This window comes from Triturus cristatus, chromosome 7 (assembly GCF_964204655.1).
Source record: "Triturus cristatus chromosome 7, aTriCri1.1, whole genome shotgun sequence".
Lineage (NCBI taxonomy): Eukaryota > Metazoa > Chordata > Amphibia > Caudata > Salamandridae > Triturus > Triturus cristatus.
In genome coordinates this window covers 680,213,947-680,502,304 of record NC_140590.1, presented here as the reverse complement: position 1 = coordinate 680,502,304, position 288,358 = coordinate 680,213,947, and positions in this window count along the sequence as shown.

The window sequence follows — 288,358 nt, the reverse complement described above, 5'->3', positions numbered from 1 at the left end:
AGGAATATCTATCTCTTCAAATATTTTTGGTGTACTTATAGCTTCCTTGCTGTTTGAGTTCATGTAATTACAATTTTTAAAATTTGAAATGGAATGCAACTGTTCTATTATTTCTTCAGAAGCTTTAGGAATATAAGGCTCTATCCACAAAGGTAATGTTGCATGTGTAGATCTACTCACATGTAGATCTACTCCTACAAGTTGGTGTAAATCTACACTATGGTGTTTGTCCCCATTTCCACGTGAAAATTAACACCAAGATTTAGACTTCTAAGTCTTTAGCCTCTCAAGCGTGTGTGTGGAGACTCCTATGGCTGAATTTATTAATGTGAATATACTATTAATAAATATCCTCCTGTTTGCAGAGGTCTCCATCACCCTCTGTTTTAAGAAACGTTTCCCTAATTCCTATTCACCAAGGACTACCACAGTCAATAGAGACAACACACAAGCATTAAACTTTCACATGATACTTTTTTAATAATTAAAATTTTTATTTTCAATTAACTATTTTTTATTAAATAAAATGTATTAAAAAGTTAATTCTCTGTTCCCCATCTGCGCATTATCATTTGTGCTGCGTGTCACAATCTTAGATAGTGACACATTCAACATATACAATAATTCTATTAAAATATTATTATATAGATGAAAATGATTGCATTTTGAAATGTTTAGTTAATTAATGAATAGAGCATTTTAAGAAGGGCTTGATTTAAAATTGTTTTATAGTAATGTATTTTTTTTTATGATTCCCTGTGTGTTAGTGTTATCGCTTGCCTATTTTGATTTTTATAGTTGTGTGTTGCTTCATCATTGAATGGCCATCTCTGGCACTTGGCTTACACTAAGGCTGCTCTGGTGCACATTTAAGACTGTTCGGTCAGTAATACTACTGTAGTAGTTTTAAACAAGCATTTTGAGAAATGCAATTGTCTTACTATCACGTGGGAGCATGTTTGTATGAGCCCTTCCTGGTATTTTCCTGAGCCCCACACATTTGTTGCAATTATTCCCCGTTTTACAAACACTTCTTGCCCCTCCCACATTTACTTCAAATTTCTACACTTATGTGTGCATTACAGATCTCTGCCACAATGGGTAGGATTTCAGTGTAAGAATAACTGGATAGGTGGGGTGGAACTCTCTGACCTAAAGGTTCAGAGTTGCATTTTGTACTTTAGGTACTATTTTACATACTCCAAAATAGCTTTTTTCAATAGGAGTCAGAGTCTTTAAGAATTGTTCAATTTAATTATAGAACTAGAGCTTGTTTCTACTTTAAGTCTTGGAATGTATACTTTAAGTCTTGGAATGTATTAAGAATTGGGACCTGTGTCAAAGGAGGAGGATGATTGTGCTCTTTTAGGTTTTCAACATTAGCATTTATAGTAGTTCCACAAACATAATAGCCATACACATAGCATCTTCAGGGTGTAAAGCAGGATGCAGTGACAGCATTGACTTGTTTGGTGATGTCCATTTTGCTGTTTATGATTATTCTAAGGTTCTTGGCAAGCGTGCTGAGTGTGGATGTGGGTCAGAGTTCAGCCGGTGACCAGTTGGAGTCCTATGGTGATGTGTTCTTGAAGAAGAACAGTACTTCTGTTTTGTCAGTGTTGAGCCTGAGACAAGGCTTCCATCAGATGAACTTATGTCTTGTACTGGGGTCTTGTCTGAGACGAAGAGTATGAGTTGCATGTCATTGCACAGATGATGTTGGACTGAGGGATCATGTATGTGTTGAAGATGGTGGGGCTGAGGGGTGAACCATGCAGACTCCACACACAAGTTTGCAGGCTTCTGAGGAGTGAGGTGCCATGCTGACAGCTTGTGCTCTATCAATGAAGAAGGAGCAGCGCCAGCAGAGAGTGGGTCCTTGGATTCCTATCTCAAGAAGGTGCCTAATGAGGGTGGGGTGTGAGACAATGTCAAATGCTGCAGAGGTTTTCAGAAGAATGAGGACTACCATGTCACCTTTGTCAAAGGTCTTGCGGATGTCATCTGTGGCAGTGCTGTTTCTATACTGTGGTTGTGCCGGATTCCGGACTAAATGGCATAGCGGAGCGGGTGGTTAATGAGGTGGTCAGTGAGGCACTGATTGACTAGTTTCTCTAGGACCTTTGCTAGGTATGTTAGAAGGGAGATGGGTCAATAGTTGGAAAACATGGATATGTCAGCGGGTGGTTTCTTGAGTAAGGGCATGACAGTGACTTGTTTCCAGGTGTCCGTGAATTTGGCTTAACTGATAGATGCATTGAAGATGGGTTTTGTGCCCTGTTGATCAATGTGAGTCCTTTGGTGAAGGCATGTTGGGGGCAAGGGTCAGATGGGGCCCCCTCATGGAAGGTCTTCATGGTATCATTGATTTCCACTGTTGTTGTGATGAGCCACGAGGTCAGCCTTTGTTCTAAAGCAGCAGTGCAAGTTGAGTTGCAACGGTGATGGAGTCCGGTTGAGGGAAGAATTACAAGAGCTTGTTGCAAAGGTATTGTGAGGGGGTGACATTACTGGAGGCATGATGAAATCTTTAATGATGGTGAATATTTCCTTGCTTTTAGAAGTGGCGGCATTGATTCGATCTGCAAGAGTTATGCACTTGGTGTTCCGTGTCTGCTCCTGGTAGTGTTTAGGACTGATTAGAAGATGTCTTTACCTGTTGTGTCTTCACTTGTTCTCCATTTGTCCTCCACTTTCTTTCAGTGGTGTTTTGTCAGCCTGAGTTCCTCTGTGTACAAACTAGTCTGTGGTCAGGGTCTTGCCATTGGGTTGCGCTTGTGGGGAACCAGGGTGTTGAAGCATGCACTTATCCTGCTTTTGATATTCTTGATGGCTTTCATCAAGTTGCTGGTTTGCTCAGGCTGGAGTTTAGAGAGGGCGGAATCTCACCCCTTCTCTGTGATGGTTTCCCAGCTGTGGAAGGCGGTGCCAGTGATGGTAGCTCTGTGGTGGTGTGGGATGGTTATGCTGAAACTGATTAGTGTGTGATCTGTCCAAGTCTATGTTGTTGGCTTGTTGAATGTGATGTAGCGGATGGAGGAGAAAAATAGGTCCAATAGGTTTCTAGCAGTGTGGGTACATTTGGTAACATGCTGACTAAGGCCAAAGTTGCTGAGGCTTTCTAGAGAGGCCATAGAATTTGGGTTAGAGGGAGATTCTGGTTTTGTTTGTCTGTTTATTTATTGCAATAAATAAAGGCAGGTAACGTGGGGATTTTTCTCCTTAGGATATTTCTTTGTATGGGTATACTTGGAAGAACATGCCTGCATTTAGTAAAATTCATTAAAAGTTGAGGTCACCAAGGAGGATGAAGATGCTGGCATTTTTCATTAGAGATGCAACGAAGTCAGTGATGCTACTGGTGAAATTTGAGTGGGGTACTGGTGGTCTGCAGATGAGGGCTCTGCTCAAGGAGAATTTGGCTGTGATGCATATCTTGAACATGCGGAGTTCCATGGAGCTGGTGAGGGTGTCCATGTACATAGCGCAGCTATGTATCTTTGAATACAATGGCAACTCACTTCGCTGACTAAGTGATGTCCATCTGCCCATGTTTGTCGATAACTATTTCTGTGAAGAACTGTACCTTCTATTTGAGTCTCCATGCTTACTCTGCAACAAACTCAGTATAAAAGACCCATGGTCTGTGCATTCAAGCCACTACCTCCTGTAACACTTGAGGGTGTTGTATGGACGTGGTCTCACTCATGAGTGAATAAACTTGTTATTTTTGAATTCCAACTTCAGTGCCGATCTCTTCTTTGTTGGTTTAAGGACCCGTAGACAGATAAGGGTGAACCCTGCACTGGTGGGCCCCTAAAAAGGCTCATTTCCACAGTTTGGCGCCCGACTCGTGGGGATCATCGGAGACGCGGCCGCTTGAAGGAGTGGTCTTAATGGAGGAATGGAATATTGCTGAGGAGGTACCCTGCATGAGGAGACCCTTGTCTTTGCAGACCAAAGTGACTTTTCCGGTTTTCCTGATCTGACCCTCGGGATGGTGGCCGGATATTTCCATTGGTGCACATTTCTGCAGTGACCATTAGGTCAACCAAGAGATTGGCAGTTGGAGGCTGGAGACTTTTGCTTGGTAAGGTAGCTGAAGCGGCACTTTTGATTTTGGATTTGCTTGGCCAAGATTATGGTTTTGTTTGTTTGTTTATTTATTGCAATAAATAAAGGCAGGTAATGTGGGGATTTTTCTCCTTAGGATATTTCTTTGAATGGGTATACTTGGAAGAACATGCCCGCATTTAGTAAAATTCATAAGTGGTGATACGGAGTGCTCTTGAGTGTTCCTCCAGGCCAATTGGTAATTCGGTCTCTTCTTGCAAAGGCTTGATGGTTTTACCCTATCTTGTTTTGGGTGGGTCTGTGGACCCCTTTAATAGGCATGTGTTCTGGAATAAGTATGATTTGGTAAAGACTACGGGGCAGATTTACAATCACTGGCGCATCCCTGCATATCAGCAGGGATGCGCCAGTTATTGTGCGTCAGGGTCCCGCCACCATGGATGCGCTGCATTTACAATGCGGTGCACCATGGGGCAAAAACGGACAGATGCGTGACGCATCTGTGCCGTAAAAGGCAGCGCATTGCTGGAGGTGTGTCGCAAGCGCGACGCAGCTCCAGCATGGCTCCAGGGTGCCCTATCTTTGAAATGCTGCGTCAATCCTTACGCCTGCTTCAAGCAGGCGCAGGGTTTTGACGCAGCATGGGCTCAAAAGTGACTGAGTGAAATCTTGTAGATTTCACTCAGCCACTTTTAGGAGGCGTTCCTGCACCGGAACGCCCCCCCTGCGCCAGAACGCCTACTTCTGGCGCAGGGCTTTACAACGTGACGCATCTCCCAGATGCGTCACGTTGTAAATACCCCGCAGCATGGCGCTGGTTTTGCGCCGCTTCTGCGTCACAAAAGTGACGCAACGGCGGCGTAAAAGAGGCGCAAGGGGCTTGTAAATCTGCCCCACAGAGGGGCCGATCCCGATTCCGGCTGCAAAACCAACCGACCGACACGGACCCAGACCGAATACCAACCGACACGGACCAGCGCTGTACGACCCATGCAGTACGATGCAACGCGTGTGAATTACAACCGACACATATGGCATACAAGCCGTACGACCGAGCAGTAAGAAAAATAGTGATCCGGCCGGAAAACCGAAGCGATTTTCACGAACCCGGAATGAACTCGACCGACCAGTACCCGCGATGTCCGATCCGCACAGTACCATGCAATGCGTGTAAAACCAGACCGACTCGCACGAAGACCAAGCCGCATGACCGACACGCACAGACAACCGGGCCCACAAGCAATAGAGACTTTAGAGACCAACGCGTATGAAACACAGAAGATAGGCAGCGTGAACGAGGCGGAGATGCCCGCACGAGACAACAGCAACGTCCGTTTCCGTCACATCAACGTCTCCTTCATGCCTACAAGACCCAAAGGAAAAAAGACAAAAAAGGACCAAACAAGCAATGACATAGCCAATAAATATTTAAAAAGAAACTGGGACAAAGACACACCCACAACTCCAACTATATAACGGACTACAATCACTACCATCATCCCTTGCAAACAGGAGACACGGCCAGCAGCAAACACCAGTACACAGCAACCACAGACACACTCACAACTCACCCATCACACAACCCACACACCATCAGCACCTCATACAAAAGCACACACACATACAGCCAGCAAAACCAACACCAACCCACCCTCACTTGCACCCTCACACACACATCCCTCACCACCACCACCCATCACCATGCCCCCAAAGAAGAATCCAAAGTTCACAGATAGTGAGTTAGAAGTGCTGGTAGACGAGATCATCAGAGTAGAGCCACATTTGTTTGGTACATTGGTCCAAAGGACCCCCATGTCACTGAAAACCAAGATGTGGGTGAGGATTGTGGACAAGGCGAACGCTCTAGCACCAGCAAGGCGCACAAAGGACGATATCCAGAACAGGTGGTATGACGTGCGCAAGACCGTCAAGAAACTCATTGAAAAAGATCACGCCCTGAGTCAGTGCACCGGCGGTGGCCCTCCTGCCAAACAAGTCTACTTCAGGACCTGGGAGGAGAAGGAGCGGGACATCCTACCACCAGAGAGCGTCCATGGGCTAACAGACATACCAGAGCCTGGTGAGTACACAAACAACATACCCAAGATTGTGTGGCAAGGGGACAGTGAAACCATGCACCGGAAGCAAAGCTACACTAACCAATAGATAATCATACCAAGATGTGTATGCCAGTCAGACAAACACAATTCCTGCCATCTCATAGTGACTTGGAACTGTGTCATGACATGCACCAACCTACAAACAAACCAGTGACACAAAACTAAATAGACACTGCCAGACAGTTTGCCACCACAAACACACTACCTCACAGAGCAGCTGACTGACAGGAAGGAATAGTGGGGATGCAGGTGAAGTGAGTGTATCCAAAAGCATGATGGGGCCTGTAGTCACAGATAATGCTCCCCTCCTGATTGGCCCATCAAGCCCTCTCTGAAACATGCCCACATCACAGGGAGTGGAAAATGACTGACAAGATAGCTGACACTGGGTCCTGCTGTGGGGAGCACAAAGACCTGCTAGGGGTTGTGTGCAAATCAGAAGCAGGACACCACTGACTGACATCTTGAAAGACAACTTGCTCGCCCTACAATGGAAGCACGTTTCATGATGGGAAAGAGGACTGACAGCCCTGAGCATAATTACCAGCATGTGGAGACACCCCCCCCTCAACACAAACTCCACACAACTCACCGGGTAGAATGCATTGACACACACCTCAGTGAAATATCAGCAAAAGATACCCTATCCTGGGCGCTGCTGTGTGAAGCACAGGGGTTCTCTTTGGACTTGTAGCCAAACAAACACCAGGATTTCACAGTCAGCCATCTTGCCATTGCTGTCACACCCCCTCACAGGGAAGCAGAGTCAAGAGGAAGGAAGTATGTGCATGCTGGGAAGGAGGTGTAGCCAAGAGTATGATGGGAGTTGCAGTCACAGACAATCTATACCCAACTACATGGCCCAGCAGGCTCACACTGAACCATACTCTCCCCACCGGGAGTGTGAAGGGACTGACAAGATGTCTGATACTGGACTCTGTTGTGGGGAGCACAAGGCGCTGCTGGGAAATGGGCAACAACAAACACCAGGACTTCACAGTCAGCCATCTTGCCATTGCTGTCACAGCCCCTCACAGGGAAGCAGAGTCAAGAGGAAGGATGTATGGGCATGCTGGGAAGGGGGGTGCAGCCAAGAGTATGATGGGAGTTGCAGTCACAGACAATCTACACCCACCCACATGGGCCAGCAAGTTCTAACTGAACCGTACTTGCCCCACAGGGATTGTGAAGGGACTGACATGATGTCTGACACTGGGTTCTGTTGTGGGGAGCACAAGGCCATGCCGGGAAATGGCCAACAACAATATCAAACTCTGTCCGTGACAAGCTGGGAAAAAGCAGTGTACAGGCAGGCATCTGTTCGAAAAGTAGAAAATGTCATGTTTGTGAACCATCGATGCATGTAGAAACATAACTCACATTGTGTGTCTCTTCCAAACATAGGTGGTGCTGGGCACCCAGCACCAAATGATGAGGATTCCCAGTCCCAGACTCTGGCAGACACTGAGCTCTCTTGCGTGACTCTGTCTCTGTCCTCTTCGGATGATGACAACCAACCTGGCCCCTCTGGTGTGAGGCATCATGCAGCACCAGCAGCATCAACATCTGCACTTTGTACCCACGCCTCCAGCATCTGGAAACTGAAAGGGCACCCCCGCCAACACGGACAGACCAAGGCCAATGAACACCCACAGCACAGGGGCACAGGACCCCCTGAAAGCTACAGCAAACACCACCAGCAACACCACCCAAGGGGTCCCAGTGTCACCTGTGCGTCCCGCCACTGGTCCTGCCCGTGTGGATAGGGGTTCTGGGAGGGTTGGGAGGCAGAGGGCGCGCCTTGCAGAGGGGTCTGGACTGCATGATGACCCCCACCTGGCACGCATCATAGATGCGTACCAGGATAGCACCGGAGGATTTGACCAGGTAGTGGGGATCCTCAAGGACATGCAACAGGAGCAGGTCGCCCACCATGCCCGCATGGAGGCCAAGTGGGATGCCTTTACTGCAGTGCATCGAGACATACTCCAATGCCCCGCCAGATCAACACAAACCTGTCCACACCTTCCTGTGTGGCCACAACATCTGTCGCAACACCATCTGCCAGCGCCACAGGGAGGGAGGAGGACTCTGGCGGAGAGTCCCCTGCACTGCAGAGGCCTGCATCTTAGGATCCCCCCCTAAAAGAAGAGGGGTCTTCCGAAGAAGGACTTGTGAGAGCCAGATGTCCCAGCACATCCCCCAGGGCCTCTAAACCTGTTCTGGACAATGTTCTTTGTGCGCAACCCGTTCACCTTGTCCAATCGCACACAACTTGCCCACATGACACGGAGGGATCATGTTGGGCCAATGTAGCAGATGACTGTGGACTTTACTCTGGACATTTCATCTACCAGCACTTCCAACTCAACTGTGAGCTTTGGATTCCAAAACCAATGTACCGCACCCACCATCCTGTGCATTTCCCTCACACATGTTTGAAAATAAACTCACCAGTACACCATACTTGCCTCTGTTGTGATTCCAACTTGTCATGTGTCACAGAGATGTTGATCAGCTACACAACACAGTGCATGCCTGTTAGAAAACCACTCCCACACCGGAAGGGTGGTGGTGCTCTCCCAGACATACACTGTGGTAGCTTGGCTCGAGTGGTCAGGGATCAGGCACCGTGCTAAGCATACGTCATACCCACACAATAACCATGCGTGCATCCGTTCCAAAAACGACACTACACCTTAAAAATTATGAAAATATCACTGTGTTTATCTTAATTTTCTCTTAGTTGCAGGGTTATGTCACAAATACAATACAAGAGGATTTTCTTCAGGAATAGCAGGTCAATTAAATAATAACGCTTTACAGGTGCAATAAATAGGATTAGGTCATAAATACACAAGGAATAAATATAGGTGTGATAAATACGTAGGGCAAATAAATACTGTCAGACAATAAATACCAGGCAGGAATAAATACAATCAGACAATAAATAACACTCCTTCAATAAATAATATAAGCAATCAATAACAATTGCAAATCAGATCACATTTATGAGGTAGATTGATTTTACCATGCCCAAGTACAGCTTGTGGTCACTGGGGTGGCCTGGGAATGTCCCACCTAGTATGGTCAAGGCAGGGGCCTAAGCTGAGGTAGAATGAGGGAAACCTAAGGTTCTGGCTCACCAACTACACAGTCCCTCACACAGGTTCCTGCACCAGTCTCAGTTTACCCCCCTAGCACTCTCAGGTTGGTCCTAACACCCCTCTAGCCCCTAGAATGGTCTTTTAGGGCTCCACAGGGCCTCAGATGCCCTTTCTACCACTTACTGCCCTTTTCTCGGTGCTCGGCTCCACTCGGCGCCGGGTCGACGTCGATGGGCGGCTCTGGTTCGATGACGAGTCGATCGGTTCCACTTGATGCCGTGTCGATGCCGTCGGCCGGTTCCGGTTCGATGTCGCTGGGCGGCCTCGGTTCGATGTCGCGTCGATCCGCTTTACCTGACGCCGGGACGATGCCGTGAGGCGGCTCCGGATCGATGACGCTGGGCGGCCTCGGCTCGATGTCGGGTTCCGGCGTCACAGGGTCACGGCCTCCCCGCTTCCGGGCGACTCCGGTGTGCGACCTCCACACCCGACCTCCGTCGGCTCCACTTTGGGTTCCGGCGACTCCGGAGTGCGATCTCCACTCTCGACCTCCTGCGCGCTTCGCCTCGACTTCAGGCGACTCCGGAGTGCGATCTCCACTCCCGACCTCCTGCGCGCTTTACTTCAGCTTCCGGCGACTCCGGAGGGCGGTCTCCACTCCCGACCTCCTGCGCGCTTTACTTCAGCTTCCGGCGACTCCGGAGGGCGGACTTCACTCCCCCGTCGACGCCTCTCACTCGACCTCGGGTGACTTCCTCCTCGACCTCTGGTACTCTCTACGACCTCCGTCGGCGCCCTCTCTCGACCTCTGGCGGCTCCGGGTACGACGTCTGCTTTTCCAGTCAGCGCCGCTTCTCCACCTCGGGCTCCGGGTCTCTAGGCTTCTCGACGTCGGTCTCCAGGAAAACCAATAATCAGGTCAGGATTTTGCTGTTCTTTGCTTCTAAGGCCTGTTCCTGCTGTCCAGGTCCTTAAGATGGTTTTTCTTGCTTCTTCCCACACAGGGCTCCAGGCTGGGCTCAGTCAGTAGGGACTAGTATCAAGGGTGGGTTTATGGACCCCACTCCAGGCACAAGTTTCCACCCCTGCTGCCTCACTCCTTCCTCCTTCAGGTTTCTGCTGCTCTCTCTTCACCAGTCAGGTGCCAACTGCCAGCTCCAACTGTCAACTCTCTGTCTTAGCTTCCCAACATTCTAAACCGCCTCCAACTGTCACAGGGTTCTGGAATGTTCTGGAAGGTGCTGGTAGGTTCCAGTGGGTCTGATGATGTCACAGGTGGCCACCATTTTGTGCTCCAGGCCCTTCGACAGAAGTTCCAGGGGTAGATAAAATGGCTCCCTGAATCTGCATCAACACTAAAAAGTCTGGTGGTTCCCAAAAAGGAAAAATTCTAACAGGGTTTGAGGCAAAAGTGGGACAAAATAAATAATGATGAGGAGGGACCACCCAAAGGGCTGACAGGTCTAACAATGCCAAATACTGCAACAATGTGACCAATGTAAGGTGAGTCATGGTGATGTGACACATGTGAGGGAGACACACCACTATGGCACCACAACACATACTCACCATGGCCATGTTACTCATCCCACACATTGATGTTGACCTGAAACACATTGGCGTGCACAGACACAACATCAACCCCAGTCAGTGGTAACAAGTCCACAGGTGAGGTAAGCAGATGTCAGCCAGATGTGGGAAGACAGACAACGCACATAACAAAGCATAGCACAGGTTCATTACACATCAGCAACACGATTATTCCACAATAGTTGCACTGTAACTCTAGGTAACAGTGGACACACGCTCACAAAGTTTTGGAGAATTGAAGTCGAGGGATGTGTGGTACATCAGTTGATGGGAATAGACAACTTCCACACGGGTGACGGATTCTGGGTGTTGGGAGTCAGTGTTGACCAAACAACAGGCAAATTACCCTGGGAAGGACAGACACAAGACACAGTCAAAAGCACAACAGAACAGAAGAGAAATGCAATACACATGCACACAACATGTCGCAAGAAACCTACACAAAAACAAGTTAGCAGTACCACCCTATTGAGGAGTACACACCACATGAATGGACACATCACTGCACGCATCTAGTCAAGTGGCACACAGACACACTCAGACAGCAACACAGCTGCCACAAAACATTCCAGGCTACCTCCATACATTGACATAACAATCCTTGAAACTCACATTCAGGTGAAGAAGTTGTTGATGAGCTGTGAGCAGACGTCACCCTCACCCTCATCATCACTGGCATCTTGGCCCAGGTCGGCATCCTCCACAGGTGCCGGAGGTTGGTCATCGTCATCCTGGATGAGAGGCACCTCCTTACGCACTGCCATGTTGTGTAGCATGCAGCAGACAAGGATTATTTTTCACTCCTTTGCAGGCTCATATGAGAGGGCCCTACCGGTGTTGTCCAGGCAGTGAAAGCGGCTTTTCAGGAGGCTCAATCACCCTCCTGCTCTGACCATGTGCCTCATTGTGGCGCAGCTCGGCTGGTGTCACAGGGTTCCTGAGGGGTGTCAGCAACCATAGCATGTTGGGGTATCTGGAGCCACCTACACACACAAAAATGAACAAGTAGCTGAGTTTTGTAGGAGTGCCGAATACAACATTGACAAACACACACAATAAGAAACTGTCAGTACACACCGACAAGCCAGGCATGCTGAGCTGGCATCTGTGACATCAGCGTTGCAATGCGACTACTCCTCATAATGTAGGCATCATGCTCAGAACCAGGGAACCGTGCACACACGTGTGATAGACATGTCAGCAAGACAGACCACAAGAGCATTGATGGAGTGGTAGTGCTTCCTGTTCCGGTATGCCTGCTCATGTGTCCCATCAATAGATCCGATGACGTTCGGCATCCTCCCCTGTGTATGAAAGGCATCCTTTATTTCAGGGAGTTCAGCTGGGCTAGGGAACTTTATGTACAGGTCTAGGAAATGCAACATCCCCTCCAAGACATCGCGTAGCACTCGACTAAACATCCTTTGCGACATACCACCAGCAGTAGCCACAGTGTACTGGAAGGTACCAGTAGCAAAGAAGTGCAGGGCTGCCATCACCTTCACCTCTGGGGTCAGTGCTGTAGGGTATGTCCGGCCAGGTAGCAGATGTGGCGCCAACTGCTCCGCCAACTCCTCAATCAGTGGCCTGGTGAAGCGGTACCATCTGATGCAGTCGCGTTCCTCCATGGTTGCAAGGTCTGGGAACGGTCTATGGACAGCTGGTGCCCTGCAGTACAGAGATGCACAAAGGAAGATTATCAGTTCATCCACCCATGTGCCCATGACCAGGGTCAATATCACATGATAGATCATGACATTATACAATGTACTGATGTATGTGCTGTTGGGCATTGACACATATGTCACCTACATGACCACCACCTCACATCTCAATTCCACATTTACATATGAGTCCCATATAGTACAATGGCCAATCATCTGGCTGTGTCACCCAACCTATGTACTGCTGCGACATTCCAAACACACACCACAGTGACAAGTGAGACCTGATGTCTCCCAGGCATCACAGATCTTTGCCATGCAGAAACCCAGGGTCCCTGTATTGCCACATCGACACTGGCATGGACATAGCGTATCAAGTACACACCGCAAGGCAAGCAAAAGTCCCACAGGTAGTGGCCACTGTTGTTCCTGCCGGCCCTACATGTACGTCTCTTAAGCACACACACTATCAAGGTTGATGCATATATCACATGGATGTGGAGACTGTCACCCATTGGGCACATTTGACCAGACACATCTGAGACACAACATGCACACAGACTGTGGTTGCACATCAGTATTGTGGCTACAGGTCTCACTGTGACATACATGCCATCACCCCCTGGACTCAGGGTGTATGTGACATGCCCAAAACATATCCAACATGAAACTGTGTTCGTGACTCATGCCCATTACTGTACAATTGCACATCACAGTGGTAATGTGCACAACACACAACGGATTCTGCCCCCATGTACACGTGCACGGCCTAGGAGTGGCTGCACAAAAGTGCCACCCAAAGACCCAGATGTGCCCCCCCCAAAACACCCAGGGAATGCAGCCTTACATGCCATGGGACATTGTGTGGGCAATGCTGTAGTGTGGTAGGTGTGCACAGGTGTCCCTGGCTAGTAAATGTGTGTTGAACCTGTAGAATAGTCACACCAATGAGGTCCAACACGGGTGACAATGTGTACGCATTGCACGGTTCATGACCGAGCCGTGTGTACGCTTTGTCATTGAATGCAATGGGGTCCAACGCGGGTGACAATGTGTACGCATTGCATGGTTCATGCCCGAGCCTTGCGCACGCTTTGTCATTGAATGCAATGGGGTCCGACGTGGGTGACAATGCGTACGCATTGCATGGTTTGTGACCGAGCCGTGCGTACGCTTTGTCATTGAATGCAATGAGGTCCGATGCGGGTGACTATCATGCATACTCGTCGGGCAGGCATGGTCCGAGACAGGAGTACGCCTTGGCCATTGAATCGTATGGAGACGGGTGCATGTTTTTTTTCAAAATACGCGTTGTACAGTCAGTTGACATAGCCAGGCGCACCCATTGGCTCCGGCCTGTCATGGAGACAGATGCAGATTCAAAACTTGTACGAGTTGTGCACTGGAAATTCAGTTGGATGCCTACAACAATGTTGCAATTTCAAGTGTTTCATGAAGGTGAAGATTTGAACGATGCGGAAGGCGTTTACGAGTCGTACATTTAAATGGATTGGCCAGATTCATCGAATGCAACCGTGTTGGACCAATCACTTGGGACACATGGCACTGATTCTGCCTCTGCAGCACAGATATAAGGCTGGCTGGCCCCCAGGGAGCTCACTTGCCTGCACTACATGCTACTGGACCACATCCCTGCTACCACTGCTGCTGTCTCTGCATCCTCTGGCTCCTGGCATGGCACGTACTCTGGAGAGGGCCCCAGCCTTCACTGAGGAGGAGAACCAGGCCCTGCTGGACGGGCTCCTTCCACAGTAGAGTAAGCTCTATGGGAAACCAGGGGAGCAGGTGAGTGTGCAGTCCACTGCCTTCCTAATTATGCATGTTCTCTGACTAGCAGTACTAGCAGTGTGTACACCAGTGGCAAGCATTCTCACTGAGTACTTTCACCCCCCAAAGTGTGTAGGTACATGTAATGAACAGGTGTCCTGCTGCTAAAGTGCATTAGTGCAAGCTTAAACTATCCAGGCATTGTTAACATGTCAGACATGCAGGTGATTTGTCCTTCCCCATGGTTGCACTACCTGTGTAACTCATTTCCCTTTGTGATGATGACATGTATATCCAAATGTGTGCTGCACAAATATGGGGCTTGTGTGTTAATGTACTTTTCACTTAGTCATCCTCACAGGTTGATGCCCACCAGAAGCAGGAGATATGGCTGACCATCGCCCGGGCTGTTCGTTCGGTGGGGGTCTACAAGCGCCAGATCTGCAACTGCCAGAAGAGGTGGCAGGACCTTCGGGGCTGGAACCGGAGGATAGCTAGAGTCCAGCTGAAGCTGTCAACTCCGCACAGGAGGGGCGGACACTGGACCCTGACCCCCCACATGCTCCGGATACAGGCGGCGGACTTCCCAGACCTGGATAGGCAGTTGAAGGCCAGACAGCAGCAGGAAGGAGGTAAGTCCATGCCTAATCTGTGTACTATGTCTGACATGCTAATTGCAGTCTTTTGGCCTGGTCACACTTCCACATTACATAGGTCTTGTAGTCCAATACTCATGTCCCTCAATTGTGTGATGCACCCTCCTCATCTGTTTCACATGTGTGGCCCCTACAGTCTATTGCTTGTGTCACTAGGGCACTGTGTCCCTGCAGTCAGCTATGCTTCGTCTACCAGACAGCATCTGTTCCTGTGACTCTGTTGTGGGTTTCATGGGTGGGTCAATTGTTTTCACAATGCCTGAGATCTGACATGTGATCTGTTTGTGCCCTTGAGATGTGTCCCAATTGCTGGTCGTACTTGCCACATGTGGCTGGGGTATTCAAACAAACCCATGCAGCAGGGGACTCCAAATGTGGGGCCTCAGGAGTATGTATATCAAGTATGTCACACTTGCTTAGCCACCTGACTACTGTCCAGGGCCAAACACTGTTTTATGTAGACCTGGCCAGTCATGCCTCCTCAAGGGCATTTAGAAACACTCTGTAATCCCACTCCTGTGTATCAAATTACAGGTTGTGCTTAGTGACATGTGCCCTCAGGTGTCTGCCTCTGTGTCATTAGGGTGTGGCTTGTTGTTACGTACAACTGCGGTGTCCATGATTCAGAGGGTCAGCAGGACATCTGAGATATGACTGTGAGAGACAAGACCTGTGTGACATATAGGTGTGTGATCATCTGACAGCGCACGATGGTGTATGCAACTGTGTCCTTCATGCACCTGGGTTACATGCATGGCAGACTGTGATGTGTTAATGTACTGGGAGTTGTGTTTGCAGAGACCCATATGTCTGATTTGCATGATGTGGGATCTTCTGTGTCCTGTATATGTTGTTTGCAGGGGATGGGCAAGTGCGCCGGTCATCTGCAGAGTTAGCTTTACCCCGGAGCTAGGATTGTCAGTCATTGGGAGTCATTGGGAGTCAGTGCATATTGTTGTTGTCTGGATGCCCTGCCCCTGTGACAGGAGACAGTGTTGACTGACTTTCAGGGCATCCCAGTGCCATGGCATTTAACTTGCTATGAGTGATCCTGCATTGTGTTCAAGTGTGCACCATGCACCCCATTGTGGCATTGCCCATCAGGACATGAGAACATCATAGTGTGTGTTGCTGGCATGCATCACAAGCATGTGAAATGAGTCTCTGCCCATCCCTTCATCCGGACACCTGTACTGAGTCAGTATCAAGAGATCTTGTCATCTCTGTGGGAATGGGACACAACCACTAGTTTGCCACAGAAGTGTTTAATGTGTTGGGAGCAGTGATCATACATGCTGTTTGTTATTTCCAGCTTTGCCCATGATGACACTTACCTTTTGGTCACTGTGATGAGGGGGGTTTTAGACCCCATCATCACAAAGCTCAACATCTGCTGCAGTTTGGAAGCTCACACTTAACTTTTGTTCTACACAGTGAGAGGGTGTTATTTTTACATTGACACAGTGCTATAGTGATGCTTGCCTTGGTAGGGCACACTCATTTGTTGGTCACACATGTGCTGTTAGTTACATTGTATGTTCGAAGTCATAATCACTGTTGTGGGCATTTGTCACAGACTACACACTGTTGTCATGATGTTAGGGGGATGTAGTTTGCTGACATGCCTAATGTTGGAGTATGATGGATGTGTGGCGCATCACCCATCCTATGAGTGAGGCTGGCAGGGGTGATGGGCAACAGGTTCCCTAAGGGTGGGGGTGGCAGGAGTGATGGGCAACAGGTCCACTATGGGTGGGGGTGACAGGGGTGATGGGCAACAGGTCCCCTATGGCTGGGGGTGGCAGGAGTGCTGGGGAACATAAGCCCTGTAGCTGGGGGTGGCAGGTGTGCTGGGGAACATAAGCCCTATGAGTGGGGGTGGCAGTAGTGATGGGCAACAGGTCCCCTATGGCTGGGGGTGGCAGGAGTGCTGGAGAACATAAGCCCTATGGGTGGGGGTGGTAGGTGTGATGGACTAACGCGGCGATCTAGGCTGCGTGTTGGATGTTGATGTGGACTCTGCTTTTGTAATTACTTTGCTGCTGATTTTAATGAGCACGTTTAAAAAGCTTTTTTTTAAAACAGTATATTGCATTTCTTGTACTGACCTGCTTTTTGCTCCCTCGTGACCCCGTTCCGTCCCGGCTTTGTGCCGTTTGTGCGGAGGGTCAGTTCGAGGAATCTCACTCCCTGCTCGCGACACCACTTCCGCCCTGCACGTCATCTTTGCAGGTTAGCGGTCTAGTGCTGCCGAGCCTGAAGAGTATTTAGACTTCGTTTGCAGCTCCCAGCCCATTGACTAACGCGGCGATCTAGGCTGCGTGTTGGATGTTGATGTGGACTCTGCTTTTGTAATTACTTTGCTGCTGATTTTAATGAGCACGTTTAAAAAGCTTTTTTTTTAAACAGTATATTGCATTTCTTGTACTGACCTGCTTTTTGCTCCCTCGTGACCCCGCTCCGTCCCGGCTTTGTGCCGTTTGTGCGGAGGGTCAGTTCGAGGAATCTCACTCCCTGCTCGCGACACCACTTCCGCCCTGCACGTCATCTTTGCAGGTTAGCGGTCTAGTGCTGCTGAGCCTGAAGAGTATTTAGACTTCGTTTGCAGCTCCCAGCCCATTGACTAACGCGGCGATCTAGGCTGCGTGTTGGATGTTGATGTGGACTCTGCTTTTGTAATTACTTTGCTGCTGATTTTAATGAGCACGTTTAAAAAGCTTTTTTTTAAAACAGTATATTGCATTTCTTGTACTGACCTGCTTTTTGCTCCCTCGTGACCCCGTTCCGTCCCGGCTTTGTGCCGTTTGTGCGGAGGGTCAGTTCGAGGAATCTCACTCCCTGCTCGCGACACCACTTCCGCCCTGCACGTCATCTTTGCAGGTTAGAGGTCTAGTGCTGCCGAGCCTGAAGAGTATTTAGACTTCGTTTGCAGCTCCCAGCCCATTGACTAACGCGGCGATCTAGGCTGCGTGTTGGATGTTGATGTGGACTCTGCTTTTGTAATTACTTTGCTGCTGATTTTAATGAGCACGTTTAAAAAGCTTTTTTTTAAAACAGTATATTGCATTTCTTGTACTGACCTGCTTTTTGCTCCCTCGTGACCCCGTTCCGTCCCGGCTTTGTGCCGTTTGTGCGGAGGGTCAGTTCGAGGAATCTCACTCCCTGCTCGCGACACCACTTCCGCCCTGCACGTCATCTTTGCAGGTTAGCGGTGTAGTGCTCCCTCGCCTCAAGTATTTAATGGCAATATGGAGGAAGCGCAGCGGACGAGCGCAGCGGGAGCGCAGCGGGAGCGCCGTCTTCGCGCCGAAGTCGCGCACAAGTCAAGCCCGTCTGCGCCCGTCCGCGGCCGACCAGGCCCAGGGCCCTGCCATAATGCCCAATCTTTGTCTTATTCCTCCTCCGATCTTATGAGACTCAAATCTTCAGGACCCGTTCCCGCCCGTGCTGTCAGAGCGGCCCAGGCATGTGGCATTTTCGTTCCTTCTGACTTCTCGGCACTTGATTTTTTGCATGACCCTCCCCCCTCACCACCGCAGATCTCCGCCTCCTTATTGATTTACTATCTTAATACCCGTTCCCTTATCCGCCATCAGCTTGAGATTTTTCAATTATTGCATCAAAGCACCATAGATATCCTTCTCTTAGCAGAAACCTGGATCACTGAAGATTCAGCCCCGGACATTCTTGCAGCAATCCCTTTGGGATACTATATTATGCACACAAACCGGCCTGCGGGGAAGACTGGTGGCGGAGTGGCGGCTATCATCCGCTCGGCACATACCTTCTCCGAGGTCACGGCGACTTCTATCCCTAAAACTGATCACTTGGCACTAAAATTAACTTCCCCTAAGTCGTCTTTTATCTGTGTTCTTGTATATCGACCCCCCGATTATATGCCTCTCTTTCCCAAACTCTTTAGCGATTCTATTGCCCAATTAGCAATTAACCACGCCAACCTCGTGGTGATTGGTGATTTTAATTATTGGCCTTCTGATGCCCACGAAAGCCAACTGTCGGTCGAATTCACTGACCTTTTAAAAGGCATGAATCTCTCCCAACACATTCACACCCCCACTCATCAAAAAGGTCATATCCTTGACCAAGTCTGGACATCTGACCTCGACATTTCATCTCCTTTAGTTTTCCCTTGCTCCTGGTCTGACCACTACTTTATTTCCTTCTACCTTTATTTGCACATTCTGTGTCCTCCCCCCGCATTAAAAATCTTATGGCCCGAAATTGGAAAAGAGCCAACCTGTCTGAATTTTATGACACTCTAGCCTCTACTGCTCCCACATTTCTGACCTCTCTTGAGGGACAGGCAGACAATCTTGATGAATGGTTACGTCAGGCTAGTGACAAAGTAGCCCCTCTAAACAAGATAAAAACTAAGCGCCCCCATGACGCACAACGATGGTTTACGGACCAACTTAAAGCAGACAAACTTGCTTTGCGGCAAGCTGAACGCCGTTGGCATCGCCATTATGACCCACAGCTAAAACTTGTTTTTACTGGGGCTTTAAAATCCTATAAACAATCGATCCTAACAGCAAAGACGGCATATTTCTCACAATTAATCCTGGACTCTAATAACAAATCGAAAGATATTTTCTCAATTGTAAATGAGCTCTCCCTGCTGGACAGGGTTACCCCTCAGCCCCAGCCGACCCAAACCCTCTGTAACTCGCTAAACTCCTATTTTACAGAGAAAATAACAATCATAAGGAACAATATCCCGAACCCGGCATCTCCTATTCCCCCTCCTCTCCCTCCCAGAAACACTAGTACTTTGTCGGAGTTTCCACCTATCTCTTTCCAAGAATTCGCCTCACTCCTTCTCAAAGTCAAGTCAGGTTCCCCCAATGATTGTTGCCCCCCGCAGATTTTGAGAGAGGCCCTCCTTGCATGTCCAGGCCCCCCCCTAGCTCTACTCAACAACTCTCTTGCAATGGGGGAGGTCCCTCTCTCCTTCAAGCAAGCTGCCATCCTACCCATCCTGAAGAAATCCAACGCAGATCCCACAATACTCAGCAACTATAGACCCATTTCCCTCCTCCCCTACCTAGGAAAAATTCTGGAGACGTACGTTACCCGCTGCTTGAGCTCTTTTATAGAGAAATCCTCCTATTTGGATCCTCAACAAGCGGGATTCAGACCCCTCCATTCCACCGAGGCGGTCACAGTAGCAGTCTTGGACACCCTTAGGAAGGGCGCTGACAATAACATCCCCCAGGCCCTTGTCCTACTAGATCTCTCGGCGGCATTCGACACGGTCGATCATACCATCTTGATCGACCGTGTCCACAATGCCGGCATTCAGGGAGTGGTCCTCGACTGGCTCAGATCTTTCCTCCACCAGCGATCACAGTCCGTCCATCTCTCCACTTTGTCCGCACCCTACACATCCCTTCCCTGCGGAGTCCCACAGGGCTCTGCATTATCCCCGCTTCTTTTTAATTTGTATCTCCAACCCCTATTAGCCTCCCTTCGCAACTCCCCGGTCACAATCTTTAACTATGCGGACGACCTTCAGTTAATTTTTCCTATAGATTCCCTTCCTTCCTCCCGCGTCAATTTCCAGACCACCATGTTGACTATTGCGGAGTGGATGTATCACAGCCACTTAAAACTGAACCCTACCAAAACTGAGCTCGTCTTGGTAGGAGGTCCTAATCACCCATGGAATTCCACCTACTGGCCAACATCTCTGGGGACAGCACCCACTCCCGTGCGCTCAGTCAAAAGCCTGGGGGTGATCATTTCTGAAGATCTTTCGATGAAACCGCAAATCAACTCGGTCACTTCAGCCTGCTTTTTCCACCTCAGGCGGATCCGTAAGATCAGCAGGTTTCTTACCAAAGACGCCCTGACCCAAGTTGTTATTGCACTCATCACCTCAAGGCTCGACTACGCCAACACGCTGTATGCGGGTATCCCGGCCTGCCTCCTTCACCGACTACAGCTGGTGCAGAATCAAGCTGCCCGCCTGATTTTCCACCAGCCCAAACATCAGCACGTCACTCCCCTCCTCCATAGTCTGCACTGGCTCCCTATCTCCAAACGTTGCACCCACAAATTGGCATGTTCTACCTTCAAGGCCCTCTCGAATGCAGCCCCGCGTTCATCTCTTCCTGCTTGATTCGCTATACTCCTTCTAGGGCTCTTCGTTCAGCTTCTCTCAATCTTCTTGAGGTCCCCAAATTTAAAAGGAAAAAGCATGGTGGCTTGAGTTTTTCTGTCCAGGCCTCCTCTACCTGGAACTCTCTGCCACCCTCACTCCGTCTCTGCCCACAGTATGACTGTTTCCGCAGACTTTTAAAAACTCTGCTTTTTCATTCTGCGTATGACTAACCCTCTCATCCTGGATCACGCTACCTGTCAATTGAGCGCCAAGAAACCTATGGTGATAGCGCGCGTTACAAATATTTTTTAACATAACATAACATAACATGAACAACAGGTCCCCTATGGCTGGGGGTGGCAGGAGTGCTGGGGAACATAAGCCCTATGGGTGGGGATGGCAGTAGTGATGGGCAACAGGTCCCCTATGGCTGGGGGTGGCAGGAGTGCTGGGGAACATAAGCCCTATGGGTGGGGGTGGCAGGGGTGATGGTCAACAGGTCCCCTATGGCTGGGGGTGGCAGGAGTGCTGGGGAACATAAGCCCTATGGGTGGGGGTGGCAGGGGTGATGGGCAACAGGTACCCTATGGCTGGGGGTAGCAGGAGTGCTGGGGAACATAAGCTGTATGGGTGGGGGTGGCAGGGGTGCTGGCCATACAACCCTTATGGTGGCCTGTTGTTTGTGGCCAGGATGTGGATCCCCTGTGTGTGTGTGCCATTTTGCGGGTACGTGTCGTTTGTTTGTGTGGTAGGTGTCTGACTTACCGCCTGTGCCGTCGGCGCCGGTTCCTGATCCGGTCATAGTTGTAGAGTACTGGTATGACCTGCGTGATGGGATTCATGATGTGTTCATGTCGTACACGCTGCTTGTTGCTCCGTCTCATACCCACTGCAAGCTAGTCCGTCTCGTAGCCGTGGCTTTAGTTGTGGCGCGAATCGTAGCTGATATGCTTGTTTTCCAGATGCTGTGACGTGCCGTCCGGCACGTAGGAAGTACGCATCGTACTTGTTAGACCGGAAACTGCTATGGATACTGCTTTCGGGCGACTCGGTTCAGCGTTAGGAGTTACGGCTCGGACGGAGAATGGAGCTTGTCTCACAGCCTATGTGTCGGTAGTGTTTTTGGCAGTTATGCGCATCGTACTTCCTCTGCAGGACGGACCGGCTACGGGTACGTGTCGGTCGCACGGTAAGGCTACGGACAGCTCTCGGGAGCTGTCCGACCCGGTATCGGAATCGACCCCAGAGTGTTTGCGAACACTCTGCCAGCCCAACTGGTAATTCGGCGTATTCTGGAAAAGGTCTGGGGCTAGAGCCTGTCTTCTTGAACATGGAACAATCTTTGTGCTGTTTACTTGTCTTGGTGCAGTCTCTGGACTGTTTTTGAGAGCTATTTTGCTTGTAAATATGATTTACAATTGGTTTGGTTTAAGTGCAGTCTGTGGGCTTCATTTTGTTTTTGTCCTGGTGTTGATTTGTGGTTTGATTGTGTGTTTGATTGTCTATGAGGTTTGTGGACTGACACCGGTGGTGATGCTTGTGAAGTACTTGTTTGAGTGAGTAGCGACTGTGCTCTTTTTGTAAGGATGGCTTGCCTCAGCAAGCTGTGTTGTGTGTTATGAGTGTGTGGCCCCTTCTTGAAAATGTCTGGAATTAGCTCAATTTGGTTTGTTGTCGTCATTGTGTTCTGCAGATGCCATTGGAAGAATGAATAAATAATAATACATAAATAAAAATATGGTTTGATCAGAAATACTAGCAACAATGTACATTCGTTTTTACATAGAAAAGTGCAACTTTTGAAAAATGTAAAGAAGAATGCGCGTTTAAATAAAACAGTGCTGTTTATTTCTGTGTTTAGAAAGGCACATACTTTAAAAGTGCATGTAGGAATGTGCTCTCCCCCTCTATGAAAAAGAAGGGGGGAGAGACCAGGGCGGACGAAGGAGGGTTTTTGGCAGGCTTGCTCTGGTACTTCGACCTTGAAAGACATTCTGAAGGAGGGGGCCAGAGCGTAGAGAGAGAGGGAAGGCTCTGCTTATTATTTTTTGCAAAAGACCAGGCAGGTTCTATGAAGCCATAAGAGAGAAGGAGGGGCAGCTGTGTCTGAGGGCCATGTGCAGCTCCTGACACAGAGAGCATCTCTGCCATGCATACAAAATAATGGTTTCAATTTAAGGTTGCTGTGCCAGGGCCAGATGAGGAGGCAATAAAATAAAGTTTGCATTAATGCGCCATCATGTTAAACAGTACAATAGGTAAAGTTATTGGTAGGTGGTCATTGGATTAATATTTTCTAGTTAGCTCAATATGCTTGTACAGCAAAATTTACAAAGTGGTACAGTCCAATAGTATTGGACATGGCCTCCTTGGTGTGGTTTTCCCTAAATATTTACCTCCTACAAGTCTGTTCATGCCCAGCTGACAAAGGAGGTAAGTATTGTCGACAGGAGGTCACCTGCTTAGGTTACCTACTGTCGAAGGGGGGGGGGGGTAGGAGACTGGCTCCTGTGCAGATTAAGGGTAAGCACAATTAAGTAACACGCTGTATTTTTTTGTTTTTTGTGCTTGATATAAGTATTATTGTGTCCTTTTTTCTTGGTTTATGTGCCTATTATGTGTATTATTGTGAGCTATTCTGCATGGAAAGTACTCAGGGCAGCTTGTTGTTGTGTTCTCTCCCTTTCTCTCTCTCTCTTTCTCTCTCTCTCTCTCTCGCCTGTCTGAGCTGTCTAGAAACGGCCATGAGACAATCGGTTGGGCTCGCTTTATTCATTTATTTCACAGGATGCTGTGAATATGTTTTTTAATAAATAGAAACAAAGCACCTTACCAGTGCACGTCTAATTGGCTATTAAGTAATACTGTTTGAACAAATTGTTAGAATTAACCTCTTCGATGCGGCGCCGATTCCCGCTCCGCGCTGACCGTTTCTTGCGTGGGCGTGGTCATGACGGAACGGTTCCGTCATGAGCACAGCTCAACCGACGCTCATGACGGAACCGTTCCGTCATGAGCACCGAAAAGGTTAACAAAATGAATAAATAAATATGCAATGTTACTACCCCTCCTGTCTGTAAACGGATGAAATTGGAATTGGATAAAGATGAAAGGTTGGGTAGAATAGACTGATGGTCCCTTATTTGACCTTTAAGGGGAACTATATGTTGGTGGTTTTTGTTCCAAATTCCCAGGTAGCAACGCCATTATTGTTGATGTTATTGCAGCACTACATAAGTCGCAGAGGCATCACGAGTCCCTTTATCAGTTAGTTTATGTAATCGAGCTGACAGCCCTTGCTAGAGCTGGTGAATAGGTTTCTCCCCTGAATATGATATTACATGGCCCAGATCGTGAAAAGCATGATGCATATGGTTCACAATGCTAGGAAAGATGCCCATATGCCCTTAGCACACATTTCTAAGAACAAAATGTTCTTTGCTTGTTTTCTTGTGCCACAAGTTTCTGCTGGAAAATTCATGTACCTATTAGGTTATGTTTAATTTATCAGTTATTCATGTAATTTGGATCTCTGTTACATTCACAGTTTTAGAGTTTCCAGCTACACCTATAATATGAGAGCAAGGTCATAAGCGCAAAACATGGTTGTTCTTATGCAAGGAAATAATTTTAGAGGTGTCTGCAGTTTTTCACAATAGTGAAGTGTTAGAAATGGGATCCCTGGTTGGCTAAGGCCTGCGCCAAAGGCCGAGACCACCACTCTAGTCCGGGCAAGGGAGTTAAACGCCAAAGATAACCCCTGCTCACCTCCTTGGAAGCTTGGCATGAGCAGTCAGGCTTATCCCGCAGGCCATGTGTAAAGCATTTGCGCACGCACACAGCAACAACATCCCAGGCACACTACAAAAGGAACTCCACACAAGGTTATATCAAAAATAGCCTTTGTATTCTCATAACACATTAAAATAGTAAACACATAATATACATGGTGCCACCTGGCACTGGGTCATATCTACAAGGGATTATATACACCTGACAGGTCCCACTGGACCACTGTCAGAACCATCACAGAGTGAACTTAATAAAAGTAAAACAGATCATAAACGTACAACCAGTAACCACTGTACTTAGCATCAGCCTGTAACATAAACTACATTATGCACAGTATTACATCAGGTGCGAATTACATTCTGCGTCAACCTCACCAGCATAAACACATTATGCAATCCTCTCATAAGTGTAAACACTTCAGACCGTAACTTCCTAAGCATAGCTCACATTAGGGGCATAATCTCAGTGGCACATAATATCACTAGCATAAACCATAATATGCAAAACAACCTCATAATAATAAAAACCACATTTAGAGCTATAACACATGGTGCATAAAACATAGTACATACATTACATTTCATAGCACCACATAATCACATTAGGGCCTGGCGCCCTACAATCCTAACAGTCCCCCTGGCCAACTGGCCATCTCAAAAAGGGGCTCAAATGCCCTATGTCCCAAGAGTCAGGGCACGCTGCCAAGGCAGCAGAAGTCAAGGGTGCGCACTTTGCGCAGACCTAAATGTTGCAGCTGCCCACTACTTGCTGGGCAGCTGGGAATACCAAATGAGGGCCTAAATGGAGCAGCTGGAACTAGTTGCTGTGCAGCTGTAAATGAGGGAGGCCTGGCACTCGCTGTGCCCTCTGAACAAATGTAGCAGTTGCCCGCTATGGTTGCGCAACTGAGGAATGACCACAAGGTCCTGCTCTGGGGCTCTCTAAAAGAATGCTGGCCATCGCTGCAGCTGCCCTCTCTTAGGTGGGGCAGCTGGAAATCAATCATCAGGCCCTGGCGCTTCGTCGCCCTCGGGGACCCCACTGGAGCCCTAGAAAACAAATGGGCCCACGTTGCAGCTGCCCACTACGGCGGCGCAGCTGTGACAATATCCCTAAAGGGGCCTGGCATCACGGTGCGCTCTGGACACCCACAGGGGCTCTCAAAAGAAACATGTGCCAAACGTTGGAGCACACTGGCTCTGAACATAGAAGCTGCCCCTCTCGTGGGAGCGGTTGCAAAATGCGGCCATGTCCCCTGCCCAGCCCTCACTGGAACCAGCACCAACACTGCTCAAGGGGAGCACAAGATTTGCTCCCACCCCAGCCTCCACTCACCGGCGTGCGCTGGGTCTCCGCTGGACTCTCTGCTTCGTCACCCGGTCTTGTGTTGCCATACGCGGGGCTCCTCTTTCCAACACGGGAGCCCTGCCAGCAACTGCAGCACTACTCCGCTTCACCTGGGTCCCCTCCTGGGACCCGGGACTTCGCCAGGCATACGCGGGGCTTCCCTTAACTCACGGGAGCCCTGCACGACGACAGGCTACTTTTCTGGATGCAGGGCGGGCTTCCCTCGCAAATGCGGAAGTCCTGAACCCCCCGTCAGGCGCGACGTTGCCTGACTTCCTCTTTGTGCCATCGGGCCACGGCGGTGAATTCCTCTCTCTGCAGGGCCATGCTGGGTGGGCACCCGCTAACACAAAAGCACACACGTGGAGTGGGCACCCGCTACTGGCTCCAATCGCGGGGTGGGCACCCACTGCAGAACATAAAAGTCGCGGCAATGCGGGGTAGGCTCTCGCAAATAGGCATACAAACGGGGTGGGCACCCACTCGTTTTGGGGCAAAATGCTGGGGAATCCCTACGTCGGGATTCACCCCAAAATAAACTGCAGCTCCTCGCTGCAAAGCCCCCACTCGTCTCTTCCTCATGGCATTTAGAATATAGCGCTCTGCACAGATAGCCAAGAAAGCGCACTTCCAGGTGCTAGGTTTAAAGTCCTTCAAGATAAAAGAAATGGAGCAAAAATGTCCCAGGGGCATAGCTGGGCCCATGGAGGCAGCCCTCCTGGCAGGTCCTCCTGGACCCCAGCAGCAGCACGCCCCCCACCCTAGGAATCAGGAACCAAGACTACACTGAACATTTTCATGGGGTCACAGCCCCTATATTTATATGCCCTTTTCTTTTGTGTCACAGCACATAGCTTAGGGAAACCAGTTAGAACTGGTTTAGAGGAGATTTGGAGCACTTTGTTTTGCTCAGCTCCTTTGCCAGGTGGGGGCTCAGGGATCAGACGCACCACAGGGGGTGATGCCAGCATTGTGGAGGGAAGGCACAGTCCTATTTACGTCCCAGGTGCAACTCCTCCCTCCCATCTGCATGCAGATCTCTCTATTCACCACTGGGCTGACTCGCCTTGGCTCCTGGAGCCACCCACACCTCTCAGCTCCTGTCAATCACAAGACAGACATGCCATTCACATCAGTCAGGCAGGCACAGAGCACACAGAAATGCCAACTTCTAAAAGTGGCATTTCTCTACCAGTCACCATAAATCTGCGCACACCATTGTGCAGCATTTATCCTCACGAGTTCCCACATACTAAACTCGCCCCTGCACTCCTCTCATACCAGGAATTACCATGGACACACTTATCCCCCATGCATTCCTATTGGAGGGCAGGCCAATCACGCCACACGTACTCAGAGCGCCCACGCACTTTACACTGGGCCACAAAGATAAAGTGCCCAGAGGCCTAAAATCACTACCACTATGTCAGAGCTTAAGGCAAAAAGTTCAGGGGTGAACCTGCCAAAAAGGGCCAAGTCCAACATGAAGGTTCACAAAGTAGAAGCTGTATTGTGATTTCTATGACTCAATAAGTACAAGTTTGTTAAAAAGAATAGTTATTTTGAAATTCCTTTTTTTTTAGGTTCTTAAGATGAATAATATAGGGGTGTTTCTGAAATGTAATATCCTCTTTTGATTGATTATTTGTATGTTGTGTCTAAAGATTTCCGTTCTGTTCACTAACAGATATCTGCTGCCCTACAACAATTGTCAGAGGGACCAGGCTATCAGATCCAACTAAGGGACTAAGTGCAAGTCTAATTTGCAGCCGAGGTGAAGGAACCAAGCCCAGGTGTTGCTGGCCACTATAACAGTGGTGAAGGTGGTAGGTCGGAAGAAACGTGTACCCCCACCACTGTTGGACAATTCTTGGGTGAAAGACGTGGTCACAAATCAGGACGGAGAGCTGATTCCTCAGTTTGTTCCTTTTTTAATGCCTAGCTAAGAGAGGCACAGACCAATAACAAGAGCAAGGAGGTTTTGCCTGAGGGGACCCCCTCTGAAACAAGGGTTGCTTCAGATACTCCAGTTTCTGTGCATCAGTCCTCTGAGTTCCGGTCCCCAAGTGAATGCAAGTCTGCACCTTTGTTGCTGATAAAGAGGTTCCTGGGCACACTAGGTACAATCTGCGGCCCAGACGAAAGGGCAACTTGCCAGCAGGGCAACACAGGAGTTAGGGAAGGACTAGAGTTTAGGGAACAGGTGCTGTGTCTTTGGTGCCTGTTAGATTAGAGTAAAAAATGGCCAGATGCCCTGCCCTTAGCATTGCTCTCCATTAGATCGATACACCACACTCGATCTGGCCTTACACCTTAGGAGGTTGTTTATGGCAGACCCATGAATTATTGGGGGGTCCCAAAGCCACGCCCTATACATGATGTTCCCCAGGTATTGATGAGTGACTACTTGTCACAGTTGACTAACAGCTTGCTTTCTATTCGTCATCAGGTCTGAGAAGCTCTTCCTGACAGGTTGCAAGGTGATGGTCATGATCTACTGCCCGGTGACCAGGTGATTGTGAAGGTGTTCCAGAGGTCAAGCAGCCTGGAACCTCGGTGGCGGGGACCTGAGCAAGTTCTTCTGGCTACCAGAACTGCAGTCCGAGTGACCAATCAGAAGAACTGGGTCCATTCTACCGACTGCAAGAGGGTGCAGTCCTCATTGGCGGAACCTGCTGCGCTGAAAGATCACTGCGATATCCTGGACACCGAGAAAGGCCAAGCTGCGTCACCTGAAGGATCTGAGGAAGTCTTCCTGGACCACACGATTCCTGGTACATCTCAATATCAGCTGCGACCCTGGAAGAAAGACACTTTGTTGCTGAAAAACACTGTTTGAGCCACTGTCCTGGGTTAGTGAAAGTCAAAGTAGCAAAGGCGGGACTCTTTTAGTGATACACATCTCAACCTCAGTGAAGAAACTAACGGCTTCCCAGGACCTTAGGGCCCCATCTGCTTTGTTGTTCAACGTCGAGATGAACATGCCTACGGAGAAGAAATCAACTGCTGCAAGAGTCTGTGATCGAAAGACTATGTTCATTATTGGACTCACTTTGATTATTGTTCTGATCGCTGTAATAACATGGGTTGTAGAGGGAGTAGCTCCTGCTCGAAATCTACTGACTGCTACTACTCCTGTCCCAATTGAACACCACTAGTTTACTCTTCCTTATAATGAGAAAAAGCACCAAATGTCCTATCTCAACAATACGTTCGTTCAGTTGTTGCATCACACCCACAATGCTACGATCATTACCAACTGTTGGGTGTGTGGAATGATGCCAGCCCACCAAAAAAAGGGCGGAACGCTTTTTATTCCTCTACCGTTTTCACAAAATGGCTCCTGCAGAGCCAGGTTCGCACTGTTGTGGGCTTCTCAAATTGCTAATATTATTGACTTTGGTGTAGGAAGACTTAATGCCCAACTAAACAGAGCCTGTTACCCTGATAAAGAAGGAGATCCACAAGCTAAAGGCACTGTATGGGAAATAATGGAGCATCGCCGAGGAAATTCCTCCACACACTATGTTTTCCTTAACACTCGGACTGCCAAGGGTAATGGACCTCCTGTTATAGCTGTTACTAGAGCTCAAGCAGACATTTGTGTGAACAATATTGGTAGTATTCCTGTGGGGAAAAGTGATGGTACTCTGGTGTTGAATATTACTGGAGTGAACAATAGCAGTTGTATGTCATCACACAACACCTATTTCATTTGTGGAAGTAAAGGGTATTACCACCGACCTATTGGGTAGTCCTGAAGCTGTTACGTGTACTTTTTGTTACCACCTGTATTTTTGGCTCCTGCTTCCTACCACAAAAACTACAAACTGTACAATAACATTTCCAAGAGCCGATTTAAGAGGACAATAAATCACGATGAGGTGGATCAGACTGATACTGCACTGCAGCAATATGTTGACTTTAATTTGGGACTGTTCTTCTTTGTTGGTGCGGCCTTAAACAGCAGAAAGATAAGGCGCTTGACACGTGTTGTAGAGGCTGTAACCAATCAGACAGCCATGGCACTTGGAAATATCACAGATCTACATATTTCGTGAATTGTGGCCCGATGCTCTGTTCCCTAAGTATTTCTACCTGTACCTCATGTATACCAGCGAAACAAAATGCCAAGAATGAAAATGCCCGACTAGTAACAGACCAAGAAATTAGTGAGTTAATGATGATTGACATCCATTATATCTTCCATGCTCCTTCTAAATCATAGAGATGTCTTCAGCTAATGCTAAAAGGGCCGTATGTGGAAATCGAAAATAATTGTTGTTAGCATGAGCTGAAGCTATCTTGGTTGTGGCATCCATTTTGTTAGCCATGTGATTCTTCCGTCTTCACTGTTGCTTGCCTTTCTATTCTGCTTCAGTCATCAGCTTTAGTTAACTCCTTCTATTCTAAGCTCAAGCAATGTATGAGCTCAGAAAGGCCTGTAGCTGCTAGAATGCAAATTTAACTGTCCATCATGTCTTACTGATGTAAGCTGTTCTGTTTCCCCTCCCTCTTCTAAGTGATATCCATCTGCCCATGTTTGTCGATAACTTTTTCTGTGAAGAACTGTACCTTCTATTTGAGTCTCCATGCTTACTCTGCAACAAACTCAGTATAAAATACCCATGGTCTGTGTATTCAAGCCACCACCTCCTGGAACACTTGAGGGTGTTGTATGGACGTGGTCTCACTCATGAGTGAATAAACCTGTTATATTTTAATTCCAGCTTCAGTGCCAATATCTTCTTTGTTGGTTTAAGGACCCGTGGACAGATAAGGGTGAACCCCTGCACCTGTGGACCCCTAAAAAGGCTAATTTCCACAGTGGGGGTGGCTGTAGCGCTGTCACGTGCAGAGATAGAGTTGGGTTTGAGGAAATTCGATTTTCGATCACGATCGCATTGAGCCGCCATTTTGTGCTCTGCCACCATTTTGTGTTGCCCTCACTCAGGCAGTACGACGATCGAAGTCTTTTCTGCTTTTCCTGCAATATTGTGTCGAAATAGCCTTGTGCCTCTGTTTACGAAGCTGGTGTTAGAGACTGGCCGAGTACACTAATCCCTGTCTGGTTCCTCTAATCCCTGTCTTAACTATCTGTTGGTTCACACTATTCTCTCCTGACTTTATCTTATCTTCTGGCCTTCGCTGTCCTCGGCTCGTATTCTCTTGTTTCACAACTGTCCTCCAAAACACACGAACGTATCTCGCCACCTGCAAACCAGTTACAAACATGTTAATACCTTAACCTGTGGGAGGGATGGCAAACACCGCTGGAGGAGAGGCTTCTTCGAGTTACTCGATACCTTATTTTTAAACCTTATCTATTGGCTACGTTTTGTTTCCAAACCTTCCTTATTGGTTCTTCATGTATGTATTGGGTGTGTTTCTGGTTAATGTATATGTTATCTATGTACTATATAAGATTGTGCGCCACGGAGTGAAGTAGCAGTCTCCTGAGAACATACCGTGTGTACGTCTATGACAACTGTACTAGCTGCAGCTAATAAAATCTGATATTTTACGCCAACAGAGTGCCCCGGGTCTCTGTTAGCAGAAGCAGGAGAATCCAGGAGATTAAGGCGTACCCTGCGCCGCCAGGTCCCAAAAGGTTCTGGTTCTTCAACTGGCACCCAACGTAGGGCGGCTTCAGAGGTAGTGGTTCTGCCTGAAGGTCGTGAGGAACCCCACAAGAAAATTCTGGAGGAATGGCGAGCCACGTCAAGCGACCCCTGTATGTCGAAAGTGGTCCAAAGGTCTTTTGCAGCGTGGTTACTCCTTCCTGACGGCTACTGACGACTGCTGCCCTGACTGCCGCCCTGCCTTGGCCCTCTTTCGATGATGTATGGTGAGGCGCGACGATAGACGGGGCCTCTGTTGGTGTAAGAAGACATCTTAGTTAAGTATTGGTGGGTCGCTCCCACATTTGGTTCTTTGGTTCTTTGGTTCTTTGATCCTTAGGTTCTTTGGTTCTTTGGTTCTTTGATTCTTAGGTTCTTTGGTTCTTTGGTTCTTTGGTTCTTTGATTCTTAGGTTCTTTGATTCGGGTATTGCAATAACCGAAGCCGAGAGGTAAGTACACTTGTGCTGTGTTAAGTATTAACCCCCTTGATTTTTGTGAACAGTCCAGTGAAATCACGAGATGCCTGGTCTGACTAAGTTTGAGAAACTTTGTTGTTTTGGTTGTAATAGGGATTCCCGGCTGGAGGACTCTTGTCCGATTCCTTCGGTTGGAACTCCCACTTATGAGCTCTATTCTAAACATGGTGTTGGCCCCATTGCCTTTAACCCCTTCCATGCCCATGACGGAACGGTTCCGTCATGAGCATCGGTTGCGCTGTGCTCATGACGGAACCGTTCCGTCATGGCCCCGCCCGCGCTCGAACCCTTCAGCACCGCGGGGGAATTCCCGCCGCGCTGAAGGGGTTAACGAGGCATGGATCCGATACACGAAGAATGATGGTGTTTTAAAATGGCCAGAAAATGGTAGCTTTGAGCCTGACATACTAGATAATTTGGAAGCTATTTTATTCAAAAGAAAAGCCCGGCCGGCAATGTTTGACTCTTTCCGCCTTTGGCGTAAGGAAGCCAAACAAGGAAAAATTCAACAGGAAAAACGAGATAAGAAAGCACAGGGTATGACAATTATACAGGCTGCTCAGCAACTTAAAGATAATGAAGTTGATAACGCGATGGAAATTTTAGAGAGACAGCATCGTATGCCTCACGAAGTGGATCAGCGACTGCGCTGACGACCTCGCCCCCCTGAGGACCCCGCCCAGCAGACCCGGCAGCAAGAAAGCCCCATGGTTCACCGAAGAACTCAAGAGCTCCAAGAAGAACTGCCGAGCCCTCTAGAGAACCTGGCGCAGAGACCCAACACCGGAAAACATGACGGCCCTCAAGCTCGCCACCCGAAAACACCACCAACTCATCCACGCAACCAAGAAAACTGCATTCAAGGAACGACTGGACAACAACGCACACAACAGCAAGGAACTCTTCAACATCGTTAAAGAGCTCTCCAACCCCAACGCCGGAAACAACGACATCACCCCTTCGCAAGACCTCTGCAACTCCCTCGCCTCCTACTTCCACAACAAGATCGCGGACATACACAACAGCTTCAGCACTCAACCGACGCACGCCACGACCGAACCAGCGCCCCCCACCGCCACCCTCCACGCCTGGACCCAGATCAGCACCGAAGACACCGTCCGCACAATGAACTCCATCCACTCCGGATCTCCGACCGACCCGTGCCCTCACCACGTCTTCAACAAGGCCGATGCTGTCATCGGTCCCCACCTGCGGGACATCATCAACACCTCCTTCGACACCGCTACCTTCCCGGAGAGCTGGAAGCACGCCGAACTCAACGCTCTACTAAAGAAGCCATCAGCCGACCCCACCAACCTCAAGAACTACCGCCCCATCTCGCTGCTCCCGTTCCCTGCAAAAGTCATGGAGAAGACCGTCAACAAGCAGCTGGCCGCCTTCCTTGAGACGAACGGATCCCTAGACCTCTCACAGTCTGGCTTCCGGGCCAACCACAGCACCGAGACCGCCCTGATCGCAGCCACCGATGACATCCGAGCCCTGCTTGACAATGGAGAAACAGCAGCCCTCATCCTCCTAGACCTCTCCGCGGCCTTCGACACTGTCTGCCACCGCACACTTGTGCAGCGACTCCGCAACGTCGGAATCCAGGAGAAGGCACTGGAGTGGATCATCTCCTTCCTCGCTGGAAGGACACAGAGAGTTCGCCTCCCCCGTTCAGATCTGAAGCCACCGAAGTCATCTGCGGCGTTCCTCAAGGCTCCTCGCTCAGTCCAACCCTCTTCAACGTCTACATGAGCCCCCTCGCAGACATCGCACGCCAGCACAACCTCAACATCATCTCCTACGCCGACGACACCCAGCTGATCCTCTCCCTCACCAACGACCCCGCCACCGCCAGAGCCAACCTCCACGAAGGGATGAAAGAGGTAGCCGAATGGATGAAGAACAGCCGCCTGAAACTGAACTCGGACAAGACGGAAGTCCTCATCCTGGGATCCTCACCCTCCGCCTGGGACGACTCCTGGTGGCCCCCCGCCCTAGGCAGCGCACCCAAACCAACAGACCACGCACGCAACCTAGGCCTCATCCTGGACTCCTCCCTCTCCATGACCAGACAAGTCAACGCCGTCTCCTCGTCGTGCTTCAACATCCTGCGCATGCTCCGAAAGATCTTCCGGTGGATCCCCACGGAGAGCAGGAAGACGGTCACCCAGGCCCTCGTCACCAGCCGTCTGGACTACGGCAACTCCCTCTACGCAGGAACCACCGCCAAACTCCAGAAGAGACTACAGCGGATCCAGAACGCCTCAGTACGACTCATCCTGGACATCCCCCGTCGCAGCCACATCTCCGAACACCTGAGAGACCTGCACTGGCTCCCGGTCAACAAGAGAATCACCTTCCGTCTCCTCACCCACGCTCACAAAGCCCTACACAACCAAGGACCAGGATACCTCAACAGCCGCCTCAACTTCTACGCTCCCAAACGCCAGCTTCGATCGACCGCCCACGCCCTCGCCACCGTCCCCCGAATCCGAAGAGCCACCACAGGGGGACGGTCCTTCTCCTACCTCGCCGCCAAGACATGGAACTCCCTCCCGACCCACCTCCGCCTGACCCAGGACCACCTCACCTTCAGGAAGCAGCTCAAGACCTGGCTGTTCGAGCAGTAGCGGACCCCCCTCCCCTAGCGCCTTGAGACCCTCTGGGTGAGTAGTGCGCTATATAAATGCATTGATTGATTGATTGATAGATAAATGCTATCCGATGTTGCCAGTTTTCCCCTCTGATAAAAGAAAGGATTTAGAGGAAGATTCCTTAATGTCTCACCTATTGAGATTGCCTCCGCCTTATGTACAAGGTGCTAATGCACCCCCGTTGTTACAGCCTGTTCAGCCGACAGTTGCGCCTCCGCCTGCTCCGGCTCTTCCACATTTGCCCCCTCAAGTATTGCCGCCTTTGCCAGCTTTGCCTTCGACTCCTTTACCTTCATCTTCTACGCCTTCCGCTCCTCCGGTAATTACTGACTTCCCTTCCGTTAGCTCGCCTAATACCTTGTCCCCTATCCTTATGTCCAATTCTCCGTCTATGCGTAAACGACTTACAGAAACTGTCTCTGGTCTTCTATCACCTTTCTTTGAGGCATTAAATGTGTCTCCGGCTTTTTCTCAAAGACAGTCTCGTAGTCAGTTCCCAGCTTCCGAAGAACGAGAAAAGTTGGACTCTCCTGCGCGCAAATGGATTGAGAAGGGTCCTCGATATAGTGTACCTGACATTATGCCTACCTTCTCACAGTGGAATGCGCCTACACAGAGATATGTTTTCAATGCTATGTGTGATACTCTTATTAAAGGTTGGGAGGATATGGACTTGGGTTCGGTTCCTCAAGGTCTGTTAGATATTCAGGCTGATTTTGATAAGGGACTCATTGTGGGTTCTAAGGTTGAGGACGCTGTAAAAACATTTGTTTCCTATAGAACCTTATTTACTTCACAGACTTTTCTAGATTCCGATCCTTCAGTTAGGTTGACACTGAAAAATTATCCAATGAGAGAGGTTCCTCCGGTATGGAGAGAAGAGGTCCCAGCAGCAGGTGCTAATCCAGCTATTCCTGCTCACTTTCAGTGAATATGGGTACATGTCCCCTGGAAAAGATCTGAAGTTTTAGCCCTTAAACGGGCTCTACCGGATCCTCATAAAAACACTGCAGGTTATTATAAAGAATTGTCACAGACTGTTGAAGCCTGCATCATGAATTTAGAAGTTATCGATATGTTGATGGGGAATGTAGTTCCACAAGCATTATGGGCTAGGATTCGTAAAGAGAATCATGCCCAAGAATTAGGTGGAAACTGGGATGCTATAATTGCCGCAGATAGAGACCAAGTGGGTGGTGCGAAGCCTGATGCTTTGATTTCAGTACTCCCTGGTAGGATTATTATATTAATGAAAACGATGATGCCTGCCTTGAGAGTTAACTGGGATAAACTAGCCGCGTGTAAACAGAAGAAAGATGAGAGTGTCTCCGATTTCTTCACTCATTTCGAGGAGACATTCATTGATCACAGTGGTCAGGACATGACTACGGAGGGTGGACAGCTGTTATTTGTAGATAAGTTCGTATTTAATTTGCTTCCTGAGCTGTCGCACAAGTTAAAAGACTCCGAAAGTTCATGGGCTGTTTCTTCTTCAGCCCAGATATTGGCTACTGCTCAATATTATGAAAATAGAGATAAAGAAGAAAAAGATAAGCAAGAGAAAAAGACTAAAGAATTGAAAACTAAGGTTCTCTTGCAACAAGCTTATCCACCTCGTTATGCTCAGCCCCAGTTTCAACAGCCTCTGCAGTTTCAGAGGGTGTATCAAAAGCCTGAGCCATATATTCTGCGACCTTTGCTAGGTCCTAATCAATGTGCCTATTGTAGAGAGGAAGGTCATTTCAAGAATAGTTGTCCGGTTTTATTGCAGCGAAATGGGACACTATCTGCTCCACGAGGTCGTGCTGGCCTCCAGTCAGCAAACAAAGGTAGAGGTCGAGGTATATTGACTCAAGAACAGCGTTCCCTTCCTCCCTCTAGTTCTGTGAACTATTTTGATCAGCAAAACGCTCGATCTACACAGTATTACAATGAGGATTATTACATTGAAGACGGAAATGAAAGTCTTCATGCTAACTAGGACAGCCATGGACAAAGTAAGGGAGTTGTGTCGAGTCCAGTAGATCAGAATGGACCTTATGTTAATTAGGCCTGGGCGAAAATTTCGTTCCGTTCGCGGAAATTGCGATAATTTGACATTTTCGCGTTCCGCGGAGAGCGCGAAAATGTCAAAAATTCCGGTTTCCGCAGCTTGGCGATAATTTGTTTCTTGCTCGCGCTGTAAAATAATACATTCTCACGCGCGCGCGATCGCCTTACCTGAATCCCTGCGTTCGTCGACAAGTTTTCTAGATCCGGTCGCGTTCTCCATGAGATGTTGTATTGTTTTTAGCCATTTACCATTTGCGCTGTCTCGCGACAGTTCGCGCCCGCAGTGACGTCATGCGTCGCGCGATCGCGTCTTTCTTCTCGCGATCATGCACCGCGAGACAACTCAAAACAAGATGGCCGCGCCCGCAAGCAACCACATGGGTAAGTTGACGACCCGCAACCATGCAGAAAATCTCGCGAACATGCCGGAAAAAAACTTCCGCATCTTCACGATATTTCCGCTTGTTTGCGATAATTTTCAACATTTTCGCGATAATTTGCAAAAGTTAATTTCGCAAATTCCGCCCACCCCTAATAATGTCACTGCAATGGGTGTTCAGAGCCATTTCTTTGAGATACTGGTGCGATGAGAAGTTCTATCATTCATTCAAAACTCCCTGGGGCACCTTTGTCTGGCTTAACAAATGTATCTGTAGGTTTTTCTGGCGCCCCAGTTCGTAATCCAGTTTCTTGCCCATTACCTATTTCAATTGGCCCTTATGATTTAGAAGTTCCACTTCTCTTAACGAATGGTTGCGGCGAGAATCTATTGGGCTTGGATCTATTGAAAAGATTGCATGCAACAATATATTGTTATCCTTCTGGTGTATATCTCACTTTAGGACAGAAATTGACTTCTCCAATGTACTTGTCTAAAGATCAATTTCCTCCTGAATTGCTCTCTCTTCCTACAACTCTTTGGGCTACGGGTCCAAATGATGTTGGTTGTCTTGAAATTCCACCATATGTTGTCACTCTTAAGCCCAATGCTGAATTACCACGTGTTCCTCAATATAGAATTTCCACTGAAGGTGGAAAAGCGCTTTTGGAAATCATTCATGACTTGATTCAGAAAGATGTGGTTGAGGAAACGAGAGGTAACATATGTAATAGCCCTATTCTCCCTGTTCCTAAACGCACTGATCCTTCTCAGCCTCCTGTTTATCGTTTTGTAATTGATCTTCGAGAAGTAAACAAAATTGTTGTACCACAGTTTCCTGTCGTCCCAGATATCACTGCGCTGTTGACGATGATACCTTCTACAGCAGTTTGGTTTTCTGTTATCGATCAGAAAAATGCTTTCTTTAGTATTCCCATTGCCGAAGAAAGTAGGGATATTTTTGGCTTCTCTCTTGGAGGCCGAAGCTTCCGGTTCAAACGCGCACCTCAAGGCTATTGTGAAAGTCCCTCTATTTATAGCCAAGCTTTGAAATGTCATCTTGATGCTTTTTCCTTGCTGTCTGGTGCTGCTCTCATTCAGTACATGGATGATTTGCTAATCGCTGCTGATTCAGAGGATATATGTAAGAATGTGACAGTTGCATTGTTGCAACACTTATCCGATCCTAATCATAAGGTTTTGCCTTCTAAGCTACAATATGTTCGCCAAGAAGTTACCCACTTGGGTCATCTCTTGTCAAAGGAGGGAAGACGATTAACCCCAGAACGTATCCAAGCTATTGCGCAAATGTCTGTGCCATCCGCACAAAGAGAGGTACGTGCCTTTTTGGGCATTACTTCCTATTGTAGGCAGTGGATCCCTAACTTCTCTCTGTTGGCCAAACCTTTGTTGGCACTAACCTTGAAAGATACGCCTCAGCCCCTTCCATGGACTGACGAGTTTCAGAGGAGTTTTATTGACTTACGTGCTGCTTTGTGTTCTGCTCCTGTACTAGGTACTCCTGATTACAGTAAGCCTTTTACGCTCTATGTTCATGAAAAAGAAGGTTGTGCGTTGTCAGTTTTAACGCAGCAATTTGGAGATAAACAGCGGCCATGTGCCTATTTTTCGGCTACGTTAGATCCAGTAGCTAAAGCATTGCCTAGTTGTCTTAAAGCGACAGCAGTAGCAGCAATTTCTATTCAACAGTCTGCTGGAGTGGTGCTAGATAATACTCTCATTGTTATGGTGCCACATGCAGTGGATACTTTGCTAAACAGAACAAAAACACAGCATCTTACGAGTGCTCGTTTGACTGGATACGAGCTGACACTTTTGGCTAGTCACGTGCACATCAAACGATGTAATACTCTAAATCCAGCTACTTTGTTGCCTCTTCCAGAAGAGAAAGGTGTTCAGGAGCAACATGATTGTTTCTTTCGTATTGAGGAAGAGACAAAAGTTAGAATTGACTTAACAGATACGCCATTAGTGAATCCGGATGGAACGCTATGGGTAGATGGTTCTTGTTTTAAGCTTCCTAATGGAGAAGCAACTTCAGCCTATGCTGTTACTACCTTGCATACAGTCGTGGAAACAGCACACATCCGACATAATCCAGCTTAGGCAGCTGAACTGATAGCCTTAACCAGAGCGTGTGTGTTATCCGAAGGAAAAAGAGTGAACGTGTACACCGATAGCCAATACGCTTTTGGATGTTTGTGGAAAGAGAGGGGATTCCTTACTTCCCACGGCACTAAGGGGCATATGTATCAAGCGAATTTTTAGTCGCAAACGCTGCGATTCGCAAAATACAGCGTTTGCGATTAAAAATTCGCAAAACGGGATGTATTAGGCAAATTCCCAACGCAAATTAAAGGAATCGCTAATTTAGCGATTTCTTAAGTTTACGTTAGCATTTAAGAAATTGCAAATTGCGATTTCTTAAATGAAATGTAACACTCACCAAAGGATTGCGATTAATCCTTAAGAAATCGCAAATTACCACCAACTACTAGTTGGTGTTAATTTGCGATTTCTTTTAAAAATGCACGTTTTGTAATTTTACAAAGTGCCACGTGACGCACATACATGCCCTTAGGGCATGTATTTGCGCCATATGACCACACATGCTAATTTCAGGGGTGTATCAGGGTGTCATCTTGACACCCTTGCACCTTTGAAATTATTCTCAAATTGCGATTAGCAAATTGCGATTCGCAATTTGAGAATTACTTCCCATACATTCCTATGGGTCTCCTGGCCCATAGGAATGAATGGGCAGGTATTCCTTAATTGCGATTTCGCAATTTGCTAATCGCAATTAAGGAATTTTAAGAAATCGCAAAAAGTTTGGAATTTTTTAAATACATCCCGTTTTGCAATTCTCAAATAGTGATTCCTTAAAAATCGCTATTTGAGAATCGCAAATGGTGATGTTGATACATATGCCCCTAAGATACAACATGGTCTGTTGGTGACTGACCTTCTTGAGTCGCTTGCTTTGCCTACCCAGTTAGCAATTGTGAAGTGTAGTGCGCACAAGAAGATTACTGACGATGTTGGTCGCGGGAATGCATTTGCGGATGAGGTAGCGAAAAAGACAGCTAGAGATGCTACAAGTCACATGTATGTTGCAGGCCCTGCAAACTGGGTCAGAGAAAGAGGAATGTATGAAGATACAGTAGAAAGTGTGAAATCAATTCAAGAAGAGGCTACAGAGAGAGAATTGAGCAGGTGGAAAGAAAGTACAGGAATGTTAGATGAGATGGGATGTTGGGTGGAATTGTCCGAGCACCAACGTTGGCTGTTACCAGAAGCATATGTACTACCTGTAGTTACTATGGCGCATGGTCCAGCCCACCTAAGTGCGAAAGGAATATGCACGTTTCTGGCTCCAGTATGGCAAAATGAGGGAATACCGAAATGTGCAGATAATGTAGTGAAACATTGCATTGTTTGCTTAATGTACAATCCGGGAAAGGGAACCCCAACTCCAGCAGGTCACTTTGCTCCTCCGACCTATCTATTTGAGGTGTTGCAAATCGATTACATTCACATGGAACGATGCAACAATCTCAAATATGTTCTCGTGGTGGTATGTGCCTTTTCCCGATGGATAGAGGCATACCACCTGAAAGACAATAAGGCTTTATCTACAGCCAAAGTACTTCTAAAAGAGTTTTTCCCTAGATTTGGTTTGCCGCGCATTGTCTGGAGTGACAATGGCAGCGAATTTGTTGGCCAAGTTATGCAAAAGGTTTGTGCAGGTCTTGGTATAAAACAGAAGTTCCATGCGGCAAACCATCCACAATCAGCGGGTCTAGTGGAGTGCTATAATGGCACCCTCAAACTCAAGCTTGCTAAAGTACAGGCTAGTACAGGCCTTAGTTGGCCCGATGCACTACCTTTGGCTCTTTTATCTACCAGAACGGCTGTGCATTCTCGTTTGGGACTTAGCCCTTATGAGGTAGTTTTTGGACGCCCAGCTAATATATGGGGAGTCCCTCGCCCTAAAAAGTATTTAGACTTGCCATACCCAATGTTGATTGATTACTTGCATGACCTCACAACTAAATTGCGTGTTCTCCATCAACAGGTTCAGAGCGCTTTGCCATAGGCCTCCACAGACTCAGGTCATTCCATCCGACCAGGTGACTGGGTTTGTGTGAAGAATTTTCAAAGGACGAAGAATTTGGAGCCTCGCTGGAGGGAGCCCCGTCGGGTCCTTCTAACAACTCGTACAGCAGTGAAGGTTGAAGGAAAGAAAAACTGGATTCACGGCGTGCACTGCAAAAAGGTTCCTTTGCCTTTGCCCTTTGATCAGTGGGTCCGTAAGGGTATAAGTGACTCTGAAAGCGAGATGGTTCCCCGATTTGTACCCTTCAGTGATGCACGTTTGACTGGAACATTGTCGGAAAAAGAAAACGACGACATTCTCCAAGAAGCTGTACCATCACATTCTCGTCTGAACACCACAAACCCACGAACATTGTTTCAGGATCAGACTGTACCTGACAAGACCCATTACGATTTGAGACCCAGACTGAAGAAGAAAATTTGAGAATCTCTCTTCTATGTAGTTTCTATCCCGGTTGCAGGGTCACGGTAGGAGTCTTGGTTGTGACCTGAGTAGTGGCAATAGGCCTGCAGGACTTGCAGTGTCATAGGACGGCAGACAATCGTGATCAAGTGATTAAGGAAGATTGCCGTGAGCATCCATTTAGAAGATGGAAACTACATTAGGCGAAAGAGAGAGAAAGAGCAAAATGAAGAATAATCATTGTAAAATAATATTCAATCGTTGTAGTATAACTTTATGTGTTTTCATATTATTGTGTATTTTATTGGCGTGTGTAGGTTGGATTGTTTATGCTATGCAGCAAAAAGTTGTCCTTTCTTCTGTTACTGTGCCTTGTTATTCTACTATCTCTCCGCATCTCTTTCATACACTTCCTCAACATGAACTCGTAAGAAGAATCGAATACTACAATAATTTGTTTATTCAATTATTACACCAACACCAATTCGTAATTAATACAACCGATTGTTGGGTGTGTGGATTAATGCCTCATACCACAGAAAAAGGGATGCCATATTTAGTCCTTCCATTCTCTTATGAAGGTTCTGCTTGGGCTTATTTTGTAATTTTCTCTAACGCCTATCAAAGCCGATTTAAACGATTTGTCAGTTCTTATATTGGTGGACCAGATTTCAGTCATAGTTCATTGATAAAGGGAATGGTAGCTATGGCTAAAATCATGGAAAATAGTAAAATTTCTATTGATGAAAGAAAAGCGTATACTAATTGGAATGTCACTCATTACATCACAAGCCTTAGTGATAAAGTTAAACAAGGAAAATCTCCACCGATTTGGACTATACCTCATCAAGGCAATTTCTGTTTGCAAATCAATGGTCAAACTACTGAACCCGAACAAAGAAAAAGCTTTTGTTCCCATACTTACATTTACTCCTCTCAGATCTCGCCACCGTTAGTGCCATCTCAGGGCACATATTTAATCTGTCATGATAGAGCCTATACGTGGTTGCCGACTAGTTTTTCTGGAACTTGCTATATAGCTTTTCTTCTTCCCCTACATACACTGCTTCTTCAAATTTTCATAAAAACAGATATGGCAGAGGAATTATTGATTCCAAAGACACAGCAGGTCAAGAGGGAGGAGACTTCCTAAAGGGATTTCTTCCATTTTGGGGTCCTATGGCAAACAGCAGGAATATGAGGCAACTGGTTTGTGTCGTAGAGACTACCATAGACATCACTGTAGGAGCTTTGAGTAATATTACAGCTGAACTACAGGCGGATCGTCTTATGACTTTACAGAACCGAGTTGCCCTAGATGTTATTCTTGCAGATCGTGGTGGAGTCTGTAAATTGATCAAATCGAGTTGCTGTATTTATATACCTGATGACGCTCCGACAGTATACCAGGCCATCTCTAAATTACATATAATCTCTGAGTCGATTCATCAGGATGAAGGAGATTGGTCGTTATTGGGATGGTCTTGGGGACTACTGTCCAAATGGGGTTGGAAAGTGCTAATATTCCTTGGCATGGTTTTAGCCATCGTATTCTCTTGTTGTCTTTGTATGCACTGTGGTCCCGCCATCTGCGACCTTTGTGCTACTATGTGCATCCCAAAACCCAAGGCACAAAGAACAGAGAATATTAGAATGATGTTACAGCAACAGCTTGATGACCTCATGGCCATCGACATCGACTCAGATTGACGTGAGTCTATGTATCTTGCCTGAGTTCTGGCAAAAGGAGGGTCTGAGAAAATTCGATTTTCGATCACGATCCCATTGAGCCGCCATTTTGTGCTCTGCCGCCATTTTGTGTTGCCCTCACTCAGGCAGTACGACGATCGAAGTCTTTTCTGCTTTTCCTGCAATATTGTGTCGAAATAGCCTTGTGCCTCTGTTTACGAAGCTGGTGTTAGAGACTGGCCGAGTACACTAATCCCTGTCTGGTTCCTCTAATCCCTGTCTTAACTATCTGTTGGTTCACACTATTCTCTCCTGACTTTATCTTATCTTCTGGCCTTCGCTGTCCTCGGCTCGTATTCTCTTGTTTCACAACTGTCCTCCAAAACACACGAACGTATCTCGCCACCTGCAAACCAGTTACAAACATGTTAATACCTTAACCTGTGGGAGGGATGGCAAACACCGCTGAAGGAGAGGCTTCTTCGAGTTACTCGATACCTTATTTTTAAACCTTTTCTATTGGCTACGTTTTGTTTCCAAACCTTCCTTTTTGGTTCCTCATGTATGTATTGGGTGTGTTTCTGGTTAATGTATATGTTATCTACGTACTATATAAGATTGTGCGCCACGGAGTGAAGTGGCAGTCTCCTGAGAACATACCGTGTGTACTTGTAGGACAACTGTACTAGCTGCAGCTAATAAAATCTGATCTTTTACGCCGACAGAGTGTCCCCGTGTCTCTGTTAGCTGAAGCAGGAAAACCCAGGAGATTAAGGCGTACCCTGCGCCACCAGGTCCAAAAAGGTTCTGGTTCTTCAGGTTTCTGCACAACAGGAATTGTGATAGAGAAACTAAAATGAGAGGTTAGACCTATGTCAACATAATTTTTTACCTTGATGAGGTAGGACATGTTCAACAATAATTCAGTTATCCTTTATATCACAAGTCCACCAATGCTTTGTGACAAAAATGTTACAGTATTAGTTGGAGAATAAAAACATCATGAACCAGTTTCAGACCAGATAAGTAAAAAGAATTAGCAGTACTATTTGATTTAGGCAATCTGAAAAGAGTGGAGGCAGGTGCTTGTTTTTTAAACAGGTAGAATAGCCTGATGTTGTTCCTGTATTGGTGAGAAAGGAGTCTACTGACCCTTCTAGTGTACAGTACCACTGTGATCTGAAACCGAGAACCACGCACTGACATCTTGTTTGTATGTCCAGTGCGAGTATGGTGCGCACTAACCCTGGGCGTAGTTTGCGTAGTAGCGCTACGCGTAGCTACGCGAAGTGCACTTCGCACTACGCATGCTACGCATAGCTACGTGAACTGCGTAGTGTGATAGGGAAATGCTGTTCGCACTGATTGCACAGTGCTGGATGCTTCTCTGCACTGTGCAATCATTGCAAATGGCATCTTACACAGTGCAAGCGGTCGTTTTAAGCCGCTCGACTAGATTTGTACTCGAGCGGCAGCTTTCTCAACGCGGATTGGTAGTTTCTCTTCGTGAGCCTACATGACCACTCGCAATGAGAAGCCTGACCTCCCCGTGTTGAGAATCTCAGGGAGGACCTGGCTTGGCAGCTTGGGCTGGACTGTTCCTATGAGGCACCGGGTCAAGACTGATTTGCATATGACCACGTCTAAACTGGGGTGGCTTGGTGAGCAAAAGAATGATGTATTTTACCCAGATCTCTTGACTAGGGTTGAATTTGTTCGTAATTCCGTCCATCAATTGTGTGTCTTTTGCTTTCTCGCCGTAAGTGCTCCAGGTATGCCCAGACGTGGGTCCTGGGCTCACTGTGCCACTGGAATCAAGCTATACTGGCTGAAGAGGGGTGAAACCCCAGAACCGGTTCTGGGATGCCTGTTTCTGGTCCAGGGAGGACCTGGCTTGGCAGTTCGGGCTGGACTGTTCCCATGAGGCACAAGGTCAAGACTGATTTGCATATGGCCAGGTCTAAACTGGGGTGGCATGGTGAGCAAAAGAATGATGGATTTTACTCAGATCTCTTGACTGGGGGTGAATATTTGTTCTGCATTCTGTCCATCAATTGTGTGTCTTTTGCATTAAGTAACTTTAGGACCCGATTTATAGTTTCTCAACATAATTATTACTATAAGTATAACTATAACTGCTGAATTTCTATGGTTTTGTGGGAAAAACATCAATGTAATTATAACGTCCATGTAACCTTTATTTTTGTGTGAAAATAATAAATATATATATATATGTGTATATAAATTGTCGGTTCGTGCTAATTGTGTTGATGCCACGACAGAAGCCTGTGAACAAGGGCTTTGGCAGCCCAAAACGCGTAAGGCAGCAAAAATATTGTTGTGGAATTGCAGGTTGCCTAAAAGAATGGAACAGCATGCTGTCGAGTGCAGCTTCGTCTGATGACATTTTAGGTTTCTTATTGGCGAACGGCTGTCCAGCCGTGAAGCTTATACCACCGCGCTGAGAAGAAAAGCGGGTCCATGATTTGGACTGTTCCTGTCACGGAACAGCAAGTCTTTTTACTGAACTGTGCAGTGTACATCTTGCATCTTTACACCCACCAGGGAAAAAGGAAAATGAACTACAAATCCCAGCATGCAAAGAAGGAGAAATAAAACACTCACTGATGGGAACCCACAAGGGGGAAAAGTACTATGAACTATCTATCCAAGCATGCATGGATACTATATATATATATACTGATGTAAAGAACTGAGATGTAAACCTACTCCTGAGGTACTTACCAGGCTGTAATGACTCCTAATTTAACAGCCTGCGAAGTAACGACTGACATTTGTTATTTTGTTTCTGCAAGGTATAGTATGTGTGTGATGTAAGATATATGATTATGGATATTAGTCCTGAGAGAGTTATTCAACCAGTTCTATGACATGACTTCCTCCCCTACAGAGCTTGCTGTTGAGAAGACCAGGAAGGCTTAGTTCTTTGGCATAGGGAAGAAAATGAGGCAGAGGCTCCTTATAAAACAATATATTTGTATCAATGGGCCAGATGTATGACCATTTTTTCCGGTCACAAATGGGAAATCAGCCTGTTTGCAACTGCAAAAAACGGCACTGGCATGTACAAACACTATTTTTCGAGTCAGTGACTCGCAAAATAGCGTTTGCGACTCTTGCTATTAGGAAGGGGCGTTCCTTCCACTCACAATGGAATGTACCATTGTTTAGCTACCACATTTGTGGTTTACCACCTACTTCAAGTAGGTGGTAGGCCACTCGCAAACGGGAAGGGGTCCCCAGGGAACCGCTTCCCCTCTGTGAGTGTGTGTGAAAATATTTTTTTCCCAGGGACCACTGCCTGCTCTTAAAAAATGAAACACAAACGTTTCCTTTTTCTTTTTTAAATGCATCCCGTTTTCCTTTAAGGAAAATGGGCTGTATTTAGAAAAGAAACTGCTTTATTAAAAAAGCATATAACAAACAACAAAGTCTGAAAGGGTTTTGTTTAGTAGACAATTTGCAAGAAAGCACAATATATTGAATCAACCAGGGGGAAGGAGACAGGAGACCAGGAGACATTTGATTGAAGACATGCTTTTTCCATATATTAAGATATAAAATCAAATTAACAATTATAAATGCACTGTGTTACATTAAATAACATGTGACCTGTATTATGTAGTGCACAGATGGATGCTCTGACTTACATTTCTGAACAACCCCACCCCGGCTCTATTTTCCACCGTACTCACGCCAGTGATGTTTCTGTTTCGAGGTTCCTTGGACATACCTCTGCCACTTGACACCTGCCCTTGATGCGATCATACGGCAGTTTCCTTGCACTGCTGTCCACTACACAGCTCTTTCATGTCCCGCTGGCACCGCCTGGGTTTCGCCTCGCTTGACCTCTCTCCCTCCCTCCTCACAGATGGACGCGTGACCACTGGCCATAAATAATCCTTTCCGGCCCTCTCCTTAATCCAGCAGCACCTATACTCAGTCATTTTGAATACTCATACTCAGGCCTTTTCACCCAGAGGCATTTTCCTGGTTTTACTCTAATGCCTATGTCTTCTGCCTTAGCGTGCAGGCCTTAATCTGTGAAGTGCCTTTCTTTCCTTCCTCCCGCCTCCTTTGTTCACAACCTGTCCCTGCAATTTTGCAGTACCGCCTATACAGTGTCTTGATTGCTCAGACCCGCAGGTCAGTGCCTTTCTTTGCCCTCTTTGCATTTTACTTACCTTTCTACCAAAACTTTCCGAGCCTAGGCACTAATATTTTACTATCATGCTCCTGACGTCTTCTACGCACTACACGACCTCATGCGGCCCTTCGCTGCCCGCTTCCTACCATGTCTATCTTTTCTTCTGGATCATCCCCTTGCCCATGTGGCTTCTACTCTGTCATCGTCAGGTCTCCTTTTACGGTCCTCCATTGAATTGTACCACTTTCCCCATACACACTGTTATCTCTGATAATTGGTAACCTGGTCCTGATGATGGCCTAATACTGTGTAAAGGCCGAAATGCTGTTGACTTTTACAGCGTAATTCACGGCGCCTTCCTCATGATTGCCTAAGAAAATATTACTCTGTTCTTAATGTATCAAATGTATGGGTATCATTAAGAATACACTGTATATATCACTTGTTTGTTTTTTTGCGCCTTCCTTCCCACTGTAAATACCCCTTCACGTGTCACCAGCGTCGTTCACCTTCTCACAAGCACTTCTACACTATATGATACAGCTACATGTCATTTAATGTAACACAGTGCATTTATAATTGTTAATTTGATCTTATAACTTAATATATGAAAAAAGATTTTCTTCAATCGAATGTCTACTACTTCCTACCAACCTCCCCCTGAATGTTGCAAATTTTCTACTAATCAAAACCCTTTGAGACATTGTTGTATGTTATACACTTAGGGGCAGATTTATGTTCCCTGGCGCACCCCTGCAAATCAGCATGGATGCGCCAGGGAAGATGCCACACGAAAGTTTACCCTTGCGCCACAATAGATGCGCCGCATTTACAATGCAGCGCATCGTGGCACAAGGATAAACAGATGTGTGACGCATCTGATGGCGGAAGGTTGGCGCATTGCTGGAGTTGCGTCGCAAGCGCGACGCAGCTCCAGCAAGGCTCTGGGGTGCCCTATCGTTACAATGCTGCGTCAATCCTTACGCCTGCTTCAAGCAGGCACAGGGTTTTGACGCAGCATGGCCGGAAAAGTGAGTGAGTGAAATCTTGTAGATTTCACTCAGCCACTTTTCGGAGGCGTTCCTGCACCGGATCGCCCCCCCCCCCCCCTTGTGCAGGTACGCCCACATGTGGCGCAAGCTTTACAACGTGACGCATCTTCCTAAATGCGTCACGTTGTAAATGGGGTGCAACATGGCGCAGGGTTTACGCCGCCGCTGCGCAACGGCGGCGCAATAGTGACGCACAGGGCTTATAAATCTGCCCCTAATTACCCTTGTCTCTACAGGGTTTACAGGTATCCTCCTGTAGTTTGTCACCACATTATTAAAAAAGCAGTCACATACATGGTGGTCTGCTGACCCTAGCAGGCCACCATCCCTACGAGTGCCGGTCATTCCTAATAGGTGGCAAATAGCACCTGCCTCATGAATATTAATGAGGCAGGCAATTTGTGACCCCATTAGGAATCGCTAACATTGTCTGAGACACTGTTCCAAATTGGATTTTACTAGTCGCAAATACGAGTCGCAAAGCCACGCAATATGCGAGTTACAAAATGTAAGGGTCGTACATCTGGCCCAATATTCTTTAATTGAAAACGTGTTTTTATGCTTCTTAACATTTGAGGTACTCCTCGAAAGAATATGCTGCATCACTTTCCTTTTTATCAGTACTACTGCTTTAAAAGACTCACAGCACATCACATCACATCGGGATCCATACCTACCAAACTGTCTATGTGCTACTGGCTAACCTTCCTTGTCCTCGGGGAGTTCATACGTTTGTCCTCAGATGTTTTCTTCGGGCGAGGATTGATGCCAAACGTGTTTACAGAGGTCAGTCTGAGGGTCGTGGGAACCACACTCCTTACCCAGCCCTCAGCTGACGATCGTCCAGGCATTCCATTGCGCTGCTCTAGTAGTCCAGCTACCAGAAACACAACATTTATATTTAGTTTAAATTATTTATATTCAATTATTTAAAAAGCAGCGCACGGAAGGCTTGATGTTGCAACATCACGAGCACATTTTACTTAACCTGCTTATCATTACGAGTTACAAACATACACATGCAATACAGACATTCAAAAGAAATATGCACTGTTTTCAATCAAAACAGATAGCACATAGGTTAGACAACTTAGGCCTCATTTCTTCAATATTTGGTAACTTTGCTGTCGCAGATTTTTCCCCTCAGATGTGTGAAGATGTATGAGTTTTTAAAATACACAAAGGTTTCCAAGAGTAATCCAGAAGGCCTCAGCCTGTTGCAACTTTCCATGAGTACTCTTCCAAAGCTCTTCAAATTCCACTTACGTCTGCCATGTTCAACCCCCTTCTTGTAGACCTCTACCAATTCCCACGAAGACAATTCAATTACTTTTGTCCTTCACAGGAGAACGTCTCTGACTGTTTCAAATGTTGGAACACATCCCAGACACGTTTGTGAATAGCACCAAATTCACAAATGTATGTGTTTCCAAATTTTCAGAGCTATTACCTCACTAAAGTAAACATTAAACCATTAAATAAAAAAAGCAATGGAAAATGATCAAGGACAATATATTTGAAGCAGTGAATCAATATATTACCGAATAATCCTGCAGACAAAGAAGCCCCTGCCATGCATTATAAGGATTTTGCATGTCACTGAAAATGAAAAGTTTCATGAACATGCAGAGGGGAGATGCCAAAGGCAGAGTTCCTTTATAAGGCCACGGGATGTTGGGGTGACTCGCAATATCCTTTTATCCTACAGCAGAGAATATTTTATTCAATATAATACAGAGTCACACCATTACTTTTCCCACAAACTGTTTCATTACTTGGTTCTTTGCTCCTCCATATGAAATCAGAACCAAAATATGATAGCGAGGAATAAAAGCAGAACCCTTAATTCGGAATTAAATGAAACACACCAAAAATCAATTTGCTGCAAAAACATGTTAGACTCAGTTGAATTCAAATGCGAATAAACAAGCATTTGCCATGCAAGTGGTTGCGCATTTGTGAAAGCTAGAGCTATTGGTGTTAAAAGTGGCAATGTTTTTTACTTTTGTTTGTTAGGTCTCGCTGAGCCCAGCACATGCGTTGGCTCGGAGAGACATTTTGTATGTGATCACTTTTGCTTTCAGAGCGATCGCGATGACTTTCGCATTTACGGCCGCGCGGCGTTACTTTTACTGCCACGCGTCCAATGCTTGTTCCTTTTGTAACGTATCGTTTGCTACCTCTTGTATTTTGCTTGCTCTTGATACTTGCACAATTGTCACTATTGCCTTATGTAACGTAACGTTTGCTTTTGTAACATGCTGACTTGTAATTTTTCTCCTCATGTATCATTACTGTTCCTATTGTGAAGCGCTCTGACACCTTCGGGTAAAGTCCGCGCTATATAAAAACGCATCAAATAAATAAAATAAAATTTAAATACATCTGAGGCCTTTACTCCCAGACATTAATTGCGCGACTGTTTATTTCAGGAGTGGCCCGTTGATGTGTACAGGCCCCAGCTAGGCCCGCAAGGCACAAGGGTTCGCTCTCCTGTAACGGAATCTATAAGGAAGTTGGCACGGAAACTGCAAAGTACAAAAACAAGGTTTATTAACCCTTAAGGGTGGTCCTACAATCCATACAATACCCTTCAGCATTGCATAGAGTAGCACAAAGAACTTGCGTACACAGTCCCCTTTTATACACACCAGAGGGGCTCATAAGTGGGTGGATACAACATGAGGCCGAAGAACATTACCATTTATGGTCATTCTCGATACTGAATCAATACATAGGCGGAGCCAACACACTTCTTAAGCCCGCGAAACACATGGTCAAGCAAGGCTAATTATAACAGATGTGGTCAAGTCTGGGCATGCGCCAAATGGACAAGAGAGAGCTATTTATAAACTGTTACTAGGCAGATTACAAGAGCAACTAACACAAAGGTCGGACTCTCCTCGTGGCGAACACGTGGCAGCATGACAATACAAAATGGAGTCCAAACTTCGGTCAACATAACGGAGAAAACATGATCTAAAGGGAAAGCATCAATGTCGTCAGTAAATGCTTAATCACATTGCTGTTCTAATTACAACAGACGACCCTTTCAGCATTTACTGAAGACATCCGGCTTCCAAAAATCATCATATATATCAATTATCATCATTCCTTTAACCTCTTTAGCTAGACGCTTCTGATGAGCAACATCGGCAATAGCTTTCTTATCCGGAATGCAGAATGAAATGCATACAGAACAGAACAATGGTCCACATTGAACACACATACAGAAAAAGAACAGAATTGCTATAATAATACAGAGACCAGTTAAGACCTTCCATCCCCAGGCAGTAACCAATGCCCAAAACCATCCAGAAAAGGACCAAGTGCCGTTTTCTGTGTGGATTTCAGCTGCTATTTTATGCAACTTGTTAATGGCATTATAAACGGATGGCGTATGATCAGGGATGAACACACAGCAACTGCTTCCAATAATTTTACAGGCTCCACCTCGATCAGCTAGCATTACATCTAATACCATACGATTCTGCAATGCAACAATCCTAGTTATTTGTAACTCTTCTGTAAGATTCCCAAGAGCAGCAGCAGTCTGATTTGTTACAGCTTCTACCACCCTTGTTAATCTTCGGATCTTCCTACTATTCAAAGCGGCTCCAACAAAGAAAAACAGTCCTAAGTTAAAATCAATATACTGCTGCAAGCTGGTATCAGTTTGATCCACATCATCAATCGATAAAGTACGTTTATACCTATTTACAGTCACATTATTCAACAATTTCAAGTCCTTATGGTAAGATGCTGGTGCTAGGAATACAGGAGGTAATAGGAAGGATACATAACATACCCCAGACCACCCAGCCGGCAAACGGTAATAACCTTTATTTCCGCATACAAAATAGGTATTATGGGACGCTAGGAAGGTACTGTTGTTCAACCCATCAATGTTCAAGACGGTTAGGCAATCACTAACACCAACAGGGATAAAACCCACACTCTGGACACACAGGTCCGCTTGAGCCTGTGCCACTTGGATCACGAATTTGTCCTTCCCCACAGTGTCTCTGGTGTTCGTGAAGATGTAGGGAATGGATTCATTGTCTGGTCGGTACTCTTCCCACTCCCAAATTGTCCCATTCGCTTGTGGATACCCATTCTTGTCTTGATGGCATTCTTTATTAAGTCTAAAAAGCAATCGTCCCACTGTCGGTTTCCGAGTGGCAAACAGTAAGGTGTACCATGCTCTACAAGAGCCATTATGAGAGAAAGGAAGTGGTATGAATGGCGTACCTCCTTTCTTCTGGTGGGCCGGCATCATCCCACATATCCAACAGTTCGTAGCGTTTGTAGCAACGTGGGTATGATGCAGCATCTGAATGAAAGTGTTATTCAAATAAGACTGTCGATGCTTCAACTCTTGATACGGCAATGTATAGAAGTAGTGCTCCGCAGGCACCGGAGTCGTCAACACAAGTGTTTTCCGAGCAGGAGTTACCTCCTCTACAAACCATGTTGTTATCCCAACAATAGCTACTGTTAGCATGAACCCCAACGCACAAAGGATTTTCTTCTTCTCCATGTCAAAGGAAACAATACCCTGATATCTTCCTGAAACTAAAAAGTCTGTCAGAACTCTTCCCCTTGGGCAGCGGTTGATTTCTTCACCAGCGGGCCAAGACGGGTGTCGCTACACTAATGCAGGGCTGATCCCCCCCCCTTGCCTCATCGGCTCTCCGTTTCACTAACCCAAGGGCCGTTCTGACAGTGTGTCCCGGTGCTGGAAAACTCACTTCCGTGGTCGAAGATGATATCGCCTTCCTCCAGAAGTCGCGTGGTCCGGAAAGAGCTCCTCAGTGTCACTTGGCTCTGCAGCACGGCCTGTCTCTGCTGCCAGAATTTCTCGTTGATCGGTCAGCACGGCAGACTCCACCAATCCGGGCGGTACCTTTCGACAATGCAAGGAATGGATCCAATTCTTCCTGTTCGAGACTCGCACAGCCGTCCTCGTTGCAAGGAGGACTTGCTCAGGGCCCACCCATCTCGGTTCCAAGCTGTTCGTTCTGTCAAAGACTTTCACCATCACATGGTCACCAGGCCGGAGACCATGTCCTTCACCGGTAGACCGATCAGGGAGCGCCTCTCGGACCTGTTGATGAATAGAAACCAAGTTATCCGTTAACTGTGCCAGATAATCACTCATCATTACACAAGGTACATCATACACAGCCTTAGGCCTTGGTGGACCCCAAATATTCATTGGGCGTCCGAATACCACTTCATACGGCGTAAGGCCAGTTCGAGAGTGCGGTACTGATCTAATTGACAATAACGCCAGTGGCAGGGCGTCTGGCCAAGTCAAAGACATCGAAGCTTGAATTTTGGCTATTTTAAGCTTCAGTGTACCATTATACTTCTCGACTAGGCCTGCAGACTGAGGGTGAAACACGGCGTGGAACTTCTGAGTGATGCCTAGACCCTTCAAGACATACTTTATAACATCCGCTACAAAGTGAGGGCCATTATCACTCCACAGAAGTCTACAAACGCCATATCGGGGGAAAAACTCCTTCAGCAGCAGCTTCGCAGTAGTCATTGCAGTATTGTCTTTCGTAGGGTACGCTTCAACCCATTTGCTGAAAGCGCAGACCACTACTAGAACATACTTCAAATTATTACAGCGCTCGAGCTGGATGTAATCCATCTGCAGAACCTCAAAGGGTGCAGTAGGTGTCGCAAATCCTCCTGCTGGGGTTCGAGTACCCTTTCCTGGGTTATACTTCAGACAGATCATACAAGTCTGCACCACCCTCTTTGCCGTGCTAGCAATCTCTGGATGCTCCCAAACTTGAGTAAGCAATTTCACTATTGCGGAAGCTCCAACATGTGCTAGCCCATGTGCCATCTGAACCATAGGTTGTACAAAGGCCGTGGGTAATTTCCATCTATCCATTTGCTTATTCCTCCAGCAACCCTCGTCATCCAACTCTCCCTCGCTAGCCCATTGCTCCCGCTCTTTATCAGAAGCGGTCCTTTGCATTTCTCGCACTTCCTCCTTCGCATCACGCCATCTTTCCACCTGTGACTTTACTACATACATGGCAGTAGCACCGGGCTGCATCGCAGTCTCCCGTGCTACTCGATCTGCTAACGCATTCCCTTCTCCAACTTTATCAACTATTTTCCTATGGGCGCTACACTTAACAATGGCAATTTTCTCTGGGTATGTCAATGCGGTTAAAAGATTGTGAACTAACTCTCCATGCATTATCTGCGCCCCATGTGACGTTAAAAACCCTCTCTCCTTCCAGAGTAGGCCGAAGTCATGCGCTACTCCGAAGGCATAGCGGCTATCTGTATAAACATTCACACATAATCCTGTACTGAGCTCGCATGCTCGTGTTAATGCTATCAGTTCCGCTGCTTGAGCTGATTTCTGTGGTATGCGTGCAGTCTCCACTATCGTTTGCAACGTGGTAATTGCATATGCTGCTGAAGTCGTACCATCTGGTAGCTTCAGACAGGATCCATCCACCCACAGTTCTCCATCTACATCTGGAAAGGGCGTATCCTGGAGATCAATACGACCCTTTGTTTGTTCCTCAGTCATAAGAATACAATCATGCGCTTTCCCCGCCTCAGGCTGGGTTTCGGGGTATGGCAACAATGTTGCCGGGTTTAGTGTTACGCACCTTTTCAACGTAATATGAGGAGCCAAAAGCGTCAACTCATATCCCGTCAAACGGGCACTGGTCAAATGCTGCGTCTTTGTTTGATTAAGCAGGGCATCAACAGCATGGGGGACTAATACCAACAGCTTATGAGATAACACAATTCCCTCGCTTTGGCGTATTGACACAGCTGTCGCCGCAACCGAGCGAAAACACCCTGGTAATGCTCGGGCGACAGGATCAAGTACAGCCGAAAAATATGCAAAATACAAAATATGCTTGTCGCCGTGCATCTGTACTAAAACTGACAATGCACATCCATCTTTCTCATGCACATACAACGAAAAGGGTTTTGCATAATCAGGGGTCCCTAACACTGGTGCTGAACAAAGGGCCTGTCGCAGTTGCTGAAAAGCAGCATCACACTCATCTGACCAAGGGATTGGGATAGGTGTATCCTTTGTCAAAAGGGCTAACAATGGCTTAGCTATGTGTGAAAACCCCAATATCCACTGTCTACAAAAAGAAACGAGGCCCAAAAATGCACGGACATCCTTCTGTGTGGACGGTCTCGGTGTATCCAAAATTACTTGGATACGATCCGGTGTGAGTGCCCGTCCCTCCTTAGACAAAAGGTGACCCAAATAAGTCACCTTTGGTCTACAGAATTGCAATTTCTTCCGAGATACCTTATGATTGTGGGAGGCTAAAAAGGAAAGTAAGGATAGCGTGCTTTTCTCACACAGCTCCAGGGTGTCAGCCGCCAACAAGATGTCATCGACATATTGAATGAGGGCGACCCCCTCGAGTAAAACAAAGGAATCCAACTGTCGTTTCAAAGCCTGACTGTAAATACTAGGGCTTTCTGTGTAGCCCTGGGGAATTCTACAAAAACGATAAGATCTATTGTTTAATGTGAACCCAAAAAGAAATCGGCTATCGGGGTGAATGGGAATAGAAAAGAAGGCATTTTTCAAATCAATCACTGAGAACATGGTCGCCGTAGGCGGGACCAAGGTAAGCAACGTCGTGATATCGGAAACCACCGGGTACTGAGGTATCACGATCTTGTTTACCTCCCTCAAATCAATTATGAACCGATAGACCTTTGCATCCGTGTCCTTTTTCAGAATAGGGAGAATCGGACTGTTACAGATATTATAGGGAACTTCTTCCACTACTCCCACTGCGATCAAATCTTGCACAATCTGTATGAGAGCCTCCTCGCCCTCCTGGGAAATACGATACTGCGGGAGGCGCGGCAACACCGCCCCCTCCTGGACACTAATGTGGACCGGAGGAATCACCATTTGTCCCACATCTGTGTCCGAAGTCGCCCATAAAGCTCGAGGGAGGGTGGCCAACAACGCATCCTCTGATATCGTACACATCCGCTCTGACTGGGGGTAGTTGTCATTTAAGATCACCCTCACACCCTCAGGGGAGCAGCGGATCGTAGCCCTAAAGTGCTTTAACATATCAAGGCCCATAATGTTATCCGGTGTATACGGAGCAAGCAGAAACGGACAGGGCGCAGAAAAAGAATCAACCTTAAATATAAGGGGCTGTGAAAGAGGGCTTCGGGAGAGTGTACCGTCAAACCCTACCGATGTAACCACTGAGCCGGATGGGGGAGCCCCCGGAACCAAGTACCTAGACAATGCACTACGTGTCGCTCCTGTATCTACTAGGAACTGATCAGTAGAACCTAAAACCTCAGCCGATACATAAGGACCCGTCTGATCGACCGGCACCTCAACTGATTCAGACCCCCATCCAACGCATTCCTATGCATGCTGAGAATCATGATATCCTGATCGATCAATCTCCGATACGTGATACTGATGCTGGCGATCAAAAACATTTGAGCTATCTCGGTGCTGCCCAGCGGTATCGAAACGAACATGATCGTTAGAATTCCCTCTAAAGTTCGAGGAACCCCCTCTACCTCTCGGGCCACCCGGAGTATGCCCCTGACGCGAAGCACGCAACACTGGGCAATCCCTGGCCCAATGGCCCAATTGCTTACAATACGCACACTGGTTCCTATTCAAATCAGATCGGCCCGAAGGGGGACCATAAGATCCTCCCCTTCCTCTACTATTACCCCGTCGGGGCGGGCCATAAACTTGTGCCAACATTACCTTAGTCTTAAGATCTTTCGATTTCTTTTCCTCCTGGCCCTTCGCCTCGTGCTCCTGACGCTCATAATACTGAGCGATAGTCAGAAGGGCCGTCGGCGTCGCGGAGGACCAGGAACTCTCGCTCGCTTTTAAACGGGCCGCAACTGCCGGTAACAGATTAGCCACATATTTGTCCGCGAAAAGGTGGCGGCCAGTGTCGTCAGTAAGCGACTGGCCACTAAAATGATGAAACGTTTCCTCAAAGCGCGTGAAGAAATCTGCAACTGACTCGTCAACTTTCTGTTTACATGCGGCTAACATATTCCAGTCAATCTTTTTAGGGGGGATAATCGTCTTCAGCTTAGTCACAATAGCAGCAGGGAGATCTAAAATACTCTGCGGCGGTTTCTGCGCGGGCTTCCTCTCCCTGTCTTCATCCTCAAGCTCAGACCACCGGGCCTTAAAGGCAACTATATCATCTACCTTTCGTACAGATCGCCACATATCCGGTGGTAGAATAAGGCCAAAGAACAGGTCTATGTCTGCTAAAGTCATAACGCAAGAATTCAAGGCCCCCTCAACTTCTTCATAGAAGGCCGCTGGATTCTTGCGAGGGTCGGGCAGCGCATTCTTCAGTGCCATAACATCAGCCCTATGCCACGGAGTGTAAACCCAATTATACACGAAATATCCCCTAGCATCGGCGGAGGTAATGTCCGAGCTAGTCCCTGCTCCTTTAGGAGGAACATACAAAGGCGCTGCCTCTCGCATTGGTTTAGCATGCACTACGTCATCCTTATCTGACTGGGAGGTGGATGAGTGGCCCCCTGCTGCAAACGAATCCGACTGCTTCTCCTCCTCCGTTTGTTGGCGTGCTTTCTCTCTAAGGGCCAGCACCTCGTCCCGCAAAGCGAACAACCGTCGAGCCGCCTCAGGAGCCTTAGGGGGAGAAAAAACACCATTACGTAATGCTCCGGCATCCGAGGACACTTCGTCAGGCTCAAGGACACTAGAATATTTTCGGAAAGCAGTAATTACTTCATCCGCGAAATGAGACAGAAAATACACCCTCTCTCTATCTTGCCACGACCCCCAAGTATGGAACAACTCCTCCTTAGACATCTTGCCCTTAAGTGCACGGAGGGAAAGTTTCCGAAGCTCAGCCATATGCTCGGCCGATAACATGGACCGTGTGTCTACCTTACCCGAGGCCGGGCCAGAATCTTGCGGCCGCGGAGCAGATGCGCCAACATAAGGGGGCGGAGAGCGATCTAGCAAATAAAAATCATCATCAGGATTATTAAGGACAGGATAAAGTGGCTGGCGAACAACATATTGACCCGAAACTTGGAGCCTACGCTCTTTCTCTTGTCTGTCCGCTTGCTCTTTGTCCTCCCGACGCTTCGCTTCCTGTGCTCGCACATGATCATTCTTTCGTTGGTCTTTATCATACAGCGCTTTCTCACGCTTCTCTCGCTCACGCACTTCCTTCACCCATAATCGCACACACTCAAACATATCCTGACGAGCACGTCGCTTACACATACACTGTTCCACATACTCAATCTTACGTATATCAAACGATCCATACAAAGGCCATCGCAACTCAGGATCCTTCTTTGTGTATTTCCTCCATACTGTGCTGTACATTATGGAAGAAAGACCATGCTTCACATACATATCCCTATTAGGCGTCCCCTCTGGGGGAGCCGGAGCAGATTCCTCGAGGTTCAACCGGTTTCCGAAACAGCAGCACCACTTACGGAGTGCGCTGAAAGCAGGCATGCTCAGAAATAATGCAAAATATGCAATATTATAAAAAATGGCACTTAATCGTTGCGCCGTTCAAAGTTACACAACTCTGGAGAAATCTCTCCACATCACCTGCCTATATGTGTTGCAACGCATATATATTCACAAAGACAAATCCAAAATATGACTAGTCATCATCAATCAAACTCAAATAGCCAACCCAGGCTTCAAAAACTCGGAGCAAGTACCGTACAACGGTTCTTACCAATCAAGAGTCCAGATTCCAACTGCCAAGCTCCACAATCGCCCAAACGGCTCTCACGGCAGGACCGACAGAAGAGGTCTCAGTCGATGACCGGCGCCACCCAGACGGTCAGCTCGGAAGGGAAGGAAGAAAAACCTCGGGATGCCAGGGCTAAAACGCCGCTGGCAGTGATCACGTCCCCGGCCAAACTCCTCACCTTCGTCGCGACCAGTCCTTCGAGCATCCGAGTCGCCGATGAGCCCCACGTGACGGGCGCCAATTGATGTGTACAGGCCCCAGCTAGGCCCGCAAGGCACAAGGGTTCGCTCTCCTGTAACGGAATCTATAAGGAAGTTGGCACGGAAACTGCAAAGTACAAAAACAAGGTTTATTAACCCTTAAGGGTGGTCCTACAATCCATACAATACCCTTCAGCATTGCATAGAGTAGCACAAAGAACTTGCGTACACAGTCCCCTTTTATACACACCAGAGGGGCTCATAAGTGGGTGGATACAACATGAGGCCGAAGAACATTACCATTTATGGTCATTCTCGATACTGAATCAATACATAGGCGGAGCCAACACACTTCTTAAGCCCGCGAAACACATGGTCAAGCAAGGCTAATTATAACAGATGTGGTCAAGTCTGGGCATGCGCCAAATGGACAAGAGAGAGCTATTTATAAACTGTTACTAGGCAGATTACAAGAGCAACTAACACAAAGGTCGGACTCTCCTCGTGGCGAACACGTGGCAGCATGACAATACAAAATGGAGTCCAAACTTCGGTCAACATAACGGAGAAAACATGATCTAAAGGGAAAGCATCAATGTCGTCAGTAAATGCTTAATCACATTGCTGTTCTAATTACAACACCGTGATAACATGCTGCTGCGGGTATCCATTTGGCGTCCGTGCACAAAAACCAAAAATATGCTTTTCTGACACGCCACCTTGTGGAAGCTAACGGGCCACTACCGCCTCCATTGTGCCCCTTCTCCGGCTGATCGTGACTGCGAGAAGACGCTCTCCCGACCGTGATATGATCAGTGGCACCTGGCGGCCCACTTTGTGTCGCTGTTTAGTTGTTTTTCCTTACAGGTAGAGCCTGCTATCCGGTACCAAAAACAGTTCTCCCGGGTCAGCCACTCTATTCACGGGGCACCTTGGCCACAGGCCGCTGCGCCGCTCACAGCGAGCAGAGAGAAGACACACTGCCTGGTGCAACGGCTCATTTGTGGCATCTGAGCACATCTGTGCATGCTACATGGGATGTTTGTGACGCCAAGAAATTAAATTGTTTGGTTACGTTTTAGTAAAAGTACCGTGCTGTGCTTTTCATTAAAAGATGGGTCTTGCCATTACATAAAAACAAACAAATCAGCATTTCACCCCCAAGCCTTTTTTCTAAATCATAATTCAATGGTTTGTTCTTTTTTAGTTGGCAGGGATGCGTTTGTTTTCAAGACTACCCACTAAATTACAAATGGCAAAACTAGATCTTAAAAAAAACAATACATGCGTTTTTCCTAGGATGTGTTGCTTGCCTTTACTGAATGTGTCGTTATCCCGCACACTCCCTTCCTCAATTTGTCGGTATTGTTGCATAATAGCTAAAAACTGCCTACCAGAGTGGTTATTGTTTAATGTACACATATATACGCACACGCGGCTGATACCCGCCTGGTTCGCTCCTATTTTCGTTCCGCTGGTCGTCTCACCCTTCTTCTCGATTCTCCCTTACTTTTCTTTGTCTTACTTTTCTCCACACAGAATGCCCCGCGTTCGTTCATTGTGCTGCGTCACTTTCTCATAAATGATCCCCTCTGTGTCAGAGCTGTGTGGAAAAGTTATGGTCCAACTCAGGCACAGGTGAATCCTCGTCTGAAGAGCCTCTCCGTTCAGTGCACTGAGCACCGCTAGTGCCTTCACACAGTACTTACACTATGTTTAAAAAGCAATCCTGACTTCAAAGCACTAAAAACGAGCATTGGAATAGCCAATAGTTCTTGCTTTTGGGACCTTATAAGTATTTAGTTATGCAGCACAATAGCCTTGGTGCAACGACATCAACCGTTGCATGGTTAAACACTTATAAGGTCCCAAAGGCGAGACCTATTGGCTATGCCAATGCTTGTTGTATATGGTGGAATGACGATATTTGCACAGTGCTATCGTTATTCGTATCACGTAATTGCGCTGGGGGAAAAAAGTAACAACAATGGAATTATAGGCTCCTGAAGCCACAAGTTTTTAAAGCGTACTATGCAGTTCATAAACAAGATACATAATCTACAACCTACTGGATAATCTTAGAGTACAACAACAAATACATCGCAGCTCAAACGAAGGCAAAAAATAAAGCATGACACATGGTGCTGGACACTGGCATGTTCTCCCCAAAGTTTAATATGTCACTGTTCAGTTCCTGATTGTTGAATTTAAGTAGTAAAGTGGTACTATTGAGGTTAATATTTTCCGAAGCCAGTAGTTGTTGTTACAGATATTGTTTTTTAGTAAAGCACTCTAAACCATCCCCTGGGTCTTTTATGTGCATTAAAAAAACCTTCAAAATAAATAGAGATGAACTGATAGACACAGAAACCTGCAAGCACAGATACAAAGAAACACACATATACAGACACACATGCACACATAGACAAGAATACATACACATACAAACACTCATGCACACATACGCATGCAGGCACGAGCACATATAAACACAGACATACGAGAACACAGATATGCACATAAGTAAGCATGCACAATTTGCACATACATATACAGCATTACCAAAAGTAGATGCATTTACACACTGACCCACGCATGCAAATATATACAAGCACACACACAGGCATTCCTAAATACCTACGCATATATGCACACTTATATAAATGTACACACTGTTCTGTCTCACCCGTGCTTGGATTACATGAACAGTTAAACTCTATGCGGCACAGAACTGAACTGAACCACACCTTCTGGGGACAACAGCACTTCCAGGGCTGTTAATGTGGCTTGAGTCCTGTAATTTGTATTTTCCAATTAAAGGGTGGAACCAGGGGCCAACCCGTAAGCTTTGCAGGGAGGTAGACAGTTTGTTATAGTGGGTTAACAGGGGGCGGGGAGGGGTGATGTCACTTAGAATTGAGGGGAGTGGTTATGAGGTGCTACTGCTTGGCTCTTTTACGGCAGTACCGAATAAGGAATTCCAACCCTACATGGTGCAGTGTGCTACCTATATTTAGGCAAGCGCTTCAGTGCCCCATATGGGGTAGTAAGCGCTATGTAGTCCTTAGCTTAAATCACTGAGCCAAATTGCTGAAGGAAAGAGGACAGACAGCCATTGGAGAGAGATGCAATTTGGAGAGAGAGAGAGAAACAGAGAGGAAACAGGAGACAGGGAGAGGGACTAGAGAACATAGAGATGAAGAGAAGAGGAGAAATTTGTAGGAGAGTGAGACACTGCAGATCTGGGAGAAGTCCCCCCAACTATGTACTGCATCAGCTGGCTACGCAGATCGAGGTGACAGAGTCCCTTTACCACCTGCCTATCTCCCTATGCCAAGGAACCCTCACCTGACTCCGGTGAGGGCCTCTTTATGCACGATCAGAGGCTGCGCCGGGAAACAGGGAAGGAGTTTACTTGATGTGCAGCCAGGGTCACTGCCACCCCAGCACTGTGGAGGCCACAGCCCAGGAACAGTGAGCCACACAGGTGGCAAGTGAAAGCCCAGTGGAGGGAGGGACATGGGGGCAGCACCGAATTGGTAGTGGGCTGGCAAAGGAAGAGGGCGGTAAACATTCCGCATAGGAAAAGCGAGAGCAGCAGCAGAAATTGAAACAAGACTGTTGTTTTTTAAAATATAAAAGTGGATCACGTACACCAGTAGCAGTAGCAGCTGCGCTCTGAACGCAGGAAGTCACCAAAACTAAACAAGCACTGGCACCACCATCTTCGGACAGAGCTTGGAACACAACATTTACTTTCATTATTAAGTATGGTATTAACTAAATTGAGAAAATGAATAAGTATGATGGAAATAGTGAATGTATTCGTGAATGCGCACTGTGCATACAGATACAAAAGCAGGCAGCAGTCATAGTAAATTGAAAGCGCACCATGGAGAAGGAAACACCCATACCTAAACTGAAAGCGCACCATGCATGAACAAACTAAAAAGGGCGGCAGCCACACTGAAGTGAAAGTGCGCCATGTCACACTCTGGTATGATTTTAAATGCAGTCTCCAAAGAACACATAACACTTGCAAGTGTAAGGGAACTGTAATTGGCTGGTGCTCCTCGTGTAAAACCGGAATGATGTATCCAAGCACTAACCAATAAGGTGCCAGGAAATAAAAGTGACACAGTGGTGAACCAATTGCAAGCAGCAGGCGAGATTACACTATATAGAGTGATTATAGCAGGTCTTGCATACAGCGCATGTGCGCTGATGCTCAACCTAAAAATGGACCGTTGCTCAAAATGAGTAGCAACATGCAGAGAGATTCTTTCTTTCGTGCAATGAAAATTGCAAGAAAAATTGAAATGATGCCATATTTTTCTCCTTCCTGCTGATCACTGTTCGTTTTATAAGATAAAATTATTAGAATAAAAAGAGAACTCTTCAGTTGTTTAAACTGCTACTGAAGTACTGCTTAATGACCTGCCTTTTACCTTATTTGCTGAGTTTGGCAGCAAGCATTAAGACATTGTTCAACTACAATAAGTTTACAGTTGCGCAGTGACATAATTTTCTTATTACAGGTGACTAGAGACATCACAAGTGGGCTGTAATAAGGATATTAGAGGCAGATGTTTATACTGCGATTGCAGGTGTCAATTTATTATAAATAATCCAAAATTGATATAGTAAGAACGATGTCAATGTAAATTCAGTAAGAAAGTGTCAGACGTATGAAGGCCTTTTGTAAATGTTGTATTTATTACATGAGTAGGGAAAATTGACTTTACATGAACCTGCCAGTTCTTGGATCGTGGACGCGACTGACACCGGATTTTTGGGGATTCACAGGTCCCGTTTATTTCGCCCACCAGAGTGTGCATTGAAAGATATATGCACCAGCAGTGCTTTAACGAGAGGACAGATTTAATTCCCTTCACCAGCCGGGGAAGGCTGGTGAACGTTAAGTTGGAGTTTACTTTGGAACTCTCCATATCCCCATTCAAATCAGTTTGAGTTTTGGTGATTCTTGGTCCCACGATGTACTAAGGAGACCATAATTAGAAGGCCGAAACAGGTCGACCCCTATTATCCAGGATTAACGTCACTTCTTCAAAAGAGAGAGATGTATATGTAAGCCATTGGGTCCTTGACCGTAAAATTATTGTTTGAGGCAATTAATTATGTATTAGATGGTCAATTTTGATTTGACTTTGTTACCTAAAGACGGTATATTTATATTGTCATTGCCTTTATAAGGGCTAGTTATCCATCACTGCAGTTACTCGTGTTCATCTACTTGACATTATACTATTAATTTTCTCTTTACTTTTTATGATGATTTGATTGTTTGTAGTATTCTTAACGGTGTATATTACTCACTACTACGTTTGTAAAAATGGTAAAATAAGTTTTTATAAAAACCATTAAAAATGAGAACAAGAGATAAGTTTCTGCCTTTTTGTACAGTAATGCCTCTAAATAGTTAAGAGACTCACACTATATCCAGGATCACGACAAATGATTAAATCATATTAGGCAAGCTTTAACCCTGCCAGAGGCGACAAATAGTAAGTCTGCCTCTTGATAATTCAATTAATGTTTCCTGCTAGAGCTCCCTTTTTTTTTGTTCTTTAATTCATTTATTTATTTATTTTTGTTCCTCAGTCGCCATTAATATCACTTCAAATTGCTCTCTAGGTGTCTGTACTTTCTCTCAACAACTGAGGAGTATAGGCTGTTGGAAGTGGGGCCCCGCCTACTGGTACCAGAAACACCTTGGAGATCAATAAAGAAACCACTGAGATACCTCTTCTACCAAGCTCTAAGAGCAAGATGACTTTCGCCGAAAGACCGCCACAATACCTGGTAGTACACGGCTTAGCCTGAAGAATTTAATGGCATAATCATAGCACTCGGAAAAAAAAGAAAAAAAAAGGTTTCCTCGATTTTACTTCGTCATCTGAGCCGCCCATCTAAGTTGCAAAGGCTTCCAGAAAGCCTTCTTCTTGTCACTTCCTTGTCTGGCCAGATTCAATTTAGAGACTGCCAAAACTGAAGACTGCCAGTTCGCAAAAGTGGGAGCACTTGATTCCGTCCATTTTATACAAATTTGCCTCCTAGCAGTGATTTTTTCTGCAAGGCCAAATATTATTAGAGGTAGATCCATATTAATAGTACAGCCCAAAACACTTGTCAGAAAATCACCGACCTCTCCCCAGAAAGTGGCAGGAGGAGGACATTCCATAAACATATGTATATCTGCGGCAGAAACCTGGCCACATTGGAAATTAATGTCAATTTGTGAGGAGTAAAATAGGCCCTATGGATGGTAAACAGGTGGTTCTTTTTTAACCAAGCTGGTTTCACAACTTCATGTAGAATCTTACATGATTTCTGCCATAATTTGACCCAGTCCTATGTAGGTAAAGAGCCCCCCCACAATTCCTCGGCTAGATTGAATTCGCGATCTACTTCTTCCAATAGGGTTTGATACCAGAAGGAGACTTCTTTCCTCCCCGGGGGCTTAGTGACAAGCTGGTGTTCTAAAATGCTACCACAACCTGTAGCCTTTTTCCGTGGGCGAGATTGAACCCAGCTTGCGAGTTGATAATGTTTGAACTGAGAGAGTCCTCCCCCAACCTTATCCTGGAGATGTTCCCAGGAAATAAGGGTGCCTCCAAGGGGGAGGTCTCTCAAAACCGCCAGACCCACGTCTCTCAAGGGTTTTGCTAATCCATCCTTTCGGCACTCTGGGGTGCCAGGAGAATCCCATAGGGGAGCCAAGCTGGAAAAATAATCGAGCCCCACTGCCCATCTTACCTTAGCCCAAGTTTTGGCTACCCCTTGAAGAACCTTCAGCTTAACTTTAAAAAAAAACTTTGGCTCCCCGAATTTAAACAAAAAGCCCTCTTCTGCCAGTTTAGCACCGCTGAGCATAGTCAAGAACATCCCTCCGACACCAGTATTCACAGGCATTTTCAATAACATGCGTGAGTGTGATAGTTTATAAAGCCCAGGCATACAACTGGAGGTCCAGAAACGCCAGGCCCCCCTTTTCTCTTCTCCGCCTCATCTTTTTCCATGCAATCCTAGATGATTTAGATGCCCAGACAAATGAATTGATTTCACTCTGAAGTTTATCGATCGTGGATTTTTCAAAAGAAAGGGGAATACAATTTTAAAAAAATTTAATCTTTGGTAGTATTGTCATCTTGATCAGATTAATTCCTCCCAAGATAGACAAAGGAAGTATGGCCCAAGATTTCATTAGCCTTTTACATTCCTTTACCACTATATCAAGGTTGATCTCGGCAATTTTTGTAATATCCTGAACCACATAAACTCCCAAATATCTCATTTTGGAGCTGGGCTGGTGATACTGCTGTGTCTCTGTTAGATTCCAAGTCATAATTTCCGTTTTTGCGGCATTAATCTCATATCCAGAGACAGAACCAAACTCTTGGGTTAAACCAATGACTGCTGGGAAGGCTGACTGTAATTCAGCAGAGAAAACCAAGATATCATCGGCATACAGGGCTACCTTCCTCTCCCACTCCCCATACTTAAATGGCTGGATATTAGAATCTGACCTAAGGCGTTGAGCAAATGGCTCAATGTAAAGATCAAATAGAAGCAGGGAGAGTGGGCAGCCCTGTCTAGTGCCTCTTGTAATTCTAAACAAATCTGTAATATTCCCATTAGCCAATAGCCTAGCCATGGGATTCTGATAAATCAACTGGACCATGTGACAAAATCTCTCCCCCAAGTTGAACTTCCTCAAGACCTCCGACAGGTAATTCCAATTTACTCTGTCGAAGGTCTTGGTGGCGTCCAATGTCATGGCCACTAATGGGAGGGAGTATGTAGAGGCAAGGTCAATAGCACCAATGAGATCATATGTAAGATCTGAAAGCTGCCGGTTCCTAACAAAACCCTTCTGATATAAGTGGAGAACATCTCCCACCATAAAACCCAATCTCGCTGCCAAAATGGAGGTGAAGGATTTATAGTCTACATTTAAAATCGAGATGGGTCTATATGACCCACAGCTTGATGGAGGTTTCCCGGTTTTCAATATAAGAATTATTAAAGCGTCATTCCATGAAGCTGGGAGCCCTAAACCAGCCTCCAGCACATAATTAAACAACTGCGTTAGGGCGGGGACGATCTTATCTGCCAGCAATTTATAGATCTCCGCCGGAAGGACGCCAGGACCTGCCGCTTTCCCGGTCTTGCAACGTAGGATGGCTTCTCTAACCTCAGCTTGGGTAAAAGCGTGGTCCAAGTATTGTTGTTGGTCCGGTCCAAAAGAGGGAAGGGGAATCTCCACCAACCAATTCTGAACACTGACTGGGTCTAGCCTTTTGTCCTGTGGTAAATAAAATATTACGCTCTCAGACTTTTAAGTATATAAATAAGATCATGCATAAAGCAAGAGGCTGAGTCTGTGGTATCAGATTCATAAAGGGATTTATTCCATTAACTCGAGTCAAAGGGAGAATATTTCCATCACCAAAATTGGATCTGGAAAGGGGCTCAAAAGTATTCTCAATATTCTCAAAACATTATTCACAGAGTACAGTATATATACATTTCTCAATTGTACGTAAGCAAGAGAGCAAGAGAGAATGAGATAAGAGCATGTGGGCGTGTAAGTAGGCGTGAAGGTGGGCGTCCATGTGGGCGTCCACTTGATGATAATGGGTAATTTGTCATGTGTGGGTGGATACCTGGAGAATCCTGCAATGTCAGCAGAAATATTTGGCAGAGATGCGTGCGCAGTCGCATGACGTGTGATAGACGTGCAACTAGAGGGAGAAAGGGACTTGACATTTAGCTCTACATGTGGAGACAAAAGTCTGGGGTTATGTCAACCTAATCCCAAATCATATCTAACATCCTATGTTTAAAGAACTGTGTTATCCAAAAAGAAAGGTCTCTCGAACAAAATCTATTCTATACTGACTGTGAGTGCGTGTACAAGCGTCTAAGTGTCTACACTAAATGCGAGGGGGTAGGAATATTCCATGGTAACAGGGCTATGAATTACTTGCATGAGGACAGAGAAGCCGGGCCTTTTGCTCGGTAGCTGGAAGAATGTTTACGTAAACTACTAGACAGGAATGCATTGGGCAGGGAACGGAGCAGATAATTTCGAAGGTGAAATACAGTTTTTGGCAGAGAATAGGCTGATGTCAGGCTTCGTGAGCCGCGCAGAGAATGAGACAAAGTTCATGGTCACAGATGCAGGCTCAGACTGGAGCTTTCAGAGGCAGAAGGCAAGAAGAGTTTGATGGCAGAATCAGGGCCTACTTGCCTGGACTGTAAAATGGCATAAGTGAACCATATAAAGCCGGTGGCCTTTCATACTTAGGAATGGAATATCCGGCCTATTCATGGCGGATCTGACAGAGGACATGTTAACGGTGGACGCACATGTATTTGCGTCTTCATAACTGGAACTGGAGGGAACATACATGTACTTGTAACATGCACATAGAACCGTTGGGGTCCAAGATAGGGGACATAACTGACCAGAAAAATCCACATTTCCACATTCCCTCCTTGTCCCCTACTTGCCCGTCAAGAGATATCAATCTTCATTAATCCATTGATCTGTTCATATAGCATCATTTGTTCTTCTTTCTTCTTCCGGGATCTTGAATGAAAATCTTGATGTGGAATGCACGATGTGGCACACAGACCACAAATCGCTGGTCCATATTGCAGGCATAAGCAGCAACTGAATAGTATGAGAAGGCCAATACCTAGGAAGGATAGGACCCTCCATCCAAAGGTAGATAATACACTCCAAAACCAACCGGACCAAGTCCAGGTGCCTGGATTCTGGTGTATCTGGCTTACAATCTTATGAAGGCGAGTTATGGCTTTATATACAGATGGCGAATTTTCTGGTATGAAAAATGCAATAGCTTGATCCGATGACCCTACAAGCTCCGCCCCTATCGGCCAGGATAACGTCAAGGACAAGACTATTTTGAAGCACAACAATCCGCATAGCAGACTGCTCTTCTGTTAAATTGCCTAAGGCGGAAATAGTTTCGTTCACTACTGCTTCAAGGGTTCTGGTTAATCTACGTATCAGCTTACTATTGGTAACTGTACCTATATAGGGAAAGAAACCTTTATTGAAATCTGTGTATTTTTCCCATGCTGTTTCAGTGTAATCGACAATTGGGAGATCTCTCTGCTGTCTATTGTGTACTAAATGAGTATTTCTATGATAATCAGGAGGAGCTAGGAAAACAGGTGGTAGGAGGAATGCTATGTAACAGGTACCATCCCAATCTAGAGGTAGGCGTATATATGCGGTCTGGCCACATATAAAGTAGGAATGACGAGAAGCTCTAAATGTAGACTTGCCTTGATCACTGAATTTTATTACAGTGGTGCATTTACTATGGCCCATGTGTATGGAGCCATTCTTTCTTATACATAATTCCCCTTTTACTGGGAATACGGACATGGCGGGCAAGATTGGTGTAGCTTCAGATTCAACGTTCAGGATCATGAGGTTAAGTGTAAAATTACCTAATCCATATACTTCATTTCTTAGATCAGTTCCTGTTCTTTTGGGAAGTCCCTCCTTGTTAGGGTAGCAGACTTTAAGCAAAACTAAGTTCAGGTTTCCCCATACCCAGTTGTCTTGATAAACTGCGGAATTCGAATCTAGGGAATTAATCAAACTAAACCATGCTCCACAGGAGCCATTGTGTGTGAACGGATAGAGAAAGAGGGGCAAAACTCCCTTATAGTTCTGATAGGGGGGGAGTCGGCCACAGACCCAGCAGTCTGTAGCATTGCTAGTCTGATGTGAATGGTGCAGCATCTGAATAAAGGTATTGTTGCGTAAGGCAAGTCGATATGATAGCTCATAGGATGGCAGATCACTAAATGTGTGCTTTATGGTATCATTAGTGGAGGAGTATAAGAGTGAGGCAATAGGAGGAAAAATAGCATGTAGTATTAAGCTGATACATATTATCGTGATGCACATCTTGCTCTTTGTTTTTAATATTATAGTCCAAGATCTTATGCAAGCCAGAATACATGTTCAACCGCTTCACCACCTAGTGGACTTAATTGATCAAACGGGTTCTGACTTTTTTTAGATCTAAGTTTAGCTTTGTGGAAACTGCTGGGGAGTCTCCTCTAGAAAATGGTGTTCAAAATCCAAAATTCAAGTTCAAAGTCTTTTTCCTTTGTAAAAGAGTGGTGAAGGTGCACTTTGACTTTAACGGCCGTCCCCGTGGTCCAGAGCACTGACTTTGGCGCCTTTCATCCAGGAGCGATGGAGTATTCTTTGACCTGGGTGTTGTCAGGGAAGGCGGCAGCAACCTGCGAACAACAAGAGAGTAGTGCAGACATCAAGGAAGCCAGGTAATCTGTCAGCATGTTACTATTAACATCAGTAATCTTTTAGGCATTGTAGTGCCCCACATATTTGGTGGTCTACCAAAGACCACTTCATAGGGAGATAAGCCTGTTCTAGAATGAGCTACCATTCGCATGAAAAAGAGGGCAACTGCTGCTTCAGGATGTCGCACACAATGGAATTTCCAGGTATACCCTAACAGAAGGGACACCTGCTTCATTAGTACCAGGACATATTTGTAACCTCTACATCTGTTTATTTGGATATAATCCATTTGGAGCACTTCAAAAGGGTGGTCAGGTGGATGGAATCCACCTTGTTCCATCGGAATGCCTTTACCTGCATTGAATTGGCAATAGATCATACATGTTCTGACCTTTTGTTTCGCTGCTGCACGCAGGTGCTTGTTGAACCATATATTCTGTAAGCTATCTATCATTGCTTTCTCTCCTAAGTGTGCGGGACTATGTGCGGTATTTATAATCACTTGTACCATGGTATCAGGAAGAAACCATGTGGATTTGCCCTTATTCATCCAACCCTGATCAGTCAGTACCCCTCCTTGTTCCGACCATTTCTTTAATTCGTCCATAGTAGCATGTGTCTGTATGTCTTGTACATCCTTGGAAGGATCCCTAACTGTCATGGCTTTGGACACTTATTGAACCTGTAACTTTGTCATGTCTAGTGGGGTCTGAGCTGTCTGTTTAGCAGTTCGGTCTGCCAGATCATTGCCTTGGGAAATGGTATCTGTGGCTCTAGTATGTGCTTTACATTTTAGGATAGCTATGGCTGTTGGTAAATGTATTGCTTCCAGTAGGGCTTGAATATGGGGGCCATGCTGTATCTTGGCCCCATGAGAGGTCAAGAAACCTCTTTCTCGCCAGAGAATCGGTGTAAATGTTTACTCTTAGGTGCTTAGCTCTTATGCACGCTTGTGTCAGGGCGATGAGCTCTGCTGCTTGTGCTGACAATATGTCTATTCTTTTAGTCTCTATTATTACAGTATCAGTAGTCACTGCATATGCTGCCACTAATTCTCCCGCCCCTGTCCTCATGCATGAGCCGTCAACTTATAGTGTTAGGTCGGGGTCTGGGAGTGCAACGTCTGTCAAGTCTTGTCTTGGTTTAGTCACGGTATGTATTACTTCAACACAGTCGTGTGGTGAAACGCTTTCTGTACTGGAGGGCAAAAGGGTAGCAGGATTCAGTATGTTGCATCGTCTGATCTCTATGTGTGGTTGAAATAACGTTGGCTCATAGCCTGTCAGTCTAGCTACAGTCAGGTGTCGTGTTTGTGTCCGGTTCAAGAGAACCTCTACTGCGTGTGGTACTTGTACTGTCAGAGGGTGGCCCAGCACTATCAAGTCACTTTGTCTTATGGCTAAGGCCGTTGCTGCAACTGATTTTAGGCACGCAGGCAAAGCCTGTGCTACTGGGTCTAATGTACTAGAAAAATAAGCACAGGGCTCGTGTTTTCCTGCATGATCTTGTGTTAGGACAGATAGTGCTGTTCCATCCCGCTCTGTCACAAAAAACATAAACGATTTGTTGTAATCAGGGTTTGCTAAAACTGGTGCTTGACATAAAGCTCTCTTTAATTCTTCAAATGCCACAGTGTGTTCTTGTGTCCAAGGGAGGACTTTAGTAGAAGCTGTATTAGGGGCTTGGACTAATTCCCCTGAAAGATCACAATAAAACATGAGAAAAAGGGGAAAACACCATACCTATTTCCTTGGCTTAATTTCTAAGGGGGCTAATTTCTAAGGGGCTTAATTTCTTAAGGGGCTAGCGGGAAGCGAACCTCCTCAGGGGCCAGCAGAAAGCCACTATTCTCCTCCTTCCCCCCCTTTTTGACAGGAGGAAATCTGAAACAGATTTCACTGCTGTCAAACACTATCAAACCCTGTGTCTTGTCAACACTATTAATCCCTGTGTGTAGCTACTGGGCGTAAGCAAAATTATAGGAGATACACAGCGTATTTGAAACGGCGAGAAATCCTTCAAATTAATGTACAAACCTCATTGTGTTAGCTCATAAGCTGGCCAAATGACATCTCATATGCAAATGTCCCTATTACATGAACCTACACCAACCTGAAGTCAATATTAATGCTAGTAGGCCCTAATAGGAATGCTAAATTACCTAAATATTCGGAAAACCAAGTTTAAGAACAGTTGTTAATGTCGATAATCAATAATTTATCTGCTAAAGAAATCAGTCATTTTGCAATAATTTCCACCTATACAATAAAGAGCCTAATTTAAAAACAAGTCAACTTTTGGGGCCACCACTTACAAGAATGAGCTTACTAAAGCAAACTTTAAAAAGGAAATCCTGTCAGATATTTTCTCATTACCCTAAATACCGAGCCTCATTTGTCACTCTGTGGTGGCAGTCCTTATTTAAAACAGGCCTTTCAAGAGTTAAGATGCGAGTGTACAGATCATAATTGTTCCTCAATGTCCAATCTGGAAACATATGACCGAGGCTGCCTGTCTATAAGAGAAAGGCAGTCATGTGAAAAATATTTTAGTCTTGCATAATTTTTCCTTTTATTTCATTCATCTCCAACACCAATTAGACATACACTGATAACGTGTTGTCTGCTATTTTGACAGCATGATAAAGGTAATATCACGTCTGTGAAATTTAGTAATTGTGAACAAGTTCCAGCCAAGCGCTGTGCAAAGATCGCCGTCGTCACGACTATCTCTGTACTTGCACAGGAGAACTTGGTATTAAACGCTAAACAGACTGGTCAATACAACACAAAAACAAAACATATATAAAATACATATGCCAAGCCATCAGTATACCAAGCACAGAAAGCATAGACAATTGCACTAACATATATAAATGAGCAGCGATGCGCAATTACAGTACCTACAGCTCAGAGGCGAACATTCTGGCCTGCTTAATTTGTCAGGCTTATAATCAATAATTCATTTACCTGCCCTATACACCCCCATCTGAAATCACCGTGTCAAGTCTGACACACAGAATCAGCAATAATAATCAAAAACGAAGAACACACGAACCTGTTTGTTTTCTTTTATAAAAACAGAATCAGCAATAATAATCAAAAACGAAGAACACACGAACCTGTTTGTTTTCTTTTATAAAAATGAGCTATGCATCTTCGTCAACACAATGTACCCTAATGTCCCAGACGAAGACGCACCTCTCATCTCTCCTCACAGACTTTTAACCACTGGATCATTTATCCAATGCAACTGGTGGCAGCTTGTGGCCACAATTCAAAAATGTCTGAATATGAAAATCGTTTTTATATAGGCACATAGCCCTTCAAATTCCAAGCAAGAGCAACATTTTACTTTCTGGCCAGAAGCAATATAACAATTGCTAAAAAATAAAACAAATCTTCTCCATAGACATTTCCTCGGGGCACTGGTTTAGCACAGAATAGACCAAGGGAATCTTTCTCGACTTACATTTCTCAGCTGCCCTGTCTTATCAGAGAAGTTAAAAATAGCCCCTCAGCGCGGCCTGAGCCTGGGCTGCCAGCCAACTTTTTTTCGTTGTTCCGGCTGCAGGCATTACACAGATGCGATGTCAGAGAAGCTTTCTAAGCAGTGCCTCTGTTCTGCTCCTCTCACCGGCCCCCACCTACATTGGCTACAAGGTCAGAATCTGTCTCCGATTTCTGTATCACTTACTGCTCTACACAGCCCCCACCTTCTCCTCACTCTGAAGCTGTCAAAGACAAAAAGACTACTCAATTCCATAAAAACTGCAATAATTCGCTCAATTGAAAAATTATTTTTATATACAATTTGCTCTCAGGGGGTCATAATCTCACCGACTTGACCCAGCACATTGGCTCACTGGACCACCAAGAACACAACCCTGTATTCTTGAACAATTTGCAAATTCGAAATACCCACAATTCTTTTTTTTTTTTTTTTTTTTTTTTTTTTCAAGCTAAACTTTTCAAAAATTACTTTTTCGTTAGCATTTTGTACATTAGGGGTGTCATCAAATCACAGGTGTTGGTCTTTCTCTAGCTACACCCCTCCCAATTCCCTTTTAACAACGTGAACAAATGTGGGACCATGAAAACACCAGCCATGCGCTGTTCGTTTGGTGGGAGGCTCAAGAACCTTTGGGCTACTATATCATTATTATATGTATCCAGGTACTTGCGGTGGCACTCTAACTGGTCTTTCTACTGGGGCCACTCTTGCTAGGTCCTCTGAAAGGACGGGATAAATACCAGCAACGTCAATATTTCTTTCTCTGTCAGCCTGCGCTCATTTTACCTACTACAATTACTCCTGTAACATCTGTTCCTTGGCTTTTCCAGACTCCAGTCTACTCCTCTCTGCTTCGTGAAACACTTACTCTGACCTACTATGAGACTCCTTGCGCCAAAACTCAATGGCATCCTTCCAAGCTGGTCTACATTTTCTCTTCCATAAGAGTGTTTCGTTGTCCATCTACTTGTTCTGCTTTTTCTCGTATACCTTCCTCAACTAACACGTTTTCTCGGGCTTTGTCTGAATCCTCCCTACTTTTCTCTTCTTTTCTGAGCGTTTACTCTGTGCGTCTATGCAATTCTTTACGCCATAATTCAATGTCATATTTCAGTCACTGTCTGGCTGTCTTTTTCCATAACATTTCTTCTACTCTCATGATGCAATCTGCATCCCATGTCCCAACTGCGGGCCACCTCTGACTTTCTGGTAAATCCTTGGTGTAGTTCACCCATAAATCAAGAAATAATACGGCATCTAGGCCATGCTTATGATACATAAAGTACCCTGGAGTGTCCCTAGGTGGAATGGGAACAGCTTCTTCGAGTACCCCTTTTCTAGTTTTGATCTGTCTTAATTTTGAAAATAGCGGCATTTTTAGACCTTATTACTTGAACACACTTAATACAATGAACACAATAATGAACAGTCATTCACACCACAATATGCAGAACGTATTTAAAACATTTAACATCTAACATTTAACTGAGCAACAATAATGATGACGATCTAAGGAAAACTTAATCACTAAACATAATACTCGGCATTATCTGAGTATTCTGAATTTATTACTTGATATACTAGATATACTGCTAAACAGTACAGATACACTGCTGAAACAGTGCAGACCGGATTTGTGTACCCAAACCCGTCTTGACCGGCACAACCTATGTGCACGTCAGAACGCCTCCCCGGCAATGGTACTCACCGGGTAGCTCGGAACGGAAGGCCTCGGAACTGAACTGGACTGGACTGGACCGGACTGGACTCGACTGGACTCGACTCGTGACCTGGATACTTCGGAACTTCGGAATCTGGTGGGCCTCTGTATACCTCGGACACAGCTCTCTCGCAGGTGGGCTCTGGGTAGGACAATCTGCGTTCCTCACCGCCTCGTATGGATGCCTGGTCGCAGTCTGTCCCCTTCGTTGGCCTGAGGGAGTTGGCGGGAAGACCCGCGACGTGCGCGCTTGAAGTCCATCACGGCTGTGGAAGGGGGCAAAACTGGACCTTCATCTCCGGCGTGTGGGGAAAGAGATTAAACTGTTCGGGCGCCATTATGTGGTAAATAAAATATTACGCTCTCAGACTTTTAAGTATATAAATAAGATCATGCATAAAGCAAGAGGCTGAGTCTGTGGTATCAGATTCATAAAGGGATTTATTCCATTAACTCGAGTCAAAGGGAGAATATTTCCATCACCAAAATTGGATCTGGAAAGGGGCTCAAAAGTATTCTCAATATTCTCAAAACATTATTCACAGAGTACAGTATATATACATTTCTCAATTGTACGTAAGCAAGAGAGCAAGAGAGAATGAGATAAGAGCATGTGGGCGTGTAAGTAGGCGTGAAGGTGGGCGTCCATGTGGGCGTCCACTTGATGATAATGGGTAATTTGTCATGTGTGGGTGGATACCTGGAGAATCCTGCAATGTCAGCAGAAATATTTGGCAGAGATGCGTGCGCAGTCGCATGACGTGTGATAGACGTGCAACTAGAGGGAGAAAGGGACTTGACATTTAGCTCTACATGTGGAGACAAAAGTCTGGGGTTATGTCAACCTAATCCCAAATCATATCTAACATCCTATGTTTAAAGAACTGTGTTATCCAAAAAGAAAGGTCTCTCGAACAAAATCTATTCTATACTGACTGTGAGTGCGTGTACAAGCGTCTAAGTGTCTACACTAAATGCGAGGGGGTAGGAATATTCCATGGTAACAGGGCTATGAATTACTTGCATGAGGACAGAGAAGCCGGGCCTTTTGCTCGGTAGCTGGAAGAATGTTTACGTAAACTACTAGACAGGAATGCATTGGGCAGGGAACGGAGCAGATAATTTCGAAGGTGAAATACAGTTTTTGGCAGAGAATAGGCTGATGTCAGGCTTCGTGAGCCGCGCAGAGAATGAGACAAAGTTCATGGTCACAGATGCAGGCTCAGACTGGAGCTTTCAGAGGCAGAAGGCAAGAAGAGTTTGATGGCAGAATCAGGGCCTACTTGCCTGGACTGTAAAATGGCATAAGTGAACCATATAAAGCCGGTGGCCTTTCATACTTAGGAATGGAATATCCGGCCTATTCATGGCGGATCTGACAGAGGACATGTTAACGGTGGACGCACATGTATTTGCGTCTTCATAACTGGAACTGGAGGGAACATACATGTACTTGTAACATGCACATAGAACCGTTGGGGTCCAAGATAGGGGACATAACTGACCAGAAAAATCCACATTTCCACAGTCCTCACAATAGATCTCCTGAAAATAGGTCTGAAAGACCTGGCTGATTTCCCAATCTGAGCAGAAGGTTTCATTTCCGCTGATGATCTCACTGATGTTATTTCTTGCCCGGTCAGATTTTGCTTTCCAGGCAAGAAGCTTGCCTGCCCCCTCCCCATATTCAAAGTGGGCGATTTTACTAGCCTCCCATCTACGGATAAGCCTGGAATGAAAGATGTTCTCCAACTGCCCTTTTAAACCATCCCATTTGGCTTTCCATTCTTGCTGAATTTCAGGAGAGGCTAGAAAAGATAATTCAGCCTCTATATCTTTCAAGTTAGGAAGGCCTTAAAAGAGTCCCATACATTAGTTATTGATGTTGACCCCAGATTTATTTCAAAGAACCATTCAGTTTCCTGCAATCAGAAATCTTTTTCTTCTTCCATCGAGAGTAAAGAACGGTCAAATGACCCTGTACAAACAGGCGCTACTGTTGGACCATTCAAACATAGCAAGACCCCTGAATGATCTGAAAGATGATTGGCCAGGTATGAAATATCGTTAACTCTTTCTCTCAATGAGTTACTTATCAGTACGTAATCTATTCTAGATTGGTGCCGATATTTATGATTTCTAAACGACACACCTGGCTGCAAGCCTGATCTTTCTCTCCATATATCTAATAACATAAATTGTTCTATAGCCTCCAGGAGGAAGTCCAGGGATTTTAAAGAGGCCACAGCTCTACTATTTGGAGTTTTGTCCAGCACAGGGTTCAGAACTATATTAAAGTCCCCAGCTACAATTATTGGCTCAGGAAAATCTAATAGATGAGACAAAATGATCTTAAGACTAGAGGGGTCATCAAGATTCGGTCCATAGTAGCCGACCAGAGTACACAGAGTCTCCCTTATCCTGACTCTAACAATCAGCCATCTGCCACCTGGGTCCACCAATTGCTGTAAAACATGCGCTTTGGCTGATTTCTTAAAAATTATAAGGACTCCTCTGATGTTAGCTGTCTGGTTCGTGCATACATATGAACCCACCCATGTTTTATTTTTAAGAAGAGAACATTTCTCTTCTTTCAGGAGATGTGTTTTCTGAAGGATCAAAACCTGAGCCGATGAGTCTTGGAGATACTGTATTATCCTATCCCTTCTCTGTCTAGTTCGCAGGCCATTAATGTTCCAGGACAAAATCTGTATGAGACTCATATTAAATCATCTGAAGAGCTCAGCATAAAAAACAAAAGTTTGAGTTCGAGACAACCAATGCCGGCATACAATCCAGCCCAGCTCGAAAACTCTCATCCTAAAAATATCATAAGTACAGACATCAGAAAAAGGAGGAATGAGGATGTTTTTTCTTTTTCTGCTACACCCCAACCCTACCCCTACCCAGTGCCCTCCCCAGTCCCCCCCCCCATCTCTGCGAACCCATACCCCAATTATCTGGACAGATGGAGTCCAGGCAATTTCATCCCAGAGAAAATCCACCCAGCCACCACCCGAGAAAAAAGAAAAAAGAAAAAAGAAAAAGAAACCCAAAACGAGAGAAGAAAAAATAATGATGATAAAATACAGAGAAGCCCAACTGCACTACACTTCAAAACAGACATAATCGATTGGAAGAAAGAAGCATAGGACTTAAGTAGTTATGGTCTCCACCCTGCTTGTCTTCATGACTTAACTTCCCTCGCCTAAAATCTAAAGTTATTTTAATTTCTCTATATGGGAGAGAATAGGAATAACAACTTCCCCACCTGCCTACCTCCTATGGTAAACTATATTAACCTACTTGTAGACCTACTATAGCCCCCCTTTACTGATGTTATTAAGCAGCTCATCTGCTTCCTGCACCGATCTTATGTTGTGCATTTTATTGTTGTACATGACCTTTAAAAAGGCCGGGAATTTCAATTGGGCTACTGACCCTAGCTTTTTAAACTCTTCCAGCCTCTTGCCCAATTCCTATTGTCTCTCCAAAGTGCACCTTTAGAGATCTGACCGTATCTCAAACGAGAATTCCTTTGCCCGCACTGACTTCAATTTCAGTGCAGAGTTAAGAATCTTATCCTTTAAGGCGAATGTAAGGAAATTGATGAGAATTTTTCTGGGTTTGGGCCTGCTAGTGTTCCTACGGAAAGGATCCCTATGTATCCTCTGTATATCCCGACTAAGTTCTTCCTCCGAGTCTTCAAGCTGTAACGAGGTCTTAAGTAGAGAAACAATGCAAGAGCGTATATCGGATTCTTCCCTACCTTCAGGTACATTCAATAAACGCAGATTATTTCTGCGTGCATTGTTCTCTAACTTCTCCACTCTATCTCTAAGGTCCCAATGTTTAAACTTCAGAAGTTGGATGTCCGATTTTGCCTGACCCAGATCTTCTTTCAATTTGCCCACTTTATTCTCAAGGGCTACGGTCCTGGAATTTATGAGATCTACTTTTTTTTCCAGGGATTCGCAGAAATTCCTTATTTCCCCTTGGTTCACTGTGGATACTGCAAATCCTCTCTTTATATCTTCTGATAATGTAGCAAAGAGGCCCTCCAGACCTACTGGTGAAGATAAGGATGGCAACACCAGTAGAGTATCCCTTTCTCGTTCCTCCCCCGTACTACTGTTAAACATTGTCGATGCCTGTAGTTGTGGTTGACTCAGAACGCCGACCGAAAGGTCATTACTCGGAGCACTTCTGCCCTCTTTGGGCTCCCCTAGATCACTTTGCTGGGGGACCAAAACTGTTCCTGGTTCTGATGTTGCCTCCATCATGCTCATAGGGGTTGTGCCCGAGGAGAAATCTGGTACTATAGGAGGAATTATATCTGCTGAGCGCTGCTCTAGGAGTTCAGGTTGCACACCAATGACAAGCACTTCTGGTTGAATCCTACAGAAGAGCGTAGCGACGGGGTCACTTTGACAACACTGCTAATTGCCCTAGTCCTTAGTTTCTTAGGTTTAATGGATTTCCCTTTCACCTGATAGACCTGGAAGGCAGAGTCACCACTTAGAGAGTTAACTTCTTCAGTTGGAGAAGCCTCTACTCCACCGGGGGAAAGCCCAACAGCAGTAAAGATTTGCGGTGAATCAGGGTCGGGGGTATCCTTCCTGATATCTGCTTTACCAGAGGCAGTTTTAATGCTTATTTTTATATTTGCTTTCCTATTGCCCACTGTGACCCCCTTTTTAGTTTTCCTTTGTGCTCTCCTAGTTACTGTAGATGGGCTTGCAGCAGGGGAGGAAATGTCTTCTACATTTTGGAGGGTCTGGAAGCTACCAGAAAGTTGCGCTAATGAAGGACCTGACCCCCTCACCTCCAGTTCGCCTCCAGTACCTTGTTCTGGATCACCGGCAACCACCTCCCTTCCCTCTCCGACCTTACTGCTGTTACCGTCCTCCTCCTGCTCCTTTTGTGCAAGATCTTCGTGAGAGTCGTTAAAGTCCCTCACATGCTGAAAAAAGCCGCAAATACTTTTTCCATTCCCCCTAAGGAAGCCACGCGCAGCCGCCTTGCGCCCTCTCCGAAGCTCCAGGATGGCTTCCAGCAGACGGGGAGGCGAAGGAAGACGTATCCCCACCTCCTCTCTGCACATTCCTGGCATCTCGCGTCTCGTGTCCCTCTCGGGGGGAGATACTCACAGCTAAATCGGCAACAAACGGGTAAGATTTCTCAAACAAAAATTGCCGGTGATTGAAAGTTAAACCCTCCGTTCCTCATCTGGACGGTTTCTAATCGGCTCTCTTCGCGGATTTCACCTCATTGGTGGCTGGTGCGGGAGCTCCGGGAGCTAGCGACTAACGTGCGGCCGCCATGTTCCCTAGAGCTCCCTTTTTTGTTCAAGAATTTATTATATGACCAGTTCTCAAAACTAACCTAGAACTGCAGCTAATCTGACATAATCCATCACTCAAAAAATCCATAATACATCAATACAATTCTAGATTAAATCGCACATGATACTTTGGCCCCAATCATCTCGGGGATGGCATTTCAGTTGTTTCATTTAGGTCATTAACAGTAAGCAAAATTCAAAATAATAATAAAAAAAAATTGTAATGCTTTCTCATCCTTGTTTCTACTGCCTATAGCACGAGGCACCTGAAAATGAGTGCATTTCTTTTACCTCGTCCCATAGATGGCAAAATTACATGCGCCATTTATATTCATTTTTTTGCCATGATCAAAGTTCGAGGATGTTCCATAAATACAGAACTTTGGCAAAGTACAAAAAAATCTTATTGAGATGGCATTCTAGTTTGTCATCTTTAAGTCAAAGGAAATCGAGACTTGTGATAATTTCAGGAAGAATTTATCTGCTCTGCACTAATGTTAGAGATGTTGTTCCTGAAAAAGACATCAGATATGCAGCAGCATTTCTCTTGAAACTTTATTGGTTGATTGTACTCTTTTAAACTATTTATGGCACCTACAGCCATTTGGACTCAATGGGAAAGATTACAGATAGAGACCTAATGAAGTTGACCAAAATATGTTTGCGATACTTTGGCCTATTGATTAATGGCTTTCTTCACTATTTAAAGTGACTGTGAAGGTAAAACCATTCTTGCTGACAGGTAAGAAAGGAAACACTGGAAATGTAAACATGTTATTTTCCCCATCATAGTAATTTGATCTGAGCAGGAAAACTATTTGCAGTCATTTGATGTTGCAAAGAATTTTCATCAGCAGCAGACCTACAGTCATATCTGCTGGCTGCAAATCTAAATATGTGCTAATGTAATTAATGAGCCCTCTATAAGTGCTGTCTTCTGAAAAGACACCATCAACTGAACAGGGTTTATATCCACGGACATCTATAAGGGTAACATGGTCTTATAGTTGATACTACTACCAGTCCAGTTCATCACTCACCTGCCATTCCTCACTAATATAATTGAAAAAGCAGTCTATGTTCGACTCCAAGATCCAACTACTGCTAAATAGCTCCTGCATGACTACCAGTCTGACATTGAATCATGCATGAAGACTGCCACCTTACACACCATAGATGACGCCATTCTCACCACAGATGAAAATGATGTCTGCCTCCTGATATTGCTGGTCCTCTTTGATGCCTTCGACACAGTCAACCATCCCAGCCTCATACACACCCTAGAGTCTCGAATGGGATTCACCAGCAACACCCTTCAGTGTTCTACTCCCTTTCCAACCAACACCATTTTGTTCACATGGCCATCTGCAGGTCCCATTGTCTCCTGTCATTTTCAACCTGTACATGGAGCGATTTGGTGATCTACTCACCGATAACAATATCAAGCTTCGCTAATTTGCTGAAGGTGTACAACTCTACATGAACGTCTCCTGTGCTTCAGACATCCAAAGCATTTCACAAGAATGTCCACATTACTTGAAATGCCCTGCAGTCAAAGGTCAAAACAACATGCATTATACTGTTGCATTCTTAAGAACATCAACTTCTTCTGTTTTCTATTTCCAGTTCCTTACCAATGTTACTTGACTGATCTAGTTGAATGCTTTCTAGTATGCAAGGTGAGGCCGCAGTCACCCATTGCACCCTTTACTTAGGACAGTGGAAGACCATCGGATTTAGATTGCACGTAGATCAGGACTGACAAAACAGAGAAGAATCCTGTATCTCATTTATGACTCATGAGGCCGACCTCGCAAACTCTAAACTGGGGTACTGGGCATCTCTTTGGCCCTCTCAAGTTTTCTAGATGGTATTTTATTATATCAAGTCAACTAAACCACCTAAATATCTAAATGCCACATGCGTGCAATCCTGCAACGAGTACTAGCGTTTTTCGAAGAGGAAGAGAGGTTGAAACTCTAAATAACATCGACAAGCGTCGGTTGCATGCTTCTTCGAGCTTCCACCGCTTTACACACCGCTTTTAGTCCCAACAGTGATGCTGTCAATAAGCTCCATGGCCTGCAAACAGGGCCTTCATCTACTTATCAGTATTTTTCTCAAGAAATGGCTGCACGTTTTCAGCCGCAGTGTTGTTCTTAACAAATGCCTGCAAATATTTAAATAGATGCGTACCCCTCCCGCCCCCTTTCCATGTCTTTTCCATGCATCTGACAGTTCATTCAATCAATCAGTGCAGCCTCAATGGGGAGACACTTGCTGGTTAAAAATCTATTTTTTAATCCTTCTCTGGTTACTTCCTCTGCTTGAATGCTGCAGGTGTCGAGCTTCTTTTCCCATCATTGTCATGGTCAGGGGAGAGCAAGGACAAAAAACTGCTACAGTAGGAGGCCACACAATCGCCCTGCTCAGCAACAAGCAAGAGGGACTTGGCTTTACGAGGTAATAAATTATCCCCCTGTCCCTGTGAGCAGCTTTTTGAAAGGATACATCCGGTCGCCCTGGCATCAGCCATTATAAACCCGTTTCATATTGAGCCAGAGGGTTAAATAAATTAACCTTATTTATATGAGTCACGAAAAACAGAAACCGCTCTGAAGTGAAAGTGCTGTGTTTGAATGCGAGGAGATGACAGAAATGGCTATCTGCGCGCATTCCCTTTTCAACCACTTCTCTCAAAATTATCCGAAAGAGGGTGACATTTCTCATATGGAAATTAAAATGTGCGGGGGTTTGTATATCACGTTCTCTGCTCACTGTCTACTAACTATTAGCAGTGAATAGTTGCCCCTCTCAGTATCCACATTTGTCTATACAAATACCTATTCATTTATTTGCATTCTATTTATTCTACACTAGTATGCTGCCTTGCGATCACCTCACAACTCAGCTCTGATCAACAGCCATGATTTAGTGCTTTTCACTTAAAATTCCATAAAGTACTAAAATAAGTTAGTGCGAATGCTCGCAGGTGTTTGTTCAGGTTCAGGGGATGTGGGTGTGGGTGTGGGTGTGGGTGTGGAGAGGGCAGGGGCAAAACAGGAGTCTGACTGATGTCACAAGTTAAAGACAGGCTGTGTCCAGTCTGGTTAAGATGCAATCGCTGCTGGGATTCATGGACACCTATTAGGAGTAGCCAGTAGTAGCAGGTGCTTTTCCTGCCCTTGGTTTTAGAGTTCATGAAACCAGCGGTAAGAACAGCGGTAAACATGGTGGGAAACACATGATTAATTTGAATTTACAATAATGAGCCTTTGATCTAACAGAATGCATTGCGTGAACTGGAGCAGACAAGCAGGCAACGTGTCTCTCTCCCCCATTGTTATATTCTCTAACTGCCATGTTTACTTTTTTTAGTTAGCATTGCATGACCACTTACACACACCTGAGAAGCAACTATGAGGCTGTTGAGGAAAAACGTTACGTCATTAATGGTCAAATAGTGGGTGATGTTACTTACGCAACCCCTGGCCATTTTATGATCAACCTCCATGTTGGGCTTTCTTCAATCTCTGATAATCAGAACGTCTGTCCCTATCAACTGCAATTAAGGTGTCTAGAACGTACCCTGTGCTTAAAGACCAACAGGCAATGGAAGACCATGCCTCTGTAAACTCAGAGGGACAATCATGTGTTCTAGCAACTTAGGGCCTAATTACGATGCGGTCGGAAACCGTTCTGACTCCATCGTAATATGCCAGTCGGATTCCTTTCCAACTGACCCAGGACCCTCCTCACCCTCAACCCGGGACGACAGGCCGGCTGGCACCAAGCTTCACCGAAGAAGATCCTAGGACAATTTGCTTGGCGGAACTGCAACCGCACCTTCAGCCGCACCATCACGCCAGCCCCTCCCGCTGCCCAGCCGACCTACAGGGCACCTTCCTGCCTTAACTGCATCCTCCTCAATGGGCAATCCTTTCACAAACACACCACGGAAATCTGGGACCTCCTCGACACCACCGTTCCTGAAATCGCCTTCTTCACGGAAACCTGGACCAACCCCTGCTCCGGACTTGAAACTGCCATCGCCATCCCCGACGGCTATAAGATCACCCCCAAGGACCGCTCCGAATGCCCGGAAGGAGGCATTGCCATCATTCTTAAAAGGACACTCCGACTAACCATGCACTCTAACGATCCCACGAAAAAGTTGGAACACCTCTACTTCCACATCTGGACCAATACCACTTTCCGCAGCACCCTTAGCTAAATGCCACATCGTCGCTGAGATTCACTTGAGTTCCGGGTGCACACGATCACAGGGCAATCCTCACAGAGGTCTCAGAGTGCACAAAGCACACACACACAGCATCACTGAGACTCACTTGGATCACAGGACGATCCTCACGAAGGTCTCAGGCTGCACAAAGCTCACGCACACAGCGTCGCTGAGACTCACTTGGACTCCTGGTGCCCACGATCACAGGGCAATTCTTACGAGGGTCTCAGGCTGCAGTAACACACACACACAGCTTTGCTAAGATACATGTGGAAACTTTTGTGTTTCTGAGTTTCCACAACAGGGAACCAGTTCTCCTTGAGCGCTTGGGGATAAGTTACTTCAGGACACAGCACACAGCAAAGTCCTTTCAGGCAGGGGGACACAGTAAACAGCAAAGTCCCTTTAGCCACTCCTTGGTTAAAGCAGCAAACTGCAGGCCAATCCCAGAACACACAGCAAGGGTCAGTCCTTTCCTTCAGTCTCTTCATCTGTTTCTTCCTTGGCAAATGTTCCTCTTGACCACTAAGTAGTTTCAATCCTTTTCAGTCTTGATCAATCCATTCCAATGTTTAGGGGCTTCAGCTCTCATAGTTATACCCCTAAATGTCTTTGAAGTCTTTATGTTCAGGGGGCACTGACCCCTGATCAAACCAGTTCTGGGTGTCTTCCTGGCAGTGAGACCTTCTTTCTTAGATTAGTGGGGGTCTGGATCCTCAATCACTCAGCAGCCCAAAGCAGCTAAGTTGGCAACACCATGTCAGAAAAAAGGTCTAGGGGGAAGGCAAAAAGTTTAGGGAACTTTAGCCAAAAAGCGCCAAGTCCAACACAACCCCCTCCCAGCCTAAAGCCAGGAAAGACCAATCAACTACCTTGATGGACTTCCCTGCTTGGGGCGATAGAATACGGACGCAGGCCCGCTACCGCAGGGACACCCTCCTGTTCAATGCCTTCCTGACCCCAGGGGGTTATCTTGGTCACTACTCTCTGGGCCAACTATGTTGCTCCATGGGTACTTCTTGGCAGTCAGGGGCCCTCCAGGGGTGCTGGTCCCTTGCCAACTCCCACCTAGAGCAGTACCCCTGGAAGACCCATCAGTCAGGATACTGTCTCTAGCTATCCTGCCCTTCAGGTTAGAGGTGGGTTTACCCTGGTCACTTCTAGGGGACCTAGCCCTACTGGCTGGGCACTGTCCCATGGGTTTTCCCACGGGGGGACACCTACCTCCCTTAACCTTCCATTTGGATTTCTGTGCCTGCCATTTAGGAATGGTACCCACAAACTTCAAGACCGCGGGAGCTCTGGTTACAGACATCCCACGCCCTCCTGACGCTAGGTGTTTTTCCTCACACAGCTGGCAAGTAGGTGCTAGGCCTCCAACCTGGTGCTTCTCTAAGGAACCCTCCAGTCTCTGCGGTGGGGTAGTGTACCCCTGGGGACTCTGCTCACACTCACTCTCGTTGGAGACAGGGCGCTAGCCCGCATGCCCACCCACTACTCTGGGACCTAACTGTTCTACTTTGCCTCTCTTCCCTCCTTAAGGCCTCTTCAGACCCTTGGACCCATGACCAGGGGTAGGGCTCTTGTGAAAGCTCCCGGGAATCAAATAGCTCGCACCCTAACAAGGGTTGGTGCAATCCTGGAAAACAATTACTGAGCCTAGGCTCCCCATATTAGGAGATAATTTTCCCAGTAAATCAAGTGTGACCCAGACGGATCACCTGCTGCCTGGCTTGTGGCCTGTTGCCGCAACCTACAAGAGAAGGCCACTCTTTCTGATCTTCAAAGAATTCCTCCCTGGAGGGCCCTCCCTCCTGCTGCTCATCGGTCAGCTCAGGTAGGTCCCCCAGTTCAGCTACTTGCTCCCGTGTAGGCTCCAGGGCATCCCCCTCAAGGGGTGCCTCCTCCTGGACTGTGGGAACGGTGGGGGACGGTTTCTCATGCGACCTGCCTCTTCTCTTCACTGCAGGCACCTGGGCCACTGTTTCAGGCTCCAGGTCCTCTTGAACACCTTTACTGGCTGCCATAGACCGAGTGATCACACAAGCCCACTCAGGCAGACCCAACATTTCCAAATGCGCCTGGCGCTCCCCCTCCTTCAGAGGGAACTCTCCAGGTCATTCCTCAGCAGACAGTCTACAGGCATGAACGGACTTACAACGACCTTCAACGAACCTGAGAACCCCCCTCACTCAAAGGGAACTAGCGCCACCTTGCAGAGGCGCACAGAGTTGTCTGCTGCAACTACGGGGGGCAGTACATTGGGATTTACCTGCTCCTCAGATACCCACTGACACCTGACAGATGTCAAACTGGCTCCTGTGTCTCTCAGAGTCTCCACTCTCCTTCCATTGATGGCCACCCACTGCCTGTACTTCTTAGTATTCTCAGGCAGAGAGACTTCCTGGACCATCTCTCGATCTCCAAATGAGACCAGGGTCATAACTGCTTGCTCCTCCCCATTCCAAGGACTCAATTCCTCCCCCAATGCTACACTCACTAAACCCGGTGTTGGAGCACCAGTGGGTGAAGGTGACTTCTTGGGGCATTTAGGGGCAATGTGACCCACTTCTTTTCAGAAATAACAAGTAGGAGGACCTCTGTTGTCCCGCTTGCCCTTATGGGGCCTGGACCTCTTCGCCTTGGGGGACTGGGACCCTTTCACCTGGGAACTACTTTGGGGCACTTTAGAGAACCCCTTGTGGTTACCCTTGTCCTCCCCCACCTTCTGCAGCAGACCCTGTACACTTTAGGTAGTGGTACCTTAATCCCCTTGTGGACCCGGGTACTGGTCCAGCGGTCCGCCTCTTTAGCAAGCTTTCCGAGATCAGTTAGCTTACTGTCCAAAAGATGCTGGCGCAGCTCTGGAACACACAGACTACTCAAGTGCCCCCAACTAATTAAATCGCATAAGCTCTTAAAACCAGTTACCTTGCTGTCCTGCATCCAACCGTCCAGTGCACGTGGGTACACATTCACACACTCAATCCAATTACTGAATGCCAGTTTCGTGCAGTTCCTAAATTTCTGCCTGTACTGTTCGGGAGTGAGCCCATATCTGAGGCATAAAGCCTCCTTCATATTAGCGTAGGTCTGTAAAGGGGGTATAACATCCCTCCCAGAAGCCTCAAAGTGTTTCCATAGGCCCGCAACCCAATGCTTCCCAGGCAACTCATTCATCCTCAGTGCGATCTCATATGCCATGAACCACGCATAAATATCATCACCCCTTTGGTATTCTCGCACAAATTCTTTGGGAATATACACCTTACTCACTGGCACTGGTTGTGTGTTGCCACCATTTGAACTGGACTCCGCCTGTTTAACATTCATGTCCAGTTCCCTCATGCTTAACTGATGAGCTAAGAGAATCTTCTCTTCCAAGGCGAGAGTGTTCCTGCTCTCCTGTGCTCGCTTTTCACTTTCAATGAGCAGCTTCTTCTCTTCTGTTTGAGCTCCTCCCTGAATGGTTACTACCAGCCCCTGAGACTGGTCCTTCCACTGGAAAATCCTGTGGACCAAATCCCTTCCCTGGGTCATCCTCATCCACCTCAACATCACCTGTCTCCTGAGCCCCTTTGTCTTCCCACCAGGCCCTCATGGCCGTCTGCAGCTCCTCCTTCTTGGCGCTGCTTTTCATGGGACATCCCAAAGCTCTGCAGAATTTCCTCAGTTGATCAACTTTATAGGTAAGCAATGCCTCAATGTTGAACTCCAATTCTACAACTTCATTGGCTACTTGACTTCTCTGAGACATGATGTGTGGCTTAAAGGTCGCTCAAAAATTGAACCAAAAAATCAAAACACAAAATGTGGTTGCGTCGTGGTCTGCGCTAAACTAGTGATGTACACCAATCAACGTGAGTGAATTTGCAAATACACATTCAAATCCCACCGCTGCCACCAATGTTAGAACTGGGGGTCTCTAGTTGGCTGAGGTTGCCTTAGGCCAAATAGCGACCCTTGCTTCTAAGTCAGGGAAAGGAAGGACACCTCCTCAGATAACCCCTGCTCACCCTCTCGGTAGCTTGGCACGAGCAGCCAGGCTTATCTCCAAGGCAAATGTGTAAAGTGTTTGCAACCCCGCTCTCAGTAATCCAATGATGACACCACAAATGAACTCCACACGAGTTTCATAAAAAAACAAGTATATGTTTATATAAAAAGATAAATGTGTATTTATTTATATTGTACCTGGCCGGTTATTAGGCCAGCAAGCCCTTGTAGAGTCTTGCATTATTAATGAGCAATTCTAGATGATCCAATGCAGTGCTAATGCAATGCTACGCAGTTTGTAATGCAAGAATCAGGCACTTCACAATGTAAACTTAATTCAGTTCGTTATGCAACAATCAGGCAGTTCGCAAAACCAAAATAATGCAATTCGTAGCGCAACAACCAGGTAGGTCGTTATGCAAAATAATGCAATGCGTAATGCAGCAATCAGGCAGTTCGTTATGCAGAATAATGCAATGCGTAATGCAACAATCAGGTAGTTCGTTATGCAGAAGTAATGCAATGCGTAATGCAATAATCAGGCTGTTCCTTATGCAGAAATAATGCAATGCATGATGCACAAATCAGGCTATTCATAATACCAAAATAATGTACTCTGGCACCGAACACGGTGCTCTGGACGGTCTCCAGGCCACTCCTGCTGACTCGCGGTCAGCTAGTGCCAAATATATGCCCCCAACATGGGTATGGTGTAAACAACCGCAATGGAGCGCACACCGCTAGCTCCTCCTCCGGGTCGCCCCATGGGAAGCTGGTGCATGAAGTTCTTAAGTGGCTCACCCCAGTGGGTGCAAGTAAGTACTTGTTGATAATCTCTAGACCCGATACATGTCCCGAGTTTTAAAATATCGCCCGAGACATGGCTCGGGTTTCGGGATAACTTCCCTCCTCAGTAGAGAAAATAGTTAGGGGTGGAAGAGAGGGCCGCCAAGCAACCGTCAAGGGCCTCAGTGCCCACACAGGCACGCAGGTGCGTCGTCCAGGAGCTCGTCAGCTCAAAGCTCGAGGGAGCCATTTTTATAAACAACCGCAATGGAGCGCACACCGCTAGCTCCTCCTCCGGGTCGCCCCATGGGAAGCTGGTGCATGAAGTTCTTAAGTGGCTCACCCCAGTGGGTGCAAGTAAGTACTTGTTGATAATCTCTAGACCCAATACATGTCCCGAGTTTTAAAATATCGCCCGAGACATGGCTCGGGTTTCGGGATAACTTCCCTCCTCAGTAGAGAAAATAGTTAGGGGTGGAAGAGAGGGCCGCCAAGCAACCGTCAAGGGCCTCAGTGCCCACACAGGCACGCAGGTGCGTCGTCCAGGAGCTCGTCAGCTCAAAGCTCGAGGGAGCCATTTTTATAAACAACCGCAATGGAGCGCACACCGCTAGCTCCTCCTCCGGGTATGGTGTAACACAAATTGTAGCTCCACTTTCCGGCCCCAGTACTGCCACTCCTCAGCAAGTACGGGCCGTGATTTGAGCTTGAACGGAAGATCGCGATGCGAGAAGGGGAAAGGCCAAGAGCATTTCTCTCCGAGCCCACTCCCCGGCCCAGGCGGGGATACACGCTCGCTCGCTGAGCGTTTAACTCGGGCCCCCACCCCGACAACGGAGATGGTTCGACGTCCCTCCTTGGCAAAAGGCAGGCTCGGACCGGCGGCACAGCTCCTCTGGGGATGCCAGTCCGGGCCCATGGTAATGACAGAGATCTCAGGCTGCAACAGGGCACTCACACACAGCGTCGCTGGGACTCACTTGAGCTCCGGGGGTGCACGGTCACAGGGCAATCCTCACAAAAGTCTCAGGCTGCACAAAGCACACACACCCAGTGTCGCTGAGACTTCCTTGAGTTCCGGGTGCACACGATCACAGGGCAATCCTCATGAAGGTCCCAGGCTGCACAAAGCACACACACACAGCGTCGCTGAGACTTCCTTGAGTTCCGGGTGCACACGATCACAGGGAAATCCTCACGAAAGTTCCAGGCTGCACAAACCACACGCACACTGCATCGCTGAGACTCACTTGGATTCTGGGTGCGCACAATCACAGGACGATCCTCACAAAGGTCTCAGGCTGCACAAAGCACACGCACACAACATCGCTGAGACTCACTTGGACTCCTGGTGCCCACGATCACAGGGCAATTCTTACGAGGGTCTCAGGCTGAAAGAAGCACATGCACACAGCGTCGCTGAGACACACCTGGAAACGTTTGTGTTCCTGAGTTTCCTCAACAGGGAGCCAGCTCTCCTCAGGCCCTTGGGGATAACTTACTTCAGGACACAGCACACAGCAAATTCCTTTCAAGCAGGGAAAGACAGAACACAGCAAAGTCCCTTTAGCCTATCCTTGGATAAAGCAGCAAACTGCAGGCCAGCCCCAGAACACACAGCAAGGGTCAGTCCTTTCCTTCAGTCTCTTCAGCTGTTTCTTCCTTGAAAATTGTTCCTCTTGACCACGAAGTAGTTTCAATCCTTTTCAGTCTTGATCAATCCATTCCAATGTTCAGGGGCTTCAGCTCTCATAGTTATATTCCTAAATGTCTTTGAAGTCTTTGTGTTCAGGGGGTACTGACTCCTGTCCAAACCAGTTCTGGGTGTCTCCCTGCCAGTGACACCTTCTTTCTTAGATTAGTGGGGGTCTGGATCCTCAATCACTAAGCAGGGGAAGGAGCCATTGTTTTATGGCGGCAGCCCAGGCCTCTTCACCTTCAGGGGCTTCTCCTCCCCCCTACATTCCAGATGCAGGTCAGCCTGTTGCTGTCTCACCTCCTCCCCTGGGTCAAAACATTTCCCAGATCCTATCACATTTAAATCCAGACACAACCAGGCAGAGACACACAGAAATGTTAGAACACAAACAACAAGCCACTTCTAAAAGTTTGGTTTCTAAACACACAATACAAAAACCACCTTCACAAAAAGATGTGTTATTAAGTTCAGGCATACTAAACTTCACCTCTCCATCTTAAGCCTATGGGAATATAGGCTGGACACATATTACACAGCCTCCCCATTCTGTCAAAATGGGGAGTATTTCACTGTCAGGACATGGTGCACACCTCAGTACATGTCATACCTATCACATACACTGTACCCTGCCCAGGGGGGGGTACCCTTGACCTACCATAGGGGTGTCTGATGTGCATTACAAGGGAAGAGTAAGGCCTGGCAAGTGGGTGCTCTTGTCAGGACAAGGCAGTTTAACAAACTGCGCGCAGGCGCTACCGTGGCAGGCCTGACTTCTCTCTTTAAGGCTACTGGTGTGGGTGGCACAATTTGTGCTGCAGGCCCACTTGCAGCATTTGCATTACCAGCCCTGGCACACATAGTGCACTTTACTAGGGACTTTATTAGTAAAACAAATATACCATTTATGGACAACCATTTACCATGACACTTTATACAGGGAGCACTTGCACTTTTACACTGATCAGCAAAGGCAAGTGCCCAAAGCATCTAAGTTGGCAAAACCATGTCAGAAAAAATGTCTAGGTGGAAGGCAAAAGGTTTAGGGAACTTAAGCCACAAAGGGCCAAGTCCAACACTCATCAATCCCTAGGCTCTCGCATCCACCGATTACATCCTGCTCGGAGAACCCCAACTTCCACCTCGACAACCCCTGCAAGGAGAACACTGCCTCCCTACTGGAGAACCTCACCAACATTGAACTCAAGCAGCTAATCACCACACCGACCCACACAGCTGGACACACGCTCGACTCTGTCTTCTCTGAAAGCAGGAACAACAGCTACAGCCACACCACCAAACTCCCCTGGACCGACCATCACTGCGTACACCCTGTCTTCGACATGATCACTGCACACCACCATCAAAATCCCCCCCCTAACCTTAGCTGGACCAAGGCCACTGAAGAACTCCATGTCAACTCCACCTGCACAACCACTCTGCCAACACCCACAGACTCCAGCACCACATCAAGAATCCTCCACCAATGGATCTCCAACTGCACTCACACACTGGCTCCCATCAAGTGAAGACCAGGCAAACAGCGATCCAGGGCAGCCAGCTGGTTCCCCTCTGCCCTCCACGACATCTCAGACATCTCAGGAAGAAATGGAGGAGCAACAAAACTCCAGAAACTCATGCAACCTTCAAGTCTGCGGTCAACACACACCACTGCCTCCTCAAAAACACTAAGAAAATGGCCATCTGGGACAGAATCAACACCAACGAACACCACAAAGAACTCTTCACCATCATCAAGGAGTTCGCCAGGCCCAACAGCGAGACCTCAGATGTTCCCCGCTCCCAAGACCTCTGCAAAGAACTTGGCACCTTCTTCCACCACAAGTTCAGGAAGATCTACAAAAGCTTCAACACCCTAGACCCGGCCGTCACACCCGCCACCATTGCAGACAATGAAGCTGCCCTTCAACAAACCATGCCCTGCTGGACCCCGCTCACTACAAAGAACAAACTCAAGACTATGAACAAAATCCATTCAGGGGCCCGACAGACCCATGCCTCTACCACATCCTCCACAGAGCAATGGCCAACATCACCCCCATCTCCGCCCCACCATCAACTGCTCCATTGAAACCACCACCTTCCTCAATGACTGGAAACACGCCAAAATCAACCCCCTGCTAAAGAAGCCATCCGCAGTCCTGACAGACCTCAAGAACTTCAGACCAATCTTCCTCCTCCTCTACCCTGCCAACTCTCTGAGTTCATTGAAGCAAACCACATCCTGGACACCTCCCAATCTGGCTTCTGAAGCAACCACAAAAAAGAGGCTGCACTCCTCGCCATTACAGACGACTTCCGCTCCCTCCTCGACCGGGGCAAGACAGCAGCCCTCATCTTACTAGACCTCTCGGATGCCTTCAACACCATTTCCCACTGCAACCTAATCACCGGACTCCATGATGCCGGCATCCACAACAGGGCTCTGGACTGGATCCACTTCTATCTCACCAGATGGACCCAGTGAGTCAGACTACTACTGTTCCTGTAAGAACCCATGGAGATCAGCTGTGGAGTCCCCTAGGGCGTCTCCCTAAGCCCTACCCTTTTCCATGCCTACATGCCCCCCTCGCAGCCATTGTCAGAAGCCACGGACTCAACATCATCTCCTATGCCAGCAACACCCAGCTGATCCTCTCCCCCTCACCAATAAACACTCAGCAGCCAGAACCTGCTTCCACAGCAGAATGAAGTCCTTTGCGACATGGATGAAGGACAGTTGCCTCAAGCTCAACTCAGACAAGACCGAAGTCCTCGTCCTGGGACCCACAGCGTCAGCCTGGGATGACTCCTGGCTGCCAGCTGATCTGAGTGCTCCCTCCACCCCGACAGACCTCACTGGCAACCTTGGCATCATACTGGACTCTTCCCTGACAATAGACCACCAAATCAACGCAGTTTCCTCAACCTGCTTCCACGCGCTCTGCCTGCTCTGAGAGACTTTCAGATGGATCCTCATGGACTACAGAAGGACGGCCACCTATGTACTTATCACCAGCAGACTCGACTACAGCAACGCACTCTACGCTGGCGCCACATAGTAACAGCTCAATAAACTACAGCATGCCCAAATCGCCACTGCCAGACTGGTCTTCGACATTCCCTGCCAGAGCCACATCATGCAACACCTCTGACAACTCCACTGGCTTCCAATCAACAAAAGAGTCACTTTCAAGCTCCTCACTCATGCCTACAGAGCCTGACACAACGAAGGACCAGCATACCTGAACCACCACCTCACATTCCACATACCCACCAGACAACTCCAATCCGCCCATCTCGCCGTCGCCTCCATTCAAAGGATCCACAAGTTCAGAACAGGAGGAAGATAGTTCTCCTACCTTGCCACCAAGACATGGAACTCCCTGCTCTTGCCCCTCAGGCAATCAGCGTCACTGACCTAATTCAGGAAGGACCTCAAGACCTGTATCTTTGAATGATCTACCACCCTGTTTGGCCAGCAGTCCCCCTACCCCCAGTGCCTTGAGACCTTCACAAGTGAGTAGCCGATCTTTACAAGCCCTTGATTGATTGATTGATTGATTGATTGATTGATTGATTGATTTGGCTTGTGTTCAAGTTATGGCAAGACAGACGACGGAACGAGTGCTCCAAAACCATTGGATCATGCCCCAAAAAAATAAACAAGTGTTTTTTTAAGAAATGCATTCATTTATGTACACGCGCTTTCATTTTAGTGGTATATGTGTATGTGTACAAGTGAGAGGGCCTGAAAACACAAGTGCTTGTAAACAAAGAAAAAAATAGTTCCGCAAACCAGGAGCAGTGTAAAGAGACATGGACATGGTCCATTCACCATGGGAGGGCCAAACACAAGAAGAGGGCATGACACCCACATTCCATGATAAATTGCATCAAAGAAAATGAGAGCGATGCTGAAGTTTCAAGACAGAACATGTGCATTCTAGCCAAGAGCATGGAACAGAGAAAGCCAGACTTGAAAGACATGCTATCTGGACAGCTGTAGGGTACATCTGCACTGACAGAGGTAAATTAATAATAGTGTCTTTCAAGTAACCCAACATATGTGCCTTTTTTCATTCCACGGGATCTACTGTTTTAACACACACACAGTTCCATTGAGAAAAGCCATATATGAACATATCTTTTCCAAGTAACAGACCCTTAAGGGAAGACAGAATTCAGGATAGGATTCATTGTCGCAACATTTCCCCTAATTACTGGGACTTGCCAGTGCAAGTGCTTATTTACTCAGCTGAGGGAATTTAGAGGATAAGGGTAAAGCAGAACTGTATTACAATGTGGTTCATTCCGAACTCTGCTATGGAAGTACTCAAGCTCAGAAGATGTTTTAATATGTGTCTCACCTTAACCTTACCTTTGGATGAATGCAGTACAGTGGGGTGAAATAGATGGGAGGGGTGTCTGTAAAAGAAGTGAGGCCAAAGAAGTGTAACTAGGAATCCTTTCCAAGATGCATGACCTTCATAATTAAGGGCTTGGCTTAAAACGTGTAAACTAAAATCCTGCATTTCACACAGTGTGCCACCCGGCGGTTGTTTGGGTGCCTCTAGATTAGTTTTCTGTTTTTGCATCCAGGTATGTCACACAACAACACATACATCTAAAACAAGTTAGGGCTATTTACTGGATCAATGCTTCTAAGCTATATCAGATATATGAATAACAACGTTTTTGTTGTGAATTACTAAAATTAAAAACATTTCAATTCTAAAAATATGAGAATGTGAATTAAACATTGTTATGGTCTGAGGGAGGGGTAGTGCCATTGGGAGTGTGTCAGACGCTCCTGTTCTCCTGTTCACACCATATTCTTCTTTATTCTCTCAGTTAGACACTTACCCCCCTTTTGTTCCCACATCTTTCTAAAATTCTCCATCTGCATATCTCACACTTCCCTACAATAACCACTGGCACATATTTGAGACTGTGAGCTCTTCAATGAGGCCAATGGCTAATGTGCATGCTTTCTGCACACCTCCATGACCCATGGTAATTTATTGCACTGTATTCTCTTCCTCAACTTCAAAACTCCCAAGCCTCATCCTAAACAACCACCCACAATCTAAATTCACCCTGGCACGTAGAGGTGACTCGGTTTAAACTATGCACTATACAAGAGTCATGCATTCGGGGCCACTGGAATTATGCAGCAGGGGAGGACCATATTTTGTGGCAAGGTTGACTAAAGTATGCAGCAACAAATTAAGTGCCTAATGTAGCACATTTTGGGATAGCATTGCTTCATTATGTTGCCATTTTTACACAAGTTAACACTGTCTGGGCAAAGATTCCACCTTATTAGTACCAGTTTAACACCCAAATACAGCAATAAGCCATTAAAACAAGAGAATTCCACAGCATGGGGAAATGTGTTGCCATGTTATTAGTAACTTTTCATCTGATTGCGTTAGAAACACAATTATTTTTTATACAAATCTGCAGATTATGCAGCAGATGATGGATAATGTAGAAAATGCTGCAAAATCCATCATTTTGAATTTGTTTATGGCCGCACCACGCCGATTACGAGTTTCCACACACATGGTTTGAGACGCCTACATGGACATTACATGCTGATAACAGTTCCACTAATAGAACCGTGGAATTAGGACACATAAATACAAGGGGGCAGATTTATAATAACTGGTGCATCCCTGCATATCAGCAGGGATGCGCCAGTTATTGTGCACCTCAGCTCCGCCACCATGGATGCGCCGCATTTACAATGTGGCGCACCATGGGGCAAAAACGGCACAGATGCGTGACGCATCTGTGCCGTAAAAGTGGCGCATTGCTGGAGTTGCGTCGCAAGCGCGACGCAGCTCCAGCAATGCTTTGGGGGGACCTATCTTCACAATACTGCGTCAATCCTTACGCCTGCTTCAAGCAGGCGCAGGGTTTTGATGCAGCATGGGCTCAAAAGTGACTGAGTGAAATCTTGTAGATTTCACTCAGCCACTTTTAAGAGGCGTTCCTGTGCCGGAACGCCCCCCCCATGCTCCAGAACGCCTACTTCTGGTGCAGGGCTTTACAACGTGACGCATCTGCCAGATGCGTCACGTTGTAACTACCCCGCAGCATGGCGCAGGATTTGCGCCGCCGCTGCGTCACAAAAGTGACGCAACGGCAGCGTAAATGAGGCGCAAGGGGCTCATAAATCTGCCCCTATGTATCTTAACATCAGAGATATTAGACACAAACCAACTAGGAGAGCTGACATCCTGGAAAGGTTATAAAATGTCTCTGCTAACGCTGACCACAACACCACTATGTTCTGAGTCGCTCTAGGTCTTTGGCTGACACATGTTCCAACGTGACATAAAGCCATGAAAAAGACTCTGCTAAAGGACGACACACGTTGGCTAGATGGAAGAAAAGATTTTCAAAGAATAAGAGGATGCAAATAAAGGAACCCTTTTTAGAAAAACTTTGACGGAGTCTGTGCACTATGTCATTTTATCAATTGGCAACGCTCACATATTTGACATGAGGAACGGTGGGTGTGGATCATCTTTTTGCAAACCCATAATTATGTAAGACATGCTGTCACTGCAGAATAGCATAATTTCAGTGGCTCCACATATTTTGCATGAACAAAACTACAGAGCCCCAACTAATTCCTTAAAAAATACTCTTAGAAAATGCAAAATGAAGTAAAAAGTGTGATATGTAAACCTTGGATTGCATTGTTGAAATGCAACCTTAAGGCGTTTTAGATTTACTGTAAAAAAATCGTTCAGTGTATAGATAAGGACACGATTACACATCCTTATAGAGACCCGTTTCAAAGTCGATTTTTAATTACTTCCGGGTGCGAGACCTGGCCCACTTAAAGCCTTGGGTGAATGTTTCATTGTGTGTATCCAGTGCTCTCTTCTTCAGGGTTGAAGTGGAATTCTCTTCTTTAACTACAGAGCCGATGGTATTAAAAAACGTTCATCCAGCCAAGGAAATTTCAGAGGAAGTCCAGAACATATCCTTAAAACATGAACACAGCTCGGGGGATGCAGAGGAGTATGGTCTGGGACTACCCCCTCCCCCACCCTGCGCATAAACCACATTTACTAATGATGGACTTGAGAGGGGAGTTTCTTTGGAGGCGGGGGTCGTACAACCCCCGGCCGTATTTATTAAAATATGAAAACAAAATTAAAATTGAATTAAACAATATTTACACAATTTACGCAGAAACATAACATGACATTTGATTACAATTCATATGCACAGATTTCAGATTGCTAACCTTAACATATTTCTAATACATAGTTTTTCCTATCCAAATCTAACATCTGGATCATAATCATACAATAATTACTTTCTGCGTATCCTATTTGGGCCCACGGCAAGGTCGCTAACCGGTGTCAGATCCTTATCAATTAGCCACGCCCTCCCATAGGAGTGCACATGCGCAGAGGGCCCGCTTACCGAGAGGGTACTTCCACCCCGGTTACCCCCATACGTTCCCTGAACTCCATTAAAAAATTGGGGGGTCTTGCACTCTGCGCCATTTAGTGACGTCCATTCCAGTGCGGGGTTGCCAACCAGCCTAAAGAAAGCGTGACTCCCCCCTTTCCCCGCACCCATCCAGCCAACCGGATGTACCGCCCCTGGAGTTATAGGAGAGACCCCTTGTCCCCCACCCTGGGCGACCCCATCCGAGAATGGCACCACCCCCTAAGGACCTTAAATTTACTGCTCACCAGTCATGACCTTACCGCCACAGGCCAGCGTAGTTGCCCGACTATCTGGCCCCCCCTCCTGTTGCCCTGAAAGGTCATGCCCCGCCCTTACACTCCCTAGCCAAGCTATGAAATGTTCTAACATTATTTCATTACCTAACCTAGTCAAGTGGACCCCGTCTTTTAAGAAGCATGGTTCTCCCCTGACACACCCGTGAGCAATGTTCTGTAATTGAGGGGATCTGAACAGTTTCCCTATTTTATTGTTGACCATCCTTACCGAGTGATTCAACACCTTTACAGAATTCCCCCCCCCTCCATTTAAATCTGGGTATCATCTGCGACCATACTATGGTGCAGCCCTGGCACGCCTTAGCTAACCAGCTGACTTCGGTGATTATGTCCTCCATCAAGACCCTTCTGCCCAATATTACCAAGTCATTCCCACCTAAATGCAAAATAACTATTGTGGGCGGAGGACTGTGTCTATTCAAAAGACCCGTCACAAAACCCCTAAACTGACTGAGGCAGAGGCCCCCTTTTCCATGAAAAGATACTTTGAAACCATCCTGCTCAGCTCTTTGTCTGTAATTACCTGAAAGGAAAACAGATTTCATACGCCGTATATAAGAATGACCAATGACCCACACGTTCTGTGTTCCTTTGCCCTGCGGTTTTAACCGCCGTTGAGAAGAATCTTGCTGTTGTGGCAACGGTAGTTTCCCCCCTGCGTGACAGGTTCGAGAAACTGAAAGCAAACAAACAAAACAAGACAGGCATCAGTCCACAATCGTATTGTATCTTCACAACATGTGCAGCCGCACATAACGCTTATAACTATTAAAAACCCATCGTCCAATCTTCTTTACACTACTGCTATGCAACCCCCTAGCCGTTGCCTCTGTGGCAGCCCCTATCCTGAATGAATGAGTCCCAAAGTCCTTTGGATTCAGACCTGCCTTGCCGATCTCCATGGCCAATACCCTTTTAAACTGGAACATGGTAAGTGGGGTACCGTCCGCATGTAGTAACAATGTCCCACCTACCGCACTACTTCTCTGTCTGAGGTAAGCTTCTAGATGCATCACAGGGCAACATGGATTGCTTTGTGCCCTGTGAAGTACCACCCCTTCCCCCCGAGTTTCCTGATCGGTTTTAGATTTTTTAATGGTTAATAGCAAAGCGTCACCCTATATCTTCACATGCTCCAGGAGGAGCCCACCTTGTACATCCACCTTGTTGCGTGCCACCAGTTCTCCCACCCTGAATGCCCCATAGAAAGCTAATGCAAAGGCAGCTTTGAATAGTAATGCCTCCCCTATTGAACTGCAGATGGCGCCCAAGGCCGTTAGCAGAGCAGTCAGCTGCTCTAAACCATTCGGCTGCCTGGTGTCAGGAGAAGCCCCCTGGATGCGTCACCACCCCTTCAATGCCTTTCTTACAATTAAACTATTTGTGGGGTCTTTTGTGTCCCTGATCTGCGCAAAGAAAGAAACCGCTGCTATATGTCGCCTGGCTGTCGCCGCGGAGCGCCCCTCCCTATTCAAATTGTCTAAATACAAGAGGAATGCACTCGACTTATGCCAGCTATCCGCCCAGTCCTGCCCCAAAAAAGTGCAGTAAGACCAAAACGCCCCTTCATAAGCTTTCCTGGTCCTGGGTGCTAGGCTAGCAGCCACGAGGTTCTGTAGCTGGGGGCACCAATCTGCCAGAGTACTTCCGGGAAGTGTGTTGGTGCTGCCTCTGCAGATGGTAGATGTTCCCTGAAAACCTGCATCTTGAAGCGAGAGAGTGCGTCAGCAGCATTATTCAGCACCCCCGGGACATGTTTAGCCTTAATCTGTATGTTCAGTTTCATACATAACAGCACTATCTCTTTCAACAGGCGGAGAATCATTTTGCACCGTGCCGCCTGTTGGTTGATGCATTCGACCACTGTCATGTTATCTGACCAAAAAATCACCGATTGATTTTGCAGATGATGGAGCCAAACCGTCAATGCCACCCAAATGGGAAACAGTTCCAAGAAACCTATGTAGGCTGTTAGACCACTCTCGACCCACCAAGCCGGCCACTGTTGCGCCACCCACTGGTTCCCGAGTATGGCACCAAATCCCACACTGCCCGCAGCGTCAGTCCATAAACCTAACTCCGCGGAAGTAGTGGGGGGACTGGGCCACATTACCCTGCCATTGAAACCCTCCAGAAATGCGATCCAAATCTGCATGTCCTGGCGAACCTCAGACGACAGTCTTGTGTGATGATGTTTTTCGTGCAGGCCTGTCATGGCCTGTGAGATGGAACGTGAGAATGGTCGAGCCATAGGTATTACCCGTAGCGCAAAGTTCAAATGGCCCACTGCCTGTTGCAGCTGGTGTAGGTTACTTTATCTTTTGACAGACATTTTTGCAGTACTGCTCTAAATTTCATTATTTTTTCTTTAGGTAACCTAAAACATCCTTGTACCGAGTCCAATTCAATGCCTAAAAATTCAATTGTGGTTGCTGGACCCACTGTCTTCCCTGGTGCCAGAGGGACCCCAAATGTCCCGCAAAATTCCTCCAATGCCCCTGCGCATTCCCGGGAGCCTGCCGACCCCAGAAAGAGAAAGTCATCAAGATAATGCATGACAAATTGGTGCCCAGTCGCCTGCCTGAAAACCCATTCCAGAAATGACCTAAATTTTTCAAAGTAAGCACAGGAAACAGAACAACCCATGGGCATGCACCTATCCATGTAGAATTTTCCTTGAAATGAAAAACCTAACAGATGGTGATCTAAAGGGTGAACCGGCAGCAGCCGGAATGCGGATTCAACATCTGATTTGGCTAGCAAGGCCCCTGGTCCCAAAACCCTTAACATATCCACCGCCTGGTCAAAGGAAGCATATTTTACGCTGCAGAGTTCCTCGTTGATGGCGTCATTTAATGAATTGCCTCTAGGGGCTGATAGATTATGAACCAACCTGAACTCCCCCTCCTCTTTCTTTGGGACCACCCCCAGGGGGGAGCAGACAAAGTTTGGCACAGGGACGAAGTCAAATGGACCCGCTATTCTACCCAGGCGCAATTCCTTATTAATTTTTTGTGCTGCCACCCCTGGGTTTGACCTTACCGACAGCTGATTTTTACACTCTGGTGTCCCTGTGTAATCCTAAAACCATACAAAAACCCTTCCTGTAACATCCTAGCTGTGGTATGATCTAGGTGCCTATTTAACCAAGGAGTCATAGCAAATACGTCAATGGGTGAATGCGTTACCATTTTTCCTTTTTCCTCATTCTTGTTTCCTCTTCCCTCTATTTCCTGAAAAGGCATTCCCTTTTTTGAGGCATTTCGACTCTGGGTGAGTTTTCTTTCGCCTTCCTGAAATTCATGTCGTATTCTTTCCAACCTATGCCAACATATTTATCATGTGTCATCGTTACACTGCTCTGGTAACACGCCATTTCTGCTCAGCAATTATGGCCATAAACACTGAGAAAGCCCTTATCCGATTGGTCAGTGTCTCTTCCACCCTGAATCTTGACATTTCTACCCGCCACTCACTGGGAAGCATCCAATTTTTTTGCCTCTTAGCATACTCCATTTCCCTGTTATCCACAAGTAAAGAAAACATATAGACATACGCACCAGACCATATCAATTCCCTCACTTCGCGTGATACATGCCGTGCTAAATGTTCCCTCCTGGAGGGTAGCACCCCTGCAACCAACAATGGCAATGCCACCTCCCTATCTATTGCCCTAATTCCCGCTGGCTCTGCCATCTTGTCTTTTCCACTGTCGCCCTCCTGCAGCGCTGGTTGGGATTGACTGCCCTTATTCGGGCCTGGGCTCGGGGCAGCCATAATCCTCGCCACCATTCTTTGTGCCTCTGCCAGTGGGTCCTCCCCTACTTCTTTGGCACCCACGGAAAGTGGTAACATTCCCCCCTTTCCTAACCAAGGAAGGACTGCCGCTATCTGTGAAGCTAGTTCCGGCGGGACCTGCCCAACCCCTGCTGGCGTTAATACCGGGACCGGGGCCCCAGGATTCAGGACCGGAACATTTGGGCATGTTGTGGGCACCACCAGGACGACAATTGGTACCACCGGGATAGCTGCTGGAGGCTCTGGAATTGGTGCAGGCACAGGCACAGGCACAGGGGTCACTGGGACATTTGGCGCTACATCAGGAATAACTATAGGGCTCTCCGGTATAACTGAGAGACCTGAGGGACCCTCACCATAAGGGTCTCCCCTAGAGGTTGCCCTACTTTTGGGTCCCGCGCTTCCCCTTCTTATTTCTAACCCGCTTGGGGAGCGCTTCTTGTTCCCCCCTGGGCTTTGGGGGCACTATTGTCCGCTTGGGCCTGCCTGATGGCCCACTCTGGTCATCCACCTTCTGTCTGAGCTCCGCCAGGCTGTGCCCCATCTGCTCTACTTTTCCCCATCTTCTATCCGTCGCCATCCTGCGCATCATAGCTTCCAACATATGCTCCATGCGGGAACGCTTGGCCCCCCGTTGACCAGGCATCTTTTACTAGAGCCCTAAATTGTCAGATAACCCCACGCACTGATCGGTAACTACCCTGCAAGCACGACTCTATTCGTCACCGAACTGGGACCCAACCAGGTCCTTACCTGTACGTTGGGGGTACACAAGCTGGCCGTAAGCACCACGCAACCGGGACCGCACCACACGAGCTAGCCTGGGTGGTAGGTGAGCGAACTCTAGCCCCACGGCCCACAGAAGCAGTGACGGGCAGGCCTGCCTGTGTCTCCTTACTGCGACACCCTCTGTCTCGCCTCCTTGTCTAGCATGATGCGCACCCCCTGAGTATTCCTACGATGAAAATCAAGTTAGCATATGCATTGTACAATTAACAAAACACAGTCTTTGTTAATAAAAACGGGGCTCCCCTGATGGTCACTCACAGAAAGGTAATATGATCGCCTGCAGCTAAAACGTTTGTGTCCTGTTGTCTCTTGCGACACTCAAGGCTGACGACAGTGCCTCTGAGCAACTGCTCCTGCTCTGCGCACAATGCTCCCACTCTGATATGCCCTCAATAAATTTTTATGGCATGCTATTGCTTAAGGAGCTGGCTGCCACACAGGGACTTGAACCCTGGACCCTCAATTTAAAAAAGAGATCTGCCTGAAAAGAATCAATGAGGAATTGAACCTGTAACCTTGAGAGTACGAGTCTCAGACCTTAACCATAGACCATCGTGACTCAACAATTTAAACTCGGTTGCTCCACCGAGTGAGCTACGCGGACCCCGACTTGCACCCTGTATCGTCAATTTAAATCAGGCGATTTGCCTGAACAGAAGCAGCGAGGAATAGAACCTGCAACCTTGAGAGTATGATTATCAGACCTTAACCATTAGGCCACAGTGACTCTACAAACTCTTCCGCTCCACCGAGTGAGGAACCCCACACATACCTTGTATGCGCATGCGCACGCCTCACACAGCCGCTCAAACCGGTAATTGCCGCTCCGTGCTGCTCCCGCACCGCAGTCTTCGTAAACCGCTGCGATCCTCGCTACCACGTTCCGCCGCCACGTAGGATAGTCCTCGCCTCCGGACCCGTGTCGTGCAGATCGCAGGAACAGGAACCGCCAGCCAAAAACGCGAGGACCTGCAAAAACAAAAACAAACAAAGGTTATCAGCCTCCTGGAGGCTGCGTGCAGCAGGCCTGAGAGCGTGGGACAAAGAGTCCGAGTCCCGTGCTCCCCAGCCTTTTATCACTACTACTGGGGGCAGGCCGGTTCTAACCGGCTCGCCCCCTGTCCCCCCTTGACCCGGAAGCGCCTTAATCGCTTCCGGGCCAGGGGGTCGCCCCCGCCAGCCAATCCCAGCCGCGGCGCATCCACCGTGTCATACTGACGCGGTGGAGTGCGCGGGGCCCGGGAGAGCAGGCGAGGGGAGGGGGTCGGCGCCCCGCCATACTTGCGGCTGGGCCGATACCGGCCCCGCCTTTCTCTATTGTGACCCCAGGTCTCTAGCACTTGCGGGCAATATGGGTTCTTTCTTTCAAATTATTCAAAGGATTAAGAAACAAGATGACACAGAACACGACTGAACACTTTTTCCTATCCAACGAAATCTACGCAGGCACTCACCCTTCTCAGAGCTTGGGGAACACAATAACACAATACACCCCAGGAGTCTGATTACCCTGACAACTAGGGAGTTCAAGCTTCAGAATATTGAAAAAATATTTTCTAAAGTTCTGGAAATATTTTAGAGAGGTTGCAGGCATATCTCTAGAAGTGCACCGTTGTTGTAGGAGGCGTCCTTCTAAATTGGCGCATTTACAAGGGAGCATCCATTTAACATGGGAAACCACGCATTTTTCATGCGAAAAGGGGGAAGCATTCAGGTGCCAAGGTAGGTCAGTGTGCTGCTGTATCTGCTGATGATGATCACTCAGTGGGAAAACGAGGAGACAAGTGACTTTCCTCTTCCACAGCAACTTCCACAGCGTACAATTTAGTGCAGTTTGGATGCTCTCACAACCCGATTTGGTCCGCTTGGAACAGCAGAGGCATGCCACACATGCTTATGCTGAGTACGCCCAAGCACCAAAGATAGCGGCTAAGATGACTCTGCCAAGCAGCCATTACTGTTGTTAAACTTGGGCACAAGTGCAGATCAACCGGCTACTCCTGCCAGGTCATGGCATTTTGTGTACTGTGGAACAGTGGGATGAGGTCCGCAAGGGCACTTCTGGGCCCCTTCTGCGGCCTTGCCTGTGACCTCCCTAGCATGACTGCAGGAAACAATGGTGCACAGCTCCGACATGTGTAGCCAACAGGGAGTTGCTGTACTGGCTCTGCCTCACCCAGGGCTTTAAGTGGGATGAAAAAACTGGGGGTCTCTCAAAGGGGCGTGGCTGATGTAATTAAGGGCGTGGCTTAAAAACACGTAAGCTAAAAATCTGTGTTTAGCATAGTGTGCCGCCAACTTGTATTTTGCTTTTTCTGTCATTGCATCCAGATGTATGATTCAAAAAGTAACATCATACCTACAACAAGTCGGGACTATTGGCTTTGTCAATGGTTGTTAGTTGCATAACATCAATAAGCAGCAACTATGGCCTGTATTTAATATTGAAAAAGCTCCCACTTCAGGCACTGGTCACTCAGGAACCACTACCAGCTTTACTCTATATTGTCAACAAGTGGGCCATGTTAGCTGAGGGTAAATTCCTCTCATCCAATCACATTGTTGCATTATTTTGGGTTTCCTTTTGCCCGCCACTGCGTCATCACTTTGCAAAACGGCAGTCATATTAAGTGAGAGAAAACCCTACATCAGCCAATAGGAGTGCAATAAAAGCACTCTTTCAGAGAAAGCACGCAATTTCTGCTCTATCAAGTCCTGTAAAAATTTCAACCAATAGGTGAGGGGGCACAAAAGCAGCTCTCTGAATTACTTCTGAAATCTTTTTCATTTTGATCACATAAGGTCCAGAGACAGCTGCTTTGTCTAGCCAAACCTGAAAATGTCTCCCTTGTAACAGTTAAGATTCATTAGCGTGGTGTCACGTGATACTAATGCTCTTAAAGTTGCGTGCTCCTGAAGAAGGCCTCTGATGCGAGGAGTGTCACGTATACGGAGCTCAGAATGCTAAGCGAACAGAAGAACGTCCACATCTGGCTGCATCGCGCCCTTGTTTGCTTTAGGCTTTGCACGCAGACGACCACCCTGGCTGCAGGGCCTTGGACGAACAGGAGTTTTTCATGCACGACTGGCAAGATGTGCTGAGTTTGTGTATTAATCTTGTCATCGGGGCAGAGTCTGGACGTTAACCGGTGGTTTGTGAACATTATGTTAGTTTTGAAACGGATCATATTAGGCAGAATTGGATTTCCGTCACCCCCACGCCAACTGAAGTTAGCACCAGAAAAGTGCATAAATCAGCACTTACCTGTATACACCTGCTCATGTTCCAAGTTGCCTCTGTGTATTTCGTCACCATAGTAGCCAGTGGTCGAAATTGATGGGTTGTACTGAGAACAACGTTAAGAATATTTTTTAATTTTACAAAACGCAGTTGCCCTAATTTTTGTAAAAAATAAAGAAATAAGAAAAAACACCGGTTCGTGAAAGGTTAATGTTTACTTTGAGGTGCCTCTGGCTGAAAGGAAGAGAGGGGATCCCACGTACTGTGAAGCCAAATGAGAGGCAGGGAGTGAAAGAAGAAGCAAGCCTTCTGACTAGGGTGCCTGCTACCTGAAAGAAACATAAATGTGTGCAGCAGGTTACCCAGCAAAGGCAAAGGCTGCTTGGGATCCAGTGTATGGAGTCATATGAGGCTTCACGGTGACAAAGATTTATTCTTTTTCAGTGGTAATTAATATGAGTGGTATAAGCTAAGTTCTGGAGTGTATGCCACTAATGCAAACATATTAAAAAAGGTTGCATTATGTAAAGTCTAATTGCATATTATTATAAATATTTATTTAGCAAGCACTGAATTCATTTTTAACACTAAGGGCCTGATTACGAGTTTTGTGATCCATCTGGCCTCCGAACCTGTGGTGGAGGTGCGGTGGGAGTTGGGGACCGACACACCAGTTGTCCAACCGCCGTATTACAAGTGCCGCAATCGGACCATTTTGGGACCGCCGCAACGCACAGTGCACTGGGGCAGTAATATGCTTGGCAGTGCAGTTGCAGCACCCCCAAGCATATTCTGAGTGGCTGTGAGCCCGCCAGAAAAAGGCTGGCAGTGGGGAAACGCCTGTTGCCCCTGTACACTGGGATGCATGGAGGGGGGCATATATTGTGCCCCCCGTCTACATGTACACCCAGTTCCTGCACGGCATGGACTTAACTGTCCATGCCATGCAGGATCTTGCTTTGGCTTTCCCATTGCAGAACCTTTTTCAGAGGCACTGCCTCAGGAATACCAAAGGACTGCCTGCCAGATCAGGAGAAAACTTCTTATCTTGCGGATGGATGGCAGTTGAATTTGGCGGTGCAGGAGCGGGTCGGTGGTGTGTCACCCCGCTCCCGCACCGTCAAAGTCATTATCAGCCTCTCTTTGCACATTTTTAGAAGTCAATCTTTTATTGTGTGTAATACAATTTTAATATAATAACTTGCATATTCAAAGGGTTTTCAGTTGCAGGCTGGGATCTAGAAAAAAACAAGCCATTAATTACCCCTTCCCTCCATCAAAGAGCTGCATGGGTATTCAGACAAAATATCGAAGTAAAATGATTGCCATTCCAAAATATTGTGTCCAAAATATCGTGATATGGAAATATTATCGGAAAGAATATCGTTGTCAAGAATATCGATTTTAATGTAAATAATTTCTATTTTGAAAATATAGAAGTTATTATTATTGTTTGCAAAAATATAGTTGTTTGAAATATCGTTTTAAAATAATTATGTATTTTAGTACGTATTTTAAATGTATGTGTTGTAATTTTTTTGTACAATTATTGTCTATGTTTTTTAATATATTTGTTACATTTTCAGTACTTATTAAATTTAATGTGATTAATGTTTGCGATTTTTTGAGCAATAGTGGGTTGTGGGTTTATAGCATTCAGGATGTGAAGTAATTTATTTAGAATACATTAATGATTATTTTTTATTTAATATTTTTTTTAATTGATATTTAATTATGCTAATTGTTCTATAAATTCTTTTTATGTAAATGTTATGTGCGGGTTGTGCGGTTTCAAGAGGCAAAGGGTGGGACGCAATTTATTTTTAATGTATTAATAATTAGTTGTTAATTAATATTAATTAATTAATCGATAATTAGTTATGTTAATTGTGTATTTTGTTTTTAGGTGCGGGTTGTGGGGCTTTTAGTGGTAAAGGGTGTGAAGTAATTTATTTGTAATTAATAATTGTTAGTTAACATGAATTAATTAATCAATAATTATTTAGGCTAATAGTACATTTGTTTTTAGGTTAAGTTTGTGGGGTTTATAGGGGTAAAGGGAGGGAAGTAATTTATTTGCAAACAATTAATTAAATTAATTAATTGATAATTTTTTTGGGTGCAGGTTGTAGGGTTGATAGGGGTAAAGGGCTGGAAGTCATTTATTTTTAAATAATTAGTAATTAGTTATTAATTATTATTAATTAATTGATAATTATGTCAATTGTTCATTTTTTTAATGGGCTGTGGGGTTTATTGGGGTAAAGGATGGCGAGGAAATTAATTTTTAGGTTCAATTTTACGTGTGAGTTGTGGGTCTTATAGGGGTAACAAATGGGAAGATAATTAATTTTAATGAACAAATATATAGTTTTTAATGAATAAAATTTGATTAATTGATAATTATGTTAATTGTGCATTTGTTTTAGTTTTTGAGGATTTTAGATGTGGGTTGTGGCTTTTTTAGGGGTATGGGTGGGAAGTAAATTATTTTTAATTAATTAATCCTTTTTGATTAATATTAATTATTACATTAATAATTATGCTAATGTGTAAATACTTTTCTGTTAAATTTTATGAGAGTGTTTTGTTTTTTGTGGGGTATATTGTGGGAAGTGAATCAATTATAATAACTTGATAATCAGTTTGTTAATAATAATGTAAATAGTTGGCTTTTTAAAATTATGTTTTAGGTGTAGGTTGTGTGATTTTGGTGGGTTATGGGTAGGGGTGGGCGGAATTTGCGAAATTAACTTTCGCAAATTATCGCGAAAATGCTAAAAATCTCCGCAAACACGCCGGAAATATCGCGAAGACGCGGAAGTTTTTTTCCCGCCTGTTCGCGGTATTTTTTGCGTGATCGCGGGTCGCCAACTTACCCATGCGGTTGCTCAAGGGCGTGGCCATCTTGTTTTCACTTGTCCCGCCCTCTCGCGATGCCTACTTCCTGTTCCGGGTCGCGCAATGCATGTTCGCGACCGTTTGCAGTCGAAATTTCCTGTTCGCGACCGCTTTTACTTGATCGCGTTGCTTTTTGCTTGCTCGGGGAGAAAATATGGCGCAAACTTGCGCACGTGGTCGCAATGGGCACGGCCATCTTGTTTTTCACTCTATTGCATGGTTCTGGGGCCTGATTTTCAATCCTCCCAAAATCCTTTCAATCCTTTGTTTATAGCCACTTTCTTTGGATCTTTATTACTTATTATTTCTCTAACTATTTTCCTGCTTCTATATTTATGGTTTTTGTCTATTTTTTTTTGTTTTTTAGCTACTTTTTCCTCTTTCTATTGCCTGCTATTTATTTCCTTTACTCCTTTATTTATTTTACCTTTTCTTTCCCGCCCTGTCCCCAGAACCATGTCCAAGGGTAGGGCTGTTCGCCGGCGCAGCCAGAGCCGCGACCGCCTTCCTTGCGGAAGGCGGCGCCCACAAGGGGTGCAGGCACGGGCCTTATTTGGGGAGGAGGAGTTGGCTGCACTAATTTTCTTTGTGCAGCTCCACCTCCCCTCAACCCTGGCAGCAGGTGGCAGGCCTGGGTCCGGGTACGGCCTCCGGGAGCGTTGGCAGCGGTGGGGGAAGGTGCGCCGGGCAGTGTCGCGCATCTCTGGGGTCCGGCACACCCAGGCACAGCTGACGCACCGGTGGTCCGACATCCTGGACCGTGAGCAGGACCTGCTGGACCTGCTAGGAGTGGAGGTCCCGGGGCTTGGTGAGTACATATTTAATTACTACAACTTTGTGTCTGTTCTTCTGCTCTGTGTTATATATTGCGAATATTTTTTTTCCTTCCAACCAGCTAGAATGTTGCTGCTTACAATACATTCCAGGTTAATAACGTTTAAAAGTCTTCTGTGATTATGATGCTCTTCTGCGCTACTACTAATCTTACTTGTTTGCAGCTTTGCGTTTGCGCTTGCTTAGCGTGATTCTTTACGAGTTTGTTTTAGAGAAATTAAGTTACGTAATGCTACAGTGACTCTAGTCCACTCCTTACTTTGTCCCGTCACTAATAGATAGGGGCGGATTAATGTTTAGGTACACTACTTTGTATGAGCTTCTAATTTGTTAGTGGTATGCGTGATGCCCCCTCACTCAGTTACGTGACGTGCTGCTAGTACGGCAGTCTTTAGAACCTTTTCTAGTTTGTTCAATGAGTGGTGGTAGGCTTAGCAGTTACTTAGCAGTAGCAGATCAGCATCAATCAAACCAAAATTTGGTGTATACAAAAAATGTAGTCATGTTCATGTGTCCTCCATGATTTGACCATACGCATTGTTGAGGAATACAGTGGAAATGCATACTTAATGTACAATTGGCATGCCTGGAATAGGTGGGCTAGGTTGGGTGGTACTTTGTACTTAGACTTAGTTGTAACTTAGTTTTCTGGAATCAGAATGGAAGACTGGATTACTGTTGATAAATAGTAACTTAAGTAGTCGCACTGCGAATCCCCCGATATTACATGTTGACCAGATGAGATCGGTCAATGTAGTTATTGCAATTGTTGTTTACATAAGTGTTTTTTGACCGTTGTTGAAAAATATTGTATTTGTTTGACACCATTCATCAATGTTTGTCTCTTTCTTATATCTTTCCTGTTCATCAGCACCCAGGGGCAGACCGACAGGGACTGGGCAGTCGGCGGGACAGGAACAACACCACCAGGAGGACACCGCTGAGGGCTCCTCTGCTGGCCCCAGTAAGTCTTCTTGTTTTTAATAATATTTCTTATTCCATAACTTTTACTGCCCATATTTTTCCTGAACTATTGTTGGTTTCCAAATGCTATTTTTTCACCACCAATTATCCTTCGATCTGTACGGTTTCAAAAATCTTATCCCTGCCTCCGCTATGATGACTCTGAGTACTACTACTACTACATACTATCAGTCTGTCTGTACTGTAGTAGCTAGTCTTACCCAGTTGGCCAGTGCCACTGTTTGTGAAAGCTTGTAATATAAAACTCATATTCACCAGTAGCTCGAGCCATTGAGTCCAATCCGTTGGGTCGTCGTCTTGTACTACTTTTACTCATATTGATCTTGAGGCTTTGAAAATTCACAGCAACAACAGCCCTACCAGATTTATTACTATTTTGATATGATACCCTATAGGACATACTACTGTTGTAGGGATCTTGCACATACATTTGCACCAGAAAATAGGATGTTGGTGATGGTAGGTTGGACCTTCCTTGCACACCTCAATCAGAAATTCCGCACCCACCACAATTCCACTGCTTGACTATAGTACTGTCTTGTCATAACTATTAGGTCTCGGAACCCTCCCCCAAAGATACCCAACAAGTAGACAACCACGAACGTAACACATCCAACCTCTCAGTCGTGGAAGCAATTCACATGCACACCCTTACTTTAATTTGCTCACTCGTGTAAGTTAGTCCACACCAAATACCACCAAGTCCATGTAAGTTCAAAATGTTTATTTCAATTTGAGAAGGTCTGTACACTGTTTTCTTAGCAGCACCAACCGGAAAATCAATAACATTAAAACAATATACATTGTTACACTTATACAGTTGGGAATTAAATCATGATAACTGAACAGTGGTGGAAGGCAGCACCACCATCCCATAGCAATTTAGTTTATATAAATTTATAAAAGAAGATGTGAGTGAAGGGACCCCTCACCTTAGAAGAACCTAGTACTGGTAGTTGTTGCATCATTCAGAAGCTCTGGTTCGTAGAAGGGAATCTTGCGTCTGTAATGCGAAAAAAGAAATGGTGTGCATTAGTATATTGCAACTTGCAAGCATTTCTCAGCCGTGCCAAAAAGTGTAGCATCTATGGATAAGCAATATGGACTAACAGTGACAGTAGTACACCAGTACTTCCTAAAAAAGTGGCTTGGTAATGTTTGTGGACCGCTTGTACGCAGCGCGTAGACTAGACAGTAGCAGTGTGAGGCAGGTCATGTGGGCTCAAAGGTGTCTTAAGAAGCTGCAAGGTAAAGGTAACGTCACATGTGCAAAAATAAAAGCCACAAAGGTAAAATGGTAGCATGGCTAAGGCTAATTAAGCAAAGGCTACAATGATCATATATAACTATTAGTGTCTACTCTACTACTACCTGATTTGTACTAGTGATGTATGTTAGTATTAACTCATTTTTCAACCTTGCAACTGATCAATAGGGGGGAGGTGTATATGACGCCTAATAAATGTGTAATGTTTTCTAGGCGCACTACCGACCACCAGTGCCGGGGCCAGCGAACAAGGCGACGCGGAGGTAGAGGATGCGGCAGTTGCTGCCGATACCGACTAAGGAGCGGTTGGGGGAGTGGCAGCACCAGTGGCAGGCGGTGGTAAGTTAGATTAATAATCCTTAACTATTGTTGAACTTGACAGCACACTCACTGCAAGGGTGTACTGTATGTATATGTATACTGTACAGTTGTGACTTAGGGCCCCATTAGGATGGTGGGCGTATTATTGCCCCCGCCGGGCCGGCTGGAATTCACTGCCGACACCGCAGGGGCAAACCTCCGCAATCCCTGTAGAAATTATTCAGACCCCCCACATGTTGACCAGGCGGAAAAGGGTTCAATATGCCGGTGGTGTCTCTCTGAACAAACCGCCAGCCATATAATCTGCATTTTGGAATGCCTTTGCGTGGCGGCATTGCCGTCCGCCACGGAAAGGCATGCAGACATTGCAGAGTATGCTTGGGTGCCCCCATGGAGGGTACCTACCTATGCTATGGTACCCCCCCGCCTTTCCAAGCAAAACGTGACAGGCTCCGTGCGGGGCCCGTCCTGTTGTGCTTGGAAAAGCAGCACAACATGTATTTTTAGCATTGCTTTCGGCACCGCCAACCAGAATGTAAAAAAAACAGGATGCGCCAGCCACTGTGCCGGGCGCATCATCCTAATTAATTGTCCCCACGGGACCCCCACCCTTTTTAGCGTGAGAATGGCGGACGGACAAAGTCCGCCCGCCATACGATGTCGTAAGTAGTAAGTGTGAGTTGTTGTGAACGTTTGAAGTGTGAACTATAAGACTAGAATCCCTTTAATTGGCATAGGAGCGGGAGTATTGAGTAACCAATGGCCTCAACCATCTAATTTCAACTCCGCTTTGAAAGTTTTATGGAGAAGAGCACCTGGTGCACTGTTCAACTAAAAAGTGAAAGACAGGTGGAAGGAAGAAGGACGGGCGCGATTTAAAATGTTATGTACTACTGTGCTTTATAGTGCTACTCTACCATGCCACTGTGTGTATAAATAATTAACTTGCCTTACTGTTTTTCTAAGAGTATATTTTACAATTGTCTTGTTTTTTTCTTTTCGATACACAGCTACTCCTAAACTAAATCGTAGGGAGTTGGCCGCCAAGGCACGGCGCCGGAAGCTGGAGGCTATCCAGCGAGAATACCGGCGGCTGGTGGTCTTAGCCAAGGAGGAGGAGGAGACTGCGGCTGCAATTGAGGAAGCCTCCTTCCGTGGCCCGGGCCCCAGCCACCACCCTCCAGCAGTACGACGCCACCGTCTGGCGGCTGCCCGCCGCCACCGTGCCATCTCCTGTGCCCCCCCCCACTGTGGCTGCAACTGCCGCACCCTGAGACGCTGCGTCGCCCGTTTAGAGGGCGAGATGCACCAGATGCGTGACCTCCTCGAGTCCCGCCCCACCAGTTAGTCCCTGTCATCCTGGTCTGCCCATTTTTTAATTCTTGTTCTTAACTCATTTGGGCGTTACAGACTTTTTTCTATTATGGACAGTGGTTGGAGTTAGGGAGGGGGGTGGGTCAGCTTTTGTGGGTTTAGTTATTTTTGTTAGGGTAAATTAAATATATTTTTATACGTTACATGCAATGTTGTTAATGTTTTGTAGGTGGGGTAACTGTTTAACATCACACTGTTTCCTTGCTGGTGCATGGCCGCCCATAGCCTGTGTTTGAGTTCAATAATTGGCTGACTGTATAAGACACAAACAGATAGATGAGAGACACACCTCACTCATTGACTGGTCCTTCTAGTACTTTCAGTCTGTCCTGTAGTCTATGCATTCTTTGGAGTGGTGTGTGAAAATGAAATCATTGACAACATGTCCATTATTAATTCTGCCTCCCCCAAACTTGTCTCTTACCGGTGCTTGATGTTTATGTCCAACTGTGTCACAGCACTGGCTGGATGGTGAAGATGGTTTCCTTTTTCATACATGCCATGATTGGTGTGGTGGTGGTGGTAGTATAGTAGTAGTAGTAGACACTGGCAGGGCGGCAGCATTTCCAAAAAAAGAAAAGGAGACAGTCAATCGCCTTTGAGAGACTGTTAGAGGAGTAGTTGAATGAAGTACAGTACAGAACTTACCGAGCAACAATAATATGCTCAAATATTTCACAAAAAAACTGAATGGTGGTGAGGAGGATAGCCTACTAGACAGAGTTACAAACTATAGTTGTGTCGAGTCACTTGACTATGCCTACAGTCTAACAGTTAGTTCTGTATATGAGGAATGACAACAAACAAATCCAATCAATGCCGGCAATTCATGCTGAGGTATATGTTCCTTTGTTAAATAAACCAACCTCTGAAATATCCTACTCATGGGTGGCCAAGCAGAAGAAGATCATCGCTCTGCCTTGAAATTGAAGTAGTGTTGCTTTCACCACATCCGCCCCAGCAAGTGTGTGATTAAGTATTGGTGTACATTTAATTTAGTTACACCTCGACAATAAGTCACACAGCCCGGGGGAAGAGGGTTAGGGTTTGTTGAATGGATGGGAAGGGGGTTTTTGGGAAAGGTTTGACATAGAAAAACAGTATGCATACATAGACAAACAAACAACAATCATTGAAGACTACCATATCAATATGTTAAGGGAGAAAAAGGCAATGCATGCATGATGATGAAAGACCCGGATTACATACACTTCTAGTTCTTGTTCTGTTGTTCCGGCCTTAATACTTTAACAGATAGCAAATAGAAATTTTAAATATTGGTAGGGAAGAATCGTAAACACAGAGCAAACCTAATGATGATTGTTAATAACAACTCCAAGAACACACTGTTGTAAAGATTGTATACAAGATATTAATGAAATTATTTAAAAGAAGTTAAAAGTGGATACTGTTACTGTCTTATCCTGGTCAAAAATGTGGACTGGATTTTTGCATCTCGGCATTCCTCTTGCTCCTCTCGTCCATCAATCTTGGGTGGGTCGCCTCGCCACTCGCCACTGCCCGGCTGGAAAAAAAAGGTGATTGATTGGTAAGGTAATTAATATGCATTGTAATGTTTTACAAAGTTTTGGGCAAGGCCCGGCCTGTAATTTTAGATGGAAAACCAAAGGGGATATTGAGAAAGAAAGTGAAAACAAATGCACAAGTGATGGTGTAGTGCAACAAGAACACTTTCCGAGGTGGCATGTATGCATAAGCATCATCTCTACTCTAGTCTGTTTCCAGCATTGACCTTCAACAGTAACAGGAGAGAGCAGGGCCACAGTGCTTAGCATTAGCACATCCTACGTTAACACTTTAGAGTCCTTTTTTTTTCTCTCAAAGAGTTGGACAAACGCAAAGCACATTATCCATTCCAAACATAGCATTTTACAGTTTAAGTTAGTAAAATCAATGCACTGCAGTCATCCCACCGCTACACTCTATTCAACTTCTACACAGACATTTGGGTCTGCTGTGGTTGTTGTTGACGTGTTTACCTTTAGGCTTTTCCATTTTATGCCACTCCTGAAACATCCTCCTGACTTCATCATCATCTCTGATACTTTTACTGACTGACTGAAGATCGGCCTGCAGTATAAGTATAATTTTTATGACACAACAAGAGTAGAAATATAAATATTACTGACTTGAGTCTTTCTTTATTGTGTACAGAAAGATAGATTACTACTAGTACACTTTGACATCACTTTGTGCACAACAAACAAACAACGCAAACACAAAGACCAATAGCTCAGAGTCAGGTGTCCAATGCATGCCATTAATTGTCATCATTCATTACCTGTTCCTTCTCATCTTAAGTTAACGGGCCATCTCTTTCGCCATCATCATGATGGACGGTGCTGTTGTGTCACAGTCATTTGCATTGCGCAGATTGAGTGAGTCCCCTTCCTGTATTGAATTAAAAGCAATGTATCACCAAGATGCAGGAGAAGTACACATTTCTTATTTGCAAGAAGGGGAAAATTAGTGTGTTCTGTAGAAAGTTGATTAGTGGCAGTGCACAATTACATAAATTCATGCGCAACAAACACAACAAAATCTACATCATTCAGTCTGCGATTCTGCGGCCAATGCATGGCATCAATCATTACCTGTTCCATCTCATCTTGTTAACGGGCCGTCTATTTCGCCATCATCATCATGGACGGTGCTGTTGTGTCACAGTCATTTGCATTGGGCATATTGAGTGAGTCCCCTTCCTGTATTGAATTAAAAGCAATGTATCACCAAGATGCAGGAGAAGTACACATTTCTTATTTGCAAGAAGGGGAAAATTAGTGTGTTCTGTAGAAAGTTGATTAGTGGCAGTGCACAATTACATAAATTCATGCGCAACAAACACAACAAAATCTACATCATTCAGTCTGCGATTCTGCGGCCAATGCATGGCATCAATCATTATCTGTTCCATCTCATCTTGTTAACGGGCTGTCTATTTCGCCATCATCATCATGGGCGGTGCTGTTGTGTCACAGTCATTTGCATTGCGCAGATTGAGTGAGTCCCCTTCCTGTATTGAATTAAAAGCAATGTATCACCAAGATGCAGGAGAAGTACACATTTCTTATTTGCAAGAAGGGGAAAATTAGTGTGTTCTGTAGAAAGTTGATTAGTGGCAGTGCACAATTACATAAATTCATGCGCAACAAACACAACAAAATCTAAGTCATTCAGTCTGCGACTCTGCGTCCAATGCATGGCATCAATCATTACCTGTTCCATCTTATTTTCAGTTAATGGCCAGTCTCTCTCGGCTCTGAAAGGAGGATAGCTATAGTAGTCATCTGATTCATGGTCCACTTGTTTTGGAAGGACGAGGAAAGTTTGAATTTGTTGTTACCATCATCCAATCATCATTCATGAGGGAAATGGAATTGAGCAGGAGATTCAGTATGATCGAGCGGAGGAGCTGGATTCGGAGGACTGTACTGTCAAATGGCAGACACCTGAAACTTGTATATTAAATTAGAAGAGTAGAAGATGGTGATAATGGATATGTTGCGATTCACAAGTTTATAACCGGAACGACAGACACATAAACAAAGGGGGAAAAAAGGGAGGAAGACAGTAAGTGCGAGCCTAATTGTCAGGGAAGTATAGCTCGTCCTCAAACTCTGGGGGTTCTTCCAGTAGTAGGTAATCATCTGACACAATACTTCCGTCACCTGAGCGGCTGTCCTCATCTTCCTCTGTTGATTCATGCATTGTGTAATTCGGTGGTATGAAGTGCTGATTCATTTTAATCATTGTTAACCTCTCCACGTTTTTTGGAGATAGACTGGTCCTTCTCTATGTTACAATGGAACCAGCAGCACTGAAAACACGTTCGGAAGAGACACTTGTGACAGGGCAAGCCAGATAGCTTATCGCCAGCCTGCTGAGCTGTGGCCATTCAGACCTTTTCCTATACCAATACTGCAATGGGTTTTGATCAACATACACCTCTGTTGGGTCATCCAGATAGGCATGGACCATCCGCTCAGTGTTCAGGGTTGCTGATGGTAAGCTTTTGTGCTGTTTTTTCTGTGCAGCAGCACTGTGCTTACAATAGCCCATATTTACATACTAATCCTGTAATGATGATGATTGTACTCGGCCTAATGATCCAGTTTTTGTTTCTGTAGTCGATAGTGATGGTGAGTGTTGTGATTGTGAGCCAACCGCACTGCCCTCAGTCGACAAAGTTGCACTTGATTCTACATGGCCTGCTTCAGTATCAGTACTTGTTGTGGGTTGATGTGGCGGGCTTTTAATTAGCAGCCCTTCGTTTTCAAACTTAATGGCTGCTTCAGCTATACAACTTTTGTAGCGGGCAACATCATTGTCGGAAAATGCAAGGAATAGTCCTAATTTTGCACGTGGATCGAGAATTGTGGCACAAATGTAATGTTCTTGTGACAAAATGTTATTTTGTATCCTTACATTTTCAGTTAAGCGCCTGGATAAGCTCTCCACCAAGTCATGGGCTTGCCTTCTGAACTCTACACCTTTGTAGGATTCAGACACATTATTCAGCTCATGCTCTAGCATTTGCAACAATGGGATAGCTTGGCCCATTGTACAGTCCTCCTTGCTGACTTCACGTGTGAAGACCTCAAAAGGAGACAGCATCTCAGTCAGGCATTTAATTAGGGTCCATTGCTCCCTCTGAAGGGACATGCCTTTAACACTAGCATCACTGCTTCTGTACCAGACATATTCATGGAGGGACCTGTGCTGTTCGTACAGACAATCAAGCATGTAATACGTTGAGTTCCAACGTGTTGCCACCTCCTGGATGAGTGCCTTGACTGGCATCCTAAATTCACGTTGGATGATCCTCAGCTGCTTCCGAGCTTTAAAAGAATGGCTGAAATGAGTGCATATTTGTCGGCAGATGGCCAGTAAATTGCTGACTATGGGTTCTTTTTTCAGAAAGTCTTGCACTATAATGTGTATGCAGTGTGCCAAACACGGAACCCTGAAATAGGAACCAAGTTCCATGGCCTTAAATACATTACTGCCATTGTCTGTGGCAACAAAACCAATACCAAGCCCTCTGGGCCGCAGCCATTCCAAAACCTTGGTGCGAAACTCTTCTAAAATGTTTTCAGCCGTATGAGATTTATCCATGGCGAACATGGCTACAGTTGCATGTTTCCGAGTACCTTCAAAAACGCAGCTGTGTCAACAACACCTCGTGCAGATAGTTTATCTCTAACCCCCACAAAAGAAATCCAGTGTGCAGTGATGCACATGTAATCTGTGGCTTGGCAACTGCTCCACATGTCTGTTGTCAGGTGGATATTGTGTACAGCACTCTGCTGCAAACCATGACCAACCAATTCCAGCACATCATGATGTAGTGCCGGAACAGCAATTCTTGCGAAATAGGACCGGCTGGGAACTTTCCATTTCGGGCAGATGGCAGACACAAATTCAAGGAAACCCACCCCTTCCACAAATGAAAAAGGAAGAAGGTCCAGCGCTAACATTATAGCCAGCTTCACATTGTACAATCGTGCCGTTGGGTGGTTGCGTTGGAACTGCCCCTCCAACCTAAACATGCTCTCAATGGTAGGCTGGCTTACTTTCCTTAGTGGTCCTGTTTTCATTAACCCACTAAGGCTCAACGACACAGATTGTCTCATTGAGGTACTCACCGGTCGCCTTGGTGTCTCACCCACACTCTGAGTATGGCTCTTACTGCGGTGCCACTCTGATGTTACTGAGGAGGATGTGGGCGTTACCACTGCAGTGACTGCACTACCGGAGACAGGGCTAGAAATGCCTCCCTGTTCTTCACCTGCCACCACAATAATATCGCTCCCTGATTCTGAATCCTGAGCAACTTCAATGGGTTTAGTTTTTCTACTTTCTTTTAACTTAAGTAGGTGATCCTCCCACACGATAGTGTGGTGTATTCTTAGATGACTTGCTTGTCCTCCGGTACCATAGTTTGTACCAAGCTTACCACGCCGAACACCTTGCCGACAAATTGAGCATATAGCAACGTTCTCCTCCTTGGCGCTAACAGAAAAGAAGTCCCAAACTGGGGAGAACTTTCTGGCACTGCTGGATGTGCCACTTTCAACACCAGATGAACTTGAGGGGGTGCTTGAAAATATGTGACCCTGTCCACCTACACTGTGACTTTTACTACCACTTCCTACTGAGATGGTGGAGCTGGATGTAGGTCCCTGCCGGGCCTTGGAAAATATGGCAGCTGGAGGTAGTGGTGGTGTAACCTGTGTTGGTGAGATCCGTGCTACATCCCGCTCAGTAGCAGCCTTTCTGGATAGGGTGAGAATGTCGGTCTCCAATCCCTTTGGGGCGGGAGTAATGTGCGTGATGACTGGCTCGGCTTCATCAACATCATCACCCCCCTCTTCTACATCTACCTCCATAACTCTAAGTTTTTTCTGGGACCTTCCTTTTCAGAAGCATTGTCTTGTGGCGTATATCACTCTCAGACCGAGCTGGTGGGACCCAAGTGTCATCACGATCATCAGAAGCGGGTCTTGAAGAAGAAGATGATGGACTAAGCCTCCTTTTCCTTGCTGGTGGTCTGGAAGACAATAGATCTTCTGAAACAGTGGTTTGACTTTGCTCCACTTTGTCTGCAGGAAGCTTGATTTCCTGAAATGCCCCTACGTCAGGAGCAACAACTACTATGGTGGGCTGCTGCGGCAGCTGCTGCTGTTCTTGTTGCGGCGGCTGCTTCTGTTCTTGTTGCGGCGGCTGCTTCTGTTCTTGTTGCGGCGGCTGCTTCTGTTCTTGTTGCGGTGGCTGCTGCTGTTCTTGTTGCGGCGGCTGCACACTGATCTGCTGAGTTTGCGCCTGCGTTGAACTTGATTGTGTACTACTTTGCGGTAATGACAGTTCTTCAACATCGCTGCTCGTTAGTAGACTGGCTACCTCTGCGACACTAAAGCCCTTGGGCCTAGGTTGGTGGGGTTGGAATGCTGTGCTGCTCCCAGCTTGGTTCCCGGACAACGCTTTGGTGCCAAAAAAAACATTGGCCGGCACACCACCAGTCGTGGTTAATGGCACTTCCTTTTTCTGTTTCTTCTTCTCACCGGCAACTTTCTTGGTACTGGACCTGGTACCTTTCTTTGGGGCCATCTTCTTCAGATATCAGGCAGGATGCAGATGCACAACAAGTTCTGGTCACACGTGGACGTGATGCGCAGCAGGACTTCTGTCTGGCTGGCAGTACAACAGGTAGCCGGATGATGCTGATGACACCTCCTACTCTGTCTTTTGTGCACCTAAAAGCAAATAAGACAGGAGAAGAACATCAGTGAAATGTTGCATTTGTTGTTGTGGTTCAGTTACTTAGTACTGTACTAGTGCAAACAAAAGATAGTCTAGCCATTTATGACTTTTTTTTTAACTAGAGCTATGTTATACTACTGTGTACAGCCACACACTACACTCTCAGGAAGGATCGGAAAGTTAATAATAACCACCAAAATAAAAATGTAATGAAAGTGGGGTGGACCATTTAATTATTTGAGCATCTCAGCATCCATGGAGCTGCTGCTGGCAAAGGGGGAGGATGGATGGAAGCAGTAAGCTAAATAGCCAATAGGAAAACCATGCAGGCCTATGGCAAAAGCAGGACACTAATAACTCACATTCCAAACACCAAAAAAGGCCACCACCCACATGGGCACTCACAAATCACAAACAAGCCGGGGGCCTCGGAAACACCAGGAGCTGACAAAAGGCCTATAAAAGGCAGGTAAAGGATGCATGCTAAAGCACACTGCTCTGCCTTTTTAATGCAACAAAATGGAAATACGAACATTCACAGGCCCCAAAAAGGTCTGCAGGGTGCATGCATTGCACACCAACACACCAGACACATACAACAAAAGCATGTCTTTAAGACAACCAACATCAGAAAGGCCACCCCAAAAAACACACTTCCCCAACTCAATCCAATGCCATCCATGCCCTAAATGATGTCTAAATTCAACAGATCACACAGAAAACACTTGATTAATAAAGCTGTGGCTACCTGCTCTGATTCTAGTGGATGAAAAAGCAGGCCTGTTGGCAGACAAGGCCAGGCAAGCTTGCAGGCCTAGGCCTCAAAATGGCCACCAGCCACATGGCCAGGCCCAACAACATCACAAAGGCCACCCCCAAAAAACACACTTCCCCAACTCAATCCAATGCCATCCATGCCCTAAATGATGTCTAAATTCAACAGATCACACAGACAACACTTGATTAATAAAGCTGTGGCTACCTGCTCTGATCCTAGTGGATGAAAAAGCAGGCCTGTTGGCAGACAAGGCCAGGCAAGCTTGCAGGCCTAGGCCTCAAAATGGCCACCAGCCACATGGCCAGGCCCAACAACATCACAAAGGCCACCCCAAAAAACACACTTCCCCAACTCAATCCAATGCCATCCATGCCCTAAATGATGTCTAAATTCAACAGATCACACAGAAAACACTTGATTAATAAAGCTGTGGCTACCTGCTCTGATCCTAGTGGATGAAAAAGCAGGCCTGTTGGCAGACAAGGCCAGGCAAGCTTGCAGGCCTAGGCCTCAAAATGGCCACCAGCCACATGGCCAGGCCCAACAACATCACAAAGGCCACCCCCAAAAAACACACTTCCCCAACTCAATCCAATGCCATCCATGCCCTAAATGATGTCTAAATTCAACAGATCACACAGAAAACACTTGATTAATAAAGCTGTGGCTACCTGCTCTTATCCTAGTGGATGAAAAAGCAGGCCTGTTGGCAGACAAGGCCAGGCAAGCTTGCAGGCCTAGGCCTCAAAATGGCCACCAGCCACATGGCCAGGCCCAACAACATCACAAAGGCCACCCCAAAAAACACACTTCCCCAACTCAATCCAATGCCATCCATGCCCTAAATGATGTCTAAATTCAACAGATCACACAGAAAACACTTGATTAATAAAGCTGTGGCTACCTGCTCTGATCCTAGTGGATGAAAAAGCAGGCCTGTTGGCAGACAAGGCCAGGCAAGCTTGCAGGCCTAGGCTTCAAAATGGCCACCAGCCACATGGCCAGGCCCAACAACATCACAAAGGCCACCCCAAAAAACACACTTCCCCAACTCAATCCATAGCCATCCATGCCCTAAATGTGCTTGAAAATGAAATACATTCAAAAAAACAACAAAAGGAACAGTTGCTTCATCATGCACACACACACCCATGAGGCCATGCCCATGGCTAGCTCGGGCCTACTACTACTACCCACAAAATTAAAAAAAAAAAAAAAAGGAATGATGATAATTAATTATCAAAAATAAATTGTAGTTACAACAACTGCAATGCCCACAATCAAACAAACACAACAACCACTTACTTGTAAAATATCCTATTCCAAAAATCCTCAAATCCAATTGCAATGATGCAGCAGACAAAAAGAGTGATCTTTCCAGCTCCAAATCCAAAGGCAGAATGAGCAGGAGATGGACAAAGCACTGGGAGGAGCCTGCTGGACAGGAACAGGAAGTTGGAGATTCTGTGTCACTTCCTCCCTCTCTCCGCCTTTTAAAAAAATTACTCCTTGCACAAAAAAGGAAAGCCAAATGTCAATGTAAGGAGTTGTTTTCATCCAAAACCAGCATTTGCAGATGGTTTCATGCTGCTAGAGCCGATATTCCTCTCCAAAATGAAAATTTTACGTTGTTGAGTTCTCGAGCTTCACATTACTTCCGCCGGCGTGTCGAAAACGACATGATCGCGTTCTCTTCTTTGTCCCTGTCGCGTTGGATATGACGTGTTCGGGGTCTCTTTCTCCTGTTCGCGTTCGATTAGACGTGCCCGCGTCCTCATCCTCTGGCTCGCGATGTAGAATGACATGTTCGAGATCTCAATCTTCTCATACTCGCGCGGTGCATGATCGCGAGAAGAAAGACGTGATCGCGCGACAAATGACGTGATCGCGAGACAAATGACGTTAATGCGGCCGCGAACTGTCGCGAGACAGCGCAAAATTGCTACCAAAATCCAACATCTCGTGTAGTATGCGACCGGGTCAGGAAAACTTGTCGGCGAACGCGGGGTTTCAGGTAAGGCGATCGCACGAACGCAAGAATGTATTTTTTTACAGCGCGAGCAAGAAACAAATTATCGCTAAGCTGCGGTATGCGGAAATTTTGACATTTTCGCGTTTTCCGCGGAACGCGAAAATGCCAAAATATCGCAATTTCCGCGAATGGAACGGAATTTTGGCCCAGGCCTAGTTATGGGGTGGGAAGTAACTAAATTAAATTTTTATGTTAAATATTTGTTGTTAATAAATAATTCCTAAATAGAAAAATATTTGTCTGAAAATGATTTTTGTATTTTATTTATAATAATATTAGTAGTTATTTGTGATATGTATTTAACATTGTAATATCTTTTTTTATGTTTAATATATATGTAGGTTTTTTGTACATATTTATATTTTTCTTTATTTACTTTGATTTTTTAAATAATTTTATTTTGTTTAGGATATTTTGTTTGTTTTTAATGTTGCATGGACTAGTGGGAATAGTAAATTTCCCCCATCCACGATACAACACTTTCCCTACTGTTGTACTGATTGGAGTGGGAATAGTAAATTTTACCCCTCCGCAAGCCAACACTTTCCCTACTGTTGAAGATGAAGCGCATACACCACACTCCAGAGCCAGGAATTGTTGCATATTACTTACTGCACACAGCAGGCCTCCAGTGTTTTTTATACTTTGCAGTGCAGTTTTATGCTCTGTGAAGTTTACATTTGGGTCTTGATGTGTTTTCTTCTGGAAGCTGTGGTATAGTCAGTATCAAGGTTTAAAGAAGACTGCCACTCAATTGAAATATCATCAGTTTTGAAGTTTTAGCACTATTTCAGCCATGCCGTATAATCTGCGCAAAATAAGATTTTTGCATTCCAACATAACAATGCCTAATTTCATTCTGTCTGTACCCTTCCATCTTACTATTGCCTTACTCTGAAGTACTATTACACGTGAGTGGACGGCGACATGTGCGTGCATTAGGAAGTATGAACATGTGGAGGAAAACATGAGGTTGAGATCATGCCTGGCTTCCTTAGAGAATCAATAATATGGGCCAGATTCCAATCTCGTTCGGAAAGCATTGCGACCGAATCGGTTCCGGAATGCTTTCCGGATGACTCGGATCAGGGGAGTCCGACTCAGCGAGTATGATGCATCCGTATTCATCCGGATACGATTTGGTCGGGCTCCCATTGACTTCAATTGGAGCCTGTGTTCCAAACGCGAACAGAGGCTCCCATTGAAAAAAGGGGTAGTTGGGGAAAAACGTGCACCCTGTGGTGGGCATCGCATGGTGCCTGCCATACTGTGCATGGGTACCCCCAAAGGCCCAATTAGGAGGGCCCCAGGTGAAAGAGGGGGCTGCTACAGGTCCCCAAAGACCGATTCCGGCAGCCCATTCGTTCCGGTCAAACCGGAAAGGAAAGGTTGCCTGAATCGTTCATCGTACTCGCTGGTTCGGAAAACCAAGTCCATAGAGCTGCACAAATTGGATCCAAAAGGCTCGTCCTGTCCAGATGCCTTCTGGAAACGATTCGGTCAGCGCTTACTGTTTCCAGGCATCGTACTTGGTCTTTCGGAACTGGGAATGAGTTGGTCAGATACAAGGGCTCTGGATCGGATTCGCCAAACCAAAATCTGATTCAGAGCCCATCCGACTGACATCGGAATCGAGCCCTATGAGTTACACATACACAAACCAATGGTTGCAAAGGCACAGCAATGGTTAAAGCATATATTCAGTCACTTGCCAAAGTGCTTGGAAAAGAAAAACTCCAGAGCTGGAACATAAGTCTGAAATGGAGTGACAGACTTTCACATGTTCTCATAACGTGGTGTGGTTGTTCTCATTAGATGTCTTTCTAAATGTAAGACAACACTGTAAACACTACATTTGTGTTTAGGTGGGTTTTAGAACTGCAACAATTAAATGGTTTTGAACTTTAAATCCAAATGCTTACCACTGTTGTAATCTTTGTTGGCCTCAGGAATAGCTGGTAACTAGGAGATAGATTAAGGAGAGCATAGCTCGATAACAAGTGTGTCCGTAGCCCCGCAAGGGTATTTCAGTCATGTCAGTTAAAACCTACCATTTTAAACAAACATAACCACTGAAATTCACCAGTTATAGTTATCTCAAGTAAATATAACTTGTGCTCTAAAGTAACTATAACTTGCGCCCTCGCCATGCACTACTAATTACTTCACGTATTACATCACTCATGGTGTTCTATGACATCATTGATAACATGACTACAACATCTGGTATGACAATATTGATGACAAGACAGGGCATGGCGGGGGTGTGAGTTATAGTTACTTTTAGGCACATGTTATAGTCTGGCCTTAGGAGGTAACTGGCATTGGTTCTGGGGAGAAATCTGATTACAATTGCCAAGCGTTTATTTAATTTGAATCTATGCTGTAATTTATCTGGATGAGACGAGTGCGCTTTTTGTCTCTTTCACTTTTCGTCCATGTCCTGACCACAGTCAGCACCAGACACCCTGCCAGTGTTAGTTCAGAGCTAAGCCCTCTTATCTCTTACTCTTCAGCAGAATAACACCATCTAAATTCCCGTATTAAACAATGCACTAATCCTATCCTCACATATTGTTCTGGCCAGGTCTGCTGTTGTGCCTGCAGACTTCCCCTGTACCCTATGAATCTAGAATCTATAATAGGAACCAGTTGGCCACCCTTAGCAAACTTAAAGCTGCACGCACTAATAAACATTGGTTCACTTCCAAAACATGCTCTATATATTTATAATCTACTCAAGGAAGAACAATTAGATGTTCTCCTCGTGACCTAGACTTGGCTAATCGAGGACTTCTGCCCTACATTTGGCACTTCACAAACACATTCCATGCCTACACTTAGACCGTGAGGGCAAAAGGGTGGTGAGGTGGCCATTGCCTTTAAGAAATCACAAAAATGCATCATCTTTAACATTGACAATCTAGTGAGTGCAGAAGCTTAGGGGTTTGTTATCTCACCCTCTGCGAAGTGATCCTTTGCGGGAGTTCTGTTATACCACCCCCCCGGTACGCAGGAGAGTTCTTTGACTCAATTTCTCAAGCTTTAAGGCAGAAAGCTTTTAATGATAGGAACTTCACAGTCTTAGGGGACTTCAATCTCCAGCTGGATAACTCCACTGACAGCCTGGCATCAAAAGTGTGTGACTCATTTTCTGATATTGATCTCTTTACAATGATAATAGGCCCCACACATAAGGCAGGCCATAGTTTTGACGCCATTTTTTCTAATACTAAGCTGGCAACTGCCATGCCAAGGAAAGTTTTGTGATCAGACCATTTCCTTCTTCCATTCTCATTGTCTTCGTCTGCCCCAAAAATGCCTAGGGAGAGTGGGGCAAACCCAGACGATTCGTACCTGGAACAAAGTGGGCATGCGCTTAATGAAGGATACCCTTGACCCCACCAAGCCTAGTCTCACGGGAAACATTACAGTAGACGGAGGCAAGGTGGACATCTGGCTTACTGAAGCTGCCACCACAGCCGCTCCACTAGCCAGTACAGAAACTACTGGATGCCTACAGTCTGCTCGTTGTTTCACAAGTGAACTAGCAGAAGAAAGAATGGAATGTAAAATGTTAGAACGGCTATAAAGAAAACAATATGACACCTTTAATAAAAGCTGATATAAAGTGGCCCTGAGTGCAGACAATGCTAACCTGAAATTGGCACAATGTACTTTCTACTCAAACACAATTGAAGAAGCTAATTATAATGCCAAGGAAATCCTTCAAATTGTATCAGACTTTACTAATCTCAAAGGCTCTGCACCACCTTTGGAAATATTGTTTGAGGATAAAATCCTCCAAATCCTGGACAACCTGGCATTAACGTCAAACAATACTTCCATCAACAACGAGGTTCTACCAAATGCTGCAGTTTACCACCCTACAACCAATGAATTACGATGCTTTTTCTCTAAATGCAAATACGTCTCCCCAATGGGCTCTCCCTCTCTCCCCAAAAATCATGAGACTGGTAAGAAACAGCTTAGCCCGTATTTACCAGGAACGTTTTGCAACTTCCCTGAAACCCATTTGTTTAATACCAACCGATGCCCTCTCTCCTTTTTGAACCATTTCTGCCCCAGTGCTGGGACACTTTAGTAGTAGCTAAATGCTTTATAAAATACCTCATTCATTCATTCATTCAATTATAGCTACTATAGTACACCTGGGGCTCTCAACATATTTCCAAATGTTGGGGGCAGCAGGGGCAGACTGCTAAGGCCCCTGCAACCTCTGTCAGCTCCAGAGCCAGTGCACATCCTGAATGCAGCAGAAGCCGGCAAATAGTTTGTTTTTAAATGTGGGTGCATCTGTGCCCAACCCAGGCATGCACAACAAATCCATATGTTGGGTGCCATGGGATGGGGTCAAGCCCCACAGCCATTGCTGGCTCCTCAGCCAGTACCCAAACCAGGTGCTAGGGAGAGCTGGCAATTTTTATTAAAAAAATTATATATATCTTTTTATTAACAAAAGCTCAAGAGACCACATCATACAGCGACAATGTAATGAGTACTTTAAGTGCCCAGTACAGAGAATCATAATCAATACTTTCTCGGGTTAAGCAAGCCCCCATTACCCTTCTTCATAGTACTATTCTGCCCCCCACAGCCATCTATACCTTCTCCAAGGCATCTACACATTTTCCCATTTCTTAGCAAACCCCCTACTCTTATATACTGTTTCGTCTGCCCTGTGGCACCACTCAAGATCACGTTTCCATTCCTCCACCTGTGGGGGTGCCGACGCCCCCCAATTCCTGGTGATGTTACGCTTTGCCGCCCCCGCTGACAGTGCCAGCCATATACCCACATACCTGGACCAATCTGCCTCCCCCTGATCATTAGGAGAAGCAATTTTGGATCAAGGGGGGCAGGCACTCCCTCCACCTTCGACATAACTTCCGGGACCTTCCGCCAGAATATGGAAATCTCGGGACACTCCCACAAGATGTGTATGAAGCTACCCTCCTCCCTGCACCCCTAGATGCACAGTGCCGACAGCGCACAACCCCAGGAAAATAGGTTGGGTGCGAGGATAGTAGGTGCGATGCAGGATCTTGAGCTGTACAAGCCTAAATCTAACGCACATAGCCACTTCTCTAGGACTCTGGGGCGCCTCCTGCCAGTCCTCGTCATCCAGAGCCCCCATATCCCCAGCCCAAGCTTCCCTAAGGAAGACCAAGGGATCTGGGAGGTTGTTAATCAGTTTACGGTAGATCGTAGAGGTTGGTTTCCCCTGTATGGGGTCCAGCAGTAGCCGAGCCTCCAAAGGGGAATATTCCGAAATGGAGACCCCTTGCTGGATGTGAGTGTGCAGGGCATGTTGTGCTCTTTCTGTGGCATCCCCATTACACATGTTGCCCAAGTATTCAATGCCTATTAGGCGCCAGCCCTTGATTACCGTCAACGCGCAGCCACCTCTCTGAGGGGATCTCCCGCCCAAAGCAGGGTTCTGTCCATCAGTCTCCCGCAGTAGGTGCTCGGATGGCCATCTAGAACACCCACAACACGGCTACTTGGTAGGGGCCGCAGAGGGAGCTGAAAGGCCCCCATGGCCCATGCCAGCTCCTCAGCAAGCATCATTCATGGGTGCTGGCAGGAGCTGGCTTCTTTCCTCTGCGTCTACCCGGGTGAGAGCATCTTATATCTCTGCTCCAACCCGGACATAAGCAAAGTTGTGCTCCCTGCCTGGGACAGTGCGGACAGAGAGTTAAGTTTCCATCCCCTGCCTGCACTCTCCAGGGCAGAGAATACAGCATGTCCCAGGGCATGTGGCCTCCGGGATAGTGCACCACTCATTGGGCTCCAGGGTATATGGTCTTCAAAATTGCATGGGGATGGGTGTCGGATGCCCCTCCCTAAAATGTAAAACCCAGCTCCGTGGGATTGGGTCCCCAAGCCTTTAAGAGGCTGAGAGAGGTGGGCCGCATGCCTCCTCCCCAAGAAAAAGAATCATCAGCCCTGGGTGCTCTAAGAGGCTCAGAAAGTGGGGATGCACACCCTTCCCGCTTATATTAAAATTGGCCCTGAACAATGTGGTTCCCTGGCATCCATAAGGCTCAAGGAGAGGGGCCACCCACGTCCCCCCTATCAATAAATTGCAGCAACCCTCCAGGCCCTGCCAACCCAGGGGGACTTTTTAAAGGGTGGACGGTCCCATTTAAAAAACATTTTTGGCCCAGCGGTGTTCTCTATCTGATCCCCCCACCCGCCCCAACCTCTCCCACCACCATGTCTAGGGAGGTAGGACATCTCTACCCTGTCCCCCTATTTTTCTTTTACATTTTGTCAGAACAAGGGACGATAGTTCTGTCAGTTCCGCAGATCCTCCACCACAGGAAATATACACATATAGTGCACAATATAGTATAAAAGAGGGGAGAAAGGAAGGAAGGAAGGAAGGAAGGAAAGAAAGAAAGAAAGAGAGAGAGAAAGAAAGAAAGAAAGAAAGAAAGAAAGAAAGAAAGAAAGAAAGAAAGGAAGAAAGAAAGAAGGAAAGAAAGAAAGAAAGAAAGTAAGAAAGAAAGAAAGAAAGAAAGAAAGAAAGAAAGAAAGAAAGAAAGAAAGAAAGAAAGAAAGAAAGAAAGAAAGAAAGAAAGAAAGAAAGAGAGAAAGAAAGAAAGAATGAAAGAATGAAAGAATGAATACTGGTTGAAGTAGCCACAGAAGAGGTTTTCTCACTTCCCTGGCTAAACCTTTGGGGTGAACAGACAGGCTCTGCACCAGGAGAGAAGGTTTCACCACCTTGGATTTGGGCAAAGAAGGGCATTGTGGGATTTTTTGCAGAGGGGCCAACAGGAACTGCTGCAAAGGTGAGTTGGATTACCCATGGGAACCTTTTTTGTATTGATTAAGGAGGGAACATGAGTCACCACAATCACAGGCTAATGCCAGGCATAAATGTATCTCACCTGGGCACACTCTTCAGAAGACTACTGAATATGTGAAAGACAGAAGAAAAGCTGCTCCTGCTGTTAAGGCATGTGAGAAGACCTGAAAGGCTGGCGCTGCACCTACTTGTACCCGGTAAAAGAATTGGAATCCAAGGGTCAGTTGGCTGACCTCCTTTCAAGCTACAGGCACACAACAAGCTTCAAGAAGCCCCTTTTCCCGAAGAGCCCATCCAAACAGTTCAAAATGGATATTCCCTGCTGATGACTTCTGCTGAAGTGAGTCTTGACCCCCCGGTACTGTTCCTGAGGTCCTAAGACCCTATGCTGTTGCAAAGTGTAATCCTCCTAACATCCTGAAAACTTGGGACTTAGAAATCTTTTGGCACCAAAGAATTCCAGACATCCAGGACTAAGTCAAAGATTCAAGTTTCTTCTGCTCAGAGATTTTCGCTGCAACAAATCTGTTTCCTTGGGACTGTATAGAGAGGGTATCTAGCCTTGTGGAGCCCTGTTTGGCTACAGCTTGCATGTTTGACACTCTGAAGGAATCAGAGTGTCAAAAAGTAAGAACAAATAAATCCCCACTCGGGCAAAGGCTCCAAAAGTATCTGTCTGGCAAGGGACCTTCTTGGGTGTGTATTTTGAATTTCTCCACTCTGAGCTTTCCCCCAAAAGTCTGCAGTTTCCCCAGGACCTTGTCCGATGGCTATCCAGCTTTATGGAGCCCTTCTTGGACATGACTTGCTGGTTTGCCTCGCTAAGGAATTTTGACTTGCATTTCAGAGACTAAGTCAAAGGGGAAAACTTCCAACTAGATCAAACCTGGTTTCTGTATCGGACTTGCACTCCATCATGGGCAGTCTTAAACCGCAACTAGACGCTGTCCAAGTGCAACAAGATGACTGGAGCTGGTGCTTAATGCTTTGATGCTATACAAATTTAAAATATTAAAAAGTCATACCTCTGGTTCCTTTTATTGAGTTGTTGTCATTTAGGTGTCATTTTGTTCACTAAATTATAGTCTTTTTTTATAAATTGCAGTGAGATTTTTATTGTGTTGTGTGTTCGACTTTGTAACTGTTTTGCTGCATCTAAACACTTTATAAATGTTGTTAAGTTATGCTTGCCTGCTCTGTGCCATAGCTACCAGAGGTGGGAGCTCAATTTTAAATTACTGAAACCTTATCTGAACTTAGCAAAAAAAAAGTGGGGACTTATTAGTTAGTTAGTTAAAAAGTACTTGGTAGAGCGCACTGTGACCAAGCGGCTTCCTGGCGCTAGAGTAGAGGACTGAGGAGCATAGAAGTCTGCCGATAAGAGAATCAGTAGGAGTACGCTTGGGAAAACAGGAAGGTCTTAAGGGCCTTGCGGAAGTGTAAGTAGTCTGGAGTAGATCTAATGGACAGTGGAAGACTGTTCCAAAAGCAGGGGGCTAATACAGAGAATCTAGTCCCGCCGGTCTTAGATCTGCGGAAGCGAGGGACAGTGAGAAGAGCCTGACAGGAGGAGCGGAGGGCACGACTGGGAGTGTAGGAGTTAATGAGAGAGTTAATGAAAGCCGGAGCAGTGCGGGCACGGGCCATGAAAGCCAGACATCCCAGCTTGAAAAGGGATCTCTGGCAAATGGGGAGCCAGTGAAGGGACTTCAGGACAGGGGTGATGTTGTGGGACTTGGGAAGGTGATAAATAAGTCGGGCGGCCTGATTCTGAATAGACTGAAGACGGCGTAGTTTGTAGGCCGGAATGCCCGCATAGAGTCTATTCCCGTAATCGAAACGGGAGAGAATCATTGCCAAAATAATAAGTTTGGGAGCATCGGGGGGAAAAAAACGGGACACTTTCCGAATAATCCGGAGGGAAAGAAAATAAGAGGAAACAACTGAGCTAATCTGGGCATGCATGGAGAGGTCCCGACTGACTTTAATGCCCAGGGTCTTTGCAGAGGCCGCCAATACTGGCGAGGGGCCGAAGGTGGGAGGCCAAAAGGCGGCAGACCAAGGGGAAATGGTGGGGCCAGTCAGGACTAACTCCGTCTTGTCCAGATTAAGTTTAAGTTGGTTGGTGTTCATCCACTCGGAGATGAAAACTAGGGTAGAGTGGAATTTAGGCAGGGAGTCCAAGGGAGAGGAAAGATCAAAGACCAACTGGAGGTCATCCGCATAATTATATACGGAGACCCCCATGTGAAGAAGAGAAAGAATAAGGGGATAAATGTAAAGATTAAAAAGAAGAGGGGATAGGGAGGAACCTTGGGGGACCCCGCATGAAACCAAGCGGGTGGGGGCAGAGAAGCCAGAGAGATGGACCGCCTGAGTCCGTTCTTTAAGAAAGGAGGCGAGCCAAGAGAGGACAGTGCCCCGAACGCCCGCTGCGCTGACACGGCCAAGAAGGATGGAGTGATCGACCGTGTCAAACGCAGCGGACAAGTCAAGGAGCACCAAGGCTTGGGGAAGGTTGGAACCGGCTTTACTCTTTAGCTCATCTAGGACGGACAGGACCACTGACTCAGTAGAGTGGGCCAGGCGGAATCCCGCTTGGTGGGAGGCCAAATGATGGTTGTCCTCAATGAAAGTGGAGAGACAAGAAGTGATGTGACTCTCCAAGATCTTCCCTAGGTATGGAAGAAGCGAAATGGGTTGAAAGTTAGACGGAAGGGAGGGTTCTAACCCAGGTTTCTTTAAAATGGGGAAAACTATGGCCGATTTGAAAAATTTCGGGACTAGGCCTGAAGAAATAGAGGCATTGAGGAGGGAGAGGGGCGGGTCAAGGCAGTGAATGAAGAGCTCTCTCAGAATGCGAGCTGGAACGCAGTCAGCTGGAGAGCCTGACTTCACTTTCTGGAGTAGAGCAAGAAAGGAATCCAAAGAGATAGGGGAGAACTGGTCAAGAAAGGAAGAGGGCGGAGAAAAGACAGGGGAAGAGATGGCGAAGAAGCTGAAGGGATGTTAGATTTGATCTTCGCAATCTTCTCTATAAAGAAGTCATTCAGGGATGAACAGAGAGCTTGGGACGGGATGAGATTAGGGTTGGCCCTGTCAGAAGCAACTAAATTGCGAACTATAGAGAAAATCTCTTTGGGCTTATTGGCGGATGATGTGATTTTATCAGAAAATTAGATGGTTTTGGCTGAAAGAATAGCCTTCTTGTAGTTAGCTAAGAGAGACTTGTATGTAGCTCGCAAGAGAGAACAGTAGTTAGGCCTCCAGAGGCGTTCGGAACGCCTAAGGTCCAATTTAAGAGTTTTCAGCTTGTCCGTAAACCACTTTTGGGCATCATGGGGGCGACAGGCCTTGACTTTTCTGAGAGGGGCAACCAGGTCACAAGAAGAGGACAGCCAATGATTCACGGCGTCAACTTGAAGATCAAGGGGGAGGTTAGAGAGATCAGGAGGAGAGGAGGTGAGGGAAGCACGGAGAGAATTAAAATCCACCCGGTTCCAATTACGAGCAGAAATATTCTTGGGTAGGAGGAGTTTCTCTGGTACGCCGAGCTCAATGGAGAAGGAGATCAGAGAATGATCGGACCATGTGCATGGGAGAATGGTAGGAGAAAGAATAGTGCGGCTGGCTGACCATATTTGATCTAAAATATGACCATGAACGTGGGTAGGGGAGTGAACATGAGGAAGGAAGTTAAGGCACTGAAGAGTGGCCGAGAAATCCTTAGAGAACTGCTCTTCTCTGGGGAGGGAGTCGGCTGAGAACCAAGTCTCTGTAAGGAACAGAAAATCAGGGGCTTCAGTGTCCAGTAGATTGAAAGGCTCAAGCTGATGCCTGCCTGCTGATCGAGTGTTTAGAAGGTAGGCAGTAGCCACAGTGGGTGGAGGAGGGGGAAGTGGGGCAGGGGGAGAAGGAGCGTATAGCAAGGGGGCAAGAGAAGCAGAACCAGGCGAAGGGGGCGAAGGGGCAGAGATGCCCAGAGCGGCTATACGCTGAAGCAGGGGAGGGGCGATGGACTGGATCGAATTAAAGGACAGCAGTTGAGCTGGGGTGTAGACAGGAGCAGGACAGGGTGCGTGGCCCCTGGTCCCGGCCGGTCGCGGACAGACGCAGACGGGCTTGCCTTAGGTGCGCCTTCGGCCGGCTGACGGCGCGCCTGCTTCGCTCGTCCGCCGCGCGGTCGGGAAATGTACATTATATATCGAAAAGGGAGCCGGGGCGTGGCCTGACGGAAGTGGGCGTGGCCTGTAGGATCAGGGAAATGGCGTCAAGAATGTAGCCCGCGGCAGCGAGAATATCGGCTGCACGGGGATGCCCAGAGCGAGGTGAACAAGAGTGAGTGCCCGGGGGGGTGGAGTTAAAAGTAAAACACAGTATCACAACAAGTTTTTAAAAATAATTGCAAGCGTTCTCCCGGCTGCGCCTCAGGAGATAGAATGTCCACTGACTCGCGCTAGTAGTCAGCGTGCTTTAAATACCATCAGCGGGGGGTGTGGCCTGGCGACAGTGGGCGTGGCCTGTGGGATCAGGGAAATGGCATCAAGAATGTAGCCCACGGCAGCGAGAATATCGGCTGCGCGGGGATGCCCAGAGCGAGGTGAACAAGAGTGAGTGCCCAGGGGGGGAGTTAAAAGTAAAACACAGTATCACAACAAGTTTTTAAAAATAATTGCAAGCGTTCTCCCGGCTGCGCCTCAGGAGATAGAATGTCCACTAACTAAGAAACCACTTTCTTATATTTGTGAACAACTTCTGTAACCTGATGCAAGAAAATTCCATGTGCATCTCAAAGTCAATATTATCAGAATAAACGTGTTCATTAGTCCACTGTGAGTGGCATCTGATTTACCTTTCTTGAACACCTGGTAGGGTACTCATCATAACTAGTACAAGGTAAAATAAGGAGTATAATTGTCTTCACTAATCAGACACAGTTTCATCTATTGCCTGTACCGTGCATGCATAACCTGCACTGCTACTGCTTGTGCTGGGCTTCTGTCATAGTGAAACCTAAGTAAATCATCTCAGTAAGCAACATTTTATTTATGGTTGGCCCTGCAAGTGCTTGCTTACTACTATGCATGCAAAAATTGAGCACAACCCTCCCAATCCCCTGAAGCATACAAAAAGCAATACCCAAAAACAGAGACATCGTTGTGGGCAGAAAGTACGGAGCATCCCTACCTGGGGACCTGTGTTGGGGAGACCAGCTGCTGCTGGACAGACCACTGAGGCGGACGCTCTCCCTCCCGCTGCCGCTGCTGGTGGCGCTTGCAGCGCTCGACAAACAGAGTGCAGAACTACGCTTCCCAGGATTCCCGGCAGCGTTACCGCCCCCACCCACTACCACTTCCGCGCCTGGAGGTGCTAAATATGAACGGCTCCCTTGGTGGAGCGGGAGACATCGTTGTGGGCAGAAAGTACGGAGCATCCCCACCTGGGGACATGTGTTGGGGAGACCAGCTGCTGCTTGACAGACCACTGAGGCGGACGCTCTCCCTCCCGCTGCCGCTGCTGGTGGCGCTTGCAGCGCTCGACAAACGAAGTGCAGAACTACGCTTCCCAGGATTCCCGACAGCGTTACCGCCCCCACCCACTACCACTTCCGCACCTGGAGGCGCTAAATACGAACGGCTCCCTCGGTGGAGCGGGAGACATCATTGTGGGCAGAAAGTACGGAGCATGCCTACCTGGGGACCTGTGTTGGGGAGACCAGCTGCTGCTGGACAGACCACTGATGCAGACGCTCTCCCTCCCGCTGCTGCTGCTGGTGGCGCTTGCAGCGCTCGACAAACGGAGTGCAGAACTACGCTTCCCAGGATTCCCGGCAGCGTTACCGCCCCCACCCACTACCACTTCCGCGCCTGGAGGCGCTAAATACGAACGACTCCCTCCGCGTCGCGGGACGCGCGCGGGCGGCGCCGGGCTAAGCCCGGGCAAAGGGCGGGCCATCTGTGGCCGTCAGGGGCCAGAGGAGGCCGGGCTGGGCCATCTCCCTTTCGCCCATTCGCCACATCAAATGCCTATAACTATGCAGGATCAGGACTAAGGTACTGTGTTATTACTTTTGGAGGCTTCAACATCTAACAGTTCACTGCAGCTCTTTCTGTTGCCATTTATATTTTGCCCAGAGTGTGGTCCACGATGGGCAAAAGGAAACTGTTGGACGCTAATGGGGGCGTTGTTAGTAATACTGGTGGGGCGGCTAAAAGGAGGAAGGCTAGGAAGATTTGTAAGAAATCCACTCCTACCGCCGCCCTGGATCGTATAGAGTCACTGGTCGATGACTGCACAACTCTCCTTGTCTCAGACCCAAATGTCACGCCCCCATCCCCCCTGTCCTCAAGCAAAATTCGATCTGCTTCTGTCATCATCCCCCAAATGTTTAGTAAAAAGTCCACCCCCAACCAACTGTCTGAAAGGGATTTTTGGCAGAGTAACACAGATAATTCCATGCTAAATATAGAGGATCAAGGCCTTCCTGTTGCTGCCGTCAACTTAGCACCTCTCGACTCAATTGCTTTTGTTTGTAACAATCGATTTGAGGTATTGGCCGATAATGATGATAATATTGACATTATTGATGTTTCTGCAACACCCGATTTATGTATTGATCCAGGCATTAGAAATCGGGTTGAGCCAGAAGGAGTCGGGACGCACCAAGATCAGTTAGGAGGGGCAGCACTAGATGCAGGGCAAATAACGGAAACCATCAAGGCAAGAAATCAGTGATTTAAAGAAATTGGTATTGGAGTTGCTGTTAATTGTTCAAAAGCCGACCACGCAACTATCACATTCTCCACCTGATATTTCTTGTCCCCAAATTCCTTTTATTCCAACTCAACCACACAATGGTACCTGTACTGCCATCCCGATCCCATTGCCAACCCTACCTTTACAAGATAGGATACAGCCAAACTCAATGACTAGAGCTGGGAATATCCCTGATAACACCATTAAAAAGTCCCGTGTAACTCCAAACTCTTATACCATCATTAGGCAGCCTAACTCTTTCCATAGAACCCCTGTCCTCCCTTCACTTCTTCCATCTCAGAAAGCCCAAACTCTTTCGACTACCACCAAGCCCACAGTTTATATGGTTGGTGTCCCTAAGGTCGTTGGGTATGAGGACGAAGAATCCCTAAAAAACAAGGTTACTCACTGGATCCGCTATGTTAGAGGTTGCCGATCTCATATTAGAGATGACCTAATAAGGGTCCAAAGACAAAGAACGAACGGCAACCCTACGGATACCATTGAGCTTACCCTAGCTAATAATTTTTTAGCTGATGGTCTTTTAGCTCTTGAATATAGATCATCTTCCCCGGATTCATCTTCTATCCAATTCAGACGTTTTCCCTTTACCATCCCTGACCCACCTAGGACGAGGGGTGGGCTATCCAACCTACAGTATGAGAATGAATCTACTTTGGAACTCATTGACTGACTAACACCTGCTGCAAACTTACCTTCTAATCCCTGCATATTGTCCTGTGTTGCCTCTAATACTGTTAGTGAATCGTCTCCTCCAACAGCCAACACCCATACTCCTAGCGAGAAAAAGGGGCAAGGTGGGATTGATCCTGTAGCTTCCAATTTACTTATTATGGGCTCTGATATTCCATTGCCTCATGTTCTAAAAACTGATGTCAAAATTATCTCATGGAATATTGCCGGTTTGAAAGCTAAGCTTACATTGCCGGACTGGAACAACCTTATTGCAACCCATGATATTTGTATTTTTCAAGAGACCTGGAGCTTGACACCATTATATAAATCTGGCTATACTTGTTATTGTGTTCCAGCAGTATCCAATGGCCGAGGGCGTCCCTCAGGAGGCCTCATGATATGGGTAAATATTGCTCTTGCCTGTAGAGTTTGCCACATACAAAGCGCTTCACCAGATGTGATGCGCCTAACAACTTTAACGTATATATTAGAGGCACTAAAGGCGGAACTAAGTCATCGATTGTTTCTACCTTGGAAGAGGAGCTTTTCTCCTGTCCCTCAAACTCATTTATTCTGGTGGCCGGAGATATGAATTGCACCTATGAGCCACTTGCCTCTGAAGATATACTAGAGGTTGAAGAGGAAGATGCCAGGTGGGGCATACCTCCTCTGGTGGTTCCTCCAGTTAAGAAGTGGACGCAGGTGGCAATTCAATTGAACGCTCTAACATTGGAATTTGGGTTGAGAGCCGCTAATGGTCGGCTCCCCTCTGATCCCCATGGTGCATCCACCTTCAACAGAATTTCCAGCCCATCTCGTATCGATTATATTTTGATCGATCGCAGACTATGGCGATACGCAGTGGATTTGGTCATAGCCCCTACCACCGACAGTGACCATAATGCCCTGTGTTTGATACTGAAGAGACCATGGTCTTCAGTTCTACCAAGTTCTGACCCTTGCCCTATTATGACTACCAAAGAAGTAACCCCCTCGAACTGTAAAAGATACCTCAAATGGCCGACAATCTCTTCAGATGAGCAAAAACTTATATCAATAAAAGAGATTTTGCTGACAAAAACTGCCGAACTTAAGAGAGCTTTTGAGGAATCTGATGGGAGTTTAAGGGCTGGGACCATCCACACAGCCACAGCTGATTTGATAGGGTCAATCTTCATGATATCCTCTCTCACTGGTAAACCCAATAGGCGCAAAGCGCCTGGTTCTTGGTATAATTCTGAATGCAGGATTAGAAAGAAAAAGCTTGTAACCGCTGTCAAAAACAGGGATTGTTGCCAAGTTCAAACTGCCAGATCAGACTATAGAAAAGCTGTGGCTAAAGCCAAGTGTGCCTGGGAGGAAACCCACTGGTTGGCCCTGAAAGCTGCTAGCTTAGCCAGAGATGGGACTGCATTCTGGAATCTCTGCAGATACTCAAAAGATTCCGACCCTGACATAATTTTAAATCATATTACAAACCAGGAATGGTTTGCCCATTTTTCAAACCTTTATTCTGGTGAGGACACTCAAAGCTCTAGGGTTTCTTCTTATACCGCTTTGGTAGACCCTACTCCCGAGAGTTATGATCCTTTTATGGAGGAGGAAGTCATGACTGCTATTAACAAAATAGTTCCAGCCAAGGTCAGGCCCCGACGGCCTTCCCGGTGACCTGTTCCGTTCTGACTCCAAACATTGGGCAGCATATTTTACCATCCTGCTCAATGCATTTCTCAAGGGATCGCCCATCTCCGAGTCATGGAAAGGAGCAGAGGTAATCCCAATATTTAAAAAGGGTTCTAGAGAGGACCCTGCCAACTACCGACCAATAAGTCTTATTGACGTTAGCCAGAAGGTGGTTGGCAGGGTCCTGTTGGAGCGTATCCTATTGTGGGCCAATGAGAACAACATCTTGTCCCACTACCAAGCTGGGTTTAGACCAAACACGGGCACGATCGACCAGGTCTTTAGGCTGCTATTGTTATATTGGAAGGTGGTCTTGATCGGCAGGGGCAGTCTTCATTTGGCCTTTATAGATCTGAAGACTGCCTTTGACCTGGTCCCTCGCGATCGCCTTTGGTTAGTCTTGCAGGATATGGGTGTCCCTCCCCCCGTCCTCGACCTTCTGTTCCGTCTCCATGAGGGCAACTATGCACAGGTGAGGTGGGGAACCCAGGCCCAGAAAACAGAAAAGATCTCAGTTAACAGAGGAGTCCGCCAGGGCTGTGTACTGGCACCCACCCTCTTTTCCTTATTTGTGAATGGAGTGGTGAAGTTTTTGCAAGATATTCCAGCTGATGCCCCTGCCCTGGCGGGCGAAAGAGTCCCCACCCTCCTCTTCGCAGATGATACCCTTTTAATTTCTAAAACACCAGCAGGACTACAAAAGCTTTTGGATAGATTCCACTTGTTCTGCACATTGAGAGGTTTGACCATTAACACACTAAAGACCAAGCTTCTTTCTTTTAAATCGCGTAGATCATCAAGCGTCGCCATCACGTTTGATGGAGCCCCTTTGGAATACGTAAAATTATTTGATTATCTCGTAATTAGAATTTCCAACAGCTTAAGCTGGAGACCCCACATTCATAAGATGCTGCTAAACCACAAAAGAGCCACGGGGGCCATTGCTAAAGAACATCGCTCCTCACAGAGCAAGCCAATCGCTCCCGCGTTAGTGATCTATCAGGCCAAAGCAGTTGGTTCGGCGCTGTATGGAGCCGAACTTTGGGGATATGATAACCTTGACGAAATTTCTAGGTCCGAGGAACAAATTTTTGAGAGAATTGGTTTCTCTTCCAAGGGGAACTCCACTCAAACCACTCTTTAGCGACCTGGGCAGGCGCTCGATTAGGGACATGGCGAGGCTACGCCCTTTGCTATTCTGGGCTCGCCTTTGGCGCACTCCGGAGCTAGCTAAATACACCGAGGGCCTAAAAGAAATAATGAACTCTCTGGGCTCACACAGAGTAAGCTGGCTCTGTAACATCAATAAGTCTCTTAATCTGCTAGGTTTTAAAGAAGCCTGGGAGTACGGGGCACCCCTGAGTAAGGTAGACCTCAAAAGAGCCTACTGGGCATGGATTGATTGTCAGGACCTTAGTAATTCCAACACGGGCAGGCTAACCGAAGCTTTTTATATTCATAAACAAGTCGTTAGCTTCGAGCCCTACCTTAATTTTGTGCAGAAACCAAGGGATAGGTCATTGTACCTTCAATTTAGATTAGAGACACTTCCAACTCGAGAGTTTACTAGCAAATGGAAGCCTCCTCACCAGACCCCGGACACTTGCCTGAATTGCGTGGGGAAGGTTGAAAGCACGGCACACATTTTGTTTGAATGCCCAGCGTACAAAAATCCAAGAAGTAAATGGCTAGGCCCTGCTTGCCGCTTGTTGGGCACATCAAACTACCATGTGGCACTACGAATATTACGATCAGATACCAGCCTAGTGCTGGTTTGTGCCGTGGCTAAATTTCGGGGGTGTTCATGGATCATCAGCAGTAAACTCTTTTGTCCCACCACATGATCCTGTTTAATGTTTTTTAATCCTGATTTTATTATATGAGAAATGATTTTGATTATATTTTAATTCTTAACTATTGCAAGTCTCTAACATTGTAACCTTTTTAGGTAGCCGTAAAGTAATTAGATGGATAGTCCATCTCCAGTCACTGACATCTGTTTTAAATGTCGCTTTTTCGATAAATTGTATCTTTTATGTCTGTATGTTAATGCTTTTATGATACAATTTTTATCGAAATAAAGCTTTTTGACTTGACTTGATACCCAAAAACAACATGCTTACTCCGCAGCAGCTCATGATCATTTGCACCTCTTAGTTGCCATACTTTTATATTTCTGTTACATTTCGGTTTCATCATCTTGCCAACCTTAACCTGAAGGAATGAATGAAGGACTAAAACTGCTTTAAACGGGAAATCTGTACTGGGCATGCGTCAACTACATCTACGTAGGATGACGAGCTATCAGTTGGAGGGAAATTCTTGCGCATGAGCAGAAGGCACTTAAATGGAGTCTTGAAGACTCGCGTGCATGGCATCTGCTTAAGCTGAAACGAAAACAAGCTATTCCACTAGCACTAATGCTGGAAAAGTATTAATAAGCAAAAGGGAATAGAGGAGAGGTGGGTGGTATATAGTGCGACCACTTTATTTGTGAAATAAATATTTGTCTTTCTGACTTTATCACTAGTGCGCATTTGGGCCGCTCATGTATAACTGAATAAAGCTGAGTAATAAGAAGACTGCGCATGTCCACTGAAAGTTAACCCGGAATGATGACTTGGATGTTGAACGGAAGCCAAGGACACAAGTGATTTACTCTGGGAATGGATGGTGAAAAGTTCAACGATGTGGACTTGCCGCGCTGGGATTGGACGAGCCGCGCTGGGATTGGTTGAAACAGCGGGCGTGAGACAGAAGCAGATTGTAAAGGAGGGGTCAGTATTAAGGAGTAGATAGTGATGTAGCAGAAAGACCGCGCTGGCATTGGTCAGACTGCGAGTGTGAGCCTGAACCTGAGCCTAATTGGTTGATAGATAGAAGCCACGCTAGGATTGGTGAAAAACGAATTGTATGTTGAGTCCTGATTTGACTGTGGGTGTGAGTCGTGCTGACATAGGACACGACGTAGGTAATAGAGCTAGAAGATGTATGGAAGACTCTTTCGTATATCGTCCGTCTGTAATGTTTGGAAGATGAAAAAAAATGAAATTAATGAAGAAACTTAAAAATGTCATTTAGGAAAGACAAGTCTGTGTTGACTAGAGAGGGAATTCCTATTCCACCACTAAAAATGCCTGCTTCATTTATGATGATGGAAAAAGGATATCACACGTGTGTATGGTTGGACAATTGGGTGGAATATACAAAAGGTGAAGGTGTTTTGGCTTTTCCGGATCATAGTACTTTTAATTTAAAGATACTTCAGAATTTGAGATATAGAATGAATATGTTAGAACCAAATCCTAGAATAACTCAGTATGAAGCTTTGGAAGAATGGGAGATTGAGGCATTTGATAGTGGAAAATTCAGAAGTGGTCGGAGATTTTGATGAATTTTGCCTAGACATCCGTATGAGTCAAGTAGAGATCAAATGAAGCATTGGAGAAGATCTGTAGTATCAGAGGGTTTATATCCAGTGTTAATGGCTCAAGAACAAGTGTAAGGAGAAAACAAAACACATGAATGTGACAGGATATGGTGAATCAGATGACGAATTGTTGGAGGAAATTCTAACAAAAAATCCTCCACCGTATCAAGAAGGACCCAGTAGAGTCACTCTTAGTGCACTGGTAATTGGAACACCCTTAATTCCCCAAATTTTACATGATACATCATTTCATAGGGTGCTTCAAGATAATGAGAGAGCCTAAAACGGAAAAAATAGTACAGAAAATAATTCAATTGAATTTAAAAAATGAAGCTTTGACAGTACCAGTGACTATAGGTCCTAATATTCCATTATATGGAGTTAAAATAAGTTGCCCGAAACCTCAAGCTGTAACAATTCCTTTGAGTAATCCCAGAAAAGAGGTAGTAATATCTGATGATCAGGCTAGCGAGTGTGATTCAGTCATTTCATTAATGAACCTCCCAATAAGGAAACTTTTAACTGAAACTCCGAAAAGGGTCACACCCGGAAATTTGAAAGAAAGAGGGTCTAAGGTACTTTTTGGAACTAAAAGCTTAATAGCGGTCACTCCAGAAGATTTGGAAAGATGGGCAGAGAGAATAGAAAAATGAAGCTCAACACCAAAGATCTTAGATATTTACAGTTTGAAAGTGGAGTTCGAAGAGATGATAGTTGGAAAGGTGGGAATAGAAAGGTTGAACCTTTACAATGAAGAGGACTTATTGTTTATATGTAGGAGTATAACCCGAAATGCAAAATTGTTTCATGAGAGATTGACAGAGGTTGCTTCAGATATTGTCGTGGATATAGGGAGATTAAAATTATTATAGAAACCATATAGAGTGGAGTTTACTGATAAGGATTTGGAGAATATGCATATGTCTGGTAAAAGACTACAGATAAAAGAGTTAATGAACATTTTGCAGAAGTGGGGAGACATTAACAAGTGGAGGACTAGGTGGACAAGAAAGAAAGAGGAAGCACAAGCAAAGGAAGCATCATCTGCATTCTTACTAAAAGAATCAGAAAAAGCAAAGAGAGTGTGTCCCATGAGAGAGGTTCCTGGTGGTGGATATGTTCATGTTCCGTGGAGCAGACATGATGTTTTGTCATTTACAAACAATTTCCCTAGGTTAAGAGAGAAACCTGTTGCATGGTACAAACAGGTTGAAAGATTTGTGAAAGTTTCGAAGGTTCTGTTGAAGGATCTGGATGGTCTGTTTGATATTGTGGTACCTGCTGACTTATGGACAGAGTGTAAGATCACAGTTGATTGGCCAAGTGAGGAGTATGCTAGGGACTTGAAAACAGGAGCACCCTCAGAGGAGGTGATGAAGAAATATCACCAAGTAATTACTTTCTGAAAGGGAAAATCCCTCCTAAAGAAACGGATTGGGTAAAGATAGATAGAACAACTCAAGAGCCAAATGAGTCTGTACATGCATATTATGAGCGTTTAATACAAGTGTTTAAGCAGTATAGTGGTTTCGAGAACATTGGTGAAAAGTATATGGGACATTTTGTGTATCGGTTTGTGTATGGTCTGAAACCAGAGATTAGTCAGATGATTCAGCAGCACATGTTGTGCTGGCAGAGTGAGACGATCGACGAGATCTTGAAATATGCCAAGTATTGTGGAGATGACATTGAGGCAAGGCGAAGAATGCTAAAAGAGAAAAGGATAAGGGCACAAGTGAAATTGGCAGAACAGCAGGAAAATAAATTAAATTACAAGAGGCAGATAAAAGACTGAGTTACTCTGAAGGTATAATGCTAAAGTACTTGGTCTCAAGTTATGTGATATCCGGACTCTTGGTGGGTTTGTTGTTTCAAAAGGCCTTGTAGGTGATGCAGCTGGTATTGCCAGGGTGCTGTCTAGAAGGCTATTGACCAGAGCGTTGCCTACATAGATGTGAGAAAGGAACAGCGTCTGTAAAGTTGTTCTGAAATCAGTTTTTAGAATAATGGCTTTCATTTTCTTCATGCGGTCCTGTTTTTTTCAAAATCAGAGTTCTACATCGAGAGTGAATCCACGTGATCTAAGATGGCGGAAGCAAGACAGAGACCATTTACGCCCAAGTCAGAGAGTTGGTGTTACAGGTGCATTGTCCCATGCACGTCTCCTTCCCTGTCCACCTTGATTTGAACACATATCAGCAGAAACAGAGTAAATGGTAATATAACACTGGTATCTTGTAGAAGGCATCCTGTTAATGTATGGATTTCTTCCACTTCAAATCATGGAATACCATCCTGTTCATATATGTGTTTACTGTAAATTATGTTCATGTATTATGTCATGTTCTTAAACTGTGGCTCTATTAGGCCATAAGTAATAGAATAATGTGTAGTTATTCTGTGCAAACCTTGGGCCTGAAAGACAGTTGGGCCACACCCAGGACCACACCCAGTAATCCCTGGGCCTGAAAGACAGTTGAAAGCCACACCCAGTTTGCCACAAACCCTGGGCCTGAAAGACAGTTGGACCACACCCAGGACCACACGCAGCACCTGCTTAGGAGCCTATTTAAACCACTCCTCTTCACTATTCAGTGATTGGCCTCATTGCTTCAACACACTTACCTGGCTCCAGCTTTTCCGATCATCATCTCCTGCTTGACAGCCTTGCATCAGCAATTTCCTGGCTTCCTGATTCCGGGCTGAGTCTCCGGTCCGACATCTTCTTCCGTGTCGTGTTCCCTGAAAAGAAGCGCACAGAGAAAACATGCTTTAAGGTATTTTTTGGAAGACAACTATCCCACGGTGAGCCTACTTACATTAGAATTTGGAACATTGTTTTTAGAACTTGGAACATTGCTCTTTGAACTGCACAAATTATCCGAACTATATTTCTTGGACAGAAGGAAAACACTTCATCTCAAGTGTTATGGCGAGTTTTCCCGTAGTACCCAGAAACTATTGACATTTATAAAACAAAGAAGATTGTGCCTTTTTAAAAGTGTGAAAATAGTTATCGCAAAGCAAGGTTAGCCTTAAGAAACACAACAGCACAGATGTGGTTTTGACTACTATTATTTTGTATGCAGTATTTTGTTCCTTTATGGCAGAAGGTTGTTTTGACAGCATTTGAACTTCTGTGCACTCAAGGCATCTGATCCTAAGCTGGGCATATAAGGATTCAGGTACCTATGCTGATGAACATAACTAAATACTATCATGATTGTTAAACTTATTTGACAGTATATTAATGATTGTATTGTTTATTGCAGATTGCATAAATCGACAAGTAGATTGTTAGATCAACCTAAAATTCTGTTGAAACCTACGTAGTCTGTAGGTAAGTATTATTGGAGACTTTTGGTTACAAGTTTATGAGAACTATAAGAAGCTACTGCCTCACAGATATACACATTGTTTATCTTCTGTGTTTTGTACTTAGGAGTCTAGTAGAAAACTCAAGCCACTATCCAGTTACATTCCTGTTTATTGTATCCTGTGAATACTCAAGCCCCCTGAAGCCCTGGTCCCCCTAAAAGAAGACCGCTGGAATCTTCTTGTTTTTCTTCTTTTGTCATCCCAACCCCTTTTCCCCCCTGAGACTACCAGACTGATCCTAAGTTATATCTTGGTATCACGCTGCTAGTTTCTAGAGGGATTGGGGACCTGTCCTCACATCGTCATCAAGTTGAAACAATCTGGAGCACAGGTGAGTGCCTCGTAACAGAAGGCCAAGCCCACCAATTGTTTCATCTTGATAACGATTCAGTATGGAAGTCCCAGATCAAACAGCACAGTTAGCAGACATCATTAGAAAATTGTTGTGAGTTGGGACATCTCACAAAAAGTGACGGACTGGCCTCACACACCACCTGGTGTCATGCTTCATCATCGGCCAGTCCTCGCCCTCCAAAACCTTCGTTTGATGGAGGGCGGGCATACACCTGGAGACAGGGATGCACTTCTAAGCTAAAGAGTGGGGGCCCATGGGGTGGAACGTGAGGTTAAAAATCATTATAGTTACCAGGATATTTTTAATGTGATCAATAACTATATGATACTAAAAACAAAGTGACGGCGGGTGGGGTATATAATGTCCCGCCACACCCGCGCAGTGGTAATTTCTTGCTACCTGTTGGTAAGAACGGAGCCCCCTTTTTGTAACTCTAGGTCCTGATGAATGCCCTGGACCCGCTCGGGCCAACTAGGCAGAAACATGTCGACCTTACACTAGACGGCTAGGGGACATTATGTACCCCACCCGCCATCACTTTGTTTTTAGTATCATATAGTTATTGATCACATTAAAAATATCCTGGTAACTATAATGATTTTTAACCTCACGTTCCACCCCATGGGCCCCCACTCTTTAGCTTAGAAGTGCATCCCTGTCTCCAGGTGTATGCCCGCCCTCCATCAAACGAAGGTTTTGGTGGGCGAGGACTGGCCGATGATGAAGCATGACACCAGGTGGTGTGTGAGGCCAGTCCGTCACTTTTTGTGAGATGTCCCAACTCACAACAGTTCTACAACTGTAGTAGGGTCACACCACTCTAGGAGCAGCTTCCTGTGGTCAATATTATTAATGGAGGCCGCTAGCTCCTAGTACCCCGCGCCTCCCTTTCCCCCCTGCACACCCTGTGGAGTTCCTCTAGTGATTGCTATCATTAGAAAATTACAAGAAGAAATGCAGCAAATAAAACAGGAAAATCATACACTGAGAGAGGAATTATTAAAGAGTAGAGCAAGCTTCACACAATGGAGAGAACCTGAAGAGACCGACCCTCGCCCATTCATAGCGCCAACTAGATTTGGTCAAAGTCCTGTAGCAGCAACAGGTTTTAGTCCTCAACGTCCTGATCAAAATATCCAGGTAACAGTGGTTACGCCAAGTCCAGTTCCCCTGGCTAACCCTGAGCGTTTTTTAGGTGATACTTCCCAGTTTGCTTCATTCATGAGTCAGTGTCAGTTGCATTTCTTATGTAAGCCGCAGGTTTTCCCGTCTGATACTGAGAAAATAGCATTCATTATTTCTTACCTAGGTGGTGTAGCCGCAAATTGGACATTACCCTTAATAGAAAATGATGATACCCTTTTACACAACTACACTCGGTTTAAAGATGCCATGTCCCGCCTCTTTGCACGTCATACGTACATTCAAGCTAGTGACAACGAACTTTTAAATCTGAGACAGGGTTCTAAGGACCTCATTACTTACATGACCACCTTTAATCGCCTCTTGTCTGAAACTCATTGGCCTGAAGAGAAACGTATTTCTCTTTTTTATAGAGGTTTAAGAGACGATCTAAAAGACTCTTTAGCCCATATTGTAAACTTACCTGATGATTACTCTGAATTCTTGGATTTGGTGGTAAAGCTAGATCACAGACTTGGAGAAAGAAAACACGACAACCCCGATTTGACACAAGAATCATTTCAATCAAGCCTGGGAAAAAAGATGTTGACGACAAATCAGAACCCATGCAAATAGGAGGTCTTAAAGGCCCATTGACTGCAGAAGAGAAAGATAGACGAAGAAAAGGAAATCTTTGTCTTTATTGTGGCAAAGCAGGGCACTTTGCTCAAGAGTGCCCAATAAAACCCCAAAAGAAAAAAGCGATAGCTAGTTCACTTCCAAATTCCATTGAGTCGGAAAACTAAATGTCTCAAAGGATGTAGAGATAGCTCCTTTGGGAAGTGATGATATCAAGATCTCTCAATATGCTACAAACACCATTAATCGTGTCCCTCGCCATATGACTATACGACTTACTGTTATTATTTCTGACCCACAAAGGTATAGTTTGTCTGTTTTAATTTATTCTGGTGCTACAGGGAACTTTTTTGACATAGCCCTGGCCAAAAGATTTGGCATCCAATCCATTCCAAAAGCAGAACCAGAGCCTGTAAGGGCAGTTGATGGCTCTGCCTTGTCCTCTGGTTTGATTCGTTTCCATACCCCACCTTTGATACTTGTTGGAGAAAATGGGCATACTGAGCAAACCCCGTTTGACCTTATTGACACCCCTACATTTGGAGTCATTCTAGGAATTCCTTGGTTAGAATTGCACAATCCACAGATTGATTGGGTCCAAAGGACTGTAAATTTGGATTCTGCTTTCTGTAGAACACATTGTTATAAAGAGACACAAGACCCCATCCATCCATTATATTGTGCTTCCACGCAGGAACAAATTACTACTCTACCAGAACAGTATAGAGACTTCTCTGCAGTATTCGACCCAGTTCAGGCCACGCAATTGCCACCCCACAGGGTGTATGATTGCAGAATAGATCTAGTGCCAGGGGCAGTTTTGCCTTGTAGTCGGATATACGCCCTAACTTACCCTGAGACGCAATATCTTAAAAGATATTTAGACGAATTGTTGCAACTAGGTTTTATTAGACACTCCACATCACCACTCTTTTTTGTGGCAAAATAATCTGGAGATCTCCGCCCATGTATTGATTACCGCGCAGTAAATAAGGCTACGATAAAAAATTGTTATCCTTTGCCCCTGATCCCTGTATTGTTAAACCAAGTCATGGGGTCCTCCATTTATACTAAATTGGACTTGCGGGGGACCTATCACCTCATCCGCGTCAAACAAGGCGACGAGTGGAAAACCGCCTTCGGCACAAACTTTTGACTTTTCGAGTACACTGTGATGCCGTTCGGATTGTGTAATGCTCCGGCGGCATTCCAATATTTTATTAACGAAGTGCTACATGATTTTCTGGATGTCTGCGCTATCGTCTATATAGATGATATTTTAATTTACTCTAAGAATGAAGAAGAACACATCCAACATGTGCGCGCTATCCTACAAAGACTGCATGAACATTCTCTATATGCTAAATTAGAAAAATGCATATTTCACACCAACACAGTAGAATTTTTGGGTTATTTCTTGTCCCCTGAAGGGATCACTATGGATCCAAAAAAGGTAGACGCAATTCTTAATTGGCCATCCCCTAAATCAATAAAAGATATTCAACAAGTTTTGGGTTTCGCAAACTTTTACAGACGGTTTATTGCCAAATTTTCTGAAATTGTCTCACCTATAACCCAGTTATTGAAAAAAGGAAAAACGTTTTGCTGGACTGACAATGCTGAAACTGCTTTCAAAAAATTTAAACAAGCATTCACCTCAGCCCCTATTCTGTGTCATCCAGATCCTGATCATCCATTCTTTGTGGAAGCGAATGCTTCCCAGACTGCTTTGGGAGGAGTTCTGTTACAAAAGAATCCTAGCACAGGACACCTACATCCAATAGCATACTACTCCAGAAAATTATTACAGGCAGAACAAAATTATACAATAGCAGAGCGCGAACTGTTAGCTATTAAGGCTGTTTTCACTGAATGGAGACATCATCTTCTAGGGGCCAAACATACAATAACCATCTTCACAGATCATAAGAATCTCCAATTATTTACGTCTGTTAAGGCCCTAACTCCCAGACAGATGAGATGGTTACTATTCTTTAGTGGTTTTGATTTTATTATGACCTATTGTCATGGTAAACAACAATTGCTATCTGACACGCTGTCCAGAATTAGTGAAAGAGAAAATAAAGGAAATTCCACCACGGCACCTAGCATCATACCCAAAAACAAGATAGTTGCCCTGACTCAGGTTGATTCATTCTTTCAAGACATTAGGACAGCATCTCAAACAATTGATACACAAAAATGGTTACAAAACACCAGGAATTCCAAAACAAATGGCTATCTATTTCATAATAATAAGTTGTGTATTCCATTAAAAGAATTGAGACAACAAATCATTGCCTGGCACCATGATTCAGGTTTAGCAGGACATCCAGGTTCACACAAGACGTTGGAGTTATGCACAAGAAACTTTTGGTGGGAAAACATTCAAGATGATGTCCACGAATTTTTCAAATCATGTCCAACCTGTGCACGAAATAAAACCCAACATATTGCACCTGCGGGTTTGCTACATTCCTTACCCATTCCACCGGTACCCTGGCACACTATTAGCGTGGATTTTGTCACTGACCTACCCAAAGTAAATAAATGCACAACCATCCTGGTAATTGTAGACTTACTATCCAAAATGAGTCATTTTGTTCCACTCGCTAAATTACCCACAGCCGTGGAATTTAGTACTATTTTCCTAAATCACGTGGTAAGGTTGCATGGTCTGCCCAGTAAAATTATATCCGATTGAGGCCCCCAGTTTAACTCCAAATTCTGGAAAACCCTGTGTTCTCAATTAGGAATTGATGTGGCATTAAGTTCCGCTTTCCATCCACAAACCGATGGACGGACTGAAAAAGTTAATCAGTACTTGGAGCAAAGTTTACGTTGTTTAACATCTACTCTGACGTCAAGTTGGGAAGAAGCCCTCCCGTTAGCAGAGTTTGCATACAATAATAGTATTCATTCTGCACTAGGGTGTTCACCATTTTATTTTTTAACTGGTCAGCATCCACCGTCCCTTGCTACCTTATCTTTGCCATCCACGATAACTCTACCATCGGTCTCAGAGCGTCTCGCTCAACTACATACCATGCAGGAGAAAGCTAAATTATGTCTTGCTAAGCATAAAATACAGTCCAAAGTCCAAGCAGATAAACATAGGTCACCCGAGCCTGTGTACAAAGTAGGAGACCTAGTCTGGTTGTCCACGCGAAATATACAGTTAGAAGGTCCTAGAAAATTACAGCCCAGATTTATTGGACCATTCCCAGTGAAGCAGGTTATAAACCCAGTCACCATACAATTGCAGTTACCAGATGATCTCACAATTCATCCCACTTTTCATGTGTCCCTAGTGAAACAACACCATCCCTTAACAAGGAAAGATACCCCTCCACCTCCAATTATCATAAATAATCATCCAGAATTTGAGATTCGGTGTATCCTTGATTCAAAAAGAATACAGGGAATGTTACATTATCTTATTGATTGGAAGGGTTATGATGCCTCTGAACGATCATGGAAACCCGCTTCTCATGTACATGCTGAGAGATTAATCAGACGGTTTCATGCCCTCCATCCTGATAAACCACGTCCAGTTAGGCGGCCTTTGCGGGGGGAACTGTTGCAGGTGCATTGTCCCATGCACGTCTCCTTCCCTGTCCACCTTGATTTGAACACATATCAGCAGAAACGAGTAAATGGTAATATAACACTGGTATCTTGTAGAAGGCATCCTGTTAATGTATGGATTTCTTCCATTTCAAATCATAGAATACCATCCTGTTCATATATGTGTTTACTGTAGATTATGTTCATGTATTATGTCATGTTCTTAAACTGTGGCTCTATTATGCTATAAGTAACAGAATAATGTGTAGTTATTCTGTGCAAACCTTGGGCCTGAAAGACAGTTGGGCCACACCCAGGACCACACCCAGTAATCCCTGGGCCTGAAAGACAGTTGAAAGCCACACCCAGTTTGCCACAAACCCTGGGCCTGAAAGACAGTTGGGCCACACCCAGGACCACACCCAGCACCTGCTTAGGAGCCTATTTAAACCACTCCTCTTCACTATTCAGTGCTTGGCCTCGTTGCTTCAACACACTTACCTGGCTCCAGCTTTTCCGATCGGCATCTCCTGCTTGACAGCCTTGCATCAGCAATTTCCTGGCTTCCTGGTTCCGGGCTGAGTCTCCGGTCCGACGTCTTCTTCCGTGTCACGTTCCCTGAAAAGAAGCACACAGAGAAAACATACTTTAAGGTTTTGGGAAGACAACTATCCCACAGTGAGTCTGCTTACATTAGAACTTGGAACATTGTTTTGAGAAGTTGGAACATTGCTCTTTGAACTGCGCAAATTATCCGAACTATATTTCTTGGACAGAAGGAAAACACTTCATCTCAAGTGTTACGGCGAGTTTTCCCGTAGTACCCAGAAACTATTGACATTTATAAAACAAAGAAGATTGTGCCTTTTTAAAAGTGTGAAAATAGTTATCGCAAAGCAAAGGTGCCTTAAGAATCACAACAGCACAGATGTGGTTTTGACTACTATTATTTTGTATGCAGTATTTTGTTCCTTTATGGCAGAAGGTTGTTTTGGCAGCATTTGAACTTCTGTGCACTCAAGGCATCTGATCCTAAGCTGGGCCTATAAGGATTCAGGTACCTATGCTGATGAACATAACTAAATGCTATCATGATTGTTAAACTTATTTGACAGTATGTTAATGATTGTATTGTTTATTGCAGATTGCATAAATCGACAAGTAGATTGTTAGATCAACCCAAAATTCTGTTGAAACCTACGTAGTCTGTAGGTAAGAATTATTGGAGACTTTTGGTTACGAGTTTATGATAACTGTAAGAAGATACTGCCTCACAGATATACACATTGTTTATCTTCTGTGTTTTGTACTTAGGAGTCTAGTAGAAAACTCAAGCCACTATCCAGTTACATTCCTGTTTATTGTATCCTGTGAATACTCAAGCCCCCTGAAGCCCTGGCCCCCCTAAAAGAAGACCGGTGGATTCTTCTTGTTTATCTTCTCTTGTCATCCCAACCCCTTTTCCCCCCTGAGACTACCGGACTGATCCTAAGTTATATCTTGGTATCACGCTGCTAGTTTCTAGAGGGATTGGGGACCTGTCCTCACATCGTCATCAAGGTGAAACAATCTGGAGCACAGGTGAGTGCCTTGTAACAGTTGAATGGCATGCATTCACTGCTTTTGTATCTGCTTCATTGCTTAGAAGGCGATGATACCATTTTGTTTGGTCCTTGCCAGTATCTAAAAAGCTTTTGGGGCTGGGACACTCACAATTCCAGTATGGTGCATTCTTTCTTTTTTAAATTTCCCTCAAGACATGCCTTAGCTGGGTACTATATCTAGGATGTTGGCCTCCTACTATCTTAGGGCTTCTTAGACACTCTCCCAATCAAACTGGCCCTATTGTGCTACCTTATTAATGTCCAGATGAGCAGACTAGTATTCTAGGATACTGTTCAAGGGGTATGACTCAGTTTGTTGTCTGATGGCAGAAGTAATCGCTGAGATGAACATCAAAGGATTAGAATTCAAATCATCATAAAGAATCTGAGGATTCTACATGTCATAACACTACTATGGTGGATGGTGGAAGATAGATTTAGTACAAAACTGTAACTATGGACCTCATGGTGTACAAAACATGCAAGTAACTAGGGGTGCGGATAACATACTGGCCTACTTGTACATATTCAGCTTGTTAGAATGCTCTAGATTGTTGATTCGGTCCGAGGCCTTGGGGCTTAAGGAGCTGTCAACAAAGAAGAATGTGTTAGTGAACTCTGTCTAAAATCCACCAACCGTGGGTGACATGAGAAGCTGAATGTCAGCTCATGGGTTTTAAATTCTGGTTGGTCTTACTGTGTAAAGTCTGAAATTAATGGCAATGCAGTCCACAAGTATAGAGAAATTACTTGGGATGGACTAATTTCTCATTGTGACTCTCTCCAACATCATCGTAGCTGTAAATATCCATTAGCATTTTTGCAATGGTGCTACTTCTCTGCGCCACTGCTGTCATGAAGTATTTTAAATGGGGAAACAGACAGTAGCAAAAACAACCAATGTAAAAACCAGCACCCCAGTAGTGCACCAAAACTCCTACAAAAGTGTACTGTTGCATTGTGACAAATTATGAGGAGAAACACAGTAGGTCATTTTAATAGTTTTGAGTCTGACATCGCTCGTATCCAGGCTTTCACATGCTACAGAGTGCACAGATTATTTGATGTTCACTATGGTCCACATAGCTTCCCACCAAGAATATCAATAGACACTTTGGCACGCAAGGGCAAACAAGGCAGAAAGCCAGAGTGCTGGCAGTAAATGTATGTATGTGTATTGTATTTCTCTAGAGAGAACCTATCCAAATGGCAGTGAGTGCTGTACCCGGTCAAAGACCAGCATAAAGTCAACGATTAAGGAGAGAAAGATGGGTTGTGGATGATTAATGAATTTTAATGTCATTTTGTTTTTAAAGAGGTTAGTCTTCATCTCTTTCTTAAATTAGAGTGGCATTGGGGCAGGCCTGATGAATACGGAGATGTTGTTCCAGATCCTGAGTGCATAGATGGAAAAGGTCTGTTATCATGTATTTTTCTTTTTTATACTTCTCAGACTATAGTCTGATGGTGTCCTGGTTGCAGTTGTGCCGAGATACACCAGAGATGGTGAGCTTGTCAGCAAGATAAGCATGGGTGGTGATCGTCATAACTTTAGGCATGATGCAGCTGGTTTTGAGGAGGGTGCTGGCCAACAAGGGGAGCCAATGGAGATCCGTCAGGATGAGGGTTATGTGATCAGATATTTCAGGCCTATGTGCTATAACATATAGGATTCTCCTAATGTGTGCCAGTTTGGAGCATGGGAGGCCATTGAGTAGGGTATTACCACCACCCAGATGCAAAAGTGCAAGGGGATGAACAGCAGTTCTGCAGCCACTTTCAGTAAGAAACATTTTGATTTTCTTTAGAAGAGAGCGCTGGTACCAGGCCATCTTTGTTTTTTGACAATGTGTTTTCTGAGGGTGAGGTTAGTGAATCCGAGATCCAAGCAACTTGGCAGTCAGTGAAAGTTGATGTTCAAAGGCATGAACATTCAAGTCAGTGAGCCAGGTTTGTACTGTCTCTTGTTTATTGTTCTTGGCATATAATAGAAATTCTGCCTTTGTTGGGCTAAGCTTTAGAAAGGCGCTGGACATCCAGATCTGGATGATGTGCAAGCAGTGTTTGAGGCATAGGATGACTGAGGCAGAATAGACTATTATCAAATACATATGCTGATGTATGATCAGAATATTAATGAATCTTAGTGCTGTTATCTAGGGGTGGGCGGAATTTGCGTAATCGCGTTACGCAAATCTCCGCGAAACGGTAAAAAATCTCCGCGAACATGCAGAAATTCCGCGAACACGCGGAATTGCTTGTTCGCGATACTTTTTTCCTGTTCGCGATTGCTGTTTGCGTGCTCGGGGTGAAATATCTCGCGAACACGCATATTGAGAACGCGAACAAGCAAAAAATTTCGCGAAGTTGCAGAACGTAGATTTTTTGTAATTTCGCGTTTTCCGCGGAACGCGAAATTACCCAAATTTCGCAAATTCCGCGAACGGAACGGAATTTACCGCCCAGGCCTACTGTTATCTACGAGTAAAGCACAATGTGACTTCATGTATTTTGAAGATGATAAGTGACAGTATGGTGCCTCAAGAGATTCTACAGGTTATAGGGCTTTTTTGTGACCCAGAGGAGCTCTTGTGAACAAACTGGTGTCAATTAGAGTAGTAGGAGGAGAACCAGTGATGGACATTCCCAGTGAATCCCATTCGAGACTCCAGGGTGCGTATGTGATGTCAAAGGTAGCTCAAACATCTGCCAATATAAGAAGGCTGGGGTCATATTCATCTTTGGTTGTTGGAAATTTGGTTAAGCAGTAACCACAATCTCTTTCAAAGTGAGACACAAGCAAACCTCAGATTAACCTGTGCTCACCTGTCTGCTAGCTTGACACAAAGTAGTCACGCTTAACTAAGAGGCAATGTGTAAAGTATTGATACAGCCCTTTACATTAATCAATCCCCGCACCAATTTAAAAAAATAGAGTAAAAATTTATAAATTATTTAAGTTCAAAACAACAAAAATACAATCAGTAGAACTAGAGATATGCAGTTTTAAAGATTTAAGTGATAATGGTGCCTAAAAGCACGATCGCCAAACTGTGCTTATCTGGTCACGCCAGACCAGGACAAAGTCACACATTTAGGCCGACTATTATGGAGCGTGGGCAGGATACAAGGACCAAGAGAGGCCTGTTGAACAAAAGTACCACAAGTCCTGGTTTGCGGAGCATAGCGAGATCCCGCATCGAGGATGTGCCTTGCACTGGTGGTTCTGAGGAGCTGCACAGCTGCAATGCAGAGTTCTGTGACAGCTTCAAGGGTGCAGCCATCATAGTTGCCATCAGTCAGGAGCTTGTGAGGTGAAGTTGTGCAGCGAAGATGCATCGAGCAACAACAGTTTCAAGGAGCTGCGGGACTGGGATGAAGAGTCCTGCGTTGTCATCAAGGATGCCGTTAATGAGGGGCTTGCAATGAGAAAGCCTGCATCTATGATGCATTGCGCAGCAGCATTTCAGAGGAGACTGCAAGCTGTGATGCGAGGTCCTGCATCGGGGATGCAGCGGTTCTGATGCAGCTGAGATAAAATGCATCATGCTGCATTGGTTCTGCAACACAGGACCACAGCTGAGCGGGACAGAGCACCTTTATGCACACTTCCAATAAATAGTCCAGTACCAGGCTGGCACCACTTGGGGGATGAGACTTGCAGCAGACAGTGTCTAGGTGCTGGGTTCAAGGTGTTTTTTAGAGTCTTTTATGTCCACAAGGCTCTGATCAGGAGGCCAGACAACTAGCCCTTGGAGTCACTCTGGTGGTCCTAGGTTCAAGATGTTGGTCCAGTCCTTCACTAAAGCAGCAGAGGAGCAGCCCTTCTTACAGAGGAGCATCACAGCAGTCCTTCTGAGTCATCAATAGGTCCAGATGTGTACTGAAGAGTTGGGTATGAGGGTCCATTATTTATACCTGGTGCCCACTTTAAAGTAGGAGAAGTGTTGGACATGGCCTTCTTAAGGGAACAACCCGAAAATATTTTGCTTGTCATCTCCTACACTCTGTTCATGACCCTAGAACTCATGGCATGTTCCCATTGTACTTCAGTGGTAAGGTACAAGCACCCTCCCTACACCGGTTAGGACCTGGGTGCTCACACGATTGGGTTAAGTGTCATACCCAAGGAGTACCCTATGAAAAGGTACACCATATACCCAGGGTGGGTACGGCATTGGTGAGTAGGTGGGATTTGGCACTGATCATGCCCAGTGGGACTCACCTACTCAGTCTGTCTCCTAGTCAGGTTGGCATCTCCACTGGCAAGCCCCTACTGCTGGAGCGGCCCAAGGGTATATCCTGAGAGGTGAAGCTTGCGGTAGGTGAATAGCTGGGTGGGGGCCCCAATGTGTGACGCTGCTGAACAGTTGAGAGCCCCTAGGTGGGGTCCCCCTACCTCGAGGTTAGTTCCCCTCCATGGGACCTTCTGAGGTTGTAGAGACCCCTTTGCGGCCATAGGCTCAGAGCCCTTCCCCACTGGTGGTGCAGTGTGCGCACCCTTCCTACCTCTCGTACGAAGTGGAGCTTAGCTGAGGGGGTGAAACGGATCCTCCGCCTGTCATGACAAGCGGTGGGTACACTAGCACCAAGGTTGTGCTGGGTCTGGGTCCGGCCGGATAGTTGGTCTTCGCCCTTGCACCTGTGATGTTTTTATGCCCCGCCACCATCCTGCCAAGATGGGCTGGGGTGCTCATTGGCACAAATGAACTGCTTAGTGTGAATCGGGACCACCATAGTCGCCCGGATAGCTCATAGACACCACGGGTATGCTGGAGACCTGGGCCACCAGCCTGCCATTGCAACTCAGTGTGTATGCTGGTTCTCGCATGGAGCCTGGAGGCTCTGGGCCCTTTCGTATTGTAATGCAGTGTGAAAGTGTGCGCACCCTTACGACACATGCTAGGAAGGGGTGCAGACATGATGTTTGCCAACGTAGGTCAGGCCTGCTCTTGCAGCCTGGGTGCACACTTGCACCACTGGTGTGTCCGGACTGCTATTGGACATCGGTGTGCGCACTCGCACGGACTGTGCATTTAAACATGTGTCCAACCTGGGACAACAGGTCAGTGAGAGCACCCTTGCATGTGTACTTTGACTGGACAGAAACAAACATGGTCCAGCAACAGGGGGCCTTTCTCCACATCTAGACAGACGGTGAAGGCCTGGGCAGGCACCCACAGGTATTCTCTGCCCAGGTAATATGGAAGACCCATGAGGGTTGCCCTACTGAGGTGGCTTGCTCTTCCCTTAATTTAGCATGGGGAGGGGGTTGTCTGTATTTCAAGCTCTAATAATGGACTGCAGTTGCTCAGCCTCGTGATGCTTCCTATCAATGAATTTGCTAGGCCAAACAATGGTAACAGTGGGATTCGCATATCGTGTTTGGCGCTGGCCAAAACGGAAGGCCAGGGGAGCGCATCTTGGCATTCCCCAGCGACAGCTATAAACTATTGGGTATGCAATTGAGATAGCTGACCTCTGCCATTTGAGGGCCTTGCGGAATATATGGGGGAATATATGGGGGGCAGAGATTGTGAAATCTGGCCTCTTGGGCTAGATCATAGCCACCATAAATATAGAGATCTGCATTCCATGGCAGACAGGATGGAAAATTTAGGGAACACATCTGTGGTTCAAAGGAATACCTTTTGAGCCTTCCACCAAATTCAAAGGCCCAATGGGGTATAACTACCCAGTGCCACCTCATTGAGGGTAGATATCTGCTTGCAGAGCCCCAGGACCAGAGAACCGGGTCTGTATGGTGCACATGGCCAGAAGACATATGAAGAATAACTGCCCGAGGACTGGACCAAGTGCCTTCCTGAATAGTGGTTGGCCTGGGACGACTACCTGCTGACATGTGGCACCATGAAGTGGTCTCCCAAGAACTAGTTGCCTGGTCTCCACTTCTCTCAGAGGTCTCAGGAACATCAAATATCTCCTACCAGGGGCCCACAACATCTATCAGTCACATCTGGAGAGTAGTGCCCTCTAAGTGCCCACATTGCCTGTTGAAAGCTGGGCAGCATAGTGTGAGCTTCAACTACAAAATCATTCCTGGAGACCACAGTGTCTAGTGCGGAGCTCAAGACATTGCCCACATCAACGGCAAAGTGGTTACTGTACTGCAGGGACCACGGAATGCATAAGTTGGTGGTGAGCGGATTCACCAGTTGCTTTGTCGACTTTGCCGCATTGCACTTGTGTGCAATGCTGACTGCATGCTTATTGCATGCGCTGTCCAGTTCACAGGTTGCGACCCTCGGAGGTGGGGAATGCACCCACTGCAGTGTCTCATTCTACTCTGTGAGGCACTGCTGAACTTGCACTTGTGTATGTGTCCGAAATCGTCTGGTACAACTGATATCAAGGTGTGCCAGACATAGTGCCTCATTTTCAGGGAGGTATAGAACTCTACTTCATGTAACCTGAAGCATCTGGTGCAACTGATCTCGTTGTGCACCAGACCCGTTGCTCATATTGCTGGGGCACCACTCGGATCATCATGTACCAGACCGGGTGCCTCCTCAGGCTGAAAGGTTCCCCTGCGTGTTGCTCCCCATTCACTGCTGGTTCCCTCACTGGTCCCATCACAGTGGAACAACTGCCTTCTCCCCATGTGGCCCTTCCGAATACTTTGTGGTGCCAGGTAGGATTGAGAGGAATTGACTAGGTTGGAGGGATGCTTCAGAGAAGGTTCGGGAGCAGGTGAAGAGACTGCATAATCCCCATGTGCTTCACAGAACTGGCATGGTGCTTAAAGGCCCTGGTGGACCTCTGTTTGTAATAAATTGTTGCTCTGCTTCACAACTTGTTGGTGAACTTCCTGAATGGTGCCAAAACTCCCCTTTGTTTATGTTTACCACTTGTTTATGTTTACTGTCCATCCCCACCTGCTTTCTGGGCACCGAGGCAAGGTGTGACATCAAACATGAGTGGCCTTGTGTCTGGAGTGAGGGTTGAACTTCCAACCAGGGTGTCCTGGACAGTGGGGGAAATTAGAGGGTGGCGGGAGACTCGGATCTATGGGGTCTGGAGTGTGTTATCTATTGACCTGGTTGGCATCAGTGGCACCAAATTAGGGTGTCGGTGCGTACGAGTGTAAAAGTGCCCATATAGACCGGGTTGGTACCTGTTTCATTGCATAGTGCAAAGTGAGCGTGAATGTGCGGGAGTGACCGTCTGTGGACACCAGTGCTTCATGACACAGGTCAGAGTTGTTGGTTTATACGTTGTTCTCCTATCAAAATCACTTTACCTCTCAACAGTGTGTTTATGCACTTGGCCTCACCCTGCAGCTCTGCTAAAAGTGTTATAATTCTGGGAATGCACATATTACTGATATCGTTGTAGCCCAGGGAGCACCCTAAAGCTGTGTGAAATTGCATGATTACGATTGTGAGGATGGACCGGGGGACTGGCAATGTGTCACACCGCATAAAGGTGCTATGTGGGGTTTAGAATAGGACTTTTCCTATATACGCACGTTATCCAGATCTGCTCAATACAAGTGGGCCTAGTACGGGGAACAACCTTTACAACGCAACTTTTACAACGCACTACCTTTACAACGCATTTTTTACAACGCATAATCCATTACAACGCATGACATTACAACGCATGACACTACAACGCATTTTTAAAAACTACCTTTACAACGCATTCCATTACAACGCATACTACCATTACAACGCATACCATTACAACGCATAATATTACACTACACTATCCAACACTTACCCTACTGTTGCACCCCCTGGAGTCAGAATAGTAATTTTTACCCCTATACTATCCAACACTTACCCTACTGTTGCACCCCCTGGAGTTAGAATAGTAATTTTTACCCCTATTCTATCCAACACTTACCCTACTGTTGCACCCCCTGGAGTTAGAATAGTAATTTTTACCCCTATACTATCCAACACTTACCCTACTGTTGCACCCCCTGGAGTTAGAATAGTAATTTTTACCCCTATACTATCCAACACTTACCCTACTGTTGCACCCCCTGGAGTTAGAATAGTAATTTTTACCCCTATACTATCCAACACTTACCCTACTGTTGCACCCCCTGGAGTTAGAATAGTAATTTTTACCCCTATACTATCCAACACTTACCCTACTGTTGCACCCCCTGGAGTTAGAATAGTAATTTTTACCCCTATACTATCCAACACTCCTACAAAAGTGTACTGTTGCATTGTGACAAATTATGAGGAGAAACACAGTAGGTCATTTTAATAGTTTTGAGTCTGACATCGCTCGTATCCAGGCTTTCACATGCTACAGAGTGCACAGATTATTTGATGTTCACTATGGTCCACATAGCTTCCCACCAAGAATATCAATAGACACTTTGCACCCCCTGGAGTTAGAATAGTAATTTTTACCCCTATACTATCCAACACTTACCCTACTGTTGCACCCCCTGGAGTTAGAATAGTAATTTTAACCCCTATACTATCCAACACTTACCCCACTGTTGCACCCCCTGGAGTTAGAATAGTAATTTTTACCCCTATACTATCCAACACTTACCCTACTGTTGCACCTCCTGGAGTTAGAATAGTAATTTTTAACCCTATACTATCCAAAACTTACCCTACTGTTGCACCCCCTGGAGTTAGAAAAGTAACTTTTACCCCTATACTATCTAATACTTACCTTAAATGCAATTTAATATTATGCGTTGTAATGGTATGCGTTGTAAAGGTAGTATGCGTTGTAATGGAAATGCGTTGTAAAGGTAGTTTTGAAAAATGCGTTGTAGTGTCATGCGTTGTAATGTCATGCGTTGTAATGGATTATGCGTTGTAAAAAATGCGTTTTAAGTGCATGCGTTGTAAAAGTGTGCGTTGTAACGACATACATCCCCTAGTACTAATATTACCAAGTGTGATTTATGCCCAGAACTTTACGATATTCATGAAGGATTCTTTAATGTGAGTGCTGAATATAAAGGACATTTCTCAACATCAAGTGTGAAGTCTCTCATTTGTGTTGTGAGGAATATTGTGTTTGTCTGCTCTGTTCTTGCTTTAAACATTGCTACTGAAGGATGCCCGACTGTTCAGTGCAAAGCTACCCATGGGTGAGCACGGGTTGTATAGTGTGTGTAATAACCTGCCCTGGACCAAAGCGGTGCGTTCTGCCTGGCTGGGGCACACCCTCAGCCAACCAGACAGTGCTGGTTCCAACAAGAAGGTTCTTGATATTTCCACCCCCAGTGGTGTCTGGCATTTCCTGCCTCTATGTCCTGGTCTCAGCATGTCTAGAGTCACAAAGCATTTGTGATGTGTCACTGTGGTAGGTGACAGCTTCTCCACCTCATCAAGCTAGAGATGGCCTGTCCTGACAACACCTATTTCCATTTGTCTCACTGTCTGGGAGCAATACACAAAAATCAACTGCCAGCTACTCATATTCATGTGTCCCAGGCTGAAGGCTTCAGTCACCAAATGGTTAGAACAACAAAATGCCAACTTTCTAAGAAGGGCTTTTTCAGAACAGTGACTTGAAATCTGACTTTACCATGAAAGAGGGTTTTAAATTACAATTCATTAGACACCAAACTTGACATGCCAACCTGCTCCAGTGATCACTTATTAAATGCAAGTTAAACCGATATTATGAGTAAGACCTCACAGTGGTGAAAAACGAACTTAAGAGTTTTTCACTACCAGTACATGTGCAACTTAAAAGTACATGTCAGCCTTTTAAAATATGCTGTACCATGCCCTATGGTTGTTTAGGGCCTACCCTACGGGTGACATATATGTATTAAAAAGAGGATTTAGGCCTAGCAAAAGGTTTCTTTTGGCAGGATGAATTTGCAGTTTTCAAATTTCACACACAAGCAGCAATGGCAGGCCTGAGACATGTTTAAAGAGCTACTTGAGTGTGTGGCACAGTCACTGCTGTAGGCCCACTAGTAGCATCGAATTTACAGGCCCTGGGTACATGTAGTACAACTTTACTAGGCACTTGAAAGCAAATTAAATATTCCAATTGGGTATAAGTCAATGTTACCATGTTTAATGGAGAGAGCACAAGAACTTTAGCACTGGTTAGCCATGGTAAAGTGTGCAGATTTCTAAAGCCGGCACAAACAGGAGGCTAGAAGGCAAAATGTTGGGGGAAAACCAGACCAAGGCTATCAAGGAAACAGTGTTCCAGAGGAAATTGACAACGATGTATAAGGTAGCGGTTCCCATGCTGCAGCATGATCTGAAACCAGACTGGTAGTCGTTCAGGAGATGGTTAGCACTGGTATGGTTTTGGAGTTGAGCATAGATTGTTTTTTCAATGATCGTGCCGATGAATGGTAAGTGAGTGAAGGGCCGGTAGTTGGTGAGGTCAAACTAGTAACTGCTACTACTCAGAAAAATTGTTTGGGCTGACTACCATAAAACCAAGAAAAACAATTCTAGGGAGGGGGCTGAAGGCTTCAGTTATAACATCGGGTATGGCCAAAGCAATGCCAAAGGCACAAGGGGGCATATCAGCAACAACCGGCGATAATTATCACTAAGCGCACTTAGCTCTAGGATAATTATCATCGGCTAGCGTGGATTTTTATCGCTGAGATAGCGTGCTATTAGCAACGCTTATCTCAAAAGCGATAAAAATACTAGCGCTAACTGCCTAATGTGAGATTATCGCTGGAAACCCAGTGATAATTTCACGAAATGCAGCTTTAGCTTGTTGATAGGGACTCACAAACTTAGCCATGTTATCCACCTTCCATAGGATATCATGGCTAAGTCAGTCCTGAAGCAGGCGTAAGGAAAGTAGCGATAACAGGGGTTATCGCTACTTTTCCTGACGCTATGCTTCATAGCGTGGGGCTTGATGATAGGAGAAATGTCGCTTAGCGACATTTCTCCTGTCATGTCAGATCAGGAACGCCCACTTTGCATCTCATTAGAGATGCAAAGCTGGGCGTTAAGAATAGGTGCGCTAATGCAAGGTTTCACGCGTTAGCGTGACCTTGCTAATTAGGCGATACAATTATCGCCGCTTTTCGGCCGAAAACGGCCGCAAAAGCAGCGATAATTTTCTATCGCCGCCTTGTAAATATGCCCCAAGATTTGTCAGCTATGACGAACAGACTAAAGAAATAGCAGCAACACTGGTTGTGGTGGTTTATAAGCAGGAACAACTTGGAATTGACTTCTTAAGTAAGCTTTGGAGGTATTACTCCAAGTGGAAACAACTGTTGCTTCAGTAGACATACTTTTTAAAGGAGATAATCAAATAGCTTTTGCCTGCTAGGTAGTCACATTGTACAGGGAGTACAGTTTGCCTAAGAGCAAAATATGTTTGAAGAAGAATACAGACAGCAGGGCATAATTCTGACAATCGTAGGGGTTTTAAGTTCCATCCGAACACTAGATGGTCTTCACTTGTTCGGATATTGTTTGAGCCTGGTCGAAAAAAGACACGCCTCCAAATTTGCTCATAGAAATCTAGGCGGGGAACAGCCATTACAACACGGTTTTTACCACGCGCAGCTTTTACATCGCATGCGTTACAACGCATGCGATGTTACAACGCAATGCCATTACAACGCAAGTCTTTACATCGACTTGCGCTAGATGGCGTGCTAACATTACAAATAGTGTAGTTTACTACCCCAACACCTTCCCTACTGTTACGTGGACTGGAGTTGGAATAGTAAATTACACTTTTCTAATGTTAGCACGCCATCTAGTGCAAGTCGATGTAAAGACTTGCGTTGTAATGGTATAGCGTTGTAACATCGCATGCGTTGTAACGCATGCGATGTAACTGCACGCGTTGTAATGACACGCGTTGTAATGTCATACATCCAAAAGGTTTTAACTTGATGTGTTAAACCACTGACAGACAGTGAAGAGGCCGATGAGTTGGTTTAACTTGGTATTGCCACTCAAGTGGAGGAATATTGACACAGAAAGACCCACTACACCGCAGTAAGCTTGCAAGCTCCCATTGTATTCAAAACCAATGTTGTTACACGCGGACGCTTTGGTGACTGTTTGTTTTGCGCTTACTTTCTAGAAAAGCTAATTTGCCTCGATATCGAGATGGCGCTGAGTCGCATTTGAAGTTTAAAGAAGTACCGTTTAAGGTATGTTGTGGAAGCCTAAGTGAGTATCTATACTACCTCTAAAAGTTTTCGACCAAGAGTCAGTTAACCACTATTTATCGAGTCTTCATTACAGAGCGCGTCCCAACACTTCCGAGCTTGGAATTGTGCCAAGTTGCGGTTAAAAACTAAAGAATTATACTGTAAGGTACGTGTTAACAACTGCAGCTACATAATTAGCATACACTCCTCAGTAAAAGAATATTTTGTAATGCCCATCTCATGTTTTCAGATTTTTCTAAAAACTGAGTTCTCACCGCGCACAGACAAAAAATCACCTGGAGAAAGCATTAAAGCTTTACTGTCCCTACAGCCAAGGTATGATTTTTTACAGCGCGCGTCTATATGTGTTTTGTGGAACCATGCACATATGGATTTGATAATTAGCTCTCTATCTAAATAAGGCCAGCTTGATCTTCCCGTCACTCAACTAACATGAACAAATTCCTTCCATCAGGTATTATTCCTTCTTCATTTGACTCTATAGCACGGAGGGAATCAGAGTAGGTCTAAAACTAGTGATATATTTGTTTTGTGTTTATCTGTTATAGATCACACCAATGTTTATAATTCAGAAGCCCTGATGAGAGTCCCTGGAGGTCCCCTGGGTTTCCAAACACGTCTGCATTTCACTTCACGCTGAGGAACCTTAATGGATAGATTTATGTGTAGTTTGAGGGATCTGTACTGAAAGTGGTATCCGCACCTTTCTGCATAAATCGTTCCCAGTGTTTGATAGTCCTTCTTCTTGGTTTTAAAGAAATGCTAAGTAGGAATGGGCCTATCAATTGTTGAAACAATATTGGTGAATGAACACACTTTTGTTTTTTGTTATTGTGGTATATGTTGTAAATATGGGTAAATTGTTCCAAATGTATGTTCGATTTTGGTATGTCTCTCTGGAATGAAAGGGAGATGTTCCTATTCACACATTTATGAATGTACATAAATACAAAAAAAGTTTTCTAAACAAGAAAAAACATGTTTAATAAATAACCAGATCATATAGAATTGTGTTCTTTTGATCTCTGCTGATAATAAGTGGCATACAAAATTGAAAGATATCCTGGTCTCCCTTTTTTTTCTACTTATAGAAAGTGGACATTTCTCCACACTTACTGCTCTGTATGCCTGAGAGCCTGTCTCTAATACACGTCTGGGGTGAGTGGCAGCTACACTTTGTGTATGCCCTCTAGACAGCAAAACAAAAACAGGAAGGATAGGTGTGTGAGTACTGATATACATACATCTGCATTCTGATTGCCTTGCCTGGGCACAATGCAAAGTAGGGGTTAACACTTCACTTGAATAGGTAGTGTCCTGTCCCCACACAGAAGGCTGATAGCCTGGTATACAGGACTGGGCTGAAATGGATGCTTATGTATGTCAGAGAGTTGCTTTGAAGTCAACCCACATCAAAGGTACTTGGGGTATAAGCATTGGGTCTCTGACCCCCCTAAAATCACACATTTGGATCTTGAAGTGAAACTCTGTCAGAAGGACTGCTGTGCTGCTTAAATACATCATTTATGGACTGCAGACTTGGGAACCTGCTTTTCTGTTGCGTTACTGTGCTGCATGCTGATCTATGACTCATCTGAAGAAGAGCTGGACTCTGCCTTCCCTCCCAATGATCTCCAAGGGCTTATTGGCTTGCCTCCTGTTACTTGAGTCTCAGAAAATTCTAATTCTCTAGCACTGCTCCTGTGGCTGGCTCACTGGAAGTGGTCAAGTTTCTTCCAACAGGTATTTCAACACATCTCCTATCTGTGTGTAGCAAAACCAGGGCATTGACCTGGTGGCAGGAATCAAATTAGTGCATTGCATCGGAGACAGTGCTTTGCCTCCAGTGACTGATGCATTGGACAGTGTATCACTGCTGCAGCAGCTTAGTCGGATCGGCGCATCCCCTCAACTGTGAGGCAGAATCAGGCACATCGCTCGACGCCTCTCAGCTCAGGCACCCATCGTTGTAACTGATGGATTGCCTTCTTTGTGTGGAGAAAATCAACGCATCTTGTGGCTTGCGACCAGGCCCTGTAGCTGGTCTGCGCTTCCGCAAGGTTGATCCGAACTTTGAATCTGCCCAGTTCCAGCGTGACCTAAGGTAACCTTTCAGGGCTGCTTGTTTTTAAGCGCTTTACTGCATTTATTATTTTAAAGTTCGGTTTCTCATCTTCTATACATTGGATTTTTCTAATTTTAGTCTTGTTTTGTTTATAATAATAATAACTTATTTTTATAAAACTGTGTGGAGTCTTTTTGTGGTGCATTCATTGTGTTACTGTGTGTGTTGCACAAACACTTTACACATTGCCCCTTTAGATAAGCTTTACTGCTCTGTGCCAAGCTACCAGAGGGTGAACACAGGATATCTTTTAGTGTGTATCTAGCTTACCCTGACTAGGATTGTGGCTTCTGCTTGGACAGGGTGCATAACTTTGCCAACCAGAAAACTGATTTACAGCAGATAAGTTATAGCAAAAATGGAAATTGATCATAGTAAATGCTTAGACAGTCTAATCTGCTCATTATGCAGTGGATAACACATCATACCAATCTGGATAATTCCCCAGTTCTGTGAGAGGCAATATATTTAAACTGAAGGTTTATATTTGATTATGCAAGTCTCTAACCTTCTGGTCATTTGGGAGTACTTCTGCCGGATACAGACCGCCGCTGCAAGTGTCTAAAATAAGAATAGGTGTCTGCTGCGGATGGGTGGAGGTGACACTCAAGCCACCCTGATGGTCTCAGAAGACCAGAAACTAGGGTCTAAAGGATCCCCATGGTGTAAAAACTATATGACATGCCTGTGGGATAGAATCCCCAGCTTAATGTCCATTGCAAGATCTGAAGAGCATTTCAGCTATCACAGATGTAAAATATGGGGTAGGCTGCATAATGCCTTATTTACAGAATCATGAGAAGATTGTGAGCTCACATTGAATTACAAGGAAGCTCAATGCTAAGGGTTCTCCACTGAGATAATTCTCTTATTTAACTGATTCCATACTCGGCTAAATTTAGATATGTCTGTCAAATATGCCTACAAGTCTCCGCCGTCCATAATGTTTGCTCATCTTCTATCACTGACTGGATTTTCTCTGCCACATTGTTTCACGTTTTTACTTAATATTTTAATTGATTATCTTCTTTTGATGTGTAACACATACATCATTTTAGACAGTTTTGTTCTGCAGGCCTGACTCTCTCAAAGGGACAGTAGAGGAGTGGACTTCCTTGAGGAGACCCTGATAGGAGCCCCTGGATCTTTTGTGGATTGGTCCTACAGCTGGGTAATCCCCATCAGGAGGGGAAGCCACTGACTCTGCTTTTGGCATACAGGTGTCCTGCAAGACAACCAACACTATGGGCCCTGCGGATTGCAACAGGGGGAGAACTCTGCTGGGGCTGTTAAAGAAGCCCCCGGGCTATGGCAGTTACCAGGAGCATATTCAGGGAACAGGTTCAGTCACAGGAGCATTAATTATTAAACTCCACGAAGAAAGTACCACTTAGAGGCCAGCAGCCCTTACGGAAATGCTTCTGGTGGTTAGAACTCACCACCTCGAGTAAAATGGTACCAAGATGAAGTAAATCAGCTCTACAGGACCAGACAAAGCACATAAGAAGCATGCCCCCCCCCCCCCCCCGCCCCCGGGACCGGGACAGGAAACTAGGAGCATAGCACTTTATTGCCAACTGTTCAAATTCCCCTTGGGAGGATCAAGCCTCCTGAGGTCGGCTAAACATTCATTATTCATTTTTAATGGGGAGACAATAGGGTGTACGTAGGGCCCCCTCCCAGAGGCACTTTCATCCCCAAGGGCTGATGCGAAGAGGAACTGTCCCGGAGAACCTATCTGTCCGGGACAACCGAAGAAGAGTCCCGCTCCAGTGGTGAGCCTCTCCCACTCCTGACGTCTGGGGAGGAAGGGGGTTCCACCACCATTTCCCCACCTGTGCTGCCTGCTGGCTCTCCGTGGGCAAACAACAGCTGCATCAGCCATGGGAGACGACTGGGCTGCATGGGAGTCAGCTCTTCAAGTGACCCCTAGCACTGCCACACGCCTGGTACCCGACCAAAGGGGCAAGGGAGCCCAGTCTTTAAAACAAGTCTCTTTGTGTTCTACTCATGAGAAAACAAGGCACCTGTTAGTACTGGTATCTAAAGTTTTGGTTTCTGTCAAGCGTATGCTGCTTCAACTGTCTATGTGAAGAAAATGTATACAAGTTGAGGAAACTTAGAGGGGGTTTGCATTAGATGCTCAGTTGCTTTGTGAGGCAAAGTTCTGACTTGATACTCATTTCTTTCCTTGTTTTTACATATTAAGCATGCATGTTACAGTGTCCAGGTGGACTTGGAGCGATATGTTTTCTTCACAGTCCCATAATTCATATTGAGATGATAAACAGCTTGTCCCTATAAAATTTAGCAGCCTTTATATTTATTTCGAAAATTAATTTTAGGGTTCTTTGGGCACACGCCCACATGCATTCACCATTGTTGGCAGTGAATGTATTCATGTATGTGGTTACTTGAGTAGGGCAAAGCTAGTGGAGGTAACAGAGCTCTCTATCAGGTCAGTGGTAAAAACTATGACGCAAGATCATTGGCAGAGTAGAGGAGAGGGGGGCTACGATAGTCAGTAAAGGGTATGTGACTTTCAAGGTTGCTAAGAAGTAGTGTTCAATGAAGAGTTGATTCTTTAGCTCGACCTATCCCGAGGCATGCTGTGGCTTGTAGCATGCCATTTAGGGGGGTCAGGCTAGTGCCTTGGAAAACAAAGCAAGATGCTGCTCCATTTTGGTGCGAAGGTACAAGGGGTTAGACTGCAGTTTGAAAGTCACATTCAGGGAGTAATAGTTCAAATGTTTAAATAGGGATAGCTCGTTCCCTGCGGTCTTGGGCTTCTTGGTGATGTATCCTTTGAGGAAGAGGTCAGCACCCTGGGTGAATCTGAGGGACCTCGGGTTTCTCTTTCAATTAATTTGTTCTGCATTTAAAAAGGTGAGCTGCCAGAGTGATTGGGCTCAGCACTGAGGGAGCTGCCAATTTGCCTGAAAAACTCGGGGCCTCATGTGTGTGACTCGAAAGTGCTATACCCATCAGCCAGTCAGTCTTATGTCTCTCCTTTACTGGGCCTTGCCCGCTTCCTTCCTACCACCTCCAGCTCTGCTCCCCTACAACTGCTAGCCTTACTAATTGTCTGCCGCGTTATTTGCCGAGAGCACATCAAAAGAATGGGAACATTCAAAGGGGTCTCTTCGGGAAAGGAGTTTTGGTTCTGTGTGTGGCAGGGAGTCTGAATCTCAAAAGGTTACTGCTCAAGTTGTACCTAATCTGAGTCTTAAGATGTTCACTCTGACCAGTGCTGGAGATAGAAAAAGTTAACTCCTAAATCTCATAAATCGTGGCTGATGGGTTGGCAGCAAAAATGGGAAATTCTCAAATCGGAGTGAGGGACATGAGGAGTAGAGTCTCGGGGTCAAAAACTTTGCGCTCAAAGAAACTGGTAACAATCACAAATATGATAGTAAATGTCTTCCAGCCTAGGTACTGCACTGTAAAAAAGAATTCTTATGGGTTAACGCCCCTGCTCCAGAAATCTGCGTGTATCCATCAAGTTCCATGGTACAGACGTCTCATGGTCTCCCACTGAAGAGAAGATATAACACAGTGTGCACACACTGAGCAGGAAACCACGGCAGAGTGTGTGTTTCCAGCTAATTGTGGTGGACCCTGCACAGCCAATGTCTATCAGACGTTCTAAAACCTATCCAGGACCTCTGCTGCCTTAAAAGCCTGTCATTTATTTTGGAAGAGTGTGGGAGGGAATATCTGCCTGGACAATGCCCAGCTCTAAGCTCTGCCCCTTTTCATTGGGCACTCCCTCCATTAATAGCTTTGTTGTGATGGGCTTAAAGCACTCCCCCTCACCCCATAAAAGAACCCATCGCATAACGGCCTCGCCTCCTTTTCACATGCTAAAACCAATTGTAAAGTTTGCAGGTATGAAGGTATAATAGTGGTAAGATATTCTGAGTGGTTAATGCACTTTTTGGAGAGATCTGTGTACAGTCTAGTCACAGGTGTAACTCTTCATAAGATAGGGAATAGGGTTAATGGCAATGTTCCAATGCACATTGTGTAACACGCAGGTCACAGATTTAAGGGGCATATCAACAACAACCGGCGATAATTATCTCTAAGCGCACTTAGCGCTAGGATAATTATCGCCGGCTAGCGTGAATTTTTATCGCTGAGATAGCGTGCTATTAGCAACGCTTATCTCAATAGCGATAAAAATCCTCACGCTAAGTGGCTAACGTGAGATTATCGCTGGAAACCCAGCGATAATCTCACGTTACCTTGTTGATAGGGACAGGCAAACTTAGCCATGATATTCTCCTTCCATAGGATATCATGGCTAAGTCAGAAAAATACCAGACGTAAAAAAGCAGCGTTAACCGCGGTAAGCGCTGCTTTTTTTGTCTCTAACAGGGTTAGCGACATTCTTGATAGTAGGAGAGATGTCGCTTAGCGACATTTCTCCTATTATTGTACTCTGGAACGCCCCCTTTGCATCTCATTAGAGATGCAAGGGGAAGCGTAGAGTAAAAGGGTGCTAACATGCAAATTTGCTGTTGATAGGGCGCTAGTTTTATCTCTCCTTTTTTGGCTTTTAAAGCCAAAAAAGCAGAGATAAAGCCCTTGTTGATATGCCCCTATATTTGTTGTAGAGTGGGTTACTGCTCTTGTTTTAGAGATCCCTGTGTTACCTGCAGCTCAACAGTTACAATCCTTGTAAAAGAGCCTTGGGGCATATTAACAAGAAACAGGGAAAATTAACGCTAAGGGCGCTTAGCGTTAATTTTTTTAACGCCCGCTATCGCTGGATAATATCGCCTGGTTATCACGTTATTAACAACGCTAACCGCCTAGGCGATAAAAATTCCAGCGATAGCGGCATTTTGGGAGGTTATCGCTGGTAATGCAGCGATAAAACTACGAGGATAGGGATATCCTTGTTGATAGCCCATGGTGGATTTAACCATGTAATCCACCTCCCATTGGATTACATGGCTAAATTTGAAAATTAGCAGATGTAAAAAAGCAGCGTTAACCGTGGTAAGCGCTGCTTTTTTTGTCTCTAACAGGGTTAGCGACATTCTTGATAGTAGGAGAGATGTCGCTTAGCGACATTTCTCCTATTATTGTACTCTGGAACGCCCCCTTTGCATCTCATTAGAGATGCAAGGGGAAGCGTAGAGTAAAATGGTGCTAACATGCAAATTTGCTGTTGATAGGGCGCTAGTTTTATCTCTCCTTTTTTGGCTTTTAAAGCCAAAAAAGCAGAGATAAAGCCCTTGTTGATATGCCCCTATATTTGTTGTAGAGTGGGTTACTGCTCTTGTTTTAGAGATCCCTGTGTTACCTGCAGCTCAACAGTTACAATCCTTGTAAAAGAGCCTTGGGGCATATTAACAAGAAACAGGGAAAATTAACGCTAAGGGCGCTTAGCGTTAATTTTTTTAACGCCCGCTATCGCTGGATAATATCGCCTGGTTATCACGTTATTAACAACGCTAACCGCCTAGGCGATAAAAATTCCAGCGATAGCGGCATTTTGGGAGGTTATCGCTGGTAATGCAGCGATAAAACTACGAGGATAGGGATATCCTTGTTGATAGCCCATGGTGGATTTAACCATGTAATCCACCTCCCATTGGATTACATGGCTAAATTTGAAAATTAGCAGACGTAAAAAAGCAGCGTTAACCGTGGTTTGCGCTCTTTTTTTGTCTCTAACAGGGTTAGCGTGAATCTTGATAATAGGAGAAATGTCGCTTAGCGACATTTCTCCTATTATTTTGCTCTGGAACGCCCACTTTGCATCTCATTAGAGATGCAAAGGGAAGCGTAGTGAAAAAGGGTGCTAACATGCGATTTTGCATGTTAGCACCCTGTTGTTGATAGGGCGATATTTTTATCTCCGCTTCTTTGGCTTTTAAAGCCAAAAAAGCGGAGATAAAGCCCTTGTTAATATGCCCCCTTGTGAGTTATTAACCTGCATAAAGGGGGTGCATGCAAACCCCAAAGCATACGTTTAGAATCTTACAGTTTTTTTCTCAATTGTTCTTTATTCTAACATTACTAAAAACATAGTGTTGGTAGGTACTAATACACACTCATTAGTAGGTGCTAAATAAATGGCAATTAGTGCTTACTCTATGGTATAGACATCTAAGTGTTGAGCTTCAGCTAGCTCTCAGTCAGATTCAAACAAAAGGAGTGCTAATGTCTCTTTAATAAATATATTTGAACCAAGAGACTCCCAGCAATCATTGCAGCTTTCTGTTCTGACACTAAAGAGCACAGTGTAAGGAGGTTATTGAATGTGTCTTCTTGTGAACAAATTACACAGGAGTAAAAATACATTTACCTGGGGCCAGCGCAGATCTGTCTCAATAATAGCTGCTGGATCTGGAATCTGGCTGGCAAGCTGTGTTCCAGAACTGGTTCTGACGCTGCAGATAGAATGCAGGCAAGAAAGAATGAAGGAAGGCAAGAACGAATGAAGGAAGACAAGATAGAAGGAAGGAAGGCAAAAATAAGGAAAGAAAAAAGGAAGGCAAGAAAGAAGTCAAGAAAGAAAGAACAAAGGATATAGAGACAGAGAGCAAGAAAGAATGAACGTGAATATATAAAAAAGAACTGAAATAAGGAAAGATAAAATGAAATATGGAAAGAAGAAATAAAATAAGGAGAGAGAGAAAGAAAGAAAGAAAGAAAGAAAGAAAGAAAGAAAGAAAGAAAGAAAGAAAGAAAGAAAGATGGAAGGCAAGAAAGAAGGAAAGAAAAAAGATGGCAAGAAAGAAAGGAGACAAACAAAGAAAGAACAAAGGATATAAAGACAAAGCAATAATGAATGAAAGTAAATGAAGAAAGAAGAAATGAAAGAAGGAAAGAAGAAATGAAAGAAGGAACGACAAAATGAAATAAGAAAGAAAGAAAAAGAGGAAAAGAAAAAGAGAGAGAAAGAGAGAGAAAAAATAGGAAACAAAGAAAAAGAAGAAAAAGAAACAAAGAGAAAGTAAAGCAGGAAGAACGAATGAAAGCAAGAATGAAGGAAAGAATGAATGAAAGTAAGAATGAATGAAATAAAGAACAAATGAAAAAATGAAAAAAGGAATGAAAGCAAGAAAGAAGGCAAGAGAAAAAGAAAGAGGGCAAGAGAGAATGAAAGCAAGAATGAAAGAAAGAAGCAGTGAAAGAAAAAAGCAAGAAAGAAGGAAGGCAATGAAAGAATAAAAGAAACATAAACCAAGAAAGAAGGAAAGACGGAAATACGGAATAAAAGAAAAAAGGAAAGCAAAAAAGAAGGAAAGAAAAAAGGAATGAAAAAGAATGAAAAAATTCACAAAAAAGGAATGAAGGAAAAAGGAAAGAGGAAGAGAAGGAATGAAATTAAAAAGGAAAGAAAGAAAAAGGGAATGAAGGGCAAAATAAACAGAAGGAAAGAAAGAAAGAAAGGAACGAACAAATGAATGAAAGCCAAAAGAAAGGAAAGAAAAGAGTAAAAAAGAATGAAAGAACTAAAGAAAGAAAGCCACAAAGGAAGAAGAAAAATATGCAATAGAAACGAAAAAAAGAATTAAAAAGTGTAGAATGTGCTGCAAACTAAACACAATAATGGCTGGCTTTCTCCCTAGGCAACGTTTATTAAAGAACCATTAGTGAAACTGTGTCCAGGATAAATGAGTTCTGAGAAATTGTTCACTTATGAATTTAAATATATAATATTGAAGCTTTTGATAATTTAATACAGAACAGTTTTAAATGGACTTCAATTTGTTATGCTTTGAAATTCCTTTTTGTAGCATCCTTTGTTTATCTGAGAAAGTCAGAAAAACAAAGGACTTTCCCAAAAGGAATTTACAACACCCTTGGCAGGAGATAGGCACTTATAAAGCCTGTGCTGACAAAAAGATGCTTATTGTCACACAAGACTCTAAACACAAAGGCAAGAACTAAGTAATAAATTACAAACAAAAGCTTCGGCACATAAAGGAACTGGTTTGTGTGTGAATATACTTGTGAAAGTGTAAAATGTAATCACTCAAAGAGAAAACCTTGCCCTTCCTTAAATCCTATATGACTTTTTTGTAAACTTGAGGGCTATGTAAAATGTTAGAAATTATTCCTAAACTGATCTTAAATCACAGTAGAACTGTAACGATATTCACACTGGCTATTTATCAAGGTCAACGCAGGTATCGCCAACCCATGCAATACTTTTGACCTCATCTCTTCATGGAGAAATGAGAACATAGCCAGTCCATGCAGACTAATACTAAACATCAAGAAGTGTACATCTAGCAGATTTCAGAAATGTATGGAAATAGTTCAGCCATCTGACCACACCTCTCCTGCATTCTACTCTCACACATAGCTCAATGATTAAGACATATGCCATGTAACTAAACACTCGTTGTTCTCCTGTACCCATGCTGATATTTCACATCACATGTAGGACACAACACAGTTTCAGGGATGCTTCGATAACTCAATGCCCTAAGCACTCAGGGGTATATTCTCAAGAACATGTGATAACCATCGCTAAATTACTGAACGCAACCCTCAAAATCTCAGTCCATCGCGGAAAATTTACTCCGTGTTAACCAGGTATTCACAACATGGCGGTAGCATGCGATAGTCACTAGATAACGTGTCAACTGTCTACATTAAAATCAACGCCAGGTCGCCAAAATGCTACAACACGAACTCCAAAAAAGCTGCGATGAGGCCAATCACGATACAAAAAGCAGCGAAAACCAGCGGCAGGCCTGCAAATCCCACGCGTCTGGTGGGAAAATGCACTATAAAAGCAACAAAAACAACATACCAGAAAGAAGCCAAAGTGCGTAGCAACATGGATGCACCCTGACCAAGCGCAGAGGCCAACGCGAACCCCACAATCCCCACAGACCACCAGCAAGGAACAATGGGGTCGGGGATAGCCAAGGAGAAGAGGGAGAGGAAGACGGGGTGCAGTCCGCAGGAAAACAAGACCAGTGTCACGGAGGTGACAGAACACAACCAGCAACTGACCCACAATCAGACTACCTTGAATGCAGCCAGAGTGTCGAGGAGGCCAATGGAGGAGGTCAAGAGGCGCTGGCATGACGTGAAAATCTAAACCAGGCACAAAGCTGCTGCCAACAGGAAGGCAGCAACAGCGACAGGAGGTGGGAGTCCTGCACCACAGGAGGAGCTGGAGGAAACGGAGGCCACAGTCAACAGTGCGGAGACGGTGCAAGGAGTCGGGAGTGCGGCCACAGCTCAGGAGAACGTGACACAATATCAACAGGGTGAATAAAGACCAGGGACTGGGGAGACGGTGAGATGGGCACAATGGCCCACATGCACAACTATGTGTAGCACACTGCACACCCACAATGACCCTAGATCATGTCCCTCATCACCGTGGCACACTGCAGCACACACACATAGCAATAACAGCACATCCACATTGACTACAATGTGGTAAAATGTGCAACACCGACACTGCAGAACAGAGAACACAGCTGGCTCCGCACACGTGCAGAAACAGGCCCACTACAACTGACAGAGCTGGAAACTGTGAAATGGAAATGTACGCGTAAAACATCACACCCGTCATCTAGTCCAAATTTACACTGTCCCGCATCTATATCCTGCACCTCCAAAACAGTCACAATTTACATTGTCATACAGTCTGCTTGTAAACAAGAACAATGCACCAACACACATGTCAACACAATGTCAACATGCATCTCTCCTCCACATTGCAGAGGGACACACAAAACCTCCAGCAGAGCACAGAAGACCACATATCAGTGATGCCAGAGAGGACCACCACACCTTCGACACTGACGCCCTACAACAGCCCATGGACATCCCACGCAACCCACTACCAGAACCAGGGCAGCCAAGCTACTTAGACGAGAACCCAGCCCCTGCAACAGACCACACAGCATGAAGCACCCGCAAGCACGGCAGGCTCACAACACTTCATCGACCCACACATGGCACCCCAATGCCAGGTGTCAGAACGCCAAAAGGAGGTGACCCAACAGGTGCGGCACAGCCAGCAGCTTTGTCTTCGGAGGGATGTTGGTTGTCCGGTGTGTTGGTACCGTCGGCCTGTGGGCAATGGTGGTCAGGATGTGTAGGATGGTTGTCCTTTTGAGCCTGTGGTGGGCAATGACATTCCCAGGTTTTGGGTCTGTGAGGTTGGTGCATTTACAGCAGGTCGCTGTCTTTGTCTGCGCAGCCTCAGTGTTGGTCCGGGCAGGGGGTGTTCGGGGGGAGGTCCTGGGGGTGGCGGCGGTGGGTGTTGTTGCCCTATTGGGGCTCCGGGCTGCATGTTCAGTTGCCCGGGTGCATCTGTTGTTCTTCATGTTTGGCTCTGGGCTGTGCTCCCTTGTCTTTTACCGGTTGTCGTCCGACTTTGCACCAGGTCAGAGCAGGTGTTAAATTTCCTGCTGCTAACACGCCTTATCGCATGTTTTGTGATCTTATCGCAGATCTGGCTGGTCGTTGAGAATATTGTGGAGTGGTGTTGTCGCAGCTTTTTGCACGGGAACGCCTACTCTGCATCTCAATAGCGATAGTTGCCAGGGTCATCTGTGGCGATGTTTTTTGCGGCGGCTATCGTAGGTAAACTGGTGCTATGGGCTGTTAGCACCAGCTTGTGAATGGAGTGATACATTTATCACGACTAAAGTGCAGTTAACTCGGCGATAGCTCCTTGACAATATGCCCCTCAGTCTGTGAGGAAATTTTGAAACCCAAAATGCCATGGCCACATGCAACACAAATACCATTGTTTTCATATACATGGCTGTTTATAAACACAGTATGGTCACCAAAATTACCCAATCGGGTACCCTGCATTAGTAAATGGTCCAAAGGCTCAATGACATGCATAACCGCAGGAGGGATTATCGTGCAACTAGCTGGCTGCATATTTCACTTCCACGAGTCAAACCCTTCCCTTCCAAGTTCCATAAATTGAGTACCGCATAGAAATGTAATAATTACACTATGTATTAAATCATCACAAGGCATATTTATATTACAGCATTTTATCGTTATGATTATTATAAAAATAAAGACGATAATTGTCAATATCATTGTTTTACCTACGTAATTGGATGGCTTCTTTCCAAAACTCACTTCTTCACAGAGTAAGCACCCCAAGGCTCAGACCCAAAAAATGTTAAAGAAATATCATGTTGAGCAACTCAGTCCAGTAAACAGATAAACTGGCTATGGACATAAGAAATACGGTATACCATCAAGGGGCCTGGATACCAGCTCCTATCTGCTAGCCTTCTGAAAACCATAAACTGTGGGTCTATCTCTCACACCCCTTCCGCCATCACACTGGTCATTCCTACGCAGTGGTCGAAGTGGGCGGGATCGGCAGGGCACGGCGTGCCCCTACTTCTATAATTCATTAGATCCCGTGCCCCTACTTTTCTCGTTTTAATAATGCGTCCCAGGACGGCAGACTTTGTCTTTTCTTTCTTGCCAGAGAAGGCAAGGACAGTGTCCACTTCTGCTCCGTCGCTGGCAGCTGATCCCCCGCCCTTTCTTCCTCTTGAAAACCGTGACTCTCAAGAAAGGGTTCTCCTCCTCTCTTTCTTCCTTTCGTGTATTTCTTCCACTGTGAAATGGATCCAAAAAAGAAAAATACTTTTGCTGCAAGTGTTGTCTTTTTCTGACATTATTCTATTCCAGAGTACAGCTTCGGGACGTAGAGAAATAAAAGGTTCAAAATATGAAAAATAAAGAAAAAACGAAATAAAGCATGACAGTGTTCACAAAGCGGCCAGATGAAGGGGCATATTATCAAGCCAGGCGATAAAATTATCTCCGCTTTAGCGGCAGAAAACTGCAGCTAAAACGGCGATAATGGGCTTGATAATATGCTCAATGGAATTCCAATTGAAGCCCATGTTAGAAGTCCTTCATATCTAACATGGGCTTCAATTGGAAGCCCACTAAAGCGGCGATAATTTTATCGCCTGGCTTGATAATATGCCCCTGAGTTTCCCAGTGAAGCGCTACTTTTGTTTTATCTTTTCTTTGTAAAAGCATTGTTTTCCCTGAATGAGGATGTGCACCATTCCTGGAGATACTGCAATGCCGAATTGAGGGGTGGATAGGAAAACAAAATGCGTACCATGGCTAGGTGTTCATGGATGTGGTCCTTTTAACATACTGCTTGCGTTTTGTAAGGACATAAGCAATGGACATTGAAGCGGGACCCTTCCGGGCCCTGTAGTCATGTCCTTAACTTTTCAGGCACAATCACTCACTGATTTCTGAATAGTGAGTGTAAATGCATTAAGTTAACCATGTTGTTCCTGCTTACATTTAACATGCTTAACTTAACCCCTTCCCCGCTCATGACGGAACCACTCCGTCATGAGCCACGGTTGCGCTGTGCTCATGACGGAGGGGGACATGCGGGCGATTAGCGCAGTGGGCAGAGACGTGACGGAACCACTCCATCATGAGCACAGCTCAACCGTGGCTCGTGACGGAGTGGTTCCGTCACGAGCACAGCGCCACCGCACCTGCCCCCAAACCCCCCCAGCGCCGCGGCGGAATTCCTGCCGCGGCGAAGGGGTTAATCTTCCATTCCCTATGAGTGTTTGCTTTTTTCAGGATGTAGTTACGTTTTTTAGGCAGCATATTGCTAATGTCTAGTGCGTAATTTGCACTGAGTCACATCCAGGTATTTATAGCTGGGCACAACTGGGTTGTAGTTGAAGGCCATGCAAGTTTCTCTCAGTGGGGCAGTATGGTGTTCAGTGGGGGAGAGGATGTGGCACTATGGCCAGAGCTGCCGAATTGGAATTGGGAAACCAAGTTCAGCCTTCATGACCAGTCCACCAGACCACTCTCCTGAGGGAGCACATTCCCATGCTAGGCCTAAGAAGGCCCCGCAAGACCATAGAAGCCCTGGTGTCTTAGCACCAGCAGGTTTACCCTAGTGGGGCAAGTGTGGGTTAACCTTGGAGGCCTGTCCCTTCCAACCCATACTGAAGTTCACCTCTACTGCTGCGGGCAGGCTTATGAAGCAGCACACCCTGGAGCGAGGTCACAGGACCCTTGAGAGGTGCCAACTCTAGGGCGGTGCGACTGGTGGGTTCCCACCGGGTGCTGACTTTAGGTGGCCCTTTGTCTTCTGTAACATTTCCTATACAGTGATTTACACACGTATTATTGATTGTCTCTGTGTAGTGTGTGTGATGTAAAGTGCTCTGAAACCCTACACTGGTATGAGTGGCGCTGTGAATCAAATTAAATGCATCTGAGAGAGAGTGTAGTTATGGAGACATTCGGGGCACTGTTAAAGGGTGGAATTGAGGGAATCCGTGGTGTAGGTGGTCATTGGGATGCCCCAACAAACATTATTGCACAGGGCGCCACCAGCGCTAAAGCCGGCCCTGTCCTTGGGGCCAGTCCGCCTCACCCATTGGTACCTCCATTGGCCTTGTTTCAGCAGTAGCAGCTGCAACTCACCAGGGATTGGCAAAGCAGGATTTGCACGCACACCAAACTATGGGGCATATTATCAAGAAACGACATTAAAATTATCGCCACTTTAGCGGCAGAAAACTGCAGCTAAAGCGGCGATAATGGGCTTGGTAATATGCCCTTGAGAATTTCCATAGAAGCCCATGTTCTGGTGTCAACATGGGCTTCTATTGGAATTCTCTGCGGCATATTATCAAGCCCATTATCGCCGCTTTAGCAGCAGTTTTTTGCCGCTAACGCGGCGATAATTTTAACGCTGTGCTTGATAATATGCGCCTATGTTCGCAAACTTCACATTTCTCTGCTTCATGCTCAAGCACTTTTAAGACATGCTGCCTGCTTTGGGGCCACTGGGATTATGCAGCAAAAGAAGACAAAATTATGTCGCATTGTTGATTAGAGTATGCAGCAAAAAAAGGCTGCAACATAATGCAATATATTTTCTGACACTTTATTATTTTGACATTTTTACACATGCTAACAGTCTCTGGAAAGATTGTGCATTATTAATACCAGTGTAACATACAAATGCACCAGTGAGAAAGGTGATCAGTCAGCCTTTGCAAAGGGCCGTCCTCTTCGCAGCAACACAAGTCACATTTTTTTATTAACTTTTGATCCGTTTGAGCTTCCAAACAATTTATTAGTTAAAATTGTCAGATTATGTAGCAGATGTTGTATTATGTTGCAAATATGCAGAGCCATAATTATTTAGAAAACTTTTGCAAACTAGGATATTTTTCCCATTTATGTTTGAACTGCTCTTGTGGAAAAAGGGAGAAGTGCTGTTAACAGAAACTCCATGGACCAGAGACAAATGGTTTGTGCTTCCACTTTTAAGCCTATTTGGGATATTTTGTGATTGGAAACACATTCCACTTTGTGATTGTATTTTAATGTCAGTAACTCATATTAAACCTTAAATAATTATGTGTATCCATTCATTGAATTAAATAACATAATAAGCTGTTACTGGTCAGTGAAATGTCAAACAAATACAAAAAATTGGGATGTTTTGCGCATTCTGGCCACGCCAGTTTTCGGGTTATTCCCGCCCTCTGATTCTCCACTCACAGTTCCCCTCCTTTTTTTTACCCCACTTCGACCACTGTTCCTACGCCCAAAACACGATATTTGAGCCAACTGTTGTGTTTCTAACCATAGGATTTTCAGTTGACACAAGTGTACCGTTTTCAAGGGACTTTAAAATAATTTCAACTGTGGGATTACACTACCATCTAGTGGCAATATCAAGGAGTTTCCATCTGGACAAAAAAACATTGCAATGAGTAACTTATAAATGAAACAAACGAATCAAACTCGGTTTATATAATGTTGCACTCACAATAAAGTTTATGTTTCATTTTGTAAAAACTCTGCATACATTTGAAACCAGAGAATATGCGTAGGAATGAACTTCGCCCAATACACCTAACTGTCATTTGTAAACAGGGCCGTCAAAGTCTATCGGCTGATATACCAACTTTAAAATAATGCTATTTATTCTTACCAACAATGCTAAATAATTAGTGTACTGTTGGTTCGACCACTTACGTGTTGGCAGCTTAATTTTATCTTAAATTTGGTGAGTGAAATGCCTTGCCGTATACTATATAGGCACTTTGGTTTCTTCTTTACATCACAACGTCTTGCACTTTTAACAGTTGATCTTGTCAGCAGCATGGAGAACACAGGCAAGACATGGGCAGAATGTTTTGTTAGATAAGAACATGAACGATCAGTTACAAATTCATTCAGATCCGGTCAGTTAATGTAAACTTTCTGTGTAACTTCCGGGGTGACCATGCTTTATAGTGATCGGAAGCTCAAATTTCCCGCGAGAAGCCTTGGTGGGATTTAGCGAGGGTTGATAAACCACTTCCTGGAGGCTTTTTTTCCTCCCTTTTCTCTCTCACCCTGGGGGGAGGGTTATTAGATGGGGCGTTCTTTGTTTATTACGAAGGGAAGAAATAAGACGGCTTGAAATGTTTTCTAACCGCAGCAAAAGCCGCGTTAGTTGAGCTTTTGCACAGAACTTGCAAACTTTTGTTGAACAAAAAATCTTTAAAGACTGACAGGGAACGTTCTGCTTATATCTCTGTGTTTCTGCTGGCATTTCTGTATGCAGCTTTTTAGATAGCATGTCATAGGCATCCGATACATGCCTAATTAGTTTGCCATTTCTGTTACAAAAATCGAACCGACGTCCCTGCATCCATGTGGTATCGATATTGGCATATTTCATTCAGTTTTGTCAATGTTGTTTTTGAACCTTCTAAACGTTTTTATGCACCTACATTTTTCTTCTTCATATTTACAAATTAACAAATGGAATTTGTCATTTATTCGTAAACAGTGTGCACATCTATTACCTTTGTGTATTCCGTGGTAAATACTCTTGCCCCGATCAAGAAACCCACAAACAGATGCACCGGCAGAAGAGCCATCTGGTTCACCGCCAATTTTCTGACATCCAAGCAGACCTGCCGGAGACTAGAGAAGAAATGGCACAGAGAGCAAACTCTGGACAACCATGCAGCCCTCAAGAACGCCAGCCGCAGACACCACCGACTCATACGAACGGCCAAAAGGACCACCTTCAAGGAACGCATCGACAACCACGCACACAATAGGAAAGAGCTCTTCAACATTGTGAAGGAACTCGCCAACCCCAGCTCCAGCTCCAATGACATCCCACCATCACAAGACCTCTGCGACTCTCTAGCTACCTTCTTCCACTGCAAGATCGCAGACATCCACGACAGCTTCAACACCCAGACCTCTCCGACAGCCACCGACACCCCAGACTCACCGCCACCCAGTCACACTGGCCTCCTGATCTCCTGGAACCACGTCAAAGACGAAGACACCATCAAGAATATGAACACCATCCACTCCGGATCACCATCAGACCCTTGCCCCCACCACATCTTCAACAAAGCAAGCTCCATCATTGCACCCCAACTCCATAAGATCTTCAACAACTCATTTGAGACCACCACCTTCCCGGAATGCTGGAAACACGCAGAGATCAACACTCTGCTCAAGAAACTCAAGGCCAACCCAATGGACCTCAAGAACTTCTGGCCCATCTCCCAGCTCCCGTTCCTGGCGAAATTCATCGAGAAGATCGTCAACAGACAAGTGACCCAATTACTCAAAGAGAACAACACCTTGGACTCGTCCCTATACAGATTCCGCAGCAACCACAGCACCGAAACCGCCCTCATAGCCACCACTGACGACATCAGGGCCCTGCTGGACAACGGCGAAACCGCGGCCCTCATCCTCCTGGACCTCTCGGCAGCCTACAACACCGTCTGTCACCGCACCCTGTACACACGCCTCTACAACGCGGGGATCCGCGACAAAGCCCTGGACTGTATCACCTCCTTCCTCACCGACAGAACCCAGAGAGTCCGCCTCCCTCCATTCCCATCCGAAGCCACCAAGATCACCTGCGGCGTACCCCAAGGATCATCCCTCAGCCCGACCCTCTTCAACGTCTACATGACACCGCTCACCAACATCGTCCGATCGCACGACCTCAACATAGTCTCCTACGCCGACGACACCCAGCTGATCCACTCCCTCACCAAAGACCCCACCACCGTCAAAACCAACTTCCACGCAGGGATGAATGCCGTCGCCGAATGGATGAAAAGCAGTCGCCTGAAATTGAACTCGGACAAGACAGAGGTCCTCATCCTCGGCTCCACCCCTTCTGCCTGGAATGATTCTTGGTGGCCAGCCTTGCTGGGAACTGCGCCGACACCCACCGACCACGCACGCAACCTGGGGTTCATCCTGGACTCCTCTCTGTCAACTACCCAACAAGTCAACGCCGTCTCCTCCTCCTGCTTCAACACCCTCTGTATGCTTCACAAGATCTACAGATGGATCCCCACCAAAACCAGAAGGACGGTCACAGAGGCCCTCATCACCAGCAGGCTGGACTACGGCAACACCCTCTATGCGGGAGCCACGGCCAAACTCCAGAAAAGACTCCAAACCATACAAAACGCCTCCGCACACCTCATCCTCGACATCCCCCGCCACAGCCACATCACTGCCCACCTGAAGGACCTGCACTGGCGTCCCGTCAACATGAGGATCACCTTCAAGCTCCTCACCCACGCCCACAAAGCACTCCACGACGTCGGACCAGCATACCTCAACAAGCGACTCACCTTCTACACCCCCAACCGCCAGCTCCGCTCCCCTGACCTCGCACAGTCCCACGCATTCACTGAACAACCACCGGTGGCAGATCCTACTCCCACCTCACCGCCAAGACATGGAACACCCTCCCCATCCACCTACGACAGACCCAGGACCTGCTGACCTTCAGAAGACTCCTCAAGACCTGGCTGTTTGATCAGTAGCTGCTCTCCCCCCACCCCCAGCACCTTGAGACCCTTGCTGGAGCAGGGTTTTCTATTTGAACCCGAACATCAGCTTATATTTTTGTACGTCATAATTAAAATTACTAATGAATTAATTATTAAGTATTAATTTTTGTTGAGTGTTTTAATTAATCAACCTTACTAATGAAAGAACTACACGTGGGGATGCAATTGCATGGCTTAATTAATAAGTGAACTAAGTTGGTGAGCAAATTAATTAAATAAGTGTGGCTAAAGTGCTATTTGTTATGTGTTTGCGCTTTAAATTAATATGCTTTAATGCTTCTTTATGTCGCAAAAGGCTAGATAAATACATACACATAAGGGTATTAGTGGGAATTAACACTGTATAATCAATACGATGTAGTAACGTTGTTTTGTGTTTCTTTTTAATTAAGTTGTCCATTTTGGCCTGTTGAGAAATGGCCGACATCTACAGCCTGCATTTGAGTAGATGAAATATGAAGAGAGGCCTCGCAGAATATGGTTGAAAATGACCTCGGCCTCTGTCTGAGCTAAAAGTTATGAAAGGACGACAACTCTGGGATCGTCGCCAGATATCCTTGGAGGAGAACATTTGTCACAAATGAACATTTTTGATAAACTTGCGGTGGCTTCACTATAATTCCGGAGAAGAGCATCCATGGATGTTGCATATTCAGTTTGACTTCCTTTTTCCGTGTTTTTATTTTTGAGATATCCGAGAGCGGAGATTTTTATAATGTTGCAAGTTAACATCCTTTCCTGCTCGCTCTGCTCAACGGACGCTTAGAGCTTGTTTGTAACTTTTAATATGTAAGTTTTAGTATAAATATAACTAGACAATGCCTGAAAGCTCAGTACTAGTACAATATATCGATGACCTACTTGTGGCATCGAAGACACGTGAAGCTTGTGAAGTAGATACCATAGCCTTATTGAATCATCTGGCAGATGGAGGATTAAAGGTATCTCCAGCTAAATTGCAATTTTGCAAGAAAGAGGTACATTATCTTGGACACAATATTGAAAAAGGTCTGAGAAAAGTGACCATTGACAGGATCAAAATTATCAGAGGAAAGAGAGCCCCAATGACCCATAGAGAAGTGAGAATGTTTCTGGGAATGGTGGGTTATTGTCGTCAGTGGATAAGTAATTTTTCCCTGATAGCAAAGCCACCGATTAAATTGACCAAAAGTGAAGTAAAAGACCCATTGGAATTGAATGCAGAACAAATGGCAGCATTCGAAGAGTTAAAAAGCAGATTGTGTGAAGCTCCTGCTCTAGGAATGCCAGACTATGAGAAGGAGTTTGAACTGTACTGTAGTGAGAGAAATGGATGTGCACTTTCAGTGTTAATTCAGAAACATGGACGTCTGAGGAGGCCAGTTGCGTACTTCTCATCAACACTTGACCCAGTAGCTGTGGGTTTACCAGGTTGCCTGAAAGCAGTAGCTGCTACATGCAGAAGCTTGGAACAGAGTGAGGGTATAATAATGGGATATCCTGTACGGGTGTTCGTACCTCATGATGTGGCAATTCTTTTGACAAGAAGCAGAACTCAATACATGTCACATAGTCGGCTGACTAAATATGAGAAAATCATTCTGGGAGCATCAAATGTGACTCTTGAAAGATGTGTGAATGTGAATCCAGCGACACTGTTGCCAGATGCTGAAAATGTGAGTGTGAGAGATGATGTTGATCATGATTGCTTGGATGTGCTTGATTACTGTACAAAACCAAGACCAGACATAAGAGATCTGCCACTACCTGAGAGTGATCATGTGTTGTTTGTGGATGGATCATGTTTGAGAACAGAAGAAGGTGTGCTGAGTGCAGCATATGCGGTGTGTAAAGTTTCAGAAGTTATGGAAGCTTCACCTTTGAAAGGAGTTAAATCTGCTCAAGTAGCTGAATTGGTGGCACTGACAAAAGCTTGCAAGATTGGAAGAAATGTGAAAGTGACTGTGATGACTGATAGTCAGTACGGATTTGGAGTTGTACATGACTTTGGCCAGCTTTGGCTACAGAGAGGTTTCCTGTCCTCGAGTGGAACTCCTATAAAGAATGCTGAAGTGATTGGGAAATTGCTTGAGGAGATACAGCTGCCTAAAGAACTAGCAGTTGTAAAATGTGCTGCTCATGGACAGGGAAATGATTTTGTTACTCTTGGAATCGGTTTGCAAATGACATAGCACAGTATTGTTCAAAGAACAATCACTCTATTAACAGGGGAAAGGAAAAGGAAATGTCTTTTTGTTCTGTGATGTTTACTCATGTGCTGGAAACATGGGATGAGGTGAGGCAGTTGCAGGATGAAGCAGGAGATGAGGAAATGAGAGATTGGATCAAAGCAGGTTGTGCACCAAGAGAAGAAGATCATGTTTGGATCTATAGAGATGGAAGACCAGTCATGCCAAATTCTATGCTGTCAACAATGGCAAGAATGTATCATGGCCAGGGACACCTGGGGAGGGATGCTATGATTAGGTCCTTTAAACGGACCTGGTACAATGCAAAGTTCAGGCTGATTACAGAGAGCATCTGTCAAAGATGTTTAATTTGTCAGCAGTTCAATACTGGAAAGAAAACAGTGGTGAGCCTAGGAACAATAGGCAGAGAGGGAGGTCCTTTTACCAGAATGCAAATAGATTTCATTGAAATGCCCCAAGTCAATAGATTGAGGTATGTTCTAGTGGTAGTCTGTTTGTTCTCAAGGTGGGTGGAGGCATATCCAACTAGGAGAAATGATGGAATAACAGTGGCCAAGTTGCTGTTAAGAGAGTTGATTCCTAGGTACGGGTTCCCAGTGACTATTGAATCAGACAGAGGAGGGCACTTCTACAATGAACTCATGAGTTTAATTTGTGAAGCATTGAGCATACAGCAGAAGCTACATTGTGCATACAGGCCAGCGGCTTCTGGCGTTGTTGAGCAAATGAACGGCACAATCGAAAACAGAATTGGCAAGATGTGCTTAGCCACTGGAATGAAATGGCCTGATGTCTTGCCTCTAGTGCTAATGACTATTAGATCTACTCCAGACAGAACTACGGGGTTGAGTCCACATGAAATATTAATGGGACGAGCAATGAGACATGCATTCGTGCCTGTTAACAAGCTGATGACTATAACTGATGACATGATTTTGGATTATTGTAAAGGCCTGGCTGACGCAGTTCATTCTGTGTTTCACCAGGTTGGAGAAGACGCTACCACACTTGAAAAGAAGCAAGCCCGTGATCTGAGTCCAGGGGACTGGGTGAGAATAAAAGTGCACAGAAGAAGAAATTGTTTGGTTCCAAGGTGGGGAAGGCCAAGACAAGTCATTCTGACTACTACAACTGCTGTGAAGTGTGCTGGAGTGAAGAACTGGGTTCATGCAAGTCATACTCTGAGAGTTCCAAATCCAAAGGATGGGACTGGAAAAGAGTACTTTGAAGAGTCAGATTCCAGTGATGATGCAGACACTGAGACAGTGAGAAGAAAAAAGAATCCTGAAAGGGGGGAAAGAGAGTCAGAAAGAGAGTCAGGTGATTCTTTTTTCTTACCAGATGAAGTTACAAGAGTTACAAGAGGAACATTGCGAACCTCAGAGGAGAGTTCGGATTCTGTAAGAGCGCCTGAAGTTTTAACAAGCAGTGGAGAAAATAAAGAGAAAGAGAGAAAAGAAAAGAGCATTTCCACAGAGACTACACCTGAGTCAAATGAAGAGATTGAGAATTCATCTGAGACAACTTCTGAAGAAGTAGGGTCAGAAGAAGATAGAGAGGGACAGATTGCGGAAGACCCCCGAGGAGGTGTAGGGAACATTCCTGATAAGCTAGGTGAAGGGACAAGTAGACAGTAAGAAGATTGCGTGTCGGAGACCCGAGGAGGGACAGTAGTAGGGAAATCTCAATCGGTGGAGAAGAAGACTGTGGAAAAAGAGAAAATTGTTGATAAACAAGAGGCAAATGAGACAGAATCGGATGAGAGTGAGGATGAGAAACCAGAGGGTCGAGTTCTGAGAAAGAGAACTTGGATCGGGGAAAGAAATAATAGAGAAGTGAAACAGAAGAGAAGTGTAAAAGGAGATCTTTGGCCTAACAAGATAAAGAGGCTGAGATATCGACTGACACGAGTGAATTCATCGAAGGCTGAACAGGTGAATGAAGTGTCAAGCCAAAATCAAGCGAAAGAAGAAGAACCAAAAGAACCTAAGGAACCAGAAGTGATCAAAAGAATTAGAAAGCCCAACCAGAAGTATAGGTCACCGGAATTGACGTATGTGGCATTGCCTGAAAAAGAAGAAGAGGCAGAGAGTCAAGGAAATCCAGAGGAGACTTTACTGAAAGTGGTTGAGGAGAAGGAAACTGTTGGAATCCTGAAAGTTATCTTGTCGGACATTGGAGAAGAGACAGAAGTTCAGGATCTGATACAATTTGATGTTGATGTTCTAGAGATTCAGTAGTGGAGTAGTAGAGGCTAAGTCGAAAGACACAGTCAAAGTAATAAGATGGCTAACACAGAAAATAATCAAAGTAGATGTATCTTCCTGAAAAGATGGTGCAAAATGTGCTGCTGCTGTACAGGACTATTAATGCTACTATGGAGTGTGCTTGCTTTATTAGTTACTTTTAGAGTTACAGTAGACACTTTGGGAATACATACCGAAAATATGACTAACATAGAGAAGAGTTCACAGAAAGTAGTACCAACTAGAATTAGCAATATGTACATACACAAGGATAGATCAATTAATGATTTTTCTAGCAATGTTTTTTCAAAATTGTTGTATGAATACGTAAAGACAATGGAGGTAAGGGATTGCTACGTCTGTATGCAGTTACCTGCATCCGTTTCAGAGGGAGTTACTTATCATCATCTTCCAGCTACGTATGGAATTTCATGTAGTGTGTTGATTAGTATTTTTTATCTATTACGGAAAATAGATTATGATATGTCTAATAAGGATAACATTTTTGGGCAATTGCCTATGAATAAAAAACTGAATCCTGCTAAAGAAGCTAACATTTTTGGTGAGATTGTTATTGAAACAGAAGAATTAACATTAGATTACATTTTTAGAAACAATTTAACTTGTAGTTTGAAGGAAGAAGAAAAAGCTTTCCTAGACATGGTAGAGAAAAGGAGAATGAGCATGCATGAAAAGGCAGGAGGATATAAAATGAGTGAGACATTATGGGACATTGAGATGGGAAAGGAGTTGAAGAATGGGGCCAGTCCAACTTTGGCTTTAGATGCACCACAGAAGGGTAAATTATGCATTACCAGAAGGAAATCCCAATATGATAATCATTTTGTTGGGACTAGTGAGTGCCATGATACATACTTTATTGCAACGGGATGGGGATTCAAAGGAGGAGAAGATCCAGTTTTCCCGGGAGTGTATTATATTTGTGGGAATAAGGCTTATTACAGGTTGCCTGACCATTGGTACGGCACATGTTATGTTGGCCTGGTCTTTCCAAAGATTTTTCAGATGGATAGAATAGAAGATGCAGAACAGATTAATCTACTAACACGCTTTAGGAGAGAAACTTGGTCAGAAATTGTAGGAGATATTTTTGGAGCTTTGATACCGGCAGTGGGAATTTCATTAAATGCATATGGAATTCGGAAGCTGTCAACAGTGGTGGATCGCTTATCGACAAGCACCGCTGGAGGGTTTCTGTTGGTAAATACAGAGATGGTTGCCTTACGCAGCGCCATGTCTATGCAAAATCGACTTGCCCTTGATATTCTATTGGCAAAGGAGGGTGGAGTCTGTGGAATGCTGAAAGTTTAACATTGTTGCACTTACATTCCTGATGAAAGCAAAGATCTAAAGGTCTATATCAAAAATATTACTGATTTGCATGAAGAATTAGCACCACTGGAAGCTGAAAGTATCTGGACTAAAATGGCTAATAAGATGATTGCTGTTAAGAATTTTATTGCTAAGATAGGTAGTACCATTTTTGGTAAGATATTATTTCCTTTGACATGTGTGATTGTTGCTTTATTGATTCTTAGATTAGGGTGTTTATGCTGTAGATATAGGAGGAATAAAAAGAAAATAATAAAAGAAAATGTTGAAAAGAGACAAAAGAGGTCAAAAAGAGACCCACAAGAAATAGAATTAGAAGAATTTAGAGAGAGCATGTATTTAGAAACTAAAAGAGATGATGAAAGAGAAACTGGTGTTTAATGTAAACACAAAAAGACATTTGAATTTTTCCTAAAAGGGGAACTAAATTTTTTTTTGGGTTGGATTTTTGTGGTGATGATATATCACCAAAGGGGGGATTGCTGGAGCAGGGTTTTCTATTTGAACCCGAACATCAGCTTATATTTTTGTACGTCATAATTAAAATTACTAATGGATTAATTATTAAGTATTAATTTTTGTCGAGTGTTTTAATTAATCAACCTTACTAATGAAAGAACTACACGTGGGGATGCAATTACATGGCTTAATTAATAAGTGAACTAAGTTGGTGAGCAAATTAATTAAATAAGTGTGGCTAAAGTGCTATTTGTTATGTGTTTGCGCTTTAAATTAATATGCTTTAATGCTTCTTTATGTCGCAAAAGGCTAGATAAATACACACACATAAGGGTATTAGTGGGAATTAACACTGTATAATCAATACGATGTAGTAACGTTGTTTTGTGTTTCTTTTTAATTAAGTTGTCCATTTTGGCCTGTTGAGAAATGGCCGACATCTACAGCCTGCATTTGAGTAGATGAAATATGAAGAGAGGCCTCGCAGAATATGGTTGAAAATGACCTCGGCCTCTGTCTGAGCTAAAAATTATGAAAGGACGACAACTCTGGGATCGTCGCCAGATATCCTTGGAGGAGAACATTTGTCACAAATGAACATTTGTGATAAACTTGCGGTGGCTTCACTATAATTCCGGAGAAGAGCATCCATGAATGTTGCATATTCAGTTTGACTTCCTTTTTCCGTGTTTTTATTTTTGAGATATCCGAGAGCGGAGATTTTTCTAATGTTGCAAGTTAACATCCTTTCCTGCTCGCTCTGCTCAATGGACGCTTAGAGCTTGTTTGTAACTTTTAATATGTAAGTTTTAGTATAAATATAACTAGACTAGAGAGGGTCTAAGGCCACTTCTTCCTGAACTTATGCTCAAGAGGATCGATGCTGACTGAAAGGACGGCGACTCGTGAGACTTTGATTCTTTACTGAGAGACCTGTCCTAACCTAACATTTAGCCAGAATAGGTAAATATGAGAATAATGATTTTGCAATTGAAATGGCTTTCTTTATGAATTAATTTAGATAAAATTGTTTCTGTTTGAATTACAGTGTCGGGTGGTTATTTCTTTGTCATATTATTGAGATCTCAAATGTGTTTAAACTGTTTAAATCATGACTCGAGACAAATCAATTTGGTTGCATTGACCTCCGATTAGATGCAGATTGATTAAGGAGTTCTCTTTATATTCAGTGTGAATAGAGTAATAGAATGAATGTTGGTGTAATGGGCCCCACCAGCGTATGATGAGTGTATGTGCGCATGACTGTGAAATTACTCTATCCGTGGAAGTAGGGAGAATTTATAAGCTCTGATCTGCAGCACCCTCACGGGTGAGTAGCGCGCCTTACAAATGTCTGATTGATTGATTGAATAGATATCAACCTCTGTTTTCACAGGTTGCTCACCATGGCCCATTGTGACAAACATTCTCACCCTCTAGTTCCACTGAGTTCACTGAGATTACAGGCCAGGACACCATGTCCCTCCGCCCTTTTTGATCAGATGCTATATGCATGAAAAATATAGCGGCAGTGAGTATGTTAAGTGATTCTTTTCTTACTTTTGTTATGCCTTTTTTTTAAAGTAAGCTTTATTGAAGTATATAAGAAATGGTGGTACATCTTACAGAAACATTTTAAAATGAACAATAAAAGGTAATATAAAATATATGACAGAAATAGTAGTAGCACATAATATAGTAGTATTATTGGTCAAGAAAATCAAGAAACAATAGAAGAAAAAGTACCAAATTGAAAACAGCATTTTATGATTTTTTGTGGAAAGGGGAAGGAAGAAAGAAAATCGGAATATCAAAGAGGGGAAGAAAAATCAACAACTGTACCAGAAACAATCAATATTGAAATCCAATATTTCACATTAAAAAACCTGAATATGAACATGACAAAGGCAATAAATAGAAAAATTAATGGTTGAAAAACAAAGGTACTGTCTTGGGTCTGCATGGAGTGAGAGGATAAATAATTAGTAAGCAGAGACCAGAAGGCTTCATTCCGAAGGAGCTGGTGGGAGGACATGACAGAGGCTCTATCTAACCTATGGTGATGGCAGAGACGATTCCACCAGCCTGTAAATGTGACTTTAGTGGCGTCCTTTCCAGTTGGAGGTGATAATTTGAAAACCAATGTCAAGTAATAAGTTAAAATTTAACAAACAGCCCCAACTTGCGAACCCCAGACCAGATTGGAGAAGCGCTCCCCAAAAATATAGATTCAATCCTAAAGGGGAAACTAATAGAACAGATAGAGGAAATTGTTTTGCAAACCCTTATCCAAAAGGAGGAAATACTTGGACAGAGAAAAGAGTGCATGTAAGTGCTAGGAGTGGTTGGGCAAGTCCAACATGTGTGTGAAACTCCGGAACTGTATTTAGAAATAGATGTTGGGGTTAAAAATAGCCTATGATAAAAATAATACAAAGTCTGAGTGGTGCTAGCCTTACAGGACGTGCAATGTATTCAAGAACAGATGGAGTTCCAAGTGAGTACCGAAAAAGTTCAACCCTACTCATAGGGCGATTGGGAAGAGAATAATGAAGGTGTGCATAAATATGGGATGCTCAAAGAGAGGAAGAGGTGCACAGCGGCTCGAAGGGGGGATCCAATGAAGGGGTGGAGGGGGAGAAATAAGGGAAAAATTTTGAGTAATGATCGATTTTAAAGCGTCATATTTAAGAAGAGAGGTAGCGGACAGGCCAAATTTCGATTGGACTTCATAGGAGGAAAGAAGATGTGTACCTTGAAACAAATGCTTAGCAAGGAACTCCTGTAGTGGTGGGAGAGATTTGGTAAGGCCTGGATAAGAAACTGATATAGAATATAAAATAGTGGGTGATTTAAAGGAAAGAGGAGGGTGTGGGAAATTAGCCAATGTGGAAAAGGAAAGAGGCAAAATCAGGGAGCTCTCCAATTTGTGCCAGACCGTTGGCGGAGTATCGACAGAGGAAGAGAGATTAAGTAAAATTTGTCGTATTAAAAAAGAGGAATGATACTGTCCAAAATTTGGTAAATTGGCTCCAACCCTATCCTTAGGGGCAGATAGGGCGGACAGGGAAATACATGCTTTTAGTTTATTCCACAAAAATTCCCCTAGAACACTATTGAGAGATTTAAAAAATCTTAAAGGAATCTTAACTGGTAACATAGACAAATAAAAATTGATAATGGGAAGCATCACCATTTTAATAGTATCCAACCTACCCCACCAAGATAAGTATAGGGAGGACCATTTCTCTGACATATGAACAAACTTTTGTAGAACATCGTCCAAATTGAGTTGAAGTGTGTGTGCGATGGAGGAAGAATATTTAATCCCCAAACAAGTAACATGATTAGAATTCCATTTAAAACCCTTATCCGCACATATTTCCGTTAAACAAAATGTATTTAACTGAAGAACTTTGGATTTGGTAAAATGTAAGTTATAGCCTGATAAAGTAGCAAAAGAGGATAACAGATCTGTAAAAGCTGGTGTGGAAACTACGGGGTCCGAAACATATAACAAGATATCATCAGCATAGCCTGTGAATTTTATTTCAGTGTTGTTATGAAGAAAACCCCAGAAATGGGGGGAGTGACATAACAAATGAAGAAAGGGTTCAAGAGAATGTATAAAGACTAAAGGGGAAAGAGGACAACCTTGCCTTGTGCCCCTCTGAAGAGTAAAATAAGGGGATTGGGACCCGTTCACAAAAACCGAAGTAGTTGGAGAGGAATACAGCAGACTTATAAGAGACAGAAAGCCAGGGCCAAAACTATGCCATTTAAGGGCTTGAATCATAAAAAGCCAATGAAGGCAATCAAAGGCTTTTTCGGCATCTAGGGTAATGGCAGATAAAGGAGAGGAACTCTTGGATGCAAGATGTATAATGTTAAAAAATTCCCTGGCATTATCAGCCAAAGTACTGCCCTTAACAAATCCAGTTTGTTCCATCACGATCAAATCAGGGATCACGTGATTAAGGTGGAGAATAACCCTGGGCGTTATACTATGCTTCGTCCACGTAGTGTACGTAGCGCTGCCTGCTTCGCAGTTTTCGAAGTAGGCGAAGCAGGCAGCGCTATGCACACGCCAGGGCGAAGCGTAGCTGCCTGCCATCCGCCACCCGCCTCCCGCCTGCCCTCCTTTTAAAATAATATCATGCATGCGTGCGCATTTCTCGCAAGAAATGCGCATGCACGGGCATCCGCGCATGCGCATTTATCACAAGAAGTTGGAAACGAGGAAGAGGGAGCCCCGGAGACGCCGCGCTGCAGGTAAGTCTTTACATTTAATTATTTCATCATGCATGATATTATTTTAAAAGGAGGATGGGCGGGAGGCGGGCGGCGCGTAGTGGGGCTACGTGGAGCGCGCGAGTGTGCGTAGATTTGGGCCCACTACGCCCAGGTTTAGTGGAGAACCAGCAATTTAGCGAACATTTTGAAATTTACATTTATGAGGGAAATAGGGTGATAATTAGTGTAAATGAGGGGTCTTTATCTTTTTTTGGGAATCAAACAAATCATTGCTTCAAAAAAGGTGCTGTGGGCCTCGCTCTGGGAAATGAAGTACTTATATAAGGAAAGGAGATGGGGGGAGAAGAGACTGAGAAAAGCATGAATAAAATTCAGCTGTAAATCAATCCAGACCAGGAGCTTTATCCTTATGTAAGTGAGCCAAAGCAGCCTTAACCTCAGATAAAGATATGTCTTGACCAAGAAAAGAGCAGTCCGGAGGGGGGGAAGAATGGGGAGGAAGAGAATCAAAGAACGAATCCAAGGCAGTATCAGATGGAAAGGATCCAGGGGTATATAGATTTTTATAAAACTCTGTGAAACAAAGCAATATTTTTTCATTTTTTCATCTCCCCCCCCAAGCCTCATCAGTGATGTCATGAGTGATGTCACTGACCATGTCATAAGTGATTTAATATGTGACATCATCAGCAGTGCATTGCGGGCGCTTGAGTTATAGTTAGCTGAACTAACTATAACGGGGGAATTTCAATGGTTTTGTACGAGTGAAAAGTCCAGCTAACTATAACGCCCCTGAAACCTATGGTTTTTTCAGTGAATTTCTAAGGTTTTTTAAATGCTAATTCCTAATTATAACGTGCCTGAAACCTATGGTTTTTTAGTGAATTTCAAAGGTTTTTTAAATGCCAATTTCTAACTATGCCTACAATGATAGGACATGTGAAGAAAGAAGAAAAAACGCAAAGTAAGAAAAAAAAGAAATGCAGAAAGAAGCAACAGAAGTCCTCAAAGAAAAAGAAAAGTGCAGGAAGAAGGATAATGTGCAGAAAGAACAAACAGAAGAGCAGAAAGAAGCCTTGTTGCAAAATCATCCTGTACCCTCAACTTTTTCAGATGGATACTGGTGGTAACTGAGTCTGACTAACCAGTCCTAGAGCCAGTGCTATGTTAAAAGACACTCCGAATACAGTGAAAACACCTACATGTACTAGGGAACACTATGTGTTGGGGTCCACCTGTGATTAGCATGACCTCCTCTGTAAACCCCTAGGGGCAGATCTATGTCGGAGATGCGCCACTTTTACGCCGCTGTTGCGTCACTTTTGTGACGCAGCGGCGGTGTAAACCCTGCGCCACGTTGCGCCATATTTACATCGTGACGCATCTATGGAGATGCGTCACGATGTAAAGCCCTGCGCCACGTAAAACCTGCGTCAGGTTTCACGTGGGCGTGTCGGCATAGAGGGGGGCGTTCCGTCGCAGGAACGCCCCTGAAAAGTGACTCAGTCAAATCTATAAGATTTGACTGAGTCACTTTCCCAACGCTGATGCGCCAAAACCCTGCGCCTGCTTGAAGCAGGCGTAAGGCTTGACGCACCATGTTAGGGATAGGGTTGGTTGGAACAGTGCTGGAGTTGCGTCGCGCTTGCGACGCAACTGAAGCACTGCGCCAACCTTACGCCATTGGATGCGTCACGCATCTGTTTATTCCTGCGCCATGATGCGCCGCATTATAAATGCGGCGCATCATGTGTGGCGCAAGGGTAAACTTGCGTGACGCATCATTCCTGGCGCATCCTTGCTGATTTGCAGGGATGCGCCAGGCAACATAAATCTGCATCCTAGTATATTATAGGGCAGGGGATTAAAACTACCTCTTAAAACGCACCACAGGGCGTGTTTACACACATCACCTCAGGCCCCGTCCCCTCCCTTCCCCACTGTGTAAACACGCCCTGTGGCCGATTTAAGTTGGGAGATTAAGACCCCTTGAATCCTGAGGGTCCCTAGGGTCCATCTAGACCACTAGGTACCTCCAGTAAGCGCCACAAAGCTGCGTTGCAGAGAGATGTAAAAAGGGGCACGGCCTAGACCACCTCTCTGCAACGCAGCGCAGTGGTGCTTACTGGAAGCACCTGGTGGGCTAGTTGGCCCCCAGGGTCCCTCAGGATTAAGGGGAATTATTTCCCTAACTTAAAACGCGCCACAGGACGTGTTTGCACACGTTAACTCAGGCCCCGTCCCCTTCCTTCACCACTGTGTAAACACGCCCTGTGGCCGTTTTTAGTTGGGAGATTAAGTTCATTTGAATCCTGAGGGTCCCTAGGGTCCAACTAGCCCACTAGGTGCCTCCAGTAAGCGCCACAGAGCTGCATTGCAGAGAGGTGTAAAAAGTGGCACGGCCTGGACCACCTCTCTGCAATGCAGCTCAGAGGCGCTTACTGGAAGCACCTGGTGGGGTAGTTAGCCCCCAGGGGCCCTCAGGATTGAAGGGGAATTATTTCCCCACCTTAAAACGCGCCATAGGGCGTGTTTGCACACGTCACCTCAGGCCCCGTCCCCTCCCTTCCCCACTGTGTAAACACGCCCTGTGGCCGTTTTTTAAGTTGGGAGATTAAGTCCCCTTGAATCTGGAGGGTCCTTAGGGACGAAATAGCCCACTAGGTATGTCCAGTAAGCGCCATTGCAGAGAGGTGTAAAAAGGGGCACGGCCTGCACCACCTCGCTGCAACGCAGAGCAGTGGCGCTTACTGAAAGCACTGGTGGGCTAGTTGGCCCCCAGGGTCCTTCAGGATTGAAAGGGAATTATTTCCCCAACTTAAAACGCGCCACAGGGTGTGTTTGCAGACGTCACCTCAGGCCCCATCCCCTCCCTTCAGTGTGTAAACGCGCCCTGTGGCCGTTCTCAGTTGAGAGATTAAGTCCCCTTGAATCCTAAGGGTGCCTAGGGTCAAACTAGCCCACTAGGTACCTCCAGTAAGCGCCACAGAGCTGCGTTGCATAGAGTTGTAAAAAGGGGCGTGGCCTCAGAACACCTGTCTGCAACGCAGCTCCCTGGCGCATACTGGAGTTACCTGTTGGGCTAATATTGAAGGGGAATTATTTCCCCAACTTACAACTGGCCAGGGGCCGCGTTTGCAGAGTGCTGTAAGGAGGGGGCGTGGCCTCCGGTGCGATGCCAGTCTTTTATTTTTTTTATTTTTTTAAGAAGGAGGGCTGTGTGGCCCCCTTCTTTTTCTAATTTATTGGCCATGGGGACCCCATCCCCCAGGGCCTGCACCCTAATTTATTTTTGTTGAAAAAAATAAATTTGGCCCTCCCAAGTCCTTAATCGGCCCCGGGGACCCCAACTCCCGGGTCATGGCCTTTTTTTTTTTTTATTCTTTAGGAGAGGGGATGCGTTGCCCCCCTCCTCAGCCCACTTATGGCCCCGGGGACCCCATCCCCCGGGGCCGGCCTTTGTTTTTTATTATTTTTTAAAAATATATATATATTGAAACACCGTGGACATGCTGGACAAACCGTATGTACCTTTCACCATAACGATTTGCATGATATTCATTAAAAGGCGACTATGCATACAATGAATCCACGTGGAATGTATTTACACCGCTAGTGAAGCTCTGACGTGTCTGACGCCCAACCGTGCCTAATCCCAGCGCCCCCGCTGGTGGGTACTCTCCAAGTAGACACCCTTGTCGTTTATTTATACAAACATGGGTAGCTATTGACGGGCACATTTAATACACACGCACACCAAGCCATTCAAAGGGGATTCAACTAAAATTCGACCAAACTATGCAAGAAACCCCCCGCACGGTTAATAAAACACACATCCACCGCCGGATGTGTAATACTTTTTATTTTACTCTCTGGAAATGAGACAAACCTCACTTGAGAGTCACAGCATGCTCCTGGCTGAGCCCAATGCTGTGTTACACCCAACATTGCCCGCCGAGTGCCACACACCTCTGTGTTGTATTCCATCAGATAGTGCATATGCTATGACACTCTCTAGCCCATGTGCACTGTAACACCACCCCGTGAATATGTCATGCCACACTTGCCTTCGCACGGGTTATATTGAACCATCTAACGTGCCTTCCTCGATGCCTGTTATAAAGCACAGCGCTATGCCATACATATTACAATCTGGGATCCATATCTTTGTCACAGTGCATATGCAACGATACACTCCCCAGCACATATTTTATATTACAACTTTAGAGACTAGTTAGGTTACACAACACTGCCCTGTGCATATTACACTCCAAGGCGCATATCGCAAAGCACACGCTAGTGCCTGTGCTATCTCACACTCTCCAATGAATCTGTCATTGCACACAATGTATTGCATATTATATTTCACACACGGTTCATCTTATATCACACGTTTTGGTGCATAGTTTATACCATATACTATATCTAGTTTTCATTTTCAATCGTGCTCTCAGGACTATATAACACTGCGTCCACCTACCCTTTTCAAGGGCATTACATTTTGCAATGGGGGTGGAGGGTCAGGGGGTGTTTCTGCAAAGTGAGCCCGGAGTAACAGTCACAAACGTACTCTTCTTCCTGAATAAAAGTGAGATTATGCTGCATACTTGTTCATATTAATCACCTTCTCTGAACAGTTTGCTTGCTGCCCCATCCACCTTCTCCCTATCCTCTATTGTCTGAATCCATGGACTAGCCTCCTCCCTCCTACCATGCATAGTCTGACGTGCTGCCACTGCCCTCTATTTAGCATGATGTACCAGTCCACTCCTCCTACCCTCCATTGCCAAATTCCATGGCCCATCATTGACCTCCTGCTTAGCTTCTGTGCTTAGCTTGCGGCCCCAATTCTCCTTCCCCCTGCCCTCCGATGTCTTTGTGCATGCCCCTGCTCCATCCTTTTTGCCCACCATGTTCCATGGACCTGCCACTCCTATCTACTCTGAGTGTTCTGTTGAGCTGCCACTCCCCTCCCACCTGCCTAGCATTGTCAGATGACTGTAACCTGTCCCTGCCACCTCCACCCTGCCTGTCCACATGCCGTACCCCTATCCCCTTCCTCCTGTCCTCCATGGTCCATTTTACTGCCACACCCTTCTACCCTCCCTGGTCTGTTGTGCTGCAACTGCTCCTCCTGCCTGCCCCGCGCGGTCTGTTGTGAGGCCCCTTCCCCTGAACTCTCTTGTCTGTGCCCAGGTCCTGACCCTCCATTCTATCCTTCATGGTCCTTTGTGCATGCCTCTGCACCCTCCTTCTTGCCCATCATAGCCATTGTGCTGCCACTAACCTTCCCGCTAGCCATGCATGGTCTTCTCTGCTGCCATGGCCCCTCCCACTTTTCCTGTGTGGTCAGCTAGCTGCCCCTGACCCCCTCCCACCTTCCCTCCATGGTCTGTGTGTATGCCATCATAGTCTCACTGTTGCTCTCCATGGTGTGTCTTGTTTCTAGTGCCCATCCTGCCTGACCTCAATGGTCATCTTGCTGCTCCTGCCCTGCCCCTTTGCCCCCAGCCCTCTGTTTCCATGTGCAGACCCCTATTCCCTCCCTCCTGGCTTGTCTGTTCCATTGTAATACCCCTGATCTGTCCCTCCTGCCCTTTATGGTCTGTTATGCTGCAGATTTCTCTCCTGTATGTCCATTATGGTCAGCTAGCTACCATTGCCTCTTTCCCCTCTGTTCTCTGTTGTCCATGTGCATGGTCCTGTCCCTTCCCTATTGCTTTCTATGGATTGTTGTGCTGCACTCCAGTCCCGCATGCCCTGTGTGGTGTATTGTGCTGCTACAAACCCTGATGCCTGCCCTGAAGGGTCAGTTTGGTGCACCTCTCCATGTCCCTCCTGTCCTCTGTTATTCGAGTCCATGTCCCTACCCCAATTCCTCCTGCCTACCATGATCCAATGTACCATACTTGCATACATTTTGAATTTGGTAAGAGGGAGATTTTGAAAAAAAACTGGGGTATTGATTTTCCCCTTTGAGTTACATTGAAAAAGAGGAGATTGTAGACAGGAGACAGATCAAATAAAGCCCATTTCAGCTGAAACGGGTCTGTTGGCATGTATGGTTGTACTACCACTGCCTCTTCCTTCTGCCCACAATGGTCGATTATATTGCCACAGCCTCTCTTGCCAGTCCTGTATTGTTGGTTTGTTGCCCCTGCCCCCCTTTTCACTGCCCTCCATAGTCTGTTGTGCTGCCACTGCCCTTCCTGCCTGCCCAGTGTGGTCAAATTGTTGCCTCTGCACTCTCCTACCTGCCTTAAATGTTCAGAGTCCTTGCCCCTGGCCTCTGCCTCTCAACAGTATTCCAATGAACAACTAGATTGCTAACATTCTATATTTATTACAAAAGTGTGGAATGCCTGACGTCATCTTGATGTAATCAAAACTGTAATACCTAGAGCATTTCCTTTAGAACTTACATATATGAGAGGGTCTTATTTGCATTAAAAAACTAAAATGAGGACATATTTTCTTTCAAATAGAGAGAAATAACTTTTAAATTATTTGTAATCTTTATGTTTTTTTATCCAGTTGACCACTTGATTAAATGTTGCACCTAGGGGAGAGGATGTGGTGTTACTTCCAGAGCTGCAGACTTTGCCACTGGGAACCAGGTTGGAGTTTCTGCTTCAGCTCAACATTCTGTTATTCTGGTCAAATCGCTTAATCTCCCCATGTCTACAACCAAAATGAATTTGATCTTGTGTGATGTAACCAATTTTCATGTAAAGCACTCCAATACCTGACAAGTCTGCACTATATAAAACTGCAAATACACAAAAAATAAGTGTTTTGCACACTTCTGTCATTGGGCTACATGTGGGATACATCTGGGTGATATTTGTGCTGCATTTGGGCTCTTTTGTCTCTGGTGGCCATCTTGGGAGATTTATTTGTTATGAAGTTTCCTAATTTCCTCATTTACTGCAGTCTTCTCAGTAGGAAATGCTTTCAGTTTTTTACTTTGATTCCATCAAGAAGGTATTCAGATATGTCACACATTTGCCATAAATTCTGAATGTTAGCACTCTAGTTGCTCATTAGATCACTGTAGTAAAGCTACTGCTCACCACAGAAGTCTGCTGCTGGTATTAAAAGTGCATGTTTCAGTCTGCATATCAGAATTTTTTATTGAAATAGAAGAGGATTTGAGAAGTCACTCAAAATGTGCCCTAATTTTTCTTTCTTCAGCACTAATCATAATTTCAATGGCAAAATGAACCCCCTCATTGTGTTCCTTTTTAAATTAAATGTTTTAAGTGTTACCAGTTTATTCCAATCAAGATGGCTTCAGGTGTGCCATACTTTTGTCATAAGTAAGACAGTAAGCGCTCTAGTTGTTGTTAAGAACACTCTGGGACATTCTGTCATTGGGCTATACTTGGGCTACATCTGTGTGATATTTGGGCTACATTTGGGATCTTTTGTCTCTGGTGGCCATCTTGAGAGATTTATTTGTTATGAAGTTTCCTAATTTCCTCATTTACTGCAGTCTCCTCAGTAGGAAATACTTTCAGTTTTTTACTTTGGTTCCATCAAGAAGGTATTCAGATGTGTCACACATTTGCCATAAATTCTGAATGTTAGCACTCTAGTTGCTCATTAGATCACTGTAGTAAAGCTACTGCTCACCAGGGAAGTCTGCTGCTGGTATTCAAAGTGCATGTTTCAGTCTGCATGTCAGAATTGTTTTATGAAATAGAAGAGGATTTGAGAAGTCGAAATGTGCCCTAATTTTTCTTTCTGCAGCACTAATCATAATTTCTATGGCAAAATGAACCCCCTCATTTTGTTCCTTTGTAAATTAAATGTTTTAAGTGTTACCACTTTATTCCAATCAAGATGGCTTCAGGTGTGCCATACTTTTGTCATAAGTAAGACTGTTAGCGCTCTAGTTGTTCGTTAGAACACTCTGGCACATTCTGTCATTGGGCTATACTTGGGCTACATCTGGGTGATATTTGTGCTACATTTGGGCTCTTTTGTCTCTGGTGGCCATTTTGGGGGACTTATTTGTTATGAAGTTTCCTAATTTCCTCATTTACTACAGTCTCCTCAGTAGGAAATACTTTCAGATTTTTACTTTGATTCCATCAAGAAGACATTCTGATGTGTCACACATTTGCTATAAATTCAGAATGTTAGCACTCTAGTTGCTTATTAGATCACTGTAGTAAAGCTACTGCTCACCAGGGAAGTCTGCTGCTGGTATTGAAAGTGCACATTTCAGTCTGCATGTCAGAATTTTTTGATGAAATATAAGAGGATTTGAGAAGTCACTCAAAATGTGTCCTAATTTTTCTTTCTGCAGCACTAATCATGCTTTCGATGGCAAAAATATGTTTGTCATAAGTAGGACTGTTAGTGCTCTAGTTGTTCTTTAGAACACTCTGGGAAGCTGTAGTAGAACACAAAGGAATCAACTGACAGTCTCTGCCCTTGTTGGATGTACATGTTTTACTGAGAATGTCAGACTTCATTCTCACATGGCTGAGAAAGATAATGTGAATTTACAGAAAATATGCTCTCAGTTTAGCTTATAGATCACCTTCCAAACCTCTGTGGGAAAAGCATGAGAAAATAGTTTTCTCTCAAACATGATTCACGGTATCACAGCAGAAGGCTTTTTCACATGGTAAAATCACCTTAGAACACACCACAATTCCTAAAATGAGTATGGTACCATCAACACATGATTTATAATGTAACTAAAGTCTTAAAACATTCTATTAACTGCAATGCTTTTTAATGAGGTGCTATCATGTATATTGGTCCCAAGATGGCTGCCAACACTTCTTGGATGAAGTACTGACAGCCAATCAGATCTCATGATGAGATGTGTGGTTAGGCTCAGCCCAGATATATCTATCTTTTTAACTCTAATTTTCTCAGGAACTACTGAACGGATTTACACCATTTAAGCAAAAGGCACGAGTCTGAACTGAGGACTACCTCTTTGCCAAATTTGGTGTAATTTCGTTCAGCAGTTCGGGCTGTAGCTGCGTCAACAGGTCCTATGGGAAAATGCATGGGGAAAACGTGTTTTGGGACCCCCCTTTTTTCTCGGCCCCCGCTTGTCGAATAACCGTGAAATTTTCAGGATAGAAGCAGACCGGAGCTGGCCAAAATTTTGGAAAATTTCGCAAAGATTCTTCAATCGGCGCCAACCTTATTCAAAATAGAATGTTGCGGATTTCCTATGGAAAATAGGTCCTAACTATAACTACCTACTGGCGACTGCCAGGGTGTAATATATATATATATATATATATATTACCTACTGGCGGTTGCCAGTAGGTAGTTATAGTTAGGACCACGTTTCCATAGGAAATCCGCAACATTCTATTTGGAATAACTTTTGCGCCGGTCGACGAATCCTCGTGAAAAATAGGTGGGGCGCTACGCTCCGCTCCTTCCCTGAAAGTCTCGGGGGGATTCGTCAAGTGGGGGCTGAGAAAAAAGGGGGGTCCCAAAACGCGTTTTTCCCATGCATTTTTCCATAGGACCTTTAGACACAGCTACAGCCCGAACGGCTGAACAGAGTTCCTTGAAATTTGGCAGAGAGGTAGTCTACAGGTCAAGGAAGTGCCTTTTGTAGGTTTGGTGTAAATCTGTTCAGTAGATTCTGAGAAAATAGCCTTTAAATCAATATATATATCTGAGCCAGCTTACGGTGCGCTTACGGTGCGCTTACGGTGCGCTTACCGTACGCGTACGGTGACGTGCGCGAGCGCGATTCTGATTGGCTGTTAGATCTTAGTAAACATTCGAATCGGTCGAAACCAGGAAGCGGCGGCCGCCATTTTCTCTCTCGCACTCTTAAGCAGAGAGGAAAAACAAAGGCAAAAAACATGTAAAGGGACTGTTTAGACAGCTCCTTACCACCTAGCCTTGATTAATGGGTCCCCACAGTTCCCCCAAAGTCAAAAATTTCATTTTTTTTTTTTACGCAAAATCGCCGATTACGCTTACCGTACGCGTACGGTAAAAAAAAAAAAAAATTATCCACACTCTCCCCACCCCGTGTGTAAATGGTGCCCGCAGGGCACCATTAGTGCATGGCATATAACATATGTTGAAAATGTAAAAGCTTACATTTCACAGCGAAGCGCATAATATGTCCTGCATGTGCGCACGGTGCGCGAAGCGCATCGTGCGTACATGGCCCATCCATGGCACTAACTGCGTAAAGTGGGCGCGCGGTGCGCGAAGCGCACCTCGTGCTCACTGTGCGCGCACGGTGCGTGAAGCGCCACCCTGTGTGCAAATGGTGCCCGAACGGCCCCATTTGGGCATGGCATATCATTGTTGTAGAAAATATAAAAGCTTACCTTTCACAGCGAAGCGCATAATATGTCCTCCATGTGCGCACGGTGCGCGAAGCGCATCGTGCGTACATGGCCCATCCACGGCACTAACTGCGTAAAGTGGGCGCGCGGTGCGCGAAGCGCACCGTGCGCGCACGGAATGAACTGCGTTAAGTGGGCGCGCACGCCACGAATGGCGTAAAGTAACTTAGCATTTAAAAAACCGTACAAATTCACTGAAAAAACCATAGGTTTCTAATAAATCCAGACGAAGTGATGATTCTCAAGAAGCTTTAATGACTTTTACCACCGACAGGTCTCTTAACAGGTCTTCTCACCAACGTCTCCTCTGCCAGAATGTCCATCTCATTCAGAATCATGAGATGCACATTCTGTCACTAGGACAACAACAAGATTCCATTACAAGACCTTGAGGAACATGCAAATTACAACACATCCCCCTTACAACAAAACAAAACTAAAACAAAATAAATTATACAACTTTTTGCAGAAGAAACAACATACCCACAGTCCCGCACAATCCCAGGACTTAAGACATTTGAGGTAATAGATGTTAATATAAAACATAATCCTCATATTTTGAAGGTATGAATTTCTGTCTACATGATCTTGCAACACAACCATCCTTACCCTCTGGAACACAACTAGGAACACTGGCTGTACCCTGATTCATACCATCGAACTTAACCAACCTTGACATACTCCAAGTACAACCATTATTCAAAGTAACAACATTTTTCTTAATCCCCGTGATGACAAAAGGACCAGAAAAATTTGTCAACCCTTTATGGCAATGTTTCACCTTCTTCACCCAAACTTTATCACCCACATTCCACACCTTCACCTTCACAGATCTTTTGTCATCATAACGTAATTTGTATCTTCTTTGATACTCAAGAAGCTTTAATGACTTTTACCACCGACAGGTCTCTTAACAGGTCTTCTCACCAACGTCTCCTCTGCCAGAATGTCCATCTCATTCAGAATCATGAGATGCACATTCTGTCACTAGGACAACAACAAGATTCCATTACAAGACCTTGAGGAACATGCAAATTACAACAGTTTCACACACGTTATAGTTAGGAATTAGCATTTAAAAAACCTTGCAAATTCAATGAAAAAACCATAGGTTTCACACATGTTATAGTTAGCTGGACATTTTACTGATAAAAAAACCAATGAAATTCCCCCGTTATAGTTAGTGCAGGCAACTATAACTCACGTGACCGCAATCCTCTGCTGATGACATATGTGTCTTTATGAAAAAAAAATATTTGTAATATATGTATAGCTAAAATTTAATGGAAGAAGACATGGGCAAATAAGTGACTAAATACAGTAGTAGCATCAGCAGAGGGTTGCGGTCACGTGAGTTATAGTTGCCTGCACTAACTATAACGGGGGAATTTCATTGGTTTTTTATCAGTAAAATGTCCAGCTAACTATAACATGTGTGAAACCTATGGCTTTTTCATTGAATTTGCAAGGTTTTTTAAATGCTAATTCCTAACTATAACGTGTGTGAAACCTATGGTTTTTTCAGTGAATATATATATATATATACATCCAAAGAACCTCCTCCAGAAGAAAGAGCAGAGGCCACACGGGGGACAAATCGGAAACACCTTTAATGAGTTTGCGGCATAATGCATTTCGGCCGGAATCGGCCTTCTTCAGATGCCTTTAGTGTTCAGGAGGCATTGAAGCACCTTAATTAGTAAGTCCAGCTGCTTCCCCATTGGTAGGGACCTGCTCCGCCCCCTTCTACTGGTACGTGCTCACCATTCTGCAATTCGTAAGAACTGCAGGTCCCAGAATGCACCTATGATCCAGGTAGGTGCTGCATGGGGGATATACAATCCAAGTGGAATGTCGGGGTGCAGGACGAACAACGGTGTAGCAACAATGCCAATTTCCTGCTTGGGTGATTCTCTCAGTGCCTCCTCAGGTCCCCAAACACTGCTTCAGCCCCATATTCCACGCAATAGTTTAGGCAGAGACAGGAGTGTCGATGCATCCCACCCTACGTATCGCCGCCATCTAATGTTTTTGGAAGTCAGGGGTGGGCCGCTGACCATCCAATACCTCGGAGCACAAACAAACTCTGCCGGAGCAGCAGCCAGCAAAGTCCGTGGCCAACTTGTGTAGCAGGGGCCTCTGTAACACTTCACTGGCAGACGTGGACAATATCCAAAGAACCTCCTCCAGAAGAAAGAGCAGAGGCCACACGGGGGACAAATCGGAAACACCTTTAATGAGTTTGCGGCATAACGCATTTCAGCCAGAATCGGCCTTCTTCAGATGCATTTAGTGTTCAGGAGGCATTGAAGCACCTTAATTAGTAAGTCCAGCTGCTTCCCCATTGGTAGGGACTCGCTCCGCCCCCTTCTACTGGTACGTGCTCACCATACCGCAATTCGTAAGAACTGCAGGTCCCAGTATGCACCTGTGATCCAGGTAGGTGCTCCATGGGGGATATACAATCCAAGCGGAATGTCGGGGCGCAGGACGAACAACGGTGTAACAACAATGCCAATTTCCTGCTTGGGTGATTCTCTCAGTGCCTCCTCAGGTCTCCAAACACTGCTAGATATATACATATATATTAATGTATATATATATATATATATCACCAGCTGAGTTTCTCCTTCCAGAGATCCTGGGTCTGTGGAGGGGTGGCGCAATGTCGGCAGAGAAAACTGGTTGGATTAATATAATCTCAGAACGGAGTCCCAATCGCGCTCTCGGGTCTTGCAAATAACCAAACAGTGCATCAAAATCAAATTAGAGGGTTTATTTGCATCATAAACCCTCCGTGATGCGTTTTAACCTCGAAAGGTCTTGATCACACAACAGAGTGGCAGGTTACAGTTACTTTCATAGATTTCCTGTTGTGATGTTAACATAAACAAAGGACTTAAACCTAAGTCTCATTGTATGCAACTCAATACATGGTCGCCATCTTAGTGTGGTCACCAGTTGGTTCACAAGAGCTACCGAATACCATTGCATGATTGTAAAGGTACGATGCCTTGCCTATCTTGTAAATATTAACACCATAATAAAGCCAGAATACAGCAAGTTTTGTGTGCACTCTGTAAGCTTTTGCCGATCAGCGTCCGTGTTGGTGCATGTTGGTAATTGTAGTGGTACAAAAGTAGAGTCACTTTACCATGAGTACCATGGGTGCATATAGTAAGTCAAAGGTAATGTGACGCTCGCTGCTGCATCCTCTTCCGCAAAATAGTGAGGTGGTAAATCTACCTTGCTGAACTTGTGTAGCGAATGCTCTGCTTGTGTCTGATACGCGCTGGCATGTATCCAATAAATGTCTTGCCCTGATTAGTGGGAATGTTAGGCTGGTAGTCTACCTAGCAGCATCGCTCAATCTATAGTCATTACTCTGATTAGTACTTCTCATGATGCGATTTGTTAAACAAAGCTCATGGCACATGTAACAGTAGTTCAGCCCAGGAATTTATGCAACCTGTCAAAATCCAATGCCCCTTCCCCCTCCAATTAAGTGCACATTGTACTGTGAAATTGTAAGTAAAAACTGATATAGTGCAAATGGTCTTATCTGTGGACAGGGTCACAGCAGAATGGTGTAATGAAGAAAAGGGCATCACGAAGAAAAGGGTAGGGATCCTGTTGTCACAGACACGAGACATGGTCCCTTCCTTTCCTCCTGCAAAAGATGTAAAGAAGAAGGAATAGAGTCAGAACATAAACTGTATGCATTATGTACAATGTTGAAGCAATGAATATAATATTAAAAAAAATACATTTTAAAGAAACAGCCAAGCAAGCAAATATCAGACATCTCCTATAGGATACATGAGGCACTGTCACTGGGCGGCCTTGCTTCTGAGAACGCGGCCTGTAGAATAAACCATATGTATATGCATGAAATAACAAAATTGTTAAACGGAAAGAGCGGGTGGGGGGGTTAGGGAGCGGGGGGGGGCAGGAAGCTAGTATTATAAATAAAATTCACCATGTATGTTTGCTGAGAAGGCTTTCTTTTTCCTGCTTATGCTCTAACACAGTTGAGTTCATGAGAGATTAGCCATGATCATCATGGACCATACCCCCAATTTAGTGTGCTGCTGTCTCATTCATGTATAGTTACAGTATACCAGCAGTTTCCCATGACAGTGTAGCATGGTTAGAAAAAAGTAAGAGGTCCCACTCCCATTGCATTTGCCAACCCTGGCTTGTCCAACTTTGTGAACCAATCAAATGCCCTGAGTGATATTGAGAAGATACTGTAGTGCCAACTGAACTCTAGTGCTTTATTGCAATTGTATTTGGGACGTCGTATCTAGCATCTAAAATATGTATAATGTTTTATTCTAGCCACACAGAACATCTGTGAAGCTGGCTCCAGTGCTGCTGCAGGATGAGACGGGTCAGTTGGAGTGGGAGAAGAAGCAGCAGGGACAGCCACTGGTAAGTCATGTAATTGCAATTACTATACTCACTTGCTAGTACCAGGGCGTTGTGATCAAAATATGACCATGAAGTGAACCCCCCCCCAGCTTTAGCCACAGTGGTGTTTGAGTTATTATTTAAACAACACAAGAGCAACCCATATATCCCTCTGAACTGGGTAATTTGCACTGAGCAATAACAATGTTCACAGGGAACTTATTTTAATTAAAAAATTGAACGATAAGGAGTACAATTTATATACTCATCACTGATTTAATCCAAAAGCAGGGAGAAAAAACATTTCAAATAAATTGAGAAATTATTTCAGTAACCTTGAGAATTGTTTACTTCAGCCGAAGTAAATATAATTTATTTCATGAATAGCAGTTTACTCACAAAAATTATTTCAACATAGGTTTTTGATGCTACAGGCACACAGATAGGAAGTGGAAGAAGGAGCCCAGTGAAGTGATCAAAAGCCTTTAAGGTGAAAAAATAAGTGAAAAGGGAAAAGGTCTTAAAAACAATGAGAGGCATTCAACAATAATATAATTCTTTGCTGCTCTCTCTTGGTTTGTGTCGACGACGTTTCAACCCACGTTGGGTAAGGGGTCTCTTCAGGACAGTTATCTGGGGACTGAAAATTAAAATATTTTATGTGCCAGTAGTAATTTAGAAACATCCGTCTCATTTAAATTAACGGACGTAGGTAACTGATTCGCTTACCAATGTAAGTCTCGTATCTCCACAAAATTCTACGTTGAACCCACTGATCGAAACAGGGTATGGGTAGGATTAAATCTCTTCAATTCAGCCTAATAAACACAATATAGACAAATGTGTCAATTCAGTAGGACATTCTGTCAGGGGATTAACACAATTTGGTGGCCTCATTGAGATGGTAGGGGATTATTAGCTCCACTAAAGCTACAGTCTATGGCACTTAGAGAGCCCATCATCATCTGCCTATCTCTCCCACCATTAATGGAATAGTTAGCTTATGGGGTTCAATTAGCCCCTCATGTAATTAATTATAAAACTGAAAAAAACAATAGAGGAACACTCACATGAGTTGTGAGTCTCTCTCACTTGTCCATGATACCGATATGCCGCAACAATGATAATGCTGAAAAAACCAGGAAATAATTAGTGGATGCCTATTAGAGTATAAGGCTCGCGTCAGTCTTAGCCTACAGTATAACTTCACTTACTAAGTATAAATCTCTAGGACGACGAGTTAAGCGTCTCCTTCGCAACGGCTGCAGTGCCGACAATCCTGCGAGGGTAGTAAAAATAGAAACTAGACCTATCCTCGCATGTGCAGTAGAATTGGCGCCGGTAATCATCACGGCCATCTTGGAGTGTCTAAACCTTCATTAGTCTATCCCATTACTAACTAGAGATTATTATCCATTCCGTTAAATGGTATCTCATCCCATCTGTTCATGTAATTTACCTCGTTATTTCACCAGGGAGGGTGTAGGGGCCACTAACGATGTATGCAGCGAATACCAACCTATATTCGCGCTAGGGGTGGGCGGAATTTGCGGAAGCCACTTTCGCAAATTATCACGAAAATGTTAAAAATCTCCGCAAACAAGCGGAAATATCGCGAAGATGCGGAAGTTTTTTTCCCGCCCGTTCGCGATATTTTCTGTATGGTTGCGGATCGCTAACTTACCCCTGCGGTTGCTCGCGGGCGCGGACATCTTGTTTTCAGTTGTCTCGCGGTGCATGATCGCGAGAAGAAAGACGTGATCGCGCGACGCATGACGTCACTGCGGACGCGAACTGTCGCGAGACAGCGCAAATGGCTAAAACAATACAACATCTCATGGAGAACGCGACCGGATCGGGAAAACTTGTCGGCGAACGCGGGGATTCAGGTAAGGCGATCGCGCGAGAATGTATTATTTTACAGCGCGAGCAAGAACCAAATTATCGCAAAGCTGCGGAATGCGGAAATTTTGACATTTCCACGCTCTCCGCGGAACGCGGAAATGCCAAATTATCGCAAATTCCGCGAACGGAACGGAAATTTTGCCCAGGCCTAATTCGCGCATGCGCTCTCGACGCTCGCGGCCATCTTAGAGCGGTTAATTTCTCTAGAAACAGATAGCGGTAGCGATTAATTGATTAATCTGATCTCAATGGATCCGGGAAAAATAGGGGGAATCAGTGAGCATCACTGTTCCTAAGAAGGCAAGAATAGAATTCGAGCAGATGCCCCAACAATGTACAGTCAGAATTGATAACCCAACATGAGTTATTATGGCCTCTTCTATCTGCAACTCCGCAAAAACTCATATAATTAGTGTTAATGGCTTGATGGAGACATGAAAGAACGGCAGGTTAAAAGAAATGAAATGGTATATGAGTGAAAGGGTGGGTGGTGAAAGTGTGCATGGGTGGGTAAAGGGATGGATGGGCTGGGGGATGTTTTGAAGAAAAGGTGGCTATTGAATGGATGGATAATGGATTGGAAATTTTGGTGAAAGACTGGATGAGAGAAAGTAAAGTTTAATCATGGTGGCTATGAGTGAAATGGAATGAAAGGATGAATTAATATTTGGATTGGTTGGATGAATAAGCAAGCCAGTTCTTCTCATGAGAAGCATGCTGCTCACCTACTTTGCTTACTTGGTTTATGTAGGGTTATCATTCAAAGCTATGGTTCTAAGTAGGGGATATATTTTATCCATTGTTCTTCTCCCTTGACTCGCTGTATTTTTTAAGTAAGCCAGGTGTATACTACCCATCATTAATCATCCCCGCTCCCTGCCCCTGGCAATTTTACCACCTACGACCACCTACGACCAAAGTGCAGTAGGGTTCAATTTGTAACTGCAGTGTTGGCAGTGCAATGTGCATCTGCTTCAGATAATGCGGCATTTACAATGTTTTCAATGCACTGCAAACCGAACACACAAGATGTGTTGTTTCCTTCGCCCACTCAGTAACATCATAGGGGCATATCAGCAAGGAACGGCGATAAATAACGCAAAGCGCACTTAGCGCTTTGTTATTTATCGCCGTCTATCTCTGGAATTTATCGCCCTGGTAGTGCGTTATCAACAACGCGTTACTCCAGGGCGATAAAAATTCCAGAGATAGTGGGGGAAATCGCCGTTTTGCAGGGAACATCGCTGGTTTTCATTGCTGATACGACCCTGTGGTCGTAGCAGCATAATCCACCCCCTATGTTAGGGATGGATAAATCAGGATTTTAGCAGACGTTAGTTTTTGGAGAAAACAGCGGTTTTCTCCAAAAACTAACGTCTGCTAAAATGCTGGGACAGCCTTGTAAATATCACGATGTGCACATCAGCGATATTTGCAAGGCTGTACTGCCCAGTGACGCCCACTTTGCATCTCATTAGAGATGCAAAGTGAGGCGTCGGGAAAAAGGGTGCTAACATGCGATTATGCATGTTAGCACCCTCTTGTAAATAGGGCGATAGTTTTATCTACGCTTTTTTGGCTTTGAAGCCAAAAACGCAGAGATATAGCCCTTGTTAATATGCCCCTTAGTACTTCACTCCTTTTTTTTTTCCTAAGTTCTTTTGTCCCAGCCTACCAAATTGGAAAATCCATTCTTGGCATGTGCCACATTTCATTTTATAACCATGTGAAGTGATTACAGAATATATCTAATGGTTTCCCTTAAAAGAGTTATTTTTCACTTGTTCAGATTTTTCCCTTTTGAATTGAAAAGTGACAGGAAAACCAAAGATGATGAATAATGATCAGTGTAGTGGCCCCTCTATTCTATATCAAAAAAGCTCTACCCTACTTGTCTTGCATTGAAGTAAATCAAGTTTCCTTTCCTTGCTTACTGCCCAGCAAATTAATTTGTTGGAAATATGTGGTGGTGGGCAAGGCCATAGAGTAAAATGGGAGTAAATGCATGATTTGATGTCAAGTTTGTCATATGGGATACACAGTGGCGAATGTGCCAAACACAATCTATATAGCCCGTTCCTTTCCCTGTAGTGCAGTCCATCAGATTCATTCTCCTTAACATCTACTTATGGTAGACAGGATAATATTAATATCAGCATTTCATACAGGAGGTGTATAAATACCTTATTTATTATTCGTCTGCCTGTTTGGAGTCAGGGTAGAAAGAGAAATGCATTTGGAGACGAGCAGAGCCATTGGAATTAAATATAGATAATTGTTAACTACAGTTGCCCCAGCTGCAGACAGTAGCAAACTACCCGACACTCTGTCTAGCATTGAGCATGGCTTCATTATTTTAATACAACACAAAACTTGTACTCCATATATTGCATAATCGTTACGTACTCATTAATGAGAGTTCATTTATTTTTAACTCAAAGTGCCTGTCTATAGATACTTGAAAAGCCTTGAGAAGAAATAAATAATCAAATCACTGTTTTTTTTAAACATCTGGTGCTGTTATTTTGTCTGTGGTATGTGTGGGTAAAACATAACATTGGCCTTGTGACTCTCCTAATCATAATCACATTACATTTTAAAGGCCCTAGGGGACCAGCAATATAACTGCTACTGTGGCCCCTAGTACTTCAAAACAATTGTTTGCACAGAGCATTATTTACAATTTGTCTTTTTTGTTGTTCTCAATATAGCTGCTCCGGCTGGTCCAGCCGGACCACCCATCAGGCAGGAGATAGAGGCCCATTTGGGGTGGCATAGGCTGGAGCGTATCCAGCAAGAGTACTGGCAGATGGTGGTTCTGGAGGAGGAAACAAAGGCTCCTCAGCCGGGCCCCAGTGCAGCCGGTCCCCCTCAGCCTCCAGCCTGCCGGCCATCCCATTGCCGGCACCACAGGCAGCCAACTGCTGCCACCCTGAGGGCCGTCTCACCACGATGGAGCAGAGCCTGGACCAGCTCCGGACCGACATCCATAATGCGCTATTCTAGCTCTTTTTGTAAAAAATTGTATTTGGTGGGAGGGACTTGCTTGTTGGGGCTGGGAGGAGAGGATGGGAAGGGAGTTGGGACTGGTGTAACTTTTTCCATGGACATTTTTGGTTTTGGGACTGTGGGGCTTGGGTCAGTTTTGTTTGGGAAGAGGGGTAGGCATGTTGTTTTGGTGGAGAGTGTTGGTTTCTTTGTAAAACTATGAAGGGGCAACTATTTTATTTAATCTAACTTTATGCCTGAAGTAGTTTGTTTTACTTTTGCTGCCTTCAGCTAGTTTTGTACAGCTTGTTTATGTGCTTGTAAGAGAGAGTGTAGCACTTAGTTATAGAGTTATACTTCTCTAACTATCTTGACCATTAGGGGGAATGCTGCCATGATGACCTATATTGTCTACAACAACCTAGATAAACAATAGTAGCAGTTAGTTATTACTAACTAAGTTAACTAGTTTCGTTTTTTCCATACTAGTTTTCTTACCTGAATATAGATGAATCAATAACGGAAGGCAAGACAACTTCACAAGCAAGACCCTACTTCCAGTTCCACCCAGGTGAGCTCCAACTGTAGGATTAATCTGAATGATTGATTACCCATCGTAGGCTAATAATAGCACTTGTAAAGCAGATGGTTACACCAACTGGTGTGCCCCCGTGCAAGGGCAAAACTCTACAGCGAGAAAAGCCCCTACAGGGACAAAAATGAGCACCCATCACTCAGACCGTCGACATTGCAAATTAATAATCATGTCTAGAAATTTCCCATATTACAGTTCAACACACCCTTCTTCACTGTCAGCCTCCACATCAATCATCACTCACAGTCACTCAATAATATGATCACTTATTAATGCAATGGTTACATGTTTCAAATCAAGCATGGTGGTAGGTACACTGTCTCACCTTTAATGCAAGCAGCAGGTAGAAATTGGGCATTCTTGACAATCAAACAATTGTCTGGGGAGTCATCCTAGATGATGAAAGAAACAGAAGGATCATAGGAGTGGACCATACAGGCAGTAGCGGTTTCCTTTAAAGGGCAGGGGGCTGCGCCCTCCCAATTTCTGCACCACCGACATCTGCACTGCATTTGTTTTAAAACGATAAGTAACAGCAATGTTACTTACCATTTTATAACCAATGTAGAAGCGCTAGTGCTAGTGCCGACTACCGAGTCCTGCTGCCTGCCTGTCTGCGACGCTCCGAGTCAGACTTGAGCGTCACTGCGTCACGTAGGACAGGCAGGCCAGAAACTAAGGCAGGCAAGTTTTTAGCTCCGTTTACGCTTTAAAAACAAAATAAAGGGGCATTATAACAGCGGCCAGTGATAATTATCGCTGGCCGTGCTTAGCGATAATTATAATATTGCAGGCTATCCGTGGTATTTATCGCCCTGGTAGCTCGTTAATAACAACGCGTTACTCCAGGGCGATAAACATTCCAGAGATAGCGAGGCTATCGCCCTTATGCAGGGAACATCGCTGGTTTTCAAGCGACGTTCCCTGCAAAAGGGCGATAACCTTGCTGATACGACACACAGGGTCGTATCAGCATAATCCACCCCCTATGACAGGGATGGCTAAATCAGGATTTTAGCAAATGTTAGGTTTTGGCGAAAACTGTAGTTTTCACCAAAATTTAATGTGTGCTAAAATCATGTGGGTTACCTTGTAAATATTGCGATGTAAACATCAGCGATATTTGCAAGGTAGGCCATCTTGGGTATGCCCAGTAACACCCACTTTGCATCTCATTGGAGATGCAAAGTGAGGCGTTGGGAAAATGGGTGCTAACATACGATTATGCATGTTAGCACCCGCTTGTAAATAGGGCGCTGGTTTTATCTTTTTTGGCTTTGTAAGCCAAAAAAGCGGAGATAAAGCCCTTGTAAATATGCCCCCAAATCGGGCTGACATGGTGCCAGCCCGGTAGTCACTGTTTCGGCCCTTTTGGGGGCCCGCCCACAATTGACGCCAGGCAGCATCATAATTCCACAGCAGCCTCAGGCGATTACAGTATATGCCCTGTACATCCCGAGGCTGCATTACAGGGCAGCTTAGATGGGCTAGCAATGGCGAGCCCCTCACCCCTCCCTTTCACATGTTGCCACTGGATGGGGTGTGGTCAAGCATAATTGACCCCACCAATCTCTATGACGAGTTGGGAAAGGTAGTTTTTTTCTTGTTATTACAATAATCATTGCATTGATTATTGTAGTAACATTGTATTTTATATATATTTGTAAATGCTTTACACACATTTCCTGACGTCACAGAGTCATGAGACTTAACTCATGACCTTGTGAGGTGGAGTTGCATGCTGCACAGAGTAGAGCTTTCACTTTCAGCTCCTCTGAACCAGAAGCTGCTCTGAACTGAAGCTGGACTTAACAGCAACAGGAGAGGCACAGCCAGCAACCAGCATTGATGCCATCAACTGGCTGACTGACTGGGGCAGAAGCTGCCTGACAGGTAAGTGTGAAATATTAAATATTGTACTTACTAATTATTTTTGCAATGTTTGCATTGTTTAAATAAGCTGCTTTTAAATTATTTTAGCATATTGCAAAGGTCCTTTAGCAGGTCTAGTATCATGACTTATGAGTGCATGTAAATCAACTTGCAGCATGGAGAAATGTGGCATTAATCCAGCCTGCTAAATTGTTTGCAAATTCTGCATTTGTTTCTTATAGGGTGACGGAACCTGTTGTACAGATATTTGTGTGCCCAGAATAACTCAATGAATATTATCTCTGGGGGTCAGTGCATTTGCATTTGCATAAGAGACCTCTGTTTTATATAGTCCTATCCCAGTTTTGGATCAAAGTAGCACAGAGGGTTAATATGTCTCATGCAAAGCAGATAATGTAATATGCAGATGATAGATTTTTTCAATGTTGCTAGATAAGTGATTTACTGCAATTAACACAGAGATCATTTAGTTATTTATAGTTTATACATTGCAATCCTTCTAATATAGCACAGTGAGCTATAAACAACACGTGACTCTTACACCTTGTAACACTTACTCACTTATGTAAAACAACCTGTACATTGATTTACACACTAATGATGTATTGTCAATATATGTGAACATGTGATCTAAGCTCTCAGACACCCTACATGCAGATGAGTAGCACTATAAAAAGAAATAAAAACTAAATACTAGTATTTAAATTGTTATTTGTGTAAATGCTGTAACAAACCAGCTTATATGGCATTATTATAGTGCATGTATATCTCTTATATATAGGGACTGAAAATCAAGCCTCTCTTGAAGTGATACGCTTTGAGCCTTTCTCTCCCCTCCATTGCATTCAATCAATAAATCAATCAGTATTTTTATAATGCGTGACTACTCACCCGGAAGGGTCTCAAGGCACTGAGTGGGAGGGGCAGGGGGGATCTGCAGTTCAGTGGATGAGCTAGGTCTTGCATGCAGCAGTGATAGTGATTGCCTGAGGTGCAGAGCCAGGGAGTTCCAGGAGTTAGGAGAAGAATCTTTCTCCAGCAGTATATGCTGATATGTGGGATGGTGGCCAGAGCCAGTTGGGTGGAGCAGAGATGTCTGGTGGGTTTGTAGAAGGAGAAGTGGTGGCTGAGGTTGGAGATCAGCATTGTGGAGGGATTTGCAGGTGTGCATGAGGAGCATGAAGGTAAATCTTTTGTTGATAGGTAGCAAGTGAAGGTCTCTCAGGTGGCCCTTGATGTGGCTGTGGCATGGGATGTTCAGGATGAGTCTGGCAGCGGTGTTCTGGATGCTCTGCAGTTTCTTTTGGAGTTTCTGGGTGATGCCAGCTAGAGTGCTGATGAGCGCATGGGAGACTGTTTTTCTGTACTCGGTGGGAATCCACTGAAAGATCTTATGACGTAAGAGGAGCGTGTGGAGATAGGAGGATGAAATGGTGTTGATTTGGTGGTTTATTTAGAGCAAGTAGTCTGGTAAAATCCCAAGGTTTTGCGCGTGGTCAGTGGGTGTGGGGGGTTCCAAGTGCTGTGGGCCCCCCTCTGCCTGGGCCACCAGGAGTCGTCCCAGGCAGAGGGGGTGGCAGCACTGGGGGTCGGATCCCAGAATGAGAACTTAGGTCTTGTGTGAGTTAGGCTTGAGGCAGCTGTCCTTCATCTAGGTGGCGACTGCCTTCATCCCTTGTGGAAGTTGCTCTTGGTGGCTGTGGGTTCTACTGTGAGGGAGAGAGTCAGCTGGGTGTCGTCGATGTAGGAGACGATGTTGAGTCTGTGGTTTCTGATGATGGCTGCAAGTGGGGCCATGTAGATGTTGAAGAGAGTGGGGCTCAGGGAGGAGCCCTGAGGCCCTTTACAGCTGATCTCTGTGGGTTTTGATGTGGTGGGAAATGGCATTGATGGCAGCTGAGATGTCCGGGAGGATGAGGACAGCCATTTTGCCTCAGTCGAGCCATTTGCATCTGGGTGTGAAGCTCCAGGTAGCTCCCTGGAACAAACGATAGCACCCCTGCACCCTGACCACACTGCATGCTGTATGAGTAGCTAAATTTAGGCAGCAAGCATGCTGGCAGTAAGTGCACTGTGGAAAGCATGCAATCTGTCCCACTTATTTACTTGGCACAATCAAATTTCGACACTGACTGTTAAAATATAATCACAAATCTCTTTCCAAACTTGCTGCTTTCCTAAGTGTAAAACACTTTCTTCAGTTAGTGAAGCCATAAACAAAAATAATTCCAGACCCGGCTGGCAGACAGTGCCCCACGTAGAACCAAGGGGTGACACTTTGCCAACAGTTGTTTTCCAGAAAAGCGCTAGACTGTAGGCTGCTTTGAGAGTGCAGTGAGCTTGGTGGTGAACGTTTTCAACCTTGGGGTCCAGTTACTGGGAAATTATCACTGCTTACCTGTCCCCTGACTCTCCAGCCCCCTGAATGTAGCTGTTGTAAAACCTAAACACACCCTCCCTCCTCTAGTCACATGAGATGTTCCCATACCGCTGATCACTACAGCAACAGGATTCTAGAGTTCGGACCCAGCACCACAGGCACTCACTGCAATGCACACATACTCAAACAAACACACATTCTTTTATCAAAATATTGCACCTTGGCACTCTAATGGTTTAGATATACAGTTTCCAAAATTGTTTGCAAAGATATGGCCACATAAGAAAACACAGTTTTTCATATATTAGTCAAATCAAAGATAGCTTTATTCGATAACAAGTATCTTAAAAGCAATAATATTCATACAATAATCGATAAAAATACGAGTTGTCAGATAAGCAACAGTTAAAAACAAATATGCAATCCATAAAAGCAATAATTTCATATTTCCAGAAGACAGTAGAGGCAAACTATTTGAAATAAAAACTTAGTACAATAATAAAATTAATTCCATTCCGGTTTATGTGCATGATGGTATATAAAGTGACGGTGCAATAAAAATAAGTAGCCCGAAAGGCCACAGGATAATAAAAATATAAAAACATGATAGTTCTTTAAAGTGTCACACGTAGGGATTTAAACCTTACTATCCAAGCGCGGCCAAGGTACTTGGCCACGCCACATGCAAAGAGGGTCCTTGCGTCCGATTTCAGGATGCGCAAAGCAACACTATGTTCATGGGTGCCCAGTTGGCTGCAGATTGGTTTGAGCCATCTTGTTCTAGCCTTCTTATAAGCGGGGCAAGCAAACATAAGATGAGCCACACTTTCAGTTGGTGCCTTACAACAGGGGCAGTCCGCTGATGTCTGATGTGGAGCGCTCCACTTTGCAGTTAGCTCTCGTACCGGGAGTGAGCCTATCCTAAACTGAATATAAAGTGCCCTGTCTCGCAGCATCTGGATAAAATCTAAATAAGGTTCTTAAAGTGTGCGCCTTCCTAATCTCAAATTACTAAACTCTTGGGCATCTACCCATGCCCAATATCGTTTTTTGAGCTTGGCCTTGCTAGCTGGGATTTGGATATCCCACGACTCCTTGAGGCCAAGCGCAAAAAGTGTTTTTTTTAGATTAAGCAACCAATTAATTCTTTGGTTGCCATCTAGGGCTATCAATTCTGTGAGCGCGGAGGCGTAGCTGGCAAGCTCAGGGGTCCGTCTCAGGCAGGCCCAAAATAACAAGGGCCGCAGCCTGCTATGTCTTTAAAAGAACGCCTACTCATGTCGCTCATCAGAGGTTTTAGTGGCACCTTACTGGGGAGCATCACTAGATCTCTTAAAAATTTGTGTTCAGATCTGTTAATTCCATCTACGTTATCGAAACCCCATAATTCGGCACCATAAAGGGCCGAACTAACTGCTTTGGCTGCATAGATCGTAAGGGCGGGAGCCACAGGTCTGCTCTGCGAGGAGCGATGTTCCCTAGCTAATGCTCCTGCCGCACGTTTGTGGCTCAGAAGTATTTTATCGATGTGATGCCGCAAATGCATTTTTGCAGAGAGCCGGATACCTAGATAATTGAACGTTATGACTAGCTCTAGGAGGGTTTCATCTAAAGTAAAATTACCTCTATATGGCCTATAGGGGTTAAACACCATCAGCTTAGTTTTGGAGGTGTTAGCAATCAGCCCCCTAGACTCAGAGAAAAGATGGAATCTATCTAGGAGCTTTTGGAGCCCAGCCTGAGTCTTAGACATAAGGAGAGTGTCATCCGTGAAGAGCAGAGTAGGAACCCTGTCTCCTGCCTGGGAAGGTGCATCAGATGGAAATTCTTGGAGAAAGCTAACCACCCCGTTCATGTATAAGGAGAACAGGGTGGGCGCCATAACACAACCCTGGCGTACTCCTCTATTTACAGGGATCCTATCTGTTTTCTGGTCTTGGGCCCCCCACCTCACTTGGGCATAATTGCCCTCGTGAATGCGAATCAACAGATCATCTAGTAGGTGCCACATCTGCTCGCGGGGCACTAGGTCAAAGGCAGTCTTCAAAATCGATAAAAGCCAAATAAAGACTGCCTTTGCCTATTAGGACCACCTTCCAGTAAATTAAAAGCAATCTAAATGCTTGGTCCACCGTCCCTGTACAGGCCCTAAAGCCCGCTTGGTACTCGGAGAGGATATTGTTATCAACCACCCAGTGATGAATTCTCTGTAGCAGCACCCTGCCAACTACTTTCTGCATAGCATCAATCAAACTGATTGGACGGTAGTTAGCAGGGTCATCCCTTGCACCTTTTTTAAAAATAAGTACCACCTCTGCACCTTTCCATGAATCTGGTACTGAACTACCTTTTGCGTAATATAGTTTGCCCAATTAGGAGGGTCTGCAAGAAAAAGATCTCCCGGCAGGCCATCTGGACCCGAGGCTTTTGCTGCAACTATTTTGTTTATGGCCGCCTCTACTTTTTCTGTAGTAAAAAGCTTGGCAACATTCAAAATGGGACAAGTAGTTAAGAGGTCAGCCAACCCGACTTCGCAAGTTGAATTCGACCCGGAATAGAGTTTCCCAAAATGATTAAACCAGTCCTAATTTGTAATATGATTAGAGATTAAATCAGGGTCTTTATTGCCTGACCACCTAACCATATTCCAAAAAAGATTGGGATCCCTAGCTACACTTGCTGCATCCTTTAAGTTTTGCCAGTGTGTCTCATCCCACTCAAGTTTTGCATGGATAACAGCAGTTTTATAGTTCTTTCTAGATTCTCTTATCAAGGAGCAATTTTGCTTTTTTGTAGCTAAAATCAAGCCCTTTTTCTTCTGTCTACAGTCCCCGTTAAACCAGGTCCGGCGATTTTTACGGCATACGCCTGGTCTTCCAACATGGTTCTCTATAATGAAAAAAGACCCCAGTTGGGCTATGATTCTATCATATAATTCAGGGATCTTTGACAAACCATCCGTTTCGCTATAGGCCTCCCCCAGTTTGAATGTGTTTTCGCTGACAGTGTGCCTAATCTCAGCCATTTGGGATTCTTTTGCAGCAACTCTTGGCCATTTAAGATACCTTCTGCAATTTGAGGGGACCAACTCTTTTGTCCTCATAAGGGACCCTGTGCCCTGAATTGGGGAAAAAGAGAGAACCCAGGGGGGTTCCATAATCAGACTTAACGTGTTATGGTCACTGTCAGTGGAGGGAACCACTTCCATATCTATTATAGTTCTCCAAAGTCTAATGTCAACTAATATGTAGCCAATTCGAGAGGGACAAGACACTCTGTTGTATGTGTTGGCCCCAGCAGCGTCAGAGGGGGTTCTACCATTTACAGTCCTTCATCCAGTTTCTAAAGTGAGTGCACTGATCTGAATTGCTACCTGTGACCATTTCTTAATAGGAGGTATATTTAACAATGGGACATCCCACTTGACATCATCTTCCTCTACCCCCAGCAGATCTTCAGAGCTTAATGGCGCAAAGGTGCAATTAAATTCCCCAGCGATCATGACATATGAGTCTGGTGGACCATTGGATAACTCCTGTTCCACTAACATGACAATATTTAATACTTTGCCCCCTGGGGTCCCCCTTATATCAACATTAAACAGCTCCAGAGTTTCCCCTCCTCTACTACCCTTGATCGAGAGCCACATAATATCCGGGCTCACACATTGATGTTCAGTGATTTTACAACCCATATCGATCTTGGCCCAAACCATAAGACCTCCAGAGGGCCGCCCCCTCCCCATGAAAATGGCAGAAATAAAAAAACAAATATAACCAGACTTATATAGTGGGACTAAGCTCCATGTTTCTTGGAATATACAGATGTGATGTTCCTCAATCAAATCATTCCAATCAGATAGGAACAATTTGTTTTGGAGACCTGCCACGTTCCAGGAAAGGATTTTAATCTGGGAAGTTGGAATTTTATTATACGGAGTGGTTTGTTGGGCCAAGGGGGGTAGGACAGAAGGTGGAACAGAGGTATTAGGAGTTGCTGCAGCCCCATGATCCCACGCACCACAATCAAAATGGCTACGAGGTCTATTAGGTATTAACCAGGATTCAGATTGTTCAGGGATGTTACATAATTGGTTAATACTAAGGGTGCTTGAAATGCTAGTGGTTAGGGTGGGTTCTAATTCCTGCCAGGGCTGTGAGTCATGACATAGTCAATCAATCGCCTCAAGTAAGGACCCTCTAAATATGGGCAATGGTAACACATTATCATAAGCCCTTGCTGCAGCGATTGTTGGAAAGCGCCTAATCTGGATGGAAGAAGAGTTCGGGGGGCAGGACCTATACTCTAATGCAAAAAGGTTTTCCACCAGGTCAGGGCTGGTCAAGGTAAGTTCAATGCAGTCTGTGGGTTTACTGCTGAACGCGCATCTCCGTGCCCTAATTATATCCTCCCTAATCAACGAGTGGCAACCCCTAACATGACGTAACCAATGTATGGATTTATTTTTCAAGGATTCGTCATTCTCGTGTGGAAACTGGTGGCGATTATAACACGCCTCCAGGCGGGCTACACAGCATCAGGGGGAGCGACAAGGCAACGGTTTCTGGGAAATGTAGTTTGGAGAGGCCATTCCCCTCACGGCAGGTAGGTGCAAGAATCTGCAGCGTTGGCCGTTGCCCTCACGGCGGTGATGTAATAGCATTTACCCTTGCTCCTGCTGCCCCAGGAAACCCGTTTCGTGTGTCATATATTAGTGTATGTAGACTTACAGGAAAAATACGCCAGGCAAGCATGAGTCATATGTAAATCTATATTTTTAACCCAAAATCGTCATAACAACACGTTGGTAAGTGACTGAAAAAGCACAGAGATAATATATGCTCATGACATTGTTTTTAAACAAAAAGGAGAATGTTCAGTCGTCAAATAAGGGTCTATTTCTAGAACCTTCCAAGTGATGGCAGTTTGGTGCAGCCGACACATGTTTCCTTACTTTCAGTAACTTTTTCAAGGCTTATTCATTGATATGTTAATTCTCTCTTTTAAGAAAACAACCGTAGGTGCTGATTCTTTGATAAGACTAGTAGGGATATTCAGTAGCGACCCTAAATTTTAGTTCCAATTCAATAATGTTGTATCCAAATATGAAAGTAACGAAACACGTGTCGGCCTCTCCAAACCGACATCACTTGGAAGGTTCTAAAGAGGACACATGGTAGCTCCAGCTCTGTCATGTAGTTCCTATAAACCTATATAGGATCTGTGCATTTAGACAACATACACTATGGGATTGGTGTACAGACTGATTCAAGACACCCCCACTGGGTATGTTAGCCTGTATACCAGCTAGCTCACAGTGCCACTAGAAACCCCTCTTATCAAGGAGAGAATAGTTCTTGGCACTATCGAACACGACGACCCTGATCCCTCAGGATCGTGGAATTAGTGCGATACTTTTCGCTCAGTCACTCGTGCTCACTTTGTCTCAGAGAGATACACAGAATAAACGGTGGGGACGTTTTTCAATAAGCATTTATTGAACCAGCATCATTCTTATATAAAATAGGTGTGCTGAAACACCATAAGACAGAAGCAGATATAAATGATCATAAGCACCAACAGAGTAAAAGGATGGTAGATTTCTACCATAGTGCGAAAACCATGAATACAGGCACGTATAAAAATACATGACAATAAAATGCATACTCCTATGATGCAACCCTAACTAGATGTACCTAAGTGTACCTAGCATGTATGTACGTGTAAAAGCCAAGAATCCCTCAAGGATAAAGTCAACCCCATTACCTGAAGTGAGAGACCGTGGGACCCAGTCTTGGTCTTGAGTTGGTCACCCCGCAGGAGATATCAGACCACTGCGAGCTGGAGTCTCTGCATGCAGGAACCTCAGCGTCTTGCGTCAGTGCATCAGCATGGAAGTCCTTTTCTCCTCTCCTGCCTCAGCAGAGATCTGGTGTTTATATACCCAATGTGGTACCCCCAGGGGATATACCTTTCTGTGTCATGTTGGACTAGGATGACGGAAGGAATGACCCTTATACATAGTTATTATGCAGGAGATGGTGTCCTGCTGTGATTCCAAGAATCCTCATGCATAATGAATGAGGCTAGTTTTCAGAGAAAACCCCATGTCATTTAGGCATTACCGTAACTAGGTAAAAGGACAGTACCAAGAACTGTTATGTAGTGCAATGTCAGGAGACTATAGGTGAAAGGTCTGGTTGTTACCTAAACCTATATTAGGCACCTGTAGGAAGCATAACAGCTCTGCTGCAACAGGACCTTGATTGAAACTTAGGTTCCTGGGCCTTGACCTTAGTCCACAAGGTAGTACATGCTTCTCTATTTACTGCAAAGGTCCACACTCAGCTGTATATGGGTGCCAATGTGTTGTCTTTAGGTGTGGAGTCCTGTTGGTTTATCCTAGCAGAACAAGGCAGAGAGTATGAGGTTGTGGTGAGTTAAAATTTCAAGAGAATAATTCTGTGTTTTTTATTATTAACTATGAAAATTCCCAAAATGTTGATCTTTAAATCTTTTATTGTTGTATGCACTCTTTCATTTATCTAACAGTAGCCTAATAATCCCTTACTATCCCTTAATGCTTCCCATCCCTAAAGCCTTAAAACCCCAAACTGCCCAACCCTTCTATCCTTTCACGATGTTTAAAACAATGTACTACTCTTTAATGCTAGCCTGAATAATAATAGCCCTATACTACTCCTTAGTGCTACCCTAAAATCCCCTAACTATCCATTCTGTCTACTTTAGGAGGATAACCCTTACCCCTGCTCCCAGTACACTTATGTTTGCTCTATAATGCTTGACATTTTACCATGTTTTAAGCCACTACTTATTTTCATTATATTTTTTCAGTCAACAATATTTTTGACACCGATGTTTTTTAGTCTACTCTTTCCCCCACAATATGTTTACTGCACACAGAGTATGTACAGTGAGTAGGATAAATAAAATCTATCAAATGTGTTGTGACGGTGTGACTGCTGTCCATTTCGTTATAGGATCACTGATAGGACTAGCACTGTCTATTGTATTGTGTGTAAAATAGCTCAGTTCAAAAATCTGTAGCATTTTTAAATGGTCTAACTGCAGTGGTACACACTTATTTAGAAAAATATACATTTATTTCACTGTGCTCAGTACATATGGGTACTGGATATATCAGAGATCTGCCTAGAAATCTTTTAAAAGGTATTGCTCAATGAGAGTCTTATGGGTTTAAAGACAAATCTTAATACATTTTGTATTATTTGCAATCTAAAGTCCAGTCCAAATTTAAAAGTATTTTGTTTTAGGTTACTCCTAACATATAGTTATTTTATACTTATAGTAGTAATTCGAGGACCCCATCATTTCAAAACCACCCTTTAAATTCTAGGCAGAACACTGAATTGACATGCTCAAGCTTTTCAATCGCCTCTGGTACTGTGCATGCAATGGCACCTAGCCTCAAAGCTTACACCATGTTTTAATTATTAACAGGATCCCGTGAGGAATTCTGCAAATATTTGCAAGGCTATACCACTTGGGGGACAGCTGTACGTTCTGCTGCAGTTGCATTCCTGTCAGAATAAGGATGGATGACTAATTGATGGTTTTGGCGTGCATGACAATTCATATTAGTGTTTATTTAGTATTTTGTGTAATATAGTTTTTGTGTCTTCAATCGAGGAAATATTTAAAAATAGGCTAGGCTTTTTATTTCTAGTCTGATCTATTGCTGGACATAATGAACACAGTTGACAGTTTACTCATAAACCCATTTTTGGGCTTGACACATGCAGATAAAGTGCAAGTGAAAATGTTAGGAGCCAGCTGATAAACCTTGAACAGTCTGCTAAAAGTAAGGGAAAGGGTTACACATGTCGGTTTACCAGAACATGGTATGATAGGATGGAATGGCATACTGGTAGCGCTTCTAAAAATGCTTTGTTCTGTTTCCCTGTCTTACTCTTCGGAGGTGAAGTTACCTGGACAAAAACAGGAGTTACTGACCTAAAGGACCTGGCAGAAAAAAACCACATGAGTCCTGTAAATCACATTTCACAAATATGTTGAAATTGTCTCTTTTTGGACAATGAGACTTTGTACAGCATTTGAATGAAGCATACCGTGCAGGAGTTAGAAAATATAACACAGAAGTGGATAAAAAATGATACATTTTTGTGTATTCGTTTTTGTGATGCCTTTGAATTGGAATTATGATGCCATGATGAAACTGAAGAGGCCTAGTTGATTTTGTCTCCAGCATTGACAGTGTTATTGGAAACACATTTAAAAACAGCCACAGTGTTTAATGGCGCTTCTAAAACTATTCAGAAAATTGCTTGACTGTGTGCTGGAAGTAATAAGAGAATATATTACACAGCAGTTGATAAGCACTGATTATTAAGGGTGGGCGTCAAATTCCGTTCCGCTCGTGGAATTGCGATATTTTGACATTTTAGCGTTATGCGGAGAGCGCGAAAATTCCCAAATTTCCTCTATTTGCCACATTGCGAAGATTTTTTTCATGTTCGCGATTTGAAAATGCGTTCTCGCGCGCGCGATTGCCTTACCAGGAGCACTGCGTTCTCCGACGAGTTTTCCAATCCGTTCGCGTGCACCACGAGATGTTGATAGCCGGTCGCGCTATCCCATGAGAGTTCGCGATCGCGATCATGTCATTTTCCTCGCCATCAGACACCGCGAGAGTCTGCGATCACGAACACGTCATTTTCCAGCATGACAGAGAGCGTGAGGTCGCAAACACGTCAATCTCTACCGCGACAAAGACCATGAGATCGCAAACATGTAATTTTGGATGCGCCATCGACATTCGGCGGAAGTGTGGTGAGGGTCGCGATCGCAAACATGCCAAATTTTCAATTTGGAGAAGAATATTAACTATAGCTGCATAAAACCTTCTCTAAGTGATGATTTGGATGGAAAAAACTCCTCTGATTGACATTTGGCTGTCCTTTTTTGTGCACGGAGTCCTTTTTAAAAACCTTTTGGGGGGAAAGGGAGAAAGTGCCACAGAGTCTCCAACTTCCTGTTCCTGTCCATCAGGCTCCTCCCAGTGCTTTGTCCATCTCCTGTTCATTCTGCCTTTGGATTTCAGCTGGAAGGATCACTTTTGAATTTGATATTTTACAAGTAAGTTGGTGTTGTGTCTGTTTGATTGGGGGCATTGCAGTTGCTGCAACTACAATTTTGGTACTTATTATTCTTTTTTTTAAATTGTTGGGGGTAGCCAGTATGCCCAGAGCTAGTCATGGGTGGGTGCATGATGAAGCAACTGTTCCTTTGGTGTGTGTTGAATGCTTTTCAAACATCATTTAGGGCATGGATGGCCTTGGATTGAGTTGGAAAATGTGTTTTTTGGGGGGGATTTCTGTTTTTGGGGGTGCGTTAAAGAAATGCCTTTGTTGTGTGTGCCTGGTGTGTTGGTGTGCACCCTGCAGACCTTGTTTTGCCCTGTGGATTTTCGTTTTTGCATTTTATTGCATTAAAAAGGCACAGCAGTGTGGTTTAGCATGCATCTTTTGCCTGGCTTCTTTATAGGCCTTTTGGCAGTTAATTGATTGCCAGGCCTCCAGCTTGTTGCTTGTGATTTGCGAGTGTCCATGTGGCTGTGGGCCTTTTCTGGTGGAAGTTATTAGTGTGCTGCTTTTGCCATATATAGGCCTGCATGGTATTCCTTTGTGGCCTAGGCTTCTTGTTGTGGGCCTGGCCATGAGACTGGCGGCCATTTTGAAGGCAGGTAGTGTGTTTTTTGCAACAGGCCTGCATTGTCTGTCTTCTCTTTCTTGTAGTTGGGTGGGCCTGGCCATGTGGCTGGTGGCCATTTTGAAGCCTAGGCCTGCAAGCTTGTGTGGCCTTGTCTGCCCACGGGCCTGCCTTCATCCAGTAGGCTCAGAGCAGGTAGCCACAAGTGCATTAAACAAGCGTTTATCTGTGTGTCCTGTTGAATTTAAACATCATTTAGGGCATGGATGGCATTTGATTGAGTTGGAAAATGTGTTTTTCGGGGGGGATTTCTGTTTTTGGCAGTTTGTTAAAGAAATGCCTTTGTTGTGTGTGCCTGGTGTGTTGGAGTGCACCCTGCAGCCCTTGTTTTGCCCTGTGGATTTTCGTTTTTGCATTTTATTGCATTAAAAAGGCACAGCAGGGTGGTTTGGCATGCATCTTTTGCCTGGCTTCTTTTATAGGCCTTTTAGCAGTTCATTGTTTCCCAGGCCTCCCGCTTGTTGCTTGTGAGTGTCCATGTGGCTTGTGGCCTTTTCTGGTGGGAGTTAATATGGGCCTGCATGGTTTTCCTATTGGCTTACTGATTCCATCCATCCCCTTTCCCAGCAGCAGCTCCCTTCCATTACATTTGTATTTTTGTAGTTCTTCTTATTCTTTCCTATCATTCCTGAAAGTGTAGTGTGTGTATACTGTACACAGTAAGTAGTATACCATAGCCCTTGTTGCCAAAGTCTCACAAATGGCTACACTATATCTTCTATTTATTTGTTTGTACTAGTAGTAATTGAACCACAACAACAAATGCAACATTTCACTGATGTTCTTCTCCTGGCTTATTTGCTTTTAGGTGCACAAAAAGACACAGGAGGAGGTAACTATCAACATCATCCATTGTACTGCCAGACAGAAGTCCTGCTGCGCACCACATCACGTCCAACTGTGACCACAGACATCTCTGCAACTTGTGCACCTGTGTCCTGTCTGACCTCTGAAGAAAATGGGCCCAAAGAAAGGTTCCAGGTCCTCCAGTACCAAGAAAGTTGCCGGTGAGAAGAAGGAACAGAAAAAGCAAGAGGCACCAATCACGACTGGTGTGCTGGCAAATGTGTTTTTGGGACCAAAAAACACATGCCTACAGCATCGTTGTCCGGCGGGAACCAAGCTGGGAGCAGCACATCCGCACCAGCGGGCCAACCCCACCAACCTAGGCCCAAGCCCATGAGTGTCGCAGAGGTAGCCAGTCTACTAACGAGCAGCGATGTTGAAATGTCAGTATCGCAAAGTAGTACACAATCAACGCATGCCGAAACTCAGCAGATAAGTCTGCAGCAGCAGGCGCAGCCACAAGAACAGCAGCAGCAGGCGCAGCCGCAAGAGCAGCAGCAGCAGGCGCAGCCGCAAGAACAGCAGCAGCCGCAAGAACCGCAACAGGTGCAAGAACCGCAGCAGCCGCAAGTACAGCAGCAGCCGCAAGAACCGCAGCAGCCGCAAGAACCGCAGCAACTGCAAGAACAGCAGCAGCCGCAAGAACAGCCACAACAACAGCCCACAATAGTAGTTGTTCCTCCTGAAGTAGGGGCATTTTAGGAAATCGAGTTTCCTGCAGACAAAGAGGGGCAAGCCACTGTTCCAGAAGATCCATTGTCTTCCAGACCCCCAGCAAGGAAAAGGAGGGTTATTCCATCATCTTCTTCAAGCACTGCTTCTGATGATCTTGATGCCACTTGGAGGCCACTAGCTCAGTCTGAGAGTGATGCACGCCACAAGACAAGGCTAGTGAAAAGGATGGTTCCAGAAAGCCTTAGAATTATGGAGGTAGATGTACAAGAGGGAGATGATGATGAGCCAATCATCACGGACATCACTCCCGGCCCAAAGGATATGGAGACCAACATTATTACCCTATCCAAAATGGCTGCAAGGGATGTAGCACGGATACCACCAACACAGGTAACACCACCACGACCTCCAGCTTCCATATTTTCATTTGCAAAGGAAACGCAGGGACCTACATCCAGCTCAACCACCACTTCAGTAGGTAGTGGTAGAAGTCGCAGTGTAGCTGCTCAGTCACATTCCAAGCACACCATCCAGTTCATCTGGTATTGAAAGTGGCACATCCAGCAGCACCAGAAAGTTATCCTCCCCAGTTTGGGACTTCTTTTCGGTTAGCAGTAAGGAGGATAACATTGCTATATGCTCAATTTGTCGACATGCTGTTTGGCGGGGTAAGCTTGGTACAAACTATGGTACTGGAGGCCAAACAAGTCATCTCAAAATACACCACACTATCGTGTGGGAGACTCACCTACTTCGATTAGAACAAAGTAAAACTCAACCCATTGTTGTTGGGCATGAAGAATCAGGGGAAGATATTATCGTGGTGGAAGATGAACAAGAGGGAGACAATTCTAGCCCTGTCCCCAGTAGTGTAGTAGAACCGCCCACATCCTCCTCAGCAACATCTCAGTGGCACCGCAGTAAGAATCTGAGTCAGGCTGAGACACCAAGGTGACCAAGTAGTACTGCAATGATTATGAAACAAAGTGCGTAGTTGAGCCTAACTGGGTTGAAGATAACTGCACAACAAAGGAAAATAATCCAGACTATCATTGACAGCATGCTTAGGCTGGAGGGGCAGTACCAACGCAACCACCCAACGGCACGGTTGTACAATGCCAAGCTGGCTAAAATGTTAGCGCTGGACCTACTCCTTTTTTCATTTGTGGAAGGGGTGGGTTTCCTTGAATTAGTGTCAACCATCTGCCCTAAATGGAAGGTTCCCAGCTGGTCCTATTTTGCAAGAGTTGCTGTTCCAGCACTACATCATGATGTGCTGGAATTGGTTGGACAAGCTTTGCAGCAGAGTGCTGTTCACAATATCCACCTAACAACAGACATGTGGACCAGTTTCCAAGCCACTGATTACATGTGCTTCACTGCACGCTGGGTCTCATTTGTGGGGGTTTGAGATAAGCTATCTGAAGGCGCTGTTGACGCAGCTGATATTTTTAAAGCTACTCGGAAACATGCAACTGTATCCATGTTCACCATGGAGAAATCTGATACTGCTCTAAACATATTGGAAGAGTTTCACAGCAAGGTTTTTGAATGTCTGCACCCAAGACGGCTTAAGATTGGTTTTGTTTCCACGGATAATGGCAGTAATGTACTTAAGGCCATGGAGCTTGGTTCCTATTTCAGGGTTCCGTGTTTGGCGCACTGCATTAACATTTTTGTTCAAGACTTTCTGAAAAACAGAAGTCATAGTCAGCAACTTATTGACCATCTGCAGAAGAATATGCACCCATTTCAGCCATTTTTTTAAAGCTCGGAAGCAGCTGAGGATCATTCAACGTGACTATAGAATGCCAGTCAAAGCACTCATCCAGGAGGTGGCAACACGTTGGAACTCAACTTATTACATGCTTAACCGTCTGTTTGAGCAGTACAGGTCAATCAGTGAATATGTCATGCAAAGAGGGGATGCTACTGTGAAAGGCATGAGCCAATGGTGCCTAGTTAAATGCCTGACTGAGATGCTTCTTCCTTTCGAGGTCTTCACACGTGAAGTCAGCAAGGGGGACCGTACTATGGGCCAAGCTATCCCATTGTTGCAAATGCTAGAGCATCAGCTGAAGGAGGTGTCAGAAGCCTACAAAGATGTAGAGGAAAAAAAGAAGCATATGAGTTGGTAGCTCGTCGCTTAGCTGACAATACAAGGGTGCAAAATAAGATTTTGTCACAAAAACATTACATGTGTGCCACAATTCTGGATCCACTGAAAAAATGGGCACTGAAGACATTAATTACTTTTTCAGAAATGGATGTTGCCCGGTACAAAACGTGGATAGATGAGTCAGCGAGTAAGTTGGAAAATGAACATCTGATAATTAAAAGCCCGCTAGATAAACCCACAACAAGTACTGCAGCGGGGCATCTGGCGTCAAGTTCAACTTGGGAGCCTGAGCGCAGTGCGTTTGGCTCAGAACACTCACCAACACTATCTACAACAGCAACAGCTGTATCTTCACGCCCAGTAAAATCATTACAGGAATGGTATTTACAGCAAGGCATTGGTAAGTCCAGTGCTGATGCAACAAGAAAAGAGTCCGAAAAAAGTTTTGCACCCCTGAACATTGAGCGGATGGTCCAGGCCTATCTGGACGACCCAGCAGGGATGTACATTGATCAAAACCAATTGAGGTATTGGTATGGGAAAAGGGCCCAATGGCCAGTGCTCAGCAGGCTGTCAATAAACTATCTGGCTTGCCCTGTCGCAAGTGTCACTTCGGAACATGTTTTCAGTGCTGCTGGTTCCATTGTAACAGTGAGAAGGAGCAGTCTCTCACCCAAAAACGCGGAGAGGTTAACAATGATCAAAATGAATCAGCACTTTATACCACCGAATTACACAATACATGAATCAAGGGAGGAAGATGAGGACAGCGGCTCAGGTGACGGAACTGGTGTGTTAGATGATGATTACCTACTTCTGGTTGAACCCCCAGAGTTTGAGGACGAGCTATACTTCCCTGACAATTAGGCATGCACTTCCAGTTCTTACTGTCTTCCTCACTTATTTTCTTTTATTGGTGTATCAGTCTTTCTGGTTAGAAACTTTGAATCACAACAAATCCATCACCACTGTCTTCTAATAGTTTTATTGCCATATACAAGTTTCGGCTGGCTGCATATCACAGTACACTTCTCAAAATCCTGCTCCTCCATCCTCCTGAATCTCCCGAAATCCATTGCCGTCAAGAAGTCAGATGATGATTGGATGATGCAAAAATAGAAGAAAAAAGAAAAAATATTTCGAAGTCCCTCCAAAATAAGTGGAACATGATTGATGATGACTACTATAGCTATCCTCCTTTGTGATCCGAGAGAGACTGCCCATTAACTGAAGATGAGAAGGAACAGGTACTGAATGATGCCACGCATTGGACGCTGACTGAGTGATTTTGTTGTTGTTTGTTGTGCATGAGGTTACTTCATTGTGTACTTTATGTAATAATCTACACACTAAAAGTAACTCAAGTCCCTTTTCCCTTCATGTTTCTTTAATACCAAATTTGTACTTCTACTGCAGGCCGATATATTGCATTTTGAATATAGGAAGGGGACTCACTCGGTACAACCAGACTGAGATGAACAACACCATCATGATGACCACAGAGACATAGTACCGTCACAGTCACTCAGTACACGGATCGGAGATGATTGATGGAATAAGTCAAGCCATTTCATGAGTGGAATATAAGGTAAACAAGTAAACAACAACCACAGCAGACCTAAATGTCTGTGTAGCGGTGGAGTCAAGTGTAGCGGTGGTATGACTGCGGTAAATTGTAAAATGCTATGTTGCTTTGTCCAACTCTTTAAAAAAATGTACGCTAAATGGAGGATGTGCAAAGGGTGCCATCACCGTGGGCCTGTTCTGTCCTGTTGGTGTTGTAGGTTAATGCCGGAAACAGACTAGAGTAGAGATGATGCATCCATGCCGCCTCGGAAAGTGTTCTTGTTGCACTACAACATTACCTTGTCCATTTTTTTCATCTTGGTTTCAATCTCAATATCCCTTTTGTTTTTGCATCTTCAATTACAGGCCGGGCCTTACCCTGTGATATACTTGTGAAAACAACAATGCACACTTACCTTACCAATGAATCTACATCTGCCAGGCAGGCAGTGGCTTCACCCAAGATTGATGGACGGAGCATCCATGGAAGGGAGGACGAAGAGGAATGCCGAGATTCAACTCACCATTTGACCAGGATAACACAGTAACAGTATCAACTTTCATCTTTTAAATATGTTGATTCATTTTTTTGTCTACAATCATTACAACACTGTGTTCTTGTTGTTATTACTATTATTATCATTAGGTTTGCTCTCTGTCTATAATTCATCCCTACAGATATTTAAACATTTTCTTTGTTGTCTGTAAAAGTAAGCCCGGTAACACTGAACACAAACTGTATGTAATCTGGGACTCTCCTTATCATCAATCATCATGCATGCATTATTTCCTTTTTCTCCCTTAACATATTGATATGGATATGGTAGTCTACAAATATTCTGTCGTTTGATGTGTGTCCATGCATACTGTTTTTCTTTCTCAAACCTTTCCCCAAAACCACCATCCCAACCATTCAACAAACCCTAACCCTCTTCCCCCGGGCTGTGTGACTTAATGAGGTATGACTACATTAAGGGGCCGATTCTGATCCTGGACTTTTATTTTACATACAAATTGGATCCGTATTTTTTTCCTTACAAATCGTACAAGTCCCTTCCAACCCGTGTAGTACGATTCGTATGGGAAAAATACATACAGATCGGCCCGATCCTTACAAATCGGATCGGGAAAAGCTGTACGACACGGACTTGTAAAAAACACCATACAATTTGTAAAAAGGCTGTACAACCCGTCAAGTACGATTCGTACCGGGTTGTCAGCATGCGATTTGTATGGAAAATGGCCTGTATTCAGGGAACGACTCGTACCGGGCTACGAAGCGAACCCCTATACACCTCGTACCCTGGTATGACTCGTTCTGGGGGTATGACTCGTACCGGGGTACGGGTCATATAGGGGTATGAGGCGTACAGGGGTCCCCACACATGCGAGGCGTGTGTATGGAGCATACCCCAACATCGCGCATGTACGCACCTTACATACGTGATTTTGGGGTCCGCACCGTACCTACGCACTTTAGGGGTACGGTGCGTACACAAGCGATTTTGGGGTACGGTGCTTGTATGGTGCGTACACGACCAGTACCCCTTCAGCGCGTATATACGCACCATACCCCACTTTCCGTGTCATCGGTGCGCTCCGTACATACGCACCGTACCCCTGTATGTTATGGGGTGTACGACGCGTACATGGGGGGTCCGTCTCGTACTGTTTTCGGAGCGTACAATGTTTTCCCGGCACTTTTTGGCTCCTGTAAAAAAAGAGCCGTACGGAGTGCCGTTTGTACGAATCGTACTTGATGGGTTGTAAACTGCTGCCGGGAATACATGTGAACGTCGAGTACAGGGCAATCCAAATCGGAATCGCTTGTATATACGAGTTGTATGGTCTTTTTTACAATTTGTATGGAGAGCGTCTATTTGTACGGATCGTACTTCCTAGGTTGTAGGGGAATCCTTACAAGTACGAGTTGTATGGGGAAAACGCTCCATACCACGATTTGTACAGCGTTTTTCCAGGATTGGAATCGGCCCCTGTATGTACATCAATAATTTATCACACGCTTGCTGGGGCGGCTGTGGCAAAAGCAACAGTACTTCAATTTCAAGGTAGGGCGGGGATCTTCTTCTGCTTGCCCACCTATGAGCAGTATATTCGTGAGGTAATTTTTTTACCAAAGGAACCGGCTAATACATCAGCATTAATTCACGGCATTGATTGGATTAATGGATTTCATTAGTTGTCATACTCCTACACAGTACTAACAGTTACGCTTGTGTCAGTGTGCTGTAGGCCTAGTCAAGCGACTCGACACAACTAGAGTTTATAACTCTGTGTACTACTAGGCTATCTCCACCACCATTATGTTTTGTTGTATTTGGACATATTATTGTTTGGCAGTAAGTTCTGTTCTGTACTGTAGTTTATTCTACTACTCCTCGAAGAGTCTCTCTCAGGCTACTGACTGTCTCATTTTCTTTTTTGGCAAATGCTGCTGCCAGTGTCTACTACTACTACTACCACTACCACAACCATGGCCTGTTAGGAAAGAAAACCATCATCACCATGCAGCCATCGCTGTGCCTAAGTTAAATATCAAGCAAAAGTAAGAGAAGTTTGGGGGAGGCATAATTAACCCCTTCAGTGCCCCGCCCTTTCCCCGCCCTGTGCCGGGCGTTACATTAGCGGGCGGGGTTCATGACGAGATAGTCTCGTCATGGGCACAGCGCAACCATGCTCCATGACGAGACTATCTCGTCATGGGCACTGAAGAGGTTATTAATGGACATGTTTTCATTAATTCAATTTCACACACCCCTTGAGTTCAGTTGCAGAGTGCCTAGAGTAGAAGAGACTGACAGTACTAGTAGTAGGACAAGTCACTCAGTGAGGGGTGCCGCATCTATCTGTTTCTGTCTTACAAAGTCATCCAATTATTAAAATCAAACACTGGCTGTTGGCGACCCTGCACCAGCAAGGAAAGAAGGATACAGTGTGATGTAAAACAGTAACCCCACCCAGAAAACATTAACAACATCATATGTAAACTTAAGTAGAAATATATTATTTAATACCCTAACAAAAATAAACTATGTAAAAAAAATCCCACACCTGACCCACCCCTCTCCCTAACCACAACCAATATCCATAAAGAAAATGTCCAATTGTCCAAAAGAGAAAATCCAACGCCCCCGGATCCCATCCACCTCAAGAATAATTAAAAAAGGGGCACAAAGAACAAGGTCTAAGTTCGGCGGGCTTTTTTCAGGAGGAGACTAACTTGCTCCTCCAGGCGGGCAACACGGCGCTTCAACGGGCGGCAGTTGCATCCACGGGGGGGCAGCACTGATGGAGGGGCGGCGGCGGGCAGCTGCCAGACGGTGGCGCCGTACCGCTGGAGGGCGGTGGCTGGGGCCCGGGGCATTGGAGGGTGCTGCAGCTGCTGCCGCTTCCTCCTCTTCCAGGACCACCAGCCGACGATATTCGGTCTGTATTGACTCCAGTTTCTGATGCCGGGCCTTGACTGCCAACTCATTCCGGTCAGGTTTCCTCTTGGAAGGAGTAGCTATATATGAAGAAGAAAAAACAAGACTATTGTAAAATATACTCTTATCAAAGCAGTAAGACAAATGCTTCTACACATAGTGTCACTACCGTGACCGCACTAGCAAGCACATAACATTTGTGGTATGTACTATCTATCCTTCGACTTTCTTGGACTTTAACGTTTGTGGGAGTTTCAGGCATTCAACCAACCATGCATCTGATTCCTATCAGCCACCAGTATGCATGCTGCATGCATCCCACAAATCCTTCTCTGCCAGTCATAAATCTTAAATCTCGCCCGTCCTTTTTCCTTCCACTCTTCTTTCCCTTTTCGTTCAACCCATCCATCAAGGTCATCTGATCTGACTTTTAGTCTTCTCCATAAAACTTTCACAGCTGATTTGAAATCATCAGATAGAAGAGGCCATTGGTTACTCAACAACACTCCCGCCACTAATGCTTTTACTAATGCTAATTAAAGGGTGTCTTCAACCGTTCACAACAACCTCTTACTTAGTAAGTCAACTGTACAGTACTATACAGTTCACCCTTGCAGTGAGTGTAATGTCAATAAGTAAGGATTAGGTATCTAACTTACCACTGCCCGCCACTGCTGCTGGCTCACCCCCTGCAGCTCCTCCTGCAACTGCCGCCTCCTCCTCTCCTCCGTCAGCAGCCACGTCGCCACTGGCCCCGGCACTGGTGGTTGGTAGTGCTCCTTGAAAAAACATTGCACATTTTTTAGGTGACATTTCCACCTCCCCCTATTTTTCACTAGCAAGATTGAAAAATGAGTTAATAGTAATACATACATATACAACATACATCACTAATACAAATCAGGTAGTAGTAGAGTAGAAACTAGTAGTTACATGGTCCCTAGAGTCATTCTAGTCTTTGCTTAGTTAGCCCGAGCCATGCTACCATTTTACCTTTGTGTCTTTTATTTTAGCACACGCATCGTTACCTCGTAGCCTGTTGTATAAAGAGTGACACCTTTGAGCCCACATGATCTCATACTGCTACTGTCTAAGTGCTGCGTACAAGGTCAATCAAAACATGCCACTTTGTTATGGAGTTCTGGTGTTATTCCATTGCTTATCCAGAATGCTACACTTTTTGCCACGACTGAGAAATGCTTGCAATGTACTAACTAACGCGCTCCATTTTCCTCCTAACAGACGGAAGATTCCATTCTACGAACCAGAGCTTTTCAGAGCTTATGATGTAACCAGTACTAGCTTCTTCTAAGGTGAGGGGTCCACAGAATTCGCTCAGATCTTCATTTATAATTTTATATAAACTATATTCCTATTCCTACAAAGGGGATGGTGGTGCTTCCACCACTGTTCACTTATTTATTAATCATGGTTTCCCTTTTTTTTTCTTCATTTTATGGACTTGTAGTTGTTGTAAGTGTAACTAAGTGAAACAATGTTTATAGTTTTAATCTTATGCATTTTTCTGTTGATTATAGAACAACGTACATAGCTTGTCAGTTGCAAATAAAATAATTTTTGAACTTACATAGACTCGGTGGTATTAGGTGTTGCTGGACTTACACGAGTGAGCGAGCAAAAGGAAGGGTGGGCAAACTGTGCTTGTGCATTGCTTCCATGACTGAGAGGTCGGGAGTGTTATGTTCTGGGTTGTCTACTCATTGGGTATCTTGGGGGGGTTCAGAGAGCTAATAGTAATAAAACACTATTATAACTAGTCAGGCAGGGGATTGTGGTGGGTTCTGTTCTGACTGAGGTGTGAATGTGAGGAAGGTCCAACCTCCCATCACCAACATCCTATTTTCTTGTGCAACTGCAATGTTCTGTATGTGGAAAATCCCTACAACAGTAGTAGTATGTCCTATCCTATCAAAATAGTAAAATCTGGTTGGGCATTTTGTTGGTGGGAATTGTCGAAAAACATCAAGATTAATAAAGCCTCAAAGATTAAGAAGAATAGAATGAGTACAAGAGGACAACCCAAAGGACTGGACTCATCAATGGCTAGAGCTACTGGTGAATCTGAGTTTTATTTAAAACCTTTTAAATAAAGAGTGGCCAACTGGGCATGCTTAGCTACAGACAGACTAATAGTAGAAGTACAGAGAGTCATAGCAGAGGCAGTTGGAGGCAGGGATAACAAGAATCTAGAAACAGATAGTTTAGATCGAAGGGCAATTGTTGGTAAAAAATAGTATTAGGAAACGGACACAATAGTTCGTGAAAAAAAATACGGTGCAGTAAAAGTTAGTGAATAGGAATTAATATTAAAAACCGGAAGACTTACTGGGGACAGCAGAAGAGCCCTCGTTCTGTTCCTCCTGTTCGACTGGAACTGCTCCCGCCGACTCTGCCCCTGTCTTCTTGCCCCTGGGTGCTGATCATGAAAGATATAAGAAAGGAAGAGAGAAACATTTATGATTGGTGTGAAACACATAAAATATTTTTATAAGACTGTCAAAAAAACATTTGTGTAAACAACAATTGCAATAAAATTGACCTATCTAATCTGGTCGGCAAGTAGTATCTGGGGATTTGCGGACCGACTAGTTATTATTTATCTACACTAATCCAGTGTTCCATTCTAATTCCAGAATACTAACTAAGCCTAAGTAGTACGTACCACCTGACCGAGCCCACCTATTCCAGGCGTGCCAATTGTACATTAAGTAAGCATTTCCACTTCTTTTAGTCCTCAAAAATGCATAAATGGAGGACATATGCCTGTATTTCTGCATACACAAAATTGTTGGTTCGTTGATGCAGATGTTCTGCTAGTGCTAAGCCTATTAGCACTCACTGAACAAACTACAAAAGGTTCTACTAAGGACTGGGGTAAGCAGTAGCAGCACTCAGCAGCACGTGACGTAATAGAGGGGGCGTCGCAGACCAGTAAAAATTACAAACTTAAAATAAGTAACTAAACCTAAGTATCAATCCACCCTATCTCTTAGTGACAGGACAAAGGAAGGATTAGAGTCACTCTAGCATTACCTAGCTTAAGTTTTCTAAAATAAACTCTTACATAATCACGCAAAACGAGCGCAAACGCAAAGTTGCAAATAACAAGATTAGTAGCGCAGAGCACAAGTGTCATAACAATCACAGAAGACTTTTAAATGTCAATTACCTGTAAAGTATGTAAGCAGCAGCATTCTAACTGGTCGGGAAAAAAATATATTCGCAATATATAACACAGAGCAGAACAGACACAAAGCAGGTCCAGCAGGTCCTGCTCCCGGTCCAGGATATCGGACCACCGGTGCGTCAACTGGTTCTGGCTGCGCTGGACACCCGAGCAATGAAACACTGCCTGGCGCACCTTCCCCCACCGCTGCCGACGCTCCCGGAGCCCGTACTTGGACCCAGGCCTGCCGTCTGCTGCAAGGGTTAAGGGGAGGTGGCGCTGCACAAAAAAAAACAGTGCAGCCAACTCCACCGCCTCAAATAAGGCCCGTGCCTGCACCCCTTGTGGCCGCCGCCTTCCGCAAGAAAGGCGGTTGCGGCTCAGGCTGCGATGCCCCCTGTGGCCCTTTGCCATGGTTCTGGGGTATGCAGGGGGCGGAAAAGAAAAGATAAAAATTAAAAAAGTAAGTCAAAGAAATGAAAAAAGCGGGTAATAGAAAAAGAGTGAAAAAGTAGATAATAAACACAAAAAAAGTAGACAAAAACAAAAAATATAGAGTCAGGAAAATCGAGTGAGAGATAATAAATAAAAAAGATCAAAAAAAAGTTTTCAGAAGCAAAGGATTGAAAAGATAGAGGGAGGATTGAAAAGCAGGCCCTAGAACCACAGCATAGAGTGAAAAACAAGATGGCCGCGCCCATTTCGACCGCATGGGCAAGTTTGCGATATATTTTCCCTCCAAGCATTCAAAAAGCATCGCGAACACGCAATACGCATTCCCGGAACAGCAAATAGCATCGCGAGCGGGCGGGACAAGTGAAAACAAGATGGCTGTGCCCATTAGCGAACGCATGGGCCAGTTGCCGACACATTTCCAATGCGATCACACAAAAAACATCACGAACGGGCGGGACAAAAACTTCTGCATCTTGGCGATATTTCCGCGCGTTCGCGATAATTTTTTGTGTTTTCGCGAAGATTTGCGTAATGCGATTACGCAATTTCCGCCCACCCTCACTGATTATCTGGCTATCCAAGCTGACAATACAACTGATGTCTCTACTAAGCCTCAGTCAGTTCTGGCCTTTCGCTATATTGATGGAAATTGCAAAGTAGCTGAAATATTTCATTGTTTCACACATCTAAAAGACTCATCTGCAGAAACAATTGCCTCTTCCATTGTAAACGAATTTAAAAAAAAATTCCCAGAGCAATGTGCGAAACGAAAAGTAATTGCTCAGAGCTATGATGGTGCCAGACTCATGCGTGGTGGTCCAACTGGTGGGGTGCAAAAGAAAATCAGGGATATGTACCCAATTGCACATTAAATTCATTGCTATGCCCACCAATTTAACCTAATTATGGAAAAAGCTTCCTCCAAAATATCTAGATTAAAAAAATAATTTAATTGGTGGGTGGTATAACAGCATTATTTGCACATTCCCCGAAAAAGACTGATATTCCTGAACAAATAATTTCAAGAAGACTTCCAAGAGGGTCTGCAACTCGCTGGAACTTCAGTACTCGAGTGATAAACAAAATGTTATGAATACAGAGACGATCTTCTTGATTGCATACAAACCATTGCAAACAATGGTGAGTTCGAGTCCAATACTCTTCGTGAAGCTAAAGGATTTACTAGAACATTAGAAGATAGGGAGTTTATATTCTTTCTCTTTCTTTTTCATAGTGATGGAGCGCAAAAACCCTGGTAACAGGGAAAGCAAACCCGTACCGATATCCTCCCTTCGTCACAGACCCGGCATCACACTAACTCATTCACACATGCAGTCATTGGTGGGGCCCATAACACCAACACTCACACTAACCATTCTCAGGTCTGCACACAGTTGGAGGGATGAGTGGTTCAAGTGCTCGACATGTGGGGGAATTACCTTATATCCTATAGGGAAAGAAAAGTTATTTTACAGAATATACATCAATATCTCTTCCACCTACCGATCTCAATCCTAAACATCAAGGCACTCCTTCCACGTGGCCAATGGACCAAATAGTTGAATTGGTTGATGGTGATCTAGAACCACCTAAAACACATTTTAAGATTTTGATCTTACCCTTCTCAATAAATCACAAACTCAATCTTTGTCAATCAATATCTGTTTATCTAAAATTTCTTAGCAAAGTTAAAGTTGCGTTTGGAGAGTTTATATCAAATTTCAATTATCGCAGAACATCATATTTACCTATTATGACTATCTGTAGTCCTCTAAGTCTGTCGTCATTCGTCAAAGCAGATTAATGTTCAAGTTCTGTGCTCAGCACGCCACAGTCTCAAAGATCGGCCAAGACCAGAGACGTGCAAGCATCCGGCAATGCCCATAAAATTAGGAAAAGTTCGTAGTCATCAGACAAATGGGCAGCATCCGGGCCATTTAGGATTCAGGACCGCAGCAGTCACCCTAAGTAGTAGAGTTTGCATAGCGTCACCATTGTCGTCATGGTCATCGGTCAGTAAGGTAGAAAAAATGGGAGTAGCGTAGCTTCCTCTCTATTCTATCATGTACTTCTATAACAAAATCACTGTAAAAGTTACATTTTGGTAATTTCGTACAGTCGTAATTGGTCGGTTATGATCGTCCGATGGGGTTTAGCACAGTTTGACGGGTGATGTCACAGTTCAGTCCATTCCGGTTTCTTTTGTAAACGTCCTTTGTTTTGTCACTTGGCTGTTTTCCCACCGTGGCCTTGTCTTAGTACAGTAGGTTACGGGTTATGCAGAGGTTGCAGTCATCTTTGTTGCGCATGCTCTGTGCTCCGCGCCTCGTGGGACAGTGACCGCATCGTCATGTCACGTCGGCGGCCATATTTATTTAGGCCCAAACGACAACTTAAGCGAAACAAACACAAAAGAGTAATTAATGCATATAAATAATAAATCTGATGTTAACCCCTTACTAATCCCTCTATGTGCTTGTATTTATCTAGCGTATGGCAACATTTAAAGCGTTTATATTCACCCTTTATGTTGTTTTCTCGGGCAACATTACAGAGACATCAGAAAAGCAACATATACCATGGAATATTCTATTTATTACATATACTACTGTTAGTATGCGTACAGATTTTAGTCATAAAGGTTATTTAGGCATGCAAAATGCAAATCCCACGTATATTTTGTATATTATTAATGTTGATTAATAGAACATGCAAACTCATTTAATATATTATACTTAATATATTATTCAATTAGTGTTCTCATGCAGAATAGGGTGGTATACAAAATTTTGTACTACCCGCTCCATCAATAGTAATGCCTCATTTAGACATTTTATTTAATCAATCGCAAAAGCAAGACATTGACACTGTGTTTGTCCAGAAAGCTGCTACAGATTTGGTGACAAGCATCACCAAAGTACATGAATCAATTGACAGTTTGGATTCTACAGTCCCACAGGAATCTACATTTGTAAACCGGAGACTGCAAATAAATACCTTGACCCAAGAAGCAAAAGAAGTCTGTGACATTATTGTGGTCCATGCCAGAGAGCGATTTGCATTAACAAAGCATCTTGTAAGTGCAACACTATTGCGAAGGGACCTTTTTGAAAGACATGCCAAATCTTTCCTAGCTGAGACACTCGCAGAAACAATAGAAAACTATCCTATGCTAGACAAAGCCATATTGCGTATAGAACTTTCAGTCCTGTACGGAAGACATGACTTCCATACAGGACTAAAAGGTGGTGCCATGGCTTTATCTAGCTTTTTGTGTGAAAACAGCTTACAGAAATCTTTTTCTGAGACCATAAAACTTTTAAGAGTTGTCATTACTACACCCATGACAACAGCATAGTCTGAGTGAGGATTTTCCACACTGGAGAGGGTAAAAGGATTTTTGCAAAATACAATGACTCAAGCTAGACGTAATGCATTGGCCATGCTATCAATGGAAAAAGAGCTAATAAAGGAAATACCAGAATTCAACAATAGAACAATTGAAAAGTTTGTTCATATTAAAGATCAACGAGTAAACTTTCTTTGTAAACAGAAAATACGAATCTGATGTGTGAGCATAGTTTCAGGTGTTTATAGCCTGTTTTGTTTGCTAACATTAGGAAGTACTGTTGGCAACCTACTCATTCCAATTAATATTCATACAACTCCTGGACAGTTGATGTGTGTTTATATATGTGTGTTTATGTATCTGTGACTTTATATAAACTTGTTTTCATATTTTATTATTATTTCAAATATTTTTTTGTTTGTGTTTAAAAATATGTTGATTTTGACGGTATATTTCTTTAAATGTACAACATTTAGTTATTTTCATAATTTAGTTTTATTTAACCATTTTCTACTGTAGTGAAAGGCACAAGAATCTGAAATTGGCATGCAAAGTATTTAAATAGTATTATATTTCAATAAAATTATGTTTAAAAATATGTTGGTTTTGAAATTTCTTAAAATGAACATTTTTTTTTTTTTCATAATTTCTTTTTATTTAACTGTTTTCTGCTGTGCTGGCTGACAGGCACAAGGGCCTGAGAGTGGCATACAAAGTATTTAAATAGTATTATTTAAAATAATTTTTTTGTTTGTGTTTACAGATATCATATTGGTTTTGAAGGGATATTTCTTAAAATATACATTTATTTATTTTCATAATTTATATTTATGTAACCATTTTCTACTGTACTGAGAGTAGCATGCAAAGTATTTAAAAATAAAGTAAAACTTTTTTTTAAACAATTTTACCTAGCCTGCTTATATATATAAAGTTTTGTCATTTCTTTATAAATAAAATAAAAGGGCTCGATTCACAGAACTAACTTAAGACAAAATCCTAAACTTACTACCATTTTGGTATTCACAGAAGGCACTTACCCATTTTGGTATTCGCAGAAGGCACTTACTCATTTCGGTATTCACAGAAGTTAGGAGTCTTAACTTTAGGACTCCTAAATGCCCTCTGCGAATACCGAAAGTCTTAAAATTAGGATTTTTCTCAGTTTAGTAGTAGTATAGTTAGGACTCCTAATTTTAGGAAAAAATGCACCAAAATACACCAATTTAAAAATAAATTCTCGGGTAACAATGCCCCAGAAGCCCCTTTATTGCCGTTGGGCTCGCTCGTTTCACTCGCTCACTAGCATTCGTTGATTCATTATGCTTATGGCTCACCAGTTTAAAATTCCACCAGCCGTCAGTGCATACAAGTTAATTTATTTTCGCTAAGTAAGTTTGTGAAGGCCACTCTCCACCAGGGAAAAAACGATCGCCCATCACTCAGGCCCCAAACATTGCAAATCAATCATCTCAGGCAAGGTCTCACATTACAGTTCAACACCCTCCCTCACTGTCTCCCACCACATAAATCATGAATCATTATCATCACTCACACAATCAGTCACTCACCATTACAGTAGTTGAAGTTACCTCTTCAAATCCAAGCATGGGTAATTGAGGTTTTAAGTATTCATCTTTGAGGCAGGCAAAACATTGGAATTTGGTAATGGTAGGCAGTCTTATAGATAACAAATCTTCTGGGCCCGACCTTGTAGTGCTAAGTGATACAAAAAGGGATAGGCAATAGGCATGCAAGGGGGCAGCCATTGTCCCCAATGTCATGAAGGAACTGTGGAGGCTTCTTCAATGCACACTGGTTTAACAAATCGAACAATATATGTGACTAGGAAAAAGGTGGAACAGCATTAATCTGACACAAAAATAATAATGTTCCTCTATCTTTTTTTTGTGAAGATAGAATTAAGTTCAATGAGAAATAATTACAAAGTTCAATAGGATCACTGGCATACTTAGTCCAGGAACTAGAGTTCACCCAGAAGTTGGTCAGCTAACACATTTGATTCAATTTTGGACCATTCACCCTTTTTTCTGCAGGGCCAAGACCTGCAGATATCTTTTGCATTACCTCCCGCATTAGAGATCCAGTGTTTTGTGATGCATATGTAATCAGTCACCTGACTACTGGTCCACATGTCTTTCATCAGGTGGATGGTGTGAACATAACTTTGCTGCAAAGCTTGTTCAATCTTTGGTACATTCCATTTTGGGCAGATGGCTACCACAAATTCTAAGAATCCCACTCCTTCCACAAAAGAAAAAGGGAGGAGGTCCAGCGCTAACATTTTTACCCACTTCCCATTGTACAAATGTGCATTTGGGTGGCTCTGCTCATAGTGCCCCTCCTGCCTAAACATGCCCATACTAGCAGACTGGATTTCCTTTTTTTCTGGGGTCACTGACACAGAAGTCTTTCGAGAAGTAGATGGTGGTGGTAGACTCAATGTGTGTCATGGTGGGCCAGTCACTGTATGCTGTGGTGTCTCCATCTCACTCAGAATTAGGGGTGGGTGGAATTTGCGAAATTCACTTTCGCAAATTATCGCGAAAATGTTAAAAATCTCCGTAAACACGCGGAAGTATCGCAAAGATGCAGAAGTTTTTTTCCCGCCTGTTCGCGGTATTTTCTGCTTGGTTGCGGCTCGCCAAATTATCCATGCGGTTGCTCGCGGGCGCAGCCATCTTGTTTTCACTTGTCTCGCGGTGCATTATCGCGAGAAGAAAGACGTGATCGCGCGACGCATGACGTTACTGCGGGCGCGAACTGTCGCGGGACAGCGCAAATGGCTACCAACAATCCAACATCTCGTGGAGAATGCGACGGGATCGGGAAAACTTGTCGGCGAACGCGGGGATTCAGGTAAGGCGATCGCGCGCACGTGAGAATGTATTATTTTACAGCGCGAGCAAAAAACAAATTATCGCTAAGCTGCGGAATGCGGAAATTTTGACATTTTCGCACTTTCCGCGGAATGCGAAAATGCCAAATTATCGCAATTTCCGCGAACGGAACGGAATTTTTGCCCAGGCCTACTCAGAATCTTGTACTATTGTGAAGTCGCAGAAGTGGGTGAATCTGCTGGCACACTGAGGGGACTTGTAGATGATGTTCTTCAGCTCTCCTCACCACCATTACCACTTTCAGCAATTTTCTTAAGGTGTCCCTCCCACTTGATTGTGTTGTGTATTTGTATATGGGTCATTTGGCCTCCACTACCATAATGTGTACCATGCTTACCTCGACGAATATTTGTGATGCAAAGAACTGGAGGTACGTGGGCGTGTCATCGATTGTCTATCTGCTTCTCGTGAGGTAGGGGTCAGTGCAGGCCTCAGCTGGGGCTTTGCAAATATGGGAGCTGGTGGCGGTGGTACCTGTGCCACATCCCTCAGAGCAGGTTGAATAGCAATGTCACCTTCCGCCATGACTGCCTTGTTGTCGTCATCCTCTTCATCATCCTCTTCCATAAGTGTAAATCTTTCCGGAACTTTTCTTTTTTCTTGCATCTCCTGGACTCTGCCGGAGTCCACTCCATGTCCCCATCATCATCATCGCGGTGCTTGGAGAACATGGTACAGTAGTAACCTTCCTTTTCCTTGCTGGAGATCTGGGAGCCAATGATTATAAAACAGGAGGTTCAACTTCTTACTCGGAAGGAAGCTCAACCTCCTGTTCTGCTCCAACATCAGGCAAATGTACTATTGCTGGCTGTAGCTGTGACTGCTGTCCACTTTGCTCTGTTTCCTTGAACAATTGTGCACTACTTTATGAAAGGGACAAATCCAATTCAAAGTCATTACTTGTCGGTGCCAACATGATTGCACCGGCTACCTTACTGACAGACATGTTCCTGGGTTAAGCTAGGGGGGTGGTGCTGTTGATTAACTCCAATCTATTTTCAAAGTACTTCCTTGGGAGTGTCAGTAACTCCAATCTGTATTAAAAGTTATTTCTTGAGAATGTATTGCACGAATTCATAGTTCTGGTTATTCTGTTTTCTTGTTGTGTTTCTGATAGAGACTGTAAGTGTATTTTACTGATGTTATTGCATATCCATTGTTTGAGAGGTTTGTAATGTATTGATGGTAATTGCCTCTTTTTGTTATCTCTAGTGCATTGTGTTTTCGCAAACTCAAAGGTCATTTTCCTATGTACATCTACCTAGCAGACTCAGAATGCCTCAAGCTGACCGGAATCAGTATTGCAAGTCTCTCTTTTCTTATTTTCTCCTAATCTGCCTTCACCCTTGGGGATGGTGTGTGACTAAAGAGATTGTTCCTCAGGTAATCCCAGTCTTCAGGAGGGATAGGAGGTCCAGTAACGGCTGCAGTGTTGTCTCCGTGATTAGAGCCTTGAGCACTTCAAACTGTGTAGATCTAGGCTGTGGTTTCATCTCATATAAAATAATCCTCAAGTTTTCAATGATTTTCACATTAAGTGTACCATAGCGTGGGAACGCCAGTGCACCTTCTTTCTTAGTGAAGTTGTGCCATTGTTTAAGCCAAATATAAGTGTGTAGCATTTTATTTATTGCCACATAATGACCCACAGTATCTTCAGGGCGTGCCTCTTCCCCTTCTCTAATGGTTATCGTCACATCTCACCTAATCAAATCTCTTATGACTTTAACACATTTCGTTTTCGAGAAAGTATGTTAATAATCACATTTAGAATTGTTTGTTGCAAAGCAGTACCCAATAATTTACTCACAATTTTCTTTCCAAATCAACAACCAATAACAGTGTGGCTTTACACATACCAAATGATCCCAGCACGGCACACTGTGGCAACAGCCTCACTCCTTTCAGTGGTTCACCCTCCTTTAATATTTTCACAAATGTGATACGCATGCAAACAAATGCAATGCAATGGCTACAAATAACAATTGTCTGTTACGCTAAAGAAATCGACAGAATTCAATCATGCAAGAAATAAATCGAAAGAAGGCTTTCCGATCTGCTTTGACACACATTCGAATGAAACCTCGACTGGCAGGGAATAAACCTGACCAGTACAGTTTCCCTCTGTGCAAGAGGTTCACCACACTAATGATACCTCACTTTCACACATTGAGATCAATGTCCCTATCTCAATTGGGATGTCGACAGACACCACAAAACTGTAGCAGACAATTACAATGCAGTGTCTTTCACACTTTTTAACATCGTCCTGAGATCTTAGGCCACATCAGGCCCATTAACAACAACAACTTGTTCACATTAAACACTACTTTCATGCAAAATTCAAGATACCCCTGCCAAACACCACACAGTTGCTACAACACCTCAAGCTAAGCATAAGCCGTACAAGCGCGACCCTATTATTACTCACTACTCCACTGTTACAACTCTTCCGCAAACCACTGGAACTTTGCCAATCCTCTGACTCGACACATAGACTCTTAGACTAGGACTGCAACTAGGAATTTAACTATTCTCATTTATAATCTCCTGACTCTGCTATGTCAGGACCCAGCCGTCCTCTGCTGCCATCTTCTAACGCACAAGGGCAGATTTACAAGCCCCTTGCGCCACATTTGCATCATTTTAACATGGGAAAAGTGATGCAAAAGTGACGCAAGGGGCTTGTAAATAAGCCTGTCAGTATTTAGTTTCCTTCTTCCTTGCTCCTGCATTGGAACATCCTAGGTGCTTGAGGAATAAAAGGAGTTAGGATCAAATGCAATTGAATAATTACAGTGTTACCCATTTGGCCACACAGTAAAACTGTAAGTCAGAAGATGGGATTAAGTATGAACGTATTACAAATTCAAAGCCAGCTATATACACAAGTTTCAGAAATATATTGTAAAAATACAGGATTACTACAGGCAGACCAAAACAATGAATGAACTTTAGCCTTAGGGACAGAAAACATACAAGAAATTCAGAAATCATGATACATAATATTACAAAAAAGGATTTGATGATCAGTATCTGATTTGCGGTCGTCTTGCCTGTTATGCATGAGGAAAATCTAAATCTCCTCATTTAAATCTATTATAAATGATACTGGATGCGTAAATCCTAATTTAACCCATCAAAGGAGAAAGGTGTCAGCATAGAAGAACCTCTGTAGAAGTTCTCTGAATGAAAAGAATATTGTATAGCATGAAGCCACACAACAGAGATGTCACAAAGAGGTCTGTACTTTTCAAAGTATAAAAAAGAAACTGACCAACCCCAAAGAGGGTTCACTAATTAAAACCCACAAAGAATATTTGCGAGCCTCTGTCACTTGTTCCACAACTCATCCACCTTGGCACAGTAAAACCTTGGCAACTACACTTATACTCCTTTCTTTTGATCTACGCACACTGAAATGTCCTTGCATTCCTTCAGCCTTCAGATACAACATGCACCATCTTCCTCCCTGCGTTCGTTAGCACCCCTTGTTCTTGCCAATAATACTCCTTTCGGGCCTCGCTAACTCTGTTGCAAAATTAGCTTTTCTTTATCCTTGAGCTCATGGAAGTGCACCTGCAGATGAGAGAAAAACATCACAACCCAAGCATGCTTTCTCGTTGGAAGTTGACATTTAATCCAAATGCTTAAATCATTTCGTCAACTTAATGTGTTCAATGCATGATTGAGGATACATACACAGTTGCGATGCAAATATAGAGTACTATTCAATAAATGCATGAGTTGTATGAGTTAATCATCATTATTGAAATGACAGAAATGCAGATATATATGTGGTAGTTGAAATTTGATGTTTCTGTGATAAAAACATTAGTTATTCACACATATATGTGTCGAGATTACACAGTGAATGCACTTTCTGTACTGTTAGTGTACCACATCACATTAATATTCTTACATCACAAGAGTACACAAGGCAATGTGCAAAAACAAAATATATTAAAAAAATATATCTATATATCAACTTGCAATCCTGCCTCTCCAACTTCCGAAAGCAGGCGCCGATACGATGGAATTGAAGTCAATTTTTTTATTTAATGGAGAAACAAGACAGATGACACTTTACCGTGGAAGCCTCCCCCTTGCTCACATATTGCGGCCACCATTTAAAAAAAATTGAAATACTCCAGTGCTCACCTAGATTACCTGTAAACACTGAAGAAATACTCCTAGTAAAGTGCTTTACTTTAATTCAGAGCTAGTTCCAAATAAACAATCACAATTTCCTTTTCATTAAAATAAAATGCAATACATAAATAAAACTCTGCAAGATATAACACGTATTACAATGAACTCTGCAAATTCAAATTAATTAAGCAGTGTGTCACCCATACTGCTAATGCTCCTTGTTGGTAAGCTGGGTGTCATAATCAATTGATTGATTCATTCTTTTTATGGCAATATATACAAGTTATACAGAAAAAATACTTCAGGAAAAATTCTTTACAGAAAATTAGTATGGCGCCTAATTGATCTCCACAGGTTAATCATTGGGCCAAGTTATATGTCATATATCCGCAGTTATCATTGTAAACTTATATTATTAATCAGACATGCAAAGGGGTTATAATTTGCCTAAATGTATTTAACACTTTTATCCATCATTTTCAACATTTTAGAATATGTATTTTTTATTCTACTCAATCAGATGCATTGTCCATATAAGAATTGCCTCTATGTCTATGATGGTTTGTGATGGCATTTCTAGGGTGCGTGGAGCACAAAATGTAACTTGACAAAGGCCGCTGTGGCTGAAACACGTTGTTGGTTTTCGCACAGTAAACATGTGTTTATCAGATTGGTGTGCCGCATCCTTTGTCCATCGGCCTGGATTTATTCGAATAATTTGGGAGGCTTCTGCCGCCACTGCTGTCAAGGGCACAGAAAGGCAGGTCACAAGGCATTTCAGGCAGCAGTTTTATATATATATATATATAGAGATATATATATATATATATATTCACTGAAAAAACTATAGGTTTCAGGCACATTATAGTTAGAAATTAGCAAGTAAAAAACCTTAGAAATTCACTGAAAAAACCACAGGTTTCAAGGGCGTTATAGTTAGTTGGACATTTTACAATTTTACAAAACCATATAAATTACCCCGTTATAGTTAGTTCAGCTAACTATAACTCGCGCCCCCGCAATGCACTGCTGAAGACTTCACATATTACATCACTCATGACATGGTCAGTAAAATCACTCATGACATCACTGATGACATCTCAAATGATAGAGTGGCAGACCTCTTCCCACCCTAATATAACCTTTGATACACACACTCTAAAATACAAAATACCATTTTTAAAACAATGGACACACCAATACCAGTTACAACATACCCATTCAGTAATTCCAAGATCTACACACACATCCTCTCATTCACCAAAAGTCCTATACAGTCACTCATACATGCACTCACTCATCATATGTACTCATACTCCTATACATACACTTACACACCACCACTCATCCATAGAGTTACTCACACACATAGTCACACATGCAAAGAAGGTATCAAACATCCATTTACTTGTGTATACAATTATACACACACCACCACACTTACTTCTACAGAAACTAACACATACTTACTCTCTTAAACAATCACTTATAGAAACACATACTCATTTATACAGGTACTCTTCCAATCTTGGGAGACTTATTTGTTATGAAGTTTCCTAATTTCCTCATTTACTAAATTCTCCTCAGTAGGCATACTTTCAGTTTCTTACTTTGATTCCATCAAGAAGGCATTCAGATGTGTCACACATTCGCCATAAATAAATTCTGAATGTTAGCGCTCTAGTTGCTCATTAGATCACTGTAGTAAAGCTACTGCTCACCAGGGAAGTCTGCTGCTGGTATTGAAAGTGCATGTTTCAGTCTGCATGGCAGAATTTTTAAATGAAATAGAAGAGGATTTGAGAATTCACTCAAAATGTGCCCTCATTTTTCTTTCTGCAGCACTAATCATACTTCTATGGCAAAATGAACCCCCTCATTTTGCTTCTTTTTAAATTAAATGTTTTAATTTAAAATGGGGTGGTACATGTTAAAAATGTGTTGATGGTCCGGCTTTCTCTACTGCCTGGAATGTCATATGAGAGGGTTTTTGGACAGTTTTTGCATGTCTTACATTTAGAGCATGGAAAAAATCCTGTAGGATTTCCTATTCTAGGGTTCTGTGATATTCCTTCAAAGTGACTGTGTACTAGACTGTCTTTTAAAGACCTGCCTCACCTCTATGTTATTTGCGGGCGTTCTGTATGGCTTTTGCCAATTATGGCATCAGATTTGAGAATGTTCCAATTGCGTGAGATTATTGCTCTAACTATTTATATATATATATTCACTGAAAAAAACACAGGTTTCAGGGACGTTATAGTTAGTTGGACATTTCACTCGTACAAAACCAGAGAAATTCGTCCGTTATAGTTAGTTAAGCTAATCATAACTCGCGCCCCTGCAATGCACTGCTGATGACGTCACATATTACATCATTCATGACATGGTCAGTGACATCACTGATGACATCTCAAATTACATCACTGGTTTTGTACAAGTGAAATGCCCAACTAACTATAGCATCCCTGAAACCTGTGTTTTTTTCAGTGAATTTCTAAGGTTTTTTAAATGCCAATTTCTAACTATAACGTCCCTGAAACCTATGGTTTTTTCAGTGAATTTCGAAGGTTTTTTAAATGCAAATTTCTAACTATGCCTACAAAGGTAGGACATGTAAAGAAAGAGGAAGAAAAGCGCAGAAAGAAGCAAGACAAATGCAGAAAGAGGCAACAGAAGTCCAGAAAGATGAAGAAAAATGCAGGAAGAAGCACGAGATGTGCAGAAAGAACCAACAGAGGAGGAGAAAGTCCTCCTGTGCCCCCAACATTTTGCTGATGGGTACTGGTGGTAACTGACTAACCAGGCCTAGAGCCAGGGCTATGCTAAAAGACACTTAGAATACAGTGAAAAAGTTAGAAATGGGGGTCTCTAGTTGGCCATGGCTGGCACAAATGTCCAAATAGGGACCCTTCTTCCTAAGTCAGATCGAGTGAGCTACCCCCTTTGATAACCCCTGCTCAACCCTGTGGTAACTTAGCACGAGCAGTTAGGCCTATCTCAGAGGCAGTGTGTGAATCGTTTATGGGCACGTACAATAAGGCAGTAATTACACCACAAAAGGACACAACTCAGGTAGATATAGAAAAATAAGATCTTTATCGAACAGTTTACTCAAAGATTCTAAGCGTTTCAACAACTACAATTCACGTCAACCCGTAGGGACTAAAAGAGACAACAACGTATTCACCCAAAGCGGGACACGGACTGAGTTCAGGGCCGGGCCTATGTGACCCGTTGTGCACCAGGTACCTGTCGTTGGAAGGAACTACAGCACGCAGCTTCAGGAAGAAGCAGAGACGGTGACAGGCAGACTCCCAGAAGCCACAGGTCTTGGAGGCTGAGGCCCTGAGCGTGCACTCACAGTGGTTCAGGCACTCAGGGGCAGGCACGCGCTCGGTGGCTGCAGCGTGCGGCTGTGGCGGCCTGGGCTGGTGGTGGTGATGACTCTCGGTGTGCAGCTCTGTGCTGGGCACACAGCGGCAGCAGCTCTCTCTTAGCTGTGACGGGACACAGAACAAATCCCAAGGATGCAAAGTTGTCATTGGTGGGGGCGCTCAGCGGCCACATCTCTCTCTTTAGCTGCGGCGGCCCACAGAACAAATGCCAAGGATGCAAAGTTGTCAATGTTGTGGGCGCTCAGAGGCCACAGCTCACTCTTAGCGGCGGCGGCCCACAGGGCACATTACGAGGATGAATATTAGCACAAGGGGAGGGCGCTCAGCATATACAGCTCTCTCTTGGGTGTGGCGGCCCACTGGACAAATCACGATGATGCACAGTAGCAATGGGTGTGGGCACTCAGCGGCAGCAGCTCTCTCTTAGCTGTGGCGGCCCACTGTATAATTTAGGGTCTCGACCAGGCGGGCATCATGATGGATGCTCAGTGGCCAAAGTGCTCTCTTGACTGCCACGGTCCATGCAGATTCAGCGGAAGGTCCTTGACTGCGGTGGCTCGCGGGACAAATCACGAGGGTGCACAGTAGCAAAGGGTGCGGGCACTCAGCGGCAGCAGCTCTCTCTTGGCTGTGGCGGCCCACGGGACAGATCACGATGGTGCACCGTAGCAAAGGGTGTGGGCACTCAGCGTCAGCAGCTCTCTCTTAGCTGTGGCGGCCCACGGTATAATTTAGGGTCTCGACCAGGCGGGCACCATGATGGACGCTCAGTGGCCAAAGTGCTCTCTTGACTGCCGCGGTCCATGCAGATTCAGCTGAAGGTCCGAAGGTGCCGATTCAGGCGGACACTCAGTGGCGGCAGCTCTCCCTTAGCTGCAGCGGCCCGCACAGGTTCAGCAAAAGTTTAGAAAGTCTCAATTCCGATTCAGGGGAGCTATCAGCGGCGGCAGCTCTCTCTTAGTTGCAGCAGCCCGCACAGGTTTAGCAAAGGTTCAGAAGCCCCCAGTCCGCGGTCCACACAGTAGAACTAGAGGCTCCGGATTACTCGACGGAGGCCTCACCTGCAAGCAGAACTCCTTGCACAGAAATTCCAACGGCGGACGGGGTGAAGTCTAATGTCCCTGAGACTTCTGCAGGAGGCGCTCTCGATTTAGGCCCTCGGGTAGTTTCTTCGGCAAGCTTGATGAAAGTTTCAAAGTCCTTTCCTCTGTTTACTCGTACAGAGTTTCGTCTTGACATCCAGAAGGAACACACCTGGCCAAAGTTCCAGCGCAGCATTTTATACCTAAAAAAGTATTTGATCTCTAAGGTTGTAAATCACTGACTCCGGTCAGAACCAGTTAGGTGGGGTCGGGGAGCACTTGGTTTACGAGGTGACATCCTGCCCTTTCAGAATGAGGGGGTCTGCTATCAGACACCCAGTGGGAGGTGGAGCCATCATTCACCTTGCCAGGCACAACCCTGCTCGGATCAAAGAGTCACCCTTCCCCATGTTCTGAATACCGAACTCTCTCTCCACCCAGGTCTGACTCAGCTGGCCCTGCTGCTCCAAAACCAGACGGCCAATACACATACACGCAACAGCCTACAGTAAAGCTTAGGCAAGAAACTACCACGTTTTCAAGAAAGGTATTTCAACACATGCAATATATAAACGGTCCTTACTAAAAGGTGCCCCTCAATGCCCTGAGCATATACATATCAAACTCAAGGGTCCTATCAGGTTCCTAGGGCCCGATAGGATGATAGAAAGCAATCTTTAACCGCCCCATCCTGGCCTATGAGAATGGATCATTTCACAGTAGCGACAGTGAAATGGAAGGTATCTCGCTATTGAAACAGGCTACACCGATGTAGGTATGATAGTTATCCTTATTCATACAGTTATTTATATGCAGGGAGCATTTGCGCTGTGGCACTGAGTAGCAGTGGCACGGCGCTCGGAACATCTAAATCCAACCAATATAAAAGCTAGGGATAGTAGAGAGGATGGGAGACCCACACCAATGATGCCAGGTCTAACAGAAAACACCTACCTACACTAGGGAACACTATGCGTTGGGGTACCCCTGTGATTAGCATGGCCTCCTCCATATTTGCCATGAGTTAGTGCCTGGGTCCTTGCATGAGTACATGGGTACTGACTGGATGATTAGAGTAATGCAAGGAGAGTGCATGGTGAATTTATAAGTGCTTGGGTTTTGGCGGAGTGATTGGATAAGTACAAGGTGATGGCTGGGTGATTGGAGGAGTGCATGGGTAGTGACAAGGAGATGGCTGGACTGCATCAGTAGTGCTCAGGGGATTGTAGCAGCGCATGTGTTAGTGCCTGGGTCATTGCATGAGTACATGGGTAGTTACTGGATGATTAGAGTGCTGCAAGAACAGTGCATGGTGATTTTATAACTGCTTGGGTTTTGGCGGAGTGATTGGATAAGTACATGATGCTGGATGGGCCATTGGAGGAGTGCATGGGTACTACCTGGGTAATTGCAAGAGTGAATCAGTACTGTGTAGGTGATTAGAGGTCTGCATGGGTAGTGCACAGGGGATTGTAGCAGTGCATGAGTTAGTGCATGGGTCAATGCATGAGTGTATGGGTAGTGACTGGATGATTAAAGTGCTGCAAGGAGAGTGCATGGTGAATTTATAAGTGCTTGGGTTTTGGCAGAGTGATTGCTTAAGTACACACGTCACATCAGGCCCCGCCCCCTCCCTTCACCACTGTTCAAACACGCCCCCTGGCGGGTTTCAAGTTGGGGGATTAATTCCCCTTGAATCCTGAGGGTCCCTGGGGGCCATCATCCAGTAAGCGTCACAGAGCTGCGTTGCAGAGAGGTGGTCCGAGGCCATGCCCCTTTTTACACCTCTCTGCAACTCTGTGGCACTTACTGGACGTACCTGGTGGGCTAGTTGGCACCCAGGCACCCTCAGAATTCCAGAGGACTTAATCCCCCAACTTAAAATGCACCATAGGGCGTGTTTGTACACTTGTCACATCAGGCCACGCCCCCTCCATGCACCACTGTGCAAACACACTCCCTGGGGCATTGTAAATTAGGGGATTAAGTCCCCTTGAGTCCTGAGGGTCCCTGGGGGCCAACTAGCCCACCAGCTACCTCCAGTGCGCCACAGGGCTGTGTTTCTGAGTGGTGTAACAAGGGGCGTGGCCTTGGACCACTTTTCTGCAACACAGCACATTGGCGCTTACTGGAGGTACCTGGTGGGCTAGTTGACCCCTAAGGACACTCAGGATTCAAGGGGACTTAATCCCCCAAATTAAAACGTGCCACAGGGCGTGTTTGCAAATTTGTCACTTCAGGCTATGCCCCTCCCTGCACCAATGTGCAAACGCACCCCCTGGTGCGTTGTAAATTGGGGGATTAAATCCCCTTGAGTCCTGAAGGTCCATGGGGTCCAACTAGCCCACCAGGTGTCTCCAGTAAGCGCCACAGAGCTGCGTTGCGGAGAGGTGTTAAAAGGGGCGTGGCCTCAGACCACCTCTCTGCAATGCAGCTCTGTGGTGCTTACTGGAGGTACCTGGTGGGCTAGTTCGCCCCCAGGGACCCTCAGGATTGAAGGGAACTTAATCCCTCAATTTACAATGTGCCAGGGGGTGCGTTTGCACACTTGCTATGTCAGGCCCAACCCCCTCCCTGCACCACTGTGCAAATGCGCCCCCTGGCACATTGTAAATTGGGGGATTAATTCCCCTTGAGTCCTGAGGGTCCCTAGGGGACAACTAGCCCACCAGGTACCTCCAGTAAGCGCCACAGAGCTGTGTTGCAGAGAGGTGTTTTAAATGGGGCATGGCCTTTGAACACCTCTCTGCAACGCAGCTCCCTGGCGCATACTGGGGGTACCTGGTGAGTTAGCTCGCCCCCAGGGACCCTCAGTATTCAAGGGAAATTAATTCCCCAACTTACAATGCGCCAGGGGGCGTGTTTGCTAAATGCTGCAGTTAGGGGGCGGGGCCTCCGCAGCGATGCCAGCTTTCTTTTTTTATTTTATTTTACAAGGGGGGCTGTGTGGCCTCCCTTCTTTTACATTAATTGGGGCCCTGGGGACCCCATCCCCCAGGGCCTGCTCTTTTTTTTTTTTAAATAAAAAAAAACAGGAAGGGGCGCGGCCCCACTCCCGAGGCCAATTTCGGCCCCGGGGACCCCATCCCCCGGGGCATGGCCACAATTTTTTAAAAATATTTCTAAAGAAGGGGGGCTCCTTAGGCCTCTAGTGGCCCCAGGGACCCCATCCGCCAGGGCTGTGCCTCATTTATATATATTTTTGTATTTCTTGGGAGAGGAGGCCACATGGCCCCCCTCCTGGGCCACTTCTAGTCCCAGGGACCCCATCCCCTGGGGCCTGGCCACTCCGCTGGGGACTGTGGGGGGAGCCCCAATGCCCCCATGGTCCCTGCCGGTTCTCCGACTCCTGCGGGAGCCGGCATTGCTTATGCACAAGGGGAGTTGCTGACAGGCAGCTCCGCTTGTGGAAAAGCAATCTGGTTTGGAAACCTGCTCTTGCTTACAAAATCCAAACCAGTGTTTGCTATGACAGGTCGGGAGCTGCACGGCTCCCGCCCTGTCATAGAAAACAGCAGTGTCCTGGGGGTGGGCACCCCGGGACACTGCAGGAGCCGGCCCTGGGGGGTGGCGGTCTCCAGGGCCATTGAGGGCTCTAGGAGGGGGTTGCGTGGCCCCCATCCCTTCAGTAAAAAAGCCTCGGGGAGGTGGTGGTCCCTGGGGCCCGGGGGTCCATAACGACCCCCAAATTTAAATATAGAATGCCCCGGGGAGGTGGTGGTCCTGGGGCACGTGGGGGGGCTTGAGCCCCCCACACACCTTTTAAATGTTTTTTAAAAAGCCCCGGTGAGGTGGTGGTCCCTGGGACTTCGGGGGGCCGTGTGCCCCCTGCAGTTTAGTATCAAAGCCCCGGGGAGGTGGCGGTCCCTGGGGCAGCATGGGGGGATTGGGACCTCACAAAGCTTTTTTTGTTTACAGCCCCGGGGAGGTGGCGGTCCCTGGGGCTGCGGGAGGCATAGGGTCAACCACATACATTGTAATAAGCCTCAGAGAGGTGGAGGTCCCCGGAGCTGCGGGGGCCCCTGCGGGCCCCAGCTAATATTTTTGGGCTATGCCCCGGGACCTGGGCCACCCGGGGGCTTCATTTAAATGAAGAACGGGAGACAAAATTAAAAAAAAATGATTGTTTTGGCCCTGGGATCCTTGTGGGACCCCCTGAGCAGGCCTAGGGGGTCAGGGTGTTTCTAGCCTGCCCCCCTTTTCTTCATTTTTCATCTTTTTTCCCCTGTTTTCTTGTGACTCAGTTCTACCAAGTCACAAGATGGCTGCCAACACTTCCTGGTTTGGAGTGTTGGCAGCGAATCACAATGAAGCTCGTGGTCGGGAGGGTTTGCGAATCCACCGCAGCCATAGATATCAAAACTTTTTCTTTAATTAAACTCTCAGGAACTACTGAACGAATTTACACAATTTAACAAAAAGGACTCTTTCTTAACCAAAGACTACCTTTTTGCCAAATTTGGTGTAATTCCGTTCAAAAGTTTGGGCTGTAGCTTTGTCTAAAGATTCCTTTGGAAAATTAAATGGGGAAAACGTGTTTTGGGACCCCCTGTTTTTCTCAGCCCCAACTTGAGGAATCACCCCGAAACTTTCAAGACAGGAGCTGACCAGAGCGCCCCACTAGTTTTGAAAATTTTGCGAAGATTCGTCAACTGGGGCCAAAGTTATTGGGAAAAGAAAAAACGTTTTTCTATGGAAACTAGGACCTAACTATAGCTACCTACTGGTGATATATATATATATATATATATATATATATATATATATATATATATTCCACCAAACTTTTCCAACAAAAGTAATCGACGCCGTGTTTGTGCGCAAAATCAAAGTTTTAATGCCAGCTGAAAATGCTAGACGCGTTTCGCCTGTCCTGCAGGCTTGTTCACTAGCAATCCAATAAAGTTACAGTGGCTTTTTTATCCGTGAATGTGATTAAGTCACATGTGAACTACACCAATAAAAATGGACAACAGACTTGTAGTTTTTCATAGTGAGGCACAGGTTAACACTAATGGAGGTAAAATACCAAAGTGCATACTAGCTAATTCATTTCTTGTTAAATTTCATTTTAAATGTCATTATGTCACAATACAAAATTACATTGCAACTATTTGCGTCCAAATAAAATCATCTTCGTAAAACATATTAAACCTCATTGCCGACCAAAGTGGTCATTAATGGCCTGATCCGGTTGAAAACCGAAAACAAATTGACCAATATTGTTTAAGTAAACCCAATGCGTTCAAGCAGAATTACGATGATCAAAATTCGTTCTTGAATGAAAATAAAGCCCAAGTGGGCATATGCATAGAATGACACAATTAAAACCTGTGTAACACATATTGTCTGTAGTGTAACAGTGTCCAAATATCTAAAACAAAACCTAAAAAAACCCTTAAAAAAGGAGGGGATAGGGAGGAGCCTATAAATGGGTATGCAAATCTTCTTCCATATTTAGCCCGTCCGGGATCTTTGTATTGAGTCTTATAATGTAACAAGATTCAAGTTTGCGTAATTTTTTCTCACGATTGCCACCCCTGCTGTTAATAGGGACGGCATCAATAACAAAATAAGAGAGACCTGCAGCGCTTCTAGTATGGTATTGATCGAAATGACGAGCCACGGGGTAGGATTTGTCCCCATTCTTAATGGCTCGCAAATGTTGCAACACTCTTTTGTGGACAGGAAGGATGGTAGAACCTACATATTTCAACCCACAAGGGCATTGAAGCACGTATACTGCATAGTCTGTTTTGCAGGAAAATTTCCCTTTTATTAGTTGTACAGACTTATGATCAAAGCCTACTGGAAAACTAGTTGTATTTTTACCAAAACTGCATGCTTTGCATTTGAGGCATTTGATAAAACCATCCTTTCTGGTTAACCATGCACTATTCTGTCTCACCCTAGTCTCACTGGGTAACATATTGCTGACTAGAGATTGGTGAAGAGATCTGGCTTTTCTGAAAGTAAACTGTGGTCGTCTTTGTATAGATTTACCCAAAACAGGATCATTACGAATAATATTCCAATGCTTGTAGATGATGTTTCTTAATTCATTTTGTTGATTGTTATATGTAGTGATGAATCTACACTTGTTGGGCTCTGACTGGGATAGTTTGGCTGACTTACTATCTTTATTGAACAGTATCTGCTCTCTAGTTCTTTGCTTTACTTTAAAGACAGCTTGGTTCAAACATGTTGCAGAGTACCCTCTGGCTTGAAAACGAGACTTCAAACAGGATAGTTCTTTTTCAAAATCCTGTTCTTTGCTGCAATTACGTAGAGCCCTGAGGCATTCCCCATAGGGGATACTCCTGACTAGTTTCACTGGATGAAAACTAGTAGCATGTAGCAATGTGTTTCCATCCGTGGCCTTGCGGTAGAGCTTGGTCTGTAATTTACCATCACTAACATATACAGTAAGATCTAAGAAGTTAATCTCACAAGCACTTATTTCACTGGTCAGTTTCAAATTTAAATCATTTGTTTGGAGTTTGTTCACAAACTCCTCTGCGCTTTTTTTGGTACCTTTCCAAATGATGAAAAGGTCGTCAATGTAACGACTCCAGTGAATTACATTATTTTGCCACTCATCCTGCCATAGCGATTGGACCACCTGCTCCTCCCACCAGCCCATATGCAAATTCGCATAGCTGGGGGCGAAGCAGGTGCCCATCGCGGTTCCGCATATTTGGTGGTACAATTCGCCATTGAATAGAAAAAAATTATTCTCAAGACAGATGGAAATCATTTTGAGTATCATTTGGGTATGATGCCAAAACCTAGCGGGACGGTTACCCAAGAAATGATGACAAGCATTTAAACCATCTTTGTGGCGGATACTAGTGTATAAAGTTGTGGCATCTATAGTAAGTAATAAAAAATCATCTTCCCATGGAATATCATAGATCCTACGTAAAAAGTCACTTGTATCAAGGATAAATGATGGTAGGAGTTTAACAAGAGGACACAGGAACGAATCGACAAATTTGGAAGTGTGCTCGAATGCACTCCCTATGGCCGAGATGATGGGACGGCCTGGAGGGTTTGTCGTATCTTTGTGGACTTTTGGAATTAGATATAAAACTGGAGTGGTCTGACAGGTGATTTTTAGGAAGGACATTTCATCCTTACTGATCAGACTTTGTTGATTCCAATCCCCCAATAAGGAATTGTACATAGAGTAACATTCTTCCATGACATTTTCCTTTACCTTGACATAGTTTGATCTATTCATGAGCTGTTTGTATGCCTCTGTTAGGTATTGTTGCCTGCCCCAAAGAACCACATTGCCCCCCTTGTCTGCATTACGCACAATGCAATCATTATTATTACTCAATTTGTCAACCAAGTTATAATACTCTTTAGACTGTTGAGTAGGTGATTTTTTCTTTGCCTTTAATGATTTACATAGACTTTTGATGTCATTGGTGACCAGCTCGTTGAACACATCCACTGAATCCCTTGCTGTAATAGGCGTGAATTTGGAGACCGGCTTAAAGTCTGTTAATGTCTCAATGTTCATGCCAATTCCTTCTTTGAAGGCCACTATTGACATTCGGTCACTGGTGCTGGGTACATCCGGAGAGTCACTTGATTGAATGTTGGAAGCTTCCAAATGGCCAAGATCCTGCAGTTCCAACATAAGATTCATGTCGTCAACATCCAGATTCTCATGTTGCATTTGAACACAAGCAGCGGCAGGCGTTGTAGATTTTTTCGGGGCGACTGCAAAGTATTTTTTCAATTTTAAAGATCTGACAAATTTAAACAGATCCACCCTCGTTTTGACATAATCAATGTCAATTTGTGGACAATACGAAAGGCCAAGTTTTAAGATGTTTTCTTCTTTTTCGGAAAGCACGATATTCGTCAAATTTACTATTGCTGTACTGTTGGTATCACTTATTTGTTCCCCTTGGATTTGGGCTTCTCTCTCTCGTTTGCAGAATTTTGAGCCTTTCCGCCTCTTCCTCCTCTGCCTCTTGCTCTTTGTGACCTGACATTTGCAGGAGGTCTTGGACGCAGATTGAAACGCCGTTCCTCCCTTAAAAAATCAAATTCGTCAACCACAGATGGAATGGCTGTTCCCGCCAGATTACTTGGTCCTTCCTCCACATCTGTGTCAACTTCAGAGCTTGGAATGCTGCTTTGTTCAGAATGACGTACATGGCTAGATGACACATTGGCATTCATTCGTAAATTCCTCATGGTCTCAAACTTTTTTGCAAACGTGTAAATTTGTCCTCGATCATAGTCATTTTTGTCGCGCACAAACTTTTGTGCCTTCCTTTCTTTAATAGATGTTTCCAATTTAGTCAGTCGCTCCTTCATTTCCGACATGAATTTCACAATACTCTCTTGTTCTGGCTCCTTACTCAACATGTCCATGATTAGGTCGATTTCTTCCAGGATTTTGGCACGGTCTATTTCGGCGTATTTAATGAGGATCGCCAGCATTCTGCTCGAGGATTCTTGGCTGTTATCAGACCACTCCCTCAGCATATTTGGATTAGGGTCCTCATATGTGGGTGCTACCAGGATTCGAAGCCCTCTCGGAATCCTTTTTACTTCCAAGTAACGGTGCAATGATTTGGCCTCCCACCATTTAGAGAGTTCAGTACACCTCAATTTTTCTAGTCGTTTTAGACGTGCCATTACATCCGTGGTTTTACTTTCTGGAGTGACTTTTGCAGTTTGCTTGCTTCCAGATATATTGTCACAGAAGATCGATAATGCGGCTTCCTCCCGCTCCTTAATTTCAGCAGCTGACATACTTAAACAATTTGTTTGTGGAACAATCCACGCGCACAAAACCGCCAAAGCTCACAAACACTGAACTGTGTGTGACCGTTAAATTAATAGTCGAATGGCTTTCCCTTTTCCCCTGCGCCGTACAGCCAAACGCTCACCTCAGCACGTCTTCCACACGTCTCGGGTCAGCCGACTCGGAACGGCGTGATGTTTCTCAGCTGAGTCGCTATTTGAAAGTCTCCAGGTCGCGATCCCGCTCTCCTGTATCCACGGCACGGGGGGGACGGCGATACTTAAACACACTCCACAGGCGAATGGGAAAACCCGCTGCCTCCAAACCAAAGGGCGCGTCGAAGTAATGACCTCCCAGTCACGGTCATCAATATTCCACCAAACTTTTCTAACAAAAGTAATCGACGCCGTGTTTGTGCGCAAAATCAAAGTTTTAATGCCAGCTGAAAATGCTAGACGCATTTCGCCTGTCCTGCAGGCTTGTTCACTAGCAATCCAATAAAGTTACAGTGGCTTTTTTATCCGTGAATGTGATTAAGTCACATGTGAACTACACCAATAAAAATGGAAAACAGACTTGTAGTTTTTCATAGTGAGGCACAGGTTAACACTAATGGAGGTAAAATACCAAAGTGCATACTAGCTAATTCATTTCTTGATAAATTTCATTTTAAATGTCATTATGTCACAATACAAAATTACATTGCAACTATTTGCGTCCAAATAAAATCATCTTCGTAAAACATATTAAACCTCATTGCCGACCAAAGTGGTCATTAATGGCCTGATCCGGTTGAAAACCGAAAACAAATTGACCAATATTGTTTAAGTAAACCCAATGCGTTCAAGCAGAATTACGATGATCAAAATTCGTTCTTGAATGAAAATAAAGCCCAAGTGGGCATATGCATAGAATGACACAATTAAAACCTGTGTAACACATATTGTCTGTAGTGTAACAGTGTCCAAATATCTAAAACAAAACCTAAAAAAACCCTTAAAAAAGGAGGGGATAGGGAGGAGCCTATAAATGGGTATGCAAATCTTCTTCCATATTTAGCCCGTCCGGGATCTTTGTATTGAGTCTTATAATGTAACAAGATTCAAGTTTGCGTAATTTTTTCTCACGATTGCCACCCCTGCTGTTAATAGGGACGGCATCAATAACAAAATAAGAGAGACCTGCAGCGCTTCTAGTATGGTATTGATCGAAATGACGAGCCACGGGGTAGGATTTGTCCCCATTCTTAATGGCTCGCAAATGTTGCAACACTCTTTTGTGGACAGGAAGGATGGTAGAACCTACATATTTCAACCCACAAGGGCATTGAAGCACGTATACTGCATAGTCTGTTTTGCAGGAAAATTTCCCTTTTATTAGTTGTACAGACTTATGATCAAAGCCTACTGGAAAACTAGTTGTATTTTTACCAAAACTGCATGCTTTGCATTTGAGGCATTTGATAAAACCATCCTTTCTGGTTAACCATGCACTATTCTGTCTCACCCTAGTCTCACTGGGTAACATATTGCTGACTAGAGATTGGTGAAGAGATCTGGCTTTTCTGAAAGTAAACTGTGGTCGTCTTTGTATAGATTTACCCAAAACAGGATCATTACGAATAATATTCCAATGCTTGTAGATGATGTTTCTTAATTCATTTTGTTGATTGTTATATGTAGTGATGAATCTACACTTGTTGGGCTCTGACTGGGATAGTTTGGCTGACTTACTATCTTTATTGAACAGTATCTGCTCTCTAGTTCTTTGCTTTACTTTAAAGACAGCTTGGTTCAAACATGTTGCAGAGTACCCTCTGGCTTGAAAACGAGACTTCAAACAGGATAGTTCTTTTTCAAAATCCTGTTCTTTGCTGCAATTACGTAGAGCCCTGAGGCATTCCCCATAGGGGATACTCCTGACTAGTTTCACTGGATGAAAACTAGTAGCATGTAGCAATGTGTTTCCATCCGTGGCCTTGCGGTAGAGCTTGGTCTGTAATTTACCATCACTAACATATACAGTAAGATCTAAGAAGTTAATCTCACAAGCACTTATTTCACTGGTCAGTTTCAAATTTAAATCATTTGTTTGGAGTTTGTTCACAAACTCCTCTGCGCTTTTTTTGGTACCTTTCCAAATGATGAAAAGGTCGTCAATGTAACGACTCCAGTGAATTACATTATTTTGCCACTCATCCTGCCATAGCGATTGGACCACCTGCTCCTCCCACCAGCCCATATGCAAATTCGCATAGCTGGGGGCGAAGCAGGTGCCCATCGCGGTTCCGCATATTTGGTGGTACAATTCGCCATTGAATAGAAAAAAATTATTCTCAAGACAGATGGAAATAATTTTGAGTATCATTTGGGTATGATGCCAAAACCTAGCGGGACGGTTACCCAAGAAATGATGACAAGCATTTAAACCATCTTTGTGGCGGATACTAGTGTATAAAGTTGTGGCATCTATAGTAAGTAATAAAAAATCATCTTCCCATGGAATATCATAGATCCTACGTAAAAAGTCACTTGTATCAAGGATAAATGATGGTAGGAGTTTAACAAGAGGACACAGGAACGAATCGACAAATTTGGAAGTGTGCTCGAATGCACTCCCTATGGCCGAGATGATGGGACGGCCTGGAGGGTTTGTCGTATCTTTGTGGACTTTTGGAATTAGATATAAAACTGGAGTGGTCTGACAGGTGATTTTTAGGAAGGACATTTCATCCTTACTGATCAGACTTTGTTGATTCCAATCCCCCAATAAGGAATTGTACATAGAGTAACATTCTTCCATGACATTTTCCTTTACCTTGACATAGTTTGATCTATTCATGAGCTGTTTGTATGCCTCTGTTAGGTATTGTTGCCTGCCCCAAAGAACCACATTGCCCCCCTTGTCTGCATTACGCACAATGCAATCATTATTATTACTCAATTTGTCAACCAAGTTATAATACTCTTTAGACTGTTGAGTAGGTGATTTTTTCTTTGCCTTTAATGATTTACATAGACTTTTGATGTCATTGGTGACCAGCTCGTTGAACACATCCACTGAATCCCTTGCTGTAATAGGCGTGAATTTGGAGACCGGCTTAAAGTCTGTTAATGTCTCAATGTTCATGCCAATTCCTTCTTTGAAGGCCACTATTGACATTCGGTCACTGGTGCTGGGTACATCCGGAGAGTCACTTGATTGAATGTTGGAAGCTTCCAAATGGCCAAGATCCTGCAGTTCCAACATAAGATTCATGTCGTCAACATCCAGATTCTCATGTTGCATTTGAACACAAGCAGCGGCAGGCGTTGTAGATTTTTTCGGGGCGACTGCAAAGTATTTTTTCAATTTTAAAGATCTGACAAATTTAAACAGATCCACCCTCGTTTTGACATAATCAATGTCAATTTGTGGACAATACGAAAGGCCAAGTTTTAAGATGTTTTCTTCTTTTTCGGAAAGCACGATATTCGTCAAATTTACTATTGCTGTACTGTTGGTATCACTTATTTGTTCCCCTTGGATTTGGGCTTCTCTCTCTCGTTTGCAGAATTTTGAGCCTTTCCGCCTCTTCCTCCTCTGCCTCTTGCTCTTTGTGACCTGACATTTGCAGGAGGTCTTGGACGCAGATTGAAACGCCGTTCCTCCCTTAAAAAATCAAATTCGTCAACCACAGATGGAATGGCTGTTCCCGCCAGATTACTTGGTCCTTCCTCCACATCTGTGTCAACTTCAGAGCTTGGAATGCTGCTTTGTTCAGAATGACGTACATGGCTAGATGACACATTGGCATTCATTCGTAAATTCCTCATGGTCTCAAACTTTTTTGCAAACGTGTAAATTTGTCCTCGATCATAGTCATTTTTGTCGCGCACAAACTTTTGTGCCTTCCTTTCTTTAATAGATGTTTCCAATTTAGTCAGTCGCTCCTTCATTTCCGACATGAATTTCACAATACTCTCTTGTTCTGGCTCCTTACTCAACATGTCCATGATTAGGTCGATTTCTTCCAGGATTTTGGCACGGTCTATTTCGGCGTATTTAATGAGGATCGCCAGCATTCTGCTCGAGGATTCTTGGCTGTTATCAGACCACTCCCTCAGCATATTTGGATTAGGGTCCTCATATGTGGGTGCTACCAGGATTCGAAGCCCTCTCGGAATCCTTTTTACTTCCAAGTAACGGTGCAATGATTTGGCCTCCCACCATTTAGAGAGTTCAGTACACCTCAATTTTTCTAGTCGTTTTAGACGTGCCATTACATCCGTGGTTTTACTTTCTGGAGTGACTTTTGCAGTTTGCTTGCTTCCAGATATATTGTCACAGAAGATCGATAATGCGGCTTCCTCCCGCTCCTTAATTTCAGCAGCTGACATACTTAAACAATTTGTTTGTGGAACAATCCACGCGCACAAAACCGCCAAAGCTCACAAACACTGAACTGTGTGTGACCGTTAAATTAATATTCGAATGGCTTTCCCTTTTCCCCTGCGCCGTACAGCCAAACGCTCACCTCAGCACGTCTTCCACACGTCTCGGGTCAGCCGACTCGGAACGGCGTGATGTTTCTCAGCTGAGTCGCTATTTGAAAGTCTCCAGGTCGCGATCCCGCTCTCCTGTATCCACGGCACGGGGGGGACGGCGATACTTAAACACACTCCACAGGCGAATGGGAAAACCCGCTGCCTCCAAACCAAAGGGCGCGTCGAAGTAATGACCTCCCAGTCACGGTCATCAATATTCCACCAAACTTTTCTAACAAAAGTAATCGACGCCGTGTTTGTGCGCAAAATCAAAGTTTTAATGCCAGCTGAAAATGCTAGACGCATTTCGCCTGTCCTGCAGGCTTGTTCACTAGCAATCCAATAAAGTTACAGTGGCTTTTTTATCCGTGAATGTGATTAAGTCACATGTGAACTACACCAATAAAAATGGAAAACAGACTTGTAGTTTTTCATAGTGAGGCACAGGTTAACACTAATGGAGGTAAAATACCAAAGTGCATACTAGCTAATTCATTTCTTGATAAATTTCATTTTAAATGTCATTATGTCACAATACAAAATTACATTGCAACTATTTGCGTCCAAATAAAATCATCTTCGTAAAACATATTAAACCTCATTGCCGACCAAAGTGGTCATTAATGGCCTGATCCGGTTGAAAACCGAAAACAAATTGACCAATATTGTTTAAGTAAACCCAATGCGTTCAAGCAGAATTACGATGATCAAAATTCGTTCTTGAATGAAAATAAAGCCCAAGTGGCATATGCATAGAATGACACAATTAAAACCTGTGTAACACATATTGTCTGTAGTGTAACAGTGTCCAAATATCTAAAACAAAACCTAAAAAAACCCTTAAAAAAGGAGGGGATAGGGAGGAGCCTATAAATGGGTATGCAAATCTTCTTCCATATTTAGCCCGTCCGGGATCTTTGTATTGAGTCTTATAATGTAACAAGATTCAAGTTTGCGTAATTTTTTCTCACGATTGCCACCCCTGCTGTTAATAGGGACGGCATCAATAACAAAATAAGAGAGACCTGCAGCGCTTCTAGTATGGTATTGATCGAAATGACGAGCCACGGGGTAGGATTTGTCCCCATTCTTAATGGCTCGCAAATGTTGCAACACTCTTTTGTGGACAGGAAGGATGGTAGAACCTACATATTTCAACCCACAAGGGCATTGAAGCACATATACTGCATAGTCTGTTTTGCAGGAAAATTTCCCTTTTATTAGTTGTACAGACTTATGATCAAAGCCTACTGGAAAACTAGTTGTATTTTTACCAAAACTGCATGCTTTGCATTTGAGGCATTTGATAAAACCATCCTTTCTGGTTAACCATGCACTATTCTGTCTCACCCTAGTCTCACTGGGTAACATATTGCTGACTAGAGATTGGTGAAGAGATCTGGCTTTTCTGAAAGTAAACTGTGGTCGTCTTTGTATAGATTTACCCAAAACAGGATCATTACGAATAATATTCCAATGCTTGTAGATGATGTTTCTTAATTCATTTTGTTGATTGTTATATGTAGTGATGAATCTACACTTGTTGGGCTCTGACTGGGATAGTTTGGCTGACTTACTATCTTTATTGAACAGTATCTGCTCTCTAGTTCTTTGCTTTACTTTAAAGACAGCTTGGTTCAAACATGTTGCAGAGTACCCTCTGGCTTGAAAACGAGACTTCAAACAGGATAGTTCTTTTTCAAAATCCTGTTCTTTGCTGCAATTACGTAGAGCCCTGAGGCATTCCCCATAGGGGATACTCCTGACTAGTTTCACTGGATGAAAACTAGTAGCATGTAGCAATGTGTTTCCATCCGTGGCCTTGCGGTAGAGCTTGGTCTGTAATTTACCATCACTAACATATACAGTAAGATCTAAGAAGTTAATCTCACAAGCACTTATTTCACTGGTCAGTTTCAAATTTAAATCATTTGTTTGGAGTTTGTTCACAAACTCCTCTGCGCTTTTTTTGGTACCTTTCCAAATGATGAAAAGGTCGTCAATGTAACGACTCCAGTGAATTACATTATTTTGCCACTCATCCTGCCATAGCGATTGGACCACCTGCTCCTCCCACCAGCCCATATGCAAATTCGCATAGCTGGGGGCGAAGCAGGTGCCCATCGCGGTTCCGCATATTTGGTGGTACAATTCGCCATTGAATAGAAAAAAATTATTCTCAAGACAGATGGAAATCATTTTGAGTATCATTTGGGTATGATGCCAAAACCTAGCGGGACGGTTACCCAAGAAATGATGACAAGCATTTAAACCATCTTTGTGGCGGATACTAGTGTATAAAGTTGTGGCATCTATAGTAAGTAATAAAAAATCATCTTCCCATGGAATATCATAGATCCTACGTAAAAAGTCACTTGTATCAAGGATAAATGATGGTAGGAGTTTAACAAGAGGACACAGGAACGAATCGACAAATTTGGAAGTGTGCTCGAATGCACTCCCTATGGCCGAGATGATGGGACGGCCTGGAGGGTTTGTCGTATCTTTGTGGACTTTTGGAATTAGATATAAAACTGGAGTGGTCTGACAGGTGATTTTTAGGAAGGACATTTCATCCTTACTGATCAGACTTTGTTGATTCCAATCCCCCAATAAGGAATTGTACATAGAGTAACATTCTTCCATGACATTTTCCTTTACCTTGACATAGTTTGATCTATTCATGAGCTGTTTGTATGCCTCTGTTAGGTATTGTTGCCTGCCCCAAAGAACCACATTGCCCCCCTTGTCTGCATTACGCACAATGCAATCATTATTATTACTCAATTTGTCAACCAAGTTATAATACTCTTTAGACTGTTGAGTAGGTGATTTTTTCTTTGCCTTTAATGATTTACATAGACTTTTGATGTCATTGGTGACCAGCTCGTTGAACACATCCACTGAATCCCTTGCTGTAATAGGCGTGAATTTGGAGACCGGCTTAAAGTCTGTTAATGTCTCAATGTTCATGCCAATTCCTTCTTTGAAGGCCACTATTGACATTCGGTCACTGGTGCTGGGTACATCCGGAGAGTCACTTGATTGAATGTTGGAAGCTTCCAAATGGCCAAGATCCTGCAGTTCCAACATAAGATTCATGTCGTCAACATCCAGATTCTCATGTTGCATTTGAACACAAGCAGCGGCAGGCGTTGTAGATTTTTTCGGGGCGACTGCAAAGTATTTTTTCAATTTTAAAGATCTGACAAATTTAAACAGATCCACCCTCGTTTTGACATAATCAATGTCAATTTGTGGACAATACGAAAGGCCAAGTTTTAAGATGTTTTCTTCTTTTTCGGAAAGCACGATATTCGTCAAATTTACTATTGCTGTACTGTTGGTATCACTTATTTGTTCCCCTTGGATTTGGGCTTCTCTCTCTCGTTTGCAGAATTTTGAGCCTTTCCGCCTCTTCCTCCTCTGCCTCTTGCTCTTTGTGACCTGACATTTGCAGGAGGTCTTGGACGCAGATTGAAACGCCGTTCCTCCCTTAAAAAATCAAATTCGTCAACCACAGATGGAATGGCTGTTCCCGCCAGATTACTTGGTCCTTCCTCCACATCTGTGTCAACTTCAGAGCTTGGAATGCTGCTTTGTTCAGAATGACGTACATGGCTAGATGACACATTGGCATTCATTCGTAAATTCCTCATGGTCTCAAACTTTTTTGCAAACGTGTAAATTTGTCCTCGATCATAGTCATTTTTGTCGCGCACAAACTTTTGTGCCTTCCTTTCTTTAATAGATGTTTCCAATTTAGTCAGTCGCTCCTTCATTTCCGACATGAATTTCACAATACTCTCTTGTTCTGGCTCCTTACTCAACATGTCCATGATTAGGTCGATTTCTTCCAGGATTTTGGCACGGTCTATTTCGGCGTATTTAATGAGGATCGCCAGCATTCTGCTCGAGGATTCTTGGCTGTTATCAGACCACTCCCTCAGCATATTTGGATTAGGGTCCTCATATGTGGGTGCTACCAGGATTCGAAGCCCTCTCGGAATCCTTTTTACTTCCAAGTAACGGTGCAATGATTTGGCCTCCCACCATTTAGAGAGTTCAGTACACCTCAATTTTTCTAGTCGTTTTAGACGTGCCATTACATCCGTGGTTTTACTTTCTGGAGTGACTTTTGCAGTTTGCTTGCTTCCAGATATATTGTCACAGAAGATCGATAATGCGGCTTCCTCCCGCTCCTTAATTTCAGCAGCTGACATACTTAAACAATTTGTTTGTGGAACAATCCACGCGCACAAAACCGCCAAAGCTCACAAACACTGAACTGTGTGTGACCGTTAAATTAATATTCGAATGGCTTTCCCTTTTCCCCTGCGCCGTACAGCCAAACGCTCACCTCAGCACGTCTTCCACACGTCTCGGGTCAGCCGACTCGGAACGGCGTGATGTTTCTCAGCTGAGTCGCTATTTGAAAGTCTCCAGGTCGCGATCCCGCTCTCCTGTATCCACGGCACGGGGGGGACGGCGATACTTAAACACACTCCACAGGCGAATGGGAAAACCCGCTGCCTCCAAACCAAAGGGCGCGTCGAAGTAATGACCTCCCAGTCACGGTCATCAATATTCCACCAAACTTTTCTAACAAAAGTAATCGACGCCGTGTTTGTGCGCAAAATCAAAGTTTTAATGCCAGCTGAAAATGCTAGACGCATTTCGCCTGTCCTGCAGGCTTGTTCACTAGCAATCCAATAAAGTTACAGTGGCTTTTTTATCCGTGAATGTGATTAAGTCACATGTGAACTACACCAATAAAAATGGAAAACAGACTTGTAGTTTTTCATAGTGAGGCACAGGTTAACACTAATGGAGGTAAAATACCAAAGTGCATACTAGCTAATTCATTTCTTGATAAATTTCATTTTAAATGTCATTATGTCACAATACAAAATTACATTGCAACTATTTGCGTCCAAATAAAATCATCTTCGTAAAACATATTAAACCTCATTGCCGACCAAAGTGGTCATTAATGGCCTGATCCGGTTGAAAACCGAAAACAAATTGACCAATATTGTTTAAGTAAACCCAATGCGTTCAAGCAGAATTACGATGATCAAAATTCGAAGAACGAATGAAAAAAAAAAATATATATATATATATATATATATATAAATATATACACTGAAAAAACGAAAAAACCATAGGTTTCAGGGGCGTTATAGTTAGCTGGACTTTTCACTCGTACAAAACCATTGAAATTCCCCCGTTATAGTTAGTTCAGCTAACTATAACTCACGCGCCCGCAATGCACTGCTGATGACTAGGGGTGGGCGGAATTTGCGTAATTGCGTTACGCAAATCTCCGCGAAACGGTAAAAAATCTCCGCGAACACGCAGAAATTCCGCGAACACGCGGAATTGCTTGTTCGCGGTGGTTTTTTCCTGTTCACAATTGCTGTTTGCGTGCTCGGGGAGAAATATCTCGCGAACACGCATTTTGAGAACGCGAACAAGCAAAAATTTCGCGAAATCGCGGAAAGCAGACTTTTGAGCAATTTCGCGTTCTCCGCGGAACGCGAAATTACGCAAATTCCGCAAATTTCGCGAGCGGAACGGAATTTGCCGCCCAGGCCTACTGATGACGTCACATATTACATCACTCATGACATGGTCAGTGACATCACTCATGACATCACTGATGACATCTCAAATGACATCACTGATGACATTATCCAGTAAATGTGTGTTTTTCTGAAAATTACATATTTTTTATATATGTATATCTCAAGGTCGATGGAAGAATAAATGGATATATAAGTGTCTAAATGGATGATTCGTTTTTGAAAAATTGATTGTATAACTGACTGATTAAGTGTATCTTAGTGAATACATGGCTTAGTGAGTAATGTTTACATATGTAAATATCTGTATCAGCATGAATGAGTGACTCACTGTTTGTATGTGTTGAAGACAGCATGTGTGCAGGACTGTATGGGTGGTTGAGTGTGTGCATGGGTGTGTTAGTGAGTGAATGACTGTCTCAATAGTGTCTTTATGAGTAACTACATATGTTTTAAACTAGTATATGTTACTATTGGTGTATATAAGTGAGTATATGTGAGAGTGAGAGATTGAAAGAGTTCCTGTATGAATAAGTATGTGTTTCTATAAGTGATTGTTTAAAAGACTAAGTATGTGTAAGTTTCTGTAGAAGTAAGTGTGGTGGTGTGTGTATAACTGTATATGCAAGAAAATGGATGTTTGATTCTTTATTAGCATGAGTGACTATGTGTGCGAATAACTCTATTGATGAGTGACGTTGTGTAACAGGACGTATAGGTCTATGAGTACATATGATGAGTGAGTACATCTATGAGTGACTGTATAGGACTGTTGGTGAATGAGTGTATGAGTATGTGTATCTTAGAATTACTGAATAGGCTGTTGTATCTGGTATTGGTATGTCCATTGTTTTGAAAATGTTAGTTTCTATTTTTGAATGTGTGTATCAAAGGTTATATAAGGGGGGAGAGGAGGTCTGCCACTGTATCACAAGGATGATGTCATCAGTGATGTCATCAGTGATGTCATTTGAGATGTCATCAGTGATGTCATGAGTGATAATACTGACCATGTCATGAGTGATGTAATATGTGACGTCATCAGCAGTGCATTGCGGGCGCGCGAGTTATAGTTAGCTGAACTAACTATAACGGGGGAATTTCAATTGTTTTGTACGAGTGAAAAGTCCAACTAACTATAACGCCCCTGAAACCTATGGTTTTTTCAGTGAATTTCTAAGGTTTTTTAAATGCTAATTTCTAACTATGCCTACAGAGATAGGCCATGTGAAGAAAGAAGAAAAAACGCACAGAAAGAAAAAAAAGAAATGCAGAAAGAAGCAACACAAGCCCTCAAAGACGAAGAAAAGTGCAGGAAGAAGGATAACATGCAGAAAGAACAAACAGAAGAGCAGAAACAAGCCTTGTTGCAAAATCATCCTGTACCCTCAACTTTTTCAGACGGATACTGGTGGTAACTGAGTCTGACTAACCAATCCTAGGGCCAGTGCTATATTAAAAGACACTCAGAATACAGTGAAAACACCTACATACACTAGGGAACACTATGCGTTGGGGTTCCCCTGTGATTAGCATGACCTCCTCTGTAAGCTCCTAGTATATAATAGGGCAGGGGATTAAAACTACCTCTTAAAATGCGCCACAGGGCGTGTTTGCACAAGTCACCTCAGGTCCCGTCCCCTCCCTTCCCCACTGTGTAAACATGCCCTGTGGCCGTTTTTAGTTGGGAGATTAAGTCCCCTTGAATCCTGGCGGTCCCTTGGGGCAAAATAGCCCATTAGGTACGTCCAGTAAGCGCCATTGCAGAGAGGTGTAAAAAGGGGCACGGCCTGCACCACCTCTCTGCAACGCAGAGCAGTGGCGCTTACTGGAAGCACCTGGTGGGCTAGTTGGCCCCCAGGGTCCCTCAGGATTGAAAGGGAATTATTTCCCCAACTTAAAACGCACCACAGGGCGTGTTTGCACACGTCGCTTCAGGCCCCGTCCTCTCCCTTCACCACTGTGTAAACATGCCCTTTGGCCGTTCTAAGTTGAGAGATTAAGTCCCCTTGAATCCTAAGGGTCCCTAGGGTCAAACTAGCCCACTAGGTACCTCCAGTAAGCACCACAGAGCTGCGTTGCTTAGAGGTGTAAAAAGGGGCGTGGCCTCAGAACACATGTCTGCAACGCAGTTCCCTGGCGCATACTGGAGATACCTGTTGGGCTAGATGGCACTCAGGGACCCTCAGTATTGAAGGGGAACTAATTCCCCAACTTACAACTGGCCAGTGGGCGGGTTTACAGAGTGCTGCAAGGAGGGGGCGTGGCGACCGGCGCGTTGCCAGTCTTTTATTTATTTTATTTTTATAAGAAGGAGGGCTGTGTGGCCCCCCTTCTTTTTCTAATTTATTGGCCCTGGGGACCCCATTCCCCAGGGCCTGCACCCTAATTTTTTTTGTTGAAGAAAATGAATTTGGCCCTCCCAAGGCCTTAACCCCTTCAGCGCTGCGCGGATTTCCGCGCAGTGCTGAAGGTTCTGAGCGCGGGCGGGGCCATGACGGAACGGTTCCGTCATAAGCACAGCCCAACCGACGTGCATGACGGAACCGTTCCGTCATAAGCGTCGAAGGGGTTAATCGGCCCCGTGGACTCCAACTCCCGGGTCATGGCCTTTTAAAAAAAAAAATCTTTAGGAGGGGGGCTGCGTTGCCCAACTTCTCAGGCCACTTATGGCCCCGGGGCCCCATCCCCCGGGGCTGGCCTTTGTTTTTTAATATTTTAAAAAAAGATATATTTATAGAAACACCTAGGACATGCTGGATAAACCGTATGTACCTATCACCATGACGATTTGCATGATATTCATTAAAAGGCGACTATGCATACAATGAATCCACGTGTTATGTATTTACACTGCTAGTGAAGCTCTGACGTGTCTGACGCCCTACCGGGCCTAATCCCCGCGCCCCCACCGGTGGGTACTCTCCAAGTAGACACCCTTGTTGTTTATTTATACAAACATGGGTAGCTATTGACGGGCACATTTAATACACACGCACACCAAGCCATTCAAAGGGGATTCGACAAAAATTCGGCCAAACTATGCAAGAAACCCCCCTCACGGTTAATAAAACACACATCCACCACCGGATATGTAATACTTTTTATTTTACTCTCTAGAAAGGAGACGAACCTCACTTGTGAGTCACAGCATGACCAGGCTGAGCCCAATGCTGTGTTACACCCACCAGTGCCCGCTGAGTGCCACACACCTCTGTGTTGTATTCCACCAGCTAGTGCGTATGCTAGCCCATGTGAACTGTAACACCACCCCGTGAATATGTCATGCCACACTTGACTTTGCACGGGTTATATTGCCCCATCTAACGTGCCTTCCTCGATGCCTATGTTATAACGCACATCGCTATGCCATACATATTACAATCTGGGATCCATATCTTTGTCACAGTGCATATGCAACGTTACACTCCCCAGCACATATTTTATATTACAACTTTAGAGACTAGTTAGGTTACACAACACTGCCCTGTGCATATTACACTCCATGGCGCATATCGCATAGCACGCACTAGTGCTTGTGCTATCTCGCGCTCTCCAATGAATCTGTCATTGCGCACAATGTATTGCATTTTATATTTCAAGCCCCGGTTCATCTTATATCACACTTTTTTGTCCATAGTTTATACCATATACTATATCTAGTTTTCATTTTCAATCGTGCTCTCAGGACTATGTTCTATATAACACGGCGTCCACCTACCTTTTTCACGGGCAATACATTTTGCGATGGGGGTTGGAGGGTCAGGGGGTGTTTCAGCCAAGTGAGCCCGGAGTCACAGTCACAAACGTCCTCTTCTTCCTGAATAAAAGTGAGATTATGCTGCATACTTATTCATATAGTAGTTCGCACAGACACACATTTTAAAAACAATAAAGTTCCTAATACCCACCTTCTCTGAACCGTTAGCTAGCTGCCCCATCCACCTCCTCCCTATCCTCTGTTGTCTGAATTCATGGACTAGCCTCCTCCCTCATGCCATGCATGGTCTGATGTGCTGCCACTGCCCTCTATTTAGCATGATGTACCAGTCCACTCCTCCTGCCCTCCATTGCCCAATTTTATGGCCCATCATTGACCTCCTGCTTAGCCTCTGTGCTTAGCTTGCTGCCCCTATTCTCCTTCCCCCTGCCCTCCGATGTCTTTGTGCATGCCCCTGCTCCATCCTTTTTGCCCACCATGTTCCATGGACCTGCCACTCCTATCTACTCTGAGTGTTCTGTTGAGCTGCCACTCTCTTGTCTGTGACCGGGTCCTGACCCTCCCTTCTATCCTCCATGGTCCTTTGTGCATGCCCCTGCACCCTCCATCTTGCCCATCATAGCCATTGTGCTGCCACTAACCCTCCCGCTTGCCATGCATCGTCTTCTGTGCTGCAATGGCCCCTCCCACCTTCCCTCCATGGTCTGTGTGTATGACATCATAGTCTCATTGTTGCACTCCATGGTGTTTCTTGTTTCTAGTGCCCATCTGTTATGCTGCAGCTTTCTCTCCTATCTGTCCATTATGGTCAGCTAGCTACCATTGCCTCTTTCCCCTCTGTTCTCTGTTGTCCATGTGCATGGTCCTGTCCCCTCCCTATTGCTTTCTATGGATTGTTGTGCTGCACTCCCATCCCACATGCCCTGGGTGGTGTATTGTGCTGCTGCAAACCCTGATGCCTGCCCTGTAGGGTCAGTTTGGTGCACCTCTGCATGTCCCTCCTGTCCTCTGTTATCCGAGTCCATGTCCCTACCCCAATTCCTCCTGCCAACCATGATCCAATGTACGATACTTGCGAACATTTTGAACTGCTGGTGATTCCCGTGAAACGAAGCTCAGGTGTGCACCATACTACTTCAGATGAGCCGATATAAAGAACACACTGTGGAACCTCAGCATCAGTGGCAATCGAAAAGGAGCAGCATCTGCCGAAGGCGAAAGCCGAAACGCGTAGTGCAAATCCTTTTAAAATTAAATAAAACAATGACCGTTTAACCCCGCCGTGCCGCCTTGTCTGCTTTGATGGAGGAAGACTGTTTTTTGGATATTAGCGTGGAGCCATAACACGCAAGGGTGGCCCTCCCGCAAGCGTCTTGGGAACAAAGGCACTTACCCAGACCGCCTCTCACCCCAGAGGTATGGAGAATCCGCTATCAGTGATAGTCCATGACCACATGGAGAGACTGCGTTACTTCAACGACGTCCCGGTTCTGCAACCAACGGGACTGCGAGGTTGGGAGTGTGGATTCGAGAGGTTCATTCTTGCCCAGGAATACGCTGTGACTCTTACCTGACGACGTTTCCAGCCAGCCTCCAACTGGATGCATTGAGAAAATCTGGCTAAACGGGACCACCACGATGCGAACAAACTGTATGCTGGGAGCTGTAGTCTTCCAATGTTGAACTGCTGGTGATCCCCGTGAAACGAAGCTCAGGTGTGCACCATACTACTTCAGATGAGCCGAAATAAAGAACACACTGTGGAACCTCAGCGTCAGTGGCAATTGAAAAGGAGCAGCATGTGACGAAGGCGAAAGCCGAAACGCGTAGTGCAAATCCTTTTAAAATTAAATTAAAAAATGACCCTTTAACTCCGCTGTGCCGCCTTGTCTGCTTTGATGGAGGAAGACTGTTTTTTGGATATTAGCGTGGAGCCATAACACGCAAGGGTGGCCCTCCCGCAAGCGTCTTGGGAACAATGGCACTTACCCAGACCGCCTCCCACCCCAGAGGTATGGAGAATCCGCTATCAGTGATAGTCCATGACCACATGGAGAGACTGCGTTACTTCAACGACGTCCCGGTTCTGCAACCAACGGGACTGCGAGGTTGGGAGTGTGGATTCGAGAGGTTCATTCTTGCCCAGGAATACGCTGTGACTCTTACCTGATGACATTTCCAGCCAGCCTCCAACTGGATGCATTGAGAAAATCTGGCTAAACGGGACCACCACGATGCGAACAAACTGCATGCTGGGAGCTGTAGTCTTCCAATGTTGAACTGCTGGTGATTCCCGTGAAACAAAGCTCAGGTGTGCACCATATTACTTCAGATGAGCCGATATAAAGAACACACTGTAGAACCTCAGCGTCAGTGGCAATCGAAAAGGAGCAGCATCTGACGAAGGCGAAAGCCGAAACGCGTAGTGCAAATCCTTTTAAAATTAAATAAAACAATGACCCTTTAACCCCGCCGTGCCGCCTTGTCTGCTTTGATGGAGGAAGACTGTTTTTTGGATATTAGCGTGGAGCCATAACACGCAAGGGTGGCCCTCCCGCAAGCGTCTTGGGAACAATGGCACTTACCCAGACCGCCTCTCACCCCAGAGGTATGGAGAATCCGCTATCAGTGATAGTCCATGACCACATGGAGAGACTGCGTTACTTCAACGACGTCCCGGTTCTGAAACCAACGGGACTGCGAGGTTGGGAGTGTGGATTCGAGAGGTTCATTCTTGCCCAGGAATACGCTGTGACTCTTACCTGACGACGTTTCCAGCCAGCCTCCAACTGGATACATTGAGAAAATCTGGCTAAACTGGACCACCACGATGCAAACAAACTGTATGCTGGGAGCTGTAGTCTTCCAATGTTGAACTGCTGCTGATCCCCGTGAAACGAAACTCAGGTGTGCACCATACTACTTCAGATGAGCCGAAATAAAGAACACACTGTGGAACCTCAGCGTCAGTGGCAATTGAAAAGGAGCAGCATGTGACGAAGGCGAAAGCCGAAACGCGTAGTGCAAATCCTTTTAAAATTAAATAAAACAATGACCCTTTAACCCCGCCGTGCCGCCTTGTCTGCTTTGATGGAGGAAGACTGTTTTTTGGATATTAGCGTGGAGCCATAACACGCAAGGGTGGCCCTCCCGCAAGCGTCTTGGGAACAAAGGCACTTACCCAGACCGCCTCTCACCCCAGAGGTATGGAGAATCCGCTATCAGTGATAGTCCATGACCACATGGAGAGACTGCGTTACTTCAACGACGTCCCGGTTCTGCAACCAACGGGACTGCGAGGTTGGGAGTGTGGAATCGAGAGGTTCATTCTTGCCCAGGAATACGCTGTGACTCTTACCTGACGACGTTTCCAGCCAGCCTCCAACTGGATGCATTGAGAAAATCTGGCTAAACGGGACCACCACGATGCGAACAAACTGCATGCTGGGAGCTGTAGTCTTCCAATGTTGAACTGCTGGTGATTCCCGTGAAACGAAGCTCAGGTGTGCACCATACTACTTCAGATGAGCCGATATAAAGAACACACTGTAGAACCTCAGCGTCAGTGGCAATCGAAAAGGAGCAGCATCTGACGAAGGCGAAAGCCGAAACGCGTAAAGCAAATCCTTTTAAAATTAAATAAAACAATGACCCTTTAACCCCGCCGTGCTGCCTTGTCTGCTTTGATGGAGGAAGACTGTTTTTTAGATATTAACGTGGAGCCATAACACGCAAGGGTGGCCCTCCCGCAAGCGTCCTGGGAACAAAGGCACTTACCCAGACCCTTTTTGGGTAGCTGTTGCGCCCTATAAATTGATAAAATAAATAAATAAATGGCACTTCCCCAGACCACCTCTCACCCCAGAGGTATGGAGAATCCGCTATCAGTGATAGTCCATGACCACATGGTTAGACTGCGTTACTTCAACGACGTCCCGGTTCTGCAACCAACGGGACTGCGAGGTTGGGAGTGTGGATTCGAGAGGTTCATTCTTTCCCAGGAATACGCTGTGACTCTTACCTGACGACGTTTCCAGCCAGCCTCCAACTGGATGCATTGAGAAAATCTGGCTAAACGGGACCACCACGATGCGAACAAACTGCATGCTGGGAGCTGTAGTCTTCCAATGATGAACTGCTGGTGATTCCCGTGAAACGAAGCTCAGGTGTGCACCATACTACTTCAGATGAGCCGATATAAAGAACACACTGTGGAACCTCAGCGTCAGTGGCAATCGAAAAGGAGCAGCATCTGACGAAGGCGAAAGCCGAAACGCGTAGTGCAAATCCTTTTAAAATTAAATAAAACAATGACCCTTTAACCCCGCCGTGCCGCCTTGTCTGCTTTGATGGAGGAAGACTGTTTTTTGGATATTAGCGTGGAGCCATAACACGCAAGGGTGGCCCTCCCGCAAGCGTCTTGGGAACAATGGCACTTACCCAGACCGCCTCTCACCCCAGAGGTATGGAGAATCCGCTATCAGTGATAGTTCATGACCACATGGAGAGACTGCGTTACTTCAACGACGTCCCGGTTCTGCAACCAACGGGACTGCGAGGTTGGGAGTGTGGATTCGAGAGGTTCATTCTTGCCCAGGAATACGCTGTGACTCTTACCTGAGGACGTTTCCAGCCAGCCTCCAACTGGATGCATTGAGAAAATCTGGCTAAACGGGACCACCACGATGCGAACAAACTGCATGCTGGGAGCTGTAGTCTTCCAATGTTGAACTGCTTGTGATTCCCGTGAAACGAAGCTCAGGTGTGCACCATACTACTTCAGATGAGCCGATATAAAGAACACACTGTGGAACCTCAGCGTCAGTGGCAATCGAAAAGGAGCAGCATCTGACGAAGGCGAAAGCCGAAACGCGTAGTGCAAATCCTTTTATAATTAAATAAAACAATGACCCTTTAACCCCGCCGTGCCACCTTGTCTGCTTTGATGGAGGAAGACTGTTTTTTGTATATTAGCGTGGAGCCATAACACGCAAGGGTGGCCCTCCCGCAAGCGTCTTGGGAACAATGGCACTTACCCAGACCGCCTCTCACCCCAGAGGTATGGAGAATCCGCTATCAGTGATAGTCCATGACCACATGGAGAGACTGCGTTACTTCAACGACGTCCCGGTTCTGCAACCAACGGAGGTTGTGGCAATATAATGGACCATTGTGGGCAGAAGGAAGAGGCAGTGGTAGTACAACCATACATGCCAACAGACCCGTTTCAGCCAGGAAACGTCCAATGATTTTAAGCTCAAATGGGCTTTATTTGATCTGTCTCCTGTCTACAATCTCCTCTTTTTCAATGTAACTCAAAGGGGAAAATCAATACCCCAGTTTTTTTTCAAAATCTCCATCTTACCAAGTTCAAAATGTTAGCAAGTATGGTAAATTGGATCATGGTAGGCAGGAGGAATTGGGGTAGGGACATGGACTCGGATAACAGAGGAAAGGAGAGGTGCACCAAACTGACCCTACAGGGCAGGCATCAGGGTTTGCAGCAACACAATACACCACACACGGCATGCGGGACGGGAGTGCAGCACAACAATCCATAGAAAGCAATAGGGAGGGGACAGGACCATGCACATGGACAACAGAGAACAGAGGGGAAAGAGGCAATGGTAGCTAGC